The sequence below is a fragment of the Schistocerca americana genome, chromosome 3, assembly GCF_021461395.2.
Source record: "Schistocerca americana isolate TAMUIC-IGC-003095 chromosome 3, iqSchAmer2.1, whole genome shotgun sequence".
In the NCBI taxonomy this organism is placed as follows: Eukaryota; Metazoa; Arthropoda; class Insecta; order Orthoptera; family Acrididae; genus Schistocerca; species Schistocerca americana.
In genome coordinates, this window is record NC_060121.1 from 347,005,562 (window position 1) to 347,209,504 (window position 203,943).

A 203,943-nucleotide genomic window follows, 5' to 3' on the forward strand; every position below is an offset into this window, starting at 1 on the left:
GTTCCCATCTCCGGAGTTCGGATAGGTTGGTGCTGGTGGGAAGTATGCAGATAACCCGGACAGTGTAACACTGTGCCAAGATGTGCTGGCCGTGCACCAAGGCATGTTTAGCCACAGGGTGATCCTCATTACCAACAAACACTGTCTGCCTGTGTCCATTCATGCGAATGAACAGTTTGTTGCTGGTCATTCCCAAACAGAATGCATCACAGTGTAGGCAGGTCAGTTGGTAAATCACGTGGGTGCTTTCACACGTGGCTCTGCCTTTGATCGTGTACACCTTCCGGGTTACAGGCCTGGAGTAGGTGGTGGTGGGAGGGTGCATGGGACAGGTTTTACACCGGGGGTGGTTACAAGGGTACGAGCCAGAGGGTAGGGAAGGTGGTTTGGGGATTTCATAGGGATGAACTAAGAGGTTACGAAGGTTAGGTGGACGGCGGAGACACTCTTGGTGGAGTGGGGAGGATTTCATGAAGGATGGATCTCATTTCAGGGCAGGATTTGAGGAAGTCGTATCCCTGCTGGAGAGCCACATTCAGAGTCTGATCCAGTCCCGGAAAGTATCCTGTCACAAGTGGGGCACTTTTGTGGTTCTTCTGTGGGAGGTTCTCGTTTGAGGGGATGAGGAAGTGGCTCTGGTTATTTGCTTCTGTACCAGGTCAGGAGGGTAGTTGCGGGATGCGAAAGCTGTTTTCAGGTTGTTGGTGTAATGGTTCAGGGATTCAGGACTGGAGCAGATTCGTTTGCCACGAAGACCTAGGCTGTAGAGAAGGGACAATTTGATGTGGAATGGGTGGCAGCTGTCATAATGGAGGTACTGTTGCTTGTTGGTGGGTTTGATGTGGACGGATGTGTGAAGCTGGCCATTGGACAGATGGAGGTCAACGTCAAGGAAAGTGGCATGGGATTTGGAGTAGGACCAGGTGAATCTGATGGAACCAAAGGAGTTGAGGTTGGAGAGGAAATTCTGGAGTTCTTCTTCACTGTGAGTCCAGATCATGAAGATGTCATCAATAAATCTGTACCAAACTTTGGGTTGGCAGGCCTGGGTAACCAAGAAGGCTTCCTCTACATGACCCATGAATAGGTTGACGTACGAGGAGGCAATCCTGGTAACCATGGCTGTTCCCTTTAATTGTTGGTATGTCTGGCCTTCAAAAGTGAAGAAGTTGTGGGTCAGGATGAAACTGGCTAAGGTAATGAGGAAAGAGGAAGCGCTGGCACGTCGATAGACACACAAAGAAACACAATGTCTGTGTATGTGCGGATGGATATGTGTGTGTGTGTGTGTGTGTGTGTGTGTGTGTGTACACCTGTCCTTTTTTCCCCCTAAGGTAAGTCTTCCCACTCCCGGGATTGGAATGACTCCTTACCCTCTCCCTTAAAACCCACATCCTTTCGTCTTTCCCTCTCCTTCCCTCTTTACTGACAAAGCAACCATTGGTTGCTAAAGCTTGAATTTTGTATGTATGTTTGTGTGTCTATCGACATGCCAGCGCTTTCGTTTGGTAAGTTACATCATCTTTGTTTTTATATCTGTGTGTGTGTGTGTGTGTGTGTGTGTGTGTGTGTGTGTGTGAGTGAGTGAGTGAGTGAGTGAGAGAGAGAGAGAGAGAGAGAGAGAGAGAGAGAGAGAGAGAGAAGGGAACATTGGTATTTTTTTAAAAAACATCCTAAAAGTCAGTATGTTGCTATACTTTTTGCTGAGGCTGATTTACTATGACGGCAAAACAGATTAGTTTTAAATCATAGCAAGATGCAGGAATTGCGACCCATGGAACACGTGAATAACAAATGCAAGACTATTTATGGCGATCGAGTAGAGGTTTGAAGAACAGGAGGGGTACAAGCTATAAAACAACATTTTAGTTTCCATGACAATTCTGATTTTCTTTCAGAAAATACAACATAAGTTGCTGGTGATTAAAACAAAGTAAAGAGCAGGTTTTAATTCTCTCTAAAAAACACCCTCGTATCTAAAGGGATTACTGCTTTTCTGCTGCAAAGCAGTTAACATTTCTGTGATTACTCATCTGGCAGAGACTCACTGAAGTTGTTTATCAATGAATTAAATTTACAAATTAAATTTATTATATACATAAAGTTAAACACATTTGTTTCATTTTCAAGGTGACCTAGATAAGAAGAATTTGCTATGGATCTATATTCTGAAATGTTTATTTTAAAAATGAAAAAATACTTTTTCCAGGTACCAATACATGAGACTGATCTTTCTACTTAAGATTTTTTTGACAGCTAATTTGATACAACCTGGGTACAGGATCAGTACATAAATTTTCAGATTGTGTGAACTGAAAATAGCTGTGACTGGTAAGCGTATTTTCTCACCTTTTGTGTGGCTGATAATAGAAATTAATGGCTTGTGGGGCAATCTTTAATGATATATGATGCATACTAATGACACACAGTGCAAGAGTAGTTCTCAATTACTCCCTGAAATATGAAATATGGTGGAATCACACAAGAGAAAATGGGTTTTAGGGCACAGCTGAAAGGCACTACATTTTTCTCTGTAAACACAGAGAGAGGTATTCAGCCACAGAAATCTTATTCACATAGAATATTACTTCCAATGCCATTCCATAATAAACGCAGCTTCCTTACTGGAAATGGAACTCAGACAATAAAAAATTGTGACACACTAAGTTCGAATAGCTGTCTGGAAAACTTTTTAATAAATCATGACAATCAGTATGTCATAGGTCAAGTACTTCTGAACAGTTTTATAGATACAATTTCATGTAATTGATTCCATCAATTTCTTTCAGCGGATTTCATTGATGCATATCCCTACAGCTGTGTGAGCCATAGTCCTCATCGTATGTATTCCTCTGATATTATCCCCAAAAAGAGTGCCTCTGTTCAGAAAAGCAGTAGAAAACCACAAGTGGCACTGAATGTTTGAGCCAGTCTGAGTGATCCACTCATATAGTCTAATTGATTAAGATGACTATTTGCAATAAGCAGGTAACCTGGGTTACAACAGCCGGGCAGAAGTTTTCATTTGTCACAACATACATACACTGCAAATTCATCATTTCTGAACAGAGTTTACTAATATCATTTTGTGTCACTGAAGTTCACTGATTTGTTCCACAATTATTTCAGTGAATTTAATTTCACTGAAAAGCCAGGATCTTAATTTTATTTATGCTGATGTGGTTGTAGTTGCTTGTCTTACTAAATACAAAGCAAATGTGTTAATTTTTCCAATTACACTATGTAGCTCTTCCTTACCTATACATTTACTTGTATGTTAAATGGAAGAAATGTGGTATGATTATTTTCTGGAAAAATGACTGAAAAAAATGGGCTATATCTATAAAGTACAAACAGTATTTTCTATGATCTGCATATGCAAACTGAAGTGAGAAATGAAAATCTGTACCAAGGCTATGATTCGAACCAGGGTCTTCTGCTTCCTAGACAGATGCATGCTATCCAGTAGCCATTCTGGCATTGTGGCTTTGCACAACTGCCAGACTACCTAGCATGCCTCCCTCCTTAATCCAAATTCCCATTCACACCTCAGCCACTTGGTATTACTCCTAAACTCTAATTGCAATGCAGAGGCTCTCCAGCTGCAATGCACAGGCTCTCCAACTGCATTGGAGTAGCAACACAACATCGAATGAAAACAGGGATCCTGCCTGAAACCCAGGCATAGGTCTTTATAAAAAGAGACTATGTGGTTCCAGAGATCTTTTTGAGTCTCAAAGATCAAAGATCCACGTTGTAAACATGCAGACTGCAACACTGTTCGAGTTTGGGGGGGAATACCAAGTGGGCTGAGAAGTTCAAAATGGTTCAAATGGCTCTAAGCACTATGGGACTAAACATCTGAGGCCATAAGTCCCCTAGACTTAGAACTACAGAAACCTAACTAACCTAAGGACATCACACACATCCATGCTTGAGGCAGGATTCAAACCTGCGACCGCAGCAGCAGCACGGTTACAGACTGAAGCGCCTAGAACCGCTGGGCCACAGCGGCCGGCAGCTGAGAAGGGACTGGGGCTTTGGACTGAGGAGGGACATATGCTAGGGCAGTTCGTGCAGTTGTACAGGGCCACAGCACCATGGTGGCATAGTGGTTAGCACATCTGCCTTATGAGCAGATGGCCTGGGTTCGAATCCCGGCCCTGGTACAAATTTTCATTTGGCACTTAAGTCTGCATATATACATCACAGATGTACGAGACTTAAAAAGGTCTTTGGAACCATATAGTTTCACAGTATTTTCTTTTCCACACAAACTCAACTATACAGTCAATTTTTTACGTGGAAATATTCAATATTCTGTTTACGGTTAAACTCTAATGACGTGGTTTGCAATTTTGAATTACAGGGGCAGTGGATGTCAGGTTCAACAGTTTAAAAGCAGTGTACTGATTATAATATTATGAAAACAAATTTGAACAATGCTATAAATTGTAAAATATCAATGAAAATCTTAAAGACAACAGTATATATACATATACATACATACATATTTTTTGACAGAGAGGGATCTGAAAGATCTTCCTTGCTGCAGACAGTCCAGGAAATAATCTGGCAAGAGCCATCTGTGGATTGTGTGTTAATTCACTTTTATATTTTCATACATAAAGTTTAAACAATTTCCAAAATTTATTCAAGACAAATGCACTGTGTTACTACGGTGATGATACATTGTTATTATTTGTCATGGGCCATTGTTTTTATGTTGTCTCCCAATGTATAACTTCTTATCCCCCAACCCTAATATTCTGACTAATTAAGGCAGTATTATACAGTTCTTACCACTGCCAGCTGCACAAAGTTTATCAGAATCCTTTATTGTTAACAGCTGCTCATTATAAACAGACACATCATCAAATCACAATGTTATACTCAAGTGTATATATTAATGTGAAGTACACTTTATGTAGTGTATTGTGAACTGTATTTTATCTTAACTCACATTAAGAAATAACAGTTAATTTAATATTAGCCTACACTATTACAACAGAAGATTATAGCAGTCAAGTCAAATGACAAATTGTTATAAGAAAAGGTTAAATCAAAGTTTTCCAGGGTCACAGGAAAAAAAGCAGAAAGCAGGAAAAAAATGCCAGCAATAGATGAGACTTAAAAATCTAAAAATAATTGGAGTGTGGACAGTTTCAGTCACAGAAAGAATAATAGCTGACTCAAGCCAGAGGCATATGCAATACTACGAAATGATAAGCACCCAACTGTAAGAAGAGAGACAAGTGAAGTTGCAAAGTATAGAAAAGTAGTGATTTCACAGTGCAGATCAGTGATTACTGTAGAGTAATAATCTCTGAAACAATGGTGCTTGGTGGGAGGACCCAAATTGCATGAACCGTGAAGTAGTCACAGAAAGAAAAATGTGTTTCACAGCATGATTAGTGATAGTTTGTTACCAAGTGAGACTTTCTGACAGTGCCTTTTTACTCTCGCTGATAGCTTAGCACTGTCACAGAAAGTTTTAAATGGTTGTATCTCTATTGGTATGTAACAAGGTCTATCCCCACAAATGACCCTTGTTTTGATTAAGTAGGGCCCATCAGTGACAGCGCAGCAGTATACACTGAGGTGACAGAAGTCATGGGGTGGCGATGTGCAATCAAACATACGGCATTAGTGTCGTGTACGAATGTATGAAAGGGCAATGCATTGGTGGAGCTGTTATTTGTACTCAACTGATTCATGTGAAAAGGTTTCTGACACAATTACAGCCGCACAATGGGAATTAACAGATTTTGAAAGAGGAATGGTAGTTGGAGCTAGGCACGTGGTACATTCCATTTTGGAAACTGGTACAGAATTCAATATTCCGAGATCCACAGTGTCAGAGAGTGTCCTGAGAATAGCAAATTTCAAACATTACCTCTGACCATGGACAATACAGTGGCTCCCGACCTTACTTAATTGTCAAAAGCAGCGGCATTTGCATATAGTTCTCAATGCAAACAGACAAGCAACAATGTGTGAAGTAACTGTAGAAATCAATGTGAGACATACGATGAACATACGTTAGATTATAAGATGATATAAGAGGATATAAGATGAACATCAACAAAAGCAAAATGAGGATAATGGAATGTAGTCGTATTAAGTCGGGTGATGCTGAGGGAATTAGATTAGGAAATGAGACACTTAAAGTAGTAAAGGAGTTTTGCTGTTTGGGGAGCAAAATAACTGATGATGGTTGAAGTAGAGAGGATATAAAATGTAGACTGGCAATGGCAAGGAAAGCGTTTCTGAAGAAGAGAAATTTGTTAACATCGAGTATAGATTTAAGTGTCAGGAAGTCGTTTCTGAAAGAATTTGTGTGGAGTGTAGCCATGTATGGAAGTGAAACATGGACGATAAATAGTTTGGACAAGAAGAGAATAGGAGCTTTCGAAATGTGGTGCTACAGAAGAATGCTGAGATTAGATGGGTAGATCACATAACTACTGAATAGAATTGGGGAGAAGAGGAGTTTGTGGCACAACTTGACCAGAAGAAGGGACCGGTTGGTAGGACATGTTCTGAGGCATCAAGGGATCACAAATTTAGCATTGGAGGGCAGAGTGGAGGGTAAAAATCGTAGAGGGAGACCAAGAGATGAATACACTAAGCGGATTCAGAAGGATGTAGGTTGCAGTAAGTACTGGAAAATGAAGAAGCTTGCACAGGATAGAGTAGCACAGAGAGCTGCATCAAACCAGTCTCAGGACTGAAGACTACAATAACAACAACAACAACAACAACAACAACATGTTAGGTCAGTGCAGAGAAATTTGGCACTAGTGGGTTATGGCTGCAGATGACTGATATGAGGGCCTTTGCTAACAGCACATTGCCTGCAGTGCCTCTCCTGGGCTCGTGACCATATCGGCTGACCATATCAGTTGACTGAAAAGCAACGCCTCGCCAGATGAGTCCCAATTTCAGTAGGTAAGAACTAATGGTAGGGTTCGAGTGTGGCGGAGACCTTACAAAGCCACTGACCCAAACTGACAAGGCACTGTGCAAGCTGGCAATGGCTCCATAATGGCGTGTACTGTGATTAAATGGAATAGACTGGGTCCTGGTTATGTTTGACTACTTGGAGAATATTCACAGCCATTTAAGTAATTTTTATGGATGATAATGTGCCATATCATCAGGTCACAATTGTTTGTGATTGGTTTGAAGAACATTCTGGACAATTTGAGTATATGATTTGGCCACCCAGGTTGCACAACATGAATCCCACCGAACATTTAAGGGACATAATCAAGAGGTTAATTCATGCACAAAATCCTGCACCAGCAACACTTTTGCAATTACAGATAGTTATAGAGGCAGCATGACTCAATATCACTGCAGGGAGCTTCCAACAACTTTTTGAGTCCATGCCATGTCAAGTTGCTGCACTATGCTGGGAAAAGGACATCTGACAAGATGTTAGAATGTATCCCACAACTTTTGTGAGCTCTGGGTATAATGGGACAATTTTGTACTTTTATCACAGCAAAATAGTTTTGATACTCTAATGGGAGAGTGCATAAAAATGGCACAAGCACCTTGAATACCTTTCATAAGACATCTTCTGACTACATTGAGATTTCACTTAAAATACTTTTTTTACTTGCGTACATATTTACCCACACTGCTCATAGAATTTCACCGTTGGGCAACAAAAAAATCTGCATACTAACTCTGTGTGTGATGTCTTAACTGAGCAAGAACAAAAAATTAAATCACATGAGACAGAAACTGGTACTAACAACTATAGTTAATGTCATGTTTGAAGGCGACCCTATTTTCAGCCATTCTGCGCATCCCCTTCCACTAACTGCTAGCAACCAGTAAGATTCATTCCCTTTATGAGCAGCTAGCCACGAGTTACAATCTAGATTGCAAGAATCTCTCTCCTGCATGCTGCACTGTTCCCGTATTTTGCGACAATGCAGTTTCATTCACAGAGCACCCAAATTATTCATTCAAATGTTTATGTTACTTTCTTGTAGGAGTATACCTGTGAATCTGCATCTGTAAATGTTTTAGTGTGATTTCCAAATGAAAATGTCATGTGACAAAAATAAATGTGAAGTTACTCATAAGCAACTTTAATTAAATTGTGTGCCTATGGAGTATTGTCTTAGTTGTGTGACTGAATTCAAGATTTCCTGTCAGAAAGATCACTGTTTGTAACAACTGATGGAAAATCGCTGAGTAAAACAGAAGTGATATCTGGCATTGGCAAGGAAGTGTGATAGGCACCCCTCTGTTCCTGATCTAATAAATGATTTAGGAGACAATCTGAGCAGTCCACTTAGAATGTTTACAGATGATGCTGTGATTTACCATCTTATAAAGTCATCAGAGATTAAAATAAATTAGAAAACAACTTAAACAAGATATCTGTATGGTGAGAAAAGTGCCAATTAATTCTAAATAATGAAAAGCCACACGAGTACTACAAGGAATACGCTAAATCTTGTTTAAAGGATAAAACACTCAATTCTAAAGGCTGTAAAGTCAACTAAATACTTAGGGATTACAATTACAAATAACTTAAAATGGAACAGTCACATGGATAATGTTCTGTGGAAAGCAAAAAAAGACTGTGATTATTTGTAGAACACTTAGAAAATGCAACAGGCTTTTCTGCCCTCTTCTGGAGTACTGCTGTCAGGTGTGGGATCCACAGCAGATAGGATTGATCAAATAAGTTCACAGGAGAACAGCTCATTCCATATTTTTGCGAAATAGGGAAGATACTGACATGGATATGATACATGAATTCGGGTGGCAATCATCAAACCAAAGGGGTTTTTCATTGTGGCAGGATTTTCTCATGAAATTCCTGTCACCAACTTTCTTCTCAGGATGTGAAAATACTTTTTTGGCCCCCACCTATATAGGGAGGAATGATCATCATAATAAAATAAGAGAAAATAGAGCTCGCACGGAAAGACTGAAGCGTTCATGTTTCCTGCGCACTGTTCGAGAGAGGAACGGTACAGAAATAGCTTGAAGGTGGTTTTGTGAATGCTCTGCCAGGCACCTCATAGTGAATTGCATAGTAATCACGTAGATGTAGATGTTTCACAAGCAGGCGAGGTGGTTTATGTCCCGCATTTACAACTTCTTCAAATGTGAACCAGAAAGCGACACTTCCGTTTTTGACATTTTGAAAACTCAAGAATGAACTGCACAAGCACGTATCAGCAAAAGAACTGTATAGAGTATAGTAAACAAAAGTGTTGGAGCTGTAGAAACCTCAGGAAAATTTATTTTAGTGTCGCCTGAAAATCCTCAAAATCGCAAGAAACCTGTAACACAAATAGATGGTTTTGATGACGATGTTATTAAGCACTCTGTGTTTGAAATGTATATAAGAAGGGAATACCCAACATCACAGAAACATTTTAGAATTATGTCTGAACAAATTGGCTTCAAAGGCAGTGCTTTGTCAATGCAAAGAATTTTAAAATACATTGGTTTAAAATTTGTTAAGAAGAGAGTTTAATTGAAAGAAGCAGCATGAACAATGTCTGTTATAAAGATGCACATGATACAGGAGGAGCAGGTAGTTCTAAAATGTATTACCTTGATGAAACATGGGTGAATCACAATCATTCTATGCACACCTGTCAGAAAATAAATGATGGTATTGGCAGTTTTAAAGTTCCCTTAGGAAAAGGTTCTCGGATACTTATTCTGCATGCTGGCTCTTCTTCTGATTTGGTTTCCAAGAGTAAACTTGTGTTTATGTGTAACGAAAACAGTAGAGACTACCATTTGGAAATGAATGCTGTCACTTTCAAGAAGTGATTCACTGAACAATTTTTGCTGTACCTAGCTTCGAAGTCAGTCATTGTAATTACCGTGGCAGTCATCATTCAGCTATTATGGGGAAATGACCAAGTATGAGTGCCAGGAAAGGAGATATTGTGCTCTGGCTGCAAAATGAAAATATCCCGGACAATATACGTCAGACTTGTGCATAACTCCTGCAACTCATTAATTTATAAAAGTCACGTTACAGAATGTACAAATCTGACTTTCTTGCATGTGAATGTGGTCACTCAGTTTTGCATTTATTTAAATATTACTTTCAGTATAATCTGATTGAATTAATTTATGCACAGATTATAAGTTATGTGGGAGAAAAAGCAAAACATGCGAGATAACAGATACTGAAAGGCTTGTGCATGAAGCAGTAGACAGCATCCTCCTTCAATGTGGGCAAACTGTGTGTGTCATGCTGAACAGTTTCAGAAATAAGACTTTCGCAATGAGGTGAAGATCAATAAAAGCCTTGACCATATCATCAACCTAAATTTACAATCAGGCGGTTTGGACATGGACTCAGATGGCAGATGGTATTACAAAGTAAACTTTGAATCACAGTAAAGTAATGATCTTTCTTGGTTTTAAAGATTCATGATTTAAAAACGGTTATGTCAGCATATCAATTGCATACACTGTTACACGAGAACCTCCTAGCTTTTATTGATTAGGAATACGTAGCCTGTGAAGTATTCAGACTATAATGTTCAACACATTGCCCACAGAGAAGTTAAGCTTTTCCCAGCCTGTTGCATTACTCACGAGAATGTGGCTGAATAAATTTGTCAAAAACTCCAGTATTATGACAAACAATCCTGTTGGAAGAACATTCGCAACTGAGCATTATACCAGAGGTTGAAAATACTGCTTCAGTTGTAAATTTCTTTTATTATCATGACCAGTTTCGGGCTCTCATAAGCCCATCCTCAGGTGTCGCAACTGTGTTGTGGCCCCCGAGTTAGTTTAAACTCATAATGCCTATTGAGACTGAAAAATACAACATACTGATAATTTTTACAATAGTCTTTTGCATTAGTGTTTGCTACCAGTAATTCTTTTTTTATGCACAGTGATTTACATCGAACTGCAGTAAAACACACCCACATAAGTGCATTATACACATTAAAAAATTATATGGAGTAGAAGTATTTGTCAAACAAATTGTAATAACTTCCAGTAGAACAAATATATTTCAAGGAAGACGCAATACATGAAAGTCACAGATCAAGTAAACAGAGTAAGACATTTGTACACTTTAACAGTCAAAACATAACTGAGTCCAAATCTAGTGACCGCTGGCTGGCTGGCCGCTTAGGTGGCGCTGCTGCTGCATGGCTGGCAGACAGCGCCGCATGCAGAGTACGCGCGTAACTGTACGGCAGCACTTTGAAAGATCGGCGAGTCACAACACTTTCCCCCCCCTTTGAATTTTTTGCACAGGTCTTCATGGAGGTGGCCTGTAGATTGCTAACGTCCATAGGTGTTGTTTGACTGGCCACAAAGTCTCGAGGAGGCGGCTTCCCGTACGGATGGAAGTGTCCCCGATGATAACAGGTTGAGATGACAGGAGACGTGGGGGTCGAATCTGCTGGGACCCCATGCACCAATCTACCCATTGCGGCAAGTCCAGTTGTTATAACAGGAGACACAGGCGATGTGTCTGCATCCGTAGGAGGAGGAGGCGAGTAGAGTTGCTCCGACAGTTGATGGTCATCTGGTTCCTACCTGGGCACGTCTCCTGGTGGCGTCAGTTCTTGTGCTGGCACCGACATGATGGTGAGAGGACTGCGTTGTGAGTAATGAGAGATTCCAGTATCCTGAGCATCAGGTAGAGCCAAAGGTGGTGTAGCAGCATCCGGAACAGGCATTGCCAGCACACGAGGCCAAAGCTGGTCCGAATGACGCACTGCAACACCCGTGTCCGTCTGGATTTCATACAGGTGTTGGCCACGGTGTCGTAAGGACTCAAATTTTACTGCCTGCCATATCCCCGTACCCATACAAGGTCGTCGGCGGTGAACCGGCCAAGCGAAGACACCCACGGCCATGAGGTGGAAGACCGCAGAAGAAGTAGTGTGCGGGGCTGTTGGCCATGTAAGAGCTCAGCCGGGCTGTGGTCGCCCATGGGGGTGAAACGGTAAGAAGCCAGAAATTGGAGAAGTGCATCATCAGCAGAAGAAGTCAAGAGTTTCCTCATCTGAGCCTTAAATGGGCAGACCAGTTGTTCAGCCTCACCATTTGACTGTGGATGGAATGGAGGGGCCGTGACATGCACGACGCTGTGACGGGCACAAAAATCCGCAAAACTGGAAGAGGCAAATTGCGGACCATTATCAGTAACAAGAGTAGAGGGAAGGCCTTCCAAAGAGAAAATGCGAGCTAGAGCATTGGTGGTTGCCACGGTGGTAGGCGACGTGCAACGGACAATGAAAGGAAAGTTAGAGTAGGCATCAATAACGAGAAGCCAATAAGTACCTAAAAAGGGTCCCGCGAAGTCAGCATGAATACGCTCCCAGGGCTTCTCAGGTGAAGGCCACGGTGACAAAGATGACTTCGGGGCGGCAGCCTGTGACGCACAAGGGCTGCAGCAGCGACCATGTGTGTGGTTTCAGAGTTGATGCTGGGCCAGTACATATGACAGCGCGCCAGAGATTTTGTGCAAGACACACCACAGTGCCCTTGGTGAAGGTGGTGTAAGACTGAAGCACGCAAAGACGCAGGTACCACAACATGCGGCGAAGCATTGTTGGTGGAAAGAAGGATAACACCATCCCTAGCTGTGAGGCGGTAACGCAAAGCGTAGTAGTTCCACAACGGATCAGAAGTCTTAGCGGACGGACAATCTGGCCAACCCTTCAGAATACAGCGTAAAACCCGGGAGAGGGTAGGGTCAGAACCCGTAGCAGCCACCAGCCAGTTCCCGGTGATGGGGAACCCGTCCACAACCCGCTGCTCGGCAACATCCAGGTGGAAACACAAAAGTTGGTCCCTATCGAATGCCAGATCAGTACCCATGGGAAGGCGAGACAGTGCATCAGCATTCGCATGTTGAGCCGTCGGCCGGAAATGAATCTCATAATCAAAACGAGACAAGTAAAGAGCCCAACACTGGAGGCAGTGTGCAGCCTTGTCGGGAAGTGACGTTGACGGATGAAACAAGGAAACAAGTGGTTTGTGGTCCGTAACAAGATGAAATTTGGATCCATAAAGAAAAACACCAAACTTATGAAGAGCATAAATAATGGCCAAAGCTTCTTTTTCAATTAGCGAATACTTTTGTTGGGCATCTGTGAGCATGTTGGAGGCATAAGCAATGGGTTGTTCAGGACCGTCAGGAAAACGGTGCGCAAGGACTGCACCGACCCCATATTGAGAGGCATCCGTGGAAAGAACAAGATGTTGGCCAGGTCAATAAGTAGCCAGGCACGAGGCCTGTTTCAGCATAGTCTTCAATTTCTGGAAAGCCGCATCGCATGATGCGGACCAGTGAAAAGGCACGTTTTTATGCAACAGGCGATGCAAACAGCTGAGCCACTGAAGCAGCAGACGGTAAAAACTTGTGATAGTATGCTATTTTCCCCAAGAAGGCCTGCAGTTCCTTAACAGATGTAGGGCGAGGAAGGGCATCGATCGCAGCGACAGTTTGCTGAAGCAGACTACCATCCTGAGAGAGTTGAAACCCCAAGTACGTGATAGATGCCTGAAAAAAATTTTGATTTCTGAAGATTACACTTAAGACTGGCAGTGCGTAAGACATGAAAAAGTGCGCAGAGATTTTGAAGATGTTCGTCAGCGTTATTTACAATCTGTACAGAAACCAGATGGCAGTTACAGGAGTCGAAGGACATGAAAGGGAAGCAATGGTTGAGAAAGGAGTGAGACAGTGTTGTAGCGTATCTCCGATGTTATTCAATCTGTATATTGAGCAAGCAGTAAAGGAAACAAAAGAAAAATTTGGAGTAGGAATTAAAATCCACAGAGAAGAAATAAAAACTTTGAGGTTTGCCAATGACATTGTAATTCTGTCAGAGACAGCAAAGGACCAGCAAGACCAGTTGAACAGAATGGACAGTGTCTTGACAGGAGGATATAAGATGAACATCAACAAAATCAAAATAAGGTTAATGGAATCTAGTCATATAAATCAGGTGATGTTGAGAGAATTCGATTAGGAAATGAGACACTTGCAAATGAGTTTTGCTATTTGGGAAGCAAAATAAATAACGACTGTTGAAGTAGGGAGGATATAAAATGTAGACTAGCAATGGTAAGGAAAGCGTTTCGGAAGAAGAGAAATTTGTTAACATCGAGCATAGACTTAAGTGACAGGAGGTCTTTTCTGAAAGTATTTGTATGGAGTATAGCCCTATATGGAACTGAAACATGAATGATAACTAGTTTAGACAAGAAGAGAATAGAGGCTTTTGAAACGTGGTGCTGAAAATTAGATGGATAGATCACATAACTTATGAGGAGGTACTGAATAGAATTGGGGAGAAGAGGAATTTGTCACACAACCTGACTCGAAGAAGGGATCAGTTGGCAGGACGCATTCTGAGGCATCAAGGGACAACCAGTTTGGTATTCAAGGGAAGTGTGGAGGGTAAAAATTATAAGAGAGAGACCAAGAGAAGAATACACTAAGCAGATTCAGAAGTATGTAGGTTGCAGTAGTTATTTGTAAAAGGCACGTTTTTATGCAACAGGCGATGCAAACAGCTGAGCCACTGAAGCAGCAGACGGTAAAAACTTGTGATAGTATGCTATTTTCCCCAAGAAGGCCTGCAGTTCCTTAACAGATGTAGGGCGAGGAAGGGCATCGATCGCAGCGACAGTTTGCTGAAGCAGACTACCATCCTGAGAGAGTTGAAACCCCAAGTACGTGATAGATGCCTGAAAAAATTTTGATTTCTGAAGATTACACTTAAGACTGGCAGTGCGTAAGACATGAAAAAGTGTGCAGAGATTTTGAAGATGTTCGTCAGCGTTATTTACAATCTGTACAGAAACCAGATGGCAGTTACAGGAGTCGAAGGACATGAAAGGGAAGCAATGGTTGAGAAAGGAGTGAGACAGTGTTGTAGCGTATCTCCGATGTTATTCAATCTGTATATTGAGCAAGCAGTAAAGGAAACAAAAGAAAAATTTGGAGTAGGAATTAAAATCCACAGAGAAGAAATAAAAACTTTGAGGTTTGCCAATGACATTGTAATTCTGTCAGAGACAGCAAAGGACCAGTAAGACCAGTTGAACAGAATGGACAGTGTCTTGACAGGAGGATATAAGATGAACATCAACAAAATCAAAATAAGGTTAATGGAATCTAGTCATATAAATCAGGTGATGTTGAGAGAATTCGATTAGGAAATGAGACACTTGCAAATGAGTTTTGCTATTTGGGAAGCAAAATAAATAACGACTGTTGAAGTAGGGAGGATATAAAATGTAGACTAGCAATGGTAAGGAAAGCGTTTCGGAAGAAGAGAAATTTGTTAACATCGAGCATAGACTTAAGTGACAGGAGGTCTTTTCTGAAAGTATTTGTATGGAGTATAGCCCTATATGGAACTGAAACATGAATGATAACTAGTTTAGACAAGAAGAGAATAGAGGCTTTTGAAACGTGGTGCTGAAAATTAGATGGATAGATCACATAACTTATGAGGAGGTACTGAATAGAATTGGGGAGAAGAGGAATTTGTCACACAACCTGACTCGAAGAAGGGATCAGTTGGCAGGACGCATTCTGAGGCATCAAGGGACAACCAGTTTGGTATTCAAGGGAAGTGTGGAGGGTAAAAATTATAAGAGAGAGACCAAGAGAAGAATACACTAAGCAGATTCAGAAGTATGTAGGTTGCAGTAGTTATTTGTAAATGAAAAGGCTTGCACAGGATAGAGTAGCAAGGAGAGTTGGATCAAACCAGTCTCTATACTGAAGACCACAACAACAACAACAACAACAACAACAACAACAACATGTAGTGTAGTTCCATAAGAAGACATTTCGATAAATTCAAATATTTCTTGTCTATTGTTGAAAATATTACTTGGAGAAAAAATAAAGTTGGTCAGTCAAGTAGACAGCAAAGATGCCAAAACCTGTGACAAGTTCTCACAATTTTCTCTGTCATCAAACAATAAAAAATCCAGGACAGAATGTAATTTTCATAACATTGTTTTCTCTACCATCATTAGTTAAAGAGAATCGATTTTCAGTAAGTAACTGAAAATATGGTAGCCACATCCTTTTCACAAAGAATGTGTGAAGATTAAAGACTTCTGTTAGCATTATTCTCTCTAAAGCACTTTACAGTATAATTTTCAGATATGAATCTCATGTAAATTACAAGTCACTGTACTAAGAAAGTTTCAGTTTTTAATCAGTAAAAGCATTATTGAATTACATTTTATCCCAAAGTAGTGGCACCTAATGCTGTGCAGACCTATGAAGTTAAGGGGGTAAAAAAGAAAAAAATCCATACAGTCAATGAGAGTAAGTGTCGATGAGAAACTATGAATTATATTTGTTAAAACATTAAATCTGGTGCAGAAGATACTTCGGTTGTCAACTCTAACACAAAATTAGTAGGACAATTATACTCTAACCATTGAAAACACAATAGCATTAGTGGCAAAACTGCCCACAAGATATGGCAGCAGCTCAGGTCTGGGCACAAGAGCAGCCGAACTGGCAGCTCACGGGCAGGTGAATCGCTGTGAGTGCATGATGCACACACAGCTTGCCGACGGTAAAGGTTCTGCGATGACTGTGGCTGTCCCACTCATCACAGGTGGATAACATTTATTTATTTCAGCCATAATTTTTAGACAGACACACACACACACACACACACACACACACACACACACACACACACACACACACACACACAAGAAAAGAAGATTTATTAACATACATACAACCTTCATTAATATAATTTATTTAATCATACGATCAAGCATGATGTTTGCAGTAGGTCCGCACATTTTAACACCACTGAACATTTTTAAAAATTTCTTTCGATTAACATCTTGATGTTTGGGGTGAAATATTTGATCATCATGTGGATGATGAGTATGTAGTTCTGAACATATGGCACACTCAAGAAGCTACTTTAAGCAATGGTTTGGAAATGTTCACAAGAAATCTTTTTGCAGAAGATTTTTAATGCTGGAAGTCAGTCAGTTCCAACTGAATTACAGGAGGTAACTCTCCAGTGTCCACCGCAAAAGGAGTTACAAAAATATAAAAATCACATTAAAACTGATTTCAGATACTACATATATTTTGTCAAAGCTGTCACTAAGAGTCTGTATTACAATAATATACCCACCAAAATGTTTGTTCAATGTCCCCTCTTCCATACTTTTTCCATTTACAATCAGTCTAATGTTTGGAAAGCTGCCCTACTCACAATAGTAATTGTCTCCAGAAAGCCAAAAAGGTGTCTAATACTTTGGTAATAATATTTTCTTCTGCAAAGTTGTGTTCAAGTCATTTATTTGCTCCATCTGGTCTGCCAGACAGGCATGATCTAATATCCGTTGAGGGTCATCAAATTCTTTTTGGCTTTCTTTTCATATCCAGAAATACTGCCAAGTCTTTATGCAAAATTGTAAAAATGTTTGTGAACAACACCTTTACTCAACCAGCGTACCTCACAAAAATAACACACATCACCATATTCACAGCCAACTTCTGCCAGGAAAGATATGAATTATCCATGCCCCTAACAGCGCGATCAGAGTATTTTAATTGTCTTTAAAATTATGTCCTTGATGCCATTTACTTTGGTATATGTTGCAGCACATTAACACTATGTAGGAAACAGTGTATTCCAATTTCCTGTTAGATACCAACTTCTTCTAGTCTTTTCTCAAAAAAGCAATGACACAGGCCAAGGTCATGCTAGTGAATTGTGTGTTCTAAGCAATAAAAAGTGTCTTCAGTTGTAGATGTGTCATGCGTTGGGGCAAAATCAAGAAGTTCTTCCACAATGATGAATTCAGTGACAGTAGCCTCTGCCCCTGTAAACGTGGCAAGTTGGGCAATCTCAGTTACACCAACACTTTCATCCAAAGCCAATTAGAAGAAAACCACGTCTTTAATATGACCTTTTAATTGGTTCTATCATATTACTTTCCATTTCTTCAATATAACAAAGTAATTTTCTATAGAAATCCCAAATTGTATTAAATAATTTGCCCAGCCTTGAAAGAGGAACTGATTTAAGAAAGAAGAATTCCCTCTGGACAGAAAATTCTGCACCGATTTAAAGGAGACACTACTTTCACAGTTTCAACAACTATGTGATAACATGATTTTTTTTCATGTAATTACATAACACAAGGAGGAGATGAAATCAATGGCAAAAACAGGGAAAATCAAGAGCAAAGTCACTTAACGCATTATCAATAATGGTAATAACTTAAAAAAATAACACACCTATCTACAGGGATACTTACTTCTTTGTCTCTCTTCTGCCTTAGCTCAAAAAGTTTGGCTTCCTTTCCATAGTATTCTAAATGATGACTACGTTATCATAAAGTAGTTGGAAATTTTGATTCACATTGTATGTCTTTGCTGCTGATAATTTTAAATTATCAAATACTGAGGAGCACTCTGTGTTTCAATAAGCAAATATCTTCTTTCCATTGTGGTTTGAAGTGTAAGAATTCATTTTCATTTTATGGAGTAATTCTTCTTCAGCCATTTTCTTCTCAGTATTTCTGGCTTTTTAGCACAAATCTGATTATCATAGACAAAACTAATGGCACAATGCCAGCAGGCTGCTTGGTTTCACATGTGACTGAGAAATGGATGGGGCTAAAAGGGGTTAGGTAGACGGAAAGGAAACTTGTGGCAGACAGAGTGGGGTGTGGGTGGAGGGGGTAAGGGTGAAAGCAGCAGGCAAGTGATGTGAACCACAGTGGATATCCACAACTGTGCCTGAATTTGCCCAGCTCTGCAGTATCACATTCATTCTTGTCTATTGACAGGACTTACTTGAGAACATCTCTCACTGAATAATCAACACTAAGTGGACACCACCTCATACCAGATTTAATGCGGAAATGTCAAAAATAAATAACTCTGTATTATCTTTTATACAGAATTCTGCAAATTTTTAATGGTTTAATGAAAATTTCTGGAAATATATAATCTTATTTCATATCTACATTGTAGCAGAAATAGTGGTCAGAAAGCCTTTTGCCACCAGCTTCTATATGGAATTTTACTTGAAATATTACTGACAAGAGAAACACCAAGTACCAGTTGTGATTGACAGATCATGGTAGCAAAATAATCACAGCTTTATTCATAAGTCTTAAATCAGTTCAAGTGGAAATAAATACACAACATCAAACATTAAATTATTTTCTCTTTTGTAATTTTTATGTATCTTGACTGACTGTACATGCACTTCTCCAGCCTCAGATAGCTATAGCTATTTGTGTGTGTGTGTGTGTGTGTGTGTGTGTGTGTGTGTGTGAGTGAGAGAGAGAGAGAGAGAGAGAGAGAGAGAGAGAGAGAGAGAGAGAGAACAGTCAGGCACGAGTGAGGAGCATTTTCTTCAGCCATAGCACATATCTTCAATCAAGGCTCAGTAATGCAGGTCTATTAATATTTTATAATAAGCTACTAAATTCTAAAACACCATTGTGGTTTTCTGTCTTTTGTGCTATCAATTTATTCGAAATGGACTTTCACAGGACTAGGATGCATGTAGACCATTCTTCCTCTTCATTTACAGGAAAGTTCTCTGTTTAGATGTCCGATTTGGTGGTGATATCAAAAGAAGTCAAAGACTGATTTTCCGACCACAACCAACGAACTTTGCGAATCCAGAAAATTCTACACTCATATTAACAATGGCTCTTTTATCACCAGTGCACATTCCTTTGATGTTATTTAAACAGTGGCACAAATGTCAGAATGTTATTAAACAAGGCATCAGAACCATAGACAACAGCAGATGCATAACAGTCAGTGTATAAATACAGTGTCACATAAAGGTTACATAACTTAAGATAGGCCTCCATGGCTAAGCTGAGCAACTAGCATTATGTTGAAATACTGTTGGAGGACTCATCTTCCACCATTTGAATGTGACATGTTTCCTCAGGAACTGCTTCTTTTGCTTGCACACCAAACTGCTGTAACAGACAAGCATATGCCACAAATGAACCAAAGCATAATATGAAATTCTAACCAAAAGTCTATAAAACAATGGTTTTACATAAACAAATCTTAACAATGCATATATGTATGCAATCACAGTGAGATCTTTTCTCTCATTTGCACTTTAACTCCTATGCCTGGTTGAGCGAGTACTACAAATGATGACACTTGATATGCTTGGATTAATTATGGCACCTTCATTGCACAAGTGTTTGACCATAATGTAGGTATCATTGATCTGTTGTTTCTAGTATATGTACAGTCAGATGAATTACGCGTGTCTTAATTTTTGTACACTTCAATGTATTGAAATTTGTTGCATAGGCTGTACAAAAGTGCGGCAATTAATATTCACATACTGTAGCATCTTTCAGGAAAAACTGTCTTTGCAACAACAACAACAACAATAATCAAACGACACATTTCTCTGGAAGAGTTTTTGTTAAGTCAAAAATCCTAAAGTGAAACACACACTTTCCTCACCATCTTATTACTATGTACCTCCCAATCTCATCACACCTTTTAGCACATCTCACCTCACCTAATTTACTCCCTATATAGATAACAACCTTGCCACTTTTAACACAGCAATTCTTAAGTAGTTAACTGGTTTCACTTTCCATGGATCATTTTGCATGAGAAGTCGTAATGATGTGGAATGCGTCTTTTACATTCACATCACAAATTAATTTGCAAATATGGTTACATGCTGAACTTTTATAAGGTCTTTTTCATTATTTTTTATTAACTTACAAATATGACCAGACAATGATACTTTTAAGAGCACTGTTTACTATTTCTTCCATTTCTGTGTACATGCCTGGATTGATTACAATATTAGTGTCATCTGCAGAAAGAACTAATTCTGCTTGTTGTATAGAGGGTGTTCAAAAAGAAATGAGTCTGAGGCAAAATTACAGAAACAAGTACCTGCATGTTAGAAGTACTGACCCTGGCTGTTGAGACACTTGTTTCACTGTGACACAAGGCTATGAATGGCTATCTCATAAAATTCCCGAGGCTGCGATGTGAACCAGTTGCACACGTAGAGCTGGACATCGTCGTCCGAGGTGATCGTTTGCCCCTCAGAGCCTTTTTAAGGAGACCAAAAATGGTGTAATCACAAGGAGAAAGGTCCGGACTGTACGGAGGGTGGTTGAGAACCTCCCATTTGAACCTCAGCAAGAGTGTTGCAACTGTGTTGGCCGTATGAGGCTTTGCATTGTCGTGGAGCAGAATGACCCCACGGATGAGACTGCCTGGTCGTTTTGATTTCATCATTAGGTGAAGGGTGGTCAAGGTTTGCGAGTAATGCTGGGCATTCACTGTTGTGAATCTCTCCCTGCATATGCCTCCAGCTCGTTTCCTTTTTTATATATTAGGTAGAAGATTGTTTACATACATATGGAACAACAGTGGACCTAAGATTGAGCCTTGGGGAACACCATACATGATTTCTCCCCAGTCACAATAATTTCCCCAAACTACATTGATTGAATAACTAAGTACAAATTTCTGTGATCTTTTGATTATATATGACACTATCCATTGACTGGTTATATCACAATCCCATATAACTTCAATTTATGCAGGAGAATACTGTCATTTGCACAGTCAAATGCCTTTGACAGGCCGCAGAAAATACCAACCTGCAGGTCTTATGTGTACCACTGGATACCTTAGTTCCCTCACTAATAAGAGCCTCCTGTGCAATGAACACTGGTACATGAGGAATTACAGCAACATTTTCCAATGTTAATTCAAAAATTAATGGGCATATTAAGAAGCAGAAGCAAAATAAAACTTTAGACCGTGAAACAACCCGGTAAAATACATAGAATAGTGCCAGAAACCCACAACAAACAAACAAACTTTCACTCTTTCTTTCTTCCCCCCCCCCCTCCCTCCCCCTCTCACACACACACACACACACACACACACACACACACACACACACACACACACACACACACACCATTATCCTCACTGCACCCTGTTGTGACTGACCAAATAAAATTCAAAGTATAACTTTTTAGCACTCAAGTAATGTTTATCAGTCACTGTATACAAAACAGGCAGGATAGACTAAGGCAACCAATCACAATGGGGGCACTTAATAAACTTTGAACAAGTTTTGACATCAGCACTTGGTGCCAAGTGCCAATAACTTGTTTGTAACTATGAGCAGCAAGGTTAACAGATTGGTGGCTACAATCTGTGCATTACAAAAATCTGAAAAATACTTAACAACTGAAACTCACAGCAAGATAGATTTGGCAGCAATCTGGCACGTTTCAGATATTTCAGTTACTCTCAGATAACATGAAGCAATGGAAACATACTTTGAAATAATATGGGAGAGCTTTTCCTTTTATACAGCAACTGCTAAGCTATTCCCCTGCCCATGAAATGCCTAGGCATAAATGTGAACAGTGCACACATCTTTCAAAACATATAACTGAAAATGAAAGCTCTACACTATGCTCCCCCCCCCCCCCCCCCCCCCCCCCCCCCGCACCAATTGAGCCACATGTGACATGTGAATAGTTAATAGCTATGAGGATTCATAAATAGAACATTTGCCAAATGTACACTTATCGTGTTCATGGATCTTCCAGTCTGTGTGATTCCAGTCTGTGTTTCTGTCAGTAACTGTTCACGTGATGAATGATTGGACATGAACATGACAAATCATGTTGAATGTAGGTTACCAGTCACATTGCTTATTCATAATTTCCTGTGATTCAAAAATGAAATTAGCTGGTAGTTTGTGCTATTACGTTCCACATGAAGCATTTTCTCGGAAATTGAGCAAATTCGGAAGTAAGACACACAACTGGTAATTATGATGACAGATGTACACTTCAGGCTAAGCTACAAATCAATCTGTAACCACACTCAATCTTTGCTGTTAATGTATGTTGGCTTTGCCATCTCATAACCAATTTATTACATTCCAATCCATCTTAGACCTTGGTTACGATGCAGATGTCACCACAACAGTAGTCTTCTGGGAGGGAGGGAGGGAGATGGGGAGCATGCCGGCAGTGGCACACTGATAATCCTAATTTGAAATGTGACTGCTGCCCAATTAATTCACTTTAAGCTTTGCTCTTACATCCCAATGCAACCAAAATCTTGGATACTGTGACATACACAATAAAAAAAAAGAGCACAAACATGATTGTCAATATCAATAAACAGAATTAACAAGGTATTACTGTAATTACTCACCGTATCAGAAACACAACAAATCAATTCTTATTTTCAGCTGAAAGAAGTAATTAGTCAATGATTCTCATTGGCTACCATTTACTATCACCCAACTGGCTATGGACAATGATAATGAACTGGCAACAGCAGTGTTCAATGGAAGAGTAGAAGACTTTAGCAGAACTTTCTTGCACATTGTTTACTTGAATCAAACAGCATTTTTAAAAATTCCGAGTTTTTATATTGCAGTTGTTAATATAGATGTGGCTGTGCTGATCAAAAACTGTATCAAATTGCTGTGGCACTCAATGTTCAGCATTTAGAAAGGATGACTGCGCAGTCAGCTGATCTTCCTATGCTCAAGGTAATCCACTAAAAAGGTCAGGGAGTTGTGGACAATTACCAAAATGATATGGTTACACCTTCTTTGGATGCCCTCCGAGTATCTGTTGAACAGTATCACATTACACTGCTGTGTTTCACTGAAAAAACTACATGGTAAGGAATTAACCAGGTATTCTTTTCTTGTACCTCACAACTTAGATTGAAAAGAATGTGGGCCAACATGAACCTTGCAGTTTACTGATACAACAGAGAAAAGAAAATCTCAATTTCCATTCTTACTAACATGTATGAAAACTGTCACCTCTTTCACACAATCCAATATTTTAAAATTATTGTTAGAAAATAAATATTTTTTGGTGTGTTACAGTAACTATTAATGAATGGCATATGATGGAAACTTTTTTCTTGTCAGTACTCCCTGTGTAAGTTAATATTTTCTCAGTGAGTAGAGTCCAACTTTGAAATGTGATTCTGGAAGGATTGCAAAATATTCAACAGATACCACAACCTCTTCATATTTGGAAGCATGTAGAATTCAGAAAAGTCAAATCTGGGAGTAAAGTCATTGTTCTGACTGTTCATTGTTCAAATCTCTCATTTTCCCTACAGAAAAGCATCATTGTATGGAAAGAACTATTTTCATGAAAGATAACTCATTTGCTTTGGCAACTGAGCCCACATATGGCACTAGTGTTTCCAGGGGGTTTAGAAAATGTGTACAGTGTTCATCAGCTACCATTTTATTTTTTATAGTGTAATGATGAAGAATAATCTGTTTCGCACCCCAAAAAATACTATCCATAATCTCTTTGGGAGGTAAAACTGAATTTAAGTATTTTCATGTCGAGCCAGTGTCTTCCACCCTTTACTTTGACAGTGGAACTATGTCTCATCTACTGTAACAAATTAACACACAAAACCAGTTTGATTCTTTCTAGAATGGTCCAAATTTTATTGAGAACTTCCTCTTCACATTTTCGTTTGGGCAGCATTCACAAAATATGGCAACTATTTCGCACAAATCTTTTTCATTGTTAATTCTTCGCATAAAATGTATAATACTCTTTCTGCTAATATGGATACAACATTACACATTTCATGCACCTTTTGTCGATAGTCACACAACAGAATTTTGTACAGTTTCTTGTTATTTGATTATTTCTTACAGTTTTGAGATGTAATCCACAAAGATCAAATTTAAGAGAAGGATATGAATTCAGCCATCCATTTCTGAAGTGTTAGACATGAAGGACCTGGCTTTTTATAAAATCTTCACCAACTTTTGGTGAATTTTTATTAGTGATAAATAGTCCAAACGAAATAGTTTATTTGACTGTGTGGTATTCCAATTTCTCCATTTGGATGAAACACACATACAGCATTACCCCTTGAAAAATGAGTATAAACAAAACCATTCCACAGATCAAGTGGATGTTGGATTTTTGTCAGTTGCAGCATGCATATCATCATAAAGTTTCATTGATATCACTATCTGGCAGGACAAAACCTTACTCATTGCTTTCTTATTTCCAGCCTTTTACTGTGACAAAAGGTAAATGCATGCATAGTGATTAACATCATTGATTTTTTTTTTTGTCAACTTACTTCTAGGTCTGCCAAATTCACAGCATCAGTGACAAAAACTAATCGACTTGTTGTGCCCTGGACTGCATCTACAGCATTTGGATCTTCTGATGTTTGTAAGGCCACCAATGTGCTACCATCTTTTTTCACTCCTGGAAACTGCAATAGTAAGAAACCTGTGTGTTAAAAGCTAAAGCATAAAAACTACAGTTTGCTCATTACAGAGTGAATCTGTTGAATGAAAACAATAAATACCATTATTAAATGTTAGGATTATAATGACTTACACCCACATTATAAAGAATGAGGCAGAATAAGTAGTGATTTCTAAGGATGTTTTTATTGCCTTTTCAATGGTGTCAAAGAGAAGCAATATGAAAATGAAATAAATAGACTATTTTTTGATAACTCTGGTAAGAGGCCATTTGTTACACATTCTTTCAGGGATGTGCTGATGTTATTCATCACTTTCGGAAGGATTTCTATTGGTTCTTGAACCAGTTTCCAATGGATCCATTCTTTTAGTACCTCAGTTGCTTCTTCATGCAGTTATTGTTCTGATAAATTTTATTTTCAGGCTGTTGTTGTGGTCTTCAGGCCAGAGACTGGTTGGATGCAGCTCTCCGTGCTACCCTATTCTGTGTAAACTTCTTCATCTCCAAGTACCTACTGCAATCTACATCCTTCTGAATCTGCTTAGTGTATTCATCTCTTGGTCTCCCTCTACTATTATTACCCTCCATGCTGCCCTCCAATACTAAACTGGTGATCCTTTAATGCCTCAGAATGTGTCCTACCTACTGATACCTTCTTCTATTCAAGTTGTGCCACAAATTCCTCTTCTCCCCAGTTCTATTCAGTGCCTCCTCATTAGTCATGTGATTCAGCATTCTCCTGTAGCAACACATTTTGAAAGCCTCTATCCGCTTCTTGTCTAAACTATTTATGATCCATGTTTCACTTCCATACATGGCTACACTCCATACAAATACTCTTAGAAAAGGCTTCCTGACACTTAAGTCTTCCTCGATGTTAACAAATTTCTCTCCTTCAGAAACGCTTTCCTTGCCACTGCCAGTCTATATTTTATATCCTCTCTACTTTGACTATCATCGTTTGTGAGATGTGGCAAACAGTGGTCATGTGATGTCTCCATTGTGAGAAATCAAGTGATTTGGAACTGAATCATAAATAAACTTTATGCTTACACCCACAGCATGGGAAGTTGCTCTGGCTTATTGAAAAAATATCTTCTTGTTTACTTCATTTTGTGCAAGTTCATAATTTTGTGAAGTCACTGTCACACCATCGTCAAGAATATCTTTTGAGAATGTTGGCACCACACAAATCTCTCTTTCATTGCATGAAGAAATGGCCGAGTTGTCCAAGATTCCTTCACATAAGCATTTTTGTCCTAATTTGCAACGGTCTGAGTGTTGAAAGTACAGTGAATGTAATCCAGGAAATATCACAGAAATCTAAACTCATAATTAAAATTATACTCACAGTTTTAAGTTTTTTCCCTTTTGTGACAGATTCGTTGTTTGCAAACTCGAGGACTCTGTCACCAAAAAATATTTCGGTGCCATCGTCAACTTCTACAATACCATGAGCTGTTCTCTTGTGCATTGTAAGAGTAGAGGCTTGTCTGTAATGTCTTCCACAAACTCCACATAAATATGGTTTCAGCTGAGTGTGGACCATGTGGTGTTTATACAGACTAGAATATTCAGTGAAACGTTTACCACAATCCTGTCGTGAAAGATAAAGAATTATTATATATATAAAAAAATGTCTCTGGAATTAATTTAGATACTTGCAAAAATAAAATATATTTCAATGATAATGAAAATACAGAAAATAAATTAAAAAATTTAAAACGGTGAAGCAGAAACAAGACAATAGCTGCTTATGTCACAGATAAAGTAGTAAGCATCAAAATACTGACATCTATGAGTTAATTTAAACAATACCGTAATCAAAATGAGTATTTGCTGTGCAACAGAGTGTGTGCTGATTTGAAACTACCTGGCACACAGTTTAAGTCTCCCAGGAAGTTTCAGTTCTGTAGTCATTTATGAATACAGAAACTTTCAGCATGTATAATGTTAAGAATCAATTTCTACAATATTATGAAAAAAATAGACCATTACTCACCATAAAGATGGCACACTGAGATGCAACTCATCATGTCACCTTCACGACGAGTAACAACCTGTCCTTTTCATAATATTGTTGTTATTTTAATATGAATTTTAATAGTTTGAAGTATCAGTTTCTCATATTTTTATATAAATTATAATTATATAAATATATAATTATCTAACAAATTATCACCATGTAATGCAGAGATTATTTTTAAAGACTCTCCGTTCTCTTCTCTGATCAAACAATGCTTAAGCTGAACTGAAACCAGACCCAAGAACTGATATCGCTGACCCAATTGCAGAAAACATTTCTTAAAAATTAAGATAAATAGCATCATCTACTTCTGGAATACAAACTTAGTTGTTTCAAAACATTGCTTACCTTTGGCTGATAACAATGTTCTCTTAAAGGAAATAGAAAATTGATCATGAAAGAGTAAATTTTGACAAGCTAGAAAACTCCTAGGGCTATGACTAGCAATGCATGGTATATTTCTGGGTAGGTATTTGTAGCAAATATTAATGTACAGAGGTTCACAAATGATGTTAAAATAAACAGTTTATGTTATCCTCAATGCAGGGATAACTAGATTTAGAAACCTCTGGGATAATGGAAAGCCATAGTTATGCAGATCCTAGATTAAACCAACGAATTAAATTTGCCTATTGCAAAAGGCAGGTATTGTATGTATGCCAGTCTGATTATGGTTTTCCAGTTCCAATACCCATGAACAAATGTTAATTTTCTGCTTATATGCCACAAGTACCAAAGATTATTGGCAATAACCCACCCCCTCTTGCACAGTGAAGCTGTAATAAGTTACATCAAAGTTGAAGTATGAATAATGTTCTTATAGGGATACAGAAATATTATGTGGTGGGAATTAAAGTCAATCATTTTATTGGTCTTTTTTCCTGTCACAAATTACCAATGTAATTTCTTCGAGAAATAAAAAAGAACAAAGATAAGAAGAACATATTCAAAAAAGATAATATCAGGATACAGGTCAAGTACTATTTAATGTGTCTTCCCACATGCTATAAGCATTTTCGTGTAACCCAGAGGTCTAGGTGGCAGCTGCAGAATCTAAACACTACTGTCACACATAAATTCTTCTGACACTATTTGGAGATAAGACAGTCATTTGGAATAGCGTCATCCGCACAACTTGCATTCAAAGACAAATTAACTGCATCAAATGTACCAGGGGATGGGGGCTCATACAGGAAGTACATTTAGCTTTATAAATTCAAGAAAACATTTTACTAGTAAAAAAATATCTTTTACAAAACTGAAGCTTATTTATAATGACCTTGATTACCTAAGCAATTAAATATCTGCATATGTGCTTTAGAAGCATATTACAGAAGACAACGAGGGAGGGAGGGGGGAGGGAATGGGGAAGTGAAGGCAGGGAGGGGACAGAGGGAGGGGGGAGGTAGAGAGAGAGAGAGAGAGAGAGAGAGAGAGAGAGAGAGAGAGAGAGAGAGAGAGAGAGAGAAATGAAGATGTCAGAAATGAAACTGGAGCACAAAGCTGAATGAGGAAATTGGAAAGAACAGGTTAAAATGATTTGGACATGTAAAGAGAACTGAAGATAGAAGAATACCAAAACGAATGATGGAGGCCAACTTTGAGGGCAAGAGGGAGACCTGGAGCAAGATGGACTGACTGAATAAAGGTGAGTTTAAGAAGGAATCTGGACTGAGTCAAAACAGTTACAGAAGAAGAATGAAAGAAAGACACAGGAAAGTGGGAAAGCACCGTAAATATCCCAACCCGGAAATGAAGACTATGACAGGCTTTAGAGTTCCTGTATCACAGGCAGCTGCTACCAGTTATTAGACCAACAGTTTACTGAATTCTTCATCTAAGCATCACTCCCAAAATACCCTCCACCCAGGAAATCTTAGAGCTTTCTGAAAAGAAACCTGCTAAGAGAGAGGTTCGAATTGTGGGATAGGTGATACTAATTTACCATTCAAATTGATCCAGCTAGTCTCTGGGTGTAACAGCCTAGTGAGAGCACGCATGATTGTGAGGAAACACAATACATGAGAAAGCATTCTGCATCTACAGTTTTGGATCATTGACCAGAGTGTTCTAGTAGTCTCACAATATTGATCTGCATTGATCATCCATGTCAAATCACCTTTGACGATTGAAGTGTTCATTTTTCCCATGTGCTGTTAGAGAATGGAACAGTACAGAAGTAGCTAAAAGCTGGTTCAATGAACCATCTGCCAGGTACTTAATTGTGCATTGCAGAGTAACCATGAGTAATAAAGGCATTACCATGTCAAAAATATCAGTGCTACAGGCATTATCTACTTTTTGTGTGGGTCAGATGCCATTTCATAGTATAAACATGTGTTGTATGTCGAAGTGCTAGTGTTTTTCTGAGGGAAAGTGATGAATAGATTGGTAAATCTCCCAAAAAGTAAAGTATGACGCCAAAACAAAGTGTTTTTAAGAAACATGGGTTTCATGGTAATAGATTTTCGAATAAAGGAAAAGTTGTGTTCAACATGTGGCTTGTGAAGTTGCAGGCAATGAAATACAGGCAAACTCATCAGTATCTAGAGAAACACCCATTAGTGCTTCAAAGATTAAAATAAAATGTTGTGATACACATTTTTTCAAAACAAAAATGATCTAAATGATAGGTTAGGTTATAGCCTGACAGATTTACAGATCCTAACAAAGGTATTAGGTGAATAGGTGTGTTGTAAAATATGTGGATGGTCAGTTAGTTTACTTGAAGACAGTGATGTATCAAGTGGACTAGCCAGGAAACTTATCATTAATTGTGCCAGTTGTAAATATACTAATTCATTTTGGAATTCTGATAAGTGTAAAGATAATTATTTTGAAGTAAAGGTTAGGTGGTTGTATGGATTGAGAGCTATTGGCAAAGGACACACTGCAGCAGAAACAATGTGTGCTGTGATGAATATGCCACGCCCACCTTGTAAAATTGACAAGTATGCAGGATTTATTGGAGTTGCTGTGGAATCTGTTGCATGTGAGTCAATGAAGGGTGCTGCAAACGAAGCTGTTGAAATAAATGATGGTATGACTGACACACCACTAGCTTTTGATGGCATTTGGCAGAAGCACGGCTACAGTTCTAAGAATTTTGTTGCTGTGGTGACCAGTGTGGATACTGGAAAGGTGATAGATTTCCAGGTTTTAACCAAACATTGTTATAAGTGTAAACCAGGGAATGAAGAAGGGCATATTTCTGACAGAAATTATGAAGGAACAAGTGGTGGTATGGAGGCCTCTGCATCTATTGAAATATTTAGTCGATCTGTGAACTAAAGGGGAGTGTGTTACACAAAGTTTTTAGGTGATGGAGACTCAAAAGCATATAACAGTGTGGTAGCTGCTCAGCCTTATGGTGAGAAGATTATCACAAAACTGGAATGTGCTGGTCACATCCAGAAGGGAATGGGCAACAGGTTGAGGAAGTTGAAACAAAGTTTGAGAGACAAGAAACTTTCTGATGGTAAAACCATAAGAGGCAGACTGGCAGACAAAATGATTGATGAACTACAGCAGTATTATGGGGTGGCCATTAGAAATAAGACTAAGGATTTGTTGAAACTGAAGCAGGCAGTATGGGCTACCTTCTTCCACAGACTGTCAACTAATAAAAAAACCAGTACACCACCTTTGCCCTCCTGGACCTGATTCATGGTGCAATGCCCAGTACTCAAACACTTCATACAGCCATAAACATTCCATACCAGCAGCAGTCACGGATATCATAAAACCCATTTACAGAGACCTGCCAAATCCTGAATTACTGAAGAAGTGTCTGCATGGTCAGACTCAAAATCCCAATGAGTCATTCAGTAATCTTATACAGACTCACTTACCAAAAAATGTTTTTGTTGGAATGAAGAAACTAAGTGGGGGTTCAGTGATGCTGTTATTGCTTTTAATGATGGTAACATTGGTAGGGTCAAAGTGTTCCAGCATATGCGAATTAATCCTGGAGAAAACTGCATCAGAGAACTTGAACTGATGGACAAGGTTCGCATTGATACAGCAGAGTATGCACCACAGTTGGCCACTAAAGAAACCAGAAAGAAGAAAAAACTTGGATAAAGATCAAGAGGATGACATACAGTATGGGGCAGCATGCTTCTGAGTGACTAGAAATAAAAAATTAAGCATATATTAAGCGAGTTACAGTCTTTTGAAACTTGAGAAGACATTCCTGAAAATTTACATTTTCTGTTGCATTTTTCCCTAAATCTTAGAAACCACTTCCAGTAGAGTATTTAAATTTTCAGAGAGTAATAACATACATATCCTGAGTCTACTAAACTAAAAAAGAACATAATGTTATATGTAATTAAAATTATTTAGGATAACATACAAAAAAGGTACACACAATTTTAACTGTGTAGTTAAAAAACTGTATTTCCGAAAACAGTGACTGAAATACAATTATTGTAGTTCAGCAGACTCAGAATATACTGTTTAATGTCCTGCAAAAGTTTCATGTCAATGGCTATATTGGTTCCTGAAATACAGGGAAGCCAAGTCACTAAATTTAACATTGTCAGTACAGGGAGTTCCAACTATCCTTAAGTGCATGCAACGCTTATTCTCAGTACACCAGTCCTCCGTGGTCCTGATGGTCTGACTGAAGTATGACATGGCACAACTGCAAAGGATACAGTAGACACGTACCTTACGTAAACCAAGATCATCCTTTACACACCATAAAAGGGTCCTGATCTTAGATGGTGATCAAAAAATAAACTTAACTTAATGCTTCAACACAACATGGTCTACCCCATTGGAATTCCTACCTACCTACGGCAAAATATTATAGACTTTGGTGCTAACTCCTTATTTTCATCACTCACCTGACTCAAGGTTGGTGGATAGCATAACACGTGTCTGATCTGTTTCCCACTACAACTATTCTCACAAAAAGTGATTTTGGGGTGGGCCTACTCAGCTGACAAACTTTCCAGGTCTGAGGTGTCTTGGCCCTATGAACCAAGATGCAGATTACCACTTCATTCTGAGCCATATGGTAAAAACTATTAGAATGAAGATGCGAATTGATCTGAGTTGGTTTCCTATAAATGGCATTTCCCAACATACCATCAAGATTCCTCTTCGCCATAACATCAAGAAAGGGAAGGCTATAATCCTTTTCCACATCCACTGTGAAGTGAATACTTGCATGAATTTAATGAAGTTGTTTTAAAAAGCCATTTAAATTCTCAGCTCCATGAGGCCAAACAACTAAAGTATCATCTACATATCTGAAACGTCCGCCCCCGGTAGCTGAGTGGTCAGCGTGACAGACTGTCACAATCCACAGGGCCCGGGTTCGATTCCCGGCTGGGTCGGAGATTTTCTCCGCTCAGGGACTGGGTGTTGTGTTGTCCTAATCATCATCATTTCATCCCCATCGACGTGAAAGTCGCCGAAGTGGCGTCAAATCGAAAGACTTGCACCAGGCGAACGGTCTACCCGACGGGAGGCCCTCGTCACACGACATTTCATTTCATTTCATATCTGAAACAGCATGTAGGTCTCAATGCCACTGACTCTAATGCATATCCCTCGAAATCTTCCATAACCAGATCAGCAATAACAGGTGACAAAGGGCTCCCTGTCGCAACTTCATCACCCATTCACATGATCACTCATTGAATAAAATGTGACTGACATTTACGGTCAATACACCAATCCACCATGGTCTTGATGGTAAAGTTAGTGAAGTCCACCCATGTTGAAACAGGTTCTTTAATTCGACCTAACCTCAACTGACCATAACAAATCAGACAGAGGAATGCGAATCAGGAGAGAGATTACATCAAAATCACAGCCATTCAAATGCTATCCACCATCCACCGAACCAATGCAATATTCTTGTCCACCTCTACTCCATCCCTGCTCCCAACCCCTTGCCTCTAGGATCATATGCCCACAACAGACCTAGATGCAAGACTGTCCCATAAATTCTCCTACAACCATTTACTCCAGTCCAGCCAAAAGCATTGCCTATCCCATCAAAGGCAGAGCTACCTTTGAAAGCAGTCATGTGACCTGCAAACTACACTGAAATCGCTGTGCTGTTTTCTATGTGAGCATGGCAACTGACAAGCCATCTGTCCACACGAATGGCCACTGACAAACTGTGACAGACAGACAGCTAGACCACCTTGTTGCTGAACATGCTGCACACACAACACGCTTCCTTTCAATGAGTGCTTCACAGCCTGTGCCATGTGGATCCTTCCCACCAACACCAGCTTTTCTGAATTGTGCAGGAAGGATCTCTTTCTGCAAGATATACTATGTTCCCGTAACCCCCCTGCCCCCCAACCTTCACTTGTCTCTGTCCTTCACCCACCTATAACTTTCCCTCTCCCACTACAGCATGACACAGCCTTCTATTCCACTAATGTGCCCACAAGACTTTTTCCCCCTCTTCTGTTTCTCTCCTCTCTTTGTCATTCCCCCCCTCCCCTTCCCAACCCCCCGGCTGCACCTAGCAGCTACACCTTCCACCACTCCTACCCTACTAACCTTCTCACTACCCTGTCCCAGCCACTTCCTTAGCCTTACCACTCACAGACTACTATTCCACGCAGGCACAGTTGCTACATGTAGTCCAGCCTCAGCGGCCAGAGACAGTGGCCGTGTGTGTGTGTGTGTGTGTGTGTGTGTGTGTGTGAGAGAGAGAGAGAGAGAGAGTGAGAGAGAGAGAGAGAGAGAGAGAGAGAGAGAGAGAGAGAGAGAGAGAGAGTATTTTCTACTTTAGAAGAAGGCGTTTTGGTCAAAAGCTCAAATGTATACAAGTCTTTTTGTTCTGTCTGTCAGCAACTCAATGCCTCTTCTTAATGGTGATTAGCAACCTATCCTTTTCATAATATAATTGTTACACCTACGTATTAGTATGAACTGACCGATTCTAACTGTGACACACAGGATACTAAGTTTTGTTTTGTTTTAATTTGCAAAGAACAATGTTTTACGTGTCTGAAAATTGCCAATATTTGCACCACTGTCAAAGTCTGAGGTTACCTTGTCTGCAAGGTCATTTGGATACAACATGAACAGCATGTGTCCCAACACACTTTGATGGGGCGCACCTGAAGTTACTTCTACATCTGTCAATGATTCTCCATCCAAGATGAGATGCTGTGTCCTCTCCAGAAAGAAATTCTAAATCCAGTCACAAATAAGTGTGTGTGTGTGTGTGTGTGTGTGTGTGTGTGTGTGTGTGTGTGTGTGTGTGGTATTGAGTCAAATACCTTTCTGAAGTCAAGAAACGCTGCAGCTGCATGACCGCCTTCATCTGTAACTTTCAGCATGCCATGTGAGAAGAGTGCAAGTTGAGTTTCACATGATCAATGTTTTCGGAATCCATGATGGCTGGCACAGAGGATATCATTCTGCTCAATATACCACTTTACATCTGAGCTCAGAACATGTTTTAAGATTCAACTTTCCCAGGCAAGGTCAACTACTATGGCAAATTTCTCCCAGATGCTGTAAAAATTTTGTACTCACTGAAATAGCTCAAGACGAAGGGCATCAACTTCAAGTGGTCTATGTCATAAACTGGCAGACATCTGTTCCCAGTCTGGTTACTTTTATGCCAGGTAAGCAACTTACGCTCATCACCACTGCCTTTATAGTGTGGTACTGTTGCTCTGTCTCTAGTAAGTACTTCAGCAGTATGAATCACCCAGTTGCTATTAGGTGACAAACCCATCAGCAGCTCAGTTGAAGTACCCTCAAAGCAAAAAGGAGGCTGGCCACAATATAATTATGGCATTTGGAAGTTTTATGGGTACATTTACAGAACAAAGGTCCATTAGAGTGGACCATAAGTTGCTGAATTTATTATTTGCCCTGCACTTCCTGTTAAAAAATGCAAGACACTGCAACATTGGACTCTTTTCTATATTTCTGTATTTCCAACTTGTCACACATCTCGGAAGAATTTCCCATTGCAGCCCACACGGTAATCCAATTTACAATGAAAGATTATCTGCTGTTTTGTCTGTTTGGATTGGGTGATCTGATTATGTGCTAAAACAGATGGATGCAAATTCCACATTTGTATCTCACTTCACAACAGGTTCAACACCCACTACGGGATCCTCTTATTGGTAACAGAGGATGATCAATTCTGCCTCCCCTTCAGTGATGGATCATACACTTGCTCCATAAACTGCAATGGGTGATGATGTGAATGAAGTCCCTGGCAACACCAGTTACTTGCTACAGATATATTCTTAGACTGACTTCATGGGCCAGTTCAAGGTAGCAATGTGGCTGTTGGCGGTTGACATTCTCTATAATTTACCTTCCCCCCCCCCCCCCCCCCCCCCAAGTTCACATCCACCAAGTGCAATGTGTTCTGGGCTTTGACTAACATTTTTGTCATTATGGGAATACTCCCATATCATATACTCTGACAATGGTCCTGAGTTTGTATCCTCACAATTCAAAGATTTCTGTGTGGAGAATGGCATACACACCAGTCCCACCTAGTGTGTAATTCAGAAAGGAAGTGGATGGGCAGGACTTCTAAAGCACAAGTGAAGTCCACAAAATGTTATGACTTCTAAGGAAGCCTGTGCTGGAACTCACTACTTATAAGTATACTTAGCTAACAGCTGCAGCAGAACGGAGTTCCTATGTGGTGCAGACATCAGCCTGCCTGGTCATATTTCACAGAGGACACAAGGTGCTGCTACAAGGATAGTGAGCACTGGGGAAAGGGAGGGGGGAGGCTGTGCCATTAGGACCTCCAGTCCTGGCACCATCGGCCCACCACAACAGCCAGAGATACCAATGAAGATGGATATACTTTGGTTCTTGTCAAAGCTTTGACTAATATGAAACTGCTATTCACAGGTTTACACTGACTGACTTTTCCTTTTCTTTCTGAATTGGTTTACAATCTGTATTCAATATGGTAAAGGATGGACAACATGAAACCTGTTGATGACTCATGTCTCTAATATTCAGAAATTATTTACGAGCCATTTTGCTTTTCCACTTGCTCCCAAGAACATAGGATGGATAGGGCTTCACGTTAGTTGCAGTCTAGCTGCACTCAAAAGTATTCCTACTTGGTATTAGTTGGGTGTTAACTGGTGCTGACCGGAACTCTGATGGTCCCAATGGGCTACGTTCAGCAACTGCTACTTACATTGCAAGCTCAGGGATTGTGTACACATGACACTCTATCTGAACCTTGAATACTGTTGTGATGAGTTCGGAAGAAGCAAGAAAAGAAAGGATATTAGAAATTACACAAAATTACGAGATGAAAAGACCTAGAATGATTTTATTATATGGCTTTGCATTATATCACACACAATTTTCTAAATGTGTATTTAACATGCGTACCTTAATACTACAAACATACGGCTTCTCTCCAGAGTGTATCCTGAGATGGTTCTTAAAATTTGTTGCAGATGCAAATGCTCTTGTACATCCTTCAACATTACAAACATAAGGCCGTTCACCAGTATGTGTTCTCACATGCACTTTTCGTATATTAGATGTAGTAAAGGAGCGTCCACAACCAGCAACTGGACATGTGAACGGGCGTTCCCCTGAAAAGACAAAATGTTCATATAAAACAATAACCACAAGTCCCACCAAATATAAACATAAAGTAATCAGCTTTTTGTATATCATGAACAACAGGAAAACAACAATGAATGAGCAATAAAAGTTCTTGAGGACGAGATTTAAGATTCTTGAAATTAGTATTTGGAATGAGATTACATTATCAGAATGACAACCATGTAGATGAAATCTCACAATAACTTTAACATGCCCATAGCTAAGTACTTCAGAAATGATGACTTCTTTGCGATTTTTTACCATACCAACATTACAGATAACTGATCGAACACCCATCATCTCTCATCTATCTTCTTTCCTAGATACAATTAAGTTAAAGGCAGTTGGTCTTTGCTCATACCATATATCACACTCAAGGTACAGCTTCATCTTTCTTTTCCGGCACTATGGCCCATGGAGGGACCTGGCTTTGTTGAAGACCTGTCTCCTCCAGTCACTTCTTGACTCTGCCAAACTTCTCCAGTTCTGCACACCTAATCTTCTCAGAACTCTCTCTACATCTTCCAGTCATCAAAGTTTTGGTCTCTCCACAGAGTTACTGTCTGACTCTGTAGACAGCACCTTCTTTGGCACCCGCTGTTCCTTGATTCTCGCACATCATGTCCAAACCACTGCAATCTCATTCTGTTTACACCTATGGTGATCGGTGGGTTTTTATACAGTCCATACAGTTCTGCATTGGTCCTAATTCTCCAAGCACCATTATCACATGTTTCCTTGTACATCTTCCACAATGCTTTACATCTGTCAACTACGATGCACAATAACATTTACTGTCTCAATAATAGTACAGGTTAATTAATATCAAGTAATTCTGCTACAGACTAGAGCGAACAAAAATGTTTACCCGTGTGAGTACGTAAGTGCTTCTGAAGGTCTCCAGAAGTTTTGAAGGCTTTCTTGCATGTGTCTTCAGGACACCTGTAAGGCTTCTCACCAGTGTGTGTACGAATATGGGCTTTCCGACCATAGCCTGTTGCAAATGCTTTATCACAACCCCGAACAGTGCAACGGAATGGCCTGTCTCCTGTGTGTGTTCGTTCATGAACCTGAAATAATTGAAGCCATGCATTCATTTAAAATAAACAGTCTTGTTTCTCTCTCTCTCTCTCTCTCTCTCTCTCTCTCTCACTCTCTCTCTCTCTCTCTCTCTCTCTCTCTCTCTCTCTCTCACACACACACACACACACACACACACACACACACACACACACACACACATTATATATATATATATATATATATATATATATATATATATATATAGTATACCTAAAATGATAGTATTGACAGATAACCATATTTTGACCTGTGATAACATTTACATCTCCATATGTACTCTGCAAGCCACTACACTTTAGGCTACTGCTCAGTAATCCCTTTCCTGTTCCATTTGCAAATGGTGCTAGGAAAGAAATGGCTGTCTGTATGTTTCTATATAAGCTTGGATTTCTCTTATTTATCTTTGCAGTCCTTATGTGAGATGTACGCTGGTGGCAGTAGGAAGATTCTTAGTCTGTTGCAAATGCTGGCCCTCTAAACTTTCTCAATGGAGTTTTGCTGAAGGAATACCTTCTTCCCTCCAAGGCTTCCCATTTGAGTTCACACATTTCCATAATACTCACATGCTGATAGAACTGGCCAATAATAAATCTAAGAGCAGATCTCTTGAATTGTTTCAGTGCCTTCCTTTAACCTGACTGGTGGAGACCCCAAACACGTGAGAAGTACTCAAGAATGCGTAACACAAGTGTCCTATACTCTGTCTTCTATATAAACAAACTTTGCTTTCCTAAAATCCTCTCCCAGTAAAGCCAAGCTGAACACTCACCTTCCCCATAACAAACCCAACATGCTCATTCCATTTCAGGTTGTTTTGCAATGTCTGTGTCAAGCAGCACACTACTAATAGCATATCTGAACATCATAGGATTGTTTTTCCTACTCAACTGCATTAACTTACATTTTCCTACTTTTAGAGCACTCTCCCATTCATGAAACAAAATAAAAATTCTGTAAAGTCATCCTGTATTTCCCTATGTTCACTTAAAGATGACACAGTCCAGTGTACTACAGCATCATAAGCAAATAGTTGCAGACTGCTGCTCACCCTATCCTGTCACACTTCCCTGGGGCATTCCTAATGATATCCATATAAACAGTGAATGCTCACTATTCATGACAATATACTGGGTTCTATTATGTAAAAAGTCCTTGAGCCACCCCAGTATGTGAGAATCTTTTTTGTACACTTGTATTGTACTTTCATGAACAGTCTGCAGTATGGCACAGTGCCAAATGCTTTCTGGAAATCTAAAAATAGCTACACACACAACATTTCTCCATTATGATTAACAAGTAAGCAGCCGACCACACTGGTGCAATGGAAAAATTCAGCACAGCATAAAGCCGTAATGACAGTCATGCAACTCTCAATGAAGAATGCTTTCAGAATTATTTCACAAGAAACTCTTGTAACATTTATACGAATGATTAGCAGTGCAAGGAATCTCCAGTATGCATACTCAGCCTCACAGGAAACACGAAACAAATGGAAACATCAGTGTAACCGTACATAGTTTTTACATGTTCCTTGAAAAACACTAACAGACTGGACGTGTAAATAAACTTTCAAGAAATGCCTCAGAACATGAAATTTATTGAATACTTTCATACATCAGACTAAAATTCTTCAAAATAGGTGCCTTGAGAATCCACACACCAGTGCTAACGAGATTTCAACTGCTAGTAAGCTCCCCTGGAACTCCTTAACCAGAATGCTGTTCTGAATCCTCGCCGAAGCCTTTTGGACTGCTGCAATGCTGTCAAACTGCTTACCTTTCAGGTCTCTCTTCATTCGGGGGAAAAAAAAGAAATCACTGGAGGCAAGGTCAGGGCTATAGGCTGGCCGCGGTAGGATTGCCATGTTGAACCAGGTCAAAACTTCAGTGACAGTGAACCAGGTGTGAACAGTCACATTGTCATGGTGTAGTACCCAGTCATCTTTCTTCTCTCGGCACACTTGATCCCTCAAATGGCGGACCACTCCAGAATAATACTGACCATTGACAGTGTGTCCGGCAGGCACAAACTCTTTGTGGATCATTCCTTTTGCACCAAAGAAAGCAATAAGCATGCTTTCACACGTGACTTCCTCATGCGGGCTTTCTTCGGCTTTGGTGATGCGGAGGTGTGCCGCTCCAAGTTCTGCCTCTTCAACTCCGGATCGTATTCAAAGAGCCAGGTCTCTTCACTAGTAACCACTTCGTCCAAAAATTAGGTTCGGTTTGCAAACGTTCAACCATTTCCTGTGAAACAGCCAAGTGCTGCTTCTTCTGTTCATATGAGAGCACTTTAAGGACACGTTTTGTGCACACTTTTCTCATCATTATATCTTCTGTCACTAGCTGAAACAGTTTGGTGATTCAAACCCATTTCATCTGCAACCTTTCTGATGCTGAGATGTCGATCACTGTTTAAAACTTGATTCACTTTGGCCAGATTTTCATCAGTCCTGCTTGTTGAAGGTCTTCCACAGAGTTCATCATCCTCCAAGTCATCATGGCCATTTTTGAACCTCTTGTGCCACATGAAAATCACAGCATGTGACAAGGTGTATTCTTTATAGGTCTCTTGAATCATTTTGAATGTTTCCATACCGGTCTTCCCAGTTTTACACAAAAATTTGATTAAACACCGCTGCTCCAAGAGCCGCTGCATTTCAGACACTCCAATTTCTTGATGATGTTTTGAAACGGACACTACCTAAACTTTCAATGTTTTGACTCCAGAATTTTGCCAGCGAATGCCAATGCTTGGCTCACTTAGCCAACAGCCCTCACCACCCGCTGCAGGTGGTGAGACTGGTCTGCACGCACACCGCTACTCAGGAAAAAATCAGTCTTGCAACTTTATTTACACACTCTGTCACTCAGATTTGATTATGGACACCTTAATAGTTTATAACACAACAGACACTACAGTCACTTAATGAATGTAAGTGCAGAATATTACACGAAACTTATCAAGGATTACTTGCTAATTATCTACTATGAATTATGACAACCAATACAGCCAACTGATAGTACATACATTGGGTTATTTTTCTGGGATGAGTTTGAATACAACCTCTTGGTAAAAATGCTGTCCTTGTGCAGTCAGCCACATTATCGCAAAGTATTCCACCTTCTAGCCTGAAGCGAATCATCAGCCTCCTAGGTGTCCCTCCAAATGAGGAAAAAGGAGAAAGTCACTTGGTGCGAGGTTGGGACCACAGCGGGTGGGGGGGTGGTTGACGATGGCCCAGCGAAACTACTTCCACAGCATTGTGGTCTTCTTGGTTGTATGAGGTTATGCTTTGCCATGAAGGAAGATGATGTCCTCAGTTGGAAGTAATGGGTATTTCTTCCTGACTACTTTCAGCAATAATGTCCAGGTCTTACAGTATCAATCAGTGGTCACTGTCTTCCCTCTTTCCAAAAACTCCACGAGTGTGACACAATGTCCCAAAACATTGTGGCTATCACCTTCCTGCAGATGGCGGTCACCTCAAACTTCTTTGCCTTTCTGCAGAGGAGGTGTGTTTCTACTCCACTAATGACCACTTACTGTTGGGAGTGTAGTGATGGATCCATGTTTTGTCACCCATGATACTGCTGTGAGGGAAACTGCCCCTTCCATGGAGAACCATTGCAAAAGTTAAAGGTTTATCCTTGTGCACTTCTCCTTGTGTTGGTTGGTCAAATTTCATGGAACCAGTTAGCAAAAAACTTTCCAGCATTACAGAATATCATGAACAATGTGACAAATGCTTCCCAACGACATTCCCAATTCCACCATCACATGCCATAACATGGTCCTTCCATTGTCCTGAATCAGCTCCACCATGCAAGCTGTGCTCAAATCTGTTAATGCCATTCTCAGTCTGCCATGGTAATTCTTGTTGGTGACATTTTCTCTAGTGGTAATGAACTTCGACACCATTCTTTGACATACTGACATGACATTAGTCTATCTGTGAACCTCTACAAGCTACCAATGGATTTCAGACATGGTTACATGTTCTGCCCACAGAAATTGAATAACTAAGCAGATTCCTTTGAGAGCAGTTTTCCAAATGAGTCACCTACAACTAGTGCTGTATGTGACAGATCCCTGAAACTGCAGAGCTGCCAACCACATGTATCAGGATTACCTCAAATTACTAATTTCATCGTAAGAGATAAAAATCTAGGAATATCAGCCTTGTAACCTTAGTTTCCGATCACTTTTCGTATCTTAGAACAGGTATAGGAACAGATTTTCTATAATGTTTACTACTTTGAAACAGTTTTACAAAGTGCTGCTAATTTCTAATAGTTTTCTTAAGATTCTGTGACAATGTAATTGACCAAAATTGGATTTCCATATGATTGGGGCACTCAGCAATCAAACTAGAAATATGAAAACTATAGACTAAAACTAATAAGTTACTTTCCATTTATAAGACCTCATCACCAACTCAATCACAATTTTAATTTTAACTAAGTTGATCACTTCATATTTAATTGATACCAAGCAAATGGCTATCTTAAATAGCTGATGCATCTCTCATGATGAATCTCCTTCTGAATGGGGACAAATTACTACTGGCATTCAAAAGGGTTCAATTGTGGGAACACTCCTGTTCTTGCAGTATGTAAGTGGCCTTCCATGTTATACTGATAAAACAGAAATTGTGCTCTTTGCTGATGATGCAATAATCATATTCAAGCCCAACAGTACTGCAACAACAGAATGAACAATCAATGAAATTCTCAAAGACAATATTGATTGGTTCATGGTAAAAGGCACCTTTCTTTCTTACTAAAAAAAGAAGAAGGAGAAGAAGAAGAAGTAGTTCATACAATTCTGCACAAGGTAAGGTGTATCATTATCAATAACAATGCGGTAAGGGGAAAGAAAATATATGTAACTGGTTGCATAAAATTCCTGGGTCTGCATACTGATCATAACTTGAATTAGAAATAACATATTATCAATCTTTTCAAAAGCCTGAGTTCAGCAACATTTACTCTAAGTGCAATTGCTGGTTTTGTTGATGAAGGCATCAGAAAATTAGCTTATTTTGTTTACTTTCATTTCTTGGTGTCATATGGAAAAATTTTCTGAGCCAACATACACAAAGTATTCATTATACAGAAACATGCCATAAGAATAATATCTGGTGTTCATCATTGAATTTCATGCAGACAGCTGTTTAAAACATAACACGAGACTACTAACAATACCCTTACATACATTTATTCTCTTATGAGATTTGTCTGAACGAATCTGGCATTACTTGGAAATAATAGCGTCATACATCAATACAACACCAGGAACAAAAATAGCCCCCATCATCCACCACTTAACCTCAGTCTTGCGCAGGAAGGAAGAAAGCACACAGACATAAAAATATCTACATGAAATATATTCACAGTTGTAAATGTGGACAACCTACAGCTGTATAATGGAATGACAACACTGAAAATTTGTGCAGGACCACGACTCGAACTTGGATTTCCCACTTGTCACAAACGACCACCTTAACCATTTCAGCTATCTGAGCATGCTTTACAGCAAGACCCAAACTTCCATATGTCGTCATTCATGTGTAAACACCTGCACTTGTACATTCATTATGTATATTCCCGTACAGGGGAGACATTTTAACTAAAAGCCACTTGCTCAGCAGATAAATAAGACTTTGCAATGCATATATATATATATATATATATATATATATATATATATATATATATATATGGTTATAATAGAGGGAAACATTCCTGACGAGGCAACCGTTGGTTGCGAAAGCTAGAATTTTGTGTGTATGTTTGTGTTTGTTTGTGTGTCTGTCGACCTGCCAGCACTTTCATTTGGTAAGTCACATCATCTTTGTTTTATATATATATATATATATATATATATATATATATATATATATTTTAGAGGGAAACATTCCACGTAGGAAATATATATCTAAAAACAAAGATGATGTGACTTACTAAATGAAAGTGCTGGCAGGTCGACAGACACACAAACATACACACAAAATTCAAGCTTTCGCAACAAACTCTTTCCTGATGAGGCAACAGTTTGTTGCGAAAGCTCGAATTTTGTGTGTATGTTTGTGTGTCTGTCGACCTGCCAGCACTTTCATTTGGTAAGTCACATCATCTTTGTTTTATATATAATAGATGGAAACATTCCACATGGGAAAAATATATCTAAAAACAAAGATATTGAGACTTACCAAACAAAAGCGCTGGCAGGTCGATAGACACACAAACAAACACACAAACACACAAAATTCTAGCTTTCGCAACCAACGGTTGCTTCGTCAGGAAAGAGGAAAGGAGAGGGAAAGACGAAAGGATGTGGGTTTTAAGGGAGAGGGTAAGGAGTCATTCCAATCCCGGGAGCGGAAAGACTTACCTTATGGGGAAAAAAGGACGGGTATACACTCGCGCGCGCGCGCGCACACACACACACACACACACACACACACACACACACACACACATATCCATCCGCACATACACAGACACAAGCAGACATTCCATTATATAGCTGAAGGTTGTCCATATTTATTTCACAACAGCAGCAGCGCGCGCGCGCGCCCACACACACACACACACACACAGATATATATCTGTGTGTGTGTGTGTGTGTGTGTGTGTGTGTGTGTGTGCGTGCGTGTGCGCGCTGCTGCTGTTGTGAAATAAATATGGACAACCTTCAGCTGTATAATGGAATGACAACATTGAAAATTCATCAATGAATGAATGTCACAACTGTGAACACATTAAATGCATTTTACTATAGCTTCAGTGGCCACAGTGCACCTTCCTTTGAACATTGTTATACTGCAATACCGCATAAAAATATCTAACCACCTTCCTTGAGCTTCGGTGCTGTTTTAAAAACAAACTGAAATTATTTCTATTTAACAACTCCTAATTCATAGATGAATTTCTTAAGTGAACAGTGCATATGTGATTGGGTTACAATTGATAAATTTTGTTGTAGATGAAGAGTCATTTACATCTAAATCACTACTCTGCTATTCATGTTTAAGGCTTGGCACAGGACCCCTTGCTGACTATTTCTTGACTGTTCCACTACTATACAGCATGTAAGAGAAATGAACACTTACATCCTTCTGTGTGAGCTCCGATTTATCTTATTTTATTATGGGGTCATTCCTCCATATATAGATGGAAGTCAAAAAAATATTTTTGCATTTACAGGAGAGGGTGGGTAGGAAGTGCAACTTGTAATTTCCGATATAGCATTACTAGAGTCCCACTTGACACAGTCAAGTCATTTAAATATCTGGGCATAACATTACAAAGTGATATGAAATGGAACGACCATGTGAAAACTGCGGCAGGAAAGGTGAATGGTCAACTTTGGTTTACTGGGAGAATTTAAGGAAAGAACGGTTCACCTGTAAAGGAGACCACATATATGACGCTGGTGCGACATATTCTTGAGTACTGCTCAAATGTTTGGGATGTGAACAGGGTCAGATTGAAGGAACACATCGAAACAATTCAAAGGTGGGCTGCTATATTTGTTACCAGTAGGTTCGAACAACACGTAAGTGTTACGGAGATGCTTTGGGAAGTCAAATGGGAAATGAGGGTATTTAGAGGACTGGCATTTGAAGTTGACTGCCAAACAATTCTACCATCACCAACATACATTGCACATAAGGACCATGAAGATAATATACAAGAAATTAGGGCTCCCACGAAGGCATATAGACAATTGTTTTTCCCTCACTCTTTTTGCGCGGGGAATAGCAAAGGAAATGACTAGTAGTGGTACAGAGTACCCTCTGCCAGGAAACCCCACAGTGACTTGCAGAGTATCTGTGTGGATGTAGATGTAGAAAGTTGGAAATTGGAATTTTGTACAAAGAACTCGCTGCAGTTAAAAGTGCCTTCGTTCTAATGATTGCCAACCCAGCTCGTGTACCATATTCGTGACGCTCTCCCTCCTGTTTTGCATTAATACAAAATGAGTTACCCCTCTTTGGACTTTTTCAATGTCCTCCATCAATCGTATCATGTAAATATCCCATACCATGTGGCAATATTCTACCAGAGGACGACAAGCGTTTTTCTACCAGAGGATGACAAACGTAGTGTAGGCAATCTCTTTAGTAGATTTGTTACTTCTTCCAAGTATTCTGCCAATAAAACACAGTGTTTGGTTCCAATTTAAGTTGTTCATTATTGTAATTCCTAGGTGTTTAGTTGAATCAACAACCTATTTATTGTAAACCTATTTATTGTAAAACCTATTTATTGTAAAACCTATTTATTGTAAAACCTATTTATTGTAAAACCTATTTATTGTAAAACCTATTTATTGTAAAACCTATTTATTGTAAAACCTAAAGTTGATTCTTTTTAGTACTCATGTGCGGGTCCTTTCAATTTTTATTGTTTGGAGTCAATTGTCTTTCTTCGCACCATACTGACATCTTGTCTATATAATTTTGTACTTCATATTGATATTCTTATAACTATACTTAGGCAGTAAAGTGACAGGATCAACTGTAAGCAACCCAAGAAAGTTGTTCACATTAGTCTCCCAAATCGTTTACATATATTAGAAACAGCAGAGGGCCCAGTACAGTTTCTCGGGAAATGCCAAATATCACTTCTGTTTCACTCGATGACTTCGAAATCACAAACCCAGTCACACAATTGAGGCACACAGTTTGACTAGACGCAGCTTATGAGAAATGGTGTCAAAAGCCTTTGAGAAATATAGAAAAATGAAAACTACTAGAGATTCCATGTCAATAGCACTCATTGTATTGTATTGTATTGTATTAAATGGGGACCTAGAAATGACAGAGAGGCTTTGTCCCATTGTAGCCCTCAGTGGTTCACAACTCCACAACAAGCCACAGCAGGCCACAGCAGTCCATCCACCCCACCACCACCCCACACCGAACTCAGGGTTATTGTGTGGTCCAGACCCCAGTTGACCCCCCCTCCGGGAACGTTTCATACCAGAAAAGTGTAACCTCAAATGTTTGCATGGCAGAGTAATGGTGGCGTGTTTATACGTGGAAACGGTGTTTGCGCAGGTACCCAGACACAATCGCCGACACAATGTAACTGAGATGGAATAAGGGGAAACAGCCTACATTCGCCAAGACAGATGGAAAACTGCCTTAAAAACCATCCACAGGTTGGCTGGCACACCGGATTCGACACTAATCTGCCGGGCAGATTCGTGCCGGGGACCAGTATGCCTTCCTGCTCGGGAAGCAGCGTGTTAGACCTCACGGTTAGCCGGCGGGCTCTAACACTCATTACTTTGTGTCAATAAAGGGCTGGTTCTGTTCACAAGAATGATACTCTCTGGATCTATGCCAACCAAGTGTCAATGGAGCATTTTATTCAAAGTATTTCATATTGTTTGAACACAGCATACAACCCAAAATCTTACCGCAAATTGCCATCAGTGGTACGGATCTATAATTCAGCACATTACTTCTATTTCTTCCCTTGTGTATAGGTGTGATCTATGCATATTTCCAATCCTTAGGTACAGATTTTTCACCGGACAAGTGGTTGTAAATGACTGTTAAATATGGAGCTTTTACATTAGTATACTCCACAGTCTGGACCAGAAGATTTGTCTTTATTACATGACTTAGGTTACTTCACTACATTAAGGTTATCACTTCTAAGTGACTACTGTTGGCAGCTGTTCTTGATCTCAGTTCCGAAATTTTTACTGTATCTTCACTGGTGAAGGAATTTTGGATCACTCTTTTAATTAAGCCTACTGTAGTTGCAGTGTCAACAATAATATTGCTGTTCCTATCACATAGTGAAGATATTGATTGTGCATTGTCACTGGTTTACTTTACATATGACCAAAATCTCTTCAGATTTCCTGCCAAATTTTGAGACAGAGTTTCACTGTGTAAATTACTGAAAGCATCTCACATTGAAGTCCACACTAAATTTCAAGCTCCTGTAAAATATCAATAGCAATCTTTTTGCAATCTTTTAAATAGCAGGCGTTTTTGCTGCTTTTGCAACAGAGTCCTAACCTGTTTAGTGTACAATGGAGGATCTGGGTATGAATCCCTCAATTGTCATCAATACATTACAATTTCTCTTAATTAAACCCACACCTGGTGTACGTTTACATTGTTAGTTTGGAAGGAATGGAGACTGTCTCTTAAGAGCCACCAACTGAATTTTTATTTGCTATTTTAAATAGATATTATATTTTGCATTTTTTTCGTGGTTTTGGATATTATTATATTCAGTCTCACTTCAATGACCTTGTAGTCATCTAATCCCTGTATCTGTCATGATGCTCTCTATTTGGTCAGGATTGTTTGTTGTCAAGAAGGCTAGTATGTTACTGCAAACATTTACACTTCGTGTTGGCTCCTGAACTGTGCAAAATAATTTTCGGAGAATACATTTAGTAAAATTTTGGACAATTTTTATGCCTACCAGTGGCTTTAAACACAAATTTTCACTAACATATTGACGGTAGGCTGAAGTCACCCCAACTATAATTGCAAGAGTTGGGTACCTATTTGAAATGTCACTCAAATTTTTCTTGAATCCTTCACCAACTACATCCGGGTCGAGGGGTCAGTAAAAGGAACCAACTTTTTATTTATTCAGATTGATGAGTATAACCTCTCCCTATGGTAGCTCGTAGCAACTATCTACTTCAAGTGTTTGTGTGTTTGTGGGTTAGGTGCACTCAACTTCGAGGTTATCACCACACACACGAAGATCAATGGAAAGAAATGTTGTTAGAACATAGAAAATGTGACAGAAGAACTACAAGGCACACTCACTTTCTCCTAGTCTCAACCATGATCACTTGCTCAATCACACTAGCTCACAACCTGGGGACCACCACCACAATTGGGAGATATGCGAAAACTGTCAATTAAAACACAAAAACACTAAAGGAAAACTAAGAGTGATTCACAGAAATATGTGGCTGGCTCATCGCTCATCAAAAACATGTCTAAGCTAGCCAATCTGAGAACACACAAAAAATGGCACCCTAAAATTTCAGGGAACAAGTCAAACATCACACATTTGGAGAGCTCTCTCGCCAGAGCAAGAAGCCATGCATCGTAAGGCTGTGGCCTATGCAAAGACGAGTAAGGAGGATCTCATTTTGTCTGCTTTGCTGCCATGGCTGTGTTGTGGAGTTAACAAGACACAGCTTGTTATATGTCACTTCCAGCCATTCTTCTCACCAGTGATGCATGACCTGGACAGTGAGGCGAGGACATGCAGGAGGATGGCACACAGAACTAAGTGAGAATCATAACACATCTCCTTGGCTGCAACATCCGCCCATTTGTTAAGTACAATACCCATGTGCTCTGGCACCGGTGGAAGACACCTCCTTCCCCAGCCTTCATGATCACGGGAGGGCATCTTGGATATTCTACACTACTTTATCCGCTGGGTACAAGCATTATAGAGAGTGAAAGACACTCAAGGAATGGGAATAGCCAAGGAATTTAGCACTCTAAACATGTCTCATCTGCTATAGTGCCTACAAGATCACATGTAATTCCACACTGAAGACAGTAAAGTCTTGGGTCAGTTGGATCTTGAGGAAACAACTGAGAAAAATAACAGAGCAACTAATGGAGTCTCAATCCTGTAAATTCTGCTTCAGACCTCAGCTGAAATGTCACAAACAATGTATTAAACACACATGTAGGAATGCAGTCTCTCCTGTACTGCACTACATCTAAAATCACTCTTGGCCTCTGTAGTAACCATGGTGGCAGGCAGTTAAAACCCAGGAGTTGTGGTTGTACTTGCTCCACACTAAGTGACTCCAGCCTCAGCACAGAGACTGGGTATGGCACTGGCCCTGTAAACACTTGCTTCCAGCCTAATTACCCTCATGGTCGATAGCATCAATAATCTTAAGGTAAGAGGGCCTTGCTGATCCATATACTGTGCTTCCATAGTAAAGCTGCAATCACATGAAAGCCCTAAAAAATTGAAGCAGATGCACCTTTTCTGCTCCTCAAGTCCTGTGGCTAAGACTATTTAGATATTCAGTGCCTTCTGGGTTCTGGCTTTCAGGTCTGGGAACTACGACAACTTGCAGTAAAAGATGGGGCCTCGAAACTTCACTGAGCCTTTAAAACGTGCATTGGTGCCCCTCATATTCCATTCAGGTAAATTAAAAAGACAATGAGCATGATTAAAATGAAGACACACACTTTCATCTGCAGAAAACTGAAAACCCATCTTTGCAGCCCACTCCTCCAACCTCTGCATTATGAGTTGCAACACTATAGAGGATGAACAGAAAACTCCAAAATCATGCACTGAATAGGACTCCTCACCACAGACATGATATTGTTTATAGCTATGGCAAAGGGGGTAACACTTAAAATACTGCCCTGAGGAACACCATTCCCTTGCTCAAAACGATCCGACAGCATGTCACCAACACAGGACCTAAGAAATTTCTTAGATAGGAAAGACTATATGAAGATGGGTAGGTGGCTATGAAAGCTCAATTGACAGAGTTGCACAAGAATATTGAATCTCCAAGCAGTGTCGTATGCCTAACTGATATATACTGAGACAGTGATGTTTATGTAGGAAAGCCTACCGCACAGCTACCTCTAGCAGGACCACGTTATCGACAGTATATCGAAATCTCCGGAACCCACACTGAGACCAGCTAAGGAGTTGCCTGCTCTCTTAACAACCATACTAAATGATGGTTAACCACTTGCTCCAGGGTCTATCCTACACAGCTCATTAAGGTGACACACTGGTAGCTACTGGGACATGTGCAGTCCTTTCCTGGTTTGAGGAAAGGTATCAAAACTACCTCCCTCCACAAGTTGGGAAACTGGCCTGTCTGACGTATCAAATTAAAACAGCCAAGGGGGATATCCTGTGATGCTGTTGGCAAATGTTGAAGCAAGGAGTACCAGATTTGCGACCCTGACAAAGCCAAATCCAGCTCCCATGTGGAGAAAGGGCAGTTGTAAGACTCAGAATTATTGAATATGAAATCCAACTTGCCTCTCTCTACAGACGCTTGGTAACGGATGAATGCCGTATCCTGGCTGGTATTGGCAGTAGTCATTCCAAAATGCTCTGCCATTGTCTGAGCAGTGTTTCCAGGCATTGTCTGGAAACACCCATGTTTCAGCACTGCTGCTATTTGGAAATGACTGTGCTTACTGAAAATCCTCCTGATGGCTTCCTGTACTTTGGTAGGACAAGTGGAACAGTTGATGGAGTACAGGACCGTTTGCTATGACCTTTTCTTACTCTCCTTAGTTACACATTGAGTACTGACTCTTGCGACTCAGAAGGCTGAGGTTGTCTGCTGTTGGGCAGTATTGAAACCGTCGAAGAGCTGCACACCTGTCCCCGATTGCTGAGCGGCACTCATTGTTCTACCAAGATACAGGTTGCCTCCTAGTGACCTATGGACTTTGGGATAAATAAGTCAGCAGCATAATGGATTGCTCATGTGCTGTGCTCCACCCATTCCTGGACACTGTCGAGATGTTCAAACACAACCAGCTTGCTGAACAGCATTCAATTAGCCCTGCTGACTATCTATTTCAGTGGCTTCTGTTCGAGTAATGCTCCATCCAGTCGGTGGCTCCATAGTGGGATGTGGACTCTGGAATGAAGGTCATCGAGTAGAAAGAGAGGTTGATGGCTGAGGATAACACAGTAGCAGCTGAGAAATGAGTGGGACCACTTTCGTTGAGGATGCACAGCTCCTGAGATGACATGATGTTCTCGAAGTATGGTTCAAGCCCCATAACACACTATGGGCACTGAAATCACTCAGTAAGAGAAATGGCTGGGGCAGTTCTTCAACAAGGTCTGTGAGAGCCTCAGTGTCCATTGCATCCTGTGGAGATAAGTACAGGGAGCAGATACTGATCTTCTGACCTACATGAACTGCAACAGCTGAAACTTGCATGTCAGTACCCAAGGACAGAGCCGAGGAGTTGAGTGTGTTATTGACACACACAGCAACCCCTCTTTGGCCTACTCCCGTTACGTCAGCCTTGCAATGAAAAGAACAGCCCCATAGTACAGCATCAACAGACACTTTAAAGTACACTTCCCGCAAACAAAGGACAGGAGGCCTTCTTGTGCAAGGAGTTTCAGTTCCTCCACATGTGTCCTGAATCCATTAATGTTCCATTGCAATATGGGAGCCATTTATAATGGAGATTGCATTTTTACCCCGTCTTTCTGCTAGGGAGGGGAGCCTGTAGTGTGTGGAGGCAGCATCTTGGGGTGAGATTGACTGCCCTATGTCATCATCATGGAATGAGAAATATCAGAGCCACGTCGACATCGTCAGACTGCTTACTTTCCATCTCCCATCAGTGGCTGTGCTAGTGGCTGCACTTGATGGCAGCAACCACAGCCTTTTTTTGAAGTTCTAGGAGGAGGTATGGGCTTTGAAATAGCAGCGGCAGCACAAGTGCCCTTTTCATGATGATGTGGATTCAACAATGCCTTTTCTGTCCCACTCAGCTTTCAGTTCCACTTTGTGAATGTCAGTGACATCTTTGCATGACACAACACCTTTGCTATAGTTCCAATGTGTTGTGCATTTCAGTTTTGATTGCATTCTCCCTAAGGCACCGGGCTTTCTGTAGGTTCTTCACTCATTTAGCTAGATTTCAGTGCATACACTATTTCGGCTTTGGTGCTTTCTACAAGCTTTGGAGCTCTGGTTATTCCTCAACACAGCTACTACAATTTACAGCTATAATAAAGATTAAAACAAAAAATCCAGTTCTGCAAATAGCGGCATGTTTTCACAGAGAGAAAATGTACCTTATTTGTGAACCTACTAACGCTTTCCACAACATGGTGAGTTGTCACAAATATAATCCACAGAACGTGCAAAAATGTTGAACTAAACTCTGTCAACTTTTAGATGCTACGTGTGGTGCACCGCCAGGATCTTATTCTGAGTTAGAAAGTCATATCTGAAACTTCCTGGCAGATTAAAACTGTGTGCTGCACCAGAGCTCAAACCTGAGTCCTTCGCCTTTTCCAGGCAAGTGCTCCATCAAGTAAGCTCTCCAACTATGACAGATGACCCACCTTCACAGTTTTTACTTCTGCCAGTATTTTGTCTCCTACGTGGCATGTAAAAAATAAACATTTCTCTGTATTCGCTGGAGTATTTTCAACCAAACTTGGTACACGCAACTTATAAAGTGGGATTGTGGGAATGAGGCATGCAGAAGAGTAGCTGGAAGTTCTCCTGCAGCCTAGTGGGACTAGCACCCCTGGAAGAAAGGATACTACAGAGACATGTATAAGCCTGGAGGGTTGTTCCCAGACTGAAATTCCAGTTCATATGTGAAGTAAAAAATTCTCCTGGTGTTCTTTCTAGACTTATGCTTCTTTTTACATATTTTTCCCAGACCACTTCCAGCTACTCTTTTGCATGCCTCACTCCCAAAGTCCCACTTCATAAGTTGCTTGTACCAAGTTTGGTTGAAAATACTCCAGCACATACAGAGAAATGTTTATTTTTTACTCGCCTACTCCCTCTCCTACTCACTAAGACACAATGTTTGTCCCATCCCCACAGCCTTTTGTCCCAGAATGTCATGTGTGTCATAGGTTTGGCTGAAACTGCCCATGGATGTGTCCTGTTACTAACTTTCACTTTTGCTGATCATACATCATAAGTACATCCATCCTATAATGGGTTTAGTCTTAATATTGTTAAATGGGTTTAGTATTAATATTTTTTACTGTTACCCAACTACTGAATATGTTTCAGGATTGGTCCAATGATGCACTTTCATTTCACAAAAAATGGAATGTACAGTCTGACCAGGCAGGGCCCCAAGGAACCGTGGAAACTACTTCAATCGCCTCTATCTGTAGCAACAGCTGACGAACTGCACTGACTGGAAACCAGCCCCGCCCCCCCAATATCTTCACTGGTCACGTCCGCTGGAGGGAGAATTTAAGACGGCCACGCATTCCAGACATGAGGCATACCGCAGCGTCACTCGAGCAGGCTCTTGTTCCGCTCCGACGAGGCAATACCCCTGGCCATGCTCTCAGCAGCTTGCCTGCACAACACCACGTGGCTCACATCATTAACTACTGCGTTTCACTGAGGTATGTATGAACTGCAGAATTCTTAGCCTGTGCTCAGTGTCAGTGTTCTGTTGCAGTTCATTTAACAAAAGGAGTGCTACCATGTTTCTCTGCACCGCCTCCCAAAGCTGCGTCTCCTCGAGGTGCTTCTACTGACAACGGGTGTACAAATCCTGATGCTGGATGGCTCACTTGTCCTCCCAGTATCAGCAATTGGAATACTGTCTGCCTTGATAGTTGACTGGTAGTGTGGCAGAATCCCATGCAAATGGGCTCGGGTTCGTTTCTCGGCTGGGTTGGAACTTTTCTCTGCTCTGGGACTGGGTGTTGTGTTGCCTGCATCATCATATCACCCCATCAACATGCAAGGTATCGAAGTGGCGTCAACTAAAAAAACTTGCACTAGGTGACATGTCTACTTGACAGGAGGCCCTAGTCGCATGACATTTCATTTTTTTTTTTCATTGGAATACTGTGTGTAGTGTAGTTATGGTTTTGATTTTATTTTACACTATTTTCATCCCTTAGATGCATAAGGCATATGGATCATTCCCAGCTCCATCCGACTCTAAGCCCAGACAGATTGGCACTTAAGAAGGTTGTAAAAAGCCTTTTTAAAGCAGTTTTTATATACTTAGTACAATTAAGTTTATAAGTACAAACAAAAATAATTGTCTTGAAATGTTACATAAAATGAAGGAAAGGCAACCACTAACCTATAGATGACTGGTGTGATTCACATAGAAACACACATCAGAAAAGAGTATTTACACTAGCTTTTGAGCTCTTGCTCTTTCAATAGTGGATATACACACATTCACACACACACAGCCACAGATACCCAAATGAGCACGCCTGGAGCCGTGGCAAGAATCCTAAAATGTTGATGACCTATTCCACCTGATATGTCTCTGTATATGTAACTACCAATATCTTAAAGTTTCTGCAGCATTCTATATTCTTACACTTGGCATGTGTTGTCGAACTGGCATGACCAAATGTATTGTGCCCTATGTCTGGCCACATTCGTTTCTGGCACACATACTCAATCAGTCACAGTATCTATGCAACGAAGCAGTAATTACTGTCAAACAAATAACAGAAAATATTAAATTCTGTCAGAAAAAAATGATCACTAGCAAATACACTGTCAAATATTAGGTGTAAATCTTTAAGTGCAATAATAGTAATGACATCATTACTTCGAGCTTCACTCTTTGAAATATGGAGCTTTGGCTTATTCCAGTAGAAGTGCACTTCCGGTGTTGGCAGCTTTTGCATTGCTGCTGCTGTTGGTAAAGGTTCACTGAATGAATCCTGGGAAGTCGACACAATGAATCATGAATGACATGTAGGTAGCCAATGAGATTCTTGCTCATAATTTCCTATGGTTTCTAAATAAAATTAGCTAGTATTTTCTACTGTAAGACTGGAACTTAACCACAGTTTTCATTCTTCAGGAAAATTGGAAATAAGACATACAAGTAGGTTATTGCAATGACAAATGTGTATCATGAGCTACGCTACACATCAATCTATTATTTTCACATTGAGATTCATTGGCTCCTTCAATGCAAATTATTACACTCCAACCTAACCTAGACCTGAGGCTAAGCTACAGCTCAATCCATCACCACAATCAGGTTTTCTGCTTTCAAATTCATCTACTTTCCTACTCAACCAAAATGGGTTACATTCCAACCTATATAGGTCTCAAGCTTCATTACAGGCCAGCCTGTCAAAAATCTTGGTATTTTGAATAATAAAAGAATTGTGACCATCAGTACGCAAGCTTAAAATTCACAATAACCAGATCAGTAAAAGTTATTCTGACTCTTTGCATATCAAAAATAAATATAATCAATTCCTATGTTCTGTAAAATATTGTTTTTATTATTCTTTCTTTTCTCAGACGTTATGTCTGGTCAAAGATGGAAAGTGAGGTGGACCGTGATCAAGCGTGACTTCCTTTTAACTGTACGGTATATGTTACATTGCATTTAGGAACTTTCGGGTAATTGAACATGTATCAATAATTAAAGATTTCTGTAGTTGTATACATACATTTGGATGTAGCTGTATTGCGTTGATGTACTGGTGGATATTGTGTGGTATGCCTCCTGTAGTTATAGTATAATTGGTATAATGTCAACTTTATCCTGATGCCACATGCCCTTGACTTCCTCAGCCAGTTGGATGTATTTTTCAATTTTTTCTCCTGTTTTCTTTTGTATATTTGCTGTATTGGGTATGGATATTTCGATTAGTTGTGTTAATTTCTTCTTTTTATTGATGAGTATGATGTCAGGTTTGTTATGTGTTGTTGTTTTATCTGTTATAATGGTTCTGTTCCAGTATAATTTGTATTCATCATTCTACAGTACATTTTGTGGTGCATACTTGTATGTGGGAATGTGTTGTTTTATAAGTTTATGTTGTAAGGCAAGCTGTTGATGTATTATTTTTGCTACATTGTCATGTCTTCTGGGGTATTCTGTATTTGCTAGTATTGTACATCCGCTTGTGATGTGATCTACTGTTTCCATTTGTTGTTTGCAAAGTCTGCATTTATCTGTTGTGGTATTGGGACCTTTAATAATACGCCTGCTGTAATATCTGGTGTTTATTGTTTGATCCTGTATTGCAATCATGAATCCTTCCATCTCACTGTATATATTGCCTTTTCTTAGCCATGTGTCAGATGCGTCTTGATCGATGTGTGGCTGTGTTAGATGATACCGGTGCTTGCCACGCAGTGTTTTCTTTTTCCAATTTACTTTCTTCGTGTCTGTTGATGTAATGTGATCTAAAGGGTTGTAGAGGTGGTTATGAAATTGTAGTGGTGTAGCCGATATATTTATATGAGTGATTGCTTCGTGTATTTTGCTAGTTTCTGCTCGTTCTATAAAGAATTTTCTTAAATTGTCTACCTGTCCATAATGTAGGTTTTTTATGTCGATAAATCCCCTTCTTCCTTCCTTTCTGCTTCATGTGAATCTTTCTGTTGCTGAATGTATGTGATGTATTCTATATTTGTGGCATTGTGATCGTGTAAGTGTATTGAGTGCTTCTAGGCCTGTGTTACTCCATTTCACTACTCCAAATGAGTAGGTCAATATTGGTATAGCATAGGTATTTATAGCTTTTCTCTTGTTTCTTGCTGTCAATTCTGTTTTCAGTATTTTTGTTAGTCTTTGTCTATATTTTTCTTTTAGTTGTTCTTTAATATTTGTATTATCTATTCCTATTTTTTGTCTGTATCCTAGATATTTATAGGCATCTGTTTTTTCCATCACTTCTATGCAGTTGCTGTGGTTATCCGGTATGTAATCTTCTTGTTTAGTGTGTTTTCCCTTGACTATGCTATTTTTCTTACATTTGTCTGTTCCAAAAGCCATATTTATATCATTGCTGAATACTTCTGTTATCTTTAGTAATTGGTTGAGTTGTTGATTTGTTGCTGCCAGTAGTTTTAGATCATCCATGTACAGCAAATGTGTGATTTTGTGTGGGTATGTTCCAGTAATATTGTATCCATAATTTGTATTATTTAGCATGTTGGATAGTGGGTTCAGAGCAAGGCAGAATCAGAAAGGACTTAATGAGTCTCCTTGGTATATTCCACACTTAATCTGTATTGGCTGTGATGTGATATTATTTGAATTTGTCTGGATATTAAGTGTGGTTTTCCAATTTTTCATTACTATGTTTAGGAACTGTATCAATTTAGGATCTACTTTGCATATTTCCAATATTTGTAGTAACCATGAGTTGGGCACACTATCAAAAGCTTTTTGGTAATCAATGTATGCGTAGTGTAGCGACCTTTGTTTAGTTTTAGCTTGACATGTCACCTCTGCATCTATTATCAGTTGCTCTTTACATCCTCGTGCTCCTTTGAAACAGCCATTTTGTTCTTCATTTATAATTTTGTTCTGTGTGGTATGTGTCATTAATTTCTGTGTAATGATTGAAGTTAATATTTTGTATATTGTTGGTTGGCATGTTATGGGACAATATTTTGTTGGGTTTGCTGCGTCTGCTTGGTCTTTAGGTTTCAGATAAGTTATTCCATGTGTAAGTGTATCAGGGAATGTGTATGGGCCTGCAATGTAACTGTTAAATAATTTAGTTAGATGTGAATGCGTTGAGGTGAACTTCTTTAGCCAGAAATTTGCTATTTTATCTTCTCCAGGGGCTTTCCAATTGTGCGTAGAATTAATTGCTCGGGTGACATCATGTTGCAGAATTATCACTTCAGGCATTTGTGGTATCATCTTGTATGTGTCTGTTTCTGCTTGTATCCAGCGTGCATGTCTCTTATGTTGTACCGGGTTTGACCACATGTTGCTCCAGAAGTGTTCCATGTCTGTTATGTTTGGTGGATTGTCTATTTTAATGTGTATGTTATCTATTGTCTGGTAAAATCTCTTTTCGTTTGTGTTGAATGTTTGGTTTTGTTTCCTTCTATTTTCACTTTTTTTGTATCCTCTTAGGCGTTTGGCCAATGCTTCTATTTCTGCTTCTTTTCATCTAATTGTTTTATCACTTCTTGTTGGGAGATTTTACCTAACCTTTTTCGTTTTTTGTCTGATATTTCATTTCTTATAAATTGTGTTAGCTGTCCAATGTCTTTTCTCAGTTTTTCTATTCTGATCTGTAGCCTGTGTTCCGTTCTGGTTTTGTGGGTTTCTTCTGTGTGTTGGTTGGTTCTGATCTCTGCCTAGTGTGTATATTTAGTGCAGTGAGTGCTCCTATATAAACCAGTAGTTGTAACTCTTACATAGTTGTGTTTTCATTTATTTTGTTGTGTATGATTGTGTTGATAGTTTTATTGTTGTTTCAACTTGTGGGTTATTTGGCGGTCTATGCAAGAATGGTCTAATGTCTGTATTTGTGTCTTTGTTTTCTATATATGTCAGCTGAAATTTTTCTTCTATATCTAACATGTGTGTCACTTTGTGTTCTATTTGTGCTTGTTCTGGTGGCTGTCTTAAAATTTCGTTTTCCTCTGACTGTTTAATTGATGCGTGTTGTTCTTTGTTTGTTTGCTCTGGGATGTTTGAGTCCATTACTGTATTTTCTTCTTCTTCTGATTGCACATTATTTTGTTCCAGTATTTGTTGTACTTGTTGTTTGATGTTTTCTAATTCTGACTGGGGTATCCTGTTATTTTTGATTATTACACGGATCTGATCAGCTAGTCGTTGTTCTGTTAAAAATTTTAATTCTGGGTATCTGGTAATAAATGTTGTGTATACTTGTGACCTGTATCCAGTTGTGTTGGTTCCTAGATTTGTTGCTTGGTAATAACAGAACATGAGGTGTCGATTAACTTCATCTGACCATCTCATCCTCTGTCTTTGTTTTCCTTCTAGGGTGGTTGCAGGAAGCATATCCTGCAAAACACCTCTATTTGGATTTAAATCATTTTCCGTGTGGCTAGCAGTGTCGTTACCATTGCGGACGGGCATAGGGTTCAAGCGTCGTCCTCGACCATGACAGCGCTTGTCCGAGGCTTCATTAGTTCTGTCCTGAACCAACTAATCACACTAAAAGGGGGGTTAGCCCTATTAGTGGTTTGTTCTTTTCGCCGCCTTTTACGACTGGCAGAACATACCGGAGGCCTATTCTTTTCCCAGGCCTCCACGGGGTTCATCTTATTATTATTATTATTTCTTTCTTGTCTCAGACGTTATGTCTGGTTAAAAATAGAAGGTGACGCAGACATTGATCAAGCGTGACTTCCTTTTAACTGTACGGTATGTTACATTGCATTTAGGAACTTTCGGGTAATTGAACAAGTGTCAATAATTACAGATTTCTGTAGTTGTATACATACATTTGGATGTAGCTGTATTGCGTTGATGTACTGGTGGATATTGTGTGGTATGCCTCCTGTAGTTATAGTATAATTGGTATAATGTCAACTTTATCCTGATGCCACATGCCCTTGACTTCCTCAGCCAGTTGGATGTATTTTTCAATTTTTTCTCCTGTTTTCTTTTGTATATTTGCTGTATTGGGTATGGATATTTCGATTAGTTGTGTTAATTTCTTCTTTTTATTGATGAGTATGATGTCAGGTTTGTTATGTGTTGTTGTTTTATCTGTTATAATGGTTCTGTTCCAGTATAATTTGTATTCATCATTCTACAGTACAATTTGTGGTGCATACTTGTATGTGGGAATGTGTTGTTTTATAAGTTTATGTTGTAAGGCAAGCTGTTGATGTATTATTTTTGCTACATTGTCATGTCTTCTGGGGTATTCTGTATTTGCTAGTATTGTACATCCACTTGTGATGTGATCTACTGTTTCCATTTGTTGTTTGCAAAGTCTGCATTTATCTGTTGTGGTATTGGGATCTTTAATAATATGCTTGCTGTAATATCTGGTGTTTATTGTTTGATCCTGTATTGCAATCATGAATCCTTCCGTCTCACTGTATATATTGCCTTTTCTTAGCCATGTGTTGGATGCGTCTTGATCGACGTGTGGTTGTGTTAGATGATACGGGTGCTTGCCATGTAGTGTTTTCTTTTTCCAATTTACTTTCTTCGTATCTGTTGATGTTATGTGATCTAAAGGGTTGTAGAAGTGGTTATGAAATTGCAGTGGTGTAGCTGATGTATTTATATGAGTGATTGCTTTGTGTATTTTGCTAGTTTCTGCTCGTTCTATAAAGAATTTTCTTGAATTGTCTACCTGTCCATAATGCAGGTTTTTTATGTTGATAAATACCTTTCCTCCTTCGTTTCTGCTTAATGTGAATCTTTCAGTTGCTGAATGTATGTGATGTATTCTATATTTGTGGCATTGTGATCGTGTAAGTGTATTGAGTGCTTCTAGGTCTGCGTTACTCCATTTCACTACTCCAAATGAGTAGGTCAATATTGGTATAGCATAAGTATTTATAGCTTTTCTCTTGTTTCTTGTTGTCAATTCTGTTTTCAGTATTTTTGTTAGTCTTTGCCTATATTTTTCTTTTAGTTCTTCTTTAATATTTGTATTATCTATTCCTATTTTTGTCTGTATCCTAGATATTTATAGGCATCTGTTTTTTCCATCGCTTCTATGCAGTCGCTGTGGTTATCCAATATGTAATCTTCTTGTTTAGTGTGTTTTCCCTTGACTGTGCTATTTTTCTTACATTTGTCTGTTCCAAAAGCCATATTTATATCATTGCTGAATACTTCTGTTATCTTTAGTAATTGGTTGAGTTGTTGATTTGTTGCTGCCAGTAGTTTTAGATCATCCATGTATAGCAGATGTGTGATTTTGTGTGGGTATGTTCCAGTAATATTGTATCCATAATTTGTATTATTCAGCATGTTCGATAGTGGGTTCAGAGCAAGGCAGAATCAGAAAGGACTTAATGAGTCTCCTTGGTATATTCCACGCTTAATCTGTATTGACTGTGATGTGATATAATTTGAATTTGTTTGGATATTAAGTGTGGTTTTCCAATTTTTCATTACTATGTTTAGGAACTGTATCAATTTAGGATCTACTTTGTATATTTCCAATATTTGTAGTAATCATGAGTTGGTGTACACTATCAAAAATTTTTGGTAATCAATGTATGCATAGTGTAGCGACCTTTGTTTAGTTTTAGCTTGATATGTCACATCTGCATCTATTATCAGTTGCTCTTTACATCCTCGTGCTCCTTTGCGACAGCCTTTTTGTTCTTCATTTATAATTTTGTTCTGTGTTGTATGTGTCATTAATTTCTGTGTAATGACTGGAGTTAATATTTTGTATATTGTTGGTAGGCATGTTATGGGACAATATTTTGTTGGGTTTGCTGTGTCTGCTTGATATTTAGGTTTCAGATAAGCTATTCCATGTGTAAGTGTATCAGGGAATGTGTATGTGTCTGCAATGTAACTGTTAAATAATTTAGTTAGATGTGAACGTGTTGAGGTGAATTTCTTTAGCCAGAAATTTGCTATTTTATCTTCTCCAGGGGCTTTCCAATTGTGAGTAGAATTAATTGCTTGGGTGACTTCATGTTGCAAAATTATCACTTCAGGCATTTGTGGTATCATCCTGTACGTATCTGTTTCTGCTTGTATCCACCGTGCATGCCTGTTATGTTGTACCGGGTTTGACCATATGTTGCTACAGAAGTGTTCCATGTCTGTTATGTTTGGTGGATTGTCTATTTTAATGTGTGTGTTATCTATTGTCTGGTAAAATTTCTTTTGGTTTGTGTTGAATGTTTGGTTTTGTTTCCTTCTATTTTCACTTTTTTTGTATCTTCTAAGTCGTTTGGCCAATGCTTGTAATTTCTGCTTCTTTTCTTCTAATTGCTCTATCACTTCTTGTTGTGAGATTTTACCTAACCTTTTTCATTTTTTTTCTGACATTTCATTTCTTATAAATTGTGTTGGCTGTCCAATGTCTTTTCTCAGTTTTTCTATTCTGATCTGCAGCCTGTGTTCCGTTCTGGTTTTGTGGGTTTCTTCTGTGTGTTGGTTGGTTCTGATCTCTGCCTAGTGTGTATATTTAGTGCAGTGAGTGCTCCTATATAAACCAGTAGTTGTAACTCTTACATAGTTGTGTTTTCATTTATTTTGTTGTGTATGATTGTGTTGATAGTTTTTATTGTTGTTTCAACTTGTGGGTTATTTGGCGGTCTATGCAAGAATGATCTAATGTCTGTATTTGTGTCTTTGTATTCTATATATGTCAGCTGAAATTTTTCTTCTATATCCAACAGGTGTGTCACTTCGTGTTCTATTTGTGCTTGTTCTGGTGGCTGTCTTAAGATTTCGTTTTCCTCTGACTGTTCAATTGATGCGTGTTGATCTTTGTTTGTTTGCTCTGGGATGTTTGAGTCCATTACTGTATTTTCTTCATCTTCTGAGTGCACATTATTTTGTTCCAGTATTTGTTGTACTTGTTGTTTGATGTTTTCTAATTCTGACTGGGGTATCCTGTTATTTTTGATTATTACACGGATCTGATCAGCTAGTCGTTGTTCTGTTAAAAATTTTAATTCTGGGTATCTGGTAATAAATGTTGTGTATACTTGTGACCTGTATCCAGTTGTGTTGGTTCCTAGATTTGTTGCTTGGTAATAACAGAACATGAGGTGTCGATTAACTTCATCTGACCATCTCATCCTCTGTCTTTGTTTTCCTTCTAGGGTGGTTGCAGGAAGCATATCCTGCAAAACACCTCTATTTGGATTTGAATCATTTTCCAGTTGGCTAGCAGTGTCGTTACCATTGTGGGCGGGCATTGGGTTCAAGCGTCGTTCCCGACCATGACGGCGCTTGTCCGAGGCTTCATTAGTTCTGTCCTGAACCAACTAATCACACTAAAAGGGGGGTCAGCCCTATTAGTGGTTTGTTCTTTTCGTCGCCTTTTACGACTGGCAGAACATACCGGAGGCCTATTCTTTTCCCGGGCCTCCACGGGAATTATTATTATTATATTCACTAGTCTATTTCTCATTGTACTATCACACGACTGGCTACTACTGACTTCAACAAATTCCAACAGCCACACACAAGGCACGAGCTGCCTACATTGGAAGCGAACATTAGCGATATTCCTTCCAGGCAGCACTCACTTTCACCTCCTCTGTGCAGCATGCCATGTTACCACAACAAATGTTCACAAATGACTAAGTTCAGCAATCACTTTCAAACTATCAAGTGTTTCACGAGTTTCCTTCCCCAGTCCCAAACTTGTGACCTTCAGAGCAAAAAGCTATTTCTGCAGGAGAGCCCAACAATGGTACCTGTGATGAGTTGCATTTCTCATCAGAGGCAATGTACCTTTTTACAAATACAAATTTGAGACATTTTGAGGGACATTCTGTACCTAACTAGAACTTTATCTGTAGGTCATTATCAAAAAAAGTATTTTTAAATAATATATTAACACATTAATTGTAGTCCAAAAAACTTTGCATGTGCCTACATATTTGTTATTATGTGTTGCAATATATTAAACAGGCAAAAAATGTATTATTTCTACATTAACTTTATTGTAAGAATATAAAGAATAAATATAAAAAGTAATGTGTCTAACCCTGAGATGATGCAGTGTAGTGTACAACTTCCCACAGCCTTCATGGGTGCACATGAAGCATTTAGGCCGTGCCTCTTCTACTGGCGTGATTTGTATTTCCGTTTGTTCTTGCTCCTCTTGGTATGCCTTCTGTAGATTTTGTTGAGAATGTTTTTTGGTTGATTCATCATCTATACTTGCCAATAAATGTTCTGGGAGAGTAATGTATGCAGTTGTGCCATCTTCAAGTGCCACACTCTGGCAGTTTTCTGTGACAGCAAATAATATATTTTATTGATTGTTAATCAAAGAACTTTCTTTTAACTCACAAGACTGAAAATTTAGCCAAGTTCATTGTCTTAATAGAAAAACATCAGCAATATATTATTATTTTTTACATAACAGAAATTAAATTCACGCAACAGAGAAATACTGTCATACCATACTTCATTTCTTATGTAACCAATTTTTTATTTATTTATAGGAATGAAGGAACACGGTAAATATTTCTTAATACCAAGAAATCTTCCACTATGTGATACACAAATCTGGGGAAATACTGTTTGCAGAGCATGTCTTGGTCCCTATATTGAGCAAAATCTAGCATTCACAAAAAATGTATGATGACTAGTGATTCTGTCAGTTTCAAGTCGTATACATACCCTCTAATCACATGCCATTTTCTGCTGAGAGCTTAATCAAGGATCAGGATAAATAGCTTTTCAATCTTTTAAGACATAAGCAAAAATAGCTGTCACCTTTAAAAGAAGGTGTTCACAAAGAAATACTTTTCACTGAACAATTATTTTATTCACTCAAGGACACAACGTGAACACAACGACAAGATAAATTAGTAAGAACTCCTCAAATATTGTCTTTTGAAGAATGAGTAAGCTTGGTTTGCTCCATCCTTCCAGCTGAGTGAAGATGCAAGACCTGATTGAAGTGGGAAAAATTGCTCCTCACAGAATTAATTCCTTGTATAGGTACAACAAACCTTTCTGCAGCTGAATCCTCATCTGCATTTTCAGCCTCGGCAGACATCACCGATTTGTTTTCCCTGGAAAAGAACCTTCAGCTTCAGTACACAGAAAGGTCTTTCACCACACTGTACAAAGACAGTGCCACATCTTATTTTTCTGCAATGTCGAAGTATTTACACTATTATCTACAAAAACCCTAATAATAATACAGTTTTCACTGTCTGCAGGTCATTATTACACATAACTATCATGGATACACAACTTTATATTTGTTTTATGTTTTTTAACATAATGCGATAACGGTATTAGTATTATTTTTAACATAAAAAGGATGGGTACTGTCAGTTATGATCGTTGTTTAAGTTTTCTTGCACATGACACCCTGTAATGATTCCCAATTTCGCGTGGATGAAAGGAACATTGTTGTGATAAACTAGACGAATAAGATGTTGCTATCATTCTGGAAACTTGATCGTTACTAAAATAAGGAAAATTTAATCACACAGACTTCTCCTACTGACACTAGGAAATGCGAAACGTTTGACAATATACAGAGAAAAGAAGTGTTCGTGACGATAAATTTTCCCTTATTTCTGTTAAAGTGATGTTTTCAGAGCTCTGCAGTAGCTCACACTGCAACTAGTTAGCGGATCCGTTTAAACCGCGGGTAGGATAAATCTCGATTAATAAAACTCCCTCCGATGCTGTTTCATATTGTACACGACAAGGAAACCATAGATTATAAATACATATACTATATGACGGGATATTGTTCGTACTACGGTTTACTACAGCGTTAGTGTTAATACACTATGTTCATCTTAAAAACCAATGTAAACATTAAGGCCCCCGTAAACGATCAAACGTGTTTGATAAAATTGCTCTTACGTAGACATGGATTTGACACGCAAGCCCGCAAATGTTCAAAGAACGTTTGTCTGTCGGTTTAACTTCACTTTGAAGCAGACGCTGTCCGTATTTGACTTTTGGCACTGTGTTTGAAGAAGAAGAAGAAGAAGAAAACCAGACACTGGTCCAGGGAATAGCTTAAAATGAGATATTCGCCAATGAATATCTCCTAAAGTAAGTATAATCGTCAGAACCCGTTGATTACATCAACTTTCTGCGGATGGGCAGCGTATCGTTCAATAACTTGTTTACCGTTACCTCGCCCTCACATTGAAAAAGAAGACAAGTATGCGAAAATGTATTCTCTTCTACTTGTTTCTCTAAGACAGTTCATTAAAATACCACAACGCAGGAACATATTGCCCACATCATCCTCAGAAGAGCCGGAGAACTTAAATTTGTTTTATTTCATTTCACTTCCGCTTGTACGTAACTGCACGCGTAAAATATTGATTTTGTTCATAACCTGTTCACGCGTAATATATGGCTTGGAAAGATGCTATTTCTCTAACATCTTGATAATTTTCAGTGCTATTTTGTTTTCATACCTGACCGCAGTTTCCATGGTTCTGACCGCAGTTTCCATGGTTGGGGAAATTCACGATATAATGAGATAAATTGTAATAAAACAATTTTTCACTAAACATTTGCGGCGAAACATCGTCATAAATAACGTTCGCTACGGTATCTTGTCAAACTTTCAGTCAATCAAAATACGATCTATGCTTGACAAACACGTCAAACAGCACCGCACACGGTCAAATATTTGGCAAGCATACTTAATTCGACAAAATGGTTAATCGTTTACGGAGATCTATCTTTACACCACGTGTTTTCCGCGTTTCCTTGAATCTCATTGGATTTCGTTTCACGTGGGGCGAAAGCCAAGCTGTGCCCAGCCAATACAGTCAAGTACGACCATAACGAGTTTTGTGCTGTTACACGCATATAGACTGAGCGATCATGCGGAACAACAGCTTTACCTGCGCATTTAACTAGGATACCGCTGGCCAGCCAATTGGTTCAACTAATCTACAATGATGGATTGTTGAGGGGGAGGAGACTAGACAGCGAGGTCATCGATCTCATCGGATTAGGGAAGGAAGTCGGCCGTACCCTTTCAAAGAAACAATCCAGGCATTTGCGTGGAGCGATTTAGGGAGATTACCGAAAAACTAAATCAGGATGGCCGGACGCGGGATTCAACCGTCGTGCGAGTGCGAGTGCTAACCACTGCGCCACCTCGCTCGGTCCTGCAATGCTGTGTGCACTTCCAGTTCAGACGTAAAACAAAACGAGCAGAGAAACAATATAGCTTCGAACGTAATTTAATTTTTAAAAAGAATGCAATAATATTCAGTAAAACTCCAGCACTACCGCACGCTTCTTACGTAACCTGGCGGAAAGCATAAAATGCGCATAGTATTCTAATTACAAACAAGAGTGATGAAAATTCCTAACTTAAACACAGGGTAATTTTTCTGAGCGAGCTAGGCCTATGTGTGATGCAGCGAAGGGATTTCACTATATTGTTGAATACTGAAGTCACTGAAGGTATTAATTACAGTCAGTCGTCTGGTAATTTCTCAGCTCCTTCCTTATCCAAATCAGAGAAATAAATTTCAGTTCTGGAACCGCCATCTGCTAACGCTAATATAAAGTCGATCAACATCAAAATCTACGAAGCCACCAAGGCGCCACAATTCCTCCTCTTCTTTTATGACGTGCCGTTCTGCATCCCGCCAGCGTTATGCCGCAACGTGTGAAAAAGCTGCGTGCGTTAGTTCCAGTACGTCTGGCAGCTTAATAGTAGTGTTATTTCTCGCGACAAATCCCATAAGCTGGCCCCCGATCAGTTCATATTGTAAAGGTATAGTGGCAAATGTAAAAATACACAAGTTGTACAGTGTGCACGAAGTTGTGAAAACGATGTTTCATGTTTCTACGACACTTATCACTCTGGTTCGTGTGAAAACTACATATGTGGTGTAAAATAATGAGCATATTCCAAATAATGAGTATCTGGACTTTAATTTTTGTCCTAAAAATGAAATTATGTTTTCTTCATTTAAGCAGCCTCTAATAAGAATCTTTCTTTAAATATCGATAATTAAGAATTTATATTTGGAGTGAAAACAGGAATTTCGCGGCCCACATGTTATTAGAATCAAGAAGACGTCCATTATTCATAAAAAAAAACGATGATGAATTTTAAAATTAGGACATGTAGGTATTCCAAATTGAACGAAAAATGACGACCAACGCGAGACTCGTACCAGCGATCCATGAACTACACCAGAGTCTCAATCCACTTCGTTCCCGATTCCGCTACGCATTCAGTGCGCACTTGAATCTCAACGGTATCACATACAGCCCTCGTAAAACTTCAACGCCGGTTTTTTTTCTGTAAATTTATGAAAATCATTAAGAACAACATATTTCTCGGCACTTTTTAACTGCGTTCCACTCGCGTGTTTCATTATGCTGCGTATAACAGCGCGACAATCGGAGCAAAACAGCACAGAGACTATGACTATACACTATTTTTGAAATAAAAACTACATAGGTAAAGCGTGGTTAGGAAAAACGTAGATGGCTGTTAATGTATTTAAAAAAAGAGTCCGTGTCATCTTGGAACGCGGCCCAATTTTCAGCCGTTCTATGCATCCCCCTCCACTAGCCACTGGCAGATTCATTCTCTTTTCGGGCGGGTAGCAGCTAAAACCTTCCTCCTACATGCTGCACTGTTGCCGTATTTCGCGACAGCCGAATTATCCATTCAACTGTCAGTGTTTTTGTATTCTTCAGAGCCAGGTGACGGAAATAAATGTGAAGTGCTTCACAAGCAGGCGAGGGGTATTATTAAGCGCATTTATAACTTTTTCAAACGTGAATTTGAAAGCTAGTGTCCTATTGTTGACATTTGAAGACACAAGAACGCACTCCAGAACCATGTGGTGCGGGAAAGAGAATTATAAAGAGAATTGTAAACGAAAGTGTCAGAGCTGTAGGAACCGCAGATAAAGTTGGTTTCGTGTCGCCTGGAAAGCATCGAAATCGCAAGGAACCTCACAAATGGATGTTTTAAAGTGCTCCACGTGAAAGATGAATGCCCGACATCACTAAAACGTGTTACAGTTATGCAGGACAAAATTAGCTTCAATGGTAAGCGCTTCGTCAATGTAAAGAACTTTAAAAGACGTTGGTCCCTGATATACAGTTTTTAGTTCAAAGAAGTGACATAGGTGCAGCACGAACTACATCTCACGTAAAGATTCACGATAGGAGGTAGTTCAACAGTGTATTGCCTTGATGAACCATGTGTCAATTAGAATCATTCCAGGAAGATCTGCTGGAAAATGAGTGATGGTAGTGACGGTTTTAAAGTTTTCATAGGAATAGGTTCTCGGATAATTATTCTGCATGCTGACTCTTCGTCTGGTTTTGTTTTAACCTAACCTAACAGGACTCAAACTGCGACGAACTGCCTTAGGATGTTCAATGCAGTGTGGATTTTACTAGTGAAAACGGCAGTGAATCATGTAGTGAAGTATCTTGTTTCTGAGAGTAAACGTGTATTTGCGAGTAAGAAAAACATCAGTGATTACCGTTCGGAAATGAACAATCGGTTTCATAGCGTGATTCACAATTCTTGTCATACCTCGCTTCGAAGTCGGCCACTGCGTTATAATTCAACTGTTACAGAGAAAACACCAAGTATAAACACCTGAAAAGCGGATATATTTCCCTGGCTTCAAAATAAAATTTAAGAACAGACTCGTGCCGATCTCCTGCAACTCGTTAATTTATACAAGTTACGTTACAGAACTTACAAACTTGACTTCCTTGAATGTGAATGGGGTCTCTTAGTTCTGTGTTTACCCACGTATCACTATCAATGTAGACCTATGTAATTAATTTGGGCAAAGGATAAGACTTGAAACTATCACAGTAAATTTACAGCGATGTAGACTTTGGAACAAAGTAATAATATTTCTTAGTTTTAAAGGCTCGTGGTTTAAAAAATGTGTTTGTCAAGGTATCAGTTGCGTACATAATAATGAGACCTTTCTAGCCTTTTTGATTAGGACTTTGTATCCTTTGAATTATGCTTCTGCCACGATGTTGAATGCTCTAATAACACGAGAGAATGCAGCTGGATAAATTCGTCAAAAGTCCGATATTCCCACATGTAAACCCCTGCCATTTTCATGGCACGAATTGGATAAGGCCCTAAAATGCCAGTAACTGTTACAATAAAACGATACCAATCGCAGTCATTTAGATTTTGTTTTTAGGCTAGCAGTTTCGACGATACATTACGTGATCTTCGGCCTGGTTCAGTCGAGTAACCTTCGTGTTATAAAATACAACAGCACTTTTAACTGGTCTCGTAACGATTTTTACGAGACCAGTTAAAAGTGCTGCTGTATTTTGTAACACGGACATTACTCGATTGAAGCAGGCCTGAAGATGACGTAGTGTATCGTCGAAACTGGTAGCCTAAAAATAAAACCTAAATAGCGGCGATTGGTACTGTATTATTGGATATTGACCAGCCGTAGTCCGATACTCCAGACAGAAGATGGAGTTAACATTCATTGTAACTGTTACTTGTCGAGATATCGGTCGTTTTCGATGTTATCGGTCATCATTCCCTGAAGTTATTCCTAGGTGATGGTTAATTATTTGCTTGTTGAATGGATTATAAATGCGGTCTCTCACTGCAATGTCGAACGAGTTAGTTTACGCTGACCATTTTTACGATAGTTTTTTCATTAGTCTTTTCTACCACTAATTCTTTTTTATGCGCAGTAATTGCACTTAACTACAGTCAAACACATCGACACATACACCTTATACACATATTTAAAAATTCTATTGCGTAGAAGCAGTTGTCAAGCAAATTGATTTCGGTTTGTGCTTGGAGTTAATTTTGTTGTGTGTTAAATTTTTACTTAAAATACAGTTCAAATCACAATAAATTATAATTATTGCAAGCAGTTTCAATGATCTTGTCGGTAGACAGTTTTTATGTTCAGAAAAATTGTACTTCACGTCTTCGCAAATATGTGTCTGCTGTTCTCGCCTCCCGATGTCACGCGGAGTAAATCTGTGGAGCAGTGAATGCAACGTCGTCAAGACGTGAAGTAATATTTCTCTCATGACGAATGATCGAAATTTGTTTTGATATTTACTATTTCCCTCTTAGATTTGAATGTGTAATATGATGTACCGTAGGCGAATGAGCCTGAATGTTGTCCGCAGCAATGCAATTCGGCATGGTGGACTGTTGGCCCGCTCTTGGCTACCGCGAATGCGCAGTTCTTATCCCTTCGCTGCTCCGCCTCTATGTGCGCGGAAGCATCGTCTTACGTGACGCGGGCTATGGAACATCTTCATGGGGATTGTATGTCCTATGCCGCCAATGTTAAATTTTCGAATTTTGTGACCCATTATCTTGGAAACTTTTTAAAACACCAACTTACAGTTTTCCATAATTATTGAATGCACCTTTCTATACACTGAACTAGAATTATTACTAAAATTGTATTGCGGGGCATGCTTTTTTTTTCTTTTTCTTAACACTCAATTTTTTGACAGAATTTTGTAAATAAGTGAACATAAAAACAAAACAGCTAAGGATATTTTAATTATTCTAGTTCCATGTGTGTTGAATCTCACACTTCGCATGCTGTAAAAATTCCATGTCTCTACCATCAGTACTTTTTTTTTTAGGAAAGGGCCATTTATTGCAAAACATGTAGTTCAGAGATAATGAGGTTCAAAACTTTTTTTTATTACAAATTGTCAGACAGACATTTCTACATCTTTTATGTGTTAGAACTGCCCTGGCCCATAGTCTGTATCTTCTTCAGTGTCATAACAGTCCAGTGCTTGCTGACTCCTTTTCTTTCTTGCTTCTTTTGTCATTTGCTGAACAGCTAACTCTGCTTCACATACACGAAGCTCATCCAGTTCCTGAAGTCCTTTAGCTGTGTTCTGTCCAAATCTTACCCCTAACTTATCCAGAACCGTAAGTCTTTTACAGTTCCCACTATTAAAAGTTATTACATCAGACACTACTAACTTTAGATTCATAAGGCCAACAAATACATTTTTAGGCACACGGCACCACACAACATTATTGAAGGACTCATTCACATTCTGGGTCTTCCGATGTAAACACTTCTTTAGTAGCTCAGGATTTGCCAAATCTCTGTAAATAGATTTGATTGCCTCCATTACTGCCAAAGGAGGAGAATGTTTACGTGTAAATTCATGCAGGGTGCCAGAAAATTCAGCTTGCCTATATTTACACCAAGTGTTTGGTGGAGGTGGACACAAAGCATTACATGGCTTTTCATCAGTTGATATTCGATGAAAGAAAGTGCTCTACACAGCTCTTTTCATCTTTTCTAAATAGTAACAGTTATCTCTCATGACCGTCCCATAATATTCCTGTAATTCATCAATTACTTTGTCTGTTAGTCTTCCAGCACACATTTCATTGTTTTGTCATTAGACAGTTTTGTGTTACCCAGTTTGGTTTTTAGGTTTATTCGCAATGCCAACTTCTGAGATGTAGCAGTAGGCAAAAGGCAATTCATAGCCTTCTAGACTGTGTAATTCCCAATGACTGCTCAACTGTGGCAGTATTGCGTAGTCGCGAAATTTGACAGTCCCAAGTCAACACTCAGAATATTATTTAAAGGTCTCACAACTGTCTGATTTTAATGTATTACATACCAAATGTTCAGGAAAGTCCAAAGTACATTATGGAGCAGAAAACAGAAAATGTCAAATTTCAATGAATTTCACATACATGTCCCCCTGAAATTTCATTTAACGAAACTTAGTGATAAGATATCTAATACATACGTAGGACCTAGTTTTGAGAGCATAGTAACACCAGTTTATGTGTGCTACGGCTTTTGACCAATCATCGCATTTGTGTATGTTGAAATCAGGTTTCTTCTTATGATGAACAGAGTATACTGGTGGAGAAAATTGTAGGAAGTCCGTTGATATTCACTTGTCTCCAGGAGCAGCCAACGTTAGCTAGCACATACTTCGATAGAACTGAAGCATCCATTGTCTGGGAGCCTACATAGCCCTTTGATAGTTTACTGCGCTTATCACCTTTGTGGTCTGCAGAAAGCTTCATCTAATCTGCCGTAAACACCAAAATGGAAAAGGTTCACAGTGGCGAGTGAGAAATGGTGCTCATTTTAGAAAACTGCCACACAGAAAAACAGAAAAGAGGGCCCCTGCATTCTATTGAGAGGGTAAAATTATGAGCTTGTACTTATGAAGGCGAAATACTGCACAGTTTTACAGTGCTGGAGAGGCTTTCCAAATCTCATTTGAGTGAACTGCAAAGGACCCCGACAAAAAGGTTATGTATAGTTTCTGTTATAATTTCAGTTACGGCATTTTAAGATTTAAAAAAAAAAAAAAATAATCATCAGGGCTTTTAAATGGGAGTCAGTGAGGTGATATCGCTTCGGAATGTAGGTGCATTCTATTAACATAGAGGTCCTCGTGTATCTTAACTACACGTTGTAAGGACTATTACATGTGCGCTTTTTAACTTGTGGCATCCAGAGTTAAAAAATAGACAAAGTAGAATGGACACCTGTCTGTTTCCACTTGCTAAAAAGCTGCCTGGATGTTTCCAGAAGTAAAGATGGATGGCTGTTGCTGTGCTTGTGGATAGGAAGTCACCTGCAGCATATTCCACCTACCCATCAACACACAATTAAAAGTGTGCGCTGTGTCCCTTACTCACCCCCCACCCTAGTCGAAGCAAATTTATTAAAAAAGAGTTGGAGAAACACACCAACTTTTAAGTGATGTTTACAAATACACTATAGTGATGTCAGATAGCTGTAGCGACGCTAGCACTACAAGCGACTACGTTTCACATTGCAGTGGACAAAAGATGAGCGACTTTTACAAACAAATCTACGGCAAGGACCTAGATTTGATCATATTTACGAGGGTTGGAACTTAAATAGATGCAACTAATTATTTACAACAAATACAAAAGAGTTACATGTTTGCACCTGTTACTGTCCTTCAAAGTAGTCACCAGCGTTGTGTAGAACCCGTTACCAGCGATGTGGCAGGCATAGTATACCGTTAGCAGAGCCTTTTCTGTTGATGGTGCGAATGGAGCGGTCTACTGCCTGTCGAATCTCCGGAACAGTTCTGAAGCAATGCCATGAAGTGGTTCCCTCATCTTTGGAATCAAATCAAGGTCACAAGGACTTCGGTCCGGGGAGTATGGTGGATAGTACAGTACTTCTCAGTCCCATTGACCCAACAGAGCAGCCACAGCTTGCACTTTATGCACCTGTGCATTGTCATGCACAATGATGGGTGGATTGCACAGAAAGTGTCACCGCTTCTTTCACAAAGCTGGTTGCAGGTGATGCTCCAAAAACAGTAATACTGTGCATTGACAGTCTGCCATGGAGGAATGTAATGCGTTAGGATAACACCATCACAGTTGTAAACGACAATCACCATAACTTTAGACCACTCCATTCGCACCATCAACAGAACAGGCTCTGCTAATGATATACTATGCCTTCCACACCGCTGGCAACAGATTCTACACAATGCTGGTGACTACTTTGAAGGACAGTAACAGGTGCAAACATGTAACTCTTTGGTATCGGTTGTGAATAAATAGTTGCCACTATTTAAGTTACAACCCTTGTATTTGAGAATAGGTGAGATTTGACAAAGTTCCCTAGTACACCATAAATATTTGACATACCAACTTTGACAAAGAAATATGGTGGTGTTAGACCAGCCTTAATTTCCCTCAGAGATAACTTGTTCCAAGAATCTACATCTACTTCTATACTCTGCAAACCACTGTGAGGTACATGGCAGAGGTTACATCCCATTCTATATGTTACTAGGGTTTCTTCCTGTTACATACACGTATGGAGCGCGGGAAGAATGGTTGTTTGAATGCCTCTATGCGTGCAGTAATTATTCGAATCTTATACTCATGATACCAATGTGAGCGACACACAGAGTGGTCGGAGTATATCCCTACAGTAATCATTTAAAGTCAGTTCTTGAAACTTTGTTAATAGACTTATTCTGGATAGTTCAGGTCTGTCTTCCACTGAGTTCCTAGAGTATCTCTGTGACAGTCTCCTTTCTGTAACAGTCTCCCACAGATTAAACAAATGTATGACTAGTTGTGCTGTCCTCCTCGGAATAGTTCAATAAGTCCTATTAGTCCTATCTGGTATGGGTCACACATATTTAAGCAGTATTCTGGGATGGGTTGCACAAGTGATTTGTAACAAATCTCTTTTGTAGACTGATTGCACTTCCCCAGTATTCTGTGAATAAACCGAAGTCTACCACCTGTTTTACCCACAACTGAACCTACGTGATAAATCCATTTCACATCCTTAAAAAGTATATGAAGATGGTATCTGTTCCCGAAAGAACAGATACCATTGATGTCCGTGCAGCTTCTCTAGAATGAAATAATATTTAAATCGAAACCCTTAGCTGCCGACAGGTGTTGTTGGTATACATCAATGGGAGCAGGAGATCCCGGACATCAATGGGAGCAGGAGGTCCCGGGTTCGAGTCCCAGTTGGGGCACAGATTTTCAGCTGTCCCCATTGATGTATATCACCAACACCTGTCGGTAGCTAAGGGTTTTGATATAATTATCATTTCATTCTAGAGAAGATGCATGGACATCAAAGGTATCTGTTCTTTCGGGAACAGATACCATCTTCATATAGTTAAAGGCTACCCAGCCATTGACCTCTTTCTGTGCGAATGTGTACGCTTTGCCCGAACTCTTACGGGACTTGTCAGCTTAGTCTGACGTGAGTAATGAGTGAATGGGCAAATATCTATTAAGAGCACTACGAATGTAGGTTGTGGACAGTTGGGAAAGTGGGTCTCACGGGAAGCGTGCAAGGGATAAGACCCTGCAGTCGCACTTCCCTACAAAGTGTTACACCCAGGTATTTGTATGAGTTGGCCAGTACCGACAGTGCCTCATTGATATTATAGTCATAGGCTACTACATTTTTCCATTTTGTGAAACGCAAAATGTTACATTTCTGAACATTTGGAGCAAGGTAGCGACAACCGTAGCTGACAATACTAAGAAATGTATGGAGCTCATGGACTTTGTCTGATAACTTGTACTCCGAAATTATTTGCACTTTCTCAGGTAGTGGACGGGACCCCTTTGGTGTTACATAGTACTCTAGGAACTCTACTTCATTTACTCCAGAGATTGATTTTGAGATATTGATACAAAGAATGCAATTAGACAACCACTATAGCATAGTTTGAGGAGTGCTCAGTGTTCTCAAATCTGGACAAGGTGATTAAAATGTTGTAAAGGTAAGGAAACACAAAATCCAGTCCAAACATGACCTCATTAAGAAATTGCTGGAATGCTGAAGGTGCATTCCACAGGCTGGAAATCAGTACATTAAATTCTTACAATCAGAATGACGTGATTATAGCTGTCTTGTGTGTATCTTCTTCAGTGCTGGATATTTGATAATAAGCCTTAAGCAGATAAATTTAAGAAAATATTTTTTTGCCTTGCAGAATACAGTGCATTTCTTCTATCTGAGGTACAGGATAACTGTCAGAGACTGTTCTTTCATGTAACTGTATGCAATCTCAACATAGACATATCAAGCCATCTGTCTTGGATACCACAGCCCATGCAGATTTCGATGACCTATTGATGCCATTATCTAAAATGAATTTAAATTCTTTTTATGCCACTTCCACACACATATGGGTCTACCTGCCTTGCCATAGAAACCCGGGTGGGCCTTCAGTGGCAATGTAGTGATTGACATCACATTTTAATTTTGCCGGGTGCCATATTAGATTTTACTATATCTGGATACTGCAACAATAGGTCCATAAATTTTGTATTTTGATTCAAGGGTCTTAAGACCCTTTCTTCTGCAACCGTCCATAGTTGTTAAAGTGTTGCCTGGTGCAGTATTTGTACATGAACTGACCTATCGTATATGTCCCATAAAAGTTCGATGTGTTTCATATCAGATGATCTATGTGGCCAAATCATTCACCTGAACTGTTCAGAATTTTCTTCAAACCAGTCACGAATAATTGTAGCCCAGTGAAATGGTGCATTGTCATCCATACAAAATCCAACATAGTTTGGGAACATGAAGTCCATGAATGGCTGCAAATGGTCTCCCAGCAGCCAAACATAGCCATTTCCAGTCAATGATCAGTTCAGCTGGACCAGAGGACCCAGTTCAGTCCATTCCATGTAAAGCACAGCCTACACCATATGGAGCCACCATCAGCTTGCACAATGCCTTGTTGACCACTTGGCTTTGTGGGGTCTGCACCATACTCAAACCCTACCATCAGCTCTTACCAACGAAATCTGGACTCATCTGACCAGGCTACAGTTTTCAGTTGTTTAGGGTGCAACCGATATTGTCACTAGCCCAGGAGAGGCACTGCAGGTGATGCTGGGTTGTTAGCAAAGGCACTTCCATCAGTTGTCTGCTGCAATAGCCCATTAATGCCAAATTTCACTGCAGTGTCCTAATGGATACGTTGTCGTATATCCCACAAGCAGTGTTGCTTGTCTGTTAGCACTGACAGCTCTATGCAAATGCCACTGCTGTCAGCTATTAAGTCCAGGCCATCGGCTACTGCATTGTTCATGGTAAGAGATAATGCCTAAAATTTGGTATTCTCGGCACACTCTTGACATTGTGGATCTCAGAATACTGAATTCCCTAGTGGTTTCTGAAATGGAGTATCCTATGTGTCCAGCTCCAACTAGCATTCTGCATGCTTTCAAAGCCAGTGTCTAGCTACAACTAGCACTCTGCTTTCAAAGCCAGTTAATTCCTGTTGTACGCATCAGAAACCTTATAACACAAATGGCCTGAGTATAAATGACAACTCTCCTAATACACAGCTCTTTTATAACTTGCGTACAAGATACTACCACCATTTGTATATGTGCATATCACTATTCCATGACTTTTGTCACCACAGTGTAGTTGGAATTGCAGAAACATAAGCCACAACGCCAACTAAAAACTACAATCCTATTTTTTGTTGGTTACAAATGGGTGGGGTTTATGGCAAATGCCTTTGCCAGCAGAACTTGCTTCTAATTGAGACACTGGGTCATGTTTCCCTGTTTGGGACAGTTATATGGAGGTGTGCATTTTTCAGGCTTGCAGTGATATCCAAAGCAAAAGTGGTAGTATCAGTTCTTGTCCTTGGGGTTGTGTTTATTTTGAGACTTACTGCGGAAATTATTACAATGGCAGTCGATGCTTCTATGGCGAGACCTGCTTTGATAACCAGTTAACAGTACAGCTATTTGTTGCTATAGTCTCAAAATTCTTGTCATTATGTCACTCATTGTTATTGAACAACCTGTTGGTTACAAGCATCACTTTTCACCATGAACAATTGATTGTGGGGGATTCATTTCTGTTATTCTATCAGCTGTTACAGACACTTTTTCGAGTACCTCTGCACTGACAATTAAAATGTTCCTTACAGATTCCGAAAGTTTTCTAGCCACAGTGTCTTAAGCACCTTTCCCGACACATCTATTCCTTCCAAGGCTTGCATCTTGTGAAACAATTGGCTAGACTTTTGGTCTTCCAAATCAATCCCAGTGACTAGTCTCTTAATACTTATCTTCACTTCCTTTGAATACATTCTGTAGACGTTCCTTAGCCAATGAATATTTATTCACTTCTGTATGGCAAATAATGTCCCAAATATTCTCCATGTATTTTGGCTCTAACTGTGACACTAGATGCTTAAAGTTAGACTCTTCTGTACTAATTTTGCAAGTGATGACATGTGCTCTACCAAATTTCAGATTTTTCACTCCAAAAAAGTGGAATTTTTATGCTAACCTAACAGTCATTCCCAAGGCATGCTTTTGTTAGTTACTATACCACCTTATCATCACATCAGGTCATCAATTATAACTGCTGTAATGTGGTACATTTATAGGAGTCCATAAAAGTGTTGTGTAACAATATCTATTAATGGTTTCCAATACACATTGATAATCAAACAATTTCACTTCCTTTATTTTTTGCCAACTTCATAAACTTTAAATGTTCTAGTCCATTAAATTTTGGGCATGCAGCCATGCAAATAAAACTTCTTCCACTGATATTTTGGCTGCGTATCGTCCGGCCACCGTCAGGGTAAGTTACAAGACAAATTAAAATCATTACCTCTATTTAATAAATTATTAGCTAATCTAATCTCTATAGTTTCCTTGAAGACAGAATCCCAAAAGGAAGATATGGATGTTAGAATCTTCACATCACTTTAGTTTATGGAATGCCCCATATTAGTACAAAGTTCGGCTGCAGCTGACTTGTCTGGCTGTGACAAGGATGTGTATCTTCGATATTCCACACATCTCTCATGAATGGTGCATGTTGTTTGACCTCTGTATGACTTATCAGTGTCTCCGCAAGGAATCTGATACACACCCGTCTTACGAAGCAATAAATCGTCCTTTACAGAACCAGGTAAAGCTGCAATCTTCGTGGGATGCTGGAAGATCACCTTAACACAGTGTTTCTCGAGAATATGGCCTATCTTCGAGGAAAGAGCACCCGCATAGGACAAAAAAGCACTTGATCTGAAGGAATTGCTATCTTGTTCCCCATCACATACCTGCATTCTAGGTTTTACACTGAATGCTCTATGAATTTGTTGCAGAGAAAATCTATTCTCTTAAAAAAAAAAAGTGAGCTCTTCTTGCAAATTATCTTTATCAGATATACAGTGCACCCCATGCACTAAGGTCTTAAGGACACATATGGTTTGTGAAGGGTGGTGACAGCTACTGGCAGAAGATATAGATTTGTATGTGTAGGTTTACAATATATGGCAAATCCTAAAGTGCCATCAACTTTACGGCGAACAATAACATCCAAAAAGGGGAGACAGCCGTCTTTTTTCCTTTTCCAAAGTAAATTTGATACTAGCATGGACAGAACTCAAATGCCCAAGAAATCGATGTAATTCATCCATCCTGAGCAGTCACACTACAAATGTGTCGTCCGTGTACCTCCAGAAGACCGTTGGTTTACAACTTGCTGAGTCCAGTGCCTTGTGACTCACTCTGAGGATGGCCGGATGATATGTGGCTGAAATATCAGTAGAAGAAATTTTATATGTGTGGCTGCGTGCCTGAAATTTAATGGGCTATTCATTACACTATGAAAAGTTGAAAAGGCACTTAAATGTTCTGTCTGATTTCTATTACTGTGATCTCTACGATATCCTCAATTCTCAGTGCATCTGCTCTAACCACCAGAATGCTAAATTTGCAATTATTAATTATTTACAAATAAAATGAACTAAAACAATACTGCACATGTGTTACTAAGAAAAAAATAGACGGACGTGCCACGTAACTGCAAAGCAACTAAAGTGTTTTGGATGTAGAAAAGAAATAAATACCATGTTTATGGAAAAGTGTGGGCAGCAACAGCACATTGCTATTGCTTACTATGTACTGTCTATTGTTTGAAGTGGTTGTAGTGTCAGTTCATGGAAATGTGCAGCATTTTACAAGACTTTGGAGTCCTTGCTATCAACTCTATCTCATTCTGGAACTCTATCACCATCCAAGTCACTCGCAGAGGTTGGCTGTCTAAGCCATGTGAGTTGCCACCAATCTGCATCCTCTGGCGGGAAGAGCCTCTGCAGGCAGGGACTGCAGCAGTCCGTTGAAAGGGTTGAAAAGGTGCAGACCAACCAGCCTGTGGGCAATCTTGGTTCAGTGTAGGGGTCATCCACTTGTGGTTAACATGGCATGATAATCTGTCATCGTTACTTGGACTTTTGTGACCTCTGCCTAAACGGACTGGATTTAATGTGCTCTGCAGAACACTTTGCTTGTATTGTGGCCTGTCATGTACGTGTATGCTGCATCTAATAAAGTTAAGTAATATCAAACTGTTGTTTACTAAGTGTCGTGTGTTGCACCCAATCTTTTGTGTTCAAGTGCCACCTCATCCTCACACTTACCCCTCGGAAGACACAACATGAGATGATCTTTTTTACTGAGGGAGAATTTGTTTCTTGGCTGCAATTAGCATATGAAAGTGGATATTCCTTCCTGAGAGTGATTGAAAATTGATTGCCTCACACTAACAGTAATCTACTAAAACTATAAAACTTAGTATCACAGCTGATTTATTGCAATGTGAATCGGACAGACACACTTCACTCATAATGCGCTTTAGTCATTTCTGCCAAAGATTTTTAGAAAACCCACTTAACCACACGTTTTCCAGTAAAAGCAGAATTAATATTTCCGTGTTTCCTACAACTATCATTATATGGATGGGACGGAGAGTCACCTAATCAAAAAGAAAAAGAGAAGAAAAAAAGAAAAAGGAAGGGACCCCACACACACTCCGTTACCTGGGTAGCAGCATCTGATGAGTGGCGCACACCTAACCCATTTAGGCAGGCAATAACAATAATAACAGTGAAGTTAAATGCACAGAAGAAGAATTAATTTCATACATGACCTTCTCAGTTGCTTTTCCTTTACAATCTGATGATGCAGATAAATTTTCTTGTGATTATTTTTATTGATAATGTTGCTGATATCATATTAATTGAAAATAGAAATATATTTTGTCTAGAAACTTCATTGGCTGTATACAAGAATGCTCAAAATGACACAATAGTCACAGTTGCCACTGGAGATGATGGTACTTCTTCACACTCAACGGTACATGAAGGTGCCCATTGTTTACCAGAAAATTCAGGTAACTTATCAGAAGATGACGGAAGCAAGGATGTTGAAAATGGCATCCAAGAACTTAATGTGACTTAAGCAGTGACAGGAAAAGGAAGTCTAAAGCCTTTCCCAAAGACTGAAAGAAAAATGCCAATAAAACTCGGAGAATGTGTGGGCAAGCATCAATATTGGATATAAAAAAAGTCAAAGTAGCAGAATTACTCATAATACTCTAACATAATGAGGTACCTCGAACAGAATGACTTCCTCCATGCCAACCAGCATCGGTTTCTAAAACATCGATCATGTGTATTCCAACTCATACTTTTCTCAAATGACACACAGAAAGCTTTAAATCAAGGCGACCAGGTAGATGCAGTATTTTTTGATTTTCAAAAAGCATTTGACCTACTACCACATCTATGCTTACTGTCAAATGTGCAATCATATGGAGTATCAAGCACAATTTGTGACTGGATCGAGGACTTTTTGGTTGGAAGGATGCAGCATATTGTCTTGAATGGAGAATCGTCATCAGGTATGGAAGTAACTTTGGGTGTGCCCCAGGGAAGTGTGTTGGGATACTTGCTGTTCATGTTGGATATTAATGACCTTGCAGACAACATTAATAGTAACCCCAGGCTTTTTGCAGATGACTCAGTTATCTGTCTCAAAGAAGCTGCACAAATATTCAGTCAGATCTTGATAAGATTTCAAAGTGGTGCAAAGAATTGGCAAATTGCTTTAAATGTTTAAAAATGTAAGACTGTGCACTTCACAAAATGAAAAAAATGTAGTAGCCCATGACTATAATATCAGTGGGGTACAGTTGGAGTAGGCCAAGTCATAAAAATACCTAGGTGTAACGCTTTGCAGGGATATGAAATGGAATGATCACATAGGTTCAGTTGTGGGTAAAGCAGAAGGTAGACTTTGATTTATTGGCAGAATACTGTGGAAGTGCAGTCAGTCTACAAAGGAAATTGCTTACAAATCACTCAGGCAGCTGGTTATAGAATATTGCTAAAACATGTGGGAGCTGTACCAAACAGGACTAAGAGGAGATATGGAATGTATACAGAGAAGGGCAGCATGAATGGTCAAAGGTTGGTTTTATCCATGGGAATGTGTCACAGCGATACCGAAGCAACTGAAATGGCAGACTCTTGAAGATGGAGTAAACTATCCTGAAATGACGATCTAGGAATATACTACAACTCCCTATGTATTGCTCACATAGGGATCATGAGGATAAGATTAGAATACAGTAGAGTGTCGATTATCCGAATGTCGGTCAACCGAACGACCGCTTAACCGAACTGTGTACTCGCTCGCACCTGTTACTCTCCCACCCTACCGTCCATCATTCCCCTCACTCCCAAACCAAGTTTCCCACAGTAGTCGCCGCACTGGGCCACTGCTGGCGGAACATTGCTTCTAATGGGGCCTTCACAAGGCGCTGCTGACCGGCCAAGCCGCCAGTTGCTGTGTTTCAAAAATCAGCACACTTCTGTCAGCTTGGCACTGGCAGTAGAAGTAGCGGCAGTATCAAAGCTGTTCACAGCAACAGCTGTGCCAGCTTAGAGTTGAGCCGTGCTGCTCTGCGCAGTTTGAAGGATTGCGCGCCCCCAAGAAGAGCTTCTCACGGTGCAAACAGTCACCTTCTGTTCTCTGTTACGACCACTTGTGTGCTGCTGCGTGAAGAAGTGAACTTGACGATACAAAATGCTTAAATGTAAACGCGTTGTCCTTTCTATGAGGGACAAGTACGAGATTATTAAAAGGTTAGAAGAAGGTGAATCTGCAACCACTTTATCCAATGAGTACAAGGTGGGGAAGTCGACAATTACGGTAAAGAGATCGGAAGGAGAACCTATCTCAGGTCCCATTCTGTGTGATAATTTTGTATACTGTGTGTATTGTTCATGCAAAATGTGTATGTAATATGTATATATTTTTGTTTAATAAACTGTGCCACATGCTTTATATTCCTACTGAAGCTGCCTTTGTATGTTACTTTGTAATACTAAAAGAGATGCCTGTTTTTATGAATAAATTTACTGTACAGTACTTCTTTTTGGCAAATAAACATGTACCGTCCAATTATCTGAAGAAACCAGTTTTCCGAACACCCATGTCCCCAATAACTTTGGATAATCGACGCTCTACTGTAATTACAGCACGCACAGAGACATTCAAAAAAATCATTCTTCCCGTGCTTCATACGTGAATGGAACAGGAAGAAACCCTAATGACTGGTACAGTGGGACATATCCTCTGCCATGCAGTTCACAGTGGTCTGCAGAGTATTTATGAAGTCATAGGTGTAGAGGCACGAAAACCAGGATATGACAGGTGTAGGACCTGTACAGAGAAGACAGGGACTAAGGAGAACTTAAGATGTTATACCCATCCCACTAATCAACAAGTTCATGGTGCTACCTTCCACTGAAACTGAAAATGATACAGTGAGACCCATTTCACCTGCTGAGAAATGTGCTGCTGGTAATGTCAGGGGGAGGCAAATACAAAACGGTATCAGCCTATTAATCGTTGGCAGTTCAGACATACCACAAATTACGGTATCCTTTAAAGAACGATAGCAAGGGATGGGAAGGAACACCACGTGCACTCAGTGCATATGCCTGGGGGTCTCATGTGAAAAGGCTATTATGGCAGCCACTGAAGAAACAGGGTGCAATCAATGGCAGAATGTGGGACATCTTATATGAGTCTATGACCTGGTCTCTGAGATCATACTTGTTGGGTTCATTCCAGTGACTGGCAGAGAAGGTTGGAATACCAGTCTTGCTTACAGAGTTTCAACAAAGATGGCAATCTGCAGCATTTTCCCCAAAACATATTGCGGCCCCCTGGTTTTGAGTGGCGGGCTTGAACCAGGGATTTTGGTGGCTCTGTGTGATAGGTTGCGACTTCCTTGACTTGCGCCATAGGGTTGAGAACTGTAGAGTCTCCCTAAATGTGTTAGGTGTGCACTACACATCAGATGCTGCTACCCAGCTGGCTTGCTGTCTGTGGGGTGCACACAAGGGAGCGTTTTTTCCTTTCTTTTCTTTTTGTTTTTGATTAGGTGACTCTCCATTCCATCCATATAATAATAGCTGTAGGAAACCCAGAAATATCAGTGTAAGATCCAAAGAAACGTGCTCCATAGGTGGGAATATCAAAATCTTAGTGGTTATCTGCTAAAGCATTTGCAACAAACAGCCAGAGTTTGAAGCACACCTAAAATGCAGTGAACCACACATAATAATAGGTACAGAAAGCTGGTTAAAAGCAGCAGTTGACAGTAGTGAGATTTATGGGGAAAATTTAAGCTGTTGTGACAGTGCCACGAGATTTAAAAGTGCCGCTACGTCAGTACGCGAACACGGCGATAGAGGCGCTCCGCAGCTCGGCCGAGCGCGGGAGCGCCACCTGGCTATGAACGACGCCGGGCGCATGTCATGGCACGGCAGTGGGCAGTGGAGTGACAGATTCGAAGTTGGAAGCATGTAACTCGCTATTGCTCTACGTTGTATATCCACGCAATTTATTAGGATTAAAGGTTATAACATAAGCATATACCGAAAGGATAGACTAATCGGAAATGGAGGTGGTATATTTGTCACAGAAGACAAGAAACTTGAATTCACAGAGACAGAAACTGAAGCCACACATGAGATTGTTTGGGCAAGACTCCGTACCAAAGGTGGGCATTTTCTTATAATTGGATCCTTCTACTGACCACCAGACTTTCACTTGCATGTAACCAAACACTTTGAAGAAAACCTTAGTTATCTTGCATAAAAGTTCTCTAATCATACTGTAATCACTGGAGGTGACTTTAATCTTCCAAATATCAATTGGGCTAGTTATGGTTTTGTTAGTGGTGGGTGCGACAAGACATCCAGCTGAACAAAGCCCCAGAGCCTAATAGAATTCATATTAGATTCTTTAGCCAATTTGCAGCTGAGATGCCGCCCCCCCCTCCCCCCCACCCTGTTGGCTATATCTGTCATAAATCTCTCAAATGGAAAACCATACCCACTAGCTGGAAGAAAGCACAGGTCACGCCTGTTTACAAGAAGAGTAGCAGAACTGATCCACAAAAGTACCGTACAGTATCCTTGATATCCATTTGTCGTAGAATCTTAGAACATATTCTGAGCCAAAGGATAATGAGGTATTTCAAACAGAATGACCTCCTCCATGCCACCCACCCATGGATTCTGATAACATCGACTGTGTGAAACCCAACTCACACTTCTCTCTTCTGACATACTGAAAGCTGGGGATCAAGGCAGTCAGGTAGTTGCAATATTTCTCAATTCCTGAGGAGCATTTGACCCAATACCGCATCTATGCTTTTTACCAAAAGTACACTCCTATGGGGTATCAAGTGAAATTTGTGACTGGATTGAGGATTTCCGGGTAGGGAGGATGCAGCAAGTTACCCTCGATGGAAATTCATCAACAGATGCAGATGTAACTTAGTGTGTACCAGACGGAAATATATTGGGCCCCTTGCTATTCGTGTTATATCTTAACCACCTTGTGGACAATATTAGTAGTAATCTCTCACTTTTCACAGATGCTGCACTGATCTATAAAGAAGTACAGTCTGAAAAAAAGCAGCATAAATATTAACTCAGCTCTTGCTAAGATTTCAAAGTGGTGTAAAAATTGGCAGCTTGAAATGTAAAACTGTGCAGTCACAAAATGAAAAAACACGTATTATCCTATGACTATAACAACAATGAGTCACAATTGGAACTGGTAAATTCATACAAATAACTGGGTGTAACACTTTATAAGGACATGAAACAGAATGATGACACAGGCTCAGTCACGGGTAAAGGAGGTAGCACACTTCAGTTTATTGGTAGAATAGAATCTAATCTTATCAACAAATCACTCACGTGATTGGTCAAGTGTACCAAACAGTACCGAAAGGGGATATTGAATGTATACGCAGCATGAATGGTAAAAAGAATTGAATTACCCTTGGGTGAGTGTCACTGAGATACTGAAGAAACTGAGTGGCAGACTCTTGAAAACACACATAAACTATTCCAAGAATGTCTACTAACCAAGTTTCAAGAACTGGTTTTAAATGACGACTCTAGGAATATGTCATGCTCTTCACAGTGGTTTGTAGAGCACGGATGTAGATGTAGTTGAAGAGAAGCAACAACTATGACCACACCATAAATGTAAGAAGAAGAAGAAGACAATCAACTGCTGGATGTGGTGGTGATGTGGAAAAGAAAACAATGAAACTTTTTATGTACTGAATATCAAAGACACTTTTTGTGTGCTACTTGACATGAATTTGTCTGTATTATGGTGCTATATTGTACAGTTCCGATTAATAAATTATTTTTTGAAGAAAGGTACTCACTTACCACAGAACTGACATGTTCTTATCACTGACCGCTTGTTCTTTGTGTTAAGTACAATGACGTTATGTTGCTCGAGATGCTGTTTGTTATAACAATGTTACAAAAACTGACTGCCTTGATGTTTACAACCAACAAGGCTAGAAACAGGAGAGAGGAAGCTGGGGCTGAGAAATGGCTTTTTTAAATAAAGAATTTCATGCACGCTTTATTAGTGATGGAGCTGGGATCTGACAACTTCTGAAATTATTTAAGAATGGTCAAGAAATTTTTTTTCTGAACTTGTAACTTCATCTAGTCACATTTGACAAAAAAGAGACAAGAGAAGCCTTTATCTCTATTATTGTTTTTAGCTACTGGCATACTTCACTGCAGGTGTATTTCCACAGTTATTACTATTCCTGAAAGCAGCAACGTCTTTTACAGGTGCACGATGAATTTCATCATGACTAAATAAATAAATCTCTATAAATAAAAGGCAATGTCCTGACTGACTTACTGACTTATCATCCCAGCCCCAATGATTAGGATAGAAACTTGAAATTTAGACAAGTTGTGATTCTTATATTGTTGGCATCATTTAAGAAGAGATTTTTTGAAATTCCAACCCTAAGAGGGTGAAATAGGGAATGAAGAGATTTTTTCCTGAAAAATGTCACTATTAAGGCAATTTTGAGGCTAGACTTATGAAAACTGGTTACTTGGTCAGAAATAAAGAAATACATGCTCCAGCATTTTTGGAAATTTAACCCTATGGGGGTGAAATAGTGGGTGAAAACTTTTTTTGAAAATATATCATTATTAAAGAACTACCAAAGTATTTTTAAAGCTACATCTATGAACATTGGTATTTGACTTCTTGGTTACAAATTAAATAATAATAATAATAATAATAATAAGTGTTTTAGTGTTTTTGGAAACTGAACCCCTAAGGGGATTCTTTTAAGAAAATATAATATTAGGAAAGTATTTTTAAACCTAAATCTATGAAATTTTAAATTTGGTTTATCTGTTAGAAATAAAACATACGCATGTCACTGTTTCTGAAAATTCAATCCCTATGGGAGTGAAATGATTTATGATAATATTTCACTGTGAAAGCATTTTTAAAGCTAAATATTTGAATATTGGTGTTTGGCTTCTCGGTTGGAGATGAAGAAATACATATTTCACTGTTTTTTTTGGAAATTCAACTCCTAAAGGGGTGAAATAGGATCAGACTGATTCACTAACCCATCACTATCCAGCCCAAACCACTAAGGATAGAAACTTGACACTGGAGCGATTGTGGCTCTTATACTGCAGGCATCATTTAAGAAGGGACTGTGCAAAATTCCACCTATAATTGGGTGACATAGTAGATGAAAGTTTTTGAAAGTATGTCGCAATTAAAAGAGTTTTGAAGCTACATCTACAAAAACTGGTGTTTGGTTTCTCAGTCAGAAAATAAAAAGTAAATGTTTCAGCATTTTTGGAAATTCAACCACTAAATGGGTAAAATAGGGAGTGAAAGTCTTTGAAAATAAACAATTACTAAAGAACTGCTAAAGGATTTTAAAGCTACACATAAGACAACTGGCTAGAAATACAAAAATTTGTGTTTCAGTGTTTCTGGGGATTTAATCCTTAAGAGAGTACAACAGTGGATGAAAATTTTTAAGAAAATACACACATCAAAAAAAGTTTTGCATCACCTCGGTTCCAAGAGTTCCGGAACCTGTACAGAAAATTGGAATAGAGACCAACATAAACATTGTTTCCGCCCTTTTTATTGCTCATGAAAATCACACATGGCATGTTGTACCACCATACAGTGAGACCTTCAGAGGTGGTGGTCCATATTGCTCCACACATCAGTACCTTTAATACCCAGTAGCACATTCTCTTGCATTAATGCATGCCTGTATTCGTCATGGCATACCATCCACAAGTTCATCAAGGCACTGTTGGTCCAGATTGTCTCACTCCTCAATGGCGATTCAGTGTAGATCCGTCCGAGTGATTGGTGGGTCATGTTGTCCATAAACAGCCCTTTTCAATCTATCCCAGGCATGTACGATAGGGTTCATGTTTGGAGAACATGCTGGCCACTCTAGTCAAGCGATGTCATTATCCTGAAGGAAGTCATTCACAAAATGTGCACGATGGGGGCATGAATTGTCGTCCATGAAGACGAAAGCCTTGCCAATATGCTGCCAATATGGTTGCACTATCAGTCGGAGGATGGCATTCACATATTGTACAACCATTGCGGCACCTTCCATGACCACCAGTGGCGTTCGTTGGCCGCACATAATGCCACCCCAATACAGCAGGGAACCTCCACCTTGCTGCACTCACTGGACAGTGTGTATAAGGCATTAAGCCTGACTGGGTTGCCTCCAAACACATCTCCGCTAATTGTCTGGTTGAAGGCATATGCGACACTCATCAGTAAAGAGAATGTGATGCCAGTCCTGAGCAGTCCATTTGACATGTTGCTGGGCTCCATTTGTACTGCGCTGCATGGTATCGTGGTAGCAATGATGGACCTTGCCATGGACGCCGGGAGTGAAGTTGCACATCATGCAGCCTATTGCGCACAGTTTGAGACGTAATATGGCATCCTGTGGCTGCAAGAAAAGCATTATTCAACATCGTGGCGTTGTTGTCAGGGTTCCATAATCCATAGGTGGTCATCCACTGCAGTAATAGCCCTTGGGCGGCCTGAGCGAAGCATGTCATCGACAGTTCCTGTCTCTCTGTATCTCCTTCATGTCTGAAACACATTGCTTTGTTTCACTCCGAGACACCTGGACACTTCCCTTGTTGAGAGCCCGTCCTGGCACAAAGTAACAATGTGGACTTGATCGAACCACGGTATTGACCGTCTAGGCACGGGTGAACTACAAACACCACAAGCGGTCTACCTCCTTCCTGGTGGAATGACTGGAACTGAACAGCTGTTGGAACCCCTCCATTTAACAGGCACTGCTCATGCATGGTTATTTACATCTTTGCGTGGGTTTAGTGACGTCTCTGAATAGTCAAAGAGACTGTGTCTGTGATACAATATCCACAGTCTACGTCTATCTTCAGTAGTTATGGGAACCGGGGTGATGCAAAACTTTTTTTGATATTTGTATTTTGTTACATTAAAAAAATTTTAAAGCTAAATTTATAAAAATTCGTATTTCACTTCTTAGTTAGATATAAAGAAATATTTGTCAGGGGATGAAAGCTGCTATGGAAATATCTCCACAAGAACACAAAAGCCACGATTAAAAAAAGCTCTGGACACCAGCTACCAGAACTGCTTTTTGGTCAGAAGTACATTCAGAAAATATCATACTTGTATGGCCTTAATTAGGGTGAAAAAGCTTAGAAGGGATTGCAATTTGTGAACAACATAAAAATTTGATTAAAAAAAATCTCTGCAGACTGTACAGTCTGTGAGCAAAGCAGCAGGCACTAAGCTAGTGTTCATGTAAATGTAATGTATTTAATTAAATATGTGCTGTATGAGTTTAATAAATCTCACTTCAAATTAGATGTAAGGTGACTGCAAATTATTGTGGCACACCACTTGTAATAAATACAACATCTGAAAACAGTTCAATCCTTCACTTTTGCTCACCACAGCAGACAGTGTGGCATTCTGCTGTGTGCCACGCGGGATTAGCCGAGCGGTCTAAGGTACTGCAGTCATAGACTGTGCGGCTGGTCTCGGCGGAGATTCGAGTCCTCCCTTGGGCATGGGTGTGTGTGTTTGTCCTTAGGATAATTTAGGTTAAGTAGTGTGTAAGCTTAGGGACTTATGACCTTAGCAGTTAAGTCCCATAAGATTTCACACACATTACAACATTCTGCTGTGTTTTTGACACTTACACAATGAAGTAAGTGATTAATTTCCTGCATCTCTGTTGGTATACTTCTCACATTACATGTCCCACAAACATTGACAGTCTTTAAACTTCTTTAAAAATTCTGTAATAAAAGTTTTGACCACCTTGGCACTGACCTGTTAAGGTGATCACACACTTCACTAGTTGCTTGACAAGCACACACACCCAAGAATGCTTGTGCAAGCATGCACAAATACCTTGTGTCTCTACACGACTCAAGCAATAAAATGTTGAGGTCACACAATGATGCATTTGCTTTGGCAACTTTTTTGTATGTGTGTGGGGAGGGAGGAGGGGGGGGGGGGGGAGAGAGAAATATATAATATGTGGAGTAAAGTGTGGTTAAACAAATGAACATATGATTCCCATGTTAACTATTTAAGGTAAACAATCTTCCATCTAATGTGCAACAGGCAGAATTAGTTTTATTTGCAGGTGACATTGGTGTTGTAATCAATCCAAGCATACATACAGAAACAGAAGAAACGTTAAACAAAGTTCTTAAAAGTATTGTTTATTAGTTTTCTGTGAATGGTCCCACCCTCAATCTTAAAAAGACACAACTTGTTCAGTTCTGCCCATCTAAGGATACTACACCAGTGATAAGTGTAATACATGGTGAGGAAATAATAAACAGGGTGGAAAGTTCAAAATTTTAAGGTGTCCATGTTGATGAGAATTTAAATTGGAAAAAGCAAATTTTTGAACTTGTAAAACAACTTAGTTCAGCCACATTTGCACTCAGAATCACTGCAAATCTTGGAGAGGGATAAATCAATAAACTGACATATGTTGCATGTTTTCATTCAGTAATGTCATATGGAATAATAATGTTCTTGGGTAACTCATCTTTGAGGAAGAAAGTCTTTGATGTACAAAAACATGCTACATCTGTTAAGGAGTTGGGCACTCTGATTACTCCTTCACAGTACATTTATTCCCTTGTGAAGTTAGTTGTAAATAATCCACTATACTTCAAAAGGAACAATGATATTCATTACTCCACATTAAGGTTATCTTTAGCACATAAAGGCGTGCACAATGCTGCAATAAAAATTTCTGATCACTTGCCCATTGATACAAAATATCTGACAAACAGCAAAGTAAAATTTGAAAACAAACTGAGAAAGTTTCTCCTTGACAACTCCTCCTATTCCTATAGTTTTTTTTCTTTTTTGGAAAAAAGTTTTAGAAATGTTCAGAATGTAACAATATGTACAAATTAATTTGTAATGTGAATGTAAAATTACTCGTCCCACATCATTATGATCTATCATGCAAAATGATCTGTGGAACATGTAACTATCTAGCTAAATAACTCAATAATGCACTGCAGAAATTCTCTCTCAGTATCGTTGTTTTTTTTTTCCAGTTCTCCATATAATGTTGTATTCTTTGACTTGTCCTAGATTACAGTACAACCTTTGCAAAAAATGTATTTTAACAGGACCAAATGCAAATTAAATTAAATCAAATCACTGATGAATGTCTACACATGCATCTCTATTCTAGGTACACTATTACAGACGTACTGGCAGCTAAGAATACTTCCAGGGAATTGTGGTAGAAGGGGGAAAACAAAAGGAAATATCAACGTGTTACTGATAAGTCAAAATACAACCTCTGAAAATGAGGTGTTTGAACCAGGGTGTCCAACCGCTGTACATGGCACTTACTACAGCCAACATATTTAAAAATCCTACAAGAAATTCGCTCAGGAAATGGAACAAATCAATGTGAATGAGTTATACCCCTGACATAAGCTATGAATTCCAAATGTAAAAAATTCAGACTGAATAAGGAAATAAAAACAACGTACTTTAAGATAATGACTCTGTCAGACTACATCTGTGCTAGCAGCAGTTGGTACTAGCCTGCAGTAATGCAATGACAATTTTTTTCACAATGTAACTTTTCTGATACAGTAAATTAAAAGTTGAAAACAATTTGTCTATCACCTCCTCTGGGAGCAGCATGGATCAGTGCAGTTGAACCGTCTTCAAGTTTGATTGCTTGCCCCTCCAGATATTTTGGTAGTCCTTGGATAATGATTGTGTTGCATTCTGGAACATTTTCTTCATCAGCTTGGACTTCTTCTGCAACTAAAAACAGAGAACAATTACTGAAATTTTTGAGACATATGTTTCAAATTATAGTTAATGATTGAAAATAAGCACATTTCATGAGGTACATAACAATGAGTATTACCACTAATGCCAAAGCAAGATACTATCATGTTTGGACTCAGCTAACCTTACAAAACCCAAGAGCATTTGTAACAGAGCAAGATGCAACCATCCTGCTTGTTCTTATGCCATGTCTTACAGTCAATTTTTTTTCCTTTCTTTTCTCCTTTCATTTATCTCTTTTTTTGGAGAGCGTACACATGACAGTTACACAAAATAATTTCTCCTTCATCGCTTTTTCTACCAGATTTGATTATTCACTATATAGTTTCTCAATCACTAATGCTAATATTACAGATATTTCACCTGGAATAATTTTTTTACACAGAAATATCCATAATTCAAGATTCGTAGGAAACAAGTAGATGTGAAATTTTCAGTAAGCAATCAGCAGTTTGTTTCTGAAGTAGGTTAGCTCATTTAAGAAACCTCCTTCCCCTATCTTCAATAAACATTTTACTTTTTGAAAACACTTTTAAAATAGAAAGTTATTCATATTCAAAAAATTTGGGTTCCAGAATGTTTGAATCTTAAATAATGCTTATTTCCAAAATTCAGTACAATAGTTTTCTAATTAAAGATTTTCCACCTCCAAAAATGCACCCTTCCACTAGAAGAACTTTTTTTTTTTTGCTTGTTAATTTGATTTGCAAAATTTCATCTTTAGCAACTTTTGGCAGACTCTGTGAAGGAAGTAAGATTGGGGTTTAGCGTCATGTCAACATCAAGTTCGTTAGAGATGGAGCACATACTCGGACTGTTGCAAGGACGGCGAAGAAAATTTTGGCTGTGCCCTTTCAAAGGGACTGTCCAGGCATTTGCCTGGAACAATTTAGGGAAATTCGAAAAACCTAAATCTGGATTGCTGGATGTGGATTTGAAATGTCATCCTCTTGAATGCAAGTCAGTGTGCGAACCACCTCGCTTGGCAGACTCTGTAAGTCCCCCCAGAAACAGTCGCTTGGCAGACTCTGTAAGTCCCCCCAGAAACAGAAATTATGTCCACAAAATAGTATCCATTATTTTGCATTTTTTCTGATAGTACAGGTCATAGTTAAATAGAATTGCTCTTTTTATTATTATTATTTTGATCCTCTGATTTTGCTCTCTTTCATGTCAATAATCAAAATATAAGAGCCAATTTTGATTTTTAATCTTACATGCATCTGTAAATAGGTGTGTAAGACAATGCTTCAGTCAGTTCATGGTTGGTTGTTGGAATGTAAATTCCTCATGAATACGAAGCAAGTTTGCATTGGTAAGAAATCGGTATTGAAGCCAGTGACTTATAATCAGATGTTAAACATCTCTGTTTCACTAGCAATCGAGATGTCAAAAAATGACCAAAAATCACAACTTCAGTTACACAGTGGTGCAGTCATCATTTTAAAAAACTTGTCAATATATCAAATAACAGTAGGAAGGCAAAACACTGAAGATAAGCAGCCTACTACTGAGGTAAAATCCATGTCAGTAACCTTAAAATCTGAGCTGCTGGATGCTTTACTTGCTATTCTGGCATACGATCACAATAATTCTCTATTCTTCTAAGTCTCTCTCTCTCTCTCTCTCTCTCTCTCTCGTAACTACTAAACTTTAAATCACCCCAGAGTTCCCAATTTTATATACTAATCAAAGCTCCAACAACTTATAGTTATCTGATATCGCAGACTCTCTAGCACTCTTCTAGAGAAAAGTGCTAGAAATTGAACTGCATACTGTAACAAGATGCAAGAGGAAATCATTAGGATTTATTTATTATTAATAAGCAAATCACATAACCACAAAAGGATAAGCTAACTTCCACATAAATAGCAACAGGAAACAACAACAATTACAGTTTTGTTTAGCTCAAATTTCACTAGCTTTCATCCCCATCTTTTATTGCTGTCTGTAGAACTTAGCTCCTCACTATGACACCTCAGTACTGGCAACACATTTATTTTCCTGTTCATGCTGCCCCACTCTGATATAAAATCCTGAGGGATTTCTATCTTTTTTCCTCCCATTGATAAGTTTCAAAAGAAAATCAAACCAGGAATTACTTCACTTTTTCACCTCTCTAAAAAAATGAAAGTATCAGAGATTACAGACTCAATTGAAATCAGTAACTTTACCTTACACTTTCCCAGCCAGCAGCTCCTCCAAGTCACCATTGTCTGGTTTCACTCATTGTTGCACCCAGAGTCCTCATTGCCATTCTCATCCCATGAACTTACCACAAGTCTCAAAATTTTCAGAAAAATCACCTCAATTGGATGCCTCAAAATTGTTTTATTGTCACCCAACATCAGGTTTAGTTTATCATTTGTTTTCAAAATCCCCAGAAGTATAATTTTTGTAGTTTCCACTTTGTCTTTTGGCTATCTTCTGCTTGTGAATCTCAGAGGCACCAATCAACTTAACTGACCTGTTACTCCCTCCAATGAAATACTGTAGTTGTTCACATTGTACACAACAAGATATTAGATAATGTACATTAAAGATACAGTGTTATCCAATTACAAGTATGTAACTATAATTTGAAATTTATTTACTAAATAATCAACTTTACATAAGTGATAAATATGACTTGCACTCAAAAAAATGAAATTCACTTCAAGAGTATTGTAAGAAAAAAGGAATGAATATATCTTTTGTGTCAAGTATACAATACAATGAATAAATGTCAAGTTGTAGACAGGCACAATGAAAAGCCCACATCCTTCGCCAGGGCTCTGATTACCTATCACCATGCCCTTACATGAGGAACATCCTACTTGAGGTCCTTCCCACCCCTCCTAAAGTTGTGTTCTATCGCCCACTCAACTTCCACAACATCCTAGTCCATCCCTATGCCAATCCCAATCCCTTGCCACAAGGATCATATCTCTGTGGAAGACCCAGATGCAAAACCTGCCCAATCCACTCACCCTGCACTTCCTATTCACAGATTTATCCTACTCCATCAGGGGCCAGGCCACCTGTGAAAGCAGCCTTGTCATTCACCAGCTGTACTGCAATCACTGCACAGCCTTTTATATTGGTATGACTACCAACCAGCTGTGCAGTGAGATGAATGGCCACTGCCAAACTGTGGTCAAGAGCAAAGTAGCCCATCCTATGGGACAACATGCAGCTGAACATAACACAATTGATTTCAATGGTTTCTTCACTAGCCAAGCCATCTGGATCCCTACCTCCACCACCAGATTTTCTGGACTACACAGATAGGAGTTATCCTTACAACAAATTCTCTGCTCCTGTAATTATCCCAGCCTCAACCTACAGTAAGATACTGTACCCACACCCACCACCCAACAGTTTCCATCCCCTCTGTCCTATCATCTCCCACCCTGTTTATTTGTGGCCCTCTACCAATGCATCCACCTGTCTTCCCTCCCTCTTCTCCCTTTTTTCCCCCATCTCCCTACCCCACAGCCTCCTGAATCTGTGTCCACCAGACAGTGTTTGTCTCTCTCCCCACCTGTACACTACTATCCTTTCCTCTTCCCCACCCCCTACAGTTTGGTGCTTGCATCCCAAGTGACAGCTGCATTCTGGCCCCAAGATGCTGAAGTTGGCAGTTGTGTGTCCATGAGCTGTGCTTGCTTGCGTGTATGAATAGTGTGTGTTCCTCTTTTACTGGTGAAGGCTGTGGCCAAAAGCTTTATGTAAGTGTCTTAATTGTGCATGTCTGCAACTTGACGTGTCTTCTTTAAAGTAAGTAGCAATCTGTCTTTTCCTAAACTGTTGATATTCCTACCTGGAGTTTCCATAGTTTGAAATAATGAACAAACAATTTTAAAGCATCTAATACAGCAAACTTCCTATAAAGGGCACCAATTTATGTACAAGTGACAATAGTTGAGAGGTGTGGTTGTAAAAACAAACCTTGTTCTTCAACAGCAACTTCATGAGCAACAAGTGCCTCTGTTCCATCTGCTAAAGTAACAGAAGTAAAATTTCCACTTGTGCTACTAATTAAGAGATTTCCCCCTTCTAGCTCTTCAACCTGCTCGATTTTTATAGAAACTGCACCATTTCCATCTTCTTGTGCCACCGAGCCATCATCCAAAACAGTAAAACAATTCAGTACTTCTAGTTCTTGTGTTGGAACTGCTACAACAGTCAAAAAGATCAAATAAACAGTTTTCAAAAACTGAAGTGGTTTGTAACTTTTGTTCCAATTAGTTGCTGGAACAGCATTTACTTTAAGACTCATGCACAGAAAAATCTTTATTTTAACAAAATACAGAAGAAATAGGAGTAAGGCAGGACTTTTTCAATCACTTTACTATTCACTGGGAGACACTGTTAAAAATAAAATATTATTCATAAGGTTTACTAGAGGACTTCTGGAAGGATTGTTTCACTTGTCTCAGCAATGGTCAAAAGAAAAGATACAGAAATGCAAAAATCACTATGTAACCTGGCAATTAGGTGTGCATCAAGTATGATGATGCAGCACAACCTTTTCCACCTGAAGATAAATTAAGATGTACATCATCTGCTGGAATACAGTGGTGCTGCTCCTCTGCAATTCTTCTCTGGAAGTTAGGATATGTTCTGCACTAGTGAAAAACTTAACAAAATGGGGACATAACTATAACTACTTTTCGATAATTTGGTGTCTGGTATTATAAATGGCAAACACTATATTGCATAAGTGCGACATGTATTCAGTTTATTTATTTAGTCCAAGAATCAATTTTTAGTACATTGTCTGTACAAATGATGCAGGACATGGGTAAACATAATTAATTTAGCCATTGTGACTATATGGACAACACAAACCAAGTGCATAATAATATAAACTGACCAACTGATATACTACATTGTTTCTACATTTGATACCAGAGATAGTAAGAGACACTACATGATAAACACACAGTAAATTATAGTGTGAAATAGTACAATGCATAATTAACAATATCTGGTAAATGATGCTTTCTTACGATGATATTCCAGAAATTCCTAGACAGAGTAGAACCAGTGGTCAAGCAAGAAATGTTTCTACTTTGCCTTAAACATATTTAATTTTTGTAGGCATTTTAATTAAGAAGGCATATGGTTTATGACATAACCTCAGTATGATACAGACCTCTTTAGCATAAGGTTGCGCTTACTGTGTTTATGTGTAGGTTCAGCTTCTGCCTAGTTTCATATACATGTATATCATGGTTATGTTTGAATAGGTTTCCTTTTAAGATGCTCCCCTCTGTAAAATTTAGTACTTCAAATATACACAAACAAGGTAGAGCAGTATTTTCAAAATTAAAAAAGGGGTCTACAGAAGTCACTGCATTTAGCTTTCATTATCAGTCTGATTATCTTTCTCTTTATTTTTAAATATTTTTTTCAGAAATTGTGGAATTCAACCAAAATATTATTCTGTGCATCAGTAGTGACTGTATACTCCAATCATACACTGATGAGCAGTTCGTATTTTGGTTGAGAATCATTACAGCATACAGTAGTGTATTCAGTTTTTTATTTATATTGCTAAGGTCCATTTCTCATTTCAAATCCTTCTCAATATGTATGCCTAAAATTTTTTGTATGACTGACATTTGAGGCATTTTTTCCTTCAATGGAGAAAGAGGGTTTGGAGGATGGAGGTTTTGCATGGTTTGAAAGTTAACTGCCACAGCTTTTCCAGAATTTATGATGAGCCTATTGATCTTGAACCAATGCGATAAGCTATGCACAACCAATGCTGCACTTTCCTGCAGATTTTCTTCACTGTGTGATTTAATCAGAATTTTAGTGTCATCTGTAAAGAGTACTCTGGCTCCGTCACGTATTTTATCAGCCAAGCATTTACATACAGCAGAAATAGGACAGATCCCAAGACTGACCCTTGTGAGACTGCATACTTAATTTTTTTTTTGTACACTGTCTTTGCATTTTATTTATGTAATTTGTTGATGGTTATTGAGGTATGATTGCCCCCACCTTTCAGGCTGGCAGACAGTTATACTGTTAATGAGTTCTTGCAGGACATAGTACAACACCTCAAATAACATAATTTCCAGAGTTTTAACATCTTCCAAGCAAAACCAATATATAACAACAATATTCAAGTACTATTTCATACACCAGCCTAAATCTAAAGAAAAATCACCTGTGTATGGCAACAGTGTGTCACAGGGACTTTATCCCTATATATTTTTAGGTCTGGAGAAATTGTTTTGAATGATACAGAGGTCTATGGGCCTGTGAATCTTGTTCCTGTCCACACAGTATAAAATTGGGATATTTTTCAAATGAATGTTGGGTTGTATTACATTACATGCTTTCATAAAAATGTATATGCATTTGTAGTTAGGCTTATTACTAGTTTTTGAATACACAGAACAAAGCATGGCTCCACATGTTGTGCCTATATCTATTATGTCCCTACATCCAATGTATTCAGGTACTAAGATGAGGCACATAAACAAGAATTAAAATGTTGCTAATTTTTCATACAAGCTCAGCAACATTTTCAGTCTAACTTATGTTCCTGTTAATCACTCAATTCATCAACTATAAGATGAGTGCTGCAATATAACAGATTTAAATTCACCAACAGCAGTACAGAATACTTTTTTGGTATGTTTCTCAAAACACTGGAAATTTGAATTTTGAAAATATATGTGACATGTTCTAATTTTCAGCCTACATCAATCATTGTATAATGTCACAAAGAGTAATAATTGGACTTCAAAGGATAATAGCTCAATACAAACTTATTGAACGATGAAATCATTTGTTCATAATAGAAGTATTAATTACTAGTCTTGAATATGAGCTCTAACAGTGTATTTTGTATAAAATAATGAATACAAAAGTGGAATATTAATTTATTTTTAATCAAACTTACAAATCATAAGATTAATTGTTAAAGTTATTTGATCTAAAAAATTTGACATTGGAAGACTTTATATTTTATGAAACTATGTAGGTAAAACACATCTATGTTTTCTGCTGAGTGCAATGCTATGCATAAATAGTTCTGTGCAAGCTTTTCTCCATTGCACATTACACAAGATATCAATTATAACAGTAATGTAAGTATAATGAATTATTATTTTTCGGTATAAAGGACAGTGTTGTCAGGCCAAAGCAGTTAGTTATTATAGAGTGTTGTTACTTTGGTGAATTGTATTCTGTACATGTGTATGATGGCATGAGATTATGCACAATGGTCTGGCTGTGAATGCTATTGAAATTTAATTCGTGCACCAATCCACCACTGGTTACAAGGGTCTACACTTTGCTGAAATGGCAACTTTACTTTCTAGTTTCAATTTTACAAAGTATTATGCTCATAGCATGTTGTTTTTTTACATCAGCAAGAGCTTATTATTCTTGTTGCGGAGGTCTAAGTGTGGAAGAGGTGTTGGCATTGTTAGAGGAGTCTGATATCAAAGATCTTGAAATGGCAAACTCGTTGGCGCTCTGCTTTGTTCCACCTGGTGTGAGGGACAACACAGATGTAGACAGTGCAGATGAGAATTTGGTGGCAACATCAATAATTTGAATTGCCATCAACTGACAACAGCATGTGAAGCAGTTGTAACAAAGGCAAAATAATTGGTTTCTGTGACACTGAATCTGAAAAGGGATGAGCACCCATAAATTGACTGTAGAAGCTGAAGTAGCTGTAAGAAATATTAATGAAGATGAAAATAGTTGGTTCCAAAAACAGGACAAGTTAATCAACGGAAATGCCTCATTTGACATAAACAAATGATAAAAATGGTTGGCAGAAGATGACTGGCTTCAGAGTTGCCTGAAAGAAATGAAATGAAAAAGAAGATGGCTGAACGTGGTTATTTGTTTCAGGGCCATAATCATGTTCAAAGACACCTGACTCCGTTGAATAAGTTTTAACTGTTTTTCAGTGATGATTTTATTGCGTGTTTTATATGCAGTGCAAAAAGATGGGATGAACTTCAAGAACTGAAGGCTTTCTTTGGCACATTGTTCATTAATGGATATGATGCCTTACCTCAAAAACAAAAATACTGGGAAGAAACCATTTTGAAGATGTCATGCATAATGTGTGTCTAAATGATGATACTAAGCTAGATAAGAATGACAGAGACTGTCTTCTTGAGTATGCTGTATGGGAGAATGAAAGAAGGGTAGATGAAGCTACGATTCTGTACTTTGGACAGTATGCTCTCATGCAATTCATTAACAGCAAATCTATACATTTTGGATACAGAGTGTGGTGTCATAACTTCAGACTACGTTAGTTTTTAAATTTTGAGGTTTATCAAAGAACAAAGGAACCACAACATAAATACAAAGAAGATTATGGTTTGGGAGGGGGAATCCCTTCACAGTTAACTGAATTCCTGCCTAAAGATGGTTGTGGTGGCACTTTGCCCCATAATTTGTTTGCAGTCAAATACTTCATGTCCTTGAAAATAGTTGATAAATTTATTGAAATTGGTACTGGTATAAATGGAACCTTCAGAAACAACAAAATTGAAAATCGCTCACTAAAAAAATGGAAGCTGCAATGAAGCATGAAGACAGAGGTTCTTATGAAATGATTTGTGATAAAAATTCACAGCTGCTTGTCTGTCACTGGAATGAGAACTCTGTAGTCAAGGCAGTGTCAACCTGTGAAGGTGTAAATCACATTTGCAATATTCAATGGTATTCTACTGCACTGGAGAAGAAAACTGTAGTTCCTCAGCCTCATGTAATCAAGTCTTACAGAGTATGAGTGGAACAGATAGAATGGATCAAAATGTGAGCTATTATCAAATCTAATAAATAGTGGTGGGTAATTTTTTCTGTCACGTTTAGATGTAGCAATCCAAAATTCATGGCTATTATACAGACATTCTGGGAAAAAAGAAACACAACTCACAGGTGCACAAAAAGTAATATAGCTGTTCAAGAAAAACATTTATACTCCTTTCATTCTAGAAAATATGATGTGTGATATTCCATACACTTGGTGGTGTGTTTGTGCACTAACTCATATTTTGTAATGTATGTACAGAAAACAGTAAAAATCAATGTGGTCATGCCTTTTTAGCTTACTGAACCTACCCTAGCAATGTGAACAAGTTTTCTCGCAAGAAATTTCTGAGCATTAATGGGTTAATGTGAGTCAGCTACATTTATTTGGAATGAATAAATGAAGAAAGCTTTTCAACAATGGAAACTACAGGTCATAATATCAACAATATAAGGAAAAGACACATTGCTACTCACCATAAAGATGACACACGGAATTGCAGACAGGCACAATGAAAAACCGCACATTAACTTTCAGCCAAAGCCTACCTCAGAAAAGGAAACACACATGCACATTCATTCACACAAAAAGCACATCTTACGCACATACGACCGCCATCTCCAGCAGCTCAGACCAGAATTGAACTGTCACTTAGAATGGAAGCAGCAATCTGGAGGGGGCACGGAAGGGGAAGGGATGGTAGGGTGTGGGTGGGGGTTTCCAGGGACTAAACTGTCAAAAGGCACAGCGTAAGGATGCTTTGGGGCAGAGGGGGGGGGGGGGGGGGGGGGTAGGACGGGTAGTGAAAAAGGAGAGGAGAGGTGAAGGGGAAAGATGGGAAGGTGCACTGGCAGAGGGCAGTACACAAAGAGAGTGAGAGAATGAGAATGAGAATAGGGAGGAGGTAATGGGACAGAGGGTGTGGAGACTGTAGGTAAGTAACCATAAGTTGTGGCCGGTATAATTTCGGTAGAGGAGAATATGTTGTAAGGATAACTCCCATTTGTGCGATTTAGAAAAGCTGGTGGTGGAGGAGAGGATCCAGATGTTTCAGGTAGTGAAGTAGCCATTGAAATCAAGCATGTTATGTTTATCTGCATGTTGTGCCACAGGGTCATCTTATTTTGCTCTTGGTCACAGTTTGGTGGTGTGGCCAAGGCCAAAGTAGACCAGCGTGTGGCACACCATGCTGCTAAACATGATGGGGCCTGATTTAAATGACTGCTTCCCTCCCCGAGCCAACTATATTCTCTCCTCAACTACCAGCTTTTCTGGACTGTGCAGATGGAAGTTATCTTTACAACACATTCCCAAAATTATACCAGGCCCAATCTACAGTAACCTACTGACTGCACACCCTCCACCCAACAGTCCCCCCCCCCCCCCCCTGTCCTATCATCTCCTACACATTCTCATTCCCTCATCCTCTTTGTGTGTTGCCCTCTGCCTTCCCATGTTTCCTTTCCTTTTTTTTTTTTTTTTGCTCCCCTTGCCCCCTTTCCCCATCTGTCTGGCCTACAGTCTCCTGATGCTGCACCTGCTGGCAGTCTACTCCCTGCATGCTCTGCCAGACAGCACTCTCTGCCCCCTATCCATAGCCTGCTACTCCTCCCCCTTCCCCTCCCCTTTTCAGACTGCTGCTTCCATTCTGTGTGAGAGTTTCATTCTGGTCCGAGCTGCTGGAGGTGGCGGTCAAGTGTGTGTGAGGTGTGCTTGCTTGTGTGTGTGTGTGTGTGTGTGTGTGTGTGTGTGTGTGTGTGTGTGTGTGTGTGTGTGTTTGCTTTTCTGAAGAAGGCTTTGGCTGAAAGGTAAAGTGTAAGTGTCTTTCATCATGTCTGACTGCAACTCAGTGTCTCTTTGTTAGATTTTGTACTAAAAAGACAAATATATGAGAATTTCTAAGGAATTTAGTGTAATTAAAAAAAAATCTGAAACCAGTACATCTGCTGTGAACAAACTTCAACAACAACGAATATCACCCTCGAATTCTTCAAGATACATATTCGTTATAAAAGTAATGTTTCCTGTTTCAAAACTTCTGTGATTTGCAAAACTCCCCATATAGTTGTTGAGGAAAATACAATCTATAACTACAACTTTACATTAATTTTTTTTCTCTTGATTACGAGCAGGGACATTATGCTGTATACCTTTAATCCATTCACCATGTTGCTTTCTGTAAGACTTTGTGCTGTCGAGTTTTATTCTGCCCTATATTTAGAGCTGCCACCAGTTGAGATTTTTCCAGGACTGCCCTTACTTTTATTAAGTTGTCTTGGTCTCCCCAAACACTTTGGGAACAATGGAAGGTCCCAGATTGTTATCATATTTAGTTCACCTTTGTTTCATTTTTTAACTAATCATCTCACATTGTATAAAGCTTTCAGCCAGAATAATGTACAAATTTTCCTTGCATTATTTTCATTACTGTGTGATTTGAGGGATGTTGGCATTATGCTTCATTCTCTTACAAAATTAAGCTGTGTCCAGCCTCAGTTCAAAATATAATACTGATTTCATCAGTGGTAAGTGGCACACTTCTATAATAATGTGACGTGTACTCATTTCAGAGTTAAGTTTCCACGGCAGCATGTTTTTTTGTGTGCATATTATGTCATGGCAGCTATGATTTTAATAAATCAATTATATTAGTAGAAGGAAAGTTGTTACTCACCATATAGCGGAGATGGTGAGTCGCAGATAGGCACAACATAAAGACTTCCACAATTAAAGCTTTCGGTCATTGACCTTCAACAACAACAACAACAACAACAACCCCCCCCCCCCCACACACACACACAAATGCAACTCACATAGAGTCTCAGGCAACTGAAACCATACTGCGAGCAGCAGCAGCAGTGCTTGATGGGAGTGGCGACTGGGTGGGGGTAAGGACGAGGCTGGGGTGGCAAGGGGGAGGGATAGTATGCTTGGGGTGGGAGACAGTGAAGTTCTGGAAGTTACACGGAGTGCAGTGGAAAGGTGGTGAAGGGAGGGGGGGGGGGGCTAGCGGAAAAAGAGAGAAATAAAAAGACTGGGTGTGGTGGTAGTATGACAGCTGTGCAGTGATGGAATGGGAACAGGGAAGGGGCTGGATGGGTGAGGACAGTGACTAACAAACGTTAAGGCCAGGAGGGTAACGGGAATGTAGGATGTATTGCAGGGAAAGTTCCCACCTGCGCAATTCAGAAAATCTGGTGTTGGTGGGAAGGATCCTTATGGCATAGGCTGTGAAGCAGTCATTGAAATGAAGGATATCATGTTTGGCAGTGTGTTCAGCAACAGGGTGGTCCACTTGTTTCTTGGCCACAGTTTGTCAGTGGCCATTCATGCGGACAGACAGCTTGTTGGTTGTCATGCCTACATAGAATGCAGAACCGTGGTTGCAGCTTAGCTTAGGGACCACATGCCTGGTTTCACAGGTAGCCCTGCCTTTGATGGGATAGGTGATGTTAGTGACTGGACTGGAGTAGGTGGTGGTGGGAGGACATATGGGACAGGTCGTGCATCTAGGTCTATTGCAGGGGTATGAGCCATGAGGTAAGGTATTGGAAGCAGGTGTTGTGTAAGGATGGACGAGTGTATTGTGTAAGTTTTGTGGATGGTGGAAAACCACTATGGGAGGTGTGGAAAAGATAGTGGGCAGGACATTTCTCATTTCAGGGGATGACAAGAGGTAATTGAAACCCTGGTGGAGTATATAATTTAGTTGCTCCAGTCCTGGGTGGTACTGAGTTACAAGAGGAATGCTCCTCTGTGGCCGGACGGTAGGACTTTGGGATGTGGTGGGACACTGGAAAGATAGGGCACACGATATGTGTTTTTGTACAAGGTTAGGGGGATAATTACAGTCAGTGAAGGCTTCAGTGGGAGCTTCAGTATATTTCAAGATGGACTGCTCATCACTGCAGATGTGACGACCATGGGTGGCTAGGCTGTATGGAAGGGACTTCTTGCTATGGAACGGATGGCAGCTGTCAAAGTGGAGTTATTGCTGGTGTTCAGTAGGTTTGATATTGACAGAGGTACTGATGTAGCCACCTTCGAAGTGGAGGTCAGCATCTAGGAAGGTGGCTTGTAGGGTTGAGTAAGACCAGGTGAAGCAAATGGGGGGAGAAGTTGTTGAGATTCTGGATGAATGTGGATAGGGTGTCCTCACCTTCAATCCAGATAGCAAAGATGTTATCAATGAATCTGAACAAAGTGAGGGGTTTAGGATTCTGGGTTTTTAGGAAGGATTCCTCTAGATGGCTCATGAATAGGTTTGCATAGGATGGAGCCATAGCTGTACCCCAGATTTGTTTGTATGTAATGCCTTCAAAGGAAAAGTAATTGTGGGTGAGGATATAGTTGGTCATGGCAACTAGGAAGGAGATTGTCTGTTTGGAATCTGTTGGGCAATGGGAAAGGTAGTGTTCAATAGCAGTAAGGCTATGGGCATTAGGAATGTTAGTGTACAGGGTGGGGGCATCAATAGTGATGAGCAGAGCACCATATGGTGAAGGGACAGGAACTGTGGAGAGTCGGTGGAGGAAATGGTTGGTATCTTTTGTATAGGAGGGCAGGTTCTGGGTAACAGATTGAAGGTGTTGGTCTACGAGAGCAGAGATTCTCTCAGTGGGGGCACAGTAACCGGCCACAGTGGGATGTCCTGGATGGTTAGGTTTATGGACTTTAGGAAGCATGTAGAAGGTAGGAGTATGACAGGGATATGCAACCACAAAGCCTTCATGATCTACTATTCCATACCAACATATCAAAGTGATCTGCTTTTAAAAATCAGTTGCTACATTTTTAATTTTTGGATACTGGTACTGTAAACAACTATTTAAAATAAAAGTTTTAAATCTTCACTATTTATTCGAAACATAATAATTTTATTTCATAATATTCTCAAGTATATTCTTACATTAATAACACAAGAATTATTTTACATTTAATGTGAAATCTGAGTAGCTGTTTTGTCAACAATGTCCTTCATATTTGGTGTATAGCTTGTTACACTTAGTCGAATACCTGAGTCCAGATGTTCATCAGTCAACCTCATTCTATGTTTATTTTTAATAAAGTTCATAATTGAAAACAGTGATTGACACAGTTTGGTAGAAGCAAACATGGACTTTATTCTACGAGCAACATTAATTAAGATAGGTTATCTCTCGTGAGGAATTAGAGGCCAACAGGTTTTGGTTTCTGCAACACTTTTTGAGAAACAAATAATTTTTAATGATATTATTTCAAGTTCAAGAGCAGCCCTATCTATGTCAAAAACTTTTGCAATGGAAGAAGATATATTCAATAGTTCAATGTTAGCCCAAGGGAAAGGAACCAACTAGGTTACCACTGAAATCTTTTTGAAGTCTGAAAAATGACCACTGAAATCATCCCTCAAGTTGGAGATCATTATTGCATAACATTCACTATTGTAAGGTATCTCACTTCCTTCTATGTGTGTTTTCAGAACTGGAAAATGTCTTAATTCACCCCTCTTAAAGCAGCACTCCCACAAAAACAATTTTTCAGTAAAATAATTTATTTCAGATGTCATATCAGCAATATCTTTGTCATTGCCCTTAAATTTCAAATTCAGCTCATTAAGGTTTTCTGTTAGGTCAATTAAGAAAGCAAAATTCAAAAGCCAGAGAGGATCTTCAATACAGGCTGAAAGACTATTCTCATCTTGTTCTTGCAAAAACAGTTTTATAGTCGGTAAAAGCTTGTGGAAACGTTGCAGCACTTTTCCCTTGCTAAGCCAACACACTTCAGTGTGGAGCAGTAAATCTCCATACTGTAGTTCTAGTTCATTTGCCAAATCTTATGAAAAGTCTTCTTTGAAGAGAGTGAGACCTAATTTTGCTGACTGTCTTGTCAACAGAATTCACAATTTCATTCATATTTAAAAACTTTCCACACAGAGACTGCTGGTGTAAAATACAGTGATAAGTTAAAAACGGTGGAAAACTTTCATCTCTTTGGCACAGAGCAATAGAACCACTTTTAGAACCTCTCAAGGCTGGGGCTCCATCTGTGGTAATGCTTACAAGCTTGTGGATAGGTATTTTCTCCGATAGAATGAGTTGCTTCATGGCAAAAAATATATCTTCTCCTCTTGTATGGCCTTTCAAAGAAAGTACTTTCAAAAGTTCTTCCTTGACAGTAAAGTTATTAAAAACTATCCTTATCAAAAACGGCAACTGAGCAGTACCTGTTGCATCAGTAGAATCATCTAATTGCATTGAAAAATAGCAGCACTCATCCAAATCTGTTTTGAGAGAAAACATCATTAGACATATTTTCAACTCTCCTTGTGACCGTTCTTGATGAAAGTTGAAGGAATTCGATGGCAGCAACTATTTCGGACTTGTTCTTGAAATTATGAAACAACTCGTCAGCAGCCTCTCGAAATGCTTCTTTTACGAATTTACCATCTTCGAAAGGTTTCTTCCTTTCCACCAATACATTCCAAACACGATAAGAAGCAAGAGTGGCAGCAATGCTTTTGTCTACTGGTTTTGTGAACATGCTTTGTTGAACACTTAATTGATTTTTAAGTTTCTTGATTTTATCTTTTCTCAGTTTGGAGTTTACAGGAAACTCGGTACTAACACATGGGTGCACAGTTTTGAAATGTCTCTTGATGTTTTTCTTTTTCAACTACAGGACTATCTGGAGAACTAACTAACACAGAATGAAAACTGCAAGACAATTTTGCGTTTCTTCACCATGCATATTACAAGAGAAGTTAAACATTGTAGGAATAAATTTTAGGATTGACTGGGGGTTCTAATATCTGAAAACCAGTGAGCAGTTTCTTGTAATAGAATAACTTCTAATCCAAAATGTATGCTTAAGCTTATGGCTTACTTTTGAAGTGTCTCATTCCAGGCCACCACAATACACTTATGCAATGATGTTGAAACAATAAAGAGCTATTTGGAAAGTAAGTTCCGATTGGTCACAAAATGGAAACCTCTGTGAAAATCTGATGAAGCTTTGCATAGATATGTTGGGCAGTATCTCTAGTATGCCCATGTATTGCATCACATCACTCTTTTCAGTTCTGAGCACACAGTGAGCACATAAAACTGTATAGAAAAAAGTGTCTCCTGCCAAGTATGAAGCTATGCAGTCCACAAAACATAACTGTCATAAGTTTCATTCTTCAAGACAACTCTCAACTGCATTCTGCAGGAGCAATGAAGACCTCCTTTGATGCAAAATGTTAGATCACAACAATATAGGTCATAATTAGCTCTCTCTGAGTTTCATCTCTGTTCACATGAACCGCTGGTTATGAAGACATTTTCGGACAGACAATGAGCTGTAGACCAGCATGGAGAATTGTGGAAAGCAATGGCGGCTGCCTTCTATGATGAAGGTATTGGAAAGTTGGTACAACGCTACAGCAAATGTCCAAGTTGGAGCAGCAATTATATAGATAAGTAGCTGTAAGTCGTAGCTAACTGTTGCAAATAAAACATTTTTGACTTTCACAGTGGTTTCCATTTCACGGCCAATCGGAACTTACTTTCTGAATACCTCTTGTGTTAAATTACTGCAGAAATCTGTTTTTACAATCTACATCTACATCTACATCCATACTCCGCAAGCCACCTGACGGTGTTAGAATTTACAATAAACCAAGGTAACTGTGTTTCATGCAGACTGGTAAAGACCAGCAAATAATAATTAAAAATTAAACAAAATTCCATGCATTATAGTCATATTAGCAGTATGCAAAACTGGTACAATTAAGACTATATAGAGTTTACTTACTAATAACAGATGGCATGCTGGTACCAATTATGGTTTCTGAATCATCTGTACTTGGATCTGCAGTTTCTGAAATGTCTGTCATAGCTTTCTGCAACATCAAAAATGGAAAAACAGATCTGAAATTAGGTGCTGAGTTTTTTCTTTTCACATAATTCTTTTTTTTTTTTTGCTTGATGATTATAAAATTTCTGTAAAATACATTTAACAATGGAAGGACTAGCAGTTGAGAAAAACAAGCTTTGTTAGTTGTATCACTCCTAAAAAATTTAATTTCACATATATAATGTTTTTTCTTTACCTGCCCTTTAATTTGAGTGACACCCGATGGGGAAAACTATGCTTTGTCTTTACAGTAACAGTATACCCAGCAACTCTTTCCATGAATAGGACTGGGTTACCATGTGTCTGTGAAGCACATGACTTTCATTCTGTTATGTTTACAATGGTTTCATACTCTTGCTAGCTGAAATAAACAAGAGAAAATTATTCAAATCAACAGACTGTTTAGAAGAACTTGTTGTTTTGTGTCATTATTAAAGATAAAATAGTACATCTCAACTGAAAAATAAAAGACAGAGGAAGAAAAATTAGCATAACAAAGGGAGCTGGAGAATGAATGAGTGAAAACAGAATACAAATTACATACATTGTTGAGTGGTTTCATTTACAGGTAACAAATTCTTTTGCCAAAAGCCACAACATAAGAGCTTCAACAACAACACACAGAAAGAAAACTTAATAACATCACAGACTATGCACAGAAGATTACGTAGTGATGCTTGCATGATAAACATTTGTGTACATTACAAATAAAAAACAAAAAGAATTATCTTATTATGTGCTCATCAATAAATTCCAACATGACATTTTTATAGTTGTAGAATTTATATGCTCAGAAATGTAAGTAGAATTTACACTAGTGTGTGTGTGTGTGTGTGTGTGTGTGTGTGTGTGTGTGTGTGTGTGTGCGCGCGCGCGCTATGAATGCAGGAGGACTGTATAATGGTTTGGATCCATTCAGATTGCAGTGATTAATGATGACTGTTAGAGATCACTTATTATTTACATTACGTTAATATTCACAAATCAAAATATATACAATTGTCATTTAGTGTGATGTCTTTTTTCTGCATAAAGTTTTTCACCTGTGTCTGCTGATAATGACTGCTCTCAGCAGCTTGTAACTCACAGAGTTCCCAACTAGCTTCAACAAAGTTTGTCCAGTTGTTGCTGTATAGGTTTTTGCAACTACTCCATTGTGATATAAATATTCTAAGGGTTGACAGGAGTGTTTCCGTGGTCATGTTGCCAACTGCGTCCAAATTCAATCTCATGTTGCTATGTACACAAATATGGCAACATAGCACTTTTCCTTTAACTTGGATCAGTGTGAGCCAGTTTTCACATAGAATCAATCCCATAATTGAAGAAAGGCCTCTCAGCTTCTACACATGGCTGTGGCAAACCTCCCAAGAGCTGTTGTGCAGGCTTTACCTTTAATTACTAATGAGTCAGGCTCTGATGCAAAAAATGCTGAATTGCATTTCATCTGTTAGGCTTCCCGAGAGATGCAAGCGACAGTTGGCTCCCAGCATGGGAAAAGTGGTAATGTTCACCTTCGAGTATTAGCCTTGTGAGATGACGGAGAAGTGCAGTACAAGTTGATGCTCTTCCTCATGTGACAAGCAAGCATATCATACCATACCATGCTTCAACCCATTGTAATCTTGTGTCATCAAGGATATGATGCAGTGGTTTGAACTTGCTGCTATTGTCTACTAGCTTGTTCGTCTCCAACTGGTGGATTTCTGTGACAGAAATAGTTTTTTGTGCTATTCCAATGCATCATAGCAAAGCATCCTGCAGTTCACTGTGAGGCAGTTCAGAAATTACTCATTTCCTTTGCAGTCTTGCAGTTATTAATAACCTGAGACAGTATGCCATTATCTGCTGCAGTCATGATGACTTCAAGAATCAACAGGTGAGATCATCTTGGCTTGCTCTGCTGATGTGACAGAGAACTTGAGCTTTTCCTTCTGGAAACTCCAGAGATGCAGAATCATTAGTGTGTCTAAAACAGATCTTGAAGTGGTGTCTTCTTTAAGCCAGGCCAGTCCCTCCCACCAAAGTCTGTTTTCTTGCTGGTCTGTAGGAGACACTTCTCGTGATTTAAGATGTCTTGTAGAGACATAGTTCCATACTGCAACGGACATGATTTCTTATATCTCTAACACACAGTTCTGTACTGCCCCATGGACTCAGTGTAGCTTCTCTCAAGCTTCAGTTCTCTCACTTGTCACTGTTCAATCTGAGAGAAGTGTTTGCTGCAATGTGGTAAGAATCACCTAATTGATTTGGCTCTTTGTGAGACAGAACAAATCTGCCTGTGGAATTCATCATTGTCTGTTCCACATACTGTCCCTCCTCTTTTGTTGTTGTACCTTGACGTAATTATTCTATTGCTCATAAGTGGATGTGTTTGAATGTCAGAGTTAGTTTTTACAACGCATGACATGACTCGCCCCTGTGATGAACTGGTGTACTCTTATCATTTGATGCTGTCCTGATATGACCTGACCTCACTCTGTCTCCTGAAACACGGGACCTGCATCTAACTCTACATACATACTTCGAAAGCCACCATATGTTGCATGGCGGGGGGTGCCCTGTAGCACCACTAGTCATTTCCCTTCCTGTCCCACTTACAATTACAGTGAGTGAAAAATGAATGTGTCTATGCCTCCATACGTGCCCTAATCCCTCTGAACTTATCTTCGTGATCCTTACATGAAATGTACATGGGAGTTCAGCTCCTATGGAGATGGTCCTTCTCTTTTGAATGTGTGGACAAAATTCGGCTCCTGGCAATACGTCGATCTTACCAGGTGGCCAAAACTCTGGATCAAAGAGTTGAGCATTTGGCAAGCTGCACATACTTTGCTCAATTATTTGTTCTGGCGGTTATCCATGGCAAAGGCATCAGTTATCCATGGTAAAAACTCAACACTTGACAGACATCATATACTTGTTTATGCAAGGATCCACTTGTACAGAGACGTGGCATTTTGTTTCCGAGTGGGTTGTACATATTTCTTGAATCATTACTCTGCTGTGGCACCTTTTTTAAGTCTGTGGTATCATGCACATGCATCTGATATGAAGTGCGAATGCAACTCAGTATCTAATTAGAGCATGACAAGTCTTGCAACTTTATTCTCGCTGTCGCAAGGGGCACTCGTTTGCCTCGGCTGATCCTTAGTGAACAATAATTAGATGTACTTAACTAATATTTGCCATTGTGTTCATGCTGCATGTGCTGTAGCCTTGACAAGCTCTGAAAATTTACATTTATTTTCGAGAAAAGCACACATTTCCTTAAATGTTGGAAATCTTTTTCAATTAAGAGTGGCTTCAAGCTCTGCTCTTATGGACTCTTCCACCCTTTCTGTAAAGAGCTGTGGTGTAATTATGTCTTGCAAAGAGACATCTGGATTTTATGCCAGCATTGCATGCACATTGCTTGAAGCCTCATTCAATAGTGCTCAAAGTTCACTTGCACACGGCTTTGTCATTGACTGTAACATTAAAGCATCTTTAAAGTGTCAATACAATCAACTGAGAATTTCTGTGTTTGTTACAGACCAAATCAAAGGCTACTTTAAAGTTAGTGTTACTCACTGCGAGATGAGTAGTTACCCTGTGCACTTCACCTGTTAACGAATTTGGCAAATGATGGTACTTCGCAATGTCCTTTAGATCTCCATTAGTATCCAGATGGCAAGGACTACAAAGCAGACACTGAAATTGGCATTAAGAACATTATGTTCTGAAGCATGTCCCACCATTGGATAGTCAACACTGCTTTTGGCCAGCCAGATGGCTGGTTGATGGTCATGCCCTCATAAAAGGCTGTGTAAAGGTTACACCTTAGCTGGTATATGATAAAATTACTTTCACAGACTACCCTAACTCTGATGGGTTAGGATATGTTTGTCACATAACTAGGAAGTGATGGGTGGATATATAGGAAATAATTTTGTATCTAAACCTACCAGGTTTTGGGGGTACTGCCTGTATGCAAAAGCCATAGTAAGACCTTCACAGCATACTGGGCAATGGATTGCTCCTCATTGCAGATGCTTTGTCCTCAAGCGGTCAGATGGCAGCTATCAAACTGGACAAGGTTTTCTAATGGCACCATCAGAGAGGGGAGGGCAGTGTACATGAAGGTAGCATGCACTGCTCAGGAGGAGCAGGTTAAGGTGATGTGAGAGAGGGTTATGAGAATTTGGAGGAACGAGCATAGTGTGTCTTGGCCTTGGGTCCACATGTCAAATGTGTGTGAATTTCTAAGGAACCAAACTGATGAGGTCATCAGTCCCATGCTAAGAACAACACACACACCCACGCCCGAGGGAGGACTCGGAACTTCCAACGGGAGTAGCGCCTTGGGTCAAGATCATGAATATATCATCAATGAATCTGAAATAGAAAAGAGGTTTGGGACCTTCGACGGCAAGGAATGTGTTCTCTATATAGCCCATAAATAGGTTAGTGTAAGATGGTTCCATGCAGGTGTCCATGGCTGCTTCATAAATTTGTTTGATATCTTCTCCTCAAAGGAGAAGTAGTTACAGGTAAGGATGTATTTTACAGGTGTACAAGGTATGAAGTAGTGGATTTGGAACCAACAGGACACACAGGGATCCAGGTAGTAATGGGGTGGGATATGGTATCAGCAACTGAAACATCGTTTTAAATTAGTACACTGTTTTTACACATGTAGATGAGTGAAAACACTGAGGTCATTGTTTTTATATAACTGTGTAATACTTATCTCTTTACAGTATTTCATGTTTCAAAAGTGAATGTCTCAACCAAAGCTGAACTGTTTTCCAGTTGTGTTCATTCTTCGGGACTCAGTCCTTAAGACTAGAGTGTAACGGAACAGGTTTACAAATGGTTCACAGCATACAGTATAAGTCTTAATTTTACAGGAACACATAACAGCCAACTCCAAACAAATAAAAATTACTTACCACAAGTAAAACAATAATGTGCTCCATGCAACATGTGTCCTATTAATAGAAAAGAACTAGTGCTCAAAAGCCAATGCGAATGCTTCCTGTTATGTGTTCCTGTGCCTTTCCTTTACTTTGCTTACCATACATAAAGATCAATAGGTAGAATCTAAATGAGACTCCATATGTGTAATTCCCATGCATTCAAATGATGATTATGATGTTTGGTTTGTGGGGTACTCTATGATGTAGTTATCAGCACCGTATAAATTCCCAATCTTTCCACAGTCCAGTTTCACCATTTTCCTGAATTATGATGAAATGATGAGGACAACACAGACACCCAGTCCCCAGGTGGAGAAAATCTCCAACTCGGCCAGGAATCGAACCCAGGATCTAGTCATCCAGAGGTAGCAATGCTAACTACTTGACCACATGCTGTGGATGCACGCAAATGAACAACTTGAGGTGTCACCAGCACCAAGATATGTCAACGAAAAAGCTCAATTCTGGCTGCTTTATACTGTAGTGAAGAGTGGGTCCCTCTCAACCTGGAGTCTGAGGATGTGCCCCCATATCTTCCTTAAGAAGGCACTAACAATTCTGAAAGATAAGTTTTTTCCTACTTTTATGTGAGTCTATTGGGAGCACTTGGAATTTAGCTTCCTTAAGATAAGTACTGGCCAGCCATTCTGTATCCTTGTATGTTTCCAAGCCTGTTACTGAAACACAGCACTCAGAGAGTTGTTAAAAGCAGTACACATTTATGAGTAACACTTAATTTAATTTTTTTATGTACACAGACATTTCTAATTTCCTTACATGATGCCTACATTCATGTGATACAACCTTATATCCATCAATGTGTATCAATTCAATTTCTTTGAGATGCATCGCACTTGAAGAAAAACATTTTGGTTTTTCAATTTCCTGTATACAAAAATTTCATTTTATTATTAAATAGCTTTTCTGTATTTTAATGAAAAACTCCAAATGTATTCTGACAGTTACCTTTGTGCTGTCCAAGCAACCAGTTTTTTGTTTTTCCAGTAACTGCTGTTACTGCGTCAAATAACAGCTGTTACTGTGTCTATAGTTAAATGGGAACTCTGTCTTTCTGAAATATTTACATTACTTTGAAGAAACATCTCTCTTTACTTGCTACTTACTTCATACTCCAGTGAAAAAGTATCACTAATGGAAGTCTTTTTGCAAACTAAAAGAAGGGTAGACTTCCCAGAACAGTGCTAACAATGAGATACTGGCAAAGTTTTCAGACTTTCTTGGTTGTTGCTGACTGTTTCATTTTCAAGAATTTATCATTAGTAATAGCACTTGTTTTTAGTGTGGGTGGATGGATGTGCATGTATGAAAAAGCAAGGCAGGTAATTATGCAGACCTGGCTTAAGAGCATTTTTCTACAAAAGCAACGTATCACATATTTAGTGCAGTGAACCACCCCCCCCCCCCCCCCCCCATTTTCCCAGCTGATTAGGATGGACAGCAATGGCCACTCCTAAGGCCAATATCTTGGAGATCAAGAATTTTGATTGGATTGTATGTCTGCTGCACTTACTAAGAAGAGGATAGGTTAGAAAGTGATTTATAAAGTCCTGCATAATAATTCTTCAATTAAGATGTGCAGTCATTTTAAACCACATCTAAATCCTGACTAAAAAGATGTGCATTGAACTGTGTCAGTAAATACAAGAAAATTATGCTGCAAGGTGGTCACAAGCTGTATTTAATGTCATAACTGGTGATTAAACTTGGCTGTAACAATTTGACAATGAAAACAAAGTAGCAATTGTGTTTGGGTCTTCCCAGGGAAGAACCCATCAGCTAATTGGAAAAAAGAGCACAAAATGTCAAGAAAAGAATGGTGCAAATGTTTTATGACAAGTGCCACATTACTAGCATTGTTGCGGATAAGGTCAACATAGTAACTTCATGTTGATATTTTGTAGTTTGCCAGCCCAGCCTCTTTGAAAGCATCAAAGAGCATCCAAAATTTTGTTTTCATGTGATCCTGCACCATCTTGACAACTCAACAGACACCACAAATTAAGTCTCCTATGAGATATGTCTCAAAATAGCAACAGTTGGTATTTTCTGCGACCTATCTCAGGCACTTGAATGTGTGAATTACAGTATTCTCATGGATAAACTGAGCTTTTATGGAACTGATTGAATGACAAAGAAATGGAGACTATCTTAGCTAACTAAATGAATGCAGAAAGTTACACCAACAATGCAAGGAAAAGATAAGATTGCTACTTACCTTAAACATGGCGTGTTAAGTTTCAGAGAGGTACAATTAAAAGACATTTACACATTTGTGTGTTTGTGTGTTTTTTCTCTTTTCCTGATGAATGTTGTGGTCAGCAGTTAGTGTGTAAATGTCTTTTTTAATTTTGCTGGTCTGCAACTCAACGCGTCATCTTTATGGTAAATAGCAATCTTTTTTTCTTTACATTGTTGACATTCCAACCTGGAGTTTACATTGCTTCAAAGTTATACTGACGAGTTCAATCAATGTAAGCAGAAGAAATTGTTCTGACTGGAGAGAAATCACACATGGGGTTCACAAAACACAATTTTAGGTTCACCACTGTTTCTCATGTTATGTAAATGACCTTCCATCTTATATACAACAAGCAGAGTTAGTTCTTTTTGTGGATGACACTAGTATTGTAATCAGTCCAATCATACATATAGCAACAGAGGAAATTGTAAATAATGTTCTTAAATATATTGATTTTTCTGTGAATGGTCTCACTCTCAATTTCAAAACAGCATAACATATTCAGTCCTGCCCATCTAGAGGTATGACACCAAATGATAAATGTAAAATATGGTGAGGAAATAATGACTAGGGGGGAAAAAGTCATAATTTTCAGGTGAGAATTTAAAATGTAAAAAAAGAACATTTTGGAACTCCTAAAACAACTTAGTTCAACCATATGTGCACTTCAAATCATTGCAAATCTTGGGGTGAGAGAAATCAGTAAGTTGACATATTTTGTGACTTACATTCAACAGTGGACTGTGTTCTGGGGTAACTCAAATTTAAGAAAGAAAGTGTTGATTCAGCAGCTTGACTACTGCTTCACGGTATATTTATTCCTTGATAAATTTTTTTTTGTAAATAATCCAGTGCAGTCAAATGGAACAATAAGGTACATAATTATAATACCAGAAACAAATATGAAATTCATTACTTCACTCTCAGGTGGTCTTTAGCACAAAAATGTGTGTACAATGCTGCCATTAAAATTTCTGATCATTTACCCAATGACATATCTGACAAGCAGCAAAGCCAAATTTGAAAAGAAACTGAAAAAGTTTCCCTTTCACTACTCCTCCTCTCCCATAGAAGAACTTCTAATTTTGCAATGTGTAGAAATGATCAACTTGTAGCCATATTTACACACAAATGTGTAATGTAAATGTAAAAATTACTCATTCCACACCATTAAGATGATTCACAGGACTTGAAACTAAGTAACTCACTCAGGTCCAAAAATTTGCTTATTTATCTTGTAACCATGATCAAGTTCTGTGGAGTTTCTCCAGGTTTGCTTATGCAAAAGAAATGGCTGGGAGTAGCTGATTTGAGTCTTCACGAGTTGTTGTCAGAGTATGTGAAGTGTACGCAAAGGATATCCAAAATGAAGCCTACTGTCAGTTTTCATCAAGTGTTTTGAGTGGATTTAATGGTTCATAGACTGAATAAGACACCTTTAAAATTAAGTACAGGTATCAATTTCAAAAGATGATACCAGCCTCTCAGCTTTGACAGTGTCTCTCATTTAACTCCTGTAGGCTTATGCTCTCATCTATGAATCATTTACCAGTAAATATAGTAAAACACATATTTTACTTAACTACTTTCATGCATCATCAGCTGGAAATAATATCAATTTTAAATATGCTTTACATAAATACTTTTGGAGTAAAGGAGTACTTAATCCCAGAATCACCCTACTCCCTCTGCAAGATATTTTTACTGTGCAATCCTTACTACATACACAACTTCTCCAAAATGGAAACCCTTGTACTTGGAGAAGCATTCCAGACAGTGCCTCTATAAATTATCTGACCTGTCGACAGCCTGCTCCTGCCTTGTGATGGTATCCATCCTACTTGCAGTGAACTCCCTTGTCAGTCCTCTTAGTGCCCAGATCCCTCTTACCCCCTGCCCTTCCCTTCCCCCCCCCCCCCCCCCCCCCCAGCTGACCTATTCACAAAAAACACTGTTGTTAACCTTTCCACCAAAAACCTCAGTCATACATAAGCTTCAGTCATATCCAAAGGTCTCATCTTCAGCCCCACACCCAAATTTAACCATGATGGACTTGTCAAAGATCTACTCTCTGTCTTCCAATCCCTACAGTGGAAATGTTTCCGTCACCAATCCCTCCAGCCAAAGCCAACCAAATTCCAACACTGAAACTTGCCTCTACCAGTTCATTTCAGCATCCAACTGTGACCCCCACCTCCAACCTAACCATCCACTGGTCACCTGCCAAGCATTCTGTAACCCCAACTTGGCCCCTTTCCCAGGTCCCATCCTAAAACCACTTACCTTTCAGCAAAAGACAGGGCAGTCATAAACAACCTGAATACAGACCCTTAGCTAATCATCTTCCCTGGAGACAAGGCCTTCACTGCTGTATGATGAGTCACAGTGACTACCCGGCAGAAGGTCGCTGGCAATTGTCTGCCTACTCCACCTACATGCTCTGTCATACTGATCCCATCCCAGAAGTCCAACATAGCCTCCAAGCCCTACTGAAACCCACAGGCTCTTCTCAGAATCTCTCCCTCAAGTTCATCTCCCTCTTCACTCCAACAACACCTCACACACTCATCTTTTACATGCTCTCCAAAATCCACAAACCCAAGAATCCTGGTGCCCCACTGTAGCTGCTTACTGTGCTCCCACTGAAGGAATTTCCACTCTCGTTGACCAATATCTCCAACCAATTGCCTGAAACCTAGCCTTCCCCATCAAAGACGTTACCAACTTCCTTCACCTGCTTTCCACCATCTCCACCTCTGTACCTCCTGGATCCCTAATTGTCTCTATTGATGCCACACTAACATCCTTCGGGCCCATGGCCTTGCCACTGTCGAACAGTCTAACTTTCCTTTGAAGTAAAGGTATACAAACAAATCTGTGGGTTGACTTTGGGCACTCACGTGGCACCCTCCAATGCCACCCTGCTTACGGGTCATGTAGAGGAAACCTTCCCAGCCTTCCAAAACTCCGAACCCTTGGACTGGTTCAGGTTCACTGGTGACAACTTCATGATCTGTACCCAGAAGCAAGACACCCCATCCTTCTTCCGTAACAAACTTGACACCTTCTCACCCATCCATTTTACCCGGCCCTCCATTACCCAAAGCACCATGTTCCTGGATGCTAACCCACACTGCATTTCAACAGCTGACATCTCTTCCGCACCAAAAAGTCCCTCCCGTAGGGCCTAGTCACTTGTAGATGGCACATCTGCAGTGGCGAGAACTCCCTTGCCCAATGTGCTGAAGGCCTTACAAACGCCTTCACAGACAGACAGTACTCCCAAAACTTAGACCACAAACAGATCTTTTGTGTAATATCCTCACAAACCCTTATCTTCCCACCACCCCCAAGAATCAGCGATAGAGAAGTGCCTCATTTGTGACCCAATACCATTCCAGACTGGAACAACTGAACCACATCCTTTGTCACAGCTTTGATTATCATCATGCCCTGAAATGAGGGACATCCTTCCCAAGATCATTCCCAACCCGTCAAAAGTGGTGTTCCATAGCTCACTCAACCTGCTCAACACCCTGGTCCAGTCCTATTCCAGTCCATCATAGGCTTATCCCACCCCATCAGAGGCTGGGCCACCTGTGAAAGCAGCCATGTCGTATACCATATCTGCTGCAAACACTTCACAGTGTTCTATGTCAGTATGACTAATAATCATCCATACACCAGGATGAATGGCCACCACAAAACAGGTGCCAAGAACAACCGAGTGGCACAACATGCAGCTGAGGGCAACATGCTCAATTTCAACAGCAACTTTATAACCTTTGCCATCTGGAGCCTTCCCTCCTTCACCAACTCCTCTGAACTATGAAGAAGGGAGTTATCCTTACAACACATGCTACACTCCTGCAATCATCCTGGCCTCAATCTCCAGTAATCAATTGTTCCCACATCCTCCACCATACAGTTTCCCCTTCCTCCATCCTGCCACCCCCTCCCAACTCATGTCTTCAAGGCACCTTCAGTGTGTGTTGCTCCCCACTGCCACCGACAACTGTGCATCATATGCCTAGCCTCTATATCTCCCTCTCCCTTCCTCCTGTCTCCCTCTACCAAACTCACTCAACACTACCCTCACCAAAATCTAGTCCACAGGCTGAAATACAGCATTGGCACTGTTGATAGTCAGCGCCACATGTGGGCATATGCATGTGTGTGTGTGTGTGTGTGTGTGTGTGTGTGTGTGTGTGTGTGTGTGTGTGTGTGTATTTTACTCTAGCTCGTACAAGGACTACTCTGAAAGCTGGCAAATTTTCTTTATTTTCATGTGTTCCTATCGACAGCCCAACACTTCTGCTATTTGGCGAGTGGCCTCCTTAAATCCAAAGTATTTACATTCTACACGAATTTTCTTACAACATCTAATCATACTTTACTCATTCCAAATACAAAATTGATCTTAGTTTAAAAAAAGACTTGTTTACTGCACAGGATGGTAGCTATAGTCAATCAACTAATCATTGACTAGTGGCAGAAGATGATGATCAAATTCGAAGCTTAGCTACATCCAGTACTTGTTTACTTATATTTTTATGAGCAAAGTAAACCAACACTGAAATCTATATGCTCACATGTCAGTAAATGCCTCTATTAAAGCCCAACAATGTATTTTGCTTACATTGTCTCATCTACAACTGACAGAAGAATATGAAACAGAAAAAGTTTCTACAAATTACAATGCCACTAGATGACATTCTGGACTGCAGAATTTATATATGAACTTAACCATTTTGAAAGCAATATTATGTTGGTAACTTGTCAAAGAAAATAAACAATAGAAATGTACCACCTTCAATCTTTTATATTTTTTAACATGAATGTGAAGGGTAGAGCTCTAGATAACAGATAATGTTCATTGACAATGAGATAATCCAATAGTTCAGAAGGAGCAGGATGACTGAAAAGAAAAACTATTGCCAGTCACACTTTGCTGTAATATCAGTATCTGATCACTGTTCAGAGCAGTCCATATTGTTTAAATTAATTTTAATATTGTTTTAATAAGTTCTGTTTAATATTGTAGTCAAATATAGCAGAGGTCAGTTGTTACCCATTTTACGTTTTCTGAGGTGATGCCAGCTTTAAGTGAATACCCATGTAGTGCCTATGAGGTGTGGCTATAAAATAACAGGACTGTTGCTGTAAAACATTTTATTCAAAAACATACATATTTAGTTACTCTCTGTCTCAATATAGTCCCATCCTCTATCCCCATGACACTCCATCCTAATTTTCCATTTATGGAAATGTGCTAAGAGTCTTCCTCTGCGAGCTCCTTAATGACATGTGCCACTTTTCTTTTCGCACAGACTGAAATCTTGTTCCTTTTAATGCAAATTTAACCTTGGAGAATAGATTAAAATCATATGGTGCTAGGTCAGGCAAATAAAGTGGGTGGTCTAATACTGGGATGCTAGAAACCTCTTAACAGATGACACAGTATTAGCTGGTGCATCGTCTTGTTGCAGAACCTGGGCTTGTTTTTCCATAATTTGGGTCTTTTTTCTTCTTATTTTCTCATGGGAACTGGGCAAGAACCTCAAGGTAGTAGTAATGTTGATTAACAGTTTGACATTCAGGAACTCAGTGAAGATACAAAATTCCATTAACATAAAAAAAAAAAACATTCATCACTGCTTTGAATCTTGATTTGCTCAGCCAAGCTTTTTCCACTCTGGGTGAAATTGGGGCTTTCCATCACATGGACTGGCACTTTGTTTCTGTATCATAAGTGGTAAACCACGATTCATTACATGTTATCATTCTTTTCAAATTAGGACCATTTTCAATGGTATTCAAAGTGTCATGTTAGTACAAACATTTTCACAAACTAATTTTTGTTTCATTGTGAGAATTTTCAGCAGCAGATTCTTACACACTTTTCTTATGTTAAATTGATTATGTAAAATTTGTCTTAAGCATTCTTTGCCAGTTCTTACAGTTTCAGCAACTGATCAAATACTCAACCAAAAATCAGATCAAATAAAATTATCTGCTTTTCTGATATTTTCATTCAGTTTTGATGTTGAAGGGTGTCCTGGATGTGAGTCACCTTCAACATCTTTTTGGCCACCTTGGAAAAGCTTGAATCACTTAAAAACTCACTTCCATGATAAACAGTCTTCACCATCCTCCTTTTATTAAGAGATAGGTTTCAGCAGCAGATTTCCCACCTTTCATATGAAACTTCACAAAAATTTGTTGCTTTATTATTACACTTACTATTCCAGCAAAACAAAATAAAGCTCTTACAGAAATGAAGATCATGGCCATATTGATTTGTCTACAAACACTAGAGAAGCTCCAATGGACTGAGAAGGCTTAACACATCATAGCCATTCGTCATTCACCTTTGGCGCATGTGCACTTACTCTGTTACAGCATCAATCCATTATTTTATAGCCACGCCTCATATTTCTTAATGTTTACATCCACCTGCTGACCAGGACACATTATCACTTTGCTGTTCATGTTATCAGCAAATAAGTACTATTTCCCCACCCCCCTCACCTTAACACCTTGTGTTCTGTTGTCCTTTCTGTATTGCAGTTTCAGTGTACATAACTGTGTTTTTGGATAATTACTTGCATTGTAGCATTAAATTTGGCCAGGATGAAAACACAAAGTAGAAAAATATTGAGGCAACAGTTTCCGTGCAAAGAAGAATCTAGAAAATGAGCCTGTAAGTTTTGATGAAGACTGCATTAATTCATTTATGTGAAATCAAAATTCACTGTTAAGCTATGTATTATGCACTATGAAAAAGTTAATAATTTGAGAAAGTTTCAATGTAGATGTCTTAAAAGATCCTGGCAGAAAAATGAACTGGAAACATCAGCTGCTTCAATTTCATTTTTGTAGTGAATTTTCCAACTTCCGTGCAACAAAACATCTCGACTTCCATTGATAAAATTTTCGTAGAGTGTTCGGGATCAATTATGGACTATGCACCATGATGGTTAACTAACAAAAATACAACTACAGATCTGAGAAATATCCAGGCCAAACATTATTAATGATATAAAGACACAATATTTAAGAGGTTAGATTTGGATGGAATACTCAAAGGCATGAGAATCCCAAGTTCAATGTGGTTTTGTTAGTGTTGTGTCAGTATTTGGAAGCAGAAAAAGATACCCATTGATAACCAAACAGATTAAATATCTTATCAACAGAAAATGGAAATTCATATAATTACTGCCAAAAGTAAAGCTCTCACTTTATACAAAACCTGCAGCAAAATAAAGTTATTAAAAGCTCCTGAAATATGCTCATAAAGATCGATATTAAACATGCTGATAATACAACTAAAACTGTACAGAATATTGTGAAATGAGAGGCATGACAGCAAGCCTTTTCTGCAAGATAGCATAATGATTTAACAGAATAAATACAACTGAGTGATTATTCACAAATTTAACTATTTTAATAATTACTTTCTAAATACAGCAATAAATAGATAGAATAATAAGGGCAACAGATGCACTGGAAGAACCAATGGGATAAATTGAAAATTTCTGACCAACAGAAGATGTAAAAGCATTGCCTGTACTACCTATGGTTTTAGAGCTGTCATTGAAGAAGATGGTAGCAACCTGTACTCCTAAAGGGAGTAGAAGCTGAAAGGTGATAGGGGGTGACTGAGACTTTAGGTCATTAAAATAGATTGGTCCTAAATCATAGTCTCAGCTCCAACCAAGGCGAGGTGTGTGAGAAAACACAAGGAGCACACAACAAGGAGGATAGGTGGAGGTCCCAGCATGGGGCTGTGAGGTGCATACCAACTGGTAAACCCATCAGAGGGTGGATGTCAGGGGGTCAGTGCCCCTCATATGCAAAAAGATTAGTGTACATTCATTGATGATGAGATTGTAAAATGGAGACTGTATAGGTGAGCAAGAGTCGGTACCATCGAAACTGAAGAGGGAATATCCGCACTTCAGCCAGTCAAACTCCAAAATGATGGACCAGGTCTAACAATTTCAAAGCCAAAGGTGCCGCCAAGCCATACACCTGACAACCATAGTCCTAGCAGGATTAGGCCAGTGCCTGGCAGATATGAAGGAGAATAATGTGATCTGCATCTCAAGAGGTGTGAGCAAGGAGGCACAGAGCATTAAGCTTTTGCACATAGCTAGTATTTAGTTGATGAAAATGGAGCAGCCAAGTCAGAGTCTTGCCAAAAAGGAGTCCCAAAACTTCAGACCATGCAACAATGTCCAAGCACTGTGTATCCCAGAAGTGTTCTGGGTCAGGATGGATGGTGTATGATGACAAAAAATGCAAGACCTACATTTTTGTAGGAGATAATTAGAAACCATGAGATTTGTCCCAAACAGAGCCCCATCAGACGGCACCTTGGAGCTGGCATTAACAGCCAGGGCTACAGAGAGGGAGCTGTACCAAATGCAGAGGTCATTGACATACAGCGCAGGGGCAACCAATGGCCTCACAGAGATCATTAGCCCATTGATGGCAATCAGAAAGAATATGGCAGTTAGCATGGAGCCCTGCAGAACGCCATTCTCTTAGACCCATGGAGAGCTGAGTGAAGTACCAACTCTCAGCCAGAACAACTGATGGGATAAAAAATGATGAATGAAAATTGGTAGAGAGCCTCATAAGCTCCAGTCATAGATTGTAAGTAAAAAGTGATGGCACCAGGAGGTTTTGTATGCCTTATGTAGGCAAAAGAAAGACTGTAATGAGATGTTGGTATTAGGAAAAAGTGTCAGAGTGCCTTTCCACACAAACTAGATTGTCAGTTGTGGATTGTACCGCCTGGAAACCACACTGATAGAACAAAAGGCCCTCGTGATTCGAGAACCCAGCATAATCGGCGAACAATCATCCTTTCAAGCAGTTGGTGAGGTTAATCTGTCGGTAATTGATAATGGATGTTGGGATTTTGCCTGGCTTAACAATTATGGTGATGATACTATCTCACCTTTGTGAAGGGAAGACACCATCGAGCCAAATATGGGTGAAGATCTTAAGGAGAAGTATCTGTTGAGAAACAGTCATATGTTGTATCATCTGACTGTGAATGGAATCAGGGTTGGGGGCCATATTGTGAGACAAAGCAAGAGCTTGAAGCAATTTCCACTCAGTGAAAGGTTCATTATATAATCCAGCATGCCAAGGTGTGAAGGAAATGGGAATGTCACTTACATATCCAGAAGGCAGCTGCATAAGAAGAGGACACAGAGTCTTTGCAAAGCAGGTCATGAAGTATTCAGCAAGAGCCCATCCTGAAAGATGGGTCTTCGGTGGTCCAGAAGGCTACAGAGCTGGGCCCATAACCAGGAGAAAGAGGCATACATTCCCAGGGAGAAGACAAGGGGTCCCAGCATTCCTTCTTACTGAATTTAATTACACAGCGAGCCTCAGCACAATGTTGCTTAAAATGATAAGGTTGGTGTGCAAAGGATATCACTTGAAACATTGCAGGGTTCTTTGGTGATCCTGAACAACAATTACAATGTCTTTGGTCTGCCATGGCACTGGCTGGTGACAGATGTCACCTGTACAAAGTGGAATAACAATTCCAATGGCGTGGGTGATTGCACTGGAGGTGTCTCGCACAGCTTCACTGATGCAGTCTGACAGACAGACAGTGCGGAGGGGCAGGAGGTAAACCGAACAGAGAATAGACACTTGGCTCTTTGAAGCACCTATCATAGTAACAAGTTCATCTGGCGGTAGCAAGGAAGCGATACCAAAACATTCGCATGCCTGAAAAGCTACAGAGTGTGCAGCATGGGAGGCTCTAATCAAGAGTAATCCATGGCATATTTTTGTCAATTTACTATCAATATGTTCCAGAAAAATACTTCTCAATGTAAAAGTATCTCCATAAATTCATGTATATACAAAGTTCTGGATAAATTGTTTCACTACTGGATGTCTGGTTTGTTCCTTTTTCCATTGGGTAGGGAAGGAAGTACGGTTATTACCATCCACACTGAAATTCCTACACCTGTCTGATGAAATAGCCAGTTCAGAATGGTCAGTGGTTCAGTGTAATTTAATACGTTTTACATGCGAAACATCCACCCTTAAGCCACCTGCTCTGATCAAGGGCTCTCCCCATAAGACACTTCTATCCGCAGCAAAGGCCGTCTGGCACATGGTAATTGTTGGGAGTCATGATGCCTCCAGGAAGATGAGCATCTACACCTTGGCATACACGAGATGCTAGAATCTCAGGCATCTGCACTGTAATCCCTGTGTTGCCATTGGGCTTAACCGAAAGGATACACAATGACCCCACCACGTCGAGTTGGCTACTACGTTCACTCTGACACACATATGAGTATGCAGGATGTCTCTCCTAAGAGGCATCAGGTGCATTTTCTTTGGTGTTTCTCCAGATATTTGCAATTTCATTTTTGCAATGTGTAGCTGGAGTCAACCCAAACAAATAGTGTTCATAATGTCTTTCATGCGATGCCCAGTGTTGATGGAAAGAGTCAGTTTATTTCCATTACAAACAAAATTATTTTTAAAGTGGAATTTTAAATGCCCATATGAAAGAGTAGGCCCAAATTACTCTAGTTCGATATTTGTTTTATCAATATGTATATGGGGCATTCAAAAAGAAACGAGCTGGAGGCATAATTACAGAAACCAGTACCAGTATGTTAGAAGTAATGACCCTGGCAGTTGAGACATTTCTCCCGCTGTGACACAAGGTGGTGAATGGCTGTCTCATAAAATTCCCAGCACTGCAATGTTAACCTGTTCCGTACGTATAGCTGGACATCGTCGTCCACACAAGTGCAGGAAACGTTATGCTGACGTTCTTCTTTGACCAAGATGGGCCCCTTTGATTCACTTCCTGCAGTACGGGACACAACAGTGAATGTCCAGTATTACTCACAAACCTTGACCACCCTTCGCCAAGTGATCAAATCAAAATGACCAGGTAATCCCACCCGTGGGGTCATTCTGCTCCACGACAATACAAAGCCTCAAATGGCCAATACAGTTGCGGCACTCCTGCAGAAATTCAAATGAGAGGTTCTCGGCCAACACAGTCTGGACCTCTCTCCCTGTGATTACACCATTTTTGGTCCCCTTAAAAAGACTCTGAAGGGCAAACAATTCACCTTGGACGATGACGTCCAGCTGTACATGCAGAACTGGTGAACATCGCAGCCCCGGTAGTTTTATGAGACAGCCATTCACCGCATTGTGTCACAGTGGAACAAGTCTCTCAACAGCCAGGGTCAATACTTCCAACATACAGATACTGGTTTCTGTAATTATGCTTCCAGTTCATTTCTTTTTGAATGCCCCTTATATTAACAGGGACAGTACAACTCAAAGAATAACTAGTACTCCAGCAATGATAGCACTGCCTGCCCTACGCTGACTGCTACCGCTAAGCATGCAGTGCTACTGACTCGCTGCTGTATTGCTGTTTATTCTTTGTGTTTTGCTGTCCCTGTTAATACATATCAATAAAACAAATATTGCACTACACTAATCTGGGAGTGCTCTATCAAACAGGCATGTCAAATTCTGATTTAAAAATTATTTTGTTTGTAACAGGAAACAAACTGATGCTTTCTGTACACACTTGACACTGCATGAAAAACATGATGAGCACTATTTGTTTGGGCTGACTCCAGCTACACAATGCATTAAAAAAAACTGCAAATATCTGGTGAAACACCAGAGAAATGAGCCTGACAACTCTTAGGAGACACAGCCTGTAAAGCCCACACAGGTACTGTGCACAGATGATCTTTAACGCTGCATGCAATAGGCTCTATTTAAGATATTCTTTGGTCCACACTGCAGAAAAAGATACTTGGAAAATGAACGGCAGACCCAGAAAGGGACCAAAAATTACTTCAGACAAAAGGTGATGAACAAACGATTATTCTGAGAAAGAAAGACAGGACCTAGTGAATAGCCATGTTGACATCAAATCTGCACCCTGAGAAAGAGAGTAAGAGGAGGAGGAGGAGGAGGAGGAGGAGGAGGAGGATAGAGGTGAAAGATTACAGCACAGGAAAGGAAGCATGTGCTGCAATAGCTTGCAACCCTGTGCTCGCCATGCACGTAATTACAAAAGAGTCGTGAGCACTCTGAGATGTTAAATATAAACAGATTTGGCTTACACTAATGTCATATGAATATGTTTGCCTTTATTAAAGTTAAGGCATTATAATACTTCACAAGTTGTAAACAACTGGCATGTAGCCTTCCACACAAACAAATTATATTTACATAGTCTGTACATTGACTCAACCCACATCATTTCGATAGATATCATATACATGATTTAGGAAATGTGGAATAAGCTACTTAAAAGTTCTTAAGACACACAAAATTTCTGAACATAAGATATTACACTAACATTCCTTTCTGGATCACTCATTAAGTGAGGATATGTGATACTTTTGATGGTGATCATATCATCAGATGTGGACACTACGTTTTGTAGCTCATGTGCTGCTGTTTGATAAGAGGATGCTGTGTGTCAGTATCTCACTTTTTTGCTTGATTTCTTTTATTCACAACACTAATACACTGTAGAATCATGTATTTGTCATCCGCATGACACAGCAGACACTTTATAACAGACTGGAAGAAAGTAATAACAAACAAAACTGACCCAAGAAACTTCGTCATCATTTGGCAACAATGATCTGTGGAAACCATAGAAAATCAGTGTCAGCAACTGAGACAATTTGCTGAATCATGTAAAGAACAATGTGGGAGAAAGAGTAATATATCCATTTCCTTTCCTTTGGTTTTCAGTTCTGAGTGATGGAGATCTTTTACTGCAACCAAACATTTACAGTCGTCCCCCCCCCCCCCCCCCCCCTTCCTCCTCAAAGATGAAGAAATTTGCAACAATAACAAGACTAAGGAAAAATATCAGACTAGCAGAAAGACATCAGTTGAGAATGACACTACAGCTGAAAACTTGCCATTCACACTCTTAAGACTTTTCTAGAGAATGGCTTTCAAAAACAGCATTTGAACACAAAAAAATCTATTACTGTGAGTTTCCAATAGGGCAATGAGGCCATTCAAGATCCAGTGCCAAATGGCACTTGATGTGATTAGATTAGATTATCAGGGCTGGAGTTATTCACTGCCATGCTTAACAAATAACCCCAGAATTATTTTAGATTTATCACTGTACAGAAAGAAATTTTAAATCTGTGTTTTAATTTGGGAATTGCAATTATGTTGTAGTTTATGCTGATGTTTCTATGCAGGGGAATTCCATTGGCTGTGTTGTGTTATTTCCTGAATATGTCCTCAAGATTTGCTCACCTGGTGCATTCATTCACAGTATATGATGCCGAATTATCTTGAGTGATCCTAGAGCAGAGGACATGTCACCATGTTACCAAACTCCTTATCTGCACTGACTCCTTAAGTGCACTTTACACTATCCATTACATATAACATATCCAGATGATCCACAACACTTTTTCCCACCTACGAGGCAGCACAAGGAGATGTCATTCTGTAGGGTACCAGGGCATGCTGTGACTGAAGGTAATGAAGCAGCTAAGAATGCCTGTATAAATATAATTCTCTAATATGCTGGTTCTATACATGAAATTACTTCACTGTTGAGACAAAAGGTTCATATGTTTGTGGGGATGGAGGATTGTGTAGACTGCAGCCAGGGAAACAAATAACATGGGCGTGGCATTCCTTCTCCTGGCCACAGAGGAAAGAGAAAGTATTTTTAATGCACATCCGGAGGACACTCTCCTCGGACCCTTGGGTTCCTCCTCTGGGGAGAGGACCCACCAGTATGCAGCACTTGGAGTGTATATATCGGTGTACGCCATATTTTAACGTAATGTGTTTTATACCAAGATATGAAAGCTGCAACTGGCTTAACAGCTCATCTGACTTCTGCTTTTTGTGACGAAGAAATGAATGTTGTTCATGTTTCAACATTCTGTGTAATGTCTGACTTCTTACATAGGTTATAGGAAAAGATGTGTGTGTATTTTCAGGGTGGCTGGTTTATCTTCCCCCCCCCCCCCCCCCAAACTATCAGCCAGTCACAAATCTCTGTTACAGCATTTTAACTAATATATAGATAGAGTTTGTGTATTTTAATAACAGACTTTACAAATTGACTGTAGACTGAGTCTTACGTATTTTGTACACGTGGATGTGATTAAAAGTGTATTGGACTAAAATCTCATAAATGTCTCAAATTCATTTACTAAGGACACTGATGACCTCTCTGATGAGTGACCTGTACAGCCGGCCAGCCAACCAACCAATCTGCCACCCAACGAACCTTTCTATAACATTATGAGTTTGCCAATGCGCACGCTTGCAGTGGTAAATAATGGACCGGTGGTGCTTAATTTTATATATTAACATAGATGATCATATATGACCACTTTTGACAACTTTTTTGGTTTATGAGGACCTTTTAACTCTCCAGATAATTCCTGATATAATTGGAGTTTTCTATGTTGTTTCATAATTGACGTCTGTTACATAGGGAAAAATTGCTGACTATGAACACTTGCTCATCCCATTCTCTTTTCTGGTCAGAACATGAACTGATTTTATTGCACTTGATGGTGTAACTAACATACTGCAAGACAAGTGGTGGTTGTAAATAAAGCACTTACAGCTGAAGTGGTTTTATCTTCAAAATGGAATATACTTCATAGCACAAATATTTTTTGAGTCAGATCTTGATAAGATTTCAATGTGCTGCAAAGACTGGCAACTTACCTTAAATGTTCAGAAATGTAAATTGTGCACTTCACAAAATGGGAAAAAACACTCACAAATACCAGGGTGTAACACTTTGTAGGGATATAAAATGGAATGATCACATAGGCTTGGTCATAGATAAAACAGGTGGCAGACTTCAGTTCATTTGTAGAACACTACAGAAATGCAATCACTCTACAAGAGAGATTGCTTAAAAACACCTTTAACCCATCCTAGAATACTGCTCAATTATGTGTGGAACTTGTACCAAATAGGACTTACAGGGGATATGGAACATGCCACTACTGAGAAGGGTAGCACAAATTGTCACAGTATTGTATGACTTGTGGGAGAGTGTCAAAGAAATGCTGAAGAAACTGAATTTGCAGACACTTAAAGATAGACGCAAACTATCCTGAAAAAGCCTACTTACATAGTTTCAAGAATTAGCTATAAAGATGAATCTAGGAATATACTATAACTCCCTTTGTATCGCCCCTGTAGGGATCGTGAGGCCAAGATTGAGTATTATTGCACACAGAAAGGCATTTAAACACTCTTCCCACACTCCATATATGAATGGAACGGGAAGAAGCCCTAATGAAATAACCAATAATTAATCTTACCATGGCCATAAGAGTGTGTGTGAGGGTGCCTGAGTGTGAACGTGTGTACCATTGCTGGAAAAAAAGCTAGCGCTCAGAAGTTAGTGTGGATGCCGTTTTCTGTAACTATGTGGCACACACTGACCAGCTTTAGGTGTGTGGTTGTTTTTCCCTTACTTTACATATTGCTCCATCCAGGTATTTCCATTACGGTTAGAAACATCCATAGTTATTTGCATGTTTGTGAATCACATCTGTGACCTCTCACTTTCTCTGTAAAAAATATGGCAACTTGTTAATCATTTTCACAATTTCTTAAGCTACTTTTTTTAACATGTACTCTGCACAACACTGTGGAGTGCAACACAGAGAGTACTTCCCATTTACTACATATTAGGGTTTCTTCCTATTCCATTTGCTTATCGAGTATGGGAAAAATGATTGCTTAAATGCCTCTGTGCACACTGTAATTAGCCAAACCTTGTCTTTGCAGTCCCCACCAGGTCCACCATTTTTTTTATTTAAACTATTTCATGTCTTGGCCCCTCCAACAACGTTATCCCATTCCAAATGGCATCATCAGGCACTGATATATTTGGCGGTGTTCTGTGATTATCTTAGAGGCCAAAGTTCTGCTGCAGCTGTTCTTTTTTTTGCCTGTTGTTCATTCCGACTTTGGCATTAAAACATAAGAGTCTTGAAAGAGGTCAGAAATCATGGTGCACATATACAAAGGAAGAACTACCTAGATTCCACTTTATTAAACTAGGCTTCATCAATTAATGTTGATGCAGATACATCACGTTAGATCTAGACAGTTCTTTCACTGCACTTATCCAAACCAACAATGGAACATGATTGAGCACTATAGGTCTAGCTGACAACAAAAGCAAAGAAACGATCATGTCCCTTGTGGAAATTTCAACAAGAAAGAGTGTAACTTATTGCAAAGAGAAAATTGGCCCTATTAATGGAAGAGGGCAATGAAATAAGTATTGTCTCTGTAATGGGCACTGACCAAGCCAATAAAGTAAACCACTAACCAATGGTCATTAAACACCTACGAAACAGAGTATGACAACTTCATAGTTCCGGTAGTTCCCATATGTAGGTACTAATAGTTTACGAAATTATACATACTGGCTATTTTACACAAAGATTTTCATAAAAGGGCGACACTAATGGCACTGTGACGTAAAAGCTGTACCCAGTATACACAGATCTTTGGGACTTCATGACAACAAAGAAACTACCAAATGAAGATGTGTGGGACCACAGAAGAGCATTTCATCATGCCCCATATGACCTCATCTGCCAAGCTCTTTGATGTCATGAAAGCCCAGAGATATATGTAAACTTGGTACATCAGTGTACTACAGAGTCCAACAGTAATTTCTCCACCTATTGATATCACTAACAGTGTTCATCAAGATTCTGTTCCGTCACTGCTATTACTAATCCTCTGCATGGATATAGCCACAGCAAACAAAGACACATCACATCCATGGATACTTCTTTACATGGATAATGTTACCCTAGCGAAAGACACACACCTTGAATTCCAACATCAGGATAGATAGATGGGCGGAGATAGGTCTGTGCCTCAATACCCAGAAGACTGAGTAGGGGCCTACCTGGAATGTGGCCCCTAAACCAATAGTACTATCAGAATCAATTATCAACACCTGCAGAACATGATCCATTTTAAATACTTAAGATCCATAGTAACCTCAAACTGTGATGGCACTTCTGATATCTGGCCAAGGGTGAACGCAACTTTTCTCAAGCGGAGAAAGATGCTCAAACATCTAAAGGCCACAATTTACATTACCACAGTATGCTCTACAGCCATTTATGGTGCAGAATGTCAACCACTTACGAAGCAGCATCAGTAGACTACTCAAAGAATGGACATGACTATGCTCACAGACTTACTTAATATGGTCACATAAGAAATTAGGGAACATGTCTATGTTGGTATGGTATGATAAATCAGGGCAATCCTATTACAAAAAAAGGTCCTCAATTACACCCAGGTGTCACACAACCACCTGGCAACAGGTCTGATATGTGTGACATTGGTTTAAAAATATGAAGATGTCATCGAAGAGCGGAATGGAGATGCAGTCAAACAAGTGGACTGTGCACATGTGGGATAAATGCTAAGAAACAGAGAAATATTGATAAAAGGCCCAAAAACATCCACACCAGAAAGCCAGGAGAGTAACAGAACAGGCTTACTGCCGGTGCACAGCAAACAACAACTCTTTGATCTTACAAAAATTCATACTAAGCAGTTCTAAACAAATAATAATGACTCCGAGGTACCAGAAGCAGAGATCAATGAGTACACACTGGTTAAGTCTCTAAGTGTGAAGTTCTTAAGCATGTAATTGACTCAGTTTTTCAGATGGGCACAGGGGAGGACAGGAAGTTAAATATGGGGCATAGTTGAATGTTTGTGGCCCTGGAGTCAGTTTTGTGAACAGACTGGAGTTAGTTCGAGGGCACAGCTGCATCTTCATGGCCCAGAAGTCATCAGTAGGTACCTTAGTGTGTGCACTGATGAAGAGCAGAACTGTGATTTATAAGTTATCTAAAGCAAATTGTGTGTAAATTACCCAACACTGTATAACTGGGATTAACCAAATGGGGCAGTGCAGCTGCTAAGACACTGACCTCATATTTGGGAGGATGGAGTTTGCGCCATCTGGCCATACTGATGTACGTTTTCCATGGTTTTGTGCAGGTAAACATTTTGAACTGTCAGTCACTGAATTAACAAAGCTAGATGACTGCAATAAGCCAATGATTCTGTGTCGTTACCAGTCACCTGATCGTAATGTGGACACTTACTTCAACAAATTTACTGAAGTCATGGAAAGGGCCTCTGCTGTCCCAGAACTGGCATAATAATATTTGCAGACATGAATATTAACATAGATGCTGAGGGTGAAATTAGCCATAATTTCCTGAACTTTCTGAGCACTTTTAGCATGGCACAAGGGGTAAACACTGCTACAAGGGTTTAAAAAAGTTCAGCTTCAATTTGAGACAATGTACTTATGGACACTGACAGGAAAAATTGTAAAGTATTTGTTAAGAGATCTTGGCAATTCAGATAATTACCGTTGGCTAATACAGCAAAAGACAGGCTCGGTGTAAACTACAAAACTGCATGCCTACAAAAAGATTTTCTCAGATCATAAGAAACCTACTTTTTCTAGAAGGCTGGAAAACCAAACCAGTGAAAAGTGTACATGTAGGAGCTAAGTTCTCTAAATTTTGCATGTTGTTTAAATTAATGTTTGAACTGACGTTTGTAACAGAAGCCAATTCTACTGCACCAGCTAAGGAAAATATGTGGATAACAGTGGGTATTACGAAGTCCTCATAAACACTTAAATTTCTCTGTTCTTTGCGAAAGCACTGCACTAATCCATAGTTCCTCAAGTACTACAACAGGTATAAAAAATCATATACAGGAGGCTACTGCTTGCAGCAAAAAACCATCATTCAAAGACAAATTAATAAGTAATTCATAAAACAAAAATAAAGTGTCAGAGAATGTTATGAAACCAGAAACTGGAAAATGCAGAAGCAAGTATAACATCATACTAGGTCTACAACTTTGCTTCCACCATTTTTTCTCGAAGTTCGAGACTTTATTGTGAAAAACTTACAAAACATTTGTGATTCAAAGTACTAGCCATCGTCGGCCACTGCTTTCTCCTAGGTTTAGGGCAGCATACGAATCCCACAGTATATACCTGGGCATCTTTTGAGGGGAGCCATGAATCGATCCAATTTTGCACTTGTTCATATGACCGCAAGTGCTAGTCGGCTAGGTCATGTGTCATAGATTGAGAACGGTGCCAGTCAGAGGGAGGAATATCTGGAGAATACAGTGGGTGGGATAGAACTTCCCATTTCAACATTTCCAAGCATGTTTTGACGGGATTTTCGGCATAGGGTCGTGCACTGTCATGCTGCAAAATCTATTTTTCATGTCTATTACTGTAGTATGGCCATTTGTCCTTCAATGCTCGGCTCAAACACATCAATTGCTTTCAACAACGATCTCCTGTGATTGTTCCCGTCGGCTGCAGTAGCAGCGAAAGCTTTCGCTCTTTCACAACCATGCTGGTCTTCAATGTCAAAATCACCATTCTTGAAGCATGAAAAACATTTTCTGCGACATTCTGTCACTAACAGGCTTCTCATCGTAGGTCTTACCCAGCTGTTTATGAGCCTCAGCCACAGATTTCTTCATATCAAAGCAGAAAACTAAAACCTCCCGCAGATGACGAGAAGTGGGCTCGTAAGTTGACGTATTCAGTCGAGAATAACCTTATGATGCAATCAAAAATAGACTGATATTTTGATGGCGTTATGTTCTCAAATGCCTAAGCTTACTGTATGGTACTTATAACGAACAACTTGAACCACTACTTTTCACTGCTGCCCTCTATTGCAAAACGGCAGAAGCAAAGTTGTAGACCTAATAAAAATCGGAGATGGGGATAGAATAACAATAAATCCTCAGGAATCAGCAAAATTTTTAAATCATTACTTGTTTGGCATTGTGGAGAAGCTGCAGCAATATCTTGCTAAAACACATGTAGCACCCGCAAAGTCTTACACAGGGAACACAATGATGTTTCCCAAAACAGAGCTTCAAGTTAGGAAGGCAGTATAACAATTGAAAAAATAAGTAGTCAGTGGGCATAGATGAGGTTCCTGTCTATGTTCTGAATGTGCGCACAGATGTCGCACAAACCCCATTAACAAACATAAATCATTAGTTCAGATGTTTCCCAGGGTACATAAAGCATGCACAAATGGTGTCCTTACTAAAGAAAGGTAATGCGGAAAGAAATGAAAACTATAGGCCAGTTTCACTGCTGTCTTCATTCTCAAAAATAATTGAAACAATCATGAATGAGAGACACAATTTGCATAAGTAAATTCAGCCTCTTTAACAAAGCTCAGATTGGCTTCAAAAGTGGTAGTAGTACCTACAATATCAGCCATTTCAGAGTTCACAAAGGTGGTTCTTTGAGCTCTTAAAGGGATGACTGTGCTACTGGCATTTTCTTGAATTTGTCCACGGCTTTTGACACTGTTGGCCATAAAATATTACTGACAGAGCTAGAAGCACTACATATAAAAGGAACATCAAACTCATGGTTTCAATCTTAGTTGCAAACAGTGGAGATTGTTCATGTCTGCCAATGATAAATTTTTAGTAACACAATTGTCAGGAAAAAAAAAAAAAACCACATGCGTGCGCGCACACACACACACACACACACACACGTGTGTGTGTGTGTTTTCCTCCCTGTAATGTTCTGCTCCAGTTCTGTTCTTAATATATATCGATGACTTTCCAGGCGCTGGCACTGTACGACATGAAGAGAAACTTTTCTTTGCTGGTGACAGCAACATCATAGTCACTCATAAAACCACAAAGCTCCTATTGGAGAAAGCTAATGAAACCCTCCAGGAAGTTTACAATTGGGTTGTATGTAATAAATTAATGCTGAACATAAAAAAAATGAACAGTATGCACTTCAGGGGAAAAAAAGTAATGCTGTCACTTTAAACATAGATGATAAATCTATAGATGTGTAGCAGACAAAGTTTTTAGGAATGAACATCAATTGTCAACTAACATGGAGTGAACATACAAAGATACTGGCAAAAAGAATGTCATCTGCAGGCCATGTTCTTGGGATGTTAACATCAGTTTGTAACTGACAATGTCTTAGGACATACTATGCCTCCACACACACGTGCCTTAGTTATATGATTCTCTTCTGTGGACTCAAGGCATAAAGCATGGTTGATTTGTGGGAGGGAACCAAACATCCAGGTCATCAGCCCCATCAGATTAGGGAAGGATGGGAAAGGAAATCAGCCGTGCCTATTCAAAGGAACCATCGCAGCATTTGCCTGAAGTGATTTAGGGGAATAACAGAAAACCTAAATCAGGATGGCCAGAAGTGCATTTGAACCATTGTCCTCCCAAATGCTTGTCCTGTGTGCTAACTGCTGCACCACATCTCTCAGTGGCACAAAGCATGGACATAATCTTTAAACTCCAGAAAAGGGCCATGAATATTAATTGAAACTAGTAGTTGGGCTCATTGCAAAGAGCTATTTAAAACACTAGGCATCCTTACTGCACCATAAGAGTTCATATACCTATCTGTAATGTGTACCAGGGAAAATATTACTAAATATTGCACTCTTTGTTCTATACATAATCATGGAACATGAGCCACTTCTGAGTTGTATTTAACCAGGAAAAACAAACAAAAAGGTCAAAACAGCGTTTCTATCAGAGGATAAATTTGTATAATAAATAATCAAATGAAGTGAAAATGATTAATAAACAAATTTGTTTAGAAACAACTAGAATGTTCTTCACAAGTAATGCATATTACACAATTAAAGATTACTTAGAGAACTCAAGAGTAGTGGATGATAACAAAAGGGAATAACTACTTCACCTTGTCATGTTTCAGATGATTATGGTTTATTGTCCTCACTAGGATAATGTGCAAAGATGTACAATGCATGATGGTAATGTCCATTGGCTTAGCTTTTCAGGTGGACAGTGGCACGTAGTTGAATAGATGGTAATGTCAGTTTGCTTAGCTTTTCAGGTAGACAGTCGCACACAGCTGAATATGGAGTCTGGTAACTGAGGCAAGGGGCATAGCAGCATCTTCTCAGGCCAGCAGTTTGGTGACTGTCTTAGTGCAAGCAGCAATGAAGAGTGGAATAATATTTTACAGTACAAGTGACTGGAAACAGCCCAAGAGTCATCAGTGTGTGAGCAGTGAAGAGGGAAACCATATTTTATATTGCAACTTGCCTGCAACAATGTGTGTAAACGAAGGAACATTATACAATAGAGAATTACCAAATGCAGTGCAGTGGTTATGACAACTACCTCATATTCGGGAGGATGGAACTGTTCTGTCCAGCCATCCTCATTTGACTTTTCCTAGATTACTAAGGCAAATGCCAGGATGGTTCCTTAAGGACACGACAGACCACCTGCCCTATCCCCCTAGGCTACCAGTTCCATCCTCTTAAAGCATGTTATGAATGCTGTGTGTTATATTTTTGCCTTCTGATTGGCATTGTATTGCCATGCCAATTCCTATATCACTGAGAGATGATCCTTGGATGAATAAATAAGTAAATAAATACAGGACGCATAAGCACGATTCTGTTAGTTTTACATTTGGAAATTTATTACTATGTTGACCTGTGGACAGGACTATTAACACACTTTCACCTCATACTGTGATATGCCACACCTTCTGGAGGCAATGTTACTAAGATCAATAAAGTTTTTATTGTAATGAAGTAAGCATTAAAAATATTGTGAATATTGAAAACAGAAGGTCTCGCGAAAGCCTCTTCAGAAACCTAGGTGATCCGTACATGTTCATACCAATAGATACAGGGTGTCCCACAAGGACTGGCCAATATTCAGGGGTATGACAGGAATGATCATTCGAGGCAGAAAAGTCTAATAAACATGGGCTATACACTGCATACCTTAAGAACTATGAGCACCACTACGTCTTCGATACTGCGAAACAAATCTCTTCTACTGCAACATTTTTGCTTTCTACATTTTGAGAGGAGGTAGTGTCTGCCAAAATAAGAAAAAATGTCCAGTAAGCATGGGCTCTTAGAGTGCACACCACAAGTGCTCATAACCTTTAAGGTATGCATTTTAGAGCCATGTTAACTAGACTGTTTCGCTTTGAATAATCATTTTTGACATATCCCTGAATGTTGACCATTCTTCCTGAAACACCCTGTATACAACTCACTAATGGTATTCATAATTAATAATAATAGCAAGTTTAGAGTGTACTCTTCAATTCAAAGCCACAAGATTAGAAGCAGTAATAATTTTCATGTAGACTATGCATCCCTAACTCGAGTTCAGAATGAAGTTTCATACTGCGGTGTAAAAGTCGATAATAGGTTCCATCATACAGGAAATTAAAAATCTGCAGATGTTCAAAGACAAAGAAGAGTTTCTCATTAGCAGTCCCATCTCAACTTACATTTAATTCCCAGCAGGAATGAGAAAACAATACCTGACTTTACATACACATCAGAAGATCATGTTTTAACACCCTACTGAAGTCATTAGAAACAGAGCAATTGCCTGTAATACTCAAGAAAGGCTAGGAAATTGACTGCTGCTCTGTTTAAGGATCTTTCTTGTAGTAGATCTTTCAGTCATGTTTGCTGTAAGATTGTGTGTGAACTATAACTGTTTGAGTTAAGAACAATGACAGAGGAGAAGAAATTAAATATCAATATTATTAACAACAGTCATGATCAAAACAATAACAAACTTCATCACACAGCCAAATCCAGCACCCGCAAGCAGCACATTAAATGAGTTGTATTCCCTGACACAGTGGATGGGAGCCCATGGGGTGTGGAAATAGGTCAAGGTAGTAGACTTTATTCAAGTGAAGTATAATGCAGTAACACAACTTTATATAACATTATGATACACAATTATATTAGTAATTATACTTTAATACATTAATTGAAAGTTTCTGCAAAATAATTTTCTGTGGGTCAGAACAGGGTGTCCAAAAAAGGTTTTCAACTCTACTATCACATGAATAAGGGATTTAAAGTGTTATGGCAGGCTGTTGGACACATTTGTACCCATGTATCCTAACCCTTTATGCAGTACCTTAAAACTTTAGTTATGGGGACATACATACAACCGAGAGAATGAACAGCAAATAATATAAAAGGGCAACTTTTTTCATAAAATGAAACCTGAACAGCAGAATGAATCAGACTAATACAGTCATGCAATACACTACAACAAATACAAGTCCATAAAACATCGTGCTACAGTTGTTAATGGAGACCTCAACAAATAAGCATGTCTCCAGGGTATGATTCATGGCTATCATTTGCTCAAAGTAACTTAATCGTTGGCCAGTTACTTGTTGATTGATAGGTCGCATTAAATCACAAACTAACACCTTCCATTCATGAGACTGCACCAGGACTGTAATTTAAGAATGTCCGACACGTGATTAATCCGACGAGATATTCCAATTTAATAAACCCAGACAAGCCTGACCCAGTTTTGATAATATATACTTACTATTAATGTCTAGTAACATTGAATTACTTAAATCATTTCAGTCCGAAGTTACTACCTTCATCCTTCTTGAAGAATATTTCGGAAGAAAATGCAAACTAAGACTTCATTTCTGAAGTAGCCTACAATACATCCACACACACCAATTGCGAATTTTGAAGAGTAACCCTTCCAGAGTTGTAAATCACGCGTATTATATTCTGTTCTTTGTGGCAGAAGAAAACAATTCAAATATGACGCCACAAACTCTATTAGATAATCTCTACTATGCTACTCAAACATTTCCTCCACAGGGCACATACTGAAACTACTATTTATGTCACCATCTCTATGAATGCAGCAACGACAACCAAACGATAAATTTGATAGAAATTTTCAAGTTGATACATAAGTCAAGGAATCATCGACCGTAGAAACGCATGCAAGCTTTAACAAGAAATTATTAATACGACGGAGTTAACGGCAAAAAAAGGAGTTTGTGTGTGTGGAACAAGCATAGTGCTTCAAAAACGAAACAGATACTGTTCCATTTATTAATTTAGGACATATATTAACTAGGAACATGGTCATGAACGTTTGGTAAAGCTTTGAGTTTTACAGCTGTGTTACAACAGGGCACACAGAAAAGCCTCTAGTTTAAAATAAACAGAGGAAATTTCATATGCGACATCACGTGTTTCCAGTAAACAATAATTTAAATCCAGCTCAATTTCAAAGCTTTACCACCATTCACTTATTGCTCAACTAAAGAATCTTGGGAAATTACCCATGAACTCAGTATTCACCCACCATTCAATGCGGCAGTTGTAAGAAGCACTATGATCAAAGTAACACTTACAAACGATATTCGATAAGTGATTCGGAAAACTGAAAACCCCAAGAATTTTATCTGACACCTCTTCGAAACTCTCCAGACACGCCAACATTAATTAGGCAGCAAACTAATTTGCCACTACCATGACTTCTCTCGGGTGAGCAAATTACTTCGAAACTCCTCAGCAACAGAATCTACTGAGAATAATTAAGAAAATATCTATATTTTGCTAACGTAATTAGAGACCTAAAGTAAACAAAGCCATGAGCCGAGTTATTAATGACGAGTGCAGTATTACCGTTTATAACAAATTCAGTCCACAAATACGTGTTGTTATAATATAGGAACAATTGTAACTTTGCATCAAACAAAACATCTATGAAGTCATAAATTATTGTATCCATGAGATTTCACAGTGAAGCATGATAACTGCTAATTTCGACGTTATCATCACTTCTAAACTATTAAGCGATACAAGTTAAACAGAAATTTACCAGTTTAATTTCTTTCCAGATATCAAGTAAACTCAGGTACTAATACATGCATTTTGGTTGTAGGTGCTCAGCTAATTAAATTTATCTTCAGTTTTTATAAATGTTAAATCTTTCACGGCATTGACAGAGCAGCATTTATATGCACTGCTGTACTGTTACTTAAGTGAAATACAAACTGATAATTCTAAAGCTGTTTACTAGCAAAAATTGCAACAATTAATACATATATCTGTAAGTTTACTTTGCAACTTCGTATCTGATAATCCGCCAAAAATTTATCAGTACACCAGTGAGATTCTCTGGTCCTATTGTTAAATGGCTGCATTATGGTCTAGGAAATAAAAAACAAAACTTTTCGTTTATCTTTAAACTCCTGTGACCTATATAAATATTTCTTACCAACAAACGAATTCTTGACGATGTAATGTCCAAGGTAGATGGAAACGATACAAGTTCATAAATCCAGGCGTGAAACCTTGGTCTACGAACATGTCAGCTCAGCTGAATGTTGGTTGGGAATAGTTAATGAATGCCGCTACATCATTAGTCCATTTCTCTTTTCGCTCTACTCCTTTGTGTCAGTATCAACAAACTCAGGACCATTTCTGATCACTGAAAGGATTTCAATTGATGCTTGGTACTGATAAACTAGAGTTCAATCAGCTGGAGGTGACTTCATTCTACATTGTGCATTGGTGAATAATTATTTATCCAGACTTACCTGACGAAATGAACAGGATGAAAATGTGATTTTCAGATATCATATTTGTATGTTCTGACCATATTTGGTAATATTTGGTGGAATTACTAAAAAATGTCTATACGATAAAAATGGGAATGACTTAGGAGACAAGAAAACTGCACAAGTGTCGATAATAGAACGACTTCATGGCCACTTGATAAGATACATAATACACTCCTGGAAATGGAAAAAAGAACACATTGACACCGGTGTGTCAGACCCACCATACTTGCTCTGGACACTGCGAGAGGGCTGTACAAGCAATGATCACACGCACGGCACAGCGGACACACCAGGAACCGCGGTGTTGGCCGTCGAATGGCGCTAGCTGCGCAGCATTTGTGCACCGCCGCCGTCAGTGTCAGCCAGTTTGCCGTGGCATACGGAGCTCCATCGCAGTCTTTAACACTGGTAGCATGCCGCGACAGCGTGGACGTGTACCGTATGTGCAGTTGACGGACTTTGAGCGAGGGCGTATAGGGGGCATGCGGGAGGCCGGGTGGACGTACCGCCGAATTGCTCAACACGTGGGGCGTGAGGTCTCCACAGTACATCGGTGTTGTCGCCAGTGGTCGGCGGAAGGTGCACGTGCCCGTCGACCTGGGACCGGACCGCAGCGACGCACGGATGCACACCAAGACCGTAGGATCCTACGCAGTGCCGTAGGGGACCGCACCGCCACTTCCCAGCAAATTAGGGACACTGTTGCTCCTGGGGTATCGGCGAGGACCATTCGCAACCGTCTCCATGAAGCTGGGCTACGGTCCCGCACACCGTTAGGCCGTCTTCCGCTCACGCTCCAACATCGTGTAGCCCGCCTCCAGTGGTGTCGCGACAGGCGTGAATGGAGGGACGAATGGAGACGTGTCGTCTTCAGCGATGAGAGTCGCTTCTGCCTTGGTGCCAATGATGGTCGTATGCGTGTTTGGCGCCGTGCAGGTGAGCGCCACAGTCAGGACTGCATACGACCGAGGCACACAGGGCCAACACCCGGCATCATGGTGTGGGGAGCGATCTCCTACACTGGCCGTACACCACTGGTGATCATCGAGGGGACACTGAATAGTGCACGGTACATCCAAACCGTCATCGAACCCATCGTTCTACCATTCCTAGACCGGCAAGGGAACTTGCTGTTCCAACAGGACAATGCACGTCCGCATGTATCCCGTGCCACCCAACGTGCTCTAGAAGGTGTAAGTCAACTACCCTGGCCAGCAAGATCTCCGGATCTGTCCCCCATTGAGCATGTTTGGGACTGGATGAAGCGTCGTCTCACGCGGTCTGCACGTCCAGCACGAACGCTGGTCCAACTGAGGCGCCAGGTGGAAATGGCATGGCAAGCCGTTCCACAGGACTACATCCAGCATCTGTACGATCGTCTCCATGGGAGAATAGCAGCCTGCATTGCTGCGAAAGGTGGATATACACTGTACTAGTGCCGACATTGTGCATGCTCTGTTGCCTGTGTCTATGTGCCTGTGGTTCTGTCAGTGTGATCATGTGATGTATCAGACCCCAGGAATGTGTCAATAAAGTTTCCCCTTCCTGGGACAATGAATTCACGGTGTTCTTATTTCAATTTCCAGGAGTGTATTTTACTACGACGTTTAATACTTATCCTAAAGTTGGTTAAGCAGCTTTGAACAATTGTTGTGAATTCATTTTCATATCTTAACTGATGATACTTGATATTTACTGAACATACGTTTCTGCCTTGCTTTCTTTGTACTTTTATTTGTGTTTGAACTGATAAAGGCTATCATAATAGCACTACACGAGCTCTGGAGAACCGATGAAAACAAAAACAATGCTAACCACAGAGATGCACAATCATTATAGGCAAATGAAAATGCAAGTTTGGGAACATCCCAAGGAAAATCGGTCTGCGGAACAAGTATAGATAGCAGACTTACGATTAAACAATTAAAACGCAGTACAAGGAAAAACAAGTTTGTTGCAGTGGTCTGATAACTAGGGTAACGATAAGTATCTGGTCTCAGAGACCAGTGTTGCCTGAGCCCCCAGTTGGTGCACATCGACAGCGCAGAAAGATACGTATATAGCTTCTTTTATGTGTTTACTTCGTAGGTTCTTACTTACATTGCGTGTGAGCTTCGTATAGGAGGTGTAATTTCGAGTTTTAGTTACTGTAATCGTAAATTCAGGCAGGTTGTAGCGCAGTCGTTAGGCATTTGTTTTGTTTTGGTACGTCAGTGGCACTTGTCTGTCTAGTGGGCTCTCAGGGACCAGTGTGGCCTGAGCTCCCAGTTGGTGCACATCGACAGCGCAGAAAGATACGTATATAGCTTCTTTTCTGTGTTTACTTACAAGGGAACCTCCCCATCGCACCCTCCGCAGATTTAGTTATAAGTTGGCACAGTGGATAGGCCTTGAAAACCTGAACACAGATCAATTGAGAAAACAGGAAGAAGTTGTGTGGAACTATGAAAACAATGAGCAAAATATACAAACTGAGTAGTCCATGCGCAAGATAGCCAACATCAAGGATAGTGTGAGCCCAGGAGCGCCGTGGTCCCGTGGTTAGCGTGAGCAGCTGCGGAACGAGAGGTCCTTGGTTCAGGTCTTCCCTCGAGTGAATAAGTTTAATATTTTATTTTCAGACAATTATTATCTGTCCGTCCGTCCGATGCGAGGTAACTGCGCCGTAGTATGGGGACGCTACACCTGAACAAACATCGAAACACACGACGTCAATCGACTACAGCGCACGGAAGAGAGAGTATTCCTGCTAAGGAGGCTCCCTGGCTGGCAGTTGACTGTTCGCTACTTTGGACGAGATTGCATTAAATACGTGAGATGTATTCCGTGGGCATTATGTTGGAGACGCACGTCCTTTCGTCTACTAATCACACGGTTTTGCGGTGCGGTAGCAAAACATAGACACTAAACTTATTAGAATGAACAGAGACGTCAATGAACGAACGGACAGATCATAACTTTGTGAAAATAAAGAATGTAAACTTTTCACTCGAAGGAAGGCTTGAACCAAGGCCCTCCCATTCCGCAGCTGCTCACGCTAACCACGGGACCACGGCGCTCCTGAGCTCACACTCTCCTTGATGTTGGCTATCTTGCGCATGGACTACTCAGTTTGTATATTTTGCTTATTTTTTTCATAGTTCCATACAACTTCTTCCTGTTTTCTCGATTGATCTGTGTTCAGTTTTTCAAGGCCTATCCACTGTGCCAACTTATAACTAAATCTGAGGGGGGTGCGATGGGGAGGTTCACTTGTTAGTAGATTCTTACTTACATTGCGTGCGAGTTTCGTATAGGAGGTGTGATTTCGAGTTTTAGTTACTGTAATCGTAAATTCAACCTGATTGTAGTGCAGTCGTTAGGCATTTGTACAGGTTAGTTCATACATTCTTTGGGTGTTTCCCTTGTGTTATATAGGCACAGACTCATGTTTCAGTAACTATTGTTCACCATCGATTACAATAGACAGGGACTGTTTGGCATCCCTTCGCTCACAGCTGCAGGTGGCGCTGACTTCGGTTGCGCAGCTTGAGGCTGATGCCAATGGGCACCACTGTGGGGAGCCAGACTTGGGTATCACGGGGATGTCAACCTCGCCTTGTCTGTCCCCAGATCGGTCTGCTGCTGTGGTTGCCCCGGTTGCTGCCCACAGTGGGGCTGAGCCCTCGCCTGTGGTTGTTTGGGAGGTCGTTCCAAGGCGTGGCAGGCAGCAAAAGACGTTTCCAGAGGCTGATCAGAAAGTCTCCCCAGTGCATCTGACAAACAGGTTTCAGGTACTGTCTCTGGCTGAGCCAGATGCAGCTGCCTGCCCTGTTTCAGAGGATGATCCTCAGCCTTCAAGGCCCAGGCAATCACAGAAGGTGGGCTTATTGGTAGTTGGGAGCTCCAATGTTAGGCGCGTAATGGGGCCCCTTAGGTATATGGCGGCTAAGTAAGGAAAGAAATCCAGTGTGCATTCTTGGTGGAGTCATTCCTGATGTGGAAAGGGTTCTTCTGGATGCCATGAAGAGCACAGGGTGCAGCCAGCTGCAGGTGGTGGCACATCTCGGCACTAATGACGTGTGTCCCTTTGGATCTGAGGAAATTCTCTCTGGATTACAGTGGCTATCTGATTTGGTGAAGGCCGCCAGTCTTGCTTACGAGATGAAGGCAGAGCTCACCATCTGCAGCATCGTTGACAGAACCTACTGCAGACCTTTGGTGCAGAGCTGGGTGGAGGGTCTGAATCAGAGGCTCAGACGGTTTTGCGACCGTGTTGGCTGCAGATTCCTTGACTTGTGCCATAGGGTGGTGGGGTTTCGGGCCCGCTGAATAGGTCAGGAGTTCACTACATTCAGCTGGCGGCTACACAGGTAGCGGAGGCTGTGTGGCGTGGACTGGGCGGTTTTTTAGGTTAGAATGCCCCGGGAAAGTACGGGGTGGGCTGCAATCTCAAAGGGTGCATGGCAAATACAGGACGTGCTTGGATCAAGGAACAGTCGGAATTGTAGTTGTAAATTGTTGTAGTTGTGCTGGGAAAGTCCCTGAGCTTCAAGCGCTAATAGAAAGCACAGAAGCTGAAATTATTATAGGTATAGAAAGCTGGCTAAAGCCTCAAAAAAGTTCTGCAGAAATTTTTACGAAGTCTCAGATGGTGTTCAGGGAAGATAGATTAGGCAGAATTTGTGGTGGAGTGTTTGTGTCTGTCAGTAGTGGTTTATCTTGTAGTGAAGTCCAAGTAGATACTCCGTGCGAACTGGTATGGCTGGAGGTTATACTTAACAGCCGAACTAAGTTAATAATTGGCTCTTTCTACCGACCCCCAGACTCCGATGATATAGTTGCTGAACAGTTCAGAGAAAATTTGAGTCTCGTAACCAATAAATACCCCACTCATACGGTTATAGTTGGTGGGGACTTCAACCTTCCCTCGATATTTTGGCAAAAATACTTGTTCAAAACCGTTGGTAGGCAGAAAACATCTTCCAAGATTGTCCTAAATGCTTTCTCCGAAAATTATTTCGAGCAGGTAGTCCACGAACCCACGCGAATTGTAAATGATTGCGAAAACACACTTGACATCTTAGCCACAAACAATCCAGAGCTAATAGAGAGCATCATGACTGATACAGGGATTAGTGATCACAAGGTCGTTGTAGCTAGGCTCAATACCGTTTCTTCCAAATCCACCAGAAACAAACAAAAAATAATTTTATTTAAAAATGCGGATAAAGTGTCACTAGAAGCCTTCCTAAGAGACAATCTCCATTCCTTCCGAACTGACTGCAAATGTAGACGAGATGTGGCTCAAATTCAAAGATATAGTAGCAACAGCAATTGAGAGATTCATAGTTCATAAACTGGTAAGAGATGGAACTGATCCCCCGTGGTACACAAAACAGGTCCGAACGCTGTTGCACAGGCAACGGAAAAAGCATGCGAAGTTCAGAAGAACGCGAAATCCCGAAGATTGGCTAAAATTTGCAGACGCGCGAAATTTGCCACGGACTTCAATGCGAGATGCCTTTAATAGGTTCCACAACGAAACATTGTCTCGAAATTTGGTAGAAAATCCGAAGAAATTCTGGTCGTATGTAAAGTACACAAGCAGAAAGACGCAATCAATACCTTCGCTGCGCAGAGCCGATGGTACTGTTACCGACGACTGTGCCGCTAAAGCGGAGTTATTGAACGCAGTTTTCCGAAATTCCTTCACCAGGGAAGACGAATGGAATATTCCAGAATTTGAAACGCGAACAGCTGCTAGCATGAGTTTCTTAGAAGTAGATACCTTAGGGGTTGCGAAGCAACTCAAATCGCTTGATACGGGCAAGTCTTCAGGTCCAGATTGTATACTGATTAGGTTCCTTTCAGATTACGCTGATACAATAGCTCCCTACTTAGCAATCATATACAACCGCTCGCTCACCAGTAGATCTGGTACCCACAGATTGGAAAATTGCGCAGGTCGCACCAGTGTTTAAGAAGGGTAGTAGGAGTAATCCATCGAACTACAGACCTATATCATTGACGTCGGTTTGCAGTAGGGTTTTTTAGCATATACTGTATTCAAACATTATGAATCACCTTGAAGGGAACGATCTATTGATACGTAATCAGGTGGTTTCAGAAAGCATCGTTCTTGTGCAACGCAGCTAGCTCTTTATTCGCACGAAGTAATGGCCGCTATCGACAGGGGATCTCAAGTTGATTCCGTATTTCTAGATTTCCGGAAAGCTTTTGACACCGTTCCTCACAAGCGACTTCTAATCAAGCTGCGGGCCTATGGGGTATCGTCTCAGTTGTGCGACTGGATTCGTGATTTCCTGTCAGGAAGGTTGCAGTTCGAAGTAATAGACGGCAAATCATCGAGTAAAACTGAAGTGATATCAGGTGATCCCCAGGGAAGCGTCCTGGGACCTCTGCTGTTCCTGATCTATATATGAGTAAATGACCTGGGTGACAATCTGAGCAGTTCTCTTAGGTTGTTCGCAGATGATGCTGTAATTTACTATCTAGTAAGGTCATCTGAAGACCAGTATCAGTTGCAAAGCGATTTAGTAAAGATTGCTGTATGGCGAGGCAGGTGGCAGTTAACGCTAAATAACGAAAAGTGTGAGGTGATCCACATGAGTTCCAAAAGAAATCCGTTGGAATTCGATTACCCGATCTATAGTACAATTCTCAAGGCTGTCAATTCAACTAAGTACCTGGGTGCTAAAATTACGAACAACTTCAGTTGGAAAGACCACATAGATAATATTGCGGGGAAGGCGAGCAAAAGGTTGCGTTTCATTGGCAGGACACTTAGAAGATGCAACAAGTCCACTAAAGAGACAGCTTACACTACACTCGTTCGTCCTCTGTTAGAATATTGCTGCGTGGTGTGGGATCCTTACAAGGTGGGATTGACGGAGGACATCGAAAGGGTGCAAAAAAGGGCAGCTCGTTTTGTATTATCACGTAATAGGGGAGAGAGTGTGGCAGATATGATACACGAGTTGGGATGGAAGTCATTAAAGCAAAGGCATTTTTCGTCGCAGCGAAATCTATTAACGAAATTTCAGTCACCAACTTTCTCTTCTGAATGCGAAAGTATTGTGTTGAGCCCAACCTACATAGGTAGGGATGAGCATCAAAATAAAATAAGAGAAATCAGAGCTCGAACAGAAAGGTTTAGGTGTTCGTTTTTCCCGCGCGCTGTTCGGGAGTGGAATGGTAGAGAGATAGTATGATTGTGGTTCGATGAACCCTCTGCCAAGCACTTAAATGTGAATTGCAGAGTAATCATGTAGATGTAGACGTAGACGACTTTCACGGTAAGCACAGCACAGGCTGTGGGTCCCTTTATGTGCCAGTGGTATAACACACAAGACTTGATGAGGATGGTAATAATTGTAGCATCTGGTACCGCACATTGGCAGCACCCTTTGCTGTGAGATCCATATTGCTGTTTAGTGAGAGTATCAAATTCCACCCCTGTCAATCTGTCCGTAGCACAGGACCGGCCAGCTCAGAATTTATACTGCTGGTGAGGAGAGGATCGCTGAGATCCCCACCAGAGCTGCTGTATGCACAAAAGGTAGTACTGCTGGGTATTGAAGATCCACTGCAGTCAATGATATGGGGTTGCAGGCATGGGCTGATGTGGTGGAAATGGCTGTGCCTTCAGTCTACATCTACATACACCTACATAGATACTCCATAATTCACTGTATGGTGCGTGGCGGAGGATGCCCTATACCACTGCTAATCATTTCCTTTCCTGTTCCACTCGCAAATTGAGCGAATGAAAAACGACTGTCCATATGTCTCCATATGAGTCCTAATTTCTCGTATCTTATCTTAGTGGTCCTTACGCGCAATGTATGTTGATGACAGTAGAATCGTTTGGCAGTCAGCTGCAAATGGCAGTTCTCTAAATTTCCTCAATACTGTTTCTCGAAAAAAATGTCGCCTTCCCTCCAGGGATTCCCATTTGAGTTCCCAAAGCATCCCTGTAACAATTGCGTGTTGTACAAACCTACCAGTAACGAATCTAGTATCCCACATTTGACTTGCTTCGATGTCTTCCTTGGGTCTGACCTGGTAAAGATCCCAAACACTCGAGCATTACTCGAGAGTAGGTCACACCAGCTTCGTACATGCAGTCTCCTTCACAGGTGAATCACTCTTTCCTAAAATCCTCCCAATAAACTGAAGTCAACCATTCGCCTTCCCTACCATAGTTCTTACATACTCATTCCATCTCATCTCGCTCTGCAACGTTATGCCCAGATATTTAAACGACTAGAGACTGTGTCAAGCAGGACACTAGCAATACTATACCCGAAAATTACAGGTCTGAATTTCCTTCACATCTGCATTAACTTACATTTTCCACATTTATGGCTAGCTGTCATTCATCACCAACTGGAAATTTTGTCTACGTTGTCTTGTATCTTATGTCAGTCACTCAATTTCGACACCTTACCGTAAACCATGGCATCATTAGCAAACAACCACAGATTGCTGCCCACACTGTTCATCAAAACATTTTTGTATGTAGAGAACAACAGCAGCTGTATCATACTTCCCTGGAGCACTTCTGACGATACTCTTGTCTCTGATGAGCACTCTTTGTCGAGGACGACATATTGGGTTCTATTATTTAAGACGTCAATTGAGTGCACACCTGTTGTGGTGAGTTGTCATTGCCCCGAGGCAGTGGTAGAGTGGGTGATGGTGGTGGGATAGTGAGTTTTAGGACTCAGGTCATACAGACACTATGATGGGCCAATGGCAGGCCAGTGTGGCATGTGGGCCAACACAGCTCCTGAAGTAGTGGTAGGTGTGGTTTAGAGATGTGCGGCCAGTATCACATGTGCACCAACACTGGTCGTGAAGTAGTGCTAGCTGTGGTGTAGAGATGTCATCTAATGATCAGAGTCTCAAGTGGCTCTAGTGGTGCACCAGGATTTTGTCACAAGCTATGACAGAGAATATTTTACATCCTTCTTGAGCAGTGGTAGTGCACAGTGTCCATCTTAGCTTGGATTCAAAAGTCAGTGCACACATTGGCGACATGAACTTGTACAAATAATTTCTTGACTGGTCTCACTGAAGGAAGCTGGCACTAGAGGTCTTCTGGGAAGAGAAGGCACGGACATGCAAAATCTCAGCTGGGCTGCATTCAGTGATGGATGTGGATCTGTAGATTGGCAAGAAACGTGTCAAGACTTTTCCTTTGTTGTCATCTGTAGTGCCCTTGTCATCAACCACTCAATCTCAAATTTCGACTTGGGATAAAATGATGTAGTCGTGCATTACATTCCATTCCTGCAGAAGAAAGATGCAAACTGGACTGATGTAAATTGAGGACCATTATCTGACACATGATGTCAGAGGTTCCTTTAATAGTGGAAATGATTTCCAGGGATTTGATGATCGCTACATTGGTAGTGTACACAACACTGATCATATATTGTGGGAAATCGGATAAGTTGCCCATCATCTAGAGCCCACAGAGTATACCGAAATTATCTCCTAAAGACGGTGCAGAGATGCCCACAGTGAGTAGTGGCATGGTGGCACCAACTGTTTCTGCACACAGGGTGTACACACATTGATCGTATCCTCCATTTCTACTTTGATGGCCACCCAATATACCTAATGACTTCCTCAGTTTTTCAACTGTGACATGTCCCAACGTGACCAATGAAGCAGCCTCAGCTGCTGCTGCTGGATGGACTGTGGGGTGACCAGCCTGTAGTCTGCTGATTTAGTAGCCAGCAAGAGGATGCTGTACAGTATGTTGATGTGCAGTGAGAAGGATATCTGTAGAAAATATGGGGCACTTGCAGGTAGACATGTGGTCAACCCTACAGGATGTAAGTACAGACCTATCATAGCACTGAGTCCTTGATGGTGGCAATCACTACTTCAGGAAAATCTTTCAGTGATTGCTGTGAAGTTTGATGTTAAAGAAAGCAAAGTACTTTGCTGGCATAAATCTTCATCTCATCCCACTCGAAGGCATTATAAAGCATTGGTAGTGGGCTGTTACACCACGAAGGTATAATACACTCAGTTTTGGAAATTGCTCAAATACAGCGACCTCTGTTACAATATTCACATCATTTCTTCCTGGCAGATGGATGAGCGGGCACACAGGTTGGTAAGACGCTAATAATCTGTTTCCAAACGGCATTTAGAGCCAAATATTTATTTATTTAACCAGTTTTGGAAATTGCTCAAATACAGCGACCTCTGTTACAATATTCACATCATTTCTTCCTGGCAGATGGATGAGCGGGCACACAGGTTGGTAAGACGCTAATAATCTGTTTCCAAACGGCATTTAGAGCCAAATATTTATTTATTTAACCTGATCAGATTAGTCTTCAGGCCTTTCCTACACCAGACCATGGTAACAAGAATACCTTGAATTTTTGAATGCTATAAATGATGGCAAAAGTTTCTTTCTCAATTTTAGAACAATTAATTTGTGTTGCTATTAGCATTTTTTATGCATAATATGCTTTGGGCTATTTCAAACCATCCTCGATTTTGTATGAAAGACCTACTGTGATGTTGCAATGGAACATATCTGTCCCCAAAACCAAAACTTTTTTGGGTTGTGTGTGACTAGATGAGGGCTGATTTTGAGGAATTTTTTAGTATAAGAAATATGTTCTGAAATTTCTGAGACCATATGAATTTTAAACCTTTTTTGCTTATGAGATTTGACAATTGCTAATTTGGATGATTTTAGCTGCTTACTTTCTGTTACAATCGAACCTGCCTAAAACGATAGTGTATCTTTGTGATTTTTAGGTACAGATATTATATCATTTGCCTCAACTGGCTGTCACTCTTAACCCATTCTTGTTGTGCATAAATTCTAATGTGGGTTGAAAAAAAATTGTTCAACATCCTCTTGATATTATTGTTTTTTAATGTGCAAAACAAAATTTGCAGACGTGACTCTTCAGATTTTGTAGATAACGTTCTTGAGTGACACAAGTTACAGTAATGTCATCAAGATAGTTAACACACAGGGAAATGTTGTGAATTAATTGCTCTAATAGTGTTCAAATTTCTCTGGAGAACTGAAGTTCCAAATGGTACTATAAGAAGTTTAATTGGTAGGGAGCGAAATGCATATTAATGTCTTTGAATTCTTAGAGTCTTCACAGAGAGACAAACATAAGTTGGGCAAGTTTCTGCCTCAGATTGGGCGTTTACTGTAAATTCAGAATTGTCACAGATTCCTAATAATCTGTTTGATTTGTGCATTATGAACAAAGGTATAGCCTAATCGTCTGAAGAAATACGAGTGATGTTATTGTCCATGCTGTTGGTTTAAACTTCTTTAGGTCATTCCACATGGATCATGGATTTTTCTTGGTCCTTAGAAATGTGGTACTGGAAATGCATGAGGGTTCATTGTTATTGTTATATGAACTTCAAAATTGTTGATACAAGCTAACGCAAACTCAAAGGAACATTGTAAATTTGGAAAAGAGATTTCAGATATGTAAATAGAATGACTTTGTAAGCCAGAATAAAAACAAAAATAAGGTATCCAACTTTCCACCTTTAGGATTTTCTATGTGTAACGACATTTCATCACTAATAACCTGAGTTGTCAGTTATAAGAGAGAAAGAGTCACAGACTGCTGGTGAGGTGAAGTAGTGCTTGTTTTCCCAGATTGTTGTAAACAGAATGGGGCTGCATGATCAGGTTTGCAGCAACAGAAACAAATTGTACTATGGTGTGTATGTGTTCCACATTGGTGAGTGTGGAAAGAACCCACACATGACTGAACTGTCTTAGAAAATTATGCTGATTGTTGATCATTTCATTTACATTTATGACTTTCATTTGCTATTGCCATTAAACTTTCTTGAATTCGAACACTGTCCTGGAGGTTACAGAATCGGAAGATGAGGAAGACAACGATAAATGTCTGTATTTAGCTCAAGGAGAGGAGGAAGGAAGATTTGTGTTTAACATTTAGTCAGCGACGAGGTCATAAGAGGTGGAGCACAAGCTCGGATTGTTTTGTTAAGAATGGGGACGGAATTTGACAGTGCCCTTTCAAAGAACCCACCAGGCATTTTCCTGGAGAAATTTAGGGAAATCACGGGAACCCTAATTCTGAATGGGCAAAGGAGGACTTGAACCACCATCCTTCTGAATGTGAGTCCAGTGTGCCAACCACTACCCCACCTTGTTCAGTGTATTTAGTTCAGTACTTCTGGGTATGGGCCTGTCGTTCTCACACTTAAACCACTTTGTATTTCACAGGCGACTTGTCTTGGGCTGCATCAAAAACTTCACGAGCAATTATAAAGATACTTCTTCCCATAATGACTTTGGATTTTCTTAATGCCTGAGCATGAATCTCTGAATCGGCAGGAAACTGAATCAAACGTCACGAATGAGAGTGTCTAAATACAGCTCACTACACTTTGCACAATGAAAGTGGCGACACTTACCAAGACGTTTTTAATCGGCTAACCTAGTTGAGAATGACTGTAAATCTTTTTCAACATGGCAGCTACTACATGCGTTTCTGTACAAAAATGGTTGGGAAACATAGCGCAGATATCTTAGTACGAAATAATACCGCTTTTTAGAAGCAGATCAACTTCTGAATAAAATAATATTGGAACACAAAATAGGCAAGATGGTTTGGGAAGTACATTCGCCATATCTGTGGTATTCGATGAGTCTCACTTGTCTCAGAGGTCATGCTTAATGTAGAGTACCTTGTGGAGCTCAGATTCCTTGTTTCGGAGTGTCACCAGTCCTTCATAACTGGTATCTCAAAGGATGCTTCAACAAAGACCATTTAGTGTGGCGGTGGCATGTTTTGTGTCATGCACAGCAGGGATCTTAGCATAAGCACCTGCAACAAGAACATGGTCCAAAGCTCTATAAAAAATAAACTCATTCTCAAGGTATGCTACTTACTATAGGATAGATAGCAATTTAGGCAAAATAGTCGCCAGTGACAATGCCTGGACAGCTAATGTATACATAGTTATATAAGGCTTACCCAGGAAGTAGGAACTTTGTACAGGTTGACCCATAGTTCCCTATCTACTTGTGAGTCAGCAAGGGATCTTTTAAAATCTCACCCTACATTGGGGTCAATAGCAGTATATACAGGGTGTTTCAGAAGTGATGTTCAATAATTCACACGTGGAAACAACAGACGAAAAGTAGCTGAAAAGCTCCAATAAACACGGGTCCACAAATTGACCATTGCCAAGGTATCGCATTAATTCGAGTTGGGAACCAACTTTAAATGCCCCTGTATATCGTGGTTATTTACGTTGGCATCTAAATGTTTGGGATTGACTATATGTTTGTTTACACATGCACATCTACTTCCCTTTCTCCTTCCGTGCACTGTGATGCACCAGACCCACAATCAGTTGTGAACGTGAAGGCACCATGGACAGATGTTACACCAATGAAGAATATGCTGACAAGCACTTCATATAAGGAAAAATGAATGGCAGTGTCCTTGAGACTGCACGATCGTATGAAGAAGCTTCTCCACTTTGCAGGCAGTCAGACAGGCGTACATTTAGCCATTTCCATCAGCGTCTTAGAGAAACCGCGAGTTTCACACACCATGTATGAGAAAGTCGACCTACATCCATAGCACCCGATGTTGAGGAAAGGGTATTATACATTGTACATGAACGTCCGAGTAATTCAACAAGGAGTATTGCTACCCAAGACCGTGTCCTGAGTCATAGCAGTATGTGGCGGATTTTACACTGGCCGGTACTCTATTCATATCATCTCCAGCAAGTGTAAGCCCTCAACAATGCAGATTTCCCTCCTAGAGAGAATTTCTGCAAATGGGTGCAACCACAGTGTACCCTGAATTCCCTATTTCATGTGGTATTCTGTTTATGGATGAGGCTGGATTTATCCATGATGGTATTTTTAACTACCGTAACTGTAACATTTGGGCTGATGACAATCCTAATGCAACACATGTATCATGATATCAGCAGGGTTATTCATTGAAGGTCTGGGCAGGACTGCTCGGAGGCCATGTAACTAGACCGTGCTTCCTACCACAGAGATTAACTGGACAGCAGTACATGCGGTTTCTGAGGACTGTATTTCCCGATGTATATGATGATATCCCACTGAATCAACGCCTGAACATGTGGTTCATGCATGACGGTGCTCCAGCACATTTTAATTTATGAGTGCACCAGCTTCTAACTCGGACGAATGGTCAACACTGGATAGGTAAAGGAAGGCCTGTGCCATGGCCTCCAAGGCCTCTCGATTTAAATCCCATAGATTTCTGTGTGTGGCCTCATATCAAAAGCTTGCTTTACGCTACCAAGGTCAACGCTCTTGAGGAATTACCCTTGCGGATTGAAGTGGCCTTCCAGCATATACAGAATTTCTCAGGACTGACTGAAAGGATTCACACCTCATTTCAGAGACGAGTTCAATGTTGCATTCAGCCACATGGACAACATTTCGAACAACTACATTAACCTTTAGAGATGCCAAGTGTTCCTAGACACTGATGAACCACAACAGAAAATGTGTTGTATCTCGAAAACGGTTGATTTGTGGAGCCATGTTTATTGGAGGTTTTTAGATACCTTTGGCCTGTACTTTCCACTTGTGAATTATTGATCATCACTTCTGAAACATCATGTACAGTGATGTGCAAAACGTAAGTACAAAAGTATCTTTTGCATTATGTATTACTGACAAGTAACATACTCAATGAAACTTGAATCATGCATTGAAAGAAGTACCGCGTTATAGTACAAAAACGTAATGGAAAGAAATATGAAATGAGACAAACAAAAATGAAACCTTTTATTCGAAGACACTTGTTACACTGGTGTCACTGTAATTCATGATAGTCGCCTGAACTTCACAAAAGATAAGTGCTAGATGGACATTGGTGGATGTTAATAGGCTGCAATTCATCTCACAACATATCCCAAATGCGCTCGATGAGATTTAAGAGAGGAGAATGGGTAAGCCAATTCATTCGCCGAATACTGTCTCGTTTCAAGAGCTCCTATCCCTTCGCTGTTTGATGCAGTCGTGTACTGTCATCCATAAAAATTAAGGCAAGGCCAAATGCACCCTGAAAAGATGCACATGGAGAAGAATTACAGTGTTACAATAATGCTGACTGGTGAATGTACCATGTTCAAAGATTTGGAGATTAGTACTCCCATGCAACATTGTGCCTCCCCAAACCTAGCACCTGGACCACCAAAACCATCAAGTTTGAAAATACTGGATGTACCTTCAAAGGACGAGAGGTGAAAATATGTAATGCACCCAGCAATATTGTCAAAACATGATCATTTGGTAGTCCAGGTGTTACGTTATGGAGAGGCATAATGCTGTATGGATGTGCCAGCGTCCAAGTCTTTGAACACGGTACACTCAACAGTCGCTAGTATTATGGCACTACTCTCTCAGCATGTGTGTCTTTTCAGGGCTGCATTTCGATCTAACTTAATTTCTATGGGTGACAATGCAGAACCACATGTGGGATGCATTAGGAAGATGTCAAATGTCTGTAAGCAGTATGGGACTTAACTGCTGTGGCCGTCAGTCCCCTAGAACTTAGAACTACTTAAACCTAACTAACCTAACGACATCACACACATCCATGTCCGAGGCAGGATTCGAACCTGCGACCGTAGCGGTCGCGCGGCTCCAGACTGTAGCACCTAGAACCGCTCGGCCACTTTGGCCAGCTTCAGCATGTCCAAATGCACTAACGACCATCCAGCAATTGTCAACAACGCTGGTGGAGGAATGAAACGCCCTTCCACGAGAACACCTTACAAACCTTGTGACCAGCGTGGGTGTGCGTTGCAGAGCATACATGCAGTCCATGGCGATCATATACCCTATTAAGGACCATGTTCCTCCTTCTTTAATGGCCAAGGACCATCATGATTTGCGGCTACTTTGAATAAAAGTATCATATCTATTCAACTCATTATGTATTGTTCTCAGTTATCTTCTGTACTGTGCTATAATGTAGCAGTTCTTTTTGTGTGTGGTCCAAGTATCATAGAGTACTGACACATCATGCAAAAGCTACTTTTGTCCTTAACTTTTGCGCAGCAGTATGTACACCGATGGAATAAAAATCGCAGCACCAAGAAGCAGTTGTGCAACATAAACAGAAGTTGGTAGGTGTGTTTCTACATCTATTAAGATATCTCTCCAGTATTATAAGGGTGGTGCTAGTAGCACCTCTATGAGTATGCAAATCAGGTTTGCTTAAAAATACACTGAAACGGTCGTGAGCGTTAGTTACCTTTGAGATTGGATGTGGCGAGTTGATGTTACTCAAGGATGACTTCAAGGTGACAAAAATTTCATTATCAACAACTCACCGAGTTTGAACGAGATTATGTCATAACACTATGAGAAGCTGAATGTTCTCTGTGCAATACTGCAGAAAGCCTTGGCAGTAATGTAGCCATCGTGCATGATTGCTGGCAGCTGTGGTCACAGGAATATACAGTCGCAAGATGAGCAGGCTTCTGAAGACCTTGTGGCACTAGTGAGAGGGAAGGCCATTGTGTTTGGCATATGGCTCTGGTGCATCATACTGCATTTGCAGCAGCAGTTGGAGTAGCAGTTGGCAGCATAGTGTCACAACGAACTGTTAGAAATCGGTTACTACAAGGACAGTTTTGAGCCAGATGACCTATATTGTGCATTCCACTGACGCCAAACTACCACCATTTGCGACTTCAGTGGTGTCAAACGAGAGGCCACTGAAAGCTGGTACTGTCTCAGTGCCAATGATGGCCGTATGTATGACTGATACAATGTATGTAAATCTTGTGATTCGACCTGTAGTGCTGCCGTTCATGAACAGTATTCTGGGGGATATTTTCAAACAGGAGAACGCTTGCCTGCATATTGCTGTTTTAACCCAACATGCTCTACAGGGTGTCAATATATTACATTGGCCTGCTTGATCACCAGATCTGTCTCCAGTCGAACATATACGAGACATCATTGTATGACGACTCCAGTGTCACCCACAAACAGCATTAACCATCCCTGTATTGACTAACAATGTGCAAAAGTCATGAAAGTCCATCCCACAAACTGTTATCTGGTACCTGTACAACAAAATGCAGGCATGTCAGCATGCTTCCATTCAACGTTCTGGGGGTTACACTGGTTATTAATGAACCAGCATTTCACATTTTCAATGGCGTATTTCACATTTACATTAAACTGTGATCTTGCAACGCTAATCACTTAAATATGTTACTTAGACAAATGTATCCCCGAGATTCCATGACTCTGCATTAATTATTTTTTGGTGTTCCGTTTTTTCCCCCATCAGTGCATATGGAAATACAAATGGCATACAGACAATGCTTCAAGGAATTAAATAATTGCTTATCACTTTTTACGCAAACCATATTCATGGAACTATTGAAAATTTTCCGTAGCCCACAAATAACAAGTCAGAACATAAAAGTAAGTAGCTCATACGAAAAAGAGCACATTTTAAAGATTCCATGGAACTGCTTCATCTAAATGAAAACTATGGTCACAAAATACATGTAACATTTCTGGTTAACTTCGTATGTGAGGATAATACCTTTAGAAACAATATACTTTCTCCAGTCTAACAAAGAGTCCTGTTTGGAGAACTAGACATTATTTTGCTTGTACTTTTCTGCTACATATTATTAACATGAATGAAGAAGTCTCCTTAGTGGCTGCTTATTCCAACGTCTCGTAGGTGGCTGCCTGTTTTGGCCACAGGATTTTCTAAAGTTTGTTCCTATACATAAGAAAAACAGTGTGCACTTGTGTGGGTGTTTGTTTGTGTGTTGGGGGGGGGGGGATTGATGATTGTGTGTTTCATATAAACACACCACGACTTTAAACAGGAAGCAAATGATAATAATTTGCTAGACACTATAATAATTATAATTGATAATCCAATGTTTACAATAGTTACACATGATTGCTTGCTGCAAAAGTGTTTCAAATGTATAAATTAACAATTGGTAACAAGAAGATTAATTGCAAACATTTCACTGTAAGGATAAGATGCTTCTGAATAAGTTTCATTTGTAAAAACTGATTGAATATGTCGCCACATGTACGATTTTTGAATATGATGCTGTTAAAATATCCAGTCTGTCTGACAGCATACATGTGTACATGTAAGTTTTGTTTTTGAGCTACACAGAAAAACGTTTTGTGAAAGGCACATTTCAAAATAGATAGTAGAATATCATGAAGAAACCACCCTGAAGCATTATTGCATGTTTTAAATGTGTGTAGGAAAATATTTCCATACCACCATCTAATATACTGTCACCAAACATTTTATAATATTGTTTATCATCAAAGCATCATATTCATAACATCCAAAATTGATTAGTTGAACAGAAAGTGATTAAGAGAACAAGGAAATGAAAAATCTGTCAAATAAAGATTTTTCAAAATTGTGCTAAGTTGTACCCCAGTCCATCTGGAACAAGAATCTATATGGTTTTTGTCTGTTTGATGCACACTGATAGGCAAGAGAGCATTTTATAAACAATGACATGCCCCATTCTGTCTGTTGTCAGTTCAGCTGTGTTTATCCTTGTTGCAGCAGACTTTCTTGGTTTTTATTCGTTCCTTGACCACTGCTTTTCAGTTTGGTCAAACTGGTGCTAAGAGAGTGTAGGTAACAGTTGAACATTCTGTGTGCATTTTGTGTACATTTTACTCAGTGCAGTTGTAAATTACGGTTTATTAATGTCATATCATAAATAATCTAATTCATTTGAGTCAGGTACAGGAGACATGTCAAAATTGTGATAAGATTTCACCAGCTGACGTTAACATACAGCATCATAATCATTATACATTTTTGTTGTACAGGTGTACAATAAAATCTAACACTTACTTACCCCTTGCTCAAATTATCATTTCATCCTCTGTGACTTCTTCTATTGAATAGTAGCATTTTTCCTACAGTCTTTGCTGCAGCCTTGTTTCTAAAATTTTCTTATTAAATATGTTAACTAGTTATATATTGTCATCCTCATATAATGTGGAGTCCATGCATATATGAGGGTTGGAACTTTAATAGTGGCAACTATTTATTTACAGCTTGTACTCACCAGTTTTGTGTATAACCCGTTGCCAGCGATGTGGAAGTCATAGGATATTCTTAGCAGTGCCAGTAAGAACATTACACTCCTATTAGGCACACATTTATCTAACCTGATAAAAGTTGTTGATAAAGCAAATCATGTGACAACAGTGACTGTGTGACAATATATGAAAATGTGAAAAAGGGAAGATACTGGCCTCCACTATTCATTTGTTTGATACAGTTTTACAAGAAATGAGAAAAAATATGTTTGGGCCATCTTCTTTCACAGGATTGCTATGGATGATGACCTCTGTTGCCCTCTCTGTCCAAAGGGTTTCGAGTCATGATGTAAATGTCGGAGGGCTAGTCTGAGTGTTGGTGAATACAGACATAATAATTCACAATCAGTTTCACTAGTAGACGTTATAGTAGAAGCATAGCTAGCACACACTTGCTTGTTAAATGCATCTACGTAGAACTATAGATTCCAATTCAAGTTTCAGTTACTTTTTATGGTAATAATTGCCTAAAACAGTATTTGTGGGCCTCAATACCCTAAAATCTGGTATCATGGATGCCCAAGGAAAGTTTCAATAACTGAATGTGAGAATGCTTGACTAAAACAATATTTGTGGGCGCATTGTTGTGTTTCATTGATGGGTCAATCAGCAGGCTCAAAGTGTGATATGGCCATAGACCATGGGGTGAATGTGAAGCATGTGATTCTGTCAATTGACCATCTGAGGCTGTGGGAGGCTGAGATGAGTGCACTATGAATCATAAAAACAGTCATAATTCAAAAGAGGGTCTCCAAGTATAGAATGGATGATGCAAAAACATCAAATGACTACAGTTATGGACCTGGAGTCTTTAAACTTTGAATGTAGGTTGAAAAAATGGCATCAAAATCTTTAAATGTAGTTTTGTGAAAGTACGAAATTTTTAGCTTTAGCTACAATTTTCTTTCAAACTAATTCATCTATATCAATGTAACTTGATACAGCAATTTAAATATATAATTTTCATTAGAATTAACCAAAATTATGGAGATCAAATAAAGGGTGTAATAAATATTTAGGCAGTTTTTTAAATGCCAGTTTTCTTGATCACATACTATTCAGTCGATTTCTACTGTGATAACCATAGTACTGAGACATAAGTAACGTACTATGAAGAAAATACGACATTATGCATGCTTCAAATTTGGTTTGATTTGTGCAAAACAATGATTTTTGAGAAACAGGTAGCAACATTAGTATGATCAACCACAGAAAATTCGCTCACAATCAGATCCCTTCAATAGGCTCACTAACGATATAGTTCAAAATATTACTAAATTCAAATTCATTTGATGTGACCATTTCTACTGTGCAAAATGAATGACAATTAAATAACTTGTTAGGAGAAGCCTTTAATTCAAAACACACTGGTCAGTTTATATTTATGACTCAAATCACAGTTATGCTAATAAGAAAAGTGTTTATTAACTGCAATATGATTGCAGTGTTAACACAGAACGATATCAATGGTGATGTCATTAATGACAGCGAAAATAAAATGCAGTTATTAAATGCAGGTTTCAAAGGTTCCTTCACCAAAGAAGATAAAGTAAATATTCCAGAATTTCAATCAAGAACAGCTACCAACATAAGTAACTTACAAGTAGATATCTTTAGTGTAGCAAAGAAGTTAAATTACTTAATTTAAACAAGTCCCCTTATCCCGACTGCATATGAATTAGGTTCCTTTCAGAGAATGTTGATGCTATAGCTCCACACTTAGCAATCATATACAACCATTCAGTTAGAAAAAGATCTGTACCTAAACACTACAAAGTTGCACAGCTCACACCAATACTCAGGAAAGGAAATACGAACATTTCAGTGAATTACAATTTGCAGTAGAATTTTGGAACATATGGAGCTACTGTGCTGAAAAATTATGAATTTGCTTGAAGCAAATGGTCTATTGACACATAGTCAGCAAAGATTCAGAAAATATCATTCTTGTGGGTCTATATTCACACAAAGTAATGAGCTATCGACAGAAGATCTCAAATTGATTTCATATTTGTATATTTTCAGAAGGATTTTGACACTGTCCCCCACAATCCTCTAATGAAATTGCGTGCCTATGGAGTGGTGTCTCGCTTGTGTAACTGGATTCATGATTTCCTGTCAGGAAGCACACAGTTCATAATAATAGATGGAAAAAAATGGCTCTGAGCACTATGGGACTTAACTGCTGTGGTCATCAGTCCCCTAAAACTTAGAACTACTTAAACCTAACTAACCTAAGGACATCACACACATCCATGCCCGAGGCAGAATTCGAACCTGCGACCGTAGCGGTCGCACGGTTCCGGACTGTAGCGCCTAGAACCGCTTGGCCACTCCGGCCGGCAATAGATGGAAAGTTATCGAGTAAAACAGGAGTGATATCTGGGGGTTCCACAAGTAAGTGTTATAAGCCCCTGCTGTTCCTAATCTACAGGGTGATTATAATTAAAGTTAAACTTTCAAAACGCTGTAGAAATAACACCACTGGTCAGAATGACGTCAAATTGCAACGGAATATTATCGGAGAAGGAGAAAACATATGGCAGAAGAAAAAAAATTGTGTGAAAATTAGATAACACTGTATGTGTCCGAATACGTAAATGAAAACATCTGTCATGTGCACAACCCATTGAAGTTGGTATAAACACGCCGGGTACACGGCTTTTATTCCTTTCGCGTCTGCGACGTTCGCCATGACTGGCTCAATGCAGGATCGCGCTCTGCTTGTAAAGCTGTATTACAAGAATGATAACTGTGCACAAGTCGCTCTGCAGAAGTTTCGGACAATGAAGGGTTTGAAAAATGGCGTCGGTCCGATGACTGGAGAAAATTATTCCGAAATTCGAAAAGACGAGTTCTTTTGGTGTGTAACCTGGTAGAGGGAGGAAACGAACTGCTTCGACGTCAGTGGAAGCAGTGGCGACAGCATTGCAGGAGGAGACGAGTGGCGGTGCGCAAATGTGTAGTACACGGAGAACTGCCCGAACATTGAATATACCTGTGAGCACGGTGCGTAAAATCCTACGAAACATCCTTATTTGCTATCCATTCAAAATTACCCATACTGAAGAGTTGTTTCCTGTTGACCTGCCAGCAAGAGAGACCTTTGCTTTAGAATTTCTTGATCGCATAGAAGTGGACAATGATTGGCCGTAGGAGATTTTTTGGACAGACGAAGCCCACTTCCATCTGACAGGATATGTCAGTACACAGAACTGCCGAATATGGCCAATAGAAAATCCACACGCAAATCAACCAGTACCACTTCATCCTGAAAAGGTCACTGTGTGGTGTGTGTTTACGGCATCATTTATCATAGGGCCATATTTCTTCGAAGAGACAAGTAACGGTACTTCCGGTCCTGTTACCTGTACCGTCACTGGTAAGCGCTATGAGCATCTTTTGCGCAATCATGTCATTCAAGGTCTCCAACAACGTGGATGTGTGGATGGAATCATTTTTATGCAAGTTGGCGCAGCTCTGCACATTGCAAATCCATTTCAGCAGGTGATGAAGCGCCATTTCTGAAATGCTAAATTATCAGCCGCCATTCCCCTACAGCCTGCCTGCCCCAATCTTCTGATCTTAATCCTCGTGACTTCTGGCTGTAGGGCTATCTGAAAGATGTTGTGTTCAGTGTTCCGATTACCGACTTAGCTGCATTGAAGGCACACATTGTGCAGCACATTCTGAAGTGACCCCGAAAACACTTCGATCAGCTGTGGAACGTGCTGTTCCTCGATTTCAACTTGTTGCAAAAAGTGGTGGACAGCTTACTGAGCATGTTTTGCGCCAGTCACACGGAAATTAAAAATCCGATTTGATTTTGATTGATGCTTTTTATGCGGATTTGGCCTCAGGACAATTAAAAACCGATTTTTTCATCCAGTGTGATATGAACTTGCCGTGGTGGATGGGCTTACGTAAATAACGGTATCACACCTGTACACCTATGCACAGTGAGTAGTGCAGTTTGTTTAACATCAGACGTACACCTTAGGAATTGTTGTATGATCCGTTTGTCATTTGTAGTTGGCCACTATTCGATTATGATGCTCATAATGCCATCTATTGGTACATTTTGTAACTATTTATTTTTCTTCTGCCATACGTTTTCCACCTTCTCCGATAGTATTCCATTGGAATATGACTTCATTTTGACCAGTGGTGTTATTTCTACAGCGGCTTGAAAGTTTAACTTTAATTATAATCACCAAGTATATACCCAATTTAACAGATAATCTGAGAGGACATCTTAGATTGTTTGTAGATGATGCTGTCATGTATCCTATAGTAGAGTCGTCAGAAGATCAAGACCAATTGTAAAATGACTGAGACACGATGTCTGCATGGTGTGAAAAGAGTCAATTGACTCTAAATGAGGAAAAGTGAGAGATATTCCATTTCAGTGCTAAGAGAGATTTAGTTTGTACAGGTAATCAAGCAAGTGTAAAGGCTGCCCGTTTAACAAAATACCTAGGAACTACAGTTACAAGCGGCTTAAATTGGAACAATCGAATAGATAATGTTGTGGGGAAGGCAAAACAAAGCCTGCGTTTTATTGGCAGAACACTTGGAGGATGCAACAGGTCTGCTAAAGACACTGCTCACACGATGCGTTTCATCTGTGCTAGAGTACTGCTGTGTAGTGTGGGATCCTAAACAGATAGGATTGATGGAGAATGCAGAAAGACTTCAAAGAAGGGCAGCTCATTTCATACCCTCAGAAAGTAGGGGACGGATATGATAAGCGACCTGGAATGGTAATCATTAAAGAAAAGGCGTTTCCCATTGTAGCGAGATATTTTCACGAAATTTGAATTACAAAATTTTTCCTCTGTATACGTAAGTAATTTATTGGTACCAATCTATAGAAGGAGAGATGATCATTGTAATAAAATAAGAGCAGTAAGAGTTCATATGGAAAGATTTAGGTATACATTTATTTTTCTCATACACTGTTCAAGTTAAATATAAATTGCAGAACAGTAATGTAGACGTAGATGCAGATCACAAAGTAATTCTGTTGGTAAATGGAAATATTGTAGTTGAATTTATCGAGTAATGCTCAAGATATTCGTATGCTAGTACCAGGTTTCTGAGTTTTTGTCTTTTATTTTACAGTTTTTTTATGTTTCCCCCACATACACTTTCCTTTGAAGTGTTATATGTACCACCTAATAATAAAAGGATGTGTGATAAATAAACGCCGGCCGGTGTGGCCGAACCGGTGACCGCTATGGTCGCAGGTTCGAATCCTGCCTCGGGCATGGGTGTGTGTGACGTCCTTAGGTTAGTTAGGTTTAAGTAGTTCTAAGTTCTAGGGGACTGATGACCTCAGTAGTTAGGTCCCAAAGTGCTCAGAGCCATTTGAACTATTTTTTGATAAATAAACACTACTAGAACATCTGGAAATTTTTATTTGCATTCTTTAATGGGAGCTTGTGTTAATACAGATGATTAAAAAAAGTCTACTACTATGGAATAGCATCTTAGTAAGTATATAGTTAAAGCTCACCGGCCACTTGACCATCTTCTTCTTCTGTGCGAATGCACAAACAGTGCCTGAACTCTTACTCTTAATCTACGAATGTAGGTGGGACAATACGTTGAGAATGTGGGTTTCGCGGCAGGCGTGCCAGAGATAAACCCCTGCAGTCACGCTATCCTCTGTGTCCTTGGTGGCTCAGGTGGATAGAGCATCTGCCATGTAAGTGGGAGATCCCGGGTTCGAGTTCCGGTTGGGGCACACATTTTCATCTGTCCCCGTTGATGTATGTCAACGCCTGTAAGCAGCTAAGGGTGTTCATTTCATTGTAATTTCATTCTAACGTATTCTAACGTATCTGTTCTTTCGGACATGTCCGAAAGTACAGATACCATGTTAGTATATATCTACTTTACCCATTTTATAGTTTTTAAGAAATACTTTTTTAAATTTATTAACAAAAAATATTAAGTTTTTTCTGCAGTAAATATTTTTTTGTGAACTTCCTAATGGGGGAATATTAATGAAAGTAGTAATACCAGAGGTGGCTTTATATGTTATGCAGAGTCTCTGAAAATTTCATTCATTTATCTATGATAGTTTCTGATATAATGAGGCATATGTACTGAAAATTTTGGTTTGTGAGAAATTGACTTTAAAGAAAAAAACTTTTGAAATTTGTTATTTACTGTCCTGCTGCATATGATGGCCCTGCTTTGGCCTCTAGCAGGTCTTCCAGCTTCTTTATCACCTTCATGGATGTTTGTCTTTCTTTCTTGGCCATATTAGATGTAGACCTGTCTGCATTGGCTATCCTCATTTTTTCGCAATTTTGCAGCCCAGTGATCATATTTTCACCAGGATTAATTCCTAGTTTTTTCAGTACCCAACACTTTCCAATATTACCACAACTGACTGCAATAACAGCATCAAAAACTCCTAGTTTCATTGTATGCATGCCTACAAGTACAGTTTTAGGAAGGCGGTTGCAAATTATGGTGCTGAAATATTCATTTGGGTTCTGTGTCTGCCCATGCAGACATTTCCTTAGAAGGTGAGGATGAGCCCAGTCTCTGAAAATAGGTTTAATTGCTGTAATAACAGCAGCAGGATGGGAATGCTGGTGAGAATAAGATTCTCCAGTTGCCTGAGCCATATTGTATTTGCACCACGAATTTTCTCCTCATGGACACAATCCATGACATGGCTTATCATCAGGAGAGGACTTACAGAAGAATGTGGCTCAAACATCTCTCTTCATTGCCTCCAGGTTTTCTTTATCTCTCCTAATTGCCTGCCCATAGTATACCGGCAAGTTTTCTATTTCAGTTTTAGTTAACTGACCCTGTCTGGTCAACAATTTTCCATCTTCTAATTTCTTTCCGCCCATATCAACAGTTAGTTTTCTCAGCCTTGTTCCCAAACTTTTTTGAACATGGCCTACACATTCTATTTTGCTAATAATGAGATCTCCATATGGCTTTGAGTTCACCACATTGTTGTATGCCTTACTGTCACCATTGCCCAAATATTTGGTGTAACGTACACCTCTTGTTTCAACGGAGCGATGAAATATTTGTTGTACTCCACGAACTTCCATACCACCACTTGTTCCTCTAAAAGTAGCCACACAGTTGTGTTCTTTAAGTTCATTGACTTAACAACATTTGCAATATTTATACATTATCTCCACATCTAACACTTTAACAGAGTCTACACTCGTGGCAGTCACTACTCCATTCAGAGAAGTATGTCCTCATTTCTGCCAACGTCCATCAAGTGCAACTGCAGTATCCGAACATCCATCATTTTCTTCCACTGCTTCCCTAGCAGCCAGTTTCATGCTTTGCTCACTGACCCCACATACAGCTTTCTCTAATATTGCAGTCAGTTCTTCAAATTTATTTGGTGGTTGATGTAAGTTCATCACTGAACAAAATGTTCTCCCTACACCCATGCCCTTGCCAATGGGTCGTAAGGCATAAACTAATATAGTATTGATTTCATAAGGGCACTTGCATCTGGTTTTGAAGAACTCATAAATGAAATCATAGCTGAGCATTTAGTGCCCATTAAATCCAAAGCCAAACTTAGAAATTACATCTGATAATATTCTCAAATTTATAATACTGTTACTGCATCCCTTGTCACTTACACTGAATTCGTTGTAACTCTCTTGAAGTGGTGAGAGCTTCTTTGGTGATGCACTTGTAGAAGAATTACAATTAGAAACATCGTTGCCAGGTGACATAACCTCTTGAACAGAAAGCTTTCTAAACTTGTTTCCTCTAAATTGTCGTTTCTCGAAAATGCCTTTACGTTCGCCATCTTCGATAAACACAACAAAACACACGTAAACAAGCACTGCAAACGTAAGTATAACAACTACTCGCAATCACACTTGAACAAAACTAACCGCGTGTTTGAAAGCGTGTTATTTACAAACAGGAGAAACAAAAGAATACCGACCGTTGCATTCCAAGGATAGCCAACACACTCGGGAGTAAAAAAATCCCTAAAAGGCAATGTAGGGGATTAAAGATCTAAAATATATGCAGAAAAGTGAGTGACATAAAAGTGGGTGTGGCACAGAAACACATTTGGTAGGAAAATGCTCTTTAAATACTCGAAAAAGTTTTTTTTACAAAATCCTTTTCTCCGTACTTAAATAAACCATTAATCTATCGAAATATAATGAAAACCGAAAATCGATTTGTTTCGTCCTGAACCATGGTATGGTCCCCTTAAGAGCAGTCTAGATGCTTGTATAAATGGTACCTACTTATGACTGCTTATTAATGCGCTATATTGTGTAGAGAAGCTGTTAAATAAGTAGTGTACAGTCTGCAGATCGAACTATCTTTTTTATTTATGGTGAGTTTTTATGGGAGATCTCTACATCTACAGCTAAATGGATGCTCTGCAAACCACACTTAAGTTCCTGGCACAGGGTTCATCGATCCACCTTTGCAGTAATTCTCCATTATTCCTTTCTCAAACTGCATTCAGGGAAAACGAACACCTATATCTTTTCGTGCGAGTTCTGATTTCCTTTATTTTATCAGGATGATCGTTTCTCCCTATGTAGGTCGTTGTCAACGAAATATTTTCTCATTCAGAGGAGAAAGTTGGCGATTTAAATTTCGTGCGAAGATTCCGCGGCAACGAAAAACACCTTTGCTTTAATGGTGTCCATCCCAAAGCCTCTATCACGTCACTGATACTCTCTATCCTATTACGTGATAATACAGAACGTGCTGCTCTTCTTTGAACCTTCTCGATGTATTCTGTTAATCCTATCCGATAAGGATCACAGACCGCGCAGCAGTACTCCAAAAGAGGTAGGACAAGTGTAGTGTAGCTAGTCTCTTTAGTAGATCTGTTACATTTCCTAAGTGTTCTGCCAATGAAATGCCGTCTTTGGTTTGCCTTCCCCACAACATTTTCTATGTGTTCTTCCCAATTTCAGGTGTTCATAATTGTATTTCCTAAGTACTTAGTTGATTTTACAGCCTTTAGATTAGACTGATTTATCTAGTAACCGAAGTTTAACGGATTCCTTATGCACTTGCGTGGACGTCCTCACTTTTTTCATTATTTACGGTCAATTGGCAATTTTCGCACCATTCAGATATCTTTTCTAAATCGTTTTGCAATTTGTTTTGATCTTCTGACGAGTTTACTAGACGATAAATGACAGCAACACTTGCAAACTACTTAAGACGGCTGCTCAGATTGTTTCCTAAATCGTTTATATAAATAAGGAACAGAAGTAACTCTACCTTAGGCAACGTCAGAAATTATTTCTGTTTTACTCCATGACTTTCCGCCAATTACTACGAACTGTGACCTGTGACCAGTCTGACAAGAAATCACGAATCCAGTCACATAACAGAGATGATATTCCACAAGCACGCAATATCACTACAAGCCGCTAGCATAGTATAGTGTCAAAAACCTTTTGGAAATCTAGAAATACAGAATCAATTTGAAATGATGGTCAACTGTGGTCCTGAAAAGGACTATCAAGCTACTACAATCGGAACCATCTCAGACCAAACCCTTTGAAGACACACGTGTGTGCCTTTCACCTAAGGAACAGGGAAGCTAATCGTGAGCTACATGTTGAATGGCCATGCATTCAATTGCAGAATTATCACGCCCCCAAATACTTGGGAGTCACTCTCGATAGAACTCTGACATTCAAAACCCACTGCAAGAGCACCAAAATGAAAATTTCCACTCGAAACGACCTAATTCGCAAACTAGCGGGGACGCACTGCGGCTCAGATCCACAAATTATTCGCTCGTCTGCAATGGCACTGTGCTTTTCTACTGCCGAATTTGCTTCCCCAGTCATCTCCTGCCAGACAAGTATGCACTGCTCTCAAAGAAACCTGCAGGTTGATCACAGGTTGCTTAAGATTTATCCCGACCGATAAGTTCTACGTGGCGCCACCACGGCTACACAGAGCAGTGGCTGCCAGCAAGGAGAGACTGGAAACGGAACATAACAGTGTTCATCCTCTGCACCGACATAATCCACCACAGCAACGGCTGAGCTCGCGAAAGAGCTTCCTGAGGACATCCGAGAAGCTAGCTCACTGTTTCACCAGAGAATACAAGGCTGGAGTTATTGGAAGAAGTCGACGCCTCACCTGCGCGAATGGATGCCAGAAGCTGAAAAATTACCGGCTGGACACAATGAAAGCTGGCTGGTGTGGAAATCTTTAAACAGATTACGATCAGAAGTTGGACGATCCAGTGACAACCTGAAGAGAGGGTCCCTCATAACAGAAGACACGTCCTGTGATTGTGGACAAGGACAAACCACAAGCCACGTGCTTCAGTGCCCTTTGTGCCCTACAATCTGCACGAAGAACGATCTCCTGCAAGCCACTCCAAGCCCCTTGGAGGTTACAAAGTACATCTACATCAACATCTGTATGGTTACTCTGCAATTCACACTTAAGTGCCTGGCAGAGGGAACATCGTACCATTTTCATACTACTTCTGTACCACACCACTCTCGAATGGCGCGTGGGAAAAAGGAACACCTAAATCTTTCCGTTCGAGCTCTGATTTCTCTTATTTTAATGTAGAGATCATTTCTCCCTACGTAGGTGGGTGTCAACAAAATATTTACGCATTCGAAAGAGAGAGTTGGTGATTGAAATTCTGTAAGTAGATCTCGCAGCAAAGAAAATCGCCTTTGTTTCAGTGACTGCTACCCCAACTCACGTACCATATCAGTGAGACTCTCATCCATATTGCGCGATAACACGAAACAAGCTGCCCTTCTTTGCACTTTTTCGATGTCCTCTGTCAATCCTACCTGGTAAGGATCCCATACCGCGCAGCAATATTCCAGCAGAGGACGGACAAGTGTAATGTAGGCTGTCTCTTTAGTGGGTTTGTCGCATCTTCTAAGTGTTCTGCCAACAAAGCGCAGTCTTTGCTTCACTTTCCCCACGATATCATTCATCTATGTGGTCTTTCCAATTTAAGTTGCTCCTAATTGTATTTCCTAGGTATTTAGTCGAATTTACAGCCCTTAGCTTTGTGCGATTTATCGTATACCCAAAATTTATCGCATTTCTTTTAGTAACCATGTGGATGATCTCGCTCTTTTCTTTGTTTAGTGTTAGCTGCCACTTTTCGCACCATACAGAAATTCTCTCTAGGTCATTTTGTAATTGGAATTGATCGTCTGATGGTTTTACTAGACGGTAAATTACAGGGTCATCTGCAAACAATCTAAGGGGGCTGCTCAGATTATCATCTAGATCATTTATATAAATCAGGAACAGCAGGGGGCCTATGACACTACCTTGCAGAACGCCAGATATCACTTGTCTTCTACTCGATGATTTACCGTCTATCACTACGAACTGTGACCTCTCTGAGAGGAAATCACGAATCCAGTCACACAACTGAGACGATACTCCATATGCACGCAATTTGATTAATAGCCGCTTGTGACGAACGGTATCAAAAGCCTTCTAGAAATCTAGGAATATGGAATCGATCTGAGATCCCTTGTCGACAGCGCTCATTACTTCGTGGGAATAAAGAGCTAGCTGCATTGCACAAGAACGATATTTTCTGAATCCGTGTTAGTTATGTATGAATAAGTCATTTTCTTCAAGGTGATTCGTAATGTTCGAGTACAGTATATGCTCCAAAATCCTACTGCAAATTGAGGTCAGTCATATGGGTCTGTAATTCAATGGGTTACTCCTATTTCCTTTCTTGAATATTGGTGTGACCTTCCGTCAAGTGAGCGGCTCTATACGATTGCTAAGAAAGGCGTTATTGTGTCTGCATAGTCTGAGAGGAACCTGATTGGTATACCATCTGGACCGGAAGACTTGCCTTTCTTAAGTGATTTGAGTTGTTTCGCAACACCTAAGATATCTACTTTTATGTCACTATGCCTACAGCTGTTTTGGTTTCGAATTCTGGAATATTTACTTCGACTTCTTTCGTGAAGGAATTACGGAAAACTGTATTTAGTAACGCCGCTTTAGTGGCACCATCATCGGTAACATTTCCGTTGCTATCGCGCAGTGACAGTATTGACTGTTTTTTTGCCACTGGTATACTTTACACATACAACCAGATGTCTTTGGGTTTTCTACCATATCGTGAGACACTATTTCATTGTGGAAACTATTAAAAGCATCTCGCATTAACGTCCGCACTAAATTTCGAGCATCCGTGAAATTTAGGCAGTCTTGGGGATTTTGCGTTCTTCTGAATTTTGTATGCTTTTTTCGTTTATTCTGCAACTGTGTTCTGACGTGTTTTGTGTACCATGATGGATCAGTCTCGTTTCCTATTAACTTATGCGGTATGAATCTATCTATTACTGTCGATACTGTATATTTGAATTTGAGCTATATCTGGTCTACACTTACATAATTAGCTTGGGAAGAATGGAGACTCTCTCTTAGGAAGGCACTAAGCGAATTTTATCTGCTGTTTTAAATAGATATATTTTGCGTTTATTTTTAATGGTTTTTGTTGATATGGTTTTTTGCCTTGCTACAATGACCTTGTGTTCACGAATCCCTGTATCCGTCATGACGCTCTCTATTAGATCAGGATTATTTGTTGCTAAGAGGTCAAATGTGTTTTAGCAACCATTTACAATTCGTATGGGCTCATGAACTAATTGTTCAAAGTAATTCTCAGAGAAAGCATTTAGTACAATTTCGGAAGATGTTTTCTGTGTACCACCGGCTTTGAACACGTATTTTTGTCAACAAATCGAGGATTGATTGAAGTCTCCACCAATTATAACTGCGTGAGTGGGGTACTATGAGATTCAAGTTTTCTTTGAAGCGTTCAGCTATTATATCATCTGAGTCGGGGGGTCGGTAGAAGGAGCCAATTATTATTTTGGTATGGCTGTTGAGTATAACCTCTGCCCATAGTAATTCGCAGCAACTATTTATTTCAACTTCACAACAAGATAAACTACTACTAACAGACACAAACACACCATCACCTACTTTATTTAATCTATCCCTTAAGAACACGGTTTGGGACTCTGAAAATTTCGGCAGAATTTATCTCCGGCTTTAGCCAGTGGCAGAATTTATCTCTGGCTTTAGCCAGGTTTCTGTTCCTATAACGAATTCAGCTTCAGTGCTTTCTATCAGCGCTTGAAGCTCTGGGACTTTTTCAGCACAGCTACGACAATTTACAACTACAATTCCGATTGTTGCTTGGTCGATTCTCGTCGTTTCTTTACCCTGTACCCTTTGAGACTGGAGCCCTTTTTGATCTTTCCCAAGAACTGGGCACATGTAACATAAATATAATGATGTATGGCAATTGTAAATTTGTATATTTCTGACTCGAGAATAATAACAATGATCTGAAATCCCTTGACAATAGCAGTCAACCCTTCATGTGAGTAAAGAGCTAGTTGTGTTTCACAAGGACGATGTTTTCTGAATCCGTGTTGACTTGTAACACCCAAAATGCAGATAAAATACTTTCTGCACCATCCAAAATTTTCGCTGTTGAATATACGTTGATAACTTGCACTGTACTTTTGACTCTGAAGCTGTAAGCTGTATTACAGAAACTATATTTAATCCATAATCGATCTACTAGTGTATTTAATTTTGACTGCATATAATTGATTGTAATTATAATGAAAATATTGTAAGTTGCTGGTTAATAGCTAAGGGAGCTTAACTGAAATGTACCTATAGCAACAAAGAAATGGTAGTAGCTGTGCCGTCGTTTATTTTTTTGTAAGGAGAATCTCTTGTCGCGTTGCGAGCAGAGAGGAAGCAGAGCAGCTTGAGCGATGAAAGAGCGCTGAAGTGTTTTGTTGGGCGCTCCCGCAGACTCGGTGTGCAGCCATGCGCGCACCAATGTAGACACGCATGATTTGTTAATCCGCGGATATTGAGAGCACGATAGGAGTGGACAGGTTGAGGAAGCTCCAATTCTAACCATTGTCTGTCCCGTAATTATCCGTGGCTCTGGAGACGGTTAGGGATTCTCATCGAGCAGCAGCAGTGGCAACAACGGCAGCTCATCATTGTCGTCAGCTACATTCTTCGTCGTCAGCACGGCTACAACACCGTAAGATTGTTAACTGACAGATACAGAAATGTAGGGATTTTACCCAGTTGATCATCTTTCACAAAGTATGAATAACTTGAATAATAACTTGCAATAGTTAAAACATGTAGGATACCTGTGTTGTCATTCATTGTCATCAGACAGAGGAGGATGGAGGAGGGGTTGCCACATTTATTAAAAACTGCCATAAATTCAAGAACATTGACATTAATAAATTCTGTTTAGAGCAGCATCTAGAAGCATGTGCAACAGAAGTAGAGTTCCATAACATATCCTACATAATAGTAACTATCTACCGAGCACCTGCAGGAAATTATAATCTATTCATAAATCATCTAGAAGCTCTTTTGGGTTATTTAACAGGAAGAAACAAAGAAATTTTCATTGCTGGTGACTTTAATACAGATTTTCTAATGCAATCTTCCAGTAAACATTTACTGCAGTTAGTAATGTTGTCTTTCTATCTAACTCACACTGTAAACTTTCCAACTACAATCACTAAATCCTCAAGGACAGCCATTGATAACATTTTTATAGACAAATCAAAGGGACAAAATCATAACCTGTAATAAATGGACTATCAGATCATGACATGCAGCTCATACACTCCTGGAAATTGAAATAAGAACACCGTGAATGCATTGTCCCAGGAAGGGGAAACTTTATTGACACATTCCTGGGGTCAGATACATCACATGAACACACTGACAGAACCACAGGCACATAGACACAGGCAACAGAGCATGCACAATGTCGGCACTAGTACAGTGTATATCCACCTTTCGCAGCAATGCAGGCTGCTATTCTCCCATGGAGACGATCGTAGAGATGCTGGCTGTAGTCCTGTGGAATGGCTTGCCATGCCATTTCCACCTGGCGCCTCAGTTGGACCAGCGTTCGTGCTGGACGTGCAGACCGCGTGAGACGACGCTTCATCCAGTCCCAAACATGCTCAATGGGGGACAGATCCGGAGATCTTGCTGGCCAGGGTAGTTGACTTACACCTTCTAGAGCACGTTGGGTGGCACGGGATACATGCGGACGTGCATTGTCCTGTTGGAACAGCAAGTTCCCTTACCGGTCTAGGAATGGTAGAACGATGGGTTCGATGACGGTTTGGATGTACCGTGCACTATTCAGTGTCCCCTCGACGATCACCAGTGGTGTACGGCCAGTGTAGGAGATCGCTCCCCACACCATGATGCCGGGTATTGGCCCTGTGTGCCTCGGTCGTATGCAGTCCTGATTGTGGCGCTCACCTGCACGGCTCCAAACATGCATACGACCATCATTGGCACCAAGGCAGAAGCGACTCTCATCGCTGAAGACGACACGTCTCCATTCGTCCCTCCATTCACGCCTGTCGCGACACCACTGGAGGCGGGCTGCACGATGTTGGAGCGTGAGCGGAACACGGCCTAACGGTGTGCGGAACCGTAGCCCAGCTTCATGGAGACGGTTGCGAATGGTCCTCGCCGATCCCCCAGGAGCAACAGTGTCCCTAATTTGCTGGGAAGTGGCGGTGCGGTCCCCTACGGCACTGCGTAGGATCCTACGGTCTTGGCGTGCATCCGTGCGTCGCTGCGGTCCGGTCCCAGGTCGACGGGCACGTGCACCTTCCGCCGACCACTGGCGACAACATCGATGTACTGTGGAGACCTCACGCCCCACGTGTTGAGCAATTCGGCGGTACGTCCACCCGGCCTCCCGCATGCCCACTATACGCCCTCGCTCAAAGTCCGTCAACTGCACATACGGTTCACGTCCACGCTGTCGCGGCATGCTACCAGTGTTAAAGACTGCGATGGAGCTCCGTATGCCACGGCAAACTGGCTGACATTGACGGCGGCGGTGCACAAATGCTGCGCAGCTAGCGCCATTCGACGGCCAACACCGCGGTTCCTGGTGTGTCCGCTGTGCCGTGCGTGTGATCATTGCTTGTACAGCCCTCTCGCAGTGTCCGGAGCAAGTATGGTGGGTCTGACACACCGGTGTGAATGTGTTCTTTTTTCCATTTCCAGGAGTATAGTTTTAGATGTAAATTCTAAGCAGATTATCAAGACTGCTAAATCTGAGTACAGGAGAGTAGTCAATCAACCAAAAATTGAGTGTCCAACGGGCACAATATTTCGGCGATCATACATATCGCCATCATCAGGTGAGCTGACGGACTGAGCTCCTGTGAACGTGCCGGCACGGAGATCCGTACGCTATGGCTGCTCAGAGGGAACTGGGTTCGGTCGCGGCGGCGGCCGATTTAAATATCCTCCGCCTGCGGCGCGCTCCCTCCGCTGTCCGCGCCCCACGCCACGGTCGCGCGGTGGAACAGATTGCGACGGCGTCTGAGATGTCGTCGGGGTGATGGCTCTGTCCGCCGTGGTCGTCACAACTATACGTTTGCTCGATTTACTCTTGATTAACCCAATCGCTGGTTCCCAAGCCTTGCTAATATTATAGTTGAGACCTTTCTGCAAAACCGAGACCGCATCATCATCGCTCCCACCCCCAAGTTCAGACGCCGTCGCAATCTGTTCCACCACGCGACCGTGGCGCGGGGCGCGGACAGCGGAGGGAGCGCGCCGCGGGCGGAGAGTATTTAAATCGGCCGCCGCCGCGACCGAACCCATTTCCCTCTGAGCAGCCATAGCGTACGGATCTCCGTGCCGGCACGTTCACAGGAGCTCAGTCAGTCAGTTCACCTGATGATGGCGACATGTATGATCGCTGAAATATTGTGCCCGTTGGGCACTGTACACCGGCAGTACACCCGTGGACATTTTGATTATCAAATACGCCGGGAGAAAGAATCACAAAAATTGAGTGTTTTAGAAAACTGCTCAAATATATGAACTGGAAAGACGTTTATAGTGCTCATGACATGAATGTAAAATATAACACATTCATGATCAATGTCAGTACCATGTTTGAAAACTGTTTTCCTCTAAAAGTTACTCAAATTAAACAGAAGTCTATAATAAAACCATGGATTAGGCCTACATAAGGAATAAAAATTTCCTATAAGACAAAAAGGAAAATGTATCTGTCGACCAAGAATAGCTCCAATGCTGATGATTTAGCTAAATACAAGGAATACTGTAAAATATTTAAAAAAGTAATTCAGACATCTAAACAAATGCACTACGAGAAGAAGATAGCAATGTCAGGGAGCAAAATAAAAACGATATGGGGCATAGTGAAAGAGGAGACAGGTAGAACCAGAAAGGAACAGGAGCAAATAGCATTAAGGGTAGATGACACATTAGTAACCGATGGGCATAGTGTGGCAAATCTATTTAACAAGTACTTTATATCTGTTACTGATAGAATGGGATTGTCAGGATCAGTAAATAATGCCCTTGAATATCTGAAACTAGCCTTTACAAATACACTCCTGGAAATTGAAATAAGAACACCGTGAATGCATTGTCCCAGGAAGGGGAAACTTTATTGACACATTCCTGGGGTCAGATACATCACATGATCACACTGACAGAACCACAGGCACATAGACACAGGCAACAGAGCATGCACAATGTCGGAACTAGTACAGTGTATATCCACCTCTCGCAGCAATGCACGCTGCTATTCTCCCATGGAGACGATCGTAGAGATGCTGGATGTAGTCCTGTGGAACGGCTTGCCATGCCATTTTCACCTGGCGCCTCAGTTGGACCAGCGTTCGTGCTGGACGTGCAGACCGCGTGAGACGACGCTTCATCCAGTCCCAAACATGCTCAATGGGGGACAGATCCGGAGATCTTGCTGGCCAGGGTAGTTGACTTACACCTTCTAGAGCACGTTGGGTGGCACGGGATACATGCGGACGTGCATTGTCCTGTTGGAACAGCAAGTTCCCTTGCCGGTCTAGGAATGGTAGAACGATGGGTTCGATGACGGTTTGGATGTACCGTGCACTATTCAGTGTCCCCTCGACGATCACCAGTGGTGTACGGCCAGTGTAGGAGATCGCTCCCCACACCATGATGCCGGGTGTTGGCCCTGTGTGCCTCGGTCGTATGCAGTCCTGATTGTGGCGCTCACCTGCACGGCGCCAAACACGCATACGACCATCATTGGCACCAAGGCAGAAGCGACTCTCATCGCTGAAGACGACACGTCTCCATTCGTCCCTCCATTCACGCCTGTCGCGACACCACTGGAGGCGGGCTGCACGATGTTGGGGCGTGAGCGGAAGACGGCCTAACGGTGTGTGGGACCGTAGCCCAGCTTCATGGAGTCGTTTGCGAATGGTCCTCGCCGATACCCCAGGAGGAACAGTGTCCCTAATTTGCTGGGAAGTGGCGGTGCGGCCCCCTATGGCACTGGGTAGGATCCTACGGTCTTGGCGTGCATCCGTGCGTCGCTGCGGTCCGGTCCCAGGTCGACGGGCACGTGCACCTTCCGCCGACCACTGGCGACAACATCGATGTACTGTGGAGACCTCACGCCCCACGTGTTGAGCAATTCGGCGGTACGTCCACCCGGCCTCCCGCATGCCCACTATACGCCCTCGCTCAAAGTCCGTCAACTGCACATACGGTTCACGTCCACGCTGTCGCGGCATGCTACCAGTGTTAAAGACTGCGATGGAGCTCCGTATGCCACGGCAAACTGGCTGACACTGACGGCGGCGGTGCACAAATGCTGCGCAGCTAGCGCCATTCGACGGCCAACACCGCGGTTCCTGGTGTGTCTGCTGTGCAGTGCGTGTGATCATTGCTTGTACAGCCCTCTCGCAGTGTCCGGAGCAAGTATGGTGGGTCTGACACACCGGTGTCAATGTGTTCTTTTTTCCATTTCCAGGAGTGTAGTTTCAGGTACATGAATATGTCACTCACTTCACCAAAAGAAATAACTTCCACAATAAAATCTTTAAAAACAAAGCATTCTAGTGGTTATGATGAAATATCAACAAAGTTAATTAAGGCATGTTCTTGTGAGTTCAGTATAATTCTAAGTTACTTGTGTAACCAATCAATTATAACTGGGACATTTCCTGACTGGCTAAAATATGCAGATGTTAAGCCTCTATTCAAGAAAGGGAATAAAGAGATACCATCAAACTACAGATCGATTTCACTTTTGCCAGCATTCTCAAAAATTTTAGAAAAAGTAATGTACAGGCAGCTTCTCAACCATCTGACCACAAATAACATATTATCAAGAACACACTTTGGATTTCTGAAGGGTTCTGATATAGAGACGGCTATTTACACCTACAGTGAAAATGTACTTAATTCATTAAATAACAAATCACAAACAGCAGGTATTTTCTGTGATTTGTCAAAGGCATTTGATTGTGTGAACCACAACATCCTTTTAAATAAATTAGAATTGATGGTGTCATGGGCAGCGCTGCAAAATGGTTCAAGTCATACGTCGCTAACAGGAAACAAAGGGTGTCAGTGCAAGGCACTTGTGAATTAAGTCATCAGTCATCATCAGAATGGGAAGAAATTACATGTGGTGTCCCACAAGGATCCATTTTAGGACCATTGCTTTTTCTTGTGTACATTAATGATCTGTCATCAGTTACACTGCCAGAAGCAGAGTTCGTTTTGTTTGCATATGACACAAGTATTGCAATAAATAGTATGTCAAGTGTAGTTCTAGAAAGATCTGCTAATGATATTTTCATGGATATTAATAAATGGTTTAAAGCCAATTCACTGACATTAAACTTTGAAAAGACTCACTATATGCAATTCAGAACCTGTAAGAGGTTTCCACCCAGCATATGCATAAAGAATGAAGAAGAGCAGATAGAAGAGGTTGACTGTCTTAAATTCCTGGGATTACAACTTGATAATAAATTCAGTTGGGAGGAGCACACTGCAGAACTGCAGAAACGCCTTAACAAATCTGTATTTGCAATTCGAGTGTCAGCAGACATAGGCGACATAAAAGTGAAAAAGCTTGAATACTTTGCCTACTTTCATTCCACAATGTCATATGGTATAATATTTTGGGGTAACTCTTCAAGTCAAACAAAAGTTTTCAGAGTCCAAAAGCATGTAATACGTATTATTTGTGGAATAAATTCACGGATGTCCTGTAGAAACCTCTTCAAAGAACTGGGTATACTAACTACTGCCTCTCTGTATATTTACTCCTTAATGAAATTTGTCCTAAATGATATATCTCTTTTTCCAACAAACAGCTCAGTTCATACATACAATACCAGGAACAAAAGTGATCTGCACAAGGACTTCAAAGCACTTACTTTGGTTCAAAATGGGTCCACTACTCAGGAACACTCATCTTCAATAATTTGCCAGCAAACATAAAAAAATTAGTTACAAATAAAGATCAGTTTAAAAGGAGCCTGAAAGAATTACTAGTGGCCAACTCCTTTACTCCATTGACGAATGTTTTAATAGAAACAAATGATGTATTGTATATACTGATTCTATTAATATTGTTATTTCAGCTTAAAAATGATGTAGTGTATATACTCATACTATTAGTAATGTTATTTCAGCTTAAAAAAAGTGACATGTTCCACATCCACGAGGATGTCCTCAGCGCGGATCTATGGGACAAAAAACTAATCTAATCTAACCAAGCAGGGTCCCTTTCCTTTCCACGCAAACACCGAGTGTCGTAAGAATATGAAAAGTGATTAACTATTTACTGCCAGTTTGTGTCTTTCTAAAGAACACTTTCAGTCTAAAGAACACTTTTCTGCCACAGTAGCTGTTCATTCTTATATTGCATAACAGTGTCTACTTAAAATAAAGTAAAATTTTACTGCAAACCTAACAACTAAAGATACTGTACAAATTAAGAATGAGAAATCTCATTTATTCGGTATATAGCTAGGCGAATGACTTCTGCCGGCTTGGTATGTACTTTATTGTTGTTATTTTAAAAGTAAAACCAATTGCTGATTGCTGAAAGTAAATTCAGTTCAGTCATAAATAATCAAAAGTAAATTGCTTGTCTTTTCCTAAATTTTGCATTACATTAGACTGAGGTTACTGAAAGGCACTTTTTTTTAACAAAATAAAGTTCAAGTTAGGCGAGTCATTTATTTAACCAGTAATTTCATTTAACATTACTTTCAAAATTTAATATTTCAGACTAAGTAACTGCAAACTCAGTGCTTTCTGATTCGTTTATTTTCTCATGAATGGTTGTGCTGTGGAGAAGCATGACAACCTTCTGTTGCCACACCAGTGATTATTTGCTTAAATTTCTTTCTCAAGACTCTGGAGAATCATTGCCCTAGCGGGCTGGCGACTGTTTAATTATCCCTTTTTTTAGTTAATCAGTCTTTTCTTTGTGTTATCAGTAATTTTTGTAGTGAATGTTACATGGTACCCCCCCATCCCCCCGTGCGGTTCGTGAGCGATTGCACTAAATTCTAAATTATCATCAGTATTAAAGTTTAGAATACATTCTTCCTTCAGAAGAGTCTGTTGAACACTTTCCTCCAACTAACGGGTGTTGTTTTCCTTCGGTAACGATAGCCTTACACACAGTAGAATTTCATTAGAAATATGCGATCATAGTCAGTTATATCGCGATCCAGTAGGCCGATTAGGAATGGGATGATTACACTTGGCGGCGCTAGTGACTGGACAACATCAATTTGGTATTGTTCTTGGCACGAATTTTGCATTGTGCAGATTTGTAGCGAATTAAACCCTTCGGCTACGAATCAAGTCGCTCACGTTCGGAAGCAGTAAGTGGTGGAAATAAACCACAAAATTTCTAAATTGGCATTTATCAGTAAAAAAGGCAACATGATGGACACAAACGAAACTAATAATTTGATTGTACTTAACAGGGAACAGTCGGTAGAACAAAGGAGAATGCAGGCACTGCAAACCATTGTTGAGGAACCGGAGGCAAACATCATAAGCGCTACCGCTCAAAAACAGGAGCAGAGGAAACTGGAGTTCCTGGCGTTGAAGGTTGCTACGGAATTCGGAATAAAAATCAAAACCGAATCCAGTGACGGTGGATACAAGGAAACCAAGAAGAGAGAACCAGAGTTGCACTCAAAACCAGTAATAGCTGGAAATATAAACTATTTTTTGGGCATGGTAATCAGTACAATAGGTGCTCAGTCCAAATGAATTACATCTAAAATTAACTCTCAGTCTGAATCAATTACTGCTAAAATTAATTCTCAGTTTGAATCAATTACTGCCAAAATTAATGCTCAATCCGAATCAATTAATTCTCAATCCAAAGCAATCAAGGTTGTGAACAATACTTGCTAGTCCTTCAGGCATGCAGCCAAGCAAATAAAAGTTCTCCCACTGATATTTCGGTCGTGTACCATCCGGCCATCCTCCCAATACATCGCAGGAGTCTTGCAACTCACTCTCTAAGGATAGCTGGACGTTACGCGGCCGAAATATCAGTGGATCGAGGATGGCATTATTCAACAACTGTGCAATCTCTGCAGCATTCGTCAGTACCATACCTCCACAAACCACCCGCCAAGAAATGGCCTCATCAAATGCTGGCCTTGTACTTTGAAAGCTGCTCTCATGCTGCAAGGGGGTCAGTTGACCCAGGTCCTTCTGTTGGTATTGTTCTCTGGTTGCTCCATGCCCAAGGATGTCCTGGATGGAGGTCCTACATGGCGAAGCGCTCGCTCTACTGGCAAACTTTGTGCTCCAGGCACTATCGACATCGGCCACTGACCTGCCCACCCTCGTCAAACACGCCACACAGCACAACGTGTGCCTTCAGGTGCCTCCTCCACAGTTGCACAGCACTCCAAGAACCTTCGTTCACAACATGTGGGCCGACTGTGATTTTGTCATGCTTCGCAACCACACCATTTGGCCAAAACACTAGCAACCGTATGCAGACACACACAACGTTCTTAAATGCAGTGTATACACGTTTGACACTTTCTTCACGGTAAGCCTATGATGGAAATGATCAGTTGGGTAAGTCAGTGTAGCCCTTACACAACAATACTTCGATCGACAGTGCACCACCTGTTTCGAGCAATGTAGTCAGTCTCCAGCTAAAAATCTGGACGCCATCAACACATAGATCGACGATGTACCACCTGTTTCGACTCACAGAGCCTCGCCCATGGTTACAAAATCAGCCACCATGGTTTCCTACTCTTCCACGTCCAACGTTTTTGAAGTATTCCTTGATGTCCAATATTTTCTGCCAGATGATCTAATGTAAACCTTGTTGCCAAGAGTCAGCATGGCGAACGACAAATTGAGAATGGATTCATTACCTGTTAACTCTCTTGCAGCTACAAACTACCTAATGTAGGGCACCCAGGTGCCATCACATCGCGCCTATCCTCTGATGGTTCCCTCACTATAATGGCCCCAAGGACACTGGGCCAGATTAATCTACTCCAATAGATTCCTACGCCTCCATTTCACTGATGGTCCAAATCACCCCCAGCTTGACATCAGATGTCTACCGCCATTTCGTTTATGGTCTTCTTTCACTACAACAATGAATCATGGCTATCTTCCCCTAAGTGCACTACAGGGTAAGGGGTGGGGGAAGGCTCTATGAGGATGCCACCTCTCTGACATCTACTGCATCCTTGTCAAACATATCTTTATAAGGTGGACTTAGTTCCCTCTATGACGGCCAAGCAGGGTGTTGTGGTTTTGTATTCACATTGTATGACAAATAAAGAGTGTTCTAGCCAGCACCATGTCGTTACCACTTGCCACTCTTATCTTATCTTGGAGTCAGATTCTACACTCCTTTTACAGGTTAGTTTTTCAGCACAGTAACCAAGATCTCAAAACATCCTATGCTTTTCTTCTTATGTCATGGGAGGAACAGTAGTCATTTAACTTATCAGCACATTTTATGACACCAAGATGTCTTGACACATAGTATGTACGCCAGATCAGTTTTGTTTCGGACTCAAAATGAGTGCAGGCTAACTACTGATCCATGTCAAACCTTCTTCTCTAGAAAAATATTTCTCCCTCAAGGATATTGTGAGCAGTAAGCTAGCTGTTTGGAAAAGTTTTCAGATATTTGGTTAACTTTCGCCCATATAGAGTATGTGTCTTGCATCTTGTTACATTTTTACATGTATCCAGAAAGTATTTGCCATACGATTCGTCTCTCATCTACAGAACGTTTATGTTACCACTCTCTTCCTTACACAAAAACGATTCTTCTAATCCTCCCAGTAAAGGTGATAACACATCTATGACTATGTTCTGTTCTTTTGTCACATGAATTATACCCACTGTGTACTAGTAGGGATAATACCCAACATGCTAACTGTGCATGCAGTAGTTTACAGTGGAGTAGAAGATTTAGTAGTTTGTGGTCCATACATATTTGGCATGGTGGCATACTGAATAGAAGTGAAATCCCTTCAGTTCCCATACTATGGCTAAAGCTTCAAATTTGGTGATGGAATATGACTTCTTATAATCTATTAACACCCTGCATGTGGATCCTATGGAGCAAAAATTCGGTTTTCCATTAACAGAATCTGAAATAAACAGTATCCTAGCACAATGAATGAAGCACGAATGGTTCAGTCAAAAGCTAGGTTTAAATTTGGGTGATACAGCATCCTGGTTTGACTCAGTTCTTGTTTAATTACTTCAAAAGCTAGTTGACTTATTACTGTCCATTCTCATACAGTATCTTTCTTTAACATCTGGTTTAAGGCTACCTACTTTGGGTAAATGTCAGTAAAAACTGTCCAGTCATGTAAAAGATTTTAGCTATTTTTCCTTACGTGATGTAGGAAAATTTTGTACTTCTGCAATGTTGCTTTGGAGAAACTTGATCTCCTTCATCACATACTTTCAGTTTTTAACATTTGCCTTTACTCCAGCTTCAAGTACTTTTTTATTAATTTCAGATGTTCTTCCCTTGCAGAAGGAGATAATAAAAAATTGTCAACATAAACATGAAGTAAATATAACAATTGTGTTCTTCATATTTTGTACAATTCTTCAATGGATACACTTGAACTTATATGCAACCAAAATAGTACAACTTTAAATTGGAACCGTCTTCAGCATATCTAGATGCTGCATACTTCCATGATTCTTTGATCACAATGATTTGTCAATTAGATGATCACAAATCTATACTTGTTTAATGAAATCTCTCTAAATACTCCTAAAAATTTTCTGTTACTAGCACTAGAACAATGTTGATGAATGCTGCATCCAAAATTAATAGAATTAGTCTTCATAGTTTTAATACAACTGAAAGTGGGCTACAATACAGAATCCTTGAATTTTCAACGAGCTGAAAATTTAACATTTAATTTATCTGTTTACTTCTGATCATTTTGCCCAATTTAAAGGGTATGTAAGGGTATGTGGGTAGTCAAAAAGTTTAATGTGTTTTACATCAAGGTTACATTTTTATTCTTCAGATAGTGAAACTAGCAATGCTTTGCAATTGCCAGATACTCATGGGAATATGGAAATTGATTATATGTCCTTATCTTCTCCCCCCCTCCCTCAAGCCATCTCCTCCTCCTCATTTCCTCTGTACATCTCCTCTTCTTTTCCCTCTCTCTGTCTATCTCCTTCTCTGGCTTATCTCCTCCTTTTCCCTATTCATGTCTGTTTCCTGTTTCCCTCTCCATCCACTTTCTCCTTCCCCATCTGCATGCCCATATGTTCTTCTCCTCTCAGTCTGTCTCCTCCTTCCCTTTCTGTATGTCGATTCTCCCTCTCTGTCCATCTCCTCTTCCCACCTCTCTTTGATCTTGAGCCTAGTTTCTTGTTTTTGCAAACGAAACCTTGATTGGGAATTGAAGTCCCTTAGAATGAATGGGTAAATGATTCGTGATTATTGGTTGCAGGATATGGAAGTCATCTCTCCAGCTGCTGGATCAGTGAGTAAGTGACTTCAACGACAGTATGTTGCATATTCTTAATCTCCAAACGCATAGGATTACATACTTTCACATGATTCAAACTATTCAGTAGTATTCTAACCAAATAAAGACAAGCCATAAATACAACTCTCATGCATGCCGTTAAAACTGACTGTATGGAAGAAAGCAAAATAGTACACTGTTCAGTGGACAATTTATGTTTAAAATTACATATAAGAAAACGAATATATGTGGGAGAAACAAATTGTGTAATGTTTTAAATGCCCTGCTAACGAAGTTAAAACTGACTGTGGGAAAGAAAACAAAACCACACATTTCCACAGAACAGCATAGCACAAAATTTTCTTACTCGCAGTTGTTACTTTAAAAAATATATGGCCTATGTCTGTTCCATTGTTTATTAGAGTATTAGAGTAATGGAGTGCAAAAGTTTGAAGTAAATAGCTCACAAACTTTTCGAGATTTTTTCTAACGACGTATCCCTGTTATATGTTATGTGCAATATATATGTTATATAGATAACAATGTTTCTTCTTTATGTACCATAAATATGTTTATGTGCTATATATGTTAAAATATGTAGAACATGTCCATCCACACGTTTATTAGAGTATCGTGAGATTAATCACTCAAGACCTTTTCGTGATTTTAGCTAAAAAAATTTCCTCTTTACTTATTATATAGATACAGGGTGCCAGTTATTGAATTATATAAAATAAAATCGTCATTACTTCTGAGCGGTGTGCGTTAGGAAGTTCAAACTGTACGGTTGGCCACGTGGCATGATGGGAATTAGTATGTGCTTGGCGAAGAAGTCCGCTTTCATTTCGATAGGTTCGTCAATAACCAAAATCTACATCTACATCTACATTTATGCTCCGCAAGCCACCCAACGCTGTGTGGCGGAGGGCACTTTACGTGGCACTGTCATTACCTCCCTTTCCTGTTCCAGTCGCGTATGGTTCGCGGGAAGAACGACTGCCGGAAAGCCTCCGTGCGCGCTCGAATCTCTCTAATTTTACATTCGTGATCTCCTCGGGAGGTATAAGTAGGGGGAAGCAATATATTCGATACCTCATCCAGAAACGCACCCTCTCGAAACCTGGACAGCAAGCTACACCGTGATGCAGAACGCCTCTCTTGCAGAGTCTGCCATTTGAGTTTGCTAAACATCTCCGTAACGCTATCACGCTTACCAAATAACCCTGTGACGAAAAGCGCCGCTCTTCTTTGGATCTTCTCTATCTCCTCTGTCAACCCGACCTGGTATGGATCCCACACCGATGAGCAATACTCAAGTATAGGTCGAACGAATGTTTTGTAAGCCACCTCCTTTGTTGATGGACTACATTTTTTAAGGACTCTCCCAATGAATCTCAACCTGGCACCCGCCTTACCAATAATAAATTTTATATGATCATTCCACTTCAAATCGCATCTGGGGGATTGAGAATCCGTATTTCGCGATCGAGATGTCTCTTCACTTCAGTTGGTGACTGTGTGGTGCTCAATGTCCAGTCACGGAATAATCGGTGCCATATTCCTCAATGGCACAGTGACTAATGAAAGGTACGTGAAGGTTTTGGAAGATGATTTCATCCCCATTATCCAAAGTGAACCTGATTTCCACAATATGTGGTTCATGCAAGACGGACCTCGACCCCATCGAAGTAGGAGAGTGTTTGATGTCCTGGAGGAACGCTCTGGGGAACGTATTCTGGCTCTGGCTCTGGTGTACAAAGAGGCTACTGGCATGAGCTTCGATTGGCCGCCATATTCTCCGGATCTGAACACGCGCGACTCCTTTTTGTGGGCCTATATTGAAGACAAGGTGTAAAGCAATAACCTCAAAACCATTGCTGAACTGAGAACACCCATTCAGGAGGTCATCGTCAGCATTGATGTTCCAACACTTCAGCGGGTGATGCTGAATTTCTGCTGTTGGTCTGCGCCATACCATCACCAATGACGGCAGGCATATCGAACATGTCATAACCTAAATCCCAATACCTGTAGTGGCGTGAATAAAGTGTGTACAAGCCATAGTTTGTAACTAATTTACGTTTTTTCATATAGTTCAATAATTGTCACTCTGCACATATTTATACCGAATATCTTTCGTATGGGTCGTCAGGCGCAGTTTGTTTGCAGTTTCCGAAGATTTTTGCAGTTTCATTTTTGAAGTGTGTAGCTGGAATCAGCCCAAAGAAATATGACTCATTACGTCTCTCATGCGACACCCAGTTTATTGTTACAGACAAAATGATATTTGAATGGAAATCTTCCATGCCTTTTCAACAGTGCGGTCCCAAATTAGTCTGGGACGATATTCATTTTATCGATATGTTTTATCAGAGTCAGTAAAACGCAAAGAATACCCTAGTATTCCAGCACCGAGTGAGCAGTTCTTTTGCATGGGGGCAGCAGGCATTGTGGGCCAGGGTGATGCTGTCGCTCCTGGAGTAATGATTATTCTCCTCGTTCTACTGTTGCTGTTCATACACGACTGTAAAAAGAATATCGCACTAGACCAATCTGGGACTACTTTGTCGAATGAGCGTGTAAAATTCTGGTTTAAAAATCATTTGCTCTGTAACAGGAAACAAAACGATGCTTTCCGTCGACGCTGGGCGTCGCATGGAAGACGTGACTAGCAATGTTTGTTTGGGATGACTCTATCTACATTTCATATATCAATGTAAATGTCTCTTCTAAGAGACGTCAGAAGCTCTTTCTCTGGTGTTTATATATATATTCAACAGATGATGCTTCAGTAGGTACATAAAAAGCACGTGTATTTGAATGCCATATCGTGTCCGAATTTCAAAGCAACTACTGAAGAACTTTCGGAGATGTAAGATTTCGAACAAACAAGCATTTATATTTTTATTTATATAGTTTATTTCGTGTTATTCCCCACAAAGTTGTGAGTATTCACTTAGTGCTTTCTCCAGCTCTTACTTGTATGTGGCGTGTAAATAATCTGATACATTTATCTTATCTTCGTATGCATTTGTTTCAGCTGGTTCTGTCTTGCATGCTTCTAGTTGTGACCTATTACCAATATTTTCTATTTACATTTTTACTTGCGCTTTTTACAAATCAAGCTCTATAAAATCTCCTTCAATAAACATAAATAACCTACTGGGAGAGAAGTCGTTCTATGCGACCTTCTCCTGTAATAAATCATCTCCTAAAATACAGTCGAGTAATAACTCTCCAACCACCAAAAACATACGTTCCCGTGGAAGAATCCACTCAACTGTAATTCTAAAAGTGACTTGTCAGACAGCTGTTGTCAGCTTTAGGCTGATGACTGGCAATGTTAATGTTTCTTTGTTTTCATTCAGCCTGCAAAATAAATCTGCGGAAACTAAATGTGGATCTGCACCTGTGTGCACATGCTATACAACCGGTTTTCCATTTATGTTCACATTGATCTCTGGTAGCTTGCTTTCTTGAATGTTACATTTTGTTGTTTCAGTTCTTAATTCTTTTTCAATATATTCTCCATTGTTATATCGTAAAAGCTTTATTTATTTTATTCTGACCCTTCTCGTACCTTTGCAGCCATTCAGGACTACGTCTGATGGTCTTTAATTTTCTCCATCGTGATAAGTCTATCTTCCTTCGTTTCACTTCGAATCTTATTAGTCTGTTCGGTCGCATCATTCTGGTTGTTATTATTACAACAACATTGTTGTCCGTCTCTGCAGTTAGTGTCATTGTGGTAGTCAAGTTGGTACCAGTGGCTGTTACACGTATCCCTATATCATCCACCGTTATTTACATCACACGCGTTGCCATTCATTTGCTTTCTGTCTGTCCAAAGTTTTTCTGTCGTGTATCTATTCCACTTGATCTTATGGCTCTCGCCCTTCTGTTGCTTTCATGATCCATAGTTCCATTCTACGCCGTATTAAAATTGTGTCCAACTATGGCTCTCCAATCTTCTTCTAACATGACAGTGCTACGAAGTTTTGCCAATAATTTGTCCAATCAGTAGTCTGGTACTGTTAATTATTCTTATATAATGTGGAAACTTTCTGTTCAAAATCCTGAAATATATTTCTGTGGAATGTCCTGATTTCAGTACTTTGCAACGGCAGCAGCAGCGACAATCCTTTTCTGCAGCATCGAGACAGCATGTATTACTGACTGACATTCCCATCTGAAGTGGCAAACGCTATCAGTAACCAATGACAGACAGGTCAGAGCTATGGATGGTGAATCAATGAAATGCACTTTGCAACAGACACTTCACACAGAGGTGTGCTGGAACTGTGAGATCGAATACGCAATTGCAGTAGTTTTAAATTTGTCTATGTTGTCCAGAGATTGTATGTTAATGTGTGTTGCAAGTATGACAGCGTGTGTGATGAGCTAGACCGTCAAACTATATGAATGAAAGACGAAGTTGGTTGAGGGCGTGTAATTTTTTTAATGAAGGCAACAGAGGATACAATAGGTAAAACGACAAGGCCTAGTAGAAATCCTTGAATATCGTTGGAGATACTGAATATAATTGATGAAAGGTGAAAGTATAAAAAGTTCAACAAATGTAGCAGGTGAAAGTCAATACAGATGTCCCGAAAAAATGTGCGTGATAGAAAGCGCAAAAAGGCTAGTGAGCAATGGCTAGAGGACACAAACAAGTCTATAGGAGCATGTATAAGTAGGGGAAAGATGGATTCCGATTACAGCAAAATTACAGAGGTGCTTGGAGAAAAGCTGTATGAATATCGAGAGCTAAGATAGAAAACCAGTACTAAGCAAAGAAAGGAAGCTGGATGGTGGAAGGATTGTAGAGGGGCTGTACAAAAGAAATGAACGTGAAGGCAACATTATAGAAAGGGAAGAAGACGTAGATGAAGATGAGATGGAAAATATGATACTACGAGAAGAATTTGACAGAGCACTGAAAGATGGTTCAGATGGTTCAAATGGCTCTGAGCACTATGGGACTTAACATCTGTGGTCATCAGTCCCCTAGAACTTAGAACTACTTAAACCTAACTAACCTAAGGACATCACACACATCCATGCCCAGGGCAGGATTCGAACCTGCGACCGTAGCGGTCGCGCGGTTCCAGACTGAAGCACTGAAAGACTTCATTCAAAATAAGGCCTCTGGGGTAGTTGACATTCCCTCAGAACTACTGATGTGCTTAGGAGAACCAACCATGACAGAATCATTCCACCTGTAGAAGACGGGGGGAAGACTTTCAAACTTCAAGAAGAACGTAATAACTCTAATTTTAAAAAAGCACTTTCTCACAGATGTGAATAATATCAACTATCAGTTTAATAATACATAGTTGGAAAACACAGACACCAATTATTTAAAGAAGACTGGAAAAACTGGTGGAAGCCGACCTTGGGGAAGATTAGTCTGGGTTCTGGAGGTGCTGATACTACGATTTATCTTAAAATATAGGTTAAAGTTGATGATCCCTCGCTTACTCGGAATCGAAGTATACCAAAGAAGTATGAAAACAGCGAAGCCAGCTCATTGCACACTTTCAAAACACCAAAGTAATCCTACAAAACTATTTACATTGAAGTTTGTGAATCGGTTCACTCTTGCATTACTGAGCGGTCTGCTTCAACTGGACTCACACAGGTCATTGCAGTTTAACAAGAGTGCTTGCTTTTAGTAACAAAAGGTGAAACAAATTTGGAAAAATCAACTGAGATTTTCAAAAATGACATGACATTGAGAGACTGCACTTACACTTGAATGTGTTAGCCGATATTGCTAATAAGAAAGAGCTGGTCTTAAAAAACATGTGTGATGTAAGTAAGTACATTACACAAGAGCCTGCAGTTGGAGAAATGTTAAGTAGTGAAGTGTATTAAGCTTCTCCAAGAAGTTCTAATCACGGCAGCAACAGCAGAACGGTCATTTTAGCGCCCTTAGGCGTCTGAAGTCATATCTCTGATCAACACTGGAACAGAAGCGATTGAACAACTTGGCTGTTCTTTATGCCCACCAGAGATGTTTTGGATGAATAGGATACCCCACGCCGGCCGAAGTGGCCGTGCGGTTACAGGCGCTGCAGTCTGGAACCGCGAGACCGCTACGGTCGCAGGTTCGAATCCTGCCTCGGGCATGGATGTTTGTGATGTCCTTAGGTTAGTTAGGTTTAACTAGTTCTAAGTTCTAGGGGATTAATGACCTCAGCAGTTGAGTCCCATAGTGCTCAGAGCCATTTGAACCATTTTTTGATACCCCACCAGTCAACAACTACTCATATTCAGTAATCAGTCAGATGGTCGACATTTGCACCTTTCTAAAGACACTGTAACCCTAATAATGACATTTAGAGTAATATAAAAAAATTTTATAAAATAGAGAATTAAATACATACATAATGTTAAATATTCAGTTTCGAAATATTATTAATAGTTTAGTACTATATTACTACAGTACTGTGTAAGGTATTTTCAAATACTTAAATTTTTTATGGTGTAAGACCCAATTAAAACCCGCTATTTACATACTTTTTGACTGAAAGTATTAGGCATAACTTTATTAACTATATTAAAGCATTAACTTTACAATATTGTGATCCTTATTCAAAGTGAGCTTAAATTGGTTATTTCACTTATTAATCAAAGTGCTATTACTGTGCAACAGCAATATTTTATGTTTGATTCTTTTAATGATAGCTTAGGATTTACTTAAATATAATTTCAGTCTTTTCAGAGCTATATATTCACTGCTCTGTAATAGTCTATAAGCATGATTATTACTGTAAATTAAATTAGCTTTTTACGAAAATACAGTGCTTGTTTATGTTTTGTTTCTTTTTTCAAAGCCAAAAAAGTGTCAGGCTTGTCAAGTTTCCCAGAGTGTCGAGTTACCAAGAATCCAGCTTTTGGGGTTCTAATGTTGATCATATGACTCTAAAATGTTTAAAAGTACTTTAAAACTTGCTATTTTACATCTAAAATTTAGAAAATTTCCCAGGGCAGGACCCCCAGTATGGGCCTCACCAATAATTTTTATAAGTCGGCGTCCCTGATCGGCCTACATCAACTCTTTATACTATCCTCAAGAAGAAGAACAAGATTATGGAGGTCATGCTTCAAGAAGAGAATTATAAGAGTATGTAAACAATGGTTTCATATTCTGGACAGTGTCGAAAGGTTGCTCCGTATAGGGATAAATGAAAAGCAATTGCAAGATGACACTATTAAAGGGAAGACGAGAATGATTTTTGCCGACCTCGTTAAGAAAACGCCAAGATCATCAGCGGCCGAAGAAATGTTTAAGGGAAGCCGTAGGTGGTCGAGAAGTTTAAGAGAGGAAGCGGCTTCCACAGCGTTGTGAGGCACAGCAAAGCAGCCAGCTCCAACACGAAAGCAACTTCATTAGTGTCTTCAAGATGCTCGAAGATTCTGAGGGTTATCTGCCCCAAGAGGTTTTCAATTGTGACGAGAGGGGTCTATTCTGGAAAAGGATGCCTAAGCATGCTCTTATGACAGCAAGGGAGAGTGCATTGCCTGTTCACAAGCCAATGAAAGACCTCACACTGCTATTCTGCGCTAAAGCAAGCGGCGATTTGAAAAATGAACCACTGCTTATTTACTATTCAGAAGCTCCACGAACCTTCAAGAAGTGTAAAGCCCAGAAGAGCAGGTTAAATGTGATGTGGAAGTCCAACAATAAGGCTTGGGTAATACGTGATATTTTTGTGATTGGGTTAATGAACCGTTTGGTTTTTCGATAAAAGAAATATTTGCTTGAGATGAATCTGTCACTCCATGTCCTGTTTGTTATGCTCCTGTTCATTCTCCATGTCGACGAGGCCACTTCCTTGAAGAATTTAAGTTAATCAAGATCCAGCTTCTGCCTCCCAACACCAGTCTGTTACCAGCCTATGGACCAGCAGATTATCTCCAGCTTTAAGAAGCTCTGTCCTACTATCCTAAAGCACTCTTCGAGCATTGCTTTGAGTTGACTGAAGCTACCAATCTCTCTCTCAGAGAGTTTTGTAAATATCACTTCAACATCGTTGCCTGCGTCAAGATGATAGAAAAGACGAGAGAACAGGTCACCAAGAGAACTCTCACCTCTGCTTGCACGATGCTTTGGCCGGAGTGCACTGTCGAATGTGACTCTGAGACATCTCTGAGTCAGTACCTGTGGAGCCTGTAGTCTTTGTGTCTTTGGCCAAAAGCATGGGACTAGAAGTGGATAACAACGATATCGATGAGCTTATGAAGATCACAACCAAGAAATGAGCACTGAAGAGCTTATGGAATTGTAGTGAGTTTCACGGCAGTCTTATGGTGCAACAAGAAAAATAGTGAAATCATGGGGATCAGTTGCATCGTACATTGAAAATCATCACCCCAATAAAGCAGTGGCTGTGCACGATACAAATTTATTTGAGGTTAACGCTGTGTTGCATTTTTGCCAAGTATTGAAGTGTCGGCAGAAACAGATGACTATAGATAGCTTCCTAGTAAACAAGAGTTAGTTATGTATTGGGAATAATAAAGTACATAATATTATAAGCATAACTTTCTTTGACTCAGGACCAGTTGTACAATCTCTGGTTAGCAGCCGGTTAAGCTCTATTCTCACATTAGCGCGAGAAACGCGTTGTACGAACCCGGAATAACTCCTGACCGGAGAATAAACTAGAGATAACTTAACCGGCGATTTCTGGGCGGCTAGCGAACTTACCCGGGGAATAACTATTCAAGATGGCAGGGATAGTGACAGATGCAGCCAGCAATGACGAGATTTTGGCTGAACTGTTCACGAGAACGAGGAAGGAAAAAAAAAAAGAGTGACATCGCTGACTCCTAGTTTATATCCAGATTTTGCTTATCAAAGGAAGCCGTCCTTCGTCTTGCCAGTCTTGTACGTGAGAAAATGGAGCATGTGACGGCAGGTGAGACTATTTCTCCGTTTTCTTCAATAATACTGTTAATTTGTAATAATATGCATTCGATTTCTGTACCTCGTGAATTCCGTCGTGTTATTTATGTAAACCAGGCACAATAAAAATGACGTTTCCTACAAAAATAGTCTTATTCATTTGGTGTGTCTTACAATTGCTGCAGTAGCGAAAAGGACTAAGCCGAGCGAAGTGGCCGCACGGTTTGAGGTGCCACGTCACGGATTGCGCGGCCCTCGGGCATGGGTGTGTGTGTTGTTCTTAGCTTTAAGTTAGTCTAAGTAGAATGTAAGTTTAGTGACTTCAGCAGTTTGGTCCCTTAGGAATTCACACACATTTGAAAAGCACTATTTCGTTTTATTTAGCAGATAGTGTCGTAATAGACTTAACCAAATTGAAAAACCACACCAATTATGTGTACAATTCGCATTACCAGCTTTTTCTGTTTTTGCTGAAACATCAAATGTTTTATTGCAAAACGTTTAGACAAAACAGTAGTGTCCCAATATCATTAATAGCAGAAAATATTCATCACTCTGTTTCCTATTGGGAATGCCCCATTTTGCAAACAGCACAACAGTGTCAAAACAGATTTCCACCTTTTATTGAAAATATTAGGATTACAGGCCCATTAATGCTTCAGAGCAAGACGATTGTCTCCCACCTGCCATTATTTACCGACGCCAGTGAACTACTGTATTTATTCTTACTTAGGCTAAGTTTAACACAGTAAGATTAAGAGGAAAGTAAGATTTTTTTTCGAAGTGATGCTTCCTCAGCTATAGAACATTGTTTCTCTGTTATTAGTATTATCCACATATGCACACTCATATTTATCATAAAATAGTACCTGTATTTTTATGCTATAAGAACAGAAAAGGAATCTAGCAATCTACGTAGTTGTAGCATGTGGGAAGAGTGCTGGAATGTTATGTTTTTAAATTTCCTTGAATATAAAGTTATTTTATGTGTTCTCTTTTATGTCAGACTGTAGCTAGTTGAAGCTAACTTAAAGTGAAATATCTTAATCTGTAATTGTGTTAGGTACCATTTTTCTGAAATTGATGTAATATTACGATTGTTTAATGTAACAAAAAGGTTGGTAGCACACTAATGTCCATAGTTCACTCAGCCAAATCTATAGCAGAAAATATTGTTCACTCCTGTATCCTATTGGGACGATAACATTCCATCTTTTACTGAATGCCTCAGAGCAACAAAGTAGTGCATCACCTAACATTATTCCTATAAAGATGTAAATTATTTGTATTTACAAAAGCTAAGTTTAACACAGTAAAATCAATAGGAAAGTATTGTTTTAAAAAGAAAGCTATAGGAGACAGCTGCTGTATTTCTCAGTTATTAATATTATTCACATAACCACATTCATATTTATATAAAGTAATTATCTGTGTGTGACAAGAACATAGGTACTTCCCTCAGTTAACAGGAATCGTCCGTTATTGGATCTACATAATCATAACAGTGACTGGCAGTAAATTACGTTTTTAAATTTCTCTTGAATTGTCTCATGTTATTCTTCAATCTTTTCTTTCTTTCAAAAATGGCTCTGTTCTACCACTGGACCAGTTACTACACACACTCAAATATTTTGCCTCTGGTGATTTCTTTCTGTCCATTGGAGAATTTATTGGTATTTGCAAAAGGACAGCAAGCATGATCATTAAAAGGATGTGCATGACACTGGACAGCATGCAGAAGAGACAGTTTTTAATTATTCCAGTAGTCAGATGTAAAATAAAATAAAATAAAATGGATTAATATATTTTTACCCTGAAGTCATTAATATTAATTGTTATTTTCTGATCGTAATTTTGAGCTTTAAGATCCTTTTTTAAGCAGTACAGTTTTTTCCTCTTTCTCTGGTTCTTGTCATGGTACTTTTGATGCAGCACCATCTACAACTCTAATTCTTTAACATTTTAGAACAGGTATTTCTATTCCAAAAACAAAACTGACAATCCTAAACTGGGATAACAAGAAAAGAAGGAAGAACACAGTGAAGGTGCCAGGTTTCTGGATATTTCCCTTTCCCTCCAGATTACATACAGGTGCTAGAGATGAATGCACAACCCAAAATTATCTATGAAACAGTTTCTCAACCATTTATAGTGAGATACAGTAACAGTAGCCTCCAGTTTGGTATGTACCATAGGTACCCTTCCACTACAAGACTTTAAAAAAGATAATGAATGCTTATTGTAAATGTTGACATCTTACTCTTCATATATGGTCTCAATATAATTAATAATCGAATCACAGAAACATGATTTATATATGCCCAAGAATTGCAAAAGTGGCTGCACAAATATTGTTCAATAATTTAGCAAAGGTATTTTCTGTATAACATCCACTGCTGCTGTCATGAATGCATCATTCTAAGACATAAACACAAGAGCAAGATAGTCAGTCAAATCAATCTCCATGATGCCTATGTTGTCACAGTTTGTTGGAGAGACTATAAAGACAAACTATTTCACAAAGCAGCCGCATTTCACAGTTGCTTCTATTTATGTGCCTACTTACAATTCATTTTACCATCTACCCTACAGCTATATTAGATGGAATACTATCGTGTAGAAATGTTGCATCTGAATCGAACTGATTGTGGCGTCCTTCTGTTGACAGCTTTATCAAATCGTGTATTTCATGGCACACAATTTGGAACTTTCATTCTACATATGGGGCACCATCAATGTATAGCCTCTGGTAGCTTTTCTGTGCTTAATATGTATGTGTTTCGTTCCTTAAATAATAATAATAATCACTAACTACTGATAGGCATAGTTAGCAAATGAAAGATTTAGATAGCAAACAAAAATGTATTTACCTTAATAGTGTTCAAAAGTCATAATATATATATCAGTTCGTGATACCCAGTATTAAAAATTTACTCTTTCTGATGGACACACGTCCAGATCATCCGCTTTCAAAACTCCGCCATCTCACTCCCCACATTCACCACTGCTGGCAGCTCACCTCCAACTGCGCAACGCTATGTGCTGTTCACATCCAACTGCCCACCACTACAATAGCAAATATTTCAACAATGCCAACCAGCCAAAGACTGCACACAATACAGTCAGTGATTTTCATACAGAGCGCTAAGTGGTGTAACCAACATAAAAACCTAAACAGCCTACTTACACAGTATACTAGTAAAAGTGCTGTGTACGTTTTGGCAGTTTTTACAAGACAAGTAGATGTTGGTATCATCACAATGAATGATAGGAAATGACGTAGATCGGTTAGGATCAAGATGCAGATAGCAAATGAGATTTTACATTCTTAATAAATAATTGCTGTTCATTTCACTCACAATTATTTAAGCAATGCTTTAGGTTCCTGCCTAACTTAAACCTCAAAAATCTTCATATATACTTAGAAAATAGTGAAGCATTTGTGACCAGCAAGACTGCAACTTTTATTGACTATCTTCCTTTCCCATCATTCATTACCAACATCTACTTGTCTTGCAAAAACAGCCAACATGTAAACTTCACCAGAACCAATGTGTTTTATCACATATCTAGTTCACTATCATTAGAAAGATCTTTTAAAGTGACTGCATAGAAACTATTGTTTCAGATTCCTCACCATTAATTATTCTCACTGAAAATGAATACTGCTCCACCAGCTCGCCTTTGGAATTTCAAGGACTAACTGGGTTTACACTCACAGGTTACTTCTCGTGCAACCAGTTTCATGTTGGAATTTTACATAGCAACCACAATTATGCCCTGACTTTACATTTACTTGTGAATGTATATTCCGCTATGAAATCTGCAAAAGAACTTAGGAGGAAAATTGGGGTATGAGCTCAAAGAATCATTTTATTTACAATATAAGAGTATCCAGTATATTGTCATCAAATGTTTACTTTATTTTCCACAACAAAATAACAATACAGCAGCACTCACACAGGTTTTTACATTTAAAATCACGTTAATAAATAATTATAGTCTATTAATGGCAAAGAAAGAAAGAAAAAAAACTTCCAGTTCCCCTGTACATAAACTGCACAACCAGAATAGAAAAAAGATTAGTTAAACTTTGTAATTTTAATAAGGAAACTACAAAACAAAAGAAATGGAGGTCCCCAAACACATACATTTGTATATTACAAATTGACTAGGCAGTGATTTCACTTTTCAGTTACAAGGAAACCAAGACTGTCCAGGCTAGAAAAAGAGCCAAAATTCACACAGCCAACTACCTAACCAGAATCAAACTTAAATTAAAACTTTCAGTAATTATTAAAAGAAAGGGACCACTATACTCAAAGCCTAACACCACAAAAACTAAACGACCATGCCAGAAGAGGTCAATAAAAAATTACAATATTGTCAAGAACTTTAACACAAAAACAACCTTCCATGCCATTTTACAATCAAGCATGTATAGCCAGTAATTGGATTCAAAACATTATTACTGCCCAAAGAATGCGACAAATGGCATTTGAAGCCTTAAATGCAAGACACTTTACAATTTCCAAAGCGCAAAGACAGATCTGAAGGAAAAAGCATGGCTAGATATGTAATATAGTCTTTAACATTGCTGATTGATTTTCCTGAAGCATTGCTACTCCCAACATTAAAACTCTTAATAGTATCAGTGTAACATACTCCACATAGTGAGAGTCATTTATTTAAATAATTCTTACAAAAAATGATTATGTACTTTGAAAAACTGTGCAAACATAGAATATTTTACCTTCACCAATATAAATATTGACATAAGGTTAAAGACTTCAAAGCAGCTTTACCTATTTAATATGCTAAGATCACACGAGCTGCATTGGATTAATAACAATCCAACAAGGCAGCCACTTGTCTTGATAATATATCACTAACTGAAAAATAACTATATGCCTAAGGGGTGTTCAATACTCATTTTCTTTCAGACCATGAAGGTGCATGGTTATAATTAAAAAGCCTATACCGAACTGCATCAAAACTTAGTGAATTTTTATCTGACAGAATAAGGCCAAGAGGCGCATTGCTGGAGTGAGAAATCACATATCATGTAGGAATACTTTAAAGAGCCAATAATATTGACAGATGCATCTCTGTATAATCAGCTGCTTGTTGCATATTAAGGAAAACCAATACAGTGATGAACTCCAAGAGTCTATATATAAGTATCACATATGTAAAGGGGAGATAATTGAAATCATAGTAACTAGGCTTTTTTAACCCAAAATAGTTACACTTTGGTAGAGATACAATTATTTAATATGTTGCAAAATACAGCATGCAGTGTATTACTGAATGTCTTCAGAAACATTATAAAATGGTTGCTTGAACAAAAAAGCTTCTATACAATGAAAGAATTTAAAATTTGTAATAAAAATGACCTAATCTACTAAAACTGCTCTATGATCTGAACACTATATTATTCAAGGTTTTCATAAAATGTTTAATGTCATAGTGTTGTAATTTATTTTCCTAATGAACTTAATGACTGAGATGTATCAAGCATATCTCTTTTATATTTGTTACAATGATTTGCACAGCTTGTGTATTGTGTCATATGCACTGTTCCTCCTGTTTTCATTCTACATGACACATTTATATTTAACGTTTATTACATGTGTCTAGTATAAACCATAAATATTCCTTTAACATGATCACATTGGCTAACTTATCATGCAGCTATACAATTTTTGATTAACAACATGGGTATTAGAGGTGAAGCTCAGACTGCTTTGTTAAGGATGGGGAAGGAAATCGGCTGTGCTCTTTCAGAGGAACCACTGGCATTTGACTGGGGTGACTTGGGGAAATCACAGGAAACTTAAATATGGATGACAGAGGGCGATTTAAACTTCCATCCACCTGTATACAAGTTTAGTATGTTACCACTGTGCCACCTCTCTCAGTATCAAAATTAGACAAAATAAAAGACAATACAATAACAATCAACTTCATGAAATCAGTAAGACTTCCAAAAGCACAAGACTCGAAATTTCTTTTCCAAATTCTCTCAGTTCATGTTTCCCTAGAATCCCCTTATATGCTCCCATAAATTGCCTAGTAGTAAATTGTTCCAACCACCATGAGACCTAGTAACTGCAAATATAATTTCAAGGTGATCTTGTGAACATTTATAAAGAGATAAATACTTAA

The 203,943-nt window shown here is 39.7% G+C and overlaps 1 protein-coding gene and 1 non-coding gene across 6 annotated transcripts; one reads left to right on the top strand and one right to left on the bottom strand.

Moving 5' to 3' along the window:
- The first annotated feature begins 4,097 nt into the window (after positions 1 to 4,097).
- Positions 4,098 to 4,169, top strand: Trnai-uau. Its single transcript has one exon. It is a non-coding gene; the product is annotated as a tRNA-Ile (tRNA).
- Positions 4,170 to 19,137: 14,968 nt separating this feature from the next.
- Positions 19,138 to 142,527, bottom strand: LOC124605648 (zinc finger protein 143-like). Of its 5 annotated transcripts, none has more exons than XM_047137471.1 (11): positions 142,505 to 142,527; positions 110,166 to 110,330; positions 109,868 to 109,955; positions 97,237 to 97,464; positions 93,136 to 93,279; positions 64,204 to 64,451; positions 37,812 to 38,013; positions 36,722 to 36,930; positions 26,672 to 26,917; positions 25,187 to 25,324; positions 19,138 to 19,998 (listed from the first exon to the last, which is right to left on the bottom strand). In XM_047137471.1, exons 3-11 carry the CDS (start codon positions 109,947 to 109,949, stop codon positions 19,906 to 19,908), a joined length of 1,590 nt encoding a protein of 529 aa, XP_046993427.1. In that variant the 5' UTR covers positions 109,950 to 109,955; positions 110,166 to 110,330; positions 142,505 to 142,527; the 3' UTR covers positions 19,138 to 19,905. The 5 variants fall into 5 exon arrangements, with proteins under 5 accessions (XP_046993427.1, XP_046993429.1, XP_046993428.1 ...); XM_047137473.1 differs by having other exon boundaries at positions 19,138 to 19,995; positions 142,482 to 142,513; XM_047137472.1 differs by having other exon boundaries at positions 97,237 to 97,461; positions 142,482 to 142,512.
- Positions 142,528 to 203,943: the final 61,416 nt, after the last annotated feature.

Bases quoted from the DNA above. Each gene is read 5' to 3' on its own strand.
- LOC124605648 (XM_047137471.1), bottom strand. From the start codon at position 109,949: ATGACAGACATTTCAGAAACTGCAGATCCAAGTACAGATGATTCAGAA. The intron at 93,280-97,236 runs GTTTGTTTTTAC...CTCTGTTTTTAG, and splicing joins AGTTGCTGTTGAAGAACAAG to TTGCAGAAGAAGTCCAAGCT. The intron at 38,014-64,203 runs GTTAGACACATT...CAATTATTTCAG, and splicing joins CTACACTGCATCATCTCAGG to GTTCATGAACGAACACACAC.